We start from the raw sequence: 247716 nt of genomic DNA on the forward strand, positions 1-247716 counted from the left end.
TATGCTAAAATCACTAGTGATGCACTTTTATATCAAACATTTCTAGCCCGGGGGAACACTCAGAAATTCATATCTAGCAGCTATATCTATTGGTCAGATGGAACTATTGGCATAAACTCTTCTGGGGATGTTTTCTATCTTAATACACCTGCGATGATCGATATTTAGTTTTGTTGCATTCAAATTGTGATGGAAATAAGTTATGTTTCTGTGGCCTCTAAATTGAATTTGAACTGCCTGAATTTAGTAATATAACAAATTTAGGTGCCTGAATTTAGTAATTTACTTAATCTTCTATTTTTTCTGAAGTCGAACTAGAACATTGCATTTCCTAGATTTAGCAGCCCTTCTGTGCTTGTGCAATATGCATACAGCTGCGAACAAAGGTACAAATAAGGAGGTGAACAGGGGACGGGTTGCTCTCTAGAATGTTGATTTCCTCCTCTACATTTTCTTTCTATCCATGTGCAGTTGTTTCGATTTTTTATTTACATGCATGGAGATATAGGATAAATTTGCAAATTGACAAAATGACAGTACAAAAGCAATGCATGTTATGAGATATTATTCATAGGCAGGTAGGACTTATGTCCTTTTTCAAATCTAATGTGTAAGATCATTGAATAGTAGACCTTTAAATCTTATTAACCTTGTTGTGATATTACTATCAGGATTCAATTGTGTAATTTTTTGAGTCAAACTCATTGACCTATGTTTCATGAGTAGTGGTTCACATGAACCCATCTCTCATGAAAATGAATGATACTCATAATATTCATTGCATTTAAGGTGATGCTGACAGAGGTAAAGCATTAGGACTTCCTTGCAGGTCACCCATCCTAGGACTACAGAATTTCCTCCAGGGTTAAATCCACTCTGCTCGCAACCCCATTTGCAAACCATTTATCAGAAAGCCCCTTAAGCCCCTTAAGTAGGAGATATTTTCCAGAAGTCAAATTGTGATATTGCTATTAGGATTCAACTATGTAGTTTTCCGGGTCAAACTCATTGACCCATCTTTCATGAGCAGTAGTTCACGCGAACCTACTTCTCATGAGAATGAACAAAACAGTTAACACTCATTGCATCTAGGTGATACTCATAGAGTTGAAGTACCAGGAATCCTAGTACTACTCCAGCTCGAGTGCACCTAACTACGGAGTTTCCTTCATGATTAAACCCACTTTGCTTGCAACCCAATTTGGAATAAAAGTAACAAATGCCACCTATCAATTTATTAGACAATAGCAAATTATAGTGATGAAGATACATATCAAATAGGTGATTAATAAGTGTTAAACATTTATGAGGATATTAATGTATAGATACTCGTAATCATCCAACAATCTCATTAGATAGAATAACGATAGCAATTAAGACAAATATTAATCAATATTAGGAAACACGATAATTGAGAGTTAAAGATAATTAGAACAGCAGTTACATTAATACTATTTGGGTGATTAGTAATGACAGCAATTATTAAGAGTCAAAAGGATGCACTGTGACTTTAAGAACAAATACATCTCATATTTTACAACTCTATTTGTAAGAAACAAAATATGAAGGCAATCCCATCATTCAATGGGGATATAGAAAACATTCAATAAGGAAGAATATACAGATATAAGTTAAATGCATACTCTGATAAAATGGAATATGAATCATTATTTATACAAAAAAGAATACATTAAAGTGTGCCTATAAAACATTCATTAGATAAACAAAATATGAAGGCAGTCTCATCAATCAATGGGGATATAGAAAAGGATCAATACGGAATAATATACAGATATAAGATAAATGTATACTCTGATAAAAAGGAATAGGAATTATTATTAAGTGCCGTGCCTTATGAACCATTCATTAGAAAGCCCCTTAAGCTCATCAATTGATAAGTAAGAGATATTTCCACAAGTCAAATTGTGATATTGCTATCAGGATTCAACTATGTAGTTTTTTTAGTCAAACTTATTGACCAATGTTTCATGAGTAATGGTTCACACAAAAGCATCTCTTACAAGAATGAATAGAACACTTAGCACTCATTGCACCCAGATTTTCTAGAAGGTCACCCATCCTAGTACAACTTCAGCTCAAGCGCGCTTAACTATGAAGTTTCTTCCCTGGTTAAACCCACTCTGCTTGCAACCCCATTTGGAATAAAGGTAGCAAATGACACATATCAATTTATTGGACAATAGCAAATATAGCCATGAAGATATAGATCAAATCAGTTATTAGTATGTGATTAACATTTATGAGGATATTAATACATAGATACTTGTAATCATCCTACAATCTCATTAGATAGAATAGCAATAGCAATTGAGACAAATACTAATCAATATTAGGAAGCACAATAATTGAGAGCTAAAGACAATTAGAACAACAACTACATTAATATTATTTGGATGATTACTAATGGCAGTGATTATTAAAAGAGTCAAAAGGCTGCAATGTGACTTTAAGAACAGAAACATCTCATTTATTACAACTCTTCATTCATGATACACAAAATATGAAGGCAATCCCATCATTCAATGGGGATATAGAAAGCTCCTTAAGCCCATCAATTGATAAGTAGGAGATATTTTCCATAAGAAGTCAAATTGTGATATTTCTATTAGGATTCAACTATGTAGTTATTTGAGTCAAACTCATTGACCCATGTTTCATGAGTAGTGGTTTACACGAACCCATCCCTAATGAGAATGAATAGAACACTTAACACTCATTGCACCTAGGTGATGCTCACAAAGGTGAAGCATTGGGACTTCCGAGACGGTCACCCATCCCAGTAATACTCCATCTCAAGTGCACTTAACTATGGAGCTTCTTCCATGGTTAAACCCACTCTGCTTGCAACCCCATTTGCAAAACCTTCAGCAAGTGTTGTGTTCTGCTTGCGATCCCATTTGCAAAACCTTGAGCAAGTGTTGTGCCTTACCAATAGATGAGATCAAGGGACTTTCTAATGAATGGTTCATAAGGCACAACACTTGCTGAAGGTTTTACAAATGTGGTTGCAAGCAGAGTGGGGTTGACCATGGAGGAAACTCCGTAGTTAAGTGTGCCCGAGCTAGAGTAGTATTGGATGGTGACCTCCCATCACTTAACCTCTGTGAGCTACATGCAATAAGTGCTAAGTGCTCTATTCATTCTCAGGACAGATGGATTTGTATGAACCACTACTCATGAAGGAGTTTGACTCAAACTACACAGTTGAATCCTAATAGCAATATCACAATTCGACTTTCTGTGGAAAATATCTCTTACTTATCACTTGTTATTTATTAACCTTTTTTCAATAAAACACTAAAATAGCTGAGAAGAATTAATATTTATACACTTATTAGAAATATTTCTTTTTACAACCAAGAGAAAACACCTTACAATTCGTCTGATCCCAAAGCTCAAAGGTGGTAACCGTTAAGCTTCTAGAAAGGGTATAATGTAATATTAGTAATTTCTTACATTTATTATGAATAAACACATTTTTTTGCATTGTGAATATTTCAAAACAACATGTTACTAACATTTCAATATAATTTTTGTGAGCCTGGTTATTATTCTGAATTATTGTGAGATAGTTTCACTTGGATTCAATTTTAATTGGCAAGACCTGAATGCAGTCCGCCATTTTAATAAGGAGATTAATGAGATTGATATACATCTTTCATTAAACAAAATGTATGATATTGCTCAGGAGTCGAGAAATTTTTTTTGACATTTTCAATTTGCAAACTATATTGGCAACACAGTGCTTGCAAAGGACAGTGTGAGTCATTTTTTGCCAACTCCCTTTTTTGTGATCCTTGGTTGTGCAAGAGGGAGCCTGACACTTAACCTTTTTCTTTTTCATGTTTGTTCCTTTCATGACATGTGAGATGTATATGAAGTGATTCTATGTATTGGTTTTTTCAGCTTGTTGCCTAACATTTTATTTTAAGAAAAGTAGTTCTGTAGTACTTTTAGCTCATGTTTACCCAGACGCAAAAAAATATAGAGCAAAGATAGAATGATTCATTTTTGGGTTTGGTGTTTTAGGTTTAGGAAATTGGACAGGAACCAAGGGCCTAACTTTGGGGATGGTGGAGAGACCGCAAGGGGGTGGAGCAAATGCATATAGTACTTAAAAGTAAAAATATTAGTTATAAAAAGATGTGCAAGGAGTAACTATAAGAAATGCAAATGAAACTTTGGCATACTGTGTAAAGTTTAAACTAGTATATGATGTCCCCCTTCAGAAATATAATTTAATAATAATATTATAATTATAACAACAAAATAATAAATATATACTCAGGAACAAACAAATATAATCAGTCCATAACAAACAGTAATATGAAATATCGAAACCTTAAAAGTAGCAACTAAGTAACGATCAGCTTATGGATATCATATCATGGGATTTAATGCCAATAATTCTATGGAGCAGACTCGCCACTAGCCAACATAGACACATGTTCATGGCATAAGGAGGATGGAAGATCAGTTTATAATATAATGATTCATAATTACAAACTTTAATTAAACAACAGCATGGGCAAGTAATAACAGAGAGTATTAAAGGAGACTAATCAGTAAGAGTGACTAAACGATAGCATCCGAAGATTGACTATCCAATAATTATGGACAAAAGCAGTCAAAATTATGGACATAAGCACACTGGAGAATTTGCACGAATCATATACAGATATTAAGTACCACCATTGTCGCCCTGACCCCCCGATGATTGGATAGAGGATATTTAACGTGATTACGTTGAGTGTAGATAATCAAAGAACAAAGACAAATTAATTGTTAGAATAAAGGTAGCGAATGACACATATCAATTTATTGGACAATAGCAAATAATAGCAATGAATATATATCAAATCGGTGATTACTATGTGGTTAACATTTATGAGGATATTAATATATAGATACTTGTAATCATCCAACAATCTCATTAGATAGAATAGCAATAGCAATTAACTATTAGGAAACACAATAATTGAGAGTTAAAGATAACTAGGACAGCAATTACATCAATACCGTCTGGACGATTACTAATGGCAGCAATTATTAAAAGAGTCAAAAGGATACAATGTTACTTTAAGAACAGACATATCTGTTATATTACAACCCTTCATTCATGATAGACAAAATATGAATGTAGTCCCATCATTCAGTGGGGATATGGAAAAAGATCAATAAGGAAGAATAAACAGATATAAGATAAATGGATACTTTGATAAAATGGAAAGGAATTATTATTTATACAGAAAAAAATACACATTAAGGTTTTCTTATAAAAAGAGAATTGATATTATATTATTTGGCTGGCAAGTATCATAGGTCAGCATATTGATGCAACTCATATATGCATTAACACTGAATTGCAGGATGTTATATCTGCATTATATAAGGATCAGAGATCCTTATTAGTTCCAATATATTTGAGTGAATATATGTTATACATATATATTCGTACTACTGGAATTGACAATATAAATTAATAATAATAATAATGAGAATAGATATATATAACCTATTGCTATTTGCCCAAGAAGGGAAGACTAAAGTTTTACCAAGGAGGGGCTTGTATAAATTCAAAAAGCGGATCTTTGTCCCAAGAAAGGGTGGGGATCAGTGACCCTAACCTCCCTACAAGCATCGACCTGAGGAAGGCTTAAGGGCTTAGGTCTATAAATTTTGATGGAATCCATTACAAGTTGGTGTCTAGGCGGGGATCAGTAACCCTAAGTTCCCTACGGCTGTCAACTTGAGAAAGGCTTAAGGGCTTAGGTTAGGTTTATAAATTTTGAGGGAATCCATTGCAAGTTGGTGTCTAGGCAACTTAGATAACATCTACTCCATCCATCTTTGAGCTGAATTAGTAATAAGGTTAGATTTGAGTCTTAAAGATTACTTAAAAAGTTAAATATAATAAGTTAACAGCTAATCCTATCGAGGAACATTACAATCCAAACCCCAATCAAGAAATATAAGATAATTTAAGTTCCTGGCATGGTAGATTACATAGTAAAACTTGAAAACATGACAATAATTGCATTGAACATTAGCAATGGTGGGTGGAGTTTTGGAACTTTGGAAGAAAATCAAGAATAAGGATAAGAATTGCAAATGAAACTTTGGCATACTATGTGAGGTTTATACTAATAAACTTCAAAAACAGGACAATGATTGCATTGACCATTAACAATGGTGGGCAAATTTTGGACCTTTGGGAGCAAGGTTTTAACTAATAAACATTTAAAACATGGTGATGACTGTGCTGAACAATAAAAATGTTGGGGGAGGTTTTAGGTCAAGGGGCAACATACTTTGAGTGGAATTTGAGGCAGAGCCCCCAATGTTGTCAAGGGGTCATGCCTACATTGGTGTAAAAAGTCCTTTTCATATTACGTCTCCACTTAGGGACTCAAAAAAATTTAAAAGCAACTTTTTGAAGTTGTGTCTTCTTCATGTCTCAATATTTATATTATTTGAAGACAAGCAGAATAACTAACTTTTTTCAGACAAGTCACTCAATATCCAATGAGTACAGAGCGGATCTAAATGAAGTGTGCGTGTGTGTATTCAGCTATGGAACATAGTTGGAATAGATGAATGGTAGAAGTAGTGTAAAATATCACGGAAGACTTAACACCCTGTGTGATGTTTGATCTGATGGTAAGATGAAGCAATTTACATGTTTTATATCTTAATGCAGCCACGGTCATTCGGCCTACCTAGGCAAAACTCATACATCGAGGCAAATGCTCAGGTCTCTTAGATGGTGGTAGGGGACCTTAACACTCCATATTCCCCTCCGGAATGAGGGTTGGTAGTATGGATCAATCTGAATGCATGTCAGATTTTGCTTAGTTCAATAATAGGAGTGGGCTCCTTGATATTGGACTATCTGATTAGATCTTTGCATGGAGCAACAAGGGGAAGGGTGACAATATTATTCAGGTTAGGCTTGATCAGTTCTTGATCTCAACTTACAATGCTCCCATGAACAGTGTATGACCACTGTCCGCTACTTCTCCCGTGGATTTACAACCTCCTAAAGGCCCCTTACCTTTCAGATACAAAGTTATGTGGTCCCTACACCCAAAATACAAAAATTCCATTCAAAACTAGTGGAGTACTCAATTACAAGGGATAACAATGTTTAGGATCACATAGAAACTAAAGATCAAGGACAAGTTTACAAAGTGGAATAAGTCCACCTTTGAGGATATATTTAATTAGAAAAAGGATATTACATTAAAACTAAAAGATACTCAAGATAAGATGGCAACAAGAGACATGTCACCAAATATCTATAATGAAGATGAAACTCTCAAAGCAAGGTGGAAAGAGATTTTTTTTCAGAGAAGAGACTTATTGGAAACAATTCTCTCATGTTCAATGTCTACATGAGGGGAACAATGCCTATGTTTTCTTTCATAAGTCTACCAGCAAACACAAAAGGAGAAATACAAACCAGGAATTACTTTATGATTTGAATCAAATGGTTTCAGATGACCTTAAGATAGGTGATCTACCCTTGAACCACTTCTGCATAGTCTATAAGGACAAGGATGTAAGATGCAGTGTTGTGGATGATAAGCTCCTATAATGTTTACCTACTTTAATTACATTTGCTGGCAATAACCAAATTCTTTCCCTAGTAATTGTAGAAGTTAAAATTGCTACTTTTTAATGGAAGCTTACAAGGTCTTGAGTCCCCATGGATTCCCCCTGGATTCTATTGGGCATTTTTTGAAAATTGTCAAATATGATGCCACCATGCTTGTAAGAGACTTTTTAACAACTAGAAAGTTGTTGAAGTCTCTAAACCACACTTATATGCTCTTGTTCCCAAAATCCCAAGAATTGAGAAATATTATTGATTTCATACCAATCAATTTATTCAAAACTCTTTATAAGATGTCCAAAATCTTGGTAAACAGGGTCAAACCTCTCCTCAATTCCTAGATTAATAATAATCAAAAGGGATATGTGTTGGGGTATGAGGTTATACATTCAATGGACAAAAGTAAGATCCTAGGTATGACATTAAAACTTGACATTTCCAAGGCTTACTATAGAGTTAGATGAAACTTTCTATACAAAAATTTGTTTAAATTGCGATTCAATTTTAGAGTGGTAAACATTGTGAAGACTTTTATGAAGCAGTCAAGTATACAATTATGGTCAATGGATTTCCAAGAGGCCTCTTTGGGGCTAAAAGAGGGCTCGAGTAAGGTGATCCTTTACTCCCTACCAATTCATCTTGTCGGCAAAAGTCCTAGGGAGGAACTTTCTAGAGTTGGTTGAAATTGGGGCTATGTGGGACATTAAAACTACTTCTATAATCCCTGTCAACGTAGTTCAATAGTTCATAGATGATACTATCTTTTTTGGTGTAGCTTTGATGGTATGTTGTCCTAAAAAGTTAGCAACCATAATTGGAGGCTCTAGGACCTATTAGACATCATTCTGGTGATTTCAAGGTCTGAATATCTGTTATGCTTGATCCTCTAAGCCTATAGTTTCTTCCTCCACAATATATCACAATACCCTAGACCCGGGCATAATCCAAGAAAATTATGTTTGGACTAGGCCAGCAAGGTTAGCCCAGTTTTGGGCTAGGTTGACCAGGTTGTGTTAGCATAATTGATGTTGGAAGGTGATTAGCGTTGTCATGATACAGATTTGATTGCATGATGATCAGTAGTTGTGTTCTCATTAATGTCAACTATTGACCTGGTGTCCTAGTATGTTTCCAAGCATAAAATGATGAACAAGGTGTTGCAATGAGTTTCGGGGGTAGTGATCCTTCTGAGAGAATTGGGAATGTCTCTAATGTCCCATGGTATGGCTGCTATTGTTGAAGTGAAGAAAGGTATATGATCTGGTGAATCTTGACAGGCAACTGCTAGAACAGTTAGTGACAAGCAATAGGTAATTTGATTGGTTTATCAAATCTTTTGTAATGTCCCTTTTTCTGAATTTATATGATATTGCAACCCTCTAATCAGATTTTCAAAATCAAACAACCAATATTACAAAGATCCACCAATTTCTCAATAAACTTCAAATTGGGTATGTCCGAAATAGTGCCAAAAACTTCACAACTTCACATATTATTAATAAATCTGAAAGTGGACTTTTTTATAAAAATTTCAGTAGCATAACAGCCTACAAAATGACATTTTCAGATCTGTACAACATTTACACAACAGCTCCCAAACGGAGGACAAAAACAATGCTTATCGGGCTCCCAAAAATAACACAATATAGCCCGGAATCACCACAAAACACTAATAATCTATCATAGAAGTTTAACCATGACCCAATACATATATTCAGCTCTATTTTAACATCTAAAACTCTGAAATATAGCAGCAACCCAAACTGATATGAAATACTCAACCGGAAACACCAAACTCTTACAAAAAACACACCCGAAAACCCACAAATCTGCACTGTTCAGCACAAGGGCAAACTCTGCATGAGCTTGCACATGGAATGGCTTTAAACTCCCGTCCTTAGCCTTCCTGGAAACCTGCAAACTCCCGTCCTTGGGTCTCCTTCTTCACAGGTTTGGCAGCCTTTGAAGAACAACAAAGCAATGAGCAAAAATCAAGTTCTGGAATGAGCCCAAAATGTCTCCAAATCCCTTAAAAGAGGGCATAACCCTAACTCACGTCCAAGAGGGGTTAATAAAACATATTTTAATAATTGTTTTTATTTATTAGTCCATTGGTTTCCAAAGATTAGCCCCTTTTGTCGAAACTTCACCTTTTTTGGGCCTGCCTGCCTTAGCAAAGATTATTATTTTTAAATATTTGAAAAAGGGACATGACAAGTCCTCCCCTCCCAAATATTGCTTGTCCTCAAGCAATGAAGATTGGAATGTTCAAGAATATGTGCTCCTTCCCAAGTTGCATCCTTCAGTGGTAATCCTTTCCATTTGACCAAATGCTCTATGATGCTCCTGTTTCTCAATCTTTTCTCTCTTGTATCCAAAATCTCATCTGGTATCAAAATTGATTTCCCTTCATCATCAAGAGGTGGTAATTCTGTAGATACTATGGTCTGCTGGCCTAGAACCTTCTTTAGGCAAGATACATGGAAAACATTATGTATTTTGCTGTTTGGTGGGAGCTCCAATTCATAAGCTACCTCTCCTACCTTCTTGGTGATCTTATAAGGCCCATAGAACCTTGGCTTGAGTTTCTCTGCCCCACTCCTCTTCAAGGTGCTTTGCTTATATGGCTGCAACTTGACAAATGCCAAATCTCCCATCTCAAAAGATCTTTCAGTCCTTTTCCTATCAACATACAACTTTTGTTGATTTTGTGCATGTTGTAGATTATCCTTGAGGGACCTTATTATGTCTTGGCTTTGCTTGATGAAATCACTTGCTGCAGGTACTCTGCTATCTGAAAGTACTAAATCAACAAAGGAAAGGGCATCATAACCATAAAGAGCATGAAAAGGAGGCATACCAATAGACATGTGATGAGATGTATTGTAACAATACTCCCCTAGGTGCAACCATTTCACCCAAGCATGTTGTTGGTTTGAAACATAGTTTCCTCAAATATCCCTCTATCCATTTATTAACTATCTCTGTTTGTCCATCTGTTTGAGGGTGATAGCTAGTACTGGGAGTGAGTTCAGTTCCTGCCAAATGAAAGAGCTCCTTCCAAAAAGAGCTGAGGAATCTACTGTCCCAATCATTGACAATGTTTCTAGGCAAGCCATGTAATCTAAAAATCTCCTTGAAGAACAATTCGGCCACTTGTGATGCCTTGAAATCAGATGTGATAGGAAAGAAATGTGCATATTTAGTTAGTCTATCTACCACCACATATATGCAATCCTTACTTTGAACCTTGGGCAACCCGGTGATAAAGTCCATGGAAATACTTTCCCTTTTTTGTTCAGGAATAGGAAGTGGCTGCAACAACCTTGCAGGAAAATTTTGCTCACTCTTGCTTTGTTGGCATACCATACATTTCTTAATGTGTTTAAGGACATCCTCCTTCATACCCTTCCACGAAAATCGCTCTCGAATTTGTCTGTATGTCTTGAAGTATCCCTGATGACCAGCCAAAGGTGTATCATGAAAGGCCCTCAATATCCTCTCCTTAGTTTTTGATCCTGGCACTAAGAAGATCCTGTTCTTGTAATAAATCAATTCATCAACAACCTTGTACCTGTTATCATCCACTAACTTATTCAAAATCTTGGTGGCAAAGGAATCTTTAGCATACTCTAAAATTATGGAGACTTTCCAATCAGCAGAGATAGATGTTAAGGAACACAGAGTGGGCTTTCTTGAGAGAGCATCGGCAACCACATTATTCTTTCCTTTCATGTATTCAATATCAAAATCATAAGCTTGCAATTTGCTTACCCATTTTTGTTGACGATCATTCAAATCCCTTTGGTTCAAGAAGAACCTGAGGCTATTATGGTCTGTCTTTACAATGAACTCCCACATACCAAATATTGTCTAAACTTATGAAGTGCATGCATGATTGCCAACATTTCTTTATCATAGATAGAGTAACCTTTCTCTGATTGATTTAGTTTTCTACTCTCAAATGCTATTGGATGTCCCCTTTGAGTTAGGACAGCCCCTATACCTTCTCCAGAAGCATCACATTCAACAACAAAAGGTAAAGAGAAATCTGGAATTGCAAGCACAGGGCATGAACTCATTACCTTCTTAAGCTTATCAAATATTTTTTGTGCCTCTTCTATCCAAACAAAAGCTCCTTTCTTTGTCAAATCAGTCAAGGGGGTAGCAAGCTGAGAAAATCCCTTGGCAAATCTCCTATAGTAGCTACACAACCCAAAGAAACCTCTCAACTGTGTAAGATTAGTGAGTGGAGGCCAATCCAAAATTGCCTAAATTTTTTGTTGATAAACCTGTACTCCTTTAGAACTTATAATATGTCCCAAATATAGGATCTCTGTCAAACCAAACTCACATTTAGATAGCTTAGCATAGAAAGATTGCTGCTCCAAGATTCCCAAAACAGTGTCTATGTGCTTTAGATGCTCTTCCCATGTTTTACTGTAAATCAAGATATCATCAAAAAATACCAAAACAAATTTTTGAAGATGCTGGCTGAATACCTTATTCATACAAGATTGGAATGTTGCAAGTGCATTAGTGAGGCCAAATGGCATAACAAGAAATTCAAAGTGCCCATAGTGACATCTGAAAGTAGTCTTTTTCACATCTTCACCCCTCATTCGGATTTGATGGTACCCTGATCTTAAGTCAATTTTTGAGAAGTATACAGCACCATGTAACTCATCAATGAGTTCATCTATGCGTGGTATGGGATACCTATTTTTTATGGTCTTCTTGTTTAGAGCCCTGTAGTCTATACACATTCTCAATGTACCATCCTTTTTCTTGACAAGTACCACAAATGATGCAAATGGACTAGAGCTAGGCCTTATGAATCCCATGTCCAGGAGTGAGTTAATAGTTTTTTCAATTTCTTCCTTATAACCTCTTGGATGGCGGTATGGGGTTGTTATAACTGGTTTGACACCCTGTTCTAACTCTATAACATGCTCAAAACCTCTATCTGGTGGTAATCCTAGAGGCAAGTCATTGAAAACTATACTATGCTTATAAAAAATATTTTGAATTTCAAAATGGAAATTACCTTGATTCTTTGGAGAGCTTGTTGGATGGATTATGACTCGTGCCGCCCATGCTACTTGTCCTCTTCGAAAAATCCTCTCCATCCTCTTTGCAGAGACCACCTTAGGTGCTCCATTTGATAAACCTCTCAATAAGACTTCTTTCCCATTGGAATGAAATTTAAACTCCACAGTTTGATGGTTCATGTAATAGCCTCCAATAGAGTGCAACCATTGAACACCCAATACAAGATCTATCTCCCCAATGCCAACAACATAGAAGTCATCACATAACTCATAATCTCCTAAGGTCATCTTGAGTTGTTTCACCACCCGTGTGCAAGGCATAGTGAATCCATCAGCTACAGTAACATTGAATCCTTCAAAATCTTTTGCTTTAAGCCCTCTTTTCATGACAAATCCCTCATCAATAAAATTGTGAGTTGCCCCACTATCAAGAAAAATTGTCAACCTTTGCCCTGCTAGTACCCCTCGAATTCGAAAGGGATGGTATCTTGGGACTCCTGATAATGCTGCTAAAGTGCCATCCTTGCTGATTTCTTCTCCTTTCTCTTCTTCTTCCTCCTCCTTAGTGTCATGAAATTCCTCATGCTCATCTAAATCAGATTCTGAAGCAACTTTAATATAGTGCACTTGACCTTTCCCCAAACATCTATGTCCCGGAACCCATGGTTCTCTACAAGTGAAACAAAGCTTTCTCCTTCGTAATTCACTCTTAGTCTCTTCATCGACCTTCTTTTTTGTCACATTTATCACATCTTTTGGTGGTAGTGTTGGAAAAGTCTTTTTCTGAAAATTCCCCTTATGTTGCCCAAGATTTGGGGGTTTTTGAGTAGTGACTGATTTCATAGGCACGCAAGTTTCAAGTTGCAAGCTTCTTTTGATAGCTTCTTGTAAGGTTGAGGGTGAGAAAGCCTTAACCAAACCCTTAACAGAATCTACCAAACCATCAAGAAAAAGATAAACAATCCTCTTTTCACTCATATCAGGTACCATAACAGCCACTTTTTGAAATTTTTCTATATACTCATTAACTGATTTGGTTTGCTTCAACTTTGACAATGCTTTAAAGTACTCTTCATCATCCTTGAGGTCAAATCTATCTATCACTCTTTGACTGAAATCATCAAATGTAGTTACCTGATCATGACCTTGAGTAGTCATTCCATGATAACACCAATCATAGGCTGCATCTTCTAAGTGTAGACTTGCAAATTGAACAGCATCACTCTCCTTCATAGGGTTAAGTGTGAAGGTGGTCTGTAATTTTTGTAGCCATGCTCTAGCTGAAATTTTATTTGTTCCATCAAAAGTAGGTGCTGTAAACTTGCTTATTTTATTTTTGAGCTCTCTTCCATTTATGTCATGCTCCCTCCTGTACTCTTTCTTGGGCATCAAAGTGTTCATCATATCCACATATTCTCTAAAAGGTACCGAACTGCGAAAGTCATCATCTAAGCCATTGTAAGTAGCTCTTAATGCAATCAAGTTACCTGTAACTTCTTCCATGGGATTAAGGGCTAGATTTGGTACTGGTGGCTCATCTGCAGGCAGGAAAATAGTTTTTGTTGATTTAGAGGGTGTGGGTTTAAGATTTCTTGGCTCCTCTGAAGTGCTCCCTCTCTCATTAATAGATGCAACTCCTTGCAATTTTTCCATCAATATTCGCAAATCCTCTCTAGTTTCCGCCAAACTATCCACTGTTTGCTTCTGAGTATCTTGGATGTCTTGAAAAAATTTCTTTGTCATCTCATCTTGATCAGCCATACGTTTTCCTTCCTTGGATTTTATACTTTTACTTTTAGTTGGAGGTTTGATCAAAATTTCTTTATTCTTTTCTCATTGCAAATATCTCTTTTCTCTTTCACTTGGTTGCATGCAAACTTCTACAAACCCTCAGGCTGGCAAAATCATAGCTCTGATACCACTGTAATGTCCCTTTTTTTGAATTTATATGATATTTCAACCCTCTAATCAGATTTTCAAAATCAAACAACCAATATTACAAAGATCCACCAATTTCTCAATAAATCCCAAATCGGGTATGTCCGAAATAGTGCCAAAAACTTCACAACTTCACATATTATTAATAAATCTGAAAGTGGACATTTTTATAGAAATTTCAGCGGCATAACAGCCTACAAAATGACATTTCCAGATCTATACAACATTTACACAACAGCTCCCAAACGGAGGACAAAAACAATGCTTATCGGGCTCCCAAAAATAACACAAAATAGCCCGGAATCACCACAAAACACTAATAATCTATCACAGAAGTTTAACCATGACCCAATACATATATTCAGCTCTATTTTAACATCTAAAACTCTGAAATATAGCAGCAACCCAAACTGATATGAAATACTCAACCGGAAACACCAAACTCTTACAAAAAACGCACCCGAAAACCCACAAATCTGCACTGTTCAGCACAAGGGCAAACTTTGCATGAGCTTGCACATGGAATGGCTTTAAACTCCCGTCCTTAGCCTTCCTGGAAACCTGCAAACTCCCGTCTTTGGGTCTCCTTCTCCACAGGTTTGGCAGCCTCTGAAGAACAACAAAGCAATGAGCAAAAATCAAGTTCTGGAATGAGCCCAAAATGCCTCCAAATCCCTTAAAAGAGGGCATAACCCTAACTCACGTCCAAGAGGGGTTAATAAAACATATTTTAATAATTATTTTTATTTATTAGTCCATTGGTTTCCAAAGATTAGCCTTTTTTGCCGAAACTTCACTTTTTTGGGCCTGCCTGCCTTAGCAAAGATTATTATTTTTAAATATTTGAAAAGGGGATATGACATCTTCAATGAGTTAAGTGGAGCGATCACAAGAGATGGTAATCAGCACAATTCAGATGATATTGTTATGACTATAGCTTACTAGTGCGATCGGTGTGAAGGATAGGTGATCGGTGAAGCAATGACATAGTTGTCAAACATGTGAAAGTGTTTCGTGTTCTTGAGTGACAGTAAATTGATGATCAGTGATCGGTGTTGAGGTTGCAATGGATTCAATTGAGTCAGTCGTGATCTAGTGATGTGTCTTCATGTTTGGAGGTGATGATCTGGCATCACATTGATCGATGATAGCCTTGAGAAGATTGTAGAGGAAGCATGTGTTTGACCTCTTGACACAAAATTCTATGTAAATCAGTGTGTTTGACCTCTTGACCTCTTGACCCTGTAACAATTCAGCGAATCTGGCAAAACGGAACCAGATTCGTGTGCTGACAACTTAGTGTGAAAATTAAAATGGCTATATTTCATAGAGAGGATCATAGTCCAAGAACATAAACGAGATTTTACACATTATTCTTTTAGAGCAATATAATGGGCCTATGAATTGGTTATTATGTTGTTGAAAGGCAATTTTTGCAAGGGATGAATTTAACTGAGGAGACGAGTGCCTAGATTCAAAAGAATACTATTAACGATGTAGCACAATAATTAAGAAACATTGTAAAATTGGAAATACGTTCCTGATAAAGCGTTTGAGCCTAGCTGTTGCAGTTGTGGCTTGTTCTTGCGCTAGTTTTGCATCTTGAAGCATCCGATTGGTCTCACATTGAGTAGTACTGAATCTACTGATATTTGTACACGGTACTCAAGTGTTGTACAATGTTATTAAATTGTCACGAGTTCCAATCTCCAAACACATGATATATTTTATTGACATTTATCTGTGCATTATAATCTGTCAACTTTCATTATTTAGCTGAATATGGGTGCCCTTCGGCCTTTAAGAACCAGAGAATGCCTTTTTTTATTGTGACTAACATTTGGAAGACAATCATGCATCGTAAGTAATTTTAACGAGTTATCATTTTGAAATTTAAGCTCTATGCGAGTACAAGTGGCGTGCATGTAATCTAGGCAGACCATGTACATTGAATTAACAGCTTTGGAGGATGTTAGGCAAGCTATTTAACTTGAATTTACAGCTTTTAAATGATTCTTATATTATGACAATATATTGTGCTATTATTAATACTAAAAGGCAATGAGGATTATTGTCTGCTGGGCAGGCTATATAACTTGAACTTATAGCTTTTAAATGATTCTTATATATTATGACAACATATGTGCGATATTATTAATATAAAACTTGAATGTACAGCTTCAGAGGAATTTTTTCTATAGGCAGGCTAAATCTTGGACTTACAGCTTTAGAGTATTCTTGTCCATTGATATGTTTTTTTATATTGAAGGCAAGTTTCTTGCCTCCTGAAATGCTTGGCAGGTATTCTGCAATAATACATATGCCAGAGGTAGAAGTTTTTTACACTCTTTTCCAGTTAAAGTAAAATTTAAATAGTTACCTCTATCCCACAGATAAATTTCTTGTTCATGAATTTTCTTGTATTCCTGCACCATTTTGGTAATCATTACACGTTATTGTTTCTTTTTGGTTATTTTGATTATCTGTTTCATATGCCCTCAACAAAATGGTTATGCAGACCTGAGACGTTGGAGGAACAAAAATTAAAGGAAGAGATTAGTGCTTTGAAGAAGCTTGCTGAGGAAACTGCAACTGCTGAATCAAAAATGAATGGTGTGGATTTAGGTGAGTCAACTTTGAAAGAAACACTGCCTGCTATTCAGGAAAAAATTACCCTTATAGAAAAACAGCTAGAAGCGCTAACCAGAGCGCTGGATGACAAGGTTCGGTTTGGAAAGAGAAGTGGAGATAGTAGGCCTGGGTCTGCTGCGGGACGACCATTTGAACATTTAGAGAGATTGGGAAAGAAGGATGGAGATAGTAGGCCTGGATCCGCAGCATCAGGGGGGCCTCTTGAACATTTACATAGACCTTGGAAGAAAGATGGAGATAGTAGGCCTGGATCTGGACCGGGAGTCCCTTTTCAATATTTAGAGAGACCAGGGTCTCAATCTGGCCAGTTCGATGCCAGCAGGAATGATTCATTTGAATTTTCTCGACCAAGAAGAGGTGAAAACAGAATTGATGTATGGATAAGGCCCAATGAAGAAAGAAGAGGGATGCGTATGGATGGGGAGATGAGTTTACCAGATAAAAACAGGTCTAGCAACTTAACTAGGTGATTTTTATTTTTTTTCCGTTTATTGCAACGTTTCCTTGCTTTTCCATAATAGCAAGTTTTTGTCATACCGTCTTTTGCAGGTCAATGCCAAGAGAGAGATGGTGAATTTTGGCTTTCAGTGTGATTCATAGAACTCTGCGCATGAACTACTACTACATTTTTTCCTTATCAGTTTGGCAAGTCCAGATCAATGTGCAAAATATACACCTCTAGAAATCATATCAGTCAGGATTAACCCTTCTTTATGTAAAATCCCTGATATGCTAAAGTATTTTTACCTACCATCTCTTTTTAATTATGCTATTATAGTGAGAAATTCTTATTTATCTCCTCTTCGTTAGGTGCACAAATGACCGTACTTCATTCTCTCTAGAAGAATATTTCATTCTTCCATAAATCTGGTGCTGTAATCTATTTTGATGCTGATGTATTTTTCCAATTCGAATCAGCCTCATGAACAAATTGAGCTTTTTGGTACTCAGCAGTTCACGAGGAGACTGTTTCACGTGGAATGCCTGTGCAATTCAAAGATGGTCATACCTTATTATTTTGTAAATGGATATTTTTTATTATTTGTTTCAAATTTCTAACTAGAGAATGTTCATTTCGATCAGTTTCATTTTTTATTTAGTTTATTTATTGATAATAAACTTAATTAATGTGATGGCAAATGTCAGGAATGAATTTTCGTTTTGTGTTGTTACCACCATTAGAAGGAAAATGGCTAAGGCAGGACTTGCTCTTTCTCAGCCCGCAAAGATAAATCTAGTAAGAATACAAATTACTTAGCTAAGGATGTATCAATATCAAATAAAGGTTTTTTTATGTAGTTAGGGGAGAAGGGCTAATGGTTATGTAGATTTCGCGATATTACTATTGTATTGGATTCAATTGTGTAGTTTTTGAGTCAAACTTATTGACTAATGTTTCATGAGTAATAGTTTACAAGAATACCTGTCTCACAAGAATGAATATAACACTTGCACTAATTGCATCTACAAGAATGAATATAACACTTGCACTAATTGCATCTATGTGATGCTCACATCGGGCCCTTTGGAAGATCACTCATTCCAATATTGTTCCATTTTGAGCATGTTTAACCATGGAGCTTCCTCCAAGGTAAAGAGTAAGTATTGTGCTTCATAATTATTCATTATAGAGCTCCTTTAGCTCATCAATTGATAAGTAGGAGATAAAACTTTCAAGACAAGTCAAATTAGGATAGGTTAAGTAGAATTGAGTTGCTATCCCATTTGTATAATCTATCAAGTGTTGTGCTTTATAACCATTCACTAGAGAGCCCCTTTAGCTCATCAATTGATAAGTAGGAGTAATTTCCACAAGTCAATTTGTGATATTGATGTCAAGGTTTAAGTGTGTATTTTTCAACTCAAATGTATGGATCCATATTTCATATATATATTGGTTCACAAGAATCCATCTCTAATGTGAATGAATGAAACACTTAACCACTCATTGCATCTAGTTGATGTTCATATGGGTGAAGTATTGAGCCTTTTTGGGAGGCTATATGTCTTATTGTTTGTCCAACTCAAGCGTGCTTAAGAGTTTCCTCCAAGGATAAGCACACAACTTGCTATGCTATTTGCAAAACCTTTAGCAAGTGTTGTCTTATGAACCATTCATTATAGAGCCCCTTTAGATCACTAATTGATGGTATGAGATATTATTACACAAGTAGTGAGCTTGTGATATTGCTAACATGATTTAATTGTGTAGTTTGTGAGTTAAACTTATTGGCCCATGTTTTATGAAAACTCATCTTTAATGAGAGTGAATTGAACACTCATCAATTATTGCTTTTTGATGATGCTCAAAGGGGTGAATCATAGTTCACTTATCTCAAAACTACTCCACCTAAGCTTGTTTCTCCAAGGTTAAGCCTACTTTGTTTGCTATATCATTTGCAAAATCTTCAATAATTGTTGCATCTAATGAGTCATTTATTATGAGACCATTTAGCTCACTAATTTAAGTACGAGAAATTTTCCACATCTAGTCAATTGTGATATCATAATTATCATTGTACTATGTACTATTTGATAGAGGGTTTTTAGCTAACAAATATTGATGTGTATTTGGCTTAATGTGAGCAAAGGTCAATGTTGATGATTCAACTAGGGAATATAAAAGATGTTAGTTACCTATCTTGTCATGCTTTGATGTGTGAATTCACAAGGATTTGAGTTCCCTTTCTTGGAATCACAAGCTCAATGGACTTGGAATACAAAATGTGAAATGGAGGTCTGGTAATTGCTAGCAATTACTTTTTGGTCATTTTTCTTGTAGTTCAAACAAAACTAAGGCTTCTGAAGGGGGGCCATATTTCTACATTCAAGTAGGTTTGTTCATTAAACCATGACACATAGCTTTCAACCCCGCAAAGGAATTTCCATCAAGGGTTTTGGTTTGGGTGAGACTTTTAAGGTTTCTACATGGTTTTGGAGGCATGTCATTTTCCACTTAGACACTCTATCGCTTAGCAAACCTTGGCCCTTTAATGCATACAATGGATAAAAACTATTCACTTATGCTCATCTTTGTATTGTGATGGATTGAAATAAACTCTTACAAGACTCTATAGAGATTCGTTTGGGTTCCTCTTCTTGGATACAATAGATAGATTGTGAAACTTTGTCTTTTTGTTGTCGAATTTTGTCATGAATATGGTCATTTGCTAAGAATATGCCCCAAGTTAGTTTCTTTTGGAGCATCTAACTACATATTGGTTCCCCCCTTCCGAAGTAGGACAAAGGGAACACTCCTTTATTCCAAGATAACGAAGGGTTTGTTCTGGTCAAGACTTGTTATATAAGGGAAGAGGGAAAAAATAAATGATGAAGGATAGACAAGATGTGAATTTTAATAGCATTGAGGGGACAATACTCTTGTTGGAGTTCCTACATGCTAAGATCCTATGACTACAAATCAAACTAGTGGGGAGCAAGAGCGTATTCCATCTCTTGATTCTTAGGTTATAGGTACAAATTTGTATATGGATACATATGTCATCATGATATTGTTGGGTGTTTCAGAACTAGTGGAAATCAATATGGTAAAGGATGATTTAGGTTTGCGTAACTCTTTGATTTGAGTTGAAAAGGAATCACAAGATGTTAGGAAAAGTAAGATCTCTTCCTTAGCACTTCTACTAGTGCAACAAAAAGTCCTTAAGAAGGGTACTCCTAAGAGGTCTCATAAAATGGGAAGAAATAATGACAAGGAAAAAATGAAAATGATCAATGAAACATTCATTGAGATTGGGGCGGTTAAGATTATTGATTCTCAGTGCTCACTATCTCAAAAATTTATTGTGCTTTCATGGAATGTGAGGAGGTTGAATAACATCCCTAAACAAAAGGTTATTCATGATTTGATTTGATTTTGTTCTCTTAATGTTGTTTTTGTTCAGGAGACTAAGTTATGTGTGGAAGGTATGTTGAATTTGGTTTTCAAGGTTTGGAGCAGAGGACAATGTCGGTGCATCAAAGCTCAAGGTAGTTTTGGTGCCATGGCATATTTTTTGGACCCATACAAAGTTGTCCCTAAGTGGTGCCTAGTAGTCATTCTTTGTCTATGGCTCCAACTACTTTGGATTCAGGAGAAGTCATTCTCTTTAATGTTTACTCTCCAACTGAATTTTTTGGCAAGGTTTTTCTCTAGTAGCATATTAGAATCGTTAGATCATTGGCCTCCTATCTTCATTGGATTCTTCAAGGAGATTTCAATGTCATTAGTAATCTTAGTGAAAAATAGGGCAAAGTTGGTAGATTGGAGCATTCTTCTAGTCTTCTCTAAGATAATATAAATCTTTTGAATTTGATTGATATTAGGCATTCCAATGGTATTTTTACTTGAAATAACAAAAAAATGGGGTGAAGTTGTTATCTTGTAAAGGCTTGGTTGATTTCTAGTATCTCGTTTTTGGGTGGGAAATAGCTAGAAAATCAGCTTTGAAATGCTTGATTGGAAACGTTTTGACCATTGATCGATCAAACTTCCATCCATGTGTTTTAGAACAACTAACAATCCTCCTTTCATATTTCAACTCATGTGGCTTTATCATTCTTCTCTCCAAACACATATTGTTGATTGGTTGATTAGAGGCATGTCAACTTCTAGGTAAAAAATGTTCTCCTTTACCAAGAGGCTCCAATTTGTGAAGTATATGTTAAAGAAGTGATGATGTGACAACCAATCTTGCTCATAAACCCTAAGCTCTCTAGGGTCTTCTTAGGTCTTCCACCTAATCAAATAAGGCTTCTTTCACACCCTACGCCTCTAAGGATTCTATCAAAGAGATCCCACTTCTTCAACTAGTGCACATCAACAGGTTAGTACGAGATTGTTCAAACTTCCACAAACACACAAATAACCCCAATTCTCCTTGGACCTTTCCATTTGGTCAAATGAATACCTAGGCATGCCTTAGGTTACTCATCAACATACTACACCCAAAACAAGTGCAAAACCCTATTCGAATTGCAATGCACAAGTCAATTTTTACTCAGTTGCTTGGAAAAAGGCTACAAGAATTAGCCCTCAAACGCACTAAAACTGAGATATTTTGAAGAATCCTTTAACAATGGTCAAAATAAATTGTCATTCTAAATACCCTTTTCGGAGTACTTGAAGATTTTGTAACTCTTAAGCCCCCAACTTGTCTGTACAACCCAAGCATAATTTTAGGCTTAATTTGAGGGTTTCAAGGATATTGGTGTTGTTCGGGTTTTAAACCTACTAAAAGTCCTTACCAAGACTCCTCCTCTGGATTGGAGTTAGCCCTCACCATCTACTTACTCACCACATTCTTGGATTGAAGAATCAGACCTTTCAATCCACTCCAAATGCTCTTTTTCATATTTGTGATCCCTAACCAAACATGGTTTGCTTGCCTAGGGCATCACATTAAAAATGCTTGTCGTGCTTCCCATGGGTTCTCCTTTGTTGTACATAATGTGCAAGGAGTCTAGTTCCAAATCCCAATAGGCCATACATTTTATACAGTTGGAAATGGCCCTAAGACTCCATTTTGTGATGACTGCCCAATATAGAACAACAATTTGCTAACTTACAAGATAATTTATTTGAACACACAAAACTCTCTGAAACAACCCACAAAATTTTAAAAAGAAATGAAGGACAACCTCCACTAACACTTCCAACTTAGAAAACCCTAAGTCAGATATGTACAAAGTATGAAAAAACACTCAAAACAAGAAACTATTGTAATAATGAAAAATGTTGATTACATTCCATACAATGTCATTTCTCATTCTTCCAACCTCTTGAAAAGGTTGAGTTCAACCTTATATAGGCTTGGAATGTATGTTTCCAACTAATTTAAGTGGTTGAAGGGCTCCCATAAAGAAGTTTCTCTTTTTGCATAAAAGTTGCAAAAGTTGTTAATGACAACTTTGCAAGAAATGAGCAATTTTTGCAATTTTGCAAATTTTCTACCCAAACTACTCTACTTGTTACCAAACTTTCCAAAAATCTTAAGATGGATCCAAAACACCTAATAAGGACCCTAAAACACTAGATTACCTATTTGGCCCTCAAAACTAAAAAATGCTCTATGCAGCCAAATGAGCACTTTTTGAGCAATCAGGAGCAATATTGCATTGTGGGGCTCTTCAAACCTATTTAACTTCACCTTATGACCAAGTTGACCCTATTATTACTCTAGTGATGTGGCTAGCATCACTATAAGCCAAAAATACCAAAGAAGCCCTAGGTCTACCCTTTAGCCTATCTAGGTGCTCCTACACCATACTCCCCCCATCAAAAAAACTAAGTCCCACCTATGGCAACATGTCTACGAATATTCCAACCTTCTTGAACTCTGTTTCAGCAACCCAGATAGCCTCTGAAGTTGGGTTCCCCTTCCATTGAATGAGATGTTCCATATACACCTTGTACCTTGTAGACTTCTTCACCCTTGAGTCTAACACTTTCTCTGCTTCCAACTTGTTGATATTAGGTGTTGCAACAGGTTCAAGGCCAACATGAACATCTGGACTGATCTAAGGTAAGGTACTTTTGTATGCCACCAAGTCTTGCACATTGAAAATAGGGGATATGCCTAAATCTAAAGGTTAGTCTACCTTATAGACATTTTCTCCATACTTTGCCAAGATTTTGCAAGGCCCTACCCTCTTCATTTGTAGCTTGGTAGGAACACCTTATTGAAATCTTGCTTTATTAAAATGGATCATTACATAGTCACCAACAACAAACTGAACATTTGTCCTCTTTTCATGCACTTTGGCCTTGAGTTTTTGAGTGTTATCTTGGGTGGTCTTCTTGACTTGCTCTTGAATCTCCTTCATAGTTTGAACAAAGTCTTCAACTTGTCCACTTCACTGATCCATATCACCAAGATATCTCAATTCACATACACCCCTTGGATACATTCCATAAACTATCTCAAAAGGACTCTTTCCAGTAGTCCTATTCTTGCTATCATTATAGGCATACTCTTGTGAAATGATAACATCCCAACTTTGACCATATTCCTTAGTTAGGCCTACCTTAGAAGGTTTTCCAAGGTCCTATTAACCACTTCAGTTTGACCATCAGTTTGGAGATGGTAAGATGAACCAAATGACATGTTTGTACCAAGCTTTTTTCCATAAGGTTTTCCAAAAATGGCTCATAAATTTAACATCCCTATCTGATACAATGCTTAAGGGGAGTCCATGAATCCGTACAACCTCCTTGAAAAATAAGTGGGTAATGTGACTAGCATCATTAGTTGTCCTATATGGAATGAAATGCCCCATTTTGATGAATCTGTCAACAATATAAATGCTATCGTACCCTTGCTTGGTTTTTGGTAAACCTACAACAAAGTCCATACACAATCCCATGGCCTTTGGAATTAGTAAAGGCTGATATAAACTTGCATTGTTGATTCCTCCTTTGCCTTTCATGTACACCATGCACTGCTCCACATACTTGGTTACATCCCTTGCTAGTTTTGGCCAATAGTAGAACCTTTGCACTAGTTCTATGGTTTTGTCGATACCAAAATGACCACATAGGTTGCCATTATGCTTCTCCTGTATTAGATTCTCTCTCATGGAACCCCTTCATACACACAACTGATTACCTTTGAATAACAAGCCATTTTGGAAGGTATATTTTGAAAAATTGCTATGAAAATGATTCTCAAAATCCATGTATACTTTGTAGGCTTCAGCAAAGTCCTCATCTTCTTTGTAGAAATTCTGAACACTCTCTATTCCAATACTTTGGAGCTAAATCTCTTGGACTGTCATAATCCTCCTACTTAGTGTGTTTGCCACTTTATTCAACTGTCCCTTCTTATGCTTGATTGTGAAGGTAAAGGCCTACAGATACTCCATCCACTTCATGTGTCTATTGATCAGCTTCTCTTAAGTGTTGATGTAGCTAAGAGCTTGATTATCTGTAAACACAACAAATTCCTTGGGCAACAAATAATGTATGCACTTCCTAAGACACTAAACTAAGGCATAGAGTTCTAAGTCATAGGATGAATACTTCTTCTTGGCCTCATTAAGCTTCTCACTATAAAAACCACCAATCTACCTTCGTGACTCAAAATACCACCTATTGCTAAGCCACTTGCATCACATTCTAAGGTGAACAATTTCTCAAAACTAGGCAATTAAAGGATAGGTTAAGTAGCTACTTGTTTCTTCAACATTTCAAATGACTTTTTGGCTTCTAAATTCCACTTAAACTTAGACTTGACTCCATCCTTTATGGTATCCAACAAAGGTGCACAAATGCCACTGAAATTCCTAATGAATTTCCTATAGAATTGAGACAAACCATGGAAACTTCTTACCTCAGAAGATGTGGTAGATGTTAACCAATCTAGTTTAGCAGCAACCTTCTCCTTCTCCATCTTTAATGTGCTTTGAGACACCACAAAGCCTAGGTACACAAGTTCCTCCTTGAAGAAGTCACATTATTCAAGATTTATGGCTAGCTTCTCCTCATGAAGTCTCTTCAAAACTGCCTCAACATGCTTGATATTCTCTTCTCTAGTCTTGTTGAAGATAAGTATATCCTCTAGATACACCACTACAAATTTTCCTGTGAAATCCTTGAGCACTTCATTCATGAGCCTCATGAATGTGCTAGGAGCATTGGAAAGACCAAATGGCATTACAAGCCATTCATAAAGATCATCAATAGTCTTAAATGTTGTTTTCCATTCATCTCCCTCCTTTATCCTTATTTGGTGATAACCACTCTTCAAATCCAACTTAGTGAAGTATTTAGCACCTCCAAGACAATCCATAAGGTCTTCAATCCTAGGTATGGGAAATCTATACCTGATAGTAATCCTATTGATGACTTTTGAATCTATACATAATCTCCATTTCCCTCATTTTTTAGATGCCAACACAACAAGAACTACACATGGGCTTATGCTCTTTTGTATCAAGCCTTGACCCATCAATTCTTGGACTTGTCTTGCCACTTCTAAGTTCTAATATGGAGTCAACTTGTATGTTGCATTATTAGGCAAGGAGGCACCTGGAACAAAGTCAATTTGATGACTAATAACTCTCCTACGAGTTAGAGTAGCTGGAGTACCATCACTCGCTATATCCTTGTACTTTTCAAGCAAAGTTTGGACTTCAATTGGTAAGGGTTCCTTGGCTACATTCTCCTATGCTTCAAACTTCAACACTACTGCAAAACTTTGACATTCCTCATCCTTGAGGTCTTTAACAAACACTTTCCCACTACAAAATAGCACACTAGGCACTTTTGCTTGTGTTTCCTCCCCTTCCAATAAGGACTAAATTTTGAAGGTCTTTCCTCCTTTCTTAAAAGTTATGGCATTTTCCCTACCATCAGACACAACTTCCCTATCAAATTGCCAAGGCCTACCTAGAAAAAGATGACAAGCATCCATAGGTAAAACATCACACAACAGTTTGTTCTTGTATCCTGCTATGGATAATTCCACCCAAGCTTGTTCGTTCACCAAGATGCTTTGTCCCTTATTGAGCCAAATAACCTTGTAAGGGTTGTCATGAGGTATCTTCTACAATTTCAACTTAGTAACAACCTCCTTTGATATTACATTACCAGTAGAACTCAAATCAACCACTACTTTGCATACTTTTCCTAGGAGTTTGCATTTTATCCTAAACAATGCCCTCCTATGTTTAGGTTCATTAGGAGCTAGGTTTTTTATCAACACGCTCTTAAACATGAGGTTCTCACCTTTTCCAGACTCAATGTGATCTACATCGGATTCTTTGCTGCAATCCTCTTGCACGTATGCCATTCTTTTGTCCTAATTTGAGGAAGAAGGCTTCTTTGGGCATTTGTAGGTTGGATGACCCAAGTGACTACAATTGTAACATTTCATACTTGCAAAGTATGAATTGGATCTTCCTGATCCTCTCCCTCTACTTGATCCTCCTTGGTTGCCTCTCCCTCTATTGTAACCACCTCTTGAGGCATTATTACTAGCTTGCTCTATGAACTTGCTTTCACCTTGATTCTTTTGCTCACTACCTCTACCTTGGTCGCCTCTTCTTTGCCCTCTCTGATTTCTACCCTTACCTCTATCCTTGAAGTTAGAATCTCCTTTCCTTTTTTTCTTTTCCTCTACCTTTAGAGCTAGTTGATGGCATCTTTGAACTATGGTGTGTGCCCACAAACTAAGCTCCTCTTGGATATTCCACTTCAAGCCACCTAGATATCTTACCACTTTGATTGGCTCATCTTCTTATTGCTTGGATCTCAGACATAACCTCTAAAATTCTTTGGTATAAGAGGTCACATCTAGGTCTTTTTTCTTCAATCCTTGCTTTCTCTTGTAGAGCTGAATTTCAAAGTCTTCAAGCAGGAAGTTCTCCTTCACTTTAGTGACCATAGCCTTCCAATTAGCTATAGGAGTCTTACCCATGCTGATTCTTTCATCTTGTACATATTTCCAACATGTTAGAGTTGAGCCTCTAAGCCTTGACTTAGCAACTTTAACCTTTTGTTCCTCTAATACCCCCTCACACTCAAAATGGTTCTCCATGCCATCTATCTAGTCCATGACTGCATCTATGTCCATATTTCCACTGAAAAGTGGTACACCTTCCAAATATTTTCCTCCTAGGGCTTTGATAGCCTTCAAGAAGGGCTCTTCTTCATTCAAGATAGGGTTAGGTTGAGGGACTACATCCTCCTCTGCTACTTCTTCACTGTTCTCAAATTCTTCTTCTTCCTTTCTCCTGGCTGCTTCAGCAAATACATACAGTTTTACCTTCACCTCTACTGGGGATTTTTCAAGAACTCTATTCTTCTCCCTTTGTTCATCAACTTCCTTGGCTAGTCCTACATTTTCACCATGCTGGTTTCATCTACTGACTCTCCAGTAGTTGTTGACATCCACCAATTGTTCCTAGATTTTTAACTTGCTCTAATACCACTCTAATGTGACAACCAATCTTGCTCACAAACCCTAAGCTCTCTAGGGTCTTCTTAGGTCTTCCACCTAATCAAATAGGGCTTCTTTCACACCCTATTCCTCTAAGGATTCTATCAAAGAGATCCCACTTCTTCAACTAGTGCACATCAATAGGTTAGTACAAGATTGCTCAAACTTCCACAAACACACAAATAACCCCAATTCTCCTTGGACCTTTCCATTTGGTCAAATGAATACCTATGCCTCAGGCTACTCATCAACATACTACACCCAAAATAAGTGCAAAACCCTATTCGAATTGCAATCCATGGGTCAATTTGTACTCAGTTGCTTGGAAAAGGCTACAAGAATTAGCCCTCCAAATACACTAAAATTGAGAAATTTTGAAAAATTCCCTTAACAACAGCCAAAGAAAATCACCTTTCTAGATACCCTTTTCGAAGTACTTGAAGATTTTGTAACTCTTAAGCCCCCAACTTGTTCATATAGCCCAAGCACAATTTTAGGCTTAATTTAAGGGTTTCAAGGATTTTGGTGTTGTTCAGGTTTTACAACTCCTAAAAGTCCTTACCAAGATTCCTCCTCTAGATTGGAGCTATCACTCACCATCTACTTACTATGTTCTTGGATTGAAGAATCAGACCTTTCAATCCACTTTAAATGCTCTTTTTTAGATTTGTGATCCCTAACCAAACATGGTTTGCTTGCCTAGGGCATCAAACTGAAAATGTTTTTCATGCTTCCCATTGGCTCTCCTTTTTTTTACATAATGTGCAAGGAGTCTAGTTCAAAATCCCAAGAGGTCATATATTTCATACGGTGGGAAATGGCCCTAAGACTCCATTTTGTGTTGGTTGCCCAGTCCAAAACAACAACCTGCTAACTTACAAGATAATTTATTTGAACACACAAAACTCTCTGAAAAAACCCACAAACTAAAAACATAAATGAAGGACAACCTCTACTAACACTTCCAACTCAAAAAACCCTAAGTTTGATCCGTGCAAAGCATGAAAAAACACTCAAAACAAGAAATTACTGTAATAATGAAAAATGTTGATTACACTTCGTACAATGTCATTTTTCCTTCTTCTAACCTCTTGAAAAGGTTGAGTTTGACCTTATATAGACTTTGAATGTACATTTCCAACTACTTTAAGTGGTTGAAGGGCTTCCATGAAGAAGTTTCTCTTTTTGCATAAAAGTTACAAAACTTGTCAATGACAACTTTGCAATAAATGAGCAATTGTTGCAATTTTGCAATTTTTCTATGCAGACTTGCTCTACTTGTTACTAGATCTTGAGGGAGATTAAACAATATAATTCAAATATGTTTAAAGAGGACAATCGAATAGCTAGCAAAGAAGAGGACTTAGTCTTGGAGTGAATTTCTTCACTATGAAATGAATGACTATCATCAAGTCCATTACTTTAGAAAAAGTGGAGGGGATAGTTTTCCAAATAAAGAAAGGTGAAGCTCCAAGACTTGATGGTTTTCCCATTGAATTTTATCAAGAATTATGGGATATAGTAAAAAATCTTTTGGAGGTGATTTTGGAGCCTTGGAGAAATAAGTAGATGTTCTCAAGATCAAGATTAGCATAGAATCACCCCTACAAAGCACCTAGGTAATGTGGAACATAAAAAGGTTCTTAGATACTACTTGGAAGGTTAAGGATGCATGCTTTGGAGCACCTTCAAAAGAGGTGCCAAACTAATCAAGGATTATTTTGGATTTGCTTAGAGGTTTTGGGGCTTCATTCTGGTGATGTTCTTGGGATGCATTCCCACCTTCTTTGTATGTACTTTCACTTTCATCCTGATTAACATTTTTCTTGATGTTGTTTGGAATAAGGTGGAGGATTATAAAGCCTCTTGTGGTCTAGGACATGTTCATGTTTTTGTTTGCAAGGAGCCACATGAATGGTTTCCTAGGGGCTATGAGGAGACGCTTGCAAAGATCCTTGTTGAGAGTGTTTGTAGTTCTTTAGAGGAGAGGGACAAGTTATCTTGGGGTCCTAATCTAAAAGGTAAAGTCCTTATTTATTTAGGGCACCAAGAGTTAGTCAAACAACTTTTTGGGGATGTTGGAGTTTCCTAGTGGATCAAGTTTGGAATAATTTTCCCTAGCTTAAATGTAATTTTTTTATTTTGGTCTGGAATATATGCTTCACTTAGGATAACTTACGTGAATGAGGATTTTAGGGCCCCTCTATGTGTGTCCTACGTGAGGGAAGTAATTAAACATCCTCGCATATTTTCTTCCTAGGCCTCTATTTGAAATAAATTTGGCATGTTTGTGGGGCTTTGAAATAAATCTTGTTTTCATGTTTCTTGGTGGAGTATTGGGAGAAGTTGGGACCCCCTCTTAGTCATGCCTCATTTTTAAAAACTACTTGGAATATTGGTTCTAGTTTTGTTCCATGGAAAATTTAATTTTTAAAGGTGCAAGAGGAATTCTTAGGATAAGAAAATGACAAGCCACCTAATTATGGACGTAAATTATTAGTGGGTTGTAGTAGACCCTTTTAGCTAAGTGTGATGTAATGTCCCCATCTTCTTAGCAACTAAGTGGAGTTCTTAGCCGTCACATTCTCCAAGGCTAAGTGGAGCATAAGAGGAAATTAAATTAATTTCCTATAAAGTCATTAAATAAATTAAAAATTAAAAAGTGATTTTATATTTAATTAATTTAATTAATTATTGTATTACAAGGGAGAAGCTTCTAGAGCGTGTATTAATTATTGGAAAAGGGGAAGCCTCTAGTAATTTAATTTTCTAGAAGCACAATTAATTATTGTATTGCAAGGGAGGAGTTTCTAGAGAGTGCATTAATTATTGGAAGGGGGAAGCTTCTAGTACTTGAAATTAATTAATATTTGATTTCCTTCTAGAAGGGTGTAGGGAAAGTATGAATAGAGGTGGGAGCTTCATTGTTTAGCATCAGATGATGGTGAATTGCATTTCATAGGAACTTGGATGTGTGAGTTATATATCTTTTCTTGGCATTAGAGGACATTCATCCTCTCTTGTAACATTCTAGATTTCATTCCCTTGGGGTTTGGCCTTTGGAATACATTACTATGTATTTGATTTTATCATTTTGAGAACTAATATTATTTCAGTAGCAGTTCAATCTTCAATTTGCATAAATTCCTTCTTGCTCATGTTATGTGGATTGAAACCTATGCAAAGACATTAAAATCGCTTTCAGCAATTGGTTTAGTTCTTAGGCATTTCCAGGGTTCCCATTACAGTGGTATCAGAGCTTGCTTGCAAAGTGTTTCACAAAGTTATAACCAGTAGGTGCCCATTACAGTGGTATCAAAGCTATAATTCCTAGCATCTAGTGGAGTTCTTATAAGAAATTTGGGATAGCCAAATAGAGGGAATAGTGGTTGATAAAATGTATATCGGTCCAGATCAGGAAAATGTAATGTTTAGGTTACTAGGTACATTAGAGGAGGGGCAGCGGATGCAATAGGAGAAAAATAGGTGAATGGATATGACGCAATAGGAGCAGACTAAGTGAATGGATATGATGCAACAAGAGCAGAATAGGTGAATGGATATGATGTTGCAGCTTATGGCTAGACAGATGGGCATCAATATTGATGATTTGTATGTTGCTCCAGTGCAGGAGGTAGTTGATTCCTCAGGTGGGATCAAGACAAGTATAGAGCCACCCAACTACGATGTTGGTGATGTGGGCATTTCAACGGAGTCAGTAGATGTGGGTTTACGCTCTAGTATTATTGATTCACAATCTAGTGTTGAGTCATGTGTGTAGAGTCAGGAATCCACATATGAAGCTTTGTCAGGGGATGGCGATGCAACAATAGTGGGATTAGTAGAATGCAAGGATATTGTCATATCAACAGCCACTTTTGTGTCAGTTGAACCATCCAACGAGGAGTTTAGCAATATGCATGCAGTGGTTGATGTGTGTTCTAATGATGGCGCACATATTGATTATGAGTTTTCATCAACTATAGATTCAGTCAAATTTTCTTTTGCGACAGTTAGTGTTGTTCCTATGTCCATATATTTTGATGTGGCTACACCTGTAGTTGATACAGTTGGCATGAGTGCATATGGTTTGCCTGTAGCTACATCTTTTCCAATGCATGTTGGTGATGACCAGGATTCTAGTCCAATATATATTATGTGGGTGGATATAAGGAAGAAGAGTTTTCATAGATCTTCTATGGAGTTTCCTTCTGGTGACATTTTGACTTCTACATCATCAGCACAAGTTTTGGATGCTAGGTTGCATGACATGTGGTTGGTCCTAATGATGTTAGTTTGCAATTGTTTTAATGTCCATAAGGATGTCACATACTACTTCATTTAGGATCCAGGTGGAGGTTGGAGTTCATTGTGTTGTTGGATTGCTTGAGGACAAGCAATTTCAAGGAGGGCGGACTGTAATGTCCCCGTCTTTTTAGCAACTAAGTGGAGTTCTTAGCCTGCACCTTCTCCAAGGCTAAATGAAGCATAAGAGGAAATTAAATTAATTTCCTATAAAGTCATTAAATAAATTAAAAATTAAAAGTGACTTTATATTTAATTAATTATTGTATTACAAGGGAGAAGCTTCTAGAGCATGTATTAATTATTGGAAAAGGGGAAGCCTCTAATAATTTAATTTTCTAGAAGCATAATTAATTATTGTATTGCAAGGGAGGATTTTCTAGAGAGTGCATTAATTATTGGAAGGGGGAAGCTTCTAGTACTTGCAATTAATTAATATTTGATTTCCTTCTAGAAGGGTGTAGGGAAAGTATAAATAGAGGTGGGAGCTTCATTGTTTAGCATCAGATGATGGTGAATTGCATTTCATATGAACTTGGATGTGTGAGTCACACATCTTTTCTTGGCATTAGAGGACGTTCATCCTCTATTGTAACATTCTAGACATCATTCTCTTGGGGTTTGGCCTTTTGAATACATTACTATGTATTTGATTTTATCATTTTGAGAACTAATATTATTTCAGCAACGGTTCAATCTTCAATTTGCATAAATTCTTTCTTGCTCATGTTATGTGGACTGAAACCTATGCAAAGACATTAAAATTGCTTTTAGCAATTGGTTTAGTTCTTAGGCATTTCCAGGGTGCCCATTACATGTGATTTATCTACCTAGGTGGATTATATAGATTTCCCTATTTTTCTAAGGCTTAGTACGGAAGGGTGTACATCTCAACAACTTCCATCTTTTGTGGTTCGTCATGGTAGAAATAAAGTTCTTCAAAATGGTTGTTGGAAGCCTCCCCTTAATGAGATTTTGAAGATTAATATTGAGGGATCCTCTCAAGGCAACCCCAATATGCTGGAATCAGACGAGTCTACATAGATTCTTCTAGAGTAGTTCATTTTTTCTTTTCCACCTATAAGGGCAGCCACACTAATAATTTTATGAAAGCTCTAGTTATTCTTTACGCTTTGGATACTTCTTGTTCTTTGGGATGGTAGAAGATTATTTATGAATCTAATTCATAGGTTTTTTTATATGTTGAACCAACATGAGACAAAGGGAAAGAACTAACAATTACATGGTGTGGGCAACTAGATTATCAAGTTGATCACAGCTTTAGATGGTGCTACCTTTTTTTATATCCCTCTAGAATGGAACAAAGATTCTAGTTATTTAGCTATATGGGCTTCTAAACACATGTAGATGTAGGATGTCAAAAATTGTATAGAATTTTCTTTTGAGCTCTCTGGTTTGTTTAAAGATTTTGCTATAGAATATAGAGGGAGTATCTTGGTGGTTTAAGAAATAATAGATTGTTGTTTTGGCATTTGGCATGTTATTTTTCCCTTCTAGGGTGCTTTGTACTTCTCATTGAGTGAATTAATAAGTTTTTGCCCCTTAAAAAAAAAAAAAAATTAAATATTCAATTTTTGGATCAAACTCACGAACCATGTTTAAGTGTGCTTTGCTTTAGCACAATATTAGAATGGGTGACCTCCCGAGGAAGCTAGATGCTTCACTTCTATGAGAACCACCTAGATGTAATTAGTCCCAAGTGTTTTATTTATTCTCATGAGATGTGGTTTCTTGTTAACCATTATTTGTGAAACATGGGTTAATAAGTTTGAATTAAAAACTAGACAACTAAATCCTGGTGGCAATATCATAATTTTAATATTATTATTAAATAATCCAAAATAAGGGGGTTGTCCCTTACATAAGTAAAGAGTGAAAGCAAACAAATAGGCCATCAACAACACTATAGGTGCCTACTAGAAAGACAATAAACATAGCACTAAGGCTAGAAGACCTTTAAAAGAAAGGTCATACTCACACCACACAAGAAGATGAGCAATATTTTGAAGAAAAATTATTCCTATGTTGTTTGAAAATTGTCTTGGAAATCCTATCCTTAGGCTCACCAACAAAGGAGACCTTGGTAGGACATTCATCAACACAAGGGATAGAGTGTAAAAGAGGCAAAGCATTAACAACAAAAACTTGTTGCAAAATAAGAGCATAAGTAGGAGGATGAATAAGGGCCACATGACCAACGATGGTTGCACCTAAAGTAGTAAGGGTGACATTTAGGGTTGTAGAAAAGGAATCAAACAAGTAGTAGAGGTCTTGTTCTAATCCACACCTTGAGGAACATATATCTTTTCAGTAGGAGTTTCATCTCCATCAACATACTGAGAATCTTCAAAGGAAGAATTTGGAAGAGAATTAGAAGAAAATATTGCCAAATGCTTGGCACTTGTAGCCACAATTTGACTTGTTATGGAAAACACCTTCTAAATATTTACATGTAATATGCAAGTTCTTATTTATAAGAAATGTAAAATATTTTATTTTTTAAAATCTATTTACAATTAAGGTTTAGAGGTGTGATACATCACACAACTCACTACATCAACAAAGAGAGTGAAAAAAAAATTTAAATAGATTTTAAAATATTTGACCATTTTTTTAAAAGTTGAACATACAAATATTATTTGTTGTTAGAATAATATTATATTCTTATTTAAAATAATGCTAACACAACCAGTAATTGATCTCAAATAAAACTCAATATCATTCTAATATCCCAAATCAATTTCATAATTACTACACCATGCTTTGATACACCATTTCGATTGAATTTTGAATTTAATGTGTTTGTCTTTTTTTCCCCCTCTGGTATCCCAACATAATAGACAATTTAAAGAACCGTGGTGAGATTTAAGATCTAGTTCTTCCTCTCTAAGATAGAACATGTAATTCCAAAGTGCTTTATGAAATCATTTTTATGCCATATTCGTGGGTGACATTTACTCAAATTGTTTTTGGCCGAGGAATAAATAATTTATTGTATATTACTCAAAATTTTATAAATATAGTATAACCATCAATTTTAATTTTTGATTTGATGGCTTCTCATTCATTAATAAATTTAAATAAAAAGGACAAGGATGAAAAGTAAAATTTATTGTGTATTATTACCATCATGAGGAAGGACAATGGCTAAGCCCAAACTTACTCTATATCACTCTAGAAAGATGAAAATCAAACGAGAAAATTAAATACTTACCTAACAATGTACTAATATTAACTAAATGAATGAAAGCTATTTTAATAATCCAAGGAGAACAACTATCAATTACATAGAATTTGTAGGACATTATTTTTTAAGTAATGTGAAATGATCTTTTACAATTTAAGATTTAGAGATGTGATTCATCACTCAACTTGCTATGTTAGCTTAATTAATTAAAAAATGCATTCAAAATATTTCTAAAGATTCGTCTATAAATTAATTCTAGAATCTCTAGTAGCTGAACATACAAAGATTATTTGTTGTCATAATAATATCACATTCTAATTCAAAATATAACATATGCCATATGAATAATCTAAATACCTTTTGCTAATATAAATATTTTTATCTCTAATTTTTATATCCAAGACAAATGACTCAAGAGTTTACTATAAAAATATATTTTGTTATAAAAATAACATATTATTGTGTGTGTGAATTTTGATTCTGCAACCTGCAATCACCAACACATCAATAGATATTTGCATGCATGGTTTGGTTCAATCAATAAATTAGATTAATAAGCATAAGTAACCACACAAATCGATCTATCGCCTCCTATTTAACATGACTATGGATGCTCTCATTTTTTTCAAGACATTTAGTGACTATAGACATCATTGAAATGAAGGATTAAATTGGTGCATAATTAAGCTATACTTTTTAAAATTTTCAATGCAAATAAGATATGAACTTAATCCAAATGAAAGATAACAAGGACGAAAGCTACGATATCCTATGAAGGAAATATGATTGCTAAGCTAACTATGATATGCAATTTAAGCTAGAATAATAACAATAAGCAAAACTCTTAATTTTGATGCACAATGTCACTAAGAAAATTCAACACGATAACTTTAATCTTCAATCGTAAACAAGAAATAAGGAGAGGAGCCTTGTTTTCATAGAAAATTGGGTAGAATCAATGGTCAAGATCAATTGAGATGAACGATCAAAGATTCATTTAAAGTTGAGTTAAAGTTGAGATGAAATTGTGCACTTTGAGTTGATCTAATGTTTGGAGAGGTAAAAGTTGAGTTACTAAATTGGTTTTTGAGCTTTTTTAATAAGATAACATATTGATCTAATCTGCATGATCTAGTTAACAACTTTATCTCTTTCTATAATTTAGGCATTCTTTAGCTAACAATTTTTCTGATTTATGCATTCTTTTAATAACTATTTTTTTGATTTATGCATAGTTGAGTTAATTGTTGTTGTTTTTTTTCTAATTTATGCAAGTATGGAACTCAAAAATTTAATTCGAGCTTTGATTTAATATTATTTTTTATCAAACTTGAGAATAATTGAGAGGATATTCATTGTTTTTGTCAATAATTCACTTTTTTACAAAAAGTTTTCTTTAATTCAAATTAATTCATTTTGATTTGTAAATGGAAAATGAGTTCAATTTAATTAATATTTTAGGATATTTAGTTAAATTAATTATTTTAGATTGATTAAATTGCCAAATGATGTTCATGTTAGGAATTAATCAATTTTTGATGATTTTGTAAGTGTTGATGAATTATGAAATTTTGATGACCATATCATATTAATAATAGAAATTGATTGTCTTTTGGTTAGGAATTTTGTGATTATGGTCAATAATTCCAATTAGGAGTATATGGTTTAGGAATCCAATTTTAGGTGATTACATTTTTGCCTATTTGATTTGATGTGTGAGTAACACATTGATTCAAAGAATGCCTAATGTTGAAGCATTTAATATTTTGATATTATGAAGTGATGAAACTATTCCTAAAAAGAAGAAATCAAATATGAGGTTGATTGAATAACAAATGATTGAAGCTAGAGAGATATGGTTTCTAATGAAACTAAACATTTGTCTAATGATGATGATTGTTAGAGTAAAGGATTTATTTTATTTTATTGAATTACCTTTACTCCCTTCTTAAAATTCCCCTTTGTGCACATCCATTCCCATTAAATAATTAAATATTAATTATTAAATGTCATTTACCTCTTAGGGTTTCCCTTTTAGGTTTTATGACCTCCTTCTATAAGGATTGATCAATTGTAAATTTCAATTCATTATTTTAGTTTGATAATACATTCTTCCATATTTTTGCAGCCAAACCCTTGCTTTCTCTTTGTCTTTGCTTATCTGTGATAGGTTCTTGCATGCAGGTGTTCTTTAGGTTTTGTGGATTTTTATTGCTCAAATCCTTCATGGTCTCAGATTCGGATCTGTTGTAGCTTGTTCATAGTTTTGAAGAAAGTGGGAATAAGGGTTTGTTGGCTCAAATTTGGCTATTTTTAGGTATTTTTTCGTGACAATAGGGAGGTCTCTAAATTTTGGAGCACTTTGAGGCCAAACAGACCTCACGGTTAGATTCAAAGGACATGAAAGCCCTTATTTCCATACAAAATACATCTATTTTGGCCAACATTGCATTCTGAGGCAAAAAAAAAATTCCTATCAGGATTGTATGACCCTTGGCACACATTTTGAGGCATTTTTATCAAAAAAATTAAAACATTTTTAACATGCATTATAAAAAATGTGTGCAATTTAAATAAAACTACCACATTCCCACCACTGCTATGGGCGGAGCGGTCACCACAGCATAGCCTGTGTTTCATCATGTGGAACCTGTGCCACAGATGCACTACTTGTTATCATTGTCACCACCCGAACTTGCCACCACCTTTCCTAACTATGTCGCCCTTCCTCCACTCATGAGCCACAAGCTTGCAGTCACATGGGGGGGTTGAGGGCTAAAATTTTAAGCCCCTTGATTTTTCTTATTTTTATTTTTTTCTTTTGGGGGGGGGGAGAGTTTCAAAAAAATTATTGCACTTCCAGAGGCCATGCTGGTTTTTTGGCTCTAACTTGAGCATACGATATCGTCTTTCGGAAAAAAATGTGTCGAGAAGCTGATTCCGAGACAAACATAGTTATGAAAGTATTTTTGGAAAAATTTTCATCTTTGTACCTATTTTTTCGCTCAAAGTCAGATGATGCTTTCTACCTTTTGGGGGGCATAACTTGCTTGATCTAGCTCCGTTTTCCAATCTGGAAAAAGCGTCGGAAAGATATTCTCAAACACTTTCTAAAATCTCTATTATTTTACCATTTAGTTTTTCCAGGTATTTGTGATACTCAATTGACGCTTTTTTTGCACATTTCTTGTATACGCATTCCTTCTAGTAGTTGGGGTTCATTTTTTTCCATTGTGGGGGTGTTTTTTCAATTACTTTCTATTATACTATCAGCATATCAAAAAAATTCAAACACTTTCTTAAAACAATGGCCGAGACCTCTTCTTGTCTTTAACTTCTAACCCCTCATAACTATCACACATGGAAGTCCTAGATGACACAACTTCTTCAGTCAAAAGGATTGTGGTCTTGTTTAGATGTAGTGCAACCAATTTTATAGAGGCCTTTTGAGGTAATGCAATGTAGGAACAAGATGGATGAGGCAGTGGGTTGATTACTTTATAGGTATATGACAATCTATAGTTTCATCTTGATGGGTGCAATACCCCTCTAGCTATGTGGACCAAGCTTGACAACTTGTTTGGTACAATGAATTAGTTCAAAGCACTTCAGATTGAGGTAAAGCTTACCTCTCTTGTACTGAATTCTTTTCCTTCCATTATGGACTTCTTAATGAAGTTCAAACAACAAAGATCTTTATTGAAGGGTTGTGGAAAAACCAAGACTAACACTAAGTCCATTTACTAGATTCTTTCTAAGCTCTATGGAAACTTTTAGATTTTTGCTTCTACCTTCCATTCCACCATGAGGGTTGTGGTCTTGCTTAGACGTAGTGCAACTAGTTTTACAGAGGCATTTTGATGTCATGCAACTTAGGAACAAGATGGATGAGGCAATGCGATTGATTACTTTATAGGTATCTGACAATCTATAGTTTCATCTTGATGGGTGCAATACCCCTCTAGCTATGTGGACCAAGCTTGACGACTTGTTTGGTACAATGAATTAGTTCAAAGCACTCCAGATTGAGGTAGAGATTACCTCTTTTGTACTTAATTATTTTCCTTCCATTGAGGACTTTTTGATGAAGTTCAAACAATAGAGATCTTTATTGCAGGGTTGTGGAAAAACCAAGACTGACATTGAGTCCATTTACTTGATTCTTTCTAAGCTCCCTAGAAACTTTTAGATTTTTGCTTCTACCTTCCATTCCACCATGGATTCTTTGGGTACTATATTTACCATGCCATCCTTTGAGGTTTTTTTGTGATTGTTTGACTCGAGAGAAAGCTAAGCTCTCTCGATTGGATTCTCTCATAGGCTCATAGACTTATGCATTGGTAGCTCAGGCATCTTTTGGAAAGAAGAGAAAGAAACAAAAGTCACATCCTATAGAGTCTTAGATTGATTCCACCCCTCACATTTCATCATGCCCACCTCCTTCTAAGAGGGATAAATCAAAGCCAGAAAGACCAAAGCGTGCTTATTGTAATAAGCCCAATCATGATGAGTCACATGCTATGAGAAGAAGTTAGATGTCTATACCAAACAAGTTTCAGATTTGACATCTCTACCTCAGAAAATAAACATTGATATTACTTCTACTTCTCATAGATCTTCATCTTCATCATTATTTTAGTTAGATGGTAAAGACATAGGGAAGAGTCATGCACTATGTACAACTACTACTCCATATTCTTCTAGATGGTTACTAGATTCAGGTGATTTACACCATATGACATCTTCTCAAGATTTGTTCACTTCTTTTGAGGCTTCTCCTACTCCACACATTTCGATGGGGAAAAACATTGTTATGACTATATGTGGGAAAGGTTCCATTGACATTGATGATGGTACATTTCATGATGTATTGTGTGTTCTATCTTTGTCCGCTAACCTTCTCTCTATTTATTAGATTACACACAATGGGATAGGGAAGATAGTTGAGTTTGCACAAGATTCAATGCACATCAAAGATAGTAAGAGAGATAATATTGTTGCTACAAGGATTGTTGATCATTCTTCCTGCTTATACTCTTTCTCTCATTTTGGTCCACCATCTCCACTATCAAAGACTCACTCTCCTTCTTCATGAGAGACTATTGAGGTGAAGTTGGGTCACTTGAACTTATGTATTATTCTTGAGACCAGTGTTGTGACTTCTACACCTCCACCTCATGTTCAAATTCCATCTATTGCACAAGATTACTCTTCATCATTGCCTAACATTATAGCTCCAGTCATCGAGCCACTTGGTACAATTGTTGAGGATATATCAGAGGACATACATCTCCTCTAAGATGACAAATTCAATACACCTATTATCCGACCTCTACTGGAGATTCCATTTCAGGATTCTCATGCATTCTCCTTTGAGCATCAACTAGGACTTCCAATACCACCTTGCATTCAGGGGTTTCATCCTCATTGTCTAGTGCCTTTGTTTCTTTAAGATTGGAGCCACATTAGTTTGTTCATCAACACAAGAGTTCTACCATTCTGAGGGGGCTATGGAATCTCGATCCTCTATCACGGGGGTTTTTGTTGTACTTATGGTTTTGAGAGAGTCTCTTGAGACATATCATTTGTAATTTGTCTTTCTATCTCTTTTTGGAGTAGGGTTTTTTCCCATTGGGTTTTCTCTATTTCTCTATTTCATAGAGATTTGGGTACCTCATTAGGCCTTATTTTCAGGACCCAAGTTTGCTTTCAACATTGTAGTCTCCTTTCTTTTTCATGCATTATGTATAGCTGCATTGTTGCTCATCTCAAGGGGGGTGTTAGAGTAAATGCTTTATTTTATTTTAGTTTATTAAATTACCTTTACTCCCTTCTTAATATTTCCCTTTATGCACATGCATTCCTATTTAATAATTAAATATTAATTATTAAATGCCATTTACCTCTTAGGGTTTCTGTTTGAGGTTTTACGATCTCCCTCTATAAGGATTGATTAATTGTAAATTTCAATTCATTATTTCAGTCTGATAATATATTCTTCCATATTTTCATATCCAAACCCTTGCCTTCTCTTTGTCTTTTCTTTTCTATGACAAGTTCTTGCATGCAGGTGTTCTTTAGGTTTTGAGGATTTGTATTGGTCAAATCCTTCAATAATAATGATAAATAACCAATTTGAAATGGGTTCTAATGAAATTGACCATTTCCTAAAAATAATCTTAAACTCTTAGATTTATTTTGAAGGAATAATCTAAATTGATGTTGGTATTGATGAACTCGATTATCAGTAAGAGATTGAGTGAAATAATTGACTTGATATGGGTCGTGATGAACTTGATATGTTCGTAGAGATTTGTTGCATTGCAATAGATTATATATTTTCCCAAGTGATTTGATATGGATTATGATGAGATCAACCATTCAAAATGATTGAAGAAACTCAACTTGATATGGAATACGATGAAGTTGAGATATTCAGAAAAATCAAAGAGTCTCTACCTGATATGCATTATGGTGGAAGTGAGATATCCCTAGTGAAGAAACAAACCTAGCGATAAGGTATTGTTAAATTGATGATTAGACATGATTGATAAAGATACTTTGAAGTGATTTTATTATTTAGATTTATTGGTTTTTTATGATAATCATGGACTAATAATATATTGATAATACCCTCTCAGGAGAGAAATCAAAATATGACAAGGTACCATAGTGATTTCAAGCCACTTGATTGATTAAAAAAGAATTGAATCTTTGATTAAAAATGATGTAGAAAATATTTGATTTGATGTTGATTGATTTGCATTGTTGATCTCATATTGGTTTTGACAAGTGAGTGTCAACACACTTAAGCTATTTACTTAGTTCATGCTGAACTAGTAATACATGTTGAGCACAACATGTAAATATTAGACCATGTCGAGTTGCAATGAGTGTCGAGTCACTCATATGTCGAGTCACTCAAGTACCAAGAAAATAGACCATGTCGAGTGATTCAGGAGTTGAGTAAATAGTAGATATCGAGCAATACAGGTGTCGAGTCACAATATACAGAACAATGTGTGTCAAGCATTAGAGACTTCATATGCCAAGTAAGATAGTTTTGACATATTTATTTGTAATGGCACAAACAACTATATCAACTGTTTTTAAGCTGACTTAAGATTAGATTTCAATATTTTGGAGATAAGGATGAATCTCTACTTGGATTCCTTATGCAATTATATGCAACCAATCAAAAATTGGGAAGATTAAGTGACAAAATGGATGAATCTCAGCCATAGATTCATACCTAGCCCTAAGCTACCAAAGTCTTCTTAAGGAGGATGAAACCCTAAACTTTCATAGAGTGTTAAAGGAGCAAAATGAAGCCATCAAATACTTTGAGCAATTATTGAGATATCCTAAATCCAAGAATGATACATTAGGATTGGGATATACAAGCACTAAAGAAGGAGAATAATCTAAAAGAATAGAAGAAAGGAACATCAAAGGTAAGAACTCCAAACCTACTTGTCATAATTGTGGTAAGAAAGGACATACTGCTAATGTGTGCAAGAGAAAGTTTACAAATCAGAATTTCAAGCTTAAGAACATGACTAATTCTCATAAGTGCAACAAGCAAGGTCATTAGGCACATGAATGCAGAACCAAAACCATGCATACACAAAGATTTGAAGGATATTGTTACAAGTGTCAAAAGTATGGACATGGAGTTTTTGAATGCAAATCCAAATCCATGTGGTCATGAAACTGGCAAACAAAGGTAATAAATAATGATAACTCTTATAATTAGGATTATAATACAAGATATAACTGTGATTATTGTCAAGAATATGGACATGTTCTTGAGAATTGTATTAAGACACACTTCAAAGGTAACTACCAAAGATGGTTAAGTCAAACTACATGTTTTAGTTGTTTGAAGACTGGTCACATCAGTAAATATTGTCCAACTAGGTCAAAGGCACCAAGTTGTGAATTTGATAAAGGTAAAGGCAAGGCAGATGTTAAACACATCAGAGATGAGATGAACAAGACACATAAAAAATAAGATGTTTGCAGCACATCAAATGGAGAAGGGATCACTTCACCCAATGGGCCAAGTGATCACACCTCGTCAAACTAGGCAAACAAGAGGTATGTGGGACTGATATTTAAAGGTTATGTCATACATCAGTTCCAAAAGGAGATAGTACTGAAAAGACTACATTAGCATGAACAAAGATGCAAGATGTTGTTTGAATTTTTTTTTTTTAAATCAAGACAAGTCTTTAAGTTTTTCGTGTTGATGTCAAGCATGAAAAGTTTCCTATGTGTGTTGAGCGGAATGCTAGAAGATGTCAAGCTATTAGACTAGGTAGTTGATGTCGAGCTCACAATGGTTGCCGAGTGATGGAAATATCAATGGATGTTGAGTGAGCTAGAAACTAGTTATTGTCAAGCTTACAGTTGTGTAAGCACTTAGCATTAAATGAAAAGTTTTCTAAGGGTATATGATCAATTTTAACTCATTTTTTCATCATTTCCAAAATCAAGAAAGAGCAAGAAGAGCAAAAGGCAATCTAGAAATTCTTTAGAAGCGATTGCAAAAGATTTGTGCAACGATTCATCACCATTTCATATGATCTCACAAATTATTTATCAAGAGCTGAGCTATGCAGTTTAAATTTTCATAAACCCTAGTTTGACACAATTGCATCAAGTTCAAAAAATGTTGAAGGGAAGGAAGTTTTAAATGCTCAACTAGTTAGTAATGAATTTAAGTAGCCTATATTTAAAGTCATTTTTGACATCACATATCAACAAGATCCTTCTAGCACATTGTCTATGATCCCACCGAAGTTGATAATGGTACAAGATGTGAGGAAATGCTACAATTGCAAGATAGGAAGCATTAGTGACATGGAGGTTAGAGAGGCATACGAAAAACTTTTTGAAAATGGTGTTTTCAAGGAAGAATATAAAATTATTGAGAAAAAGGGTTTTACACGAGCCCTGAATTTTCCAAATGTATTCAAAACAAAGTGGATACGAATTGTGCTAAGCCAAATTCATGATGGTTCCTTGTGGCTGGAAGGTAGATCGATAAAAATCACCAAGAGAATAATTCATAGGGTTACTGGCTACCTAACCCTAGATCAGCCTAAGACACTCAGGAGTGATTCTAAGGAAATAATTGAAAATAATATTGGAGGAGTCTGGAATAAGATAGGTATGAAAATAGATACAATCAGTAATCCATTGTTAGACTTTTTTGTAAGGGTAATATCACATAAATTCTAGCAAGCCAATAGATTGAATAGTGTACACTACATAGCTGTGGATGTTGGTTATAAGATTGTTCAAAAAGATCATACAAATGATCTAGCAGAACTTCAATTGTAACAACTTATGGAGAACCTTGGAGCAATAAGGAAAACCAAGAGTGCACAATGCAAGTTTGGTTCAATATTAATCTACATGTTCTTTTATGTATAAAACACATTCCCCTCATTTGGAATAGTGGGATTGAAGACTAACAAATCGGTTGCAGTATAGATAGGTGAATACATTGAGCAGCTAGGAGAAATTTTTGAATCCTTAATGACTAGCTACTTTGAAAACTTCAAAAAGTCAATGAAGAAAAGACTCAGAATACCAATTTCCTTAGTTGAGAAACTTTATAATGATGTATGTTTTCTTGTTGATGATGATTACACATTTGTGGAAGTTGCCACACCAAGGGTAAGATGGTTGAGACCCTTAGGGTACGAGGTAAATGTAGATGAAGCCTCATCAACAATAACAACTCTACTTGCAAAAGAAGTAGACAAGACTACAAAAGTTTTTGGAAACTATGAGATGGTAAAATCTAAGATTACCATGGATTTGAAGACTGCCTCTACCATGAGGAAAGAGGAAAAGATAGTAAAGAAATTGAAAGCAAAATTTGGAGAGGGTGCCAAGGAGGAAGAGGAAGAAGAAGAGGATGAAGAGGAAGAACAAGCTCAAGGTCAAGAACCTCTAGCATTAACACAAGGCATGGGAGAAGACAAAGAAGAGGAAAAGACTGAAGATGCATAACAATGCAATATTAATCTATGAAAACAAATATGACTCTAAGATAATATGAAAATGCAAGGATGAAAACTCGTGATGGAAATGCAAGAGATAATAAGACAAGAAGAGAGAAGTTGCAATGAAGCTCCAATGTCCAAACCCTAAGGCTCAAACTACTCCTCCAAAATTGCTCTCTAAAGTTGTAGCATAACAATACTATAGAAAGAAGCTATTTTCTCTATATCACTCTCCATATCTTTCTCTATCTTTCTCTCTATTGCTCTATATAAAGATGAGAAGGAGAGGGCTCCTTATAAAGGAAAATGTGGAGGTGAGAGGTTTCTCACAACCCATATGGGATAATAGAGTTTGATCCATGTGAGACAAAATTCCATCAATGAGAAAAGAGGAGTGTTTGAGAAGAAAGTGGAAAGAGGAAAAAGAGGAATCCCACTTAGAGATATGTGCATTTAAGTGTAGAGAAAATTAAAAAAGTTTTTATTTATTTAATTTCTTTTTTTCAAGTAGGTTTATTTTTTATTTGTTTAATTTCCTTTTTCATCACAAAGAGATATTAAAGTGGGGATTTTATTTAATTAAAAGGGAGCAAGTTCTTTTAATTAAATAGGAAATATTTAATTAAATTAAAAGAGGGGTTTTTTTCTTAATTAATTAAATGTGGATTAATTATTTAATTAAAAGAGAAGTTGTCTTTTAATTAAATAAGACTTAGGATAAAATGATCAAACCTTATGAAATGTTGAAATAATTGAATTAATTATAATTTGATCAAAGAAATTGATTTGAATTGATTTAATAAAATATCAAAAGTTGTTGATTCAAAAAATTTGATAAATTGAATAATGGGGGTCCATAGTCTAGGTGACCATTTTAGGGTGCATACATTTGCCCCTCTTTGACTAATGTGTGATCAATTTGGGAACACATGTGGTCAAAGAAAGAAATTGAAGTGTAAAATCGATTTGGGATCACAAAACAACCCAGATGTGTGGTCAATTCGGGAACACATTAGGACAAGGAATACAAATAAATTTGGACTTAAAAAAGTTGAGGATAAAATTGATAAAATTGAATCAAGGATTGAAGTTGATAGATATTGCCCCCTCATGATCAAAATTGAAATGAGATAGAGGAGAAACAACAAATTGATAAATTTGATCAAAGTGAACAAAAGATAAAGTTTGTGATGTAAGATGAAAGATATAAGAATCACAGAACCAAGGTCGATCATCAAGCATAAAATATTATGCCCCAAAGGTGAATTAGAAGAAAAGAAGTGGGGTAAAAGAAAATGGAAGATAGAAGTTTGGAAGATATGGAAAGAAACAAAAAGAAGAAAAGAAAATGCCCCAAAATCAATCAACTGTTTAAGATAGAAATTTTGATTGAGATCACGAAAGAAGATAAGGAAATGAAGATCAAAACATGACCAAAGTTGATTAAAAGCCCACAATAAAGATGAAGGGAAAACCCTCTCAAACTCATAATGCAACCTAAAAATGCAAATTAACATGAAGTCTAATTATGCAAGCTACATGAAAATGCAAAGGTGTACTTGCAATAGAGCAACCATAACATAGGATTTTGTGTTCATCATTCATTAGAGAATGTTAAAGAACTTCCATCCGAGACCTCATTCTTCAGCAATCTTGGATATAATGACTCATAGAAGTGTGCTCACATTTTAGGCATACATATCTGAGGTTGAGTTGACATTGTTTAAGGATATGCAATTTTTGGTGTATTGGTAATATGCCCATTTTTGTGTTCATTGTACATTTGTGTTAACTCCAACTTTCTTGGAGAGCATAATCCTCATTAGTTTAGATTTTGGTTATTGACATTTAGTTCCAAGGATGATGTTGAGATCTTTGATGCTTTTTGGGAGTGATTTTGTCATTTTTGGTGCACTCTAAAGTTCTTAGAGGAAAACTTTATTTTTGGAAAGTATCTGTTTTCATAAAGTTGGATATTTGGCGTGTTTATAAGTATGTTGATGTCTTGAGTTTTTGCTTTGGGACCTTTTATCTATTTAGGACACATCTCTAGGTAGGTAGTTGTGCAATAAATAATTGAATGATTAAATAGTTAATTGTTAGGTTGGTAAGACCCTTTGTGGAAATTTAAGTTGTGCTTCATCTTATATCCTTGGGACAAAAGCCTTCACAAAAAATATTGATTTTGATGATGAAAGATATACCCTAATTGATTTTCTATTAAAGTTTTGCAAGTTATGAATTTGGGCACAAAGGTTTATGGTTTTCACAAATTCATCATGTTTATAAGTGCAAGTTTATAACATTTTTGTAGACAATACATAATTGGATTTGTGTTATATGCAAATTCATGAAAGATCAAATTTACAGTGTGGTGTGTGCCTTGAAAAATGTGATTTAGAAGAAATACCCGTTGAAAAGAATGCATGTAGACCTTAGCAACAACCTTCAATGCCCATTTGTTGTAACCTTTGAATATATAAATGAATGAAAGTTTTTAATAACATTCATGAGTCCAAACAACTTATGAAACTCATAAATAGGCAACAAACAAAATAAGAAACCATTTTAAAGAGAGGACCCCACCATTAGATTTTGTTATCCTTTTACAACTTGGTTCTTTGTTATGTCTTGATAAGAAATTTTGCAACATTTATAATCATTTCTTATTCAAACAACTTGTTAAAGGTGTTCACATTTAAGATTAAGGTTTCAACATAATTGATAAACTTTATAATCTTTTCTTTGTTCAAACAAGTGTCACGTAGTGGCTAGTACTTGCCATAATAATAATAATTTGATTGCTTAGTTAATTAGTTTTAAAAATATATTTCTAAAACTAATTAGTTAAAAAGAAACATCCATAATTATAAATATTTTATGAGAATACATTAAATTTTTAATGTTTGTAAAATAAAATAATTTATTTTAAAGTGGTAATAATTATAATCATACAATTGTCTAGTGTTTAGGTCTACTTGTGTGTTCGATTTGGTTCCCTTCCTTTTTCTGATGGTGGCGTGTAAAGTGTTTGTGGAAAGTTTGACAGATCATGGGTTCAATCTTGGTTATGCTTTTTGATAATTTGGTCTACTTTTTGAATGAGTTGTTAAAGGTTAAATTGGAACGCAGGCTTGTGCATAAATACAATATGTCTTTTTTAAGATCCATGTTTGAATATAGCATAAGCATATTGATTTAAAGATACTTTGGGACATTTTAAATATTTTTCAATGTTCTTATTTTGTGTGATCTTAGCATTTTCCATGTAGCTTTGTCACTCACAATTATAAGGGTTTTTGTGCTCATGGCTTTTGGTAATTTTATATTTTTTTATTTGGTAATGAGTGGTGTGTTTCTTACTAAGTTCTTCCCTCCACTAAACCATATTTAAAACATAATAATAATTAATATATTATATGTGGCTTACCATGTTTTTCTAAAAAAAATTATAATCATACAATTAGAAATAATGAAAAATGAAAAATTTACTAGATAATAGAAGTAAATCACACACTTTGTCAAGTATCTTAATTTTTTATTAGTTTTGGTTAATTGTGTTGTCTTTGCTAGAATTAAAAATTAAGGATGAATTGAATCTAAAATATAAAAAACTATTATAAAAATTATAAGAAAGCATCATAAATATTTGATTAATATATTTTTATTAATATATATATATATATATATATATATATATATATATATATATATATATTAGTTTCCGTAGTTTTTTTCACTCTACTAGGGTTTCATGTGTCTACTATATACAACTCTCTGTCTGAGCTTTCCTTCTGTTGTCTCCATCTGTCAAATTGCATTCAGTGCAAGAGTTTTTAGGGCTAATTTATAATGGCCTCGACCAACTATGACCCAGTAGTTGATACCAGGATTTTCATGTTGCCATGGTGCCTCCATTGAACAAACATCCTCGCAAGTTCATCCTAAAGGTCTTCCATGAGGTAATCCTGATATTATCCTTCCTCTACAAGAATTTGATGTTGCATGTGAATGGTTAAAACAACGTACATTGATAGGGTATTTTGTGGGTAGGACTCCTCCTGAAGCCATTCTTAGAGAATGGGTTACCAAGAACTAGACTCCTAATGAAGTTTGTCTTGAAGCTGTGCAAGACCTTAGAAAAGGTTTTTTTTTTTGCTTTGCTAACCCATCCTAGGCTGATGTAGTCTTTGGTAATGGCCCTTGGTCGGTTCGTTCTTCCTTGCTTGTGTTCAAAGGTGGTTGCAAGACTTTACAATCTTTGATAAAAAAAGGTTAGGGTTCCTATTTGGGTTGAGTTTCTTGTTCTCCCCCTCCCATGTTGGCCTTTTATTGAGTCCATTGGCAACACTCTTGGAAAAGTTGTTACTAAGGAACATGATAAGTTTTTCAATGGTCATCCTCATAAATGTGTTTGCATTGAGGTTGATCTCTCCAAGGATCTCAAGTATTCTATGGAGATTTAGATTGGTTTCCACACATTCTCTCAGAAGGTGCTTTATTTGAACCTACCAAACACCTGTTATAGTTGTCAGTCGATGAAACACAAGATCAAGGATTTCCCTTTGGTAGTACCTAGGGTTAACCCCTAGCCTAAGGATGCTCTTGTTTAGTCAGCGAAAGGGAAAAAAAAGAGAGAGGAATGGATCGTTTTTGGGCACAAGGGAAAAGCTTCCTTGCCCCCCAAATAGTTGAATGTTGCTTCAACTTTCTCTCCTCCCATGTGGAATAGAGTGTAAACCTTAGCCATTGCAGGGTTGACAACAGTTTTACCGGAGTCAATTCCTATTGTTTCACAAGATTCAAACCCTATTGTTTTGTAGGGGATCAAGGTGGCAGTGAGGGCTAACACTCATGTAGTGGTTCACACTTCACTTTCTATGTCCTCCATTGAGACTCAGAATTTGTGGCATTCTTGTAGTCCTCCTGGGCATGCTGAGAAACTAGATGAGAAGCAGCGAGTCATCACTCCAAGAGGGTTTCCCTCTAGTTTCAACTCAATTTCTACTTTTTTGCAAAATAGCTACTCCTCCCTCAAGGATGAAGACGATATGGAAGAGTTTTCATGAATTTTTAATCATGGAATGTGTGAGGTCTTCCATACCTCTCTAGAAAGTACTATGTCTGAGATACCCATCATAGACTTGGTTATTTAGATTTCCTTTGTATGCAAGAAGTTAAAATCTTCAGTTTCATGCTTTTGTCTACATGTAGCATCATTTGGCTGGACGAATTTATGTTTTCTTCTCAACATGAAACTGGTAGAGGTGGTGTAGTTACTCTCTTGTCACCTCATCTTCATTCTGTTATTATTTCACATGGTTCTGACCTCATGCACAAAATTCTTTGGATTTTGCTTTCTATCAATGATCATTCCTTTGGTATAGTTAATATTTATTCTCCTAAAGATGTTGTGGAAAGATCTCAACTTTGGCGTTGGATGGTTGACAACTTGCCTCCAACTACTTGGGTTATGTATGACAATTTTAATATGGTAGAGTTGGCTTTTGACAAGGTATTTTGCCTTTTTGTTGGACAGTTGGGGAAAGGGAAGCATGTTACTACATGCACAATGAATTGGGCCTTTTTTATCCCAATGCTAACCGTCGCTAGCAAAGTGGGGTTTGGCATACTTGGTCTAATTTTTGAGCTGACTCTAACTATTTATCAAAACATCTCGACCATGCCATGATTACTACACTATATTTTTCTCCTCTTTTGAAGATTGAGAATTGCTTGTCATTCCTCTATCGAATGTGACATTATCAGACCACTATCCCATTTATTTTACCATTTCTTGGCAAATTATTATCTAACAATCTGTCAGAACGTAATTTTTCCTTAACATGTTGGTGCTAACACATACTTCCACTATTGCTCACATCCTATGTGTTTGGAATTTGGAGCCACATCCCCATTCTCAAATAGGTTGGATTCAATGGTGGAATGATGTTGTTACCATAACTGCTAGGTTTTTTCACATCTATGGGCAACAATTGGCTATTTTCAGAAAATGATCTTATGAAGCCAATACCGAGGTTCTCAGGAAGGCTTCTAAAACTCTTACCCTTGACTAATTTGATTATGATTTGTAATTCCAACTTCCTGAGCTTCACCACGAGAAATAGATTGTTGATAATTATGCTATTCGGGGAGAACAAATCAAAGCCCACCTTCATTGGTTGGAGGTTGGCGATAAAGCATCTAAAGAGTTTTTCCAAGCTCTTAGAGCCCGTCATACCAACTTTGGAGTTAAAAATATTAAATAGGAAAATACTATTCTTTCCAATCTCCCTAACATCCTACAAACTTTGTACATCATTATGAAAATGTTTTTGCTTCACAGGGAAATTCAATTGCTCGAGAGGAAGCTCTCAAAAAGTATATTTATGTTACTCCAAACTACCTAGCGGTTGAGCAATAAGCTTTTTGTGAACAATTTCTCACCATCAAGGACCTAAAGGAGGTTGTCTTTTCTGTGGCAGATGCCAAGTCCCCTGGGTGTGACTGGTTCCCTTATGAATTTTACAAACATCTCCAGGAGTCTATTGGTCAAGACCTGCACAAAGTCTATCTTGAAGCTTACCACACTAAGAGTCTAGGAGCCATCATTAACAAAGGAAAAATTAAATTTATACACAAAGTTGGTGACCTTGATGATATTTGCAATTGGTGGCCCATCACCTTGCTTAATGTGTCATACAAGATCATTGCTAAGGCCTTATCTCTTAAGATTCAACATCTTCTTCCCTTAATTATGCGCCCAAAACAAACTGGTTTTGTCAAGTCATGGTATATTCTTGACAACATCATTGCAGTTTGGGAAGGCATGGAGTGGGCTTGCAAGTCCAAGTAGCAGACTCTATTTTTGAAAATTGATTTTGCCAAAGCTTATGATTGAATTGAATGACCCTTCATTTTGGCTATGCTCCAAGCTTTGGGTTTTGGCCCTCACTTTCTTCAATTTGTGGAAATGCTTTTTGGTGATGCTAATGCTTGTATTACCATTAAAAACTCTCAATTTGAAGCCTTTGGGATCTTTCAATCTATTCAGCAGGGTTGTCCTATGGCTCTAGCTTTGTATGTTCTTGCTACTGAAGGGTTTGGTTACTTACTTGCCCACTCTATTTCTATTGGTTTGGTTCATGGCATTTCCTTGCCTGGGTCTTCTTCTCAGCTTGTCAATGGCCACTTTGTTGATGACTCTTTTCTTACTCTCTTGGAGGATGAGGAAAATATCACTAATTCCTTGCAATGGTTGGACACTTTTTGTCAATCTTGTAGGTCAACTATTCAATGACACAAGATGCTCTGTTACAAATAATCTTTCCTTTTGATGCTGCCCTAGCTTGCTCAATTTGAGTGGAAATGGGTCACTCATGGGGAGATATTCCACTTTTTGGGCATCCCCTTTGCCTTTCAAGCTTCTCTAGAGGAATTGTGGAATGTTGTGCTTACAAAAATTGAGAAAAAGCTTGATTATTGGATTACTAAACCCCTTTCTCTTGCGAGGAAATTCCAGATTTACTCTAAGGTGCTGGTAGCTACTCATGTGTACTACTCTTCTTGGTGGGCTCCTTCCAAAGCCTCCTATCTCAAACTGGAGCATTTTCTTTGTGACTTTCTTTGGGCTTCTAGGTTTGATCATCATGGTTTTTACAAGGTTGCCTAGAATTTTTGTTGACTCCCCAAAGAGTCTAGTGACCTTGGCCTTCTTTTGACATAGAAGCAAGGGCTCACTTTTTGTGCTAAGTGGATTATTCATGCTCTCACTAGTGATGAAGCTTGGAAAGTGTTAGTTCGACACTGTATCTCTTTTGGATTCTCTATTAGTAGGCTTGTGTGGAAGGGGATTGGTCTTCATAACCTTCTAATTATGTGAGAACCCATTCATATCCAAGGCTCTTTAGTTATCAAAAGCATTTGGAAAGCTTGGGAAGTTGTGAAGCCTTGGATTTGCTGGGATGACAATGGGTTTTGTGATGGGGTTTCTTTGAATCAATAGAACCTTTGACGGTTCTTGTTATTTTCCATTCAGGGTGCTCCTCTGGCCAAGACTCAAGGCACTAGTGCTCTACATTTTTTCAAATACGACATCAAGACTCCTAAGGATTTTTTTCTAGGATCTCTATGAGTCTCAAATCTTGGGAGGATATGCAGGTTCAATTCCATTTTGCTCATCCAGATCGACAAACTTTTGATCTTCTTCTCTCTGCCCTTCTAGATCAATTGTTCCACAAAGTGGGCATCCAGTATGTGTGACCTTGGTGGAAAGACTGGAAGTGGTATTCTACCATGCCCTTCACCAGTTACAAGCCCAACTTAGGATATCGCTGGCTTTCTCCCATCTTCCTATGGTTGATACTCTCAACCAACGTTGGCATCTTCAGTCTTCTACTTATCATTAGAGGATGTGATTTGACACTATTTGGAGTGCTATCACTGAGTTGAAGATTGCCCATTTTGTCTAGGGCCTACTATTTCAAGGGCTTCCCCTTGGGTCATAGCTCAAGAATCTTGGTGTTCTAGATCCCCGCTATCCTTTTTGTGGGCATCCTAAGTCTTTTTTGCTATTTTTTTTTGGTTCTATAATCGTGCTCAGAACTACTGGCACTAGATACATGATTTTTTCAAGCCTTTCAGGCTAGAACCCTTTCTTGGCACATGATTGTGCTGGGTGATTTCCCCAAGATTCCTGAGAAATTTTCCTAGATTTGGCATACTTTCAGGATGGAGAATTTGTTTACTCTGTGGAAGGATAGAAATGTTGTTCTTTTCACTCATAACTTTCTTGATATCAATTTTGCTATGTACACTAAAGCATGTATTTGTAATAATGTCATGTTGTAGATTTAGGTACAAGCCAACAAGGTGGCATTGGAGGTGGCTCACCTTTAGGAATTGCTCAATCATTGGGGTAACGTGTCGTGTACGATTGCTAGAGTGCCTCTTGATTCCTCGACTAACCATACTCCATCCCGAGGCTACCATTGGGGTTACAGTTCTTTTGCTTGCCACTCACATACATCATGCTTGTAGGCTCCTTGTCATTGTTCTCCTAATAGTGGCGATGATGGTTGGCGACGTCGCTTGACTTCTCCACCTCATTGCGACTCTAGTTGGTTCCCATTTCTTGTGGCTCCCCTTCCCGTTGTTCCTCTTGGTTCTAGTGGCTCCAAATGGTCTTTCCCCTTCCTTAATTTGGCTATTTCTCCATCGTGGGTAAAGGAGAAAGAAAAAGAAAAAGTTGTTGGTGATGATGTTACTAATGGCTGAACTATTCCTAGTTCACCTGCCAATCTCAGGGATGACTGGAGATTTAATGATCGTGATGAACCACCTCCCTTGGCTGGCACTGCTCTGGCAGCCTGAGGGAGCTTCTTATATGTTTTTTTGATGAATAGTTATTGATTCTAGCTTTGGTTGTGTGAACTCTCGCGGGATGATCTTATATTCCCCAGCCCCTTTTTTGTTAATTTGTGACTAGTATATTAATTTATTAATAGAAAGGGACTACATACATACATACATATATGTATATGTTGAATTAAGAGCGATTAGAAGTATTTATCTAAATGAATTCGGTTTTAGTTTAGTTGAAAATATAGATTTCTATAAACTATGTGTTTGAAGAGTAACCAAACATACACTTTTTCAATTAGTGAATTAAATTTTAAATGATTACAATTTTTATTAGTTTTGAAAATAATCATAATTTTTAAAAGTTCTAGTTTATATTTTTAAAATTTTATGATAAAAAACTATTTATTTAAAAATTGATTAGGTTTGATAAATTGTATTATTGAATTTTTTTTCAAAATGTCTATATTTTTTAATGTGTTGAAAATATTTACTATGTCCTTGTCTTCTTTCTTTTTTAACTTCAGACTTGGGCAAGTATAGAGGAGACCATAACAATAATTAAATGTCTTAATTTATCTAATAATTATTAATATTTTTAAAAAATATTATATTTAATAATAATATATGAAAAATCAACTCTAATATAAGCATTTTTTTGTAAACATTGTAGATATCAAATAAATATCTCTTATTTTATTAAATATTATTATTTTTTCAATACTTTTGTGTTTTTAACTCTTTTAAATAAGAATACTTTTTAATAAATCTTACAAACACAATAGCTTATAACTTTATTAGTAAAGTTAAAATTAAAATTTTAAATTACAAATATTTTTGTAATCATTTTTTATTATTTGATAGAATATATAAAATTAAAAATAATTTTAAATTATCAAAAAATATTTTTGAAATAAAATATTCAAAATTGAAGTAATACTATTCACTTTTATAGGTTCTCATTGAGCATTATTATTTTAAAAAAATAAATTCTTGATAATATTTAATCATAAACATGTATTACTAATTGAATATATAATATTGATTTATAAATATTTGATTAGATTTATGTGTTTTTGTTTCTACTTATTATGATTTATGATATTATTGACAAAAAATAAATAATTAACTAGACTTATAAATAAATTTTAAATTTTAAAATAAGAATTTATCAAAATTTAATACATAAGTATTTTGTACTATTTTTTAATCATATTTAAATAATAGAAAATAATTTTCTACTCAAAGTCTATTGTATTGATATAAATTGTATTTCAACTATTAAGCATGATACTACATATATTATTTATTTATAATATTACTCATGCATCTCACAAAATATTTGGAGTGACCCTCCAAAATTAGGGCTCCTATAAGACCAAATAAAATCAACAATGAGAGTCAAGAAAAATATTTTCTATTTGATATGAAATCTCTAAATAAATAGTCAGACGTTAGAAATATTTGAGTTGTGAAAAAATAATTTATAATTGATTAGTGCAAATTAATTTTAATTGTGCAAATTAGAATAGCATACCAACCTCTAATAAATATAAGAGTAGTAAAAATTACAATCTAAGATCAAATACCCAACTACAAAATATGTGAGAAAGAAGAAGCTTGTTTTTAGTGACAAAAAACAACAAACCAAATCTAATGTTTTAGAGATATCATTCTTTTTTATATTTGATATGAATTTCAAAATGCATGTGAATTTTTTTGTAAAAAATAATATGAAAAATGTTAATATTTTTTTAACATGTTAATCAATTTAACAAGTTTTTATTAAATATTATTATTGTCTTTGTATGGAATGAATACTTTTGTGTTTTTCACTTATCTTAGGTTCAACTTTACATAATAATAACAATTAATAATTAATAGTAACTTTATTCTTAAATTTAAATTTAATTTTTTAAATTAAAAATACTTTTGTAATCATTTATTATTATTTAATAGAATATATAAAATTAATTTTAATAATTTTAATTAAAAAATATATTTTAAAAATAAAATATTCAAAATTGAAGTAATAATATTCACTTCTTATAGGTTCTCATTGAGCATTATTTTTTTTTTCAAAAATAAATGCTTGTTAATATTTAAACACAAATATGTATTACCAATTGAATATAGATTATTGATTTAGAAGTATTTGATTCACATTTATGCATTTTTGTTTTTTATATTATGATTTATGATATTATTGACAAAAATAAAAAATAAACAACACCTTTGAAATAATTTTTTTTTAAATTAAAAAAATTAAGATAATATATAAATAAATTAAAAATTTTAAAATAAGAATTTATCAAAATTTAATTCTTCAATAGTTATATTATTTTCTAATCATATTTAAATAACGCAAAATAGCTTTCTACTTAAAACCTATTGTATTGATATAAATTATCTTACATATATATATATTTTTTATAATATTATTCATGCATCTCCCAAAGTATTGAGAAAAAAAGATTATGGAGTGAGCCTCATAATTAAGGGCTCTTAAAAGACCAAATAAAACCAACCAATGAGAGTCCAAAAAATAATTTCTATAACATATGAAATCTATAAATAAATAGCTAAGTTTTATAAATATTTAAGTTATGTAAATTAGTTATGGCTGATTGGTGCAAGTTAATTCTAATTGTGTGCATTAGAACAACATACCAACCTAATAAATATCAGAGTGGTAAAAATTGTAATCCAAGATCAAATACCCAACTACAAAATATGTAACAAAGAAGAAGCTTGTTTTTAATTTTAATGACATATAAAAAAACCAATTCTAAAATTTTCAAAGATATCATTCATTTTATCTTTTTTATTTTGATATGAATTTCAAAATGTAGGTAAAAAATAATGTCAAAAAAAGTTTGTAAAAATTAATATGAAAAAGTTAAAGATTTTTTGAACATAAATACACTCGGTCAATTGATTGTAAATTATTAATATACTATCATGTTGAACACATAAACCTTCTTCTCCACAATCATTCTTGAAACTTCCTCTAAGAATTTTCTGCAACATAATAATAATATATTAAACCACAATGATGTGCATGTATGTCTGTCTACAAAGGTCAAAATATGCCTTCAAATTCATAGTTTAAAAATTGAAATGAGATTGTGGTGCTTCTCAAATGCCTCATGCAAATGGACATTTGTTAGGATTAACCTCAGATGGAAATAATAATTAGATGCAAATATGACCAATACTAGAAAATATTAGATCGCATAAAAGAGAACACAAGACATCAAGATTTAATGTGGTTCACCCAATCCCTGTGCTACATCCACCAACATCAAGTCCAATATTATTATTATCTAGTGATTACAACTTGATTACAATCCGTAATCTCTTACAACTCAATATTGCCACAAGAAGCTACAATATCACCATTCATAATGAAATCCCTAACTCTAAGCCTTTTTATACAAGTTTTTGCTACTTATAAAATTAGGGCTAGAATAATAGAAAAATAGTAGTTGACCCCTTTTACAATGTAAGGGCATTTTTGGCTTCGGGGGCGCTACCCCTAAAAACCCTTGCGGTGGCATTGTCCCTCAACCCCACCCTGTACTACCCCCACAGAGACATTGTCCCTTGACCTCATCTTAAACCCCCATAGAAATAATACGGGGAGAAAACCATGCCGAATAAACCTCCGAGTCTGATTAGACTCCATATCACAACAACATTGGTAAAGAATAAAATAGATTGATCAACCTTTTTCTTGGATTATAGTTTCTCATATGAAAATATTTTCAATAATCAAAGTGGATTCAATTTAAAAAGTAGTACGACCAATTTAGAAGTTTCTATTGAAAAACAAAACAAAATCTTAGAAGATTCTATTCAAACACAAAATTTTGAAGGAAGTTTATGTAAAATCTAAAAATTTAGAAATTTTTGTTAAATAAAGAAAATTTTCTATTTGAAAGAGGTCAATGAAATGAGAAATCAATATATAATTTTTAAATTACAAAAATAAAAAATTATACACATCAACTTTTGTTAAAACTAGTTTATTCTATAAAAAATAATAATAAAGTGTTTTGGTTGGTGGAGAATTCTTAATTAATAGACAATATTGCATTCGAAAGTATTCACATTTAAGAGATCAATTGACCGAAATATATTTAACATTCTATGATATAATGCCATTAAGTCTGCTGACTGATTTGAATATTCAAAGAGGCATCATTCGAGTTGAATATCACACGGAGTCTTTGCCGTACCATATTATGCCCAAGTGGACTTTCGTTGTGGATGGCGATTTATTTGTGATTCCTGTCGCAATTTATATGGGAGTTTAATTTCAGCACCATCTCAGCAGTCGACAGTTATAGAGATAGAGGAGGGAATACATCGGCGGGAGACGTGAGAGCCTTACGTAGCCTATAGGCAAGTGACGTGGAGGGGAAATCAAAGCAATTTATTTAGCAGCCGTAGCTTTTTGGGTTTCTGAAGCCAACTCAGGCAATAGGAAAGGAGGTCGAGACTATGTTTTGAAGCCTTTGCGTTCAAGCTTCAACATATCTCATCGCTCTCTCGTTTGGAGCCAACGTAGCTACTGAAGGGTTCAATAAAGTTGGCACATCCTCAAGTGGAGTTATGGCAGCTTCTCTTTTCTGTTGGGAAGTATAGGGATTACTGTACAAGTGTACGAGGGAGCTATACTGCCTTAGAAGGATATTAAAGTGAGCTCTAAATAGTGTTTTCTTATTCAAGGGATTGGGTTAGCATTAAATAATTATCTATTTAAATTTATGTTGTTGATATTTTTTCTGGGAGGATTTCTGTGAATGTAATTTTGTATCAGCTTTCTACATAAACACATAGGCTTTCCTGTTAATTTTTTATGCAATGACATTGGTGTACTGGTAAAAAAATGTTAAAATGAATATCAGGAAAGTTTTCTTAGTGCAAGTTGAAACAAGTCCTAAACAGCAGATTGGCAAACTGTTCGACAAAATGCCTGCATAATCAACTGTGGGAAAAATCGTAAAAGATTTGCTTTTAATAAAGAGGGTGGTTATCACATCTCTAGTGAATTTTATGATTGGGAATTTGAACTTGAATAGAAAACAAAATTTTCTGCAAATTGTTAGCTCTCTTTGAGAGTTATAGAAAGGCTTTACCCAATATGTCTTATATGCTTCATACGAACACAAGAAGGTGTATCTTGTTTAGTTGTAGGAACGATCTTTAAATAGCGTTTCAAACTTATTGGCTTCAAAGATTTAATTCAAAAATGTGTTAAAAATGTGGGTTTCAAAGAACTCCTTAACCCCAAACCATCAAGAGGGATCTAGTGGATTGGTGCTCTAATATCATTGATTATCTGTTCGTATGTTTCTATGTGAAGGAAGTGACCTAATAACTCGAGCAATTTCACAACTTGGTAGACGTGATAAAAAATAGACGGACCCTAACAATGGCAAAATAGATAAACCATAGATTTTGCTTATAATTAAGCTTCTTTGAGCTTTATGGTGGTATAGGGTAACTTTAGTGGTAGAGGTTAGGTCTAACATGTCAGGGGAGTTGAAGTTGATGTTCAATATATAGTTTAGGTTTTTGGTACTTTAAAATTTCAATTATATTAGATGATCTACCTTGTATTGTTTAACTATTGTACGCTTTGAACTTAGAAGTAGCCATGTTAAAACGAATACAAGGCATGAGATGCGCCTAACTTTAAGAAAGAGAATTACTCAACAAAATTTTCCAATCCCAACCATTACATACGTTATTGATGGTTAGGCTCCTTTAGAGTAATCCTTGTTTAAGACAACCAAGTTATATAATGGTTGAGGACGAATGCCAAAGCATATCACAAGAATCAAAAGTACTAGGCATGCAAAATAACGAAAACTTTGAAGCATTTCAGAATGCAATTAACGTTGCCCACATTTATGAAAAAAGTCAGTAAGTACAGGGTTGGTTGAATGAATCAAGGTGCAATAAATAAATTTTTTAGATGAGAGGAAGTCCGATACAAGCATGGGTATCTTGGCTGACAGAAGGTGACAAGGCTCTAAATTCTTCTGTATTTAACAAGGAAGGTGTAGGTCTTTAACTGGATGTTATTCTTCCAGAAGATTGACAGTACCAAAGTATCATGAAGCAGATTAAACTAGTTTGGAGATTTTTTTTTCTTATCATCTTACTTAGGGGAAACAAGCATGGGTATCCTGGCTGACAGAAGGTGACAAGGTTATTAATTCTTCTGTATTTAACTAGGAAGGTGTAGGTCTTTAACTGAATGTTATTCTTCCAGAAGATTGACAGTACCAAAGTAATATGAAGCAGATTAAACAAGTTTGGAGAAATTTGGCGACTATCAATAATTTTTTTTTTCTTATCATCTTACTTAGGGGAAATGAGCAGTTGCCACCCATGTACACAATGCCTCCACGTTAACCGTTACCTCCCCCCCAAATTACCGCCCAAACAAACCCCGGTACATGCACACAAGCATGCCAAAACAAATCACTATGGACACCAATAGCAGTTCATTTTTTTTCATTTTTTAGTTTTCTTGATTGCTGATTGGTCCATTTGTGCAAAAAGTACTATAATGGCTATTGGGGGGTCTTAGTGGCGGGTATTGGGCAAATGTTTTAAAATGACACTTTTAGACCACCTTGCACTCTACGAGTTCAACAAAGAGCTCCGTAAATGCAGGAAAGCTGAAAGATTAGCTTAAGCTCTTCATTCACCTACGAAGGTTCATGGAAAAAATCGGCAAATTTTGACTTACGGATTAGGAACTGTAGGTGCACGAAGTTACCTGGGCAGCTACTGGGTCATTTCCCCTAATCATTTTTTAGTAGCAGAAAGACTGTCACAATCACTTCTAGTAGGGTTTCCTTTTAAACTAAGTTGCATGGGTACCTCCCCTCCCCCACACCAGGAAGAGGTCCAACTGGTTCAGACTTGGTTTGACCAGGTTACTGTTTTTGCCCTGTGGGTTTGAGCTGGGATCGAACTTGGGCGAACCAACACCAAAAAGTTCGAACCCAATTCAAACCTGCAGCGAAGTGGGCCCTGCGGATGGCTGGAAAGTATTTTTCTAGGCAAAAATTAAATGTTTTTTGGCGTCACAACCCTAAAATTAAATGCATTTGATGTCAATACCATTGTTGCTTTTGCTGTTGATCCCATTGGCCTTAGAGCAAGTAATACCAGAGAAGAAGAAGATGACTATGAAGAAGAAGATGAAGATTGAAGAACTTAGAATATTAATAGATTTTCATTCCATTAGTTAAACCATGGACGTGAAACAATGATACTTGAACTTGATATTTTAAATGTTTTGAATCTTTGATGTTGAAGTTGATTGAACTATGTTATTATATGATGGTATGATCACTATGATTACAAGTTTAATTGTTTATGGTGTTTTAAAGTTTTTGTTGTTAAAATGTGTTTATGTTACTATGCTACATTCTAATTTTAACTCATGCTTCATAAAAATGCATATATATATATATATATATTTTTTTTTACATGTTTTTGTACTAACGAAACCAAACAAATTCAAACCCCTTTCCAAAATTTTGACGAACTTGCGAACTGGTTCTTGAACTTGGAACTTGGAAACGAACCTGAACCGAGAACTTAGCTTATAAATAACCTTTTAGTACGAACTCAAAGTTTTTTGGACTAAATTTAAATAGATTATAGAATAAGAGAATGAATTCAATTGAGATAATTAGTAAACTTGTGTACTTAAATGTTCAGGTATTCGAAGAATGAACATTGCCTTCGTATGTTTTTAAAATATCAATGCTTATGGAATTGCAGCACACAAAGAACAAACTTGATATCCTTTCCCCGATCATGATTATTTCTGTGATGCCGGCAATAAAGAAGTAGATGTGTAGGTGTTTTGTTTCGTCTTTGGATATTGGAAGGTTGAATAAGGCATCTTGTTGTATTGTGAAATATATTGTCACATATTAGATAGAAAAATCCAAAAGAATAATTTGAATTTCATTTGATGCTCTCGCCCTGATCATGATTATTTCTATGATTGCCTGTCTTGCAGACAGTTATATCATTGTGCTATTGTTGTTATGCTCAATGCAATAGAAGGCTGAATGAACACTGACTCAGGAAAATAGAATATCATAGGTATGCTTTGTTAGTTGCTGTATTTCAAAATCTTTGGTGGGTAGATAATGAAATGGATGGTTGATAGAAGTTCCTTGATATTATAGCCGCAGCATAATCTGCTAGGTAGATGATGTGTGTTATTGATCAACACATTTCCTCTTCTTTTGTCTATTTGATTTACTACAAGAGTGGTTGACTAGTGTACAGGAAGATTATTATTGTTATCTCCACATTTTTTGTTTTACAGTGTGTGAGATTACAAGATAGATTTGGGTTACCCATTAAGTGTAAGCATGTTTTTGTGATGCTTGTTTATTTATTGCCACTTACAGTTATATGTTATTTTGAATGCTCAATATCAGCTATATATTGTAGATCGAATCCTTGTTTGGAAGTTTGTTTTAATGCTTTTCTGGTTCTCCCCAGAGATATTCATCAAAAGATAAGTTCAAGTAAAGTTGAGCTAGAGTGAGACCATGGAGGCAGTAAATACGACAAGGCTAGGTTCAATGCTTCCAATAAAGCTCTTTATGGCACCTCAGTCTATATCAGGCCGAAAACGTTCTTGCATAAGGTGTGCTTCAGATGGAGAAGACAATGTTGTAACACTGCTTGACTATGGAGCTGGCAATGTCAGAAGCGTTAGGAATGCAATTCGCCTTCTGAACTTTAATATTCAGGATGTATGTTTTATCATTGGCTATACATTTCTATCAAAAAATATTTTCAAAGAATTATATTAGATTTGACCAATTAGCTTATAGTCCAGTCATTCTTACCATAGTTTGAGCATTATTCATAATTTTCTAGATTGTACAACTAGAGATCCATATTCTCTCTACCAAGGGCAATTTTCGCTCTGCTTTTTATAGTTTCAATGAAAGATTGTGATGGGGCTTGAATTTTAAGGATTTATAACAGTTGAAATTTTACATAAGAGCTATTATAACAGACCACATAAAGAACTAGCATTGGAGAAACAAATTACCTTTTTGTTAATCCATCCTAATAATTTTTGCTTCATATATGAATTGGCTTTGGTTTGAAGGAATTTTCAGTGCTGCACTTCAAATTCGTTTTGCATTTAGATCTTTTATCAAGAGACAAATAATCAATGGTTGCAACAGAAACAAACACATTACAGTTGGCAAATGCAAAGATTCCAATTACAAATCTCTAGGAACTTTTATAATTCTGAAGTGGCTGCATTTTGAAGTTTGCCTATTATATATAGTGGCTGCATTTTGAAGTTTGCCTATTATATATATATATATATCTTTGAGTGGAATTTGATTTTTTTTGGATGATTCAGCAGTCTTAACCATAGTTTACAGACTCGGACTTGGAGAGTACTTGGCAAGCCCAAAATTTTCAACTCGGCAAATATTTGACAAAAACTGGACAGCTTAGAAAGTTCTACAAATTTAAATTTTTTCAAGAAACATATTTATTTTGTAAGCTTCAATTATTTATTGAAAATTGACATCTCAAAAGAGGAAATTCATGTTTTCTTTAGCAAAAGCAACATGTGAAAAATACATTTTAATCAGTGTTTTCACTGTGTCAACAATTTCACCCACATTTTTTTGTGCCTATAAAATCACGAGAGTTAAATTTGTGAAAAATCGCCCAACAAAAAGACCTCAGCAACTCGGAGAGTTTGCAATCTCTGCTCTTGACTACATCAATGATACATGGATGCCAAAGGCATATATCTGTGCTCTGTTTCTGGTATTTGCACACATTATAAAAGAACCTTAAAGGAAGTATAATTTATTATTATTATTTCCAAATGCTCTTCAGCAATTATAAACAACAAGAATTACATTTCAGTGTACAATAGTTGCTTGTGGTGGAGGAAGGCGAGTGTAACTTGTGAAAGCATGCTCCCTTGAGGGTTGCATGCATATATGGTACTTAATTTTTACTTTTTACATCTACGGAAGATATCATGGAACCTTCAAAACGAGAAAAAATATCTTGCTGAGGGCCAACCAACTGGCTTTGTTGTAGGTGTTACAATGAAGACAAGATACAAGCAGCAAGCTGTAGTTCATATCCTCAACATTATCATAATTAAAGTGTATTACGATTTGGAGCTTTAATGGTATTTTAAATTCTTGATTATTTTCATTTTATCGATTCAGATTGTTGTTTGAGTTGTTAAATTTATCTATATCTGGCCTTATGGAGTTTTCAGTAATGTGGACTACCTTGGGATAGATGTTGGCATATTAGGCACTCAAGTGTCGATTGGAACTACACGTTATTAGGATAAGGTGTATAAACAGGCAGCTTTGCTCACCTATAATCGTCCATTTTAATCAAATATATTCTTTTTTCCCATTAGTATGTTGTGATATGAATGCCTTAAGGGCATATATATATATATATATATATTCTTGATTGGGGATGTTTTGATGAGGGGTTTTCAAGCGCAAGTAATTTGACAAAAGTTTGAAATTTGCAAGTTAAAAACCAGGACTAACACAGTGCAGCTTCTGAATTTATTTTGATCAAAAGGTATTAGAATTGGCTTCTTTTAACATTGTTACGATCTCTTCACATGACACATTCTCCATTTGATCGTATACGAGTCATTTTCCCATTTCCTATGAAATTGTTTCCAGACTGGGCATGTGTGTGTTTCATATTTTTGATTATTCATCATAGTGACTTTCTGGTTATCAGGTAAAAAAGCCAGAGGATATACTTGAAGCCAAGCAACTTGTCTTCCCTGGAGTTGGAGCTTTTGCAGCGGCCATGGGCATGCTCAATAAAACTGGGTACAGACAATATGTTGTTTATGTTGAAACTTTTGGTCCATTTGCTGCAAACTGAGAATGTTTTCTACAGGCTTGGATGATAGTTTTATGAGGATAGTTTTTCCTGCTGAAGGAGATCTAATTTTTCTAATATAGATAGTCCGATTATTTTGTAATGTCATGGTTTCCATTCCAGTCAGGGTTGCATATTGTTTTCAGAGGTCTCTGTTCCGATAGAATGAGAATTTTTATATATTGAATGAATGGCTTTCAGGATGGCTGAAGCCTTGCGTGAATACATTAAAAATGATCGCCCCTTTTTAGGCATCTGTCTTGGTCTACAACTACTTTTTGAGTACAGTGAGGAGAATGGACCTGGTATGGCTTTATTTCTCATTGAGTGTGTTCCTTCTTTAAGGTTTCCAGTTATCTATGATGAGCAGCTGCTATCCATCTCTGTTTTTAAATTTTGAAGAGCAGGATGTTTAAACCCTTTGTAATCATATTTATAATTCTCTCTGAGTTTGGTGGGAGGTTTGAACTAAATCAGTTTTTTTTACTCCCATCTTTGTTTCCCATTTCTTTACAAAACCCAAGATGAAGGAATGTCTTGAAGAGCTAATCTCATTCTGTAAGCACCTTGATTCTGCAGCCCTAACAGAAAATGGCAGTGGAATTAAGAAAATTACCTGCTCAAGTGGAAATTCATATTCTGAATTTGTGACATTTCTTCAAGAGGTATTTAAGAAAATTAGTTATAACAGAGAAAGATGTCTTTTTTTGTTTTTTATTGTAAATGTTGTTAAATTTCAAATATTGAAACTAGAGTACAAAAAGAAATGGTTTCGTGCATGCAATATACAGCTAGTTCCCCTACCCTGTAATTAATGTGACATCTGGACCAAGAAACAAGAACAACAACTTAGAGCAAAACTGTCGAGAACCTCTTATAATAGAAATTACAAAGAATTGTGGTAGGGCAGACCTTAAAGACTCAGTCAGAAGACTTCAAGCTTTAAGCAACATTATCATACCGACTGACCAACTTTTTAACAGGGAAAAAATAATAAAACGTTGCGTTGGCAATGAAAATAGATGCTCTGGTAGGAGACATTGTGTCCTGAACTTAAGTAAAAGAAGAAGAAAGGAAAACAGTTTGCTGACCATGAAATAGTTGACTCATTGGACTTTGGAGAAATGGCCTCCTAACTTCAATATAAAATAGGAACAGCCTGCTAACCATGACATTCAACAATGGCTTGCCCAGTTAGAGAAGTAATTCCCAACTTTAGAAAAAGACCATTGCTTCCCAACTCTGAAACATGGCTTTCTCACTCGAAAATTCCTTTATAGCCCATTGACCTTTTTAAAGCAGTAAAAAAGAAGATTCAAAATTACAGCAGAGTTTGTCCAGAATTGCAAAAAACGGTAATCAGTGGTAAAGCACACAAAAAAGTAACCTGGTAAATTGGAATAATGTTGTCACCCAGCAAAAAAAAATTCAATTTAGACAATTACTGCATTGATTGTTTAGGTGAATTGAAGGACTGACTGACCATCTCCCTGTATCCTATGATGAAAGGGTGCTTCTGGCACTTTCCAAGTCCAGGTTGCTGACTAATTCTTAACAGTGAGTTAAGGACTGAAATGACGAAACGTGTCATGCCATGAATTTTTTTGCCCTTCATTGGTAGGAAAGGAGTAGCAGAGCAGATACAGCGGGAGGAAAATGAAATGACCCTTACTATATAGGCCACTGAATTAAATAACAATGAATAATAATGGCACTATCAATGCTTAAAAAAAACTTATTGTATTTTGTATTACAGACTTTAGCGGATCCTTACAGTATTGAGAATAAGCAAATAACAGCTTCTAGATATAGGTAATGTCAAGAACCTGGAAATGCCTTCATGGGTTGCATGAGTCCCTGAAAATGGTACTCCTCTCTGCCTGGGCACAATTTTTGTGGTAGTTCGAGTCTGTTCCTGTCTGCCCTTTCCTGAATATGGAGAACAATATCGATATTGCCAATTTACTCCCAAACTGCCGTTTTTCTTCCTATGAATCAGGGTTGTATTCCTAAGTTTGCCGTTGACCCTGTTACTCGCTGCTGTTGGACTTTGCGTGTGAACCTAAGTATAATTCGCAGTCTTCAAATAGAGCCCGATCTGATATAATTAAATCCGCCCATCGATTTAAAGAATCGTGCTTTGGGGTTGCATGTATTTGGGAGCAATGATTACAATTCAGAATATTCCCTCCGTTTCCTAATGATGGTTTAGAATTTGAAGATTGTTGAGCCGACCCACGCGATTTCTCTGAGAGTAATTGAGACCCCTGCCAAATCGCTAATCCTCCTCAATGCATCTGGCCGGTCTTCAGGAATGACGCGTCCCCATACTCAGAGTAATTCGGCGCTCATAAGTGCTTCCAATAAAAAATGTTGTCTAAGGGTGCCTTTGCAATTTCGAATAAGGATGAGAGATTTTTCCACTGAATGGCCCGCTAGGAAGGAATGTGCCGATCCGCAAGGTGCTACCCGATCAACCACTGAAAAATTAGTTCCGGCTAGGTTGAAACTGCCGCCCACTTATTACATCCGCCTATGGTGAATAATCAGTCGGACCCGAGCTCGTCTATACCCTGTGGTATATAATGGTTGCACCATTCGTTGCCCCCTCGAAATGTGACCACGGCCTTGCGATTTGACAGTAGTATGCGCGGAATGGAGTACCCAAGCCGACAGCGAACAGCACACGAATTTCTTTGGTCATTTTTATGAGTTTCGAATTGAGGAAGAAAAGCACTCCTGTTAATGGCGAGTTTAAAGACATAGGTTGCTAATTTCCAGATGAAGAAATCCTCTCCACTACTGTAGTAAATTGGTCTCCTAATTAAATCCTCGATGCTGGCCCTAGGCCACAAATTCGCCCAACTTGAAATAGCTGAATGCTACCTCCAAGTGCAATAATTCGGGTGATATCTCACATGCTCAGAATTGCTTATCCATGAGAGTTATCGTTCCCACAGATAGACTGAAAATTTGCAGACCAATGGCTACAAATTGCTCCAAATGGAATAGAGAAACAAATCCACAAATCGCTTGCTCCAATGGGTGCCTTATGTCCTCTATTTATTCACTTCGCGGAGAAGTTACTGGAAGTTTTCCGGAATCATCTTTTATGATGTACATTTAATTATTAAACTAAACTTTATAAAATTAAATAAATAACTTTATAAAGTTAGAGTACAAACTTAATTTAATATTAGAACGAGTAGGCCCCACTAACTGAATTATTTTCCCTCCGAGAGCAAAAATGTAATCATCCGAAGACAAAATGACCCTCTTTCCTTAATCATTTGCCTACGAGAGTCGATGATAGGCAAATTCTCTGTTTAAATTTATGTCATGAGAAAGGGGACATGACAGAAAACCTACTGCACTCTGCTGCAAAGAGGTTGCAGCGCTTGAGAAATAAAGGAAATCATCTAGGATAGGGATAGAATAGATGGGTTTGTCCCATCTGCTAGATATATGTATAAGGAAAGACATATGTAATAGAATGAGGAGATAAATGTACGGATATGTATGAAGGAATATATGAATAAGTATGTTTAGAAGGTAGAATGGATGATTGTATATGACGTAGTAGGAGATAAAAGATTAGATGAATGTACCGGAATTCCATATATGTTATACTTCAATGTTCAGTTTACTAACAAGTGCTCATCTGGATTAACTCCTTGCTTCCTTTTTATAATTGTGTCTGTGATATAAATACAACAGGTGGAATGTGCTTGGGGCCCAGAACTTCAGTCCGTGCTCCCCATTTCTCTCGCTAACACCCATATTGAATTTGGCCTAATTTTGTATTGATGTTTAAAGTTGGTGATGCATATTTCTATCTGGGTCTTTGGAGAATTTTAGTAGTACTAAGGAGACGAGGTGAGAGAAAGTGACTCTAGAATGGTTGAAAATATTCATATTCAGGAATTTACTTAAATTAAAAAGTCTCCCTATGGATTTTTGTGAAAATAGCTTTGGCAATTGCCATTAAAATTGAACATAACTGACTATCATAACCTTATTCAAGAATTGATTTAATAAACTATCTGGGACCAAGGTCCATTAATGTAATGTCCCTAATTTGGGACATTAGAGAAAATTAAGTCAAATGCATAACATATTTTAAAGTGAATTAAATGGAGCTTAAGGCAGATTATTTTAAGTCATTTAAATATTAAAAAGGAGGTCATTAGGTGACGAAAGGGGAAGAAGACAAAAAGAGAAGAAGCGAGTAGAAGGGTCATAGCTTGAGCATTAAATGATGGGAAGCTTCATACTTTTGGATATATTGGGATTTTGGGGTTTGTTTCAGATTTTCTCTTTGAGAAAGGGGAAGCTTTGGCCTTCGGTTTCTGTAACTTGAGGATGGAAACCTTCGGGGTCCTCTTGCCAGATCGTATGCTGACCTGGTTCAGCATTGGTGGTGAACTCACATTGGAGTTACTATTTACCGCATAGATTAATTGATTAATGCACACAGATAATGAACAAGAACAGCAGAACTTCTTCTATTATTCGCATATGCTAGAACATTACATTATGCTTGATAAGATAAGATAAGATGATTTACAATGTACTCAGACGGGGTATAAATACTTTCTGCCGAATCTTTCCGAAGGGGTCCGATGGCTACAAAACAATCTTAATCTACCCGTCGCCTACAAAATCTTTACTGACGACATCAACCCGTCAACTACACAATCTTTACTGATGACATGAACCCGTCGGCTACACAGTTTCTACCGACGACAGTTACATGTTTCATATTCTCAAAACTGAATTTTCCTATCTACATCCCCTTTGTGGGACATTTGGAAATTTTAAAGTCCACTTCATCCAATATTTGAAAAATGATTTTTAGAGCTAAGTGCAAGTTATATAAAGGGCCATTTTTAAAATTGAAAATGGAATAATGTGACAAAAGGAGAAGAGAATGAAAGTCAAGAAAGGGAAGCTGAAGAGTCATTGCTTGGGCATTAAAAGAGGGAGATTTCATTCATTTCAGCTATGCTTGATTATTGGATTTCAAATCATCTTGCTCTTGGAGAAGTATGAATGCAAGCTGCTTTCATTTTCAGAATCAGCTTTGAGGGCGGAAACCCTCTAGCCGGACAACAGTGGATGGGAACTCATTTTTCGTGGGAGATGTCATTTCAAGTGTCTCACTTGTGCTTACACTTATCTTCATTGTCGAATCTGGAAAATCGTCTTGCTCTTGGAGAAGTATGAATACAAGCTGCTTTCATTTTCAGAATCAGCTTTGAGGACGAACAATAGTGGATGAGAACCCATTTTTCGTGGGAGATGTCATTTTAGGTTCCTCACTTGTGCTTACACTTATCTTCATTGTCCAATCTGGCTGTCTTTGCTGTATTTAAGATTGGAAAAAAATTCTTTATTGTATTGTTGGTTTTATAATACAATAGCATATCTGAAGTTGTTTGGAACTAAGTATTTTAATGAGCATCTTATGGTTTATGTTGCTGGTTTATTTGCATTAAATATTTATTTATATTCTGAACGGTTCCTTGCGACAAATTGTGGAAAATATCCATACGGGATATTACATTTAACCACGAATTAGAACAATTCCATAAGTATTGGAGGATTAGCAAACTTGGCAAGACTTGCCATTTTTTTGCTTGTCGTCAGGAAATAATGTATCAGGTGCATCCCGTTAGTGTGTCGAGAGCATCTCAAGCATCTCGTTAGTGTGTTGGGAGCATCTCGTTAGTGTATCGGGTGTATCCCGTTAGTGTGTCAGGAGCATCCCGTTAGTGTATCAGGTGCATCCTGTTAGTGTATCAGGATGTATCCTGTTAGTGTGTCAGGAGCATCTCGTTAGTGTATCGGGTGCATCCTGTCAGTGTATCAGGATGTACTCCGTCTGTATCGGGATGTATGTCGTCAGAATCGGTGACAGGGTGTGTATCGGAATGTTCTATTATTGTAGCCGACATTTTGTATGTGGCCGACGGATACCTTCGGGAAGGTTCCTCAGATAGTATTTATATCCCGCTTCGGGATCATTGTAATCATCGGATCTTATAGCATTTGAAGCATAATGTAATATCTTGGCATATGCGAATATAATCAAAGGAGTTCTGCTATTCTTATCTGCTATTCTGTTCTATTATCTATATGCATTGACTTCTTTACCTAGTGCGGTAAACATTTGGCGCCGTTGTCCAATGGACTTGGACGAAAGGCGAATAAAGAGTAATGCCGAATCAGCTGAACAAGAATAAGAATAAGAACAAGCTGAAGGAAAACGACGAAATACACAGCACACGGAGATCTAATTTTGGGGCAGCAAGCCGAACGCAGGAGGTTCTAGAAGATTGTTGCCGACGGACGCAGAAGCGCGAAAGCATTGTCGGAGGAGACTCGACAGCGGATAGAGTTGGTGGAAGAGGCAAGGGAGGAGTTTTTGAATTGGTCTTCGCCGAGGGAAGACAATCCAGACGGAAGAGAATCGACTCGCACGGCTCAAAGTGCTGAAGGAGCAAGAGCGTGGAGTAAACTCTTAGTCCGAGATCCACTTCCAGAAGGAACATTTTTGCTTAACGGACACCCTTCACCAAACAGCACAGCTGCCGAGATACCAAGTGTGAGTGTCGAGATACCAAGCATTAGCATACCAAGTGTCGGGATGGCGGGACCAAAGGAGAAGTTACCTAAATTTGATGGTGATGGAGTAGTTGATCCCATCCGACATTGTAAAACTTGTGAAACGATTTGGAGGGCCAATGGCATAACGGATACAAACGAATGGATGAGGCAATTTCTGGCAACCCTACGGGGTGTTGCAATTGATTGGTTTACTGATACCAATCCACAAAAGTTAAACAGTTGGGATAACATTAAAAAGGAGTTCATCGCAGAATTTCAACTCGTGCGCGACGATAATGAAATTGTAGCGGAGATATTCAATACTAAGCAGGGGAAGAATGAAACAGTCCGAGTCTTCGCGAGGAAGTTGAAGGACTTGATCAATAAGATGGAGAATAAGCTGGCTGATTGGTTATAGAAAAGATGGTTCATTGAAGGCCTTCACTCGAAGCTGCGAAAGAAGATGAAGATCGTGCCACCATTGACATACACTGAAGCGTACAATCGGGCAATGAACCTCGAAAGTGAGCAGAAGACAAAGAAGAAGAAGAAGAATAGTTCATCCAATTTAGACGACGACGCGTCTTTAGGAGAAGATAGCAGCGATGATGAGGGCAGCAGCAAGAAGGTCCGTGCCCTTCAGAAGGACGTGATTCGGATGATGAAGGAATTCAAGAACATGAACAAGGAGACTAAGGGCAGTGAGCTATGGTCCACGGAGTGCAAGAAAGAAGGCCATACAAACCGATCTTGCTCGAAAGATCAATTTTGTGAAATTTGCCAGATTATGGGACATTTGATAAAGGAATGCCCTTTCAACCTGAAAACAAGAACACCACAACAAGTGTTCCTGACACAGGAAGCATCCGTAGCTGGAGGGAGCGGGAACAACAGTATGGAGGGTGCCACGTTGGGAGGATACAAAAATAATCGGCGCGGTCAAAACAACAACAACAACAATAGCGGCAACAACAATAATGGCGGGAGGAGTCAAATCCAGTATGATGTGAATGGTTGGCCGATAGTTCAATGCCGCGCATGCAATCTGTGGGGTCACTTCGCCCATGAGTGCACAACGGCGAACACACCGAAGTTGTTATGCAGATGGTGTGGACCTGGCGATCATGATGATGCTAAATGCCCGAAGTCTGGAGTAAACTTGATTACCGTTGGGACAGACGAGGAAGAAGTTCTGGCAATCACTCGGAAGCAGGTGAAGCTATACCTTGATCCGACGGAGGAAAAGAAGAGACTGGAGGAAGCACAGGCAGAGATCCAGAGAGCAATGCAGGCAAAAACGACACACCTGAAGGACACGCTTGGTACCGCTCTACGAAACTATGCAGAACAGAACATCGTACGGCAAATATTGCAAGTCGAGGTACTTGTCAGGATAAATGATCTATTACTCACTATGCTTTAACTTCGTACGGCACTCACGAATATAGTTCCGATTGCTAAGCAACCAACAGAGCAAGAAAAGGAGAAACAAGGGGGCGCAAGTATGGAAGACCTGATGCTGTTAGCTCTTTCATTCGGACACTATTCGACGATTGTTGAAATGGGCATTCTCGGGACTGTGCTAACGGACACGATTGTGGATGAAGGGTCCGGTGTCAAAGTGCTACTAGAGGATACCTGGAAAAAGTTGGGACAACCGACATTGTGGCCACCTACCTTCTAGTTGCTAACAGCTGACCAACATGGAATCAAGCCATTGGGAATCTTGACAGCCCAACCAGTGATGATTGGAACACAACCGTTCTTGTTGGATTTCGTTGTGATCCCATTGAAGCGAAAAGGATACGATGCCATTCTGGGCCGGGGTTGGCTGATACAAGCCAAGGTGAAGCACGATTGGAAGAAAAATACTTTCACTTGAAAGCAAAGGGCGGAAATACATCATTGATCTACACACACAAATGGTAGGTGAGGAGGCAGTGCCGTCGGATTCCAAAGGCAAAGGTGGAGAGGATGGAACCTAATGAAGAGGGAGTATTGAGACTGGAAGGAGGGTTGAGTGAGGACGATCTGGACTCGTTGAATGGCCTTTTTCACTAGTAGATGGAGGATTACGAGCTCTTTTTCGAGCTGTAATATGTTAAGGGTCGACAAAGATAAGAAAGGAGGAGGAAATGAATGTCCGAAGGAATATAGAGAAGCAGAAGAAGGAAAAGCGGTTATGGCTGAAGCTGAAGGGAAGAACCTACAGTATGAACCTAGAAGAAGGAAAGATTCCACCGAACGACCGCGCAAAAAGAAAGTGTTACGTCAAACCACAGATATAGCGGAAAGGTGCCGACAACAAGGAAGACACATCATACGTTCTGCACATGAAACAAAGAGGAAGGGTTCAAAGAGGAAGGGTTTAATAAAAGTTGCAGTAGTACATAGTGGAGGTGTTATTGATGCCTAGAAGGGGTAGCTGACGGAGTCCATGGTACTGAGCTTCGGGAACAAACTGGGCAACATGGAAAGCTTAAGGGAGCGGCTGTATAAATTGAACAAGCTCGAGGAGAAGCAATTATTGGCACAGTGGGCGATGGAGGTGACACATAATAGGCGCAAAGCATGGCGTGATAAGTACTTGAAATTGAATAGGTTTCAACCCGAACAGAGGGTGTTGAAGTACGACGGCTGGAATAAGATCAAACCAGAGAAGTTTAAGGTTAAGTGGGTCGGGCCAGATTAGATTCGGGAAGTAGGCGATAATAAAGCAATAAAATTATGGATGCTCGACGGAAAGAAAGTAGCTGATGCAGTGAAAGTCTACCATGGAAGGAATAACGCACCTCCGTGGATGAACAACTGAGAAAAGAACGACTGTCAATACTGTATATATGTAAATACTGCACATATGTAAGATAGCTAAAAGACAGAGTTGAACATTACAAAAAAGAAGAAGTATCGTACAACACCCAAAGGGGGTCATGCATTAGTCTACAACGTACAGTTTGAAAGTGATCATCGTACCGTACAAACGCAGGGGGAGTACGGAGTGGTCATCGTACGGCTTGAAGCAGGGACACTGTACAACATGGAGATGGGCTATTGTACGACATTCTAAGTGTGTCACCGTACGGCTTGAAGAGTGTTTGCACTGTACGACCTGAAGCAGGGACACCGTACGACATGGAGATGGGCTACCGTACGACATTCTAAGTGTGTCACTATACGGCATTAGGAGCAGGGAAATGAAAACACCATACGACTTTCCAAGTTGAAATGCAGTTTTTAAGTGTTCAGGCATTGAGCTCGTATGGCCTTTTCTAAACGACAAAGTGTGACATTCACTCGCCAGCATACTACGGGATGAACACGTCCTCCAGAAGCCATGTCCTCGTACGGCGTAAGGTATTGGAAGGACTTGCATACGGAGGTCATGGAAGTACGGTGTTCAGTGAGGAAGTGAATTGTACGACATTATAGAGTCCTCCATGAAGGCGGTACGCAGGTCAGAAGAAGGGTGATAGGAGGGTTTCTAAAAAAAAAGAAAAAAAAAATTCGACAAATCATGAATGTCCAGAATGAGTATCGGATGATGCTAAAGGGAAGGGGAAGCATCAGCAGTTGCCAGAAAAAGTGTGTGATCAGAAGAAATCGCAAAAATAGTGTGTTCCATGCAGTTTTGTGTGGATTTCGGAGTGCTGATTTGGTCTTGGTGGTGAGGGGCGCTGCCCCTCAACCTCGCCCTGTATTGCGATAGGGAGCACACCTAGGGCGCTGCCCCTCAACCCCGCTGGGGGCATTGCCTCCTAGACCCCCAGTTATCACGGATTATCAATCGTGGGAAGTATGACTAGTTGATGAGATCAGGAGCTGTTGCAGGCATAGGGTGTTAGAGGTGGAGAGATAATAGAGCGAAGCAAGTCCCTGGTAGAGTTGGTGCTTATAGAGCGAAGAAGGGCAAAGGTTGGGCTGAAAGGTCGGGAGACGGCAGAGAAGGCTCGGGAGGAGATGGCTGACCGACTTGCCACCCAGCAGATTGCGTGGGAAGCAGAGCGGACAGTGTTAGCACAACTCGAGGAGACTGCACGAGGGAAGCAACAGGCGAAATAGCAGTTAGCCACAGTGGAGCAGCAACTTGCAGTAGCCGAGTAGCGTTTGGTAACAACACTTCAGGAGAAGGACTCAGCGCAGTAGGCTCATGATTAGAAGGAAGCTAAGTGTCAGCAGCTTGCATTGATGCTGAAGGAAGTAGTGGAAGAGAACTCTCAAATCAAAGTGGATTTGAAGGTCTGGACAGATCAGGTGTACTAGCTTCGATGCAGCTGGTCTTTGCAGTCGGAGACAGCCTTCGGGTTCATGATGTATAAGTCCATGTTGTTTTGCTTTATGAATAATGTAGTTAGTTGTTGGGTTTTTTGTTGTGTAGTCATCGGGAGACGACTTTTCTTTTTGAGGGGAATGATGTCAGAAATAGTGTATCGGGTGCATCTTGTTAGTGTGTCGGGAGCATCTCGTTAGTGTGTCGGGAGCATCCCGTTAGTGTGTCGGGTGTATCCTGTTAGTGTCTTAGGAGCATCCCGTTAGTGTATCGGGTGCATCCCATTAGTGTATCAGGATGTATTCCGTTAGTGTGTTAGGAGCATCCCGTTAGTGTATTGGGTGCATCTCGTTAGTGTATCAGGATGTATCCCGTTAGTGTATCAGGATGCATCCCGTTAGTGTATTAGGATGTACTCCGTCTGTATCGGGATGTATGTCGTTGGTATCGGCCGATAGGGTGTGTATCGGGAATGTTCTATTATTGTAGCCGACATGTTGTATGTGGCCGAAAAATACCTTCGGGAAGGTTCCTCGGATAGTATTTATATCCCCCTTCGGGATCATTGTAATCATCGAATCTCATAGCATCTGAAGCATAATGTAATATCTTAGCGTATGCGAATATAATCAAAGGAGTTCTGCTATTCTTATCTGCTATTCTGTTCTATTATTTGTATGCATTGACTTCTTTACCCAGTACGGTAAACATTGCCTTCCTGAGTTTCTTGCAACAATATGTGCCAATTCGACTCGTTTACTCATTGAATCTTTGGCAAGTACTTGCTGCTTTTTTAGCAAGTGCTTGCTAGAAACTCGACAAGTTTGACCAAAAACTTGGCAAATGCATGAAAAATGTCAATGATAAAAAAAGTGGAAAAAAGCAAAAAAATGTCAAAAAAGCTTCCCCTTGACCTTGTTAGGAGCTTTGCTCCCAAATCTCAGTGAATGGCACTACCCCTCAATCCCATTTGAGTCCTTGCTCCTAGACACAAACTAGTTGGGGTCTCTTGTTATCAGTGGAGGGTTTGGGAGTGGAGCTCAGAATTGACAACTGGAATAGTTATCTTTAGCGCTATCATAATGTTATTGATGAATGATGAGTATCATACTATCGATATCAAAGATTCAAATGCCATTATTATAAAAAAACCTTAGTTATCAGATTCGTGCCCTAGAGGCCAGATCTGGATTTGGATCCGGATCCGTGCTTGGATTCCTCTGGCTTCTTCCAAATTTTTTTTTGCTTTTTTTTTGAATTTTGTTTTGTTTTTCCAATTATTTTCTTATAATCATAACAACTTTGATCCATAGATTCATACTATGAAATGATTTATAATCATAGATTCATATTATGAAATGATTTAGTTTTAGAATTATGTATATTTCTCTCATGTTTTAGCATATGTAATGCTTATAGATACACACACACACGAAACCTCCACAAATCATAATTGGGGCAAAAAAATCACAAATCCACGGATCCGATTCACGTGCCCGAATCAGATTCTTTTCACGAATCGGTAACTAAGTAAAAGATACAATACAACCTTTAACTTCACACTATTGTATTAGGATTTCACATGATGATGTGATTTTTTACTCAACTTGTATTCAAATGAGTCATATTTAATAGATAACACTTTTGTCCTTGTTTATGTATTCATTGGATACATTTTGTTTTTGAATTTTGCAATGTCTCTTTCAAAAGAAATTTGAGCATTTTATAAGTTGCTGAGTTTTACTTGAGTCTTTGTTGAATGCCAAATTTTGGGTCTGATGAGTTTTTGTGGAGTTGGAGTCTTTTGACTATGATTTTAACAACCTATTGAGAAAGATCAATGCAGGCATACAGGTTCACATATAAAGTATATGAAAAAATATGCTGAAGCCAAAGCTCTTCCTCATAATGGAGTTGCTAGTAATTATTAGCTATTTATTGAAAGAATTTTCAGCTATTGCATTTCTGTTATTGCTAATGTTGTCACTGAAAGGAGGGAAAATTGCTTTTGGGATCAATCCGTGGTTTGATCAATTTTCAAGAAGGCCAATGGTATTTAGAAGGATAGAAATGGGGTTTTCAAGTTAATTAATTCATAGATCTTAAGTTATTTCTCTTTTTATCTCCATAGTAAGAAAAAATAATGCTTAATTGTGCAAGTACTTCTGGTTTTAGTTAAGGAAGGGCAAATGTGATGGTTAACTTGTTGCAAGTATGGATGATTGTTTTTGTCATTGATGTCAAACTTGTTAGATTAGTTAATCGTGGTCCCGAAATGTGTCAAATTTGGTTATTGTTGTTATTCTCTGATAGCATAGGGCTCTATCAGACTGCTCCTTAATATCTTCGACGTTATCCAGACATTTTGGAAATTGTTGTGTTGTATGCTAATCATAATCATGCTTGGTCATACAGTTTTCTTTTTTGGTGACATTGTGATTCACAAGTAAGCTATGGTGATCTATATCTGTTTTGTTTATTTGTGATATAGTTTTGTGTCTTGAAATGTGTTATCTGTTTTGAGGTCATTCTTTTGGTCCAAATAAACTTTATAGATGAAGTTGAAATGTTAATTTGCGTCTCACCTTGTTGCATGGAGACATGCATGTTTCAAGTTACTTTGGAAGATTTTGTTTGGCCAACTATTCTAGAAGCTTCATTGCCTATCTACATTTTACGTTTCAGAGAGGACTTTGGTTGATATGTGAACTATTGGGTCTATCTTAGCAGAATGTGTTTTGACATATTTGCATCCCCTCTTTCTCTTAGAGTGGACCACCTTGTGTATCTTGGGTCTGGATGACCTATCTTTGTAATTATGATTTTCTTTGATTGTGATCAATCTTCAATAGAGATCAATCTTCAATAGAGCTTTTGATGATCCATCTCATATTTAAGGAGTGCATTCAAAGTTAGAGAATTGTGTGTGGTAGTGTGGAAGTGTGAAAAGTGTGTGGTGCGAAGGAATGAAAAGAAAGAAGCAAAGTGTGCATGTAAAGAAGTTAGAACTTGAAGGAAATACATTAATAGATAGAGCATTGAGACAATAATAGATGTACGTGATGACTTTGGTCACCTGATGCTAATGTTCAGGGATAGGTTCATGTTTAGGGGATTCTTCTTATTTCTATTTTGAGATTCATCTTGTTGCTAAATGACAACGAGTCTATGGATAGCTTTTATATCTTGTTATAACAAAAGATTGAACAAGATAGCTTAGAGCGCTAATGTGAAGGTTTGTAAGAATTGGGACGAGACTTCTTTAGAATCTGAACCCGAGATTGAAATAGTGCTCACTTCAGTGGTTGGAGAAAGATAAGATGATCTAGAAAAAGAGAATAAGACAAATGAAAAGGAAGAAGTTGAACAAGCATCTAAAACACTAGCTATATATGTGCAAAATAACCATTTAGAAGATTAGATCATCGGAGAAACAAGCAAAGGTGTGCAAACAAGGAGGAAAATTGTTGAGGCTAAAGAATAGAGAAAAAACATGCAAACAAGGAGGAAAGCTGTTGAGGTTGAAGAATAAATGAACTTATGTTTTCTATGATAGGTTGAACCTAAGACTTTTGAAGAAGCTAATAAAGATGAAAGTTGAATAAATGCTATGAAAGAAGGATTGAATCAGATACATGAAAAGTAGACATGAAAGCTGGTACCTAGACCTAAAGACAAAAATGTAATTGGAATTAAGTGGGTATTCTGGAATAAGTTGAATTGGATGGACAAGTGACAAGGAATAAGGTGAGATTGGTGTGTAAAGGATATTCACAAGTTGAAAGCATTGATTTTGAGGAGACGTTTGCGGTGGTAGATAGAATGGACACTGTAAGTATGTTTCTTGCTTTTTCAGTCTACAAGGATTTTAATGTATATCAAATGGATCTTAAATTAGCCTTTGTGAATGGAGAACTGGAAGAGGAAGTGTACATTGAGCAATCAAACGGTTTCAAATTGTCAAATCACTCAGATATGGTTTATAGGTTAAAATGCTTTATTGACTCAAGCAAGGTCAGAGGGTGTGGTATGCAAGATTGGAGAAGTATTTGACACAACAAGGTTTTAGAAAAGGTACTACTAACAACAATCTTCATTTCAAAATTGAAGGTGATAAGTTGTTGATGATTGCTGTGTATGCTGATGATGTCATATTTGGAGGAAATGATGATCTAAGTAATAGGTTTATAAAAGAAATGTAGAAGGAATTTGAAATGTCAATGTTAGATGAGATTTCTTACTTTCTTGGTTTGCGAGTAAATTAGTTGAAAGATGGAATCTTTATTTTTGAAGCTAAATTTGTCAAAAAAATTTGGGTTAGAGAGCAGTAAACAAGTTGTAACTCTTTTGACTATTGGCTGTAAATTGAGAAAAGATGATATATCCGTAGATGTTGATCAAAAGAAGTATAGCTGTATGATCAAAGGTTTGTTATATATGATTCCGTCCAAACTAGACATTGTTTAGGCTGTCTATTTGGTTGCAAGAATTTAGGCTAATATGAAGGTATTCACATGTTTAGGTAGTAAAGAGGAAAATTAGGTATCTCAGGGGTGCTCAGAGTTATGGTTTATGGTATAAGAGTGGTGGAGACATCAAGCTTAAAGCTTACATGGATGCTGATTGGGATGGAAGTATTGATGAAAAAAAAAGTACAAGTGGAGGAGCATTCTTTTTGGGTTAAAATTGGTTTCTTGGATAGAAATAGGACTTAGTATTCTTATCTACTACAAAAGAAAAATATATTACTGCAACATCTAGTTGTACTTAGGTTATGTGGATGAAGCAAACACTAGGTGATATCAAGGTAGTGTATGATCATGTTGTTCCTATCATATGTGAATATACAAGTGCTATAAACATTTCAAAGAATTTGACGATGCATGCAAGGACTAAATAATTTTCAACCTGATAGCATTTCTCAAGACAGAAAGTTGCAAAGAAAGAAGTCAGATTTGAATATGTTTCTATAATAGAACAAATTATAGACATTTTCACTAACACACTACCAAAGGATAAATTTCCCCTTTCATGCTAGAGATGCATAGAAGTGGTGCATCTTTCTAGGTGGAGTTTAAAAGCTTTATTTTCTCTCTCCTAGACTGATATGGGTTGCTATTTTTAAGGGGAGCAATTTAGTTTGGTATGGTAGAAGATTGACATGTTACCCTTTGCCCTTGATGTCAAAGGGGGAGAATTTTTGTGTTGAAGTTCACAAGTGTTGCCATCAATGACAAAGTGGGAGATTATTGCAAGCATGGATGATTGCTATTGTCATTGATATCAAACTTGCTAGATTGGTTAGTCGTGGTCCGGAAATGTTCTAGATTTTGTTACTCCTACTATTCTATGACATCAGAGGGTTATATCAGATTGGTTTGGAATATCTTTGGTGTTCTCTAGATATGTTGAAAATTGTATTGTATGTTGATCGTAATCATGCCCAGTCTAACAATACATTTTAGGTGATATTAGCGATTCACAAGTCAGCTATGATCTATATCTGATTTGTTTTGTTATGCCATGGTTTCGTGTGTTTGGATGTACTATCTTAATTGGGCCCATTCTTTTGGTCCGAATACACTTTACAGATGAAGTTGGAATGGTAATTTGGGTCTCACCTTGGTGTGTGGAGATCTACATGTTCAAGTTGCTTGGAAGATACAAAGCTTCATTGCCTATCTACGTGATATGTTTGGGAGCTGACTTTGTTTGATATGCAAACCATTGAATCTATCTTAGAAGAATGATTTTTGATATATTTGGGTCCCCTCCCTCTCTTGGAGTGGACACCCTTGTGTATCTTTTCTCTGGATGACCTATTTTATGTAATTATGATTTGCTTTGGTTGAGACCGACTTTCAATAGAACTTTCAATGCTGTATGCTATATTTATGGAGCACATTCAAAGTTAGAGAGGTGTGTGGAAGTGTGAAAAGTGCGTAGTACAAGGGAAAGAAAAGAAATAAGCGAAGTGTGCGTGTGAAGTAGATGTGTAGAAATCAAAACTTGAAGAAAAACACTTTCAGAGACAAGGAGTTGAGACAATGATTGATGTATGCCATGGCTCTGATCCTTGAAGCCGATGTTCAAGGATAGGTTCAGCGCTAGGAGATTCTTCTCATTTCAATTTTCAGATTCATGTTATTACTGGATGACAATGAGTCTACTGGTAGCCTTTCAAATCTTGTTCTGGGATAGTGAATTTCAGTTGTACAATTCCCTTATATCTTGTATGAAGGTAATGAACTCTAGTTGTCGAAGTCTTTTAAGTGTTGTTGCTCCTTGGCAGTGAGCTTAAAACTTTGTAATTCAAGCTATTTATATTGTGAGTTTGATTCTCATTGTGATTTTTTCCCCAATTTTCGGTTTTCCACATAAGTCAGCTGTTTTAGTGTTGATTGTGCTTTGTGTTTTGTGGTGTAATGTCCCCATTTTTGAGTTGCATCAAAGTTGATGGATTTAGCCTATCATTGGGTTCTTGTAGGCTGATATTAGTGTTTAGAGGACCTTAGTGGGGAGTTATTTGGCTCTTTAATGACCAATTGTGAGTTTGACTCCACTTCAAGGGACTTAATATTTATAGTAATTCAATAGATGGTTCTGATGAGCTCAGATCAGTTAGAGGAGTTGAATGATGCTCTCAATTTTAATTTTAGGCTTCTAGTTTGGTCTCCAGGAATCTTAGAGGGAGCATCTATTTTTAGTAAGTCACCTTGTTAGGTTCAGTCATCGTCTCTCTTCATCAGGATCACTCATGTGCTGTCAGATTTCGACTTTGATGCTTCTTCAGTCATTTTCGCAAGTTGGGTGCACTATTGGGTATAATTTAATTATTTTTACTAAGGTTGTCATTTTAATTGAAATTGTTTAATGGGCACTTTAGTGTTATATCTCGTTGGAGTCGAGATGAAAAGTGTTAAATCATGAACACATGAAACAAGAACCTTGTGTGTTAGGATACTACTTCAGTGAAAAGGTCAATTTGGGAGCAATGGGGGAGTTTAATTAATAATGTGACTTTATTATTTGTCAACTTTAAATTATAACATAAATTTTCTTTATGAGAAATGAAACCTTTTAAGTGAAAGGTATAACCAATAAGCTACATGGTGTTTGGTATGAAGAATATGCTTTGGCTCTAAGATGTTATAAAAATGCATTCCTTGTAAGAAGTCAATTGATTTTATTGTGTTTGTGTTTATGCAAATTGAGAAAGTTCAAGGGTATGGCGGTGGGTTTGAGGAATTGGACTCCAGCTGGTTATGCACTTTGAGTTGGCTTTCATTGCCAATGTATTGTGTTTTCATGTTTAATATCTGCTGCAAGTGATTCTGGAACTTTGTAAGGAATTCGTTTGAAAGATTGTGAATATATACTGCTGGTGTTTGCAATTCTGGAGCGACTACTTGAGCTGGGTACTAATTTGCTGTTACTGACTTTTTTTATGGTATTATTGCATCATACATTAAGGCGACAACATCATACGAAGGCTGCATTATAATATACTGCTCCTGCATTAAGTTTCTTGACGTGGTGTTGGGTAATTAGAGGGCTGTAGTCTTGTTCTTGAAGCTGCGATTGAATTGTCTACATCAACAATTAATCATATCTGCCAACAACAAAGACACGTTGCATATTATCTGTCATGTTTTAATTATTGGAAACTTGTTGGAAGTTCATGGTCATTGTAAATATTCACCAGTAGAAGTAAACAAATGAAAACCGGAGTTAGTTATTATCAATTCTCTTTTGCTTTGTAAGTTGTTATTTCAATATATTAGGAAAACCCATAAAAGGCATATATTCTCAAAACAAAAATAAATATAAAACTTACAAAAAAAAAACAACAGACTTCTCTACATAGTTTCAGAGTGAGTCAACGGGGCTCTTTACATGTGGTTTCATTGAAGTAAGTTGCTTATGGGGATTTGAAGTCTATTGAGATATGAATTAAAGTTGTTATTTCTGTCCGGATTGATTCACCCTCCTCTTCTCAGTCCTGCTGCATGTTCAACATAACTATATTAATGTCCACTAATGACCAAAGTAGGCTAGCATCACTTGTAGGTCTAGCATGTTGCAATATTAAAGCGCTCGAATAAGCAATAACACAAGAAGTTAAAAACATTATAATAGCTAGAGAAGGCTGTTGTAGTTTTAGACTGATTAATGTGTTTCTGAATGTTATAAAAGTCTAGAAATGGATGTTGTTAGTATCATGTTTTTTGTAGATGAGATATGAAATGAATGTGTATATGATTGTGAGTTTAGATTTGTTTGATTGATTTCCTAATTATAAATTCCATCGTGAATAATTTTTACTAGAAGCGCAACCTGAGTAGGATATAGAGGAAGTTAGATAAATACCTAAAAATAATCAGCCTCTTTGTGTGATTGGATAATAAAAAGCGTATGCCTAAGCGGTTTTCTTTGGGTGCAAAATTGATCTTGGTACATATAATCTCAATTACATTGTCCCATTTATTTCTTAGGATTGTGTGGAAATTTCAGTTTGGATGAATTTTTCTATGAAAGGACACCTACAGATATAGTTACCGGTTCAAGTACGGGTACAAATATGTGAGTCTATGCATGTAGGTGAATTTTTTTTTGGGGTTTGAGTACTTTTGAGTACGTATGTATATATTTATATAATTATATATTATATACAAAAAAATTAAAGAAATATACAAAATCACAAAACTAAATCATTTGATAGTATGATACTTCATCATTGATCAATGACTAATGCCAAAGATAAATATTAAATGCCAATTGAATAAACCTTAAAGTCTCAATAACATCGTCAAACACACATACTATGCAAACTCAAAGTTGTAGTGTACATCAAAAATCAAATGGAGGTTTTGGGGCAATGTCTCCAATGGGGTAAAGAGGCAGTGCCCCTTGTGGGGGTCTAGGGGCAGTCCCCAATGAGTTTGAGGGGCAATGCCCCTCGTGAGAACCAAATTAAGACCTGCAATGCCCCTTGTGGGGGCCTAGGGGCATTCCCCAGTGAGTTTGAAGGGCAACGCCCCTCGTGAGGGGACCAAATTAAGACCTTTAAAACTACACAAAAGATCATAGCATACATCATTTTATGGCCTCCTAAAGGGTCATTTTATATCCATGATTGATCCCCTTAAAAGAACCACATGCCGTTCAAAATGCCAAAATGGAGACAAAATTTGCCGAGAGCAAAAGATCAAACAAAGTGATATGTTTTTAGGTTGAATGGCCTCATAAAGAAACATTTTAGGGATTTTAGCAAATAAAATAAAATTTATAAATGTTTTTTGAGACACTCTGAGTGATGGGTGTAAATGCATTTGGGCACATCCATTTTTTTTTAGGATGTACATTGATGTGTTGGCTAAAACTTTTGTATGTCACTAACTACGACTTACAAAATTGTGACTTTAGGCACCATTTCATGAGATTTCTCTTTCCTCTCAGCGATGGGGGAGGCTCCCTTGTTACCATAGGTGGCTTCAATAGGAACTTAATTGAAATTACAAAAATGATGGTTCTTTTGATCAATTCCTCTTTTTTCAGGAATGATTTGCATACAACTCTAACTTTCAAACTTAGCAAAAAGTGCCTTATTACTACGATAATGCTGGTGACCCTGGAATTGACATAAGAACAACACTAGGGCAGCAGTATACTTTTTATATTTTGTGAAACAAAAACAGAACCCCAAAGTCTCTTGCACTCGTCTCGAATAAAGATTCAAGTAGAATAAATAATAAGGCACGAAGTCTCTTATTGTATACTCTCAAATTTAATAAAAACACTTACAATTGAAGCCCAAAGTCTTCAATTCTAAGTAATTACAGCCACTAATATCAATTACAATTTGTCCTCTTGGAGCACAAAGTCTTCAAAAGTTCGAATTGACTCTGAATGTAATAGGCAAGTCAAAGTCTGCACAATCAAATTCAAATCCCTCTTGATCAAAGCTCCAAAACTCACAATCAAAATCCATAAAATGTCGTCACATAACACCTTGAATCAACACAAAGTTTGAAAGCAAGCTGCCTCTTTTATTGATAGCAATATGATTTACATCCAATTACAAAGTCTTAGAGTGCACAATACAAATTGACAGAATTTTCATGCCTTTCTAAAAGATGATTATATATAATGACCTCCCTCCTTTACATAGAAAAATAGGAGAGAGAAAGGTGGAGGAAAAAGTGGAACAACCTCAACCACCTTGAGCTGGTTGTACAGGTGCATGTTATATTGTACTTACAACATAGATGCTCTTTACATGCAACTTTCCTATTGCTATTCTACTTAAAGAATATGAAAATTTGATTTGAAGTATTCACATGGTATCAACCAGCTCTCCAAACTTCCTTAGGGACTTGCGCACAACTGTAACATCTGGTTCACTGGTGTGTTGCGAGATCATTGTCACCTTCTTGAGTATTGTTTGCTGCTCTAGATATCTCTTTGTTACAAATCTCCATTTGATTTTGTAGATTCTTCAATGAATACTTCTAGCTTGCAAATATATCCAATACATTGATGTTGAAGTCATCCACTTCAAGATGTAAGTGGATGGCCTCTGTGAACTCTTTGAGAACATCTTCTTGATTCTTGAGTTTGTTATCTTCAGTGACGATTTCGCATGATAGCCCTCTGCATGCCTCTCTGATCATGCTTTCTTAGTTAGTTATCTTGGCTACTATTGCCTTTGCATCTTTTACAAGTCCTTGTAGAACTTTCTCTTTGTTGGTTATCACATGTGCGTAATCATGGTACATTTCAACAGACGTGATGACTTCATACTCACACAAAAACCAATCTTCATCATGTTGTTTTGGGCACCAAGATTCTGTCCAGCAACTCGAGTTGATGTTTGAGTGATTTGAGAATGTCAGTCATTCCAGCAGTAGTCTCTTTCCTTTTTACTGGTGTAACTTCTCTTGACATTGCCGAATGGTGTGCCCATGCAACTATCATATGAAAGTTCCATAGTGTATGAGCATCGTCATATGAAGGGTCCATAACAAACTTGGGTGTGTAAAAAACCAAATTCGGGCAAGGTATGTATAGGGAAAGGATATGGAGTGGTTAGGGAGGAGCAAATGAGCAAATGGGTCAAGCTTAGAATGACTCAAAAATGATGAGAATAGCCAAAAATGAGTTTTTCGGAGTGGATTGCATGTGGACAGCAAGCTTTAAATGTGCTATACTGTAATGAAATAGAAACATCACATACTTTAATAGGTGTAAGTCATACTATGTATCTAACAAGCATGTGGAAAATTGTTCTTCATTCACATGATAGCCATATGGAGTTTCACGGAATGCATATTGGTGGGACTTGCACTTGCATTCTCATGAGGGGAAAAGAGAGACTTTCTTCCATATTAGAATGTGAGTTTATGCCCGACTGAACATGCAAGTGAATGGGACCTTGCATATGCAACTTGAAGAAGATGTTATGTCCCAAAATTTAAATGTAATTTTTAAATTTAATTAATTAATCAACTGGTCTTAAAATTTAAATAATATAAGGACCTTTAATTAGTTACTTTAATTAATTAATATGGGGCCCAAGTTAATATTTGTATTTGTGGTTCCGATTAATTTAATATATCTCAGACCTATTTTTATTTTAGTTTCTGTTGGTACGTGTTGCCGTCGGCTATCTTTGTACACCTTCGAAAAGGTTTTCCCTGACGGGTATTTAAGCATGGCTTGTAGGTAGTCGTAGATATGCATTCTAATTATTTATTTTGTACTGCGAATTCTTGTTGGGATTCTCTGTTGTTCGCCATTTCGCAAGTGAAAGATCTTCCCTACTTGGCTTATTCTGTTTCGGTGGGATTCAACCCTCACCCTATTCCGTTGCATGTAATACTTCGCTCAGATCTAGCAAATTAGAGCACCATCTTATTGCAAATATTAATTGAAGGATATTCGTGTTCAATCTCCATTCTTGTTTGATTTATTGATGAATTCGGGTCTATAAATTTATGGTTGCATAACTCAGCATTCCTCTATTCATACACCGTCCATCCCCTACATCATGAAGTGCATCTTCCGTACTGCAACTGTACTACTTGGACAACTCTGTAACTGTACTACTGCTATCATACCATATGACTTATCTTCTCCCCACACCGTACGACCATTGCACGTCCATCTTGTACGGCCATAGTGACATTCCATCGTATGGCCACCACACTACTGTACGATCTTCAAGAGGACACCGTACCACCTTCAGGCCTACACTGTATGACCATACACTACTGTATGACCATCAAGATAATACCATACTACCTGAAGCACTAGCCACCTGAAGCACTGAGGGAGAACTATTTGAAGCATTGGCCACCCGAAGCACTAAGGAAGAACTACCTAAAGCGCTGACCTAAAGCACTAGCCACCCAAAATACTGAAGGAGAACTACCTGAAGCACTAGCCACATTGACTTGAAGCACTGGCCACTGGAAGCACTGACTTGAAGCATTGATCGAAGCACTGACCCAAAGCACTGACCCGAAGCATTGGTCACCCGAAGCACTAAGGGAGAACTACTTGAAGCATTGGTCACCCAAAGCACTGAAGGATAACTACCTAAAGTACTAGCCACCCGAAGCACTGACCTGAAGCACTAGCCACACGAAGCACTGACTGAAGCACTAACCTAAAGTATTAACCCAAAGCACTGACCTGAAGCACTGGCCACCCGAAGCACTAAGGGATACTACTTGGAGCACACAACCAGACTACCTGAAGCACACGACAAGACTACTTAAAGCATACTACGGGACTTCATTAGGAAACTCTAGAACAGAACATCACAGTGGTATCAGAGCTGGTGATGTTGCTAGCTTGCTGGGATGATTGAGAGATTTTGGTACTTGGATCACACTATGGCCCTGAACAACGATGGAGAGTGGTGGTTGAAGGCAGTACAAAGGATTGGCAAAGAACTCAATGAGGGTGTTGATCTTCCATTAGATATATTAGAAGTTTGTTTGTGTCAGGTGAACCAATTGCCTTCAAGATTTATATAGAGAATCCTCTTGCCGATTAATGAGGCCTTAAGTCAACTTCGGCTTTTGAGACACCATGACAAGGATAAAAGATTGATAGTTGTAGCATGTCTTAGTGAGGTCTTCAAAATTTCGGCTCCTAAAGCACTGTATGATGATAACACCATGATAGAGATATTGCAATTGATAGTTGACAGCTTTCAGAGTCTTAATGACTTCAGTAGTGAACCTTTTGGTAGGAGATCTACAATATTGGAGAATTGTGCAAATGTCGAAGTAAGTAACCTTCTCTTAGATCTTGAATTGCAAAATTTGGTCCATGATATGTTTCATCACTTCTGGGTTACTATCAAGGAAGATCATGATACTAAGATTTTAGGTGCTATGGAGAGTCTTAAGATTTCAGTTGCTATGGAGAGTCTTATGATCTATGTTATGGATTGTTCATAATCTAGAATGTATTCCCTCTATTGCAGCATATAGATTGGTCAATAATGTTTTCAAGCATTGTGAAGAAAAACTAATATCTCATTTGCACAAGTGGGAGAAAATGACTGAGAATGATAAGGGTGATGCTTTATGTCAGGAGAATGAAGGCATGATTATAGGGCCGCTCTAGGAGGATTTGCTAAATCTTTCTACTACACCAACATGGGGAGAACACCAAAAAAATGAAGTTGCTTGCATGGATCTTGTGAAGACATGGACGGATCAAGTTGTGCCCATCACAAAAGTTGTGCTCGAGGTTGTGTCTATCACAGAGGTTGTGTTTGTTGTCGAGGCTGTGCGTCTGTCACCGAAGCAATTTCCATCATCGTGGTCTTGCCCGTCACTAAGGTTGTATATCTGTCATCGTCCTTGTGTTTGTCACTGTTATGTTCGTTATCGATGCCGAGTTCGTGTCTGTCATTGAGTTCGTGTTTGTCATTGCCTTGTTTGTCACCGTTGTGTCTGTCATCGTCATGTCCATCAACGTCACATCCATCACTGACGCCGAGTTTGTGTTTGTGTTGTGAGGTTTTCACACCATCGCCCCAAAATTTTGGGGACCCCCCTTTTTTTAATCGCCTTGGCAAATTTTTGGGTTGTTCAACAATTTTGATTTTTTTGAGAATTTTGAGTCTGAGACACCTTCAGGCCAGTGGGAGAGGCTTAGCTTATTTTCACCGGGTTTCGCTTGATTTTCCAGAGCAACCAATTTCATCCTTAGGCTCGACAAAATTCAAGAGGCAACACTTGGCAGGATAAAATTGTAAATTTGTACTTAGACGTTTTCTTTTGAAAACTTGGATATAATTGTGTAAATTTGAATAATTTTCAAAAGAGAAATTTTGTTAGATTTAAGTCTTGGAAAATCTTAAATTTTTCTTTGGTGAAAAAAAAATTTTTGTGGAGATGAAGCCAAATTGCAAAATCGATTTTAGACTCTAGAAGTGGTTTTATTTTTGTCAAAATTTTTTAAATGGCATCGCAAAATCAATTTGGACAAAATATTGCAAAAATTGGCTTTAATAGATTAAAATTGCCTTGAAAACTTTTTGCCATTTAATGAAATTGGTAATTTAATATTGAAAAATGGCTTTTGGTTAGCCAAAGTCCAATTTTAATGACATATTAATTACTAAATCTTCATTAAATGGAAGTATTTAACATCTCTAAGGCATTATTTAATTTCTTTTTGCAATTTGGATCTAATTGGCAATTTAAAAAAACAAATTTTATTTTGGCAAAGTTAATTTTTAGCTAAGTATTTAATTGTGGGTCATAATTTTGCATTAATTATTGTTTTTCTTGCTCCCAGGGTCCAAGTCGGCCAGCTTGGAGGGAGTAGGAAAGTTGGGTATAAGAGGAGGCCTCTCTCCCATTTCTTCCTCACTTCTCACTTTTCCTCCTCAAGGTGTTGGCGATTTTAGCAAGAGCAGGCTTCTCTCCAATTTGGGCGAATTTAGACTTGGAGCAGCTCTTCTCTTCCTAGGCGATTTCTTTTGGGAGGCAGATTTTTTGCATTTTTGGGCAATTTTGCTTGCAATCAACCATTTTCAGATCTTGGGGATTTCTCTTGGAGGCAGATTTTTGCCATATTTGGTGATTTTTCTCCTTCTATTAGGGCTGCGATTTATGCCCTAGTTGACTTTGGAGGGCAAATTGGAGACTTTCCATGCTTGGGCAGATTTGTTTGATGGCAGAACTTTCCACTCTTGGCAATTTTTAAGGGCAGACCTGATTCTTGTGCCATAGGCGATCTATGATGGAGGTCTGATTTTCTCCATTTGGGGACTATATTTTTCACATCAGGCTTAGGCAAGTTTATTTGGGAGGAGATACATGAGGAAAGTCTGATTTTTGTGGACAAATGGTGGACAGTTTCAAGTGTTTAAATTTTTGATTTGCAAGAGGATTTGAAATTCTCAAGGTCTGATCCTAAATTCCAAAAGAGTCAAGATCCGGCTATTGGTAGAGGTTCCTTTTAATCATTTAGAGTTGAAAGGGGTCCTTAAGCTGACTTCCTTCTTTTGTTCTAGTCTAAGGATTGCCTTCCTTGGTTTTGCTTGTCTAATTGTCCACCACTTCACCATCCGGTAATAGGGCGACGAGATGGAGGATGTTAGTACAAGCAAGAATCCTAAGGGGACAAACGCTAAGAAAGACAAAGAGGATATGATGCCCAAAACACCTTTCTTCTCGAAAATGAAGCGAATAACCGACACCAATATCAGTACAATAGACATGATACGGGTCAAGGACAGACTAAAAGGACAATCCCCCTTGGCAAAGAAGATATACAGAAGTGGAATTGTGCACGCAGCAGGTTTTCCTCCTACGTTGCCTTGCTCGGAGTTGGTTTTGGAATGCGCATCCAAGTTTGATCTAACCAGTCGATCCATTATTTTTGATGAAGGGAAGAGAGTGTTGGCCACTATTGGCGGACAAACAATTGAAGAAGCATTTAACATTCCCCAATACAAGAGCATGATAGTAGTGATGATGGATCAAGCAACTAAATCATTTTAGGATAACCAGAGGCCTATTTCACACATCTAAAGCAGAATTGGCTACACGAGGGAAAGAAGGGAATCAATATATCATTGAGGCTTACAGTGGTGAACTTCAAATCAGAATATAGAGATCTTGTTGTTCTTCTCAGCCGGATCATGGGCCTAGCTCAAGGTATGCAATTTGAAAATTAGATGTACTTCTTCATTGATGAAATTGAAAAGGGAAAAGAAGATTTGATTGGGCTAGGATCATAAGTGAGAACCTAGAATTGCAACTCAGAACCGTGCAAAACCAAAAGCAATTCTACATGAGATCCTATCTGTTTTACCTAATTGCTAGATTGTATAAGAGTCTGGGACTTAAGGCTTTAGGAGAAGTTGGCAAGGGGCTGGGGCAATATTTGGTGCATGAATGCTATCTACAACTCCATTTGCACAACAACAAGGATTACAAGATATTCTGTGATGCCTTTGCCATGAAGACAGTAAGGGTATTACAAGGGACACCTGCTAAGAGACTTTCATCAAAAGCAGAGGCAAAGATAAAGAAGTTTGGAAGTTGGTTAATCCAATATCCGCAATTCACTTACATTAGAGTAGCAAGGAGTATAGTTTATCCCAAGAGGCTTCCAAGATACCCACCCGACAAGGTAGTTTTGATGGAATTGGCTAGACAACTTAAGCACTATGATAGAATAATGAGAAACGAAGGTAAAACAGGCATTACCTTCTCACTCGCAATTGGCAGTGATAGTTGCCCCAATCGGGCCGCCTTTGCAGCTATGGAGAAGGAATTGGAATGGTATCATCTAGGATGGTACAAAGCAAGGCAAGGGTTCGATCCTAATGGTCTTATCAAGGTATCTCATGGAAATGAATTTAAGCATGTTCCCACTATAGAGGACTTTTGGGCCAACGCCAAAGCTGACTTTCATGTGAGAAAGCTAGCTTTCTCAAGATTGTCGGTGAACATGATGAGAGATATCAAATGGAGAGGCCTTGATATTCCCAATCAACTGGAGGATGATGGAAATGTGCTGAGAGAAGATTATGATATAGTATAAGGAATAGAATTGAATCTAGTGGATTGGGATGACCATCAGGATCCTTCCTTGGAGGCAGTCACAAGGGCAGTAGATTTACATACTGAGTTGTGGTATAATGAAAGACTAAGGAAGCTACAAAGACAAAGGATTCCCCTTACCTATGAGATGATGAAGCCAAAAGGAGGTCCAATAGAATTAGTCGGACAGAAGGGTGAAAGAAGTAGCTGACAACAGGAAACAGTCAGAGACAAGAAGAGAGCCTTGGAGGTAGAGAAGGGCAAAGAACATTCGGAACCTCCGGCCAAGAGACAACATACAGTTCCATCAAGGGAAAGCATAGTTGAGGCTAGAAGCCAAGAGGTCAATTCAATCGATAAAGGGGCCGCAGTAGAGGTAAGCTCTGATTCAGAATCAAGTGGTTACAGTGAGAGCACCGAGTATTCCCCTCTTAGAAAACCAACAAGGAGATGATATGGCAGTAACTAGTGGAGAAGAAGATGGGCCAATTGACATCAAGGCAATAAGTCAGGCACCCGAGGCTGTTGGTGATGCTTTGTTAGTCAAACCAAATCCAGATTTGGGGAGATGCACTGCACCACTATGGTTAAGGCAAATGCTTACGCCAAGAGGCGAGGTAGTAACTGCTCGAATGGCAGAAGACATCCGAGGATTAATAGAAAAGGGTGATAGCGAGAACCAGAAACAAATGGCGAAGACGGTGGCAAAGGTAATCAGGAGCGACAATGATGGTCATCGAAAGGTTCAAATTGCTATACCAACAGTCAATAAGGCAGTGGATGAAATTGCGGCCCAAGAATATGAGATAGTGGAATACAACTTGGGAAGAAACACGGATGATATGGAATGTGAAGAGATTCAGGAGGGTATAGCTTCAATCAGAGAAAGGTTGAGGAAGGCAAATGAAAGGATCGTAAAGTTGGAGGTTGAAAATAAATATTGGAGAGATTGTCAGCCCATCCGACAGTTGCATAAGGCAGCCCTTCCTCAAGATAGCAGAAGCAACCTCGAAGAGATATTAGCTCAGCTACAAGAAGTTAGGGGTTGGATCCGTGATACAATCCAAGATGGGCGAAGTTTCTTGCCTTCCTTCATCTCGACATTCTGGTCATTAGTGACTATTTGGGACAAGTTAAGATTATTTGAAGAAGAGTGGAAGGATTTCTTTCCCATCAATGATTTAGCTATTCCCAGGCTATAGGCGTTCATTGGGCTACCAGAGGCATATTTACAGAGGGCCAAGTTGGTTGATGAGAGAGGATTGGGTACGGTCGAATCTTGGTTTGTCGCCTTGACTACCAGATTGGGAATACTATAGATACAAAAGGCGGTTGCATAGCACAACCCAAGTGTCGACACTTCCATTTCAACCATGATGAGCGACGTCGGGATGACACTTGATTTTGAAGACATCAGAGAAGAAGATATCAATGAGCCAAGACTTGGATCGATATTGGATGAGCTAGGAAAGGTTGCCATCAAGAAGAAACATTTGAACACCCTTTCCTCCCTAAATGCTTTCATTGGATTCACAAAGGAATATGAGAAAGATCATGAGAAGACATGACAAGCAGCGAGCAGCATGGTGAAATCAGTTGAACTCAAGATGAAGCACACACCTTGTCCTCCTATAGAGGAAGTCAACGAAAGGCTAGCTAGGTTCATCGCCTTAGCTAAAAGAACAAAAGAAAAGGGAAGAGTCATATTAGAAGATCATTTAATGTAAGCCCAAGTGGCAATTTCTCTTTCTTCTAGAATAGGACAAGTGTCTATTTCAGATTGGCCATCATTTTGGTGCCTTCTCATTGGTTGCCACTTTTACAATCTTTTCATTGGTCCATTGACGAGGTGGCGTCTTCTCATTGGCCGATGGGGTGGCAACCCCTAATTAGGGTTTTTAGGATTCAATCTGGATCGTCAGTTTTGCCTTTGATCTCTACCGTCAGTTGTAATTTTGGCATCTATAAAAGGCCATTTGCTCTCATTTGTAAGGCTTGGAGAAAATTGTTGCATAAGATAATACCAAAATTTGTTCTTTCTTTCTCATTGTTGTGACTTGCATGGCGATTAAGGGCCTTTGGTATTATTGCATGGTTTCTACTTCCAAAAAGTTAAGAGTAGATTTCTTTTCAAGTTGTTGAAGCAAATTTCATTTCAAGTTGCTAAGTAAGAATAAAGTAGATGGATAGTTATATGGTAGCATTAGTAGGTGTTTGATAGGGATCAATACTAGACCACTACCATCCTAACGGCTTGTTGGGAAGCCTTGTGTGGCAAACTAGTTTATTTTTCCTTTGAATCATTGCACCCATGGAAGTGAGGTCGCTGGTTAACTTTCATTGGGTTCGATCCCAGTCCATTCGCTAGTCTTCCATCCATAGGAGTAGGAGTAGGAGTAGGATAGTGAGAAGTTTAGGGCTTAGAACTTAGGAGAAGAGAGTTAGAAAAACACCAGTCGTAAGAACCATTCACCCTCTACCACCATCACTTTCCCATCAACATCATCTAGCATTCACACTGAACCACCATCTCCATCATCATGCCACCAAAGTCCGAATCATCCTCAACAATTTGCATAAGGCCGCCTACGTGATTACAAGTGAATCACATTGATAAAACTGAGCGAGTATCCACAAGTGTAAGGAACATTGGAGTTATTCTCATATCCCATGAGCACTAACTTTTCAAGAGAGGAATTGTGTGTTTGATACTCTGTATCAGATATTCAATTGCTAATATGTTATGTAGTGGTACAAAAACTCTCATCAACAGTCCATCATTGTCATGTTTGCACTGACGTCGAGGTTGTGTCCATTGTCAAGTTCGTGTTCGTCACCGATATGTCTATCATTGTTGTGTCTGTCACCATTGTGTCCATCACCATCATGTCTGTCACCGACGTCGAGTTCGTGTTCGACACCGTCGTGTCCGTCACCAACGTCGAGTTTGTGTCTATTACTGTTGTCATGTCTATCACTGTCGTGTTTGTCATCGAAGCCAAGTCTGTGTCTGTTGTCGAGTTTGTATCCGTCATTGTCGTGTCCACCACCAACGTCGAGTTCATGTCCGTTGTTGAGTTTGTATCCGTCACAGACATCGAGTCCGTGTCCGTCATCGACGCTGAGTCCGTGTGTGTCGAGTTAGTGTCTGTCACCGTCATTGTGTCCATTGTTGTCACTATCGCCATATCCGTCATTGTCATTGTATCCGTTGTCATCATCGCCACCTTGTCCGTTGCCATGTTCAACATTGCTGTTGACGTCATGTATGTCATCTTCATTTTGTCCATTGTTGTCACCACAACTGTGTCTATTGCCAAGTCCATCATCATGTTTGTCACTGTCGTTATGTCCATCAACAACATCAAGTCTGTATCTGTCGTCAAGAATGTATCTGTTGTCGTAGTTGTGTCCATTGAAATGTCCCTTTTCTGATTTTTATGTGATATTTCAAGCCCCAAAATCAGATCTTTAAAATCAAGCAACCAATCTTTCAAAGTTCCACCAATTTTTCAATAAACCCCAAATCAGGTATGCCAGAAATAGTGCCAAAAGCTTCACAGCTTCACCTATTATTAATAAATCTGAAAGAGGACATTTTTACAGAAATTTGAGCAGCATAATAGCCTATAAAATGATATTTCCAGATCTGTAAAACATTCACACAATAGCTCCCAAATGGAGGACAAAAACAATGCTCATCGGGCTCCCGAAAATAGCACAAAATAGCCTGGAATCACCACAAAAACTTAATAATCTATCACAAAAGTTTAATCATATCCAAATACATATATTCAGCTTTATTTTAACATTTAAAAGTCTGATATACAGCAGCAACCCAAACTGATATGAAATACTCAACCGAAAACACCAACTCTTACAAAAAACACACCCAAAAACTCACAAATCTGCACTGTTCAGCACAAAGGAAAACTCTGCATGAGCATGCACATGGAATGGCTTCAAATTCCCGTCCTTAGCCTTCCTAGAAACCTGCAAACTCCCGTTCTTGGGTCTCCTTCTCCACAGGTTTGGCAGCCTCTGAAGAATAACAAAGAAATGAGCAAAAATCAAGTTCTGGAATGAGCCCAAAATGCCTCCAAACCCCTTAAAAGAGGGCATAACCCTAACTCACGTCCAAGAGGGGTTAATAAAACATATTTTAATAATAATTTTCATTTATTAGTCCATTAGCTCCCAAAGATTATCCCCTTTTTTTCGAAAGTTCACCTTTTTGGGCCTGCCTGCCTTAGAAAAGATTATTATTTTTAATTATTTCAAAAGGGGACATGACATCCATCGACGACGTCATGGCTGTCTCCATCATCATGGCATGTCCGTCATTGTGGTTGCATCGATCGCAATAGCTATGTGTGTCACCATTGAGACATTGCTCGTTGTCGAGGCTCTATCCATCATCGAGGTTTCAACCGGGGTTGTGTGTCCCATTGAGGTTTTATCTGCAGCTAAAATTTTATTTGTCGCCAAGGTACTCTCTGTTGAGGTTTTTTCTGCCAAGGTTCCTTTTACTGAGGTACTCTTTGCTGAGGCTCCCATCATTGCGACACCCTTCACTGAAGCTCCTATCGTCGAGGTACTCACATTCGAGGCCCCCTTTGTCGACATTGTCACTACTAAAGCTCTCTTTGTCAAGGTTTCATCCGCCAGAAATATAATAGTGGTTGTTGTGATTGTGGCAGTGGCTAAGTTTGTGCTAGCATCAACGTATGATAGTGTTGTTGTGATTTCATCAATTTGTGTCATTAGGATCTTGTTGAAGGATACGATAATATTTATATCAAAATGGGGCAGCGAAAGTTTGATAGCAATGTGGTGCTGCGGAGGATTGATGTCATTTCATTTATCTTGCCTGCACGTTTGATTTGGGACCCTGGAGCTGTTGGTATTTCATCAGACGACAGATTGCTTGAGGGCAAGCAATCTTTGGGCAACGAGGATTTGTCATGTTCCCAAATTTTAATGTAATTTTAAAATTTAATTAATTAATTAACTGGTCCTAGAATTTAAATAATATAAGGACCTTTAATTAGTTACTTTAATTAATTAATATGGGGCCCAAGTTAATATTTGTATTTGTGGTTCTGATTGATTTAATATATCTCGGACCTATTTTTATTTTAGTTTTTGTTGGTACGTTTTGCCGTCGGCTATCTTTGTACACCCTCGGGAAGGTTTTCCCTAATGGGTATTTAAGCATGGCTTGTAGGTAGTCGTAGATATGCATTTTGATTATTTATTTTGTACTGCGAATTCCGGTTGGGATTCTCTTTTGTTGGCCATTTCGGAAGTGAAAGATCTTCCCTACTTGGTTTATTTGGTTTCGGTGGGATTCAACCCTCACCCTATTCCGTTGCATGTAGTACTTCGCTCGGATCTGACAAATCAAAGCACCATCTTATTGCAAATATTAATTGAAGAATATTCGTGTTCAATCTCCATTCTTGTTTGGTTTATTGATGAATTCGGATTTATAAATTTATGGTTGCATAACTCAGCATTCCTCCTCTATTTGTACACCATCCATCCCCCACATCATGAAGTGCATCTTTCATATTGCAACTGTATGACTTGGACAACTTCGTAATTGTATTGCTGCTATTATATCGTATGACTTGTCTTCTCCCAACACCGTACTACTGTTGCACCTCCATCCTATATGACCATAGTGACATTCCACTGTATGACCACCACACTATCATACGACCTTCAAAAGAACACCGTACCACCTTTAGGCCTACACCGTACGACCATCAAGATAAATACCGTACTACCTAAAGCACTAGCCACTCGAAGCATTGAGGGCGAACTACTTGAAGCACTGGCCATCCGAAGCACTAAGGGAGAATACCTAAAGCACTAGCCACTTGAAGCACTGAAGGAGAACTACCCAAAGCACTGGCCACCCAAAGCACTGACCTGAAGCATTGGCCACCCGAAGCATTGACCTGAAGCACTGACCTGAAGCACTGACTAAAGCACTGACTTGAAGCATTGACTTGAAGCACTGACTTGAAGCACTGACCACCTGAAGCACTAAGGGAGAACTACTTGAAGCACTAACCTGAAGCACTGGCCACTCAAAGCACTGAAGGAGAACTACCTGAAGCACTAGCCACACGAAGCACTGACCTGAAGCACTGACCACCCAAAGCACTGACCTGAAGCATTGACCTGAAGCACTGACCACCCAAAGCACTGACCTGAAGCACTGACCTAAAGCATTGACCCAAAGCACTGACCTGAAGCACTGACCTGAAGCACTGGCCACCCAAAGCATTGAGGGATACTACTTGGAGCACACAATCAGACTACCTAAAGCACATGACAAGACTACTTAAAGCATACTACGAGACCTCATAAAGAAACTCTAGAACTGAACATTACAAAAGACAAAAGAAAAGAAGTGACAAAATATATAAAAACATGCAAATCAGAAAATGGAAATGATGAGACTTGCATACACAACACAACAAATATATACAACAAAAACCTTATGAAAAATAACTAGGAATCATGCCCTTTTATCAAGAGGCAAGAGAAGAAGTCATTTTAAACACTTGTGAATTTATATCATGCAATTGCAAACAAAAAGCCACTTTTATGAGAGTTTTAATAAAAATATGTTGTTGACTTGAAAAACTGTAAAAAGCTCAAGTGGCTATATCTACTTAACAACAACTTCTTCCCACTAATTTATGAGTTTGACATTTCGTCAAACACTTGACATGAAAGCTATTATGCCGAATAGGAACAGTTAAGATATGACATTACATTGAAGTTTATGGCATACAATTAAATACTCATTATTGCTTGCAAACACTAGGACAATACTGATATGAATTTAGTTGAGAAACTTGACTAAATATAAATTCCTTAAACAATTCTACAGTCTGATATAAATGATCACCTACAACAGTACCTGGAAAGATAACACAAGTATGATGGAGCCCTTAAATTGGTAACAACTCTCAAAAGTTGAATATAACTTGCTGCCAATGAATGTAATCATGGAACATAGACACTTCCAAGTCAAAACAAGCCTCTTTGCTCCCTAACTCTACCCTCTAAATGAATGTCGTTGCCTCTAGATAGCCTACAACTCTTGGAAAATACCAACCATGGTTTGTTTATCGTATAGGTAAAGAAAATGAACGCATACAGACAATGAACACGAACAGCAGAATTGTATTCGCAATAGTAGATTATTGATTTACAATGATCCCAGACGGGATATAAATACTATCGCCGAACTTTCCCGAAGGAGTTCGTCGGCCACAATTATTTTATCCGCTACAAACCATTTACCACCGGACCGTCCGCTACAGAATACAGAAACACCGCCGGACCGTCGGCTACAGAAACACTGCCGGACCGTCGGCTACAGAAACACCGCCAGACCGTCGGCTACAGAATACAAAATACCGCCGGAACCATCCAGTCGACTAACACCATCCCCCCCAAAAAGAAAAGTCGTCTCCTGACGACTGACAAAATATTTGAGACAAATTAACAAACAAAATACATTAACAGAGTGACTACAACAAGAGAAATCTGCTTCTGTCACATCACTTCCACATTCATCCCGTTACATCTGTAGCCTCTGCTAACACAATACTGTCTCCTCAAGTTGACCTTGATAGCCACTTGTGCTGCTTTCTCTGTTTTCAATTCCTCGGTACCCTAAGCCAAGTGTCGCTGCACTGCCTCCAACTGGATGATCAGCTCCTCCCGAGCTCTCTACGCATCCACCAAGATAGCCTTACAGCCAACACCTGCTCCCACTGCCTTAGGTAAACAGAAAGTCCATGCCTGCAGCAACTTCAACTCTTCTCAACTGGTCAGACTCCCACGACTGGGGGTCTAGGGGGCAACGCCCCTGCGGGGTCCTGGGGCAGCCAAATTAACACTTAGCAACCCACACAGAAATGCACGGATTATACCATTTTTGTCCTTCTTTGCCGATTCTGCACTCTTTCTAGCAACCATAGATGCGTCCCTTTTCCTTTGGCATCATCTGTCACTTATTCTGAACAACTTGAATCTGTCATCGTTTTTTTTTTGTTGTAACTGCTTCCTCTACAATCCACCACAAATCCCTCTACACTCAGAAATTCTTCTCCATATTTGCCACCAACTGACTCTTCCACGGCTTCCGCTTGCCTGCTGACTCCATGCAACAACGACTTATTTCTTCTTATTTTGTTTTCTCCGTCCGTTATAAAAAAATCTCAGCCCGCGGAAGAGGAGAAGAGAAATCTTAATCAACAGTGCTGCCAATTAAACCAATACTTGCCAACAGCTCTGTGTGATTGTCCCTCCTTTTTCTGGTATTTGAATTCTTGCAACCGCATAATTTGCATTCCGAACCGTGCTCCACGGCCTTTCTGTCCTCACCCGCGGCCTTCCTGTCCTCCCCGCGGCCTTTCTTTCCTTTCTCGCAGTCTATGTTCTCCTCCCCGCGGCCTGTTCTTCTCCTACCCGCAGGCTTTGTTTCCTTACCTGTAGACTATTCTTTCACTGGCGGTTAACAACGAGGATTTTATTAAATATAATGCCCGCAGGGGCTCTCTCTTCTTTTTTCTGTCGGAGGAACTTATGCTGTCAGTCTTCCTCCTTTCTCTGCCGGAGTAAATATGCTGCAGGGCTTTACACTCCGCGGGGGTCTCTTGCCCGCGGACCCGCGGGACTTTAAGTGCCCACGAACAGGCAGTTGCCCGCGGGACTTTCAGTCCGCGGGCCTTCCTGTCCGCGGGTCTTCCTAACCGCGGGGCTCGCGGGACTTCCAATCGGTTTTTTTTTTTATTGTTTTCTCTTTTTCAAAATTTTTTTTTTCCTCCTAAAAGAAATCAAATAACAGAGGTACCTCCATTTTGCCTCCAGGCGTCGCCATTCTGCAACGACGACGGAGTCAGCTGGCCATCTTGTGACAGCGACGGAGTCTTCCTAGCACCATATATTTTGAACTTGGATCTGTTGACTGCCGGAGGTACCTTCTGCCCGTCCAAAGTTGATAATCTGATCGCTCCATTGTCGCCGACCTTCCGAATCTGATATGGTCCAACCCATCTGCCCTTAAACTTTTCCACTTTGATTTCATTCTGACCGTCGTATGCCTTACGTTTGTTCTGTGCCACCCCCGTCACCCACTGTGCCTGCGGTCGTCGCGCAACTGGATTATTTCCTTTCTGTCGGTGCCCTTCCACTAATTTTACGCTGCGGTGTAACCTTTTCTTTCCGCGCGGTTTATTCACCATGTACCGAACAGTGGGATCTTTCGTTTTTCTGTGTTCAAACTGTATGTTCTTCCCCTCAGCTTCAGCCATGGCAACTTTTCCTTCTTCCACTTCCCTGCATTCCTCCGGACATTCATTTTCCTCCTTTTTCTCATCTTCGTCGACCGTTAACATATTGCAACTCGGAAAGAGTTCGTAGTCTTCTATCTGCCAGTGGTAAAGGCCATTCACCGAGTCCAGGTCGTCGTCATTCGATCCTCCGTCAAGTCTCAATACTCCGTCTTCATCCGGTTCCATTCTCCTCTTTCCTTCGTCATCACTCTCGCCTTCACTATCAGAATTTGACAATGCTGCCTCCTCGCCAACCATTTGCGTGTGCAGGTCAATTATGAATCTTTTGCCTCCGCGCTCCGTTGATAGGGTATTGCGTTTCCAATCATGTTTTATTTTTGCTTGCACCAACCAATCCCGTCCCAGAATAGCATCATAGCCTTTTCTTTTTAATGGAATGACCACAAAATCCAATAAAAATGGTTGCGTACCAATTGTTACCGGTTGCGCTTTCAGAATTCCCAACGGTTTGATTCCATGTTGGTCTGCCGTGAGCAATTGAAATGTAGGTGGCCACAGCGTTGGCTTTCCCAACGTCTTCCAAGTATCCTCCGGTAAGACATTCACGCCGGACCCTCCGTCAACAATTGTCTCTGTCAAAACATTTCCCAAAATCCCCATCTTGACGACCGCTGGATGCCGTCTGGAGGTGAGTGCCAGCAACATTGGGTCTGTTGCCGTTGCTTCCCTACTGTCCCTTCCTGTGTCCTCCATTGCTTTCGGAAACGGTGTATGATTCAGAATGGCCGTCCGTAACTGGGGCATTGTGAGGAGGTCACTTATCTTGACCGGTATCTCCGTTTGTAAGATCTGTCGTACAATGTTTTGTTTTGCAAAGTTCCTTGCGAAGGTGCCGGTAATATCCTTCAACTGAGATGTCCCCGCCGACGATGCCTTCGCAATTTCCGCCTGCGCTTCCCCCACTTTTCTCTTTTCCTCTGTTTGCCTTTGTGTAATTGCCAGAACCTCCTCTACATCCGTGCGAACATTGATCAAGTTTACTCCAGCCTTTGGACACTTGGAATCTTCGTGATCGCCGGGTTCGCACCATCTGTATAATAATTTCGGTGTGTTTGCCGTTGTACAATCCCGCGCAAAATGACCCCACAAATTACATGCTCGGCATTGAACGATCGACCGTCCGTTTGCATCATACTGGGTTCGACTTCGGCTTCCATTATTATTGTTATTGTTGTTATTATTTTGCCCTTTGTTATTATTCCTGTATCCTCCGGATGTAGCGCCGGCGGTATTCGTGTTTCCGCTACTACCCGACGGGGAAGCCTCCTGTGTGAGAAACACCTGCGGAGATCCTCTTGTCTTCATGTTAAAGGGACAGTCCTTTGTCGAATGGCCCATGATCTGACAGATGTCACAGAATTGGTTCTTCGGACACGATCCCTTAGTATGTCCGTTGGTCTTACATTTCGTGCACCACAGTTCACTAGCCTTTGGCTCCTTCTGCATGTTTTTAAACTCCTTCATCATGTGAACCATATCCTTCTGTAGGGCACGAACCTTCTTGCTGCTGCCTTCGTCGTTGCTACTATCATCTCCGGCAGGCTCGTCGTCATCAGAATCAGAAGAGCTAGTTTTCTTCTTCTGTCTTCTGCTCACTTTCAAGGTCCAGTGCTCTGTTATACGCATCCACATATGATGACGGTGGCACAATTTTCATTTTCCTCCGCAACTTGGAGCGTAGGCCGTCCACAAACCACCTTTTCTGCAATCCGTCTGCTGGCTTGCTTTCCATTTTGTTTATTAAGTCTTTCAATCTCCTGGTGTAGACACGGACAGTTTCATGCTTCCCTTGCTTGGTATTGAAAATTTCCGCTACGATTTCATTATCATCTCGCAAGAGTTTAAATTCCGCCACGAACTCCTTTTTAATCTTATCCCAGGTATCCAGCTTCTGCAGATCCATATCCGAAAACCAATCAATCGCGAGACCCCGTAGGGTTGCCGAAAATTGCCTGGCCCATTCGTCAGCATCTGTGATTCCATTTGCCCGCCATATCGTCTCACATGTCTTACAATGTCGAATGGGGTCGGCTGTACCATCACTTTCAAATTTTGGCAGCTTTTCTTTGGGTCCCGCCATCACCACACTGGAGGTCTGCATTGTCACACCGGAGGTCTGCACTCCCACACTGGCGGTCTGAACTCCCACACCGGTGATTTGCACTCCCGCACCGATGGTTTGCACTCCCGCACCGGTAGTCTGAATTCCCACACCAGCGATCTTCACTCCCGCACCAGAGGTGTCGACAGCTGCGAACCTTGGTGAAGAAGAAGGATCCTCTGAAATTGTTTCCCGCGGAAGTCTATCCTCGACAAAGAGATCACTCCACGCTCGTGCTCTGTCGGCACTGCGAGCCGTGCAAGTCGATGCTCTTCCGTCAGAGTTTTCCTCCCTTGGCGAACACAAGTTCAAGAACTCCTCTCGTGCTTCTTCCACCAATTCCACCCGCTGCTGAGTCTCCTCTAACAAGTCCTCCGCACTCCTGTTTCTGTCGGCAAGCTTCTGGAACCGGTGGTCTGCCTGCTGTGCCAGAATTAAATGTTCTTGTGCAGTACGGATTCCATCTTTTCCCTTCGCCTTATTCCGATCCTTGTTAAGTTGATTTGGCATTAATCTTCATTCCTCCCACCTTCCAGATTCATAAGGCAACGACGCCAAATGTTTACCGTACAGGTAAAGAAAATGAATGCATACAGACAATGAACACAAACAGCAGAATTGTATTCGCAATAGTAGGTTGTTGTTTACAATGATTCAGATGGGATATAAATACTACCGCCGAACCTTCCCGAAGGAGTCCGTCGGCCACAATTATTTTATCCGCTACAAACTATTTACTGCCGGACCGTCCGCTAGAGAATACAGAAACACCGTCGGACCGTCGGCTACAGAAACACCGCCGGATTGTTGGCTACAGAAACACTGCCGGACCGTCGGCTACAGAATACAAAATACCGCTGGAACCATCCAGTCGGCTAACATGGTTCATATAATGGCTGCGATCTGGTTATGATTCTCAGAACTCATGCCAATTGACTTGTACAACTGATCTCTTGGTACAGGCCTGAAATGAAATGTTTGATAAACTGGATCAAGCCTGGTGATGCTATTTAGCTTCCCTCAGCTCTACGTTAATGGCCAAAGTCCCTAACAGTAAATCACAGATGTTCTGTACTGAAACCTGATCTGCCCTTCAATTCATTACAAACCGTAGGTCTTTCCTTCTTGCTGAATGTTATACTGGAACTGCACAAGTGGGTAATAGATAGCTTTCCACACGGCTGGCAGATAATGCAGACCCTGCTAAGAATTGCCGCCCAGCTCTACAAGGAGTGTATATCTATTTGGAACCAACTAAAACCCCAAGCTGATGACAGGTTACTCTATGTGGATGCCGTTACCAACACCCAATTTGCTATGCAATTTTCCACAGGAAGTGATCATAGTATCCTTAGGGTAGTCAGCTAGCTTTAAGTTGATTGCAGAATGCAATGTGAATGCCCAACATCACCTCAGCAATGAATTGCAGTCAACCTTCAAGTTAAGCTTCAAAATGATAATACCAATCTCCCAGACATAGACAATCACAGATAGGAGATTAACCAATGAAATCACTATACATCAGCAGTGACTCCAGACAATCTTCAAAAACCCTTATACTTCAGCAAGGGCATACAGTTAAGAACCCAGGAAAAGCCAGAAAGGCACAATAAGAAAATATATAATAAAGCGTGGTTTTGCCAAAGAAATGAGCTCTCATTTATAACCTTTCGTTGGCCAAAGTTTCCTAAAAAACTCCACTTGAAAAATTGTGGTAGTTTCCCAAAAGAACTCAAGACTAGAAACTTTCCAACATGCTTTTTAGAAATATATTTTAAAGTCATTATTATAATAATATAAACATTATTATAATAATGCAACTCAATGAAAAATAACTAAATAAGAGCTCATGTAATTATTAACCCGACCAATTGCAGGTGACGACCAACTGACAGAGCCACCCACTGCACTGCCAAAAACAGACTTACTAAAAATAGTAAGTTCACAACTGGAACCCCCAAAACACCCTGTCAGCTCACGAGGGTCAACACCATCAACTGCATAGACTCGCCAAAAAATGGGGACATTACAAAAACCTCACTTTTTCCCTTATAACTTGTGCTAGACAACTCCGTTTTGCACTGAAGTTAGCTCGAATTGAACGGAATTCCAAGGGCTATTCAGCTAAGGCAAAAATAGATGCAAAAACTATTTCAACACAAAGAAAAACAAAGAAAAGACGTTAAAGATTACCAAAAATCGAGTGTTTGCAGTGTGAAAAGAAAAACTCTTGCCAACAAATAATTGGGGATAACCTCGACAAAAAACTTTCAAAAAACACATAGACAAGACCACACAAAGAACAATTCGGAGATAATGAATTGTTTTCATCATGCCTCATCAATGCATTAAAACAAAGAGGATGCGCCTAGGAATCCATGAAAAAACTCCGTAGGGTTGCCTCAAGTCTGTGTTGTCAAAATTGAGGACAACATCATGTAGAGGCACAAGGTTTCAAAAAATCAAATAAACAATATTTGATAACTTGCCAAAGCAATTTTGCACATTTTGGCAAACTTCTAACCAAATTAATAATTGGGGCAGAATCTAGAGCTTCCAAACAATTATTCAAAACTTTTTTTTATATTGAGATAGTTTATCAACATGAAAATAAGTACAATATAGCAAATGAAGTCAGCAATATATATAATCCTATGCTGACAGATGGATAGTCTTTCACATATTACATTTTTAGCAACAAAAATTCAACATATACATACATATGCATATGCATGTACGTGTGTGTGTGTGGCCGTCCCATTCTCCAGCCAAAGAAAAACATCTCAAAAACCCGTTTCCCCATTCCCCCGTTCTCCCATCTCAGAAACTTGGGGTAACATAGCTTCTTTTCAATTAAAAAAAAATCCAAATCCACATGTCCTTGATCGAAGGAATTAAGGCAAAGGGAATACCCAAATATCTCACAATGATGTTAGGGCCTTGCCATTGCCATCCTCTATTTATGAGGCAATGTGGAGGAGTGCCAGACCATCCCAACATAGTAGACTTGTTTGGAGAAATCTTAGCACTTGAGGCTAGACAAAACAATTTAATGTTGTTTAGAGAATTATCAAAATTGTCCTCATTCAGTTCAACAAATATAGCTATATCATCAACAAATTGATCAACTAGGAGATCCTCATTATTGGGAAGGGTAGCCTTTGGCAGGTTGACCAATTTGAGAGCTTTTAAAAATGTAGGATAAAGCATCAACAACAATAACAATGAGTGGGTGCCAAAGGATATCCCTATTTGATAGACCTACTAAGAGGTATGGGGTATGACAGTTCACCATTAACTTCAATTACTGTTCTAGATTCTTTGAAAGAATTTCAACCCAATCACAGAAATAAAAAGACCTTCAACATTTCAAGTACAAATCCCCATTCTATTCTGTCATATGCTTTCTCGAAGTCTAGCAAAATCATAGAAACCAATTGACCATCCATCTTAGCCCATTGCATAGCTTCCCAGCTTGATATGAGGTTACCAAGAATCTATCTAGCTTTGATGAAGCTAGTTTGGGTCTTAGAGATAATGACCTTAGGTCTTTAAGGATATCTGAAATTATCTTTGCCAATTTTTATGCAATGATCTTGTAAGATAGATTTAATAGGGTTATAGTCTCCAATTTTGGATAAGAGATTTGTCCCCATTTTTGGGTAGCAGTTTTATCCCCCATCTATTTGCTTTCTCCCCTAGGGTGCTGGTCTCATTGGCAAGCTCATACAACTCTAACAATTCACATGAGATCCAATCTTTATTAGCTTTGTAAAATTCAGCTGGAAGTCCATCCAAACCAGGATATTTTGCATTGGCCATTGGGGCAATAGCATCTTAAATTTCTTTCAGGTGAATTTTCCTTTGAAGGAGGATAGCATTCTCTTTGCTCTCTCTTTTTGGGACCGGCTTAACACATTGTTCCATAGAAGCTTGGTTATTAATGCTGGATTCAGAGGCAAAAAGTTTTTTGTAAAATTGTACAAAGGTATTCAAAATTTCTTCAGTGTTGTTTGTATATCCATTTTCTCCCTGAATACCATGAATTTCTTCTGAGCCCTGTTTTTGTCTGGTCAGGTTAAAAAAATATTTGGTTCCTCTATCAGCTTCCTTGATCCATCTAGCCTTAGCTCTGATCTTTTGATCTTGAATCTTATAATTCTGAATTCTTTTAAGCTGGGATAGTTTGGCCATTCCCTTTATCTTGAAGGTTTTTCTCAATAGAATTGAGTTCTTTCTGGTAGAAGTTCTCTTTCTGATTTCTGTCAATTGCCTCTTTAGTGCCAATCATTTCTAACATCTTTATCCAAACTCCCACCAACTAATCCTACTTGTTCCTTGGTGTATCATTAATGGAGCAGAATTTAGAGAGATTAGTGATACTTCTATTGGCCTCTAGGGAGTCCTCACCATGGAGAAGGTATCGAGTTTAAACAAGTTCTTCTTTCTAAGTCCTTGCCTGAAGATTTAGGACTTCCATTTAAACACAAGCCTGAATGGGGGAGTGATAATAAATATGACTGGATATATAGTAACAGGATTGCTTCCAGGGTAATGTACGACTGGATATATAGTACCAGGATTACTTCCGGGGTAATGTACAAGTTCAAGAATAGCAGAGTTCAAATAAATTCTGTCTAATCTGCAATAAATTCTCTTCATGCTAGATTTGTTATTGCACCATGTAAACCAGATATTGTCATATTCCTTTTTCATCCAGTCCAAAGGGTCATTGATGTTACACTTCCTCTTCAATTTATTCCAAAAATAGAACTCATTACCTTTCCATTCTTGTTTATTCCTTCTAAATTTGTCTTGACTGCTTTCAATCATATTGAAGTTGCCAATGGAGATCCACCATGCATTGGGGAGATTCTTAGTTAACCAATTCCATAATTTAGTTTTGTCTCTGTAGTCATTCGGGGCATGTATACTACCTATTCCTATTACAAGATCATTGCATTTGTAGAGAAGCAAATGGCTCTATTGGCAAGGAGAAATACCATTATTGATAATCTTATCCACCCACTGAGACCCAATTAAAATGGCCACCCCTCCTTTGCCTCTATTACGTCCTAAGAAAAAACATTTGGCTTTGTTCCATATGATTTTGAGGGTATTAAAGGCATGACATCCGGTGACCTTAATCTCTTGAAGGCAAATGATGTCTTTCTTATGCAACTTGTTACACCGATTTTGTAATGTCCCTGCTCCAATCTGATCCCAAAATGCTGATAAAGGCTCAAGAAAACACTTTGCATACAAGGGTCATATGATTGATATAGAATAAAGTTGCTTTAATGACTCTTTTCTTCAATTTGCATCAATGAGAATCTTTTGCAAGAAGACTCAAACTTGACTACACAATGACCTAACATGAATGTGCAACTTATTTTGACAATATTCAATGCATATATGGACTAAAAACTACTTGCAATATGCTGTTACAGCAAATAGTAATTATGACAAACACTTTGGATGCAACTTATGATGGCGTTAATGCACTTATAACCAAGTGGCATTAATACAAACACTTGGTATGCAGAATTATAACATTATTTATGCCAAAAAGAGAACCTATAGCCAATTGACATTTTGTCAAACAATTGGGATGCAAACTAATAAGCTGATCATGAATGATAAATACATATTCAATTACCACTATATCAGACCAACAACTTATGTCTCTTTTATTGCACATAAAATGTCAACTATAATGCTAGTATGAAATGGCCAAGACTCTTAGCTGACATTCACAAGAATAATGCTTAAATTTGTTACAAACTTTCACCTATAGCCTTACTTTCTAATATGCATCTAAATGATAAGAAAAATGCATGAAATATCCAAAGGAACCTGATTGTAGATGGCTGTAATAATTTTCATCAATGCTGCCTTTCCGCTTTGCTATTTCGGATCTGCTTTTTCAATTTGCTTTTTCGGATCTGCTTTTTCGAATTGCTTTTTCGGATTTTTTTTCTGATTGCTTTTTTGGACTGCTTTTTTCGGACTACTTTTTTTAGATTGCTTTTTCGGACTGCTTTTTGTACTCAAATATTTTTTCTCAATGTAGCACAAATAGAAGATTGAAGTATCTTCCTCTCAGCTGCAATAATTCAAGTGATATTTCACACCCTCAAAATTGCTATCAATAGGAAGTTTTCGTTTCCTATGACAAAGAAGTAATCTGCAGAAACCCTAGGCTCCACAAAGTGAAACAACAACAACATCAAATCTGCTTGCTGAGAATGAAGCCCAGGATGTGTATTTATTCTTTTTTCTCCACTTTCTCCAGAAACTTCTAGACTATTATTTTATTTATTAAGTGACATTATAAAATATTTTATAATTCAAGTCACCTTATTAAATTAATTAAATATAAAATTACCTTTTAATATTTGTTTATTTGATAACTTTATAAATAATTAACTTAATACCACTTATTTATTTAATTAAAATAATTAATTAGTCATCCTCATAAAATATTCGTTATTTTGGACGACTTAATTAATTAAATCAAATTACCTCCAAAAAGGGGACATAACAAATTTCTGACAATATATTTCTTATTTGGCATTTCCAACCCTCTAATATTCCATCTGTGAATGTTTAGCATCATATTTAACTTTGTTTGGGGGTGTAGAGTTGCTGCATAATCTATTGAAACAAGTAGGGAGTTCAGAGCTTTTAATCTTATTATGTTTCTCTGAGATCTTAGTACTATTACTTCTTTCATATGTAGTTCTCTTTTTCTTACCAACAACCTCAGTAAAGCCATCATTCTTTTCTTAATGAGTCGACTGCTCTGCCTCTGCAGGAGCTTTTAGGACCTCTTTAGTATGTTCTACTAATAAAGGTGTGGTGTCAATATTGGCCATTGATTGCATATTGGGCTGTTGATCTTTATTAATATTTTGGTAGCCTTTGCACTAATGCTAGATAGAGCTAGCTGCCAAGCATTTAGAATTGGGGCATTCTTTGAATTAAGTTTTTCTCCATCTACCTGTAGATGTAGTGGTTGACAAGTGAAGGGGTTTAGGGTTTCCAAATTCACAAAAGACCAACAGGTCTGATCTCAATCTCATCTTCAACAAGTGGGTTTGTGAGAGATACAAACTTCCCCAAATGTTTGTCGGTATTTCACCTTTATCCTCATTATTATCGGAAAGATTATCCTTCACATTGCTTAGGTTGGTTTTGACAACAAGTTTTTCATTTTTGCTAGTGGCATCCCCTTTGGAGACACCTGACCCTGACTTAGGGTTAGAGACATTGAAAACTTTGTGATTGTTTTTCAGCGAAGGATGATCCTTCCTATTATGGCCATTCACCTTGCAATGAAAACAAGCACCTAAGTCACCCCGTTTCACCAATTCCCTGCTATAAGAGTCTACTTCAATTTCTATAGAAATTCTTTCTGGAAGGACAATATTGGGGTCCAAAGAGATTAATATACGAGCATTCAAATGGGGAAGAGTTACTTTAGGGTCTTCCTCTTAAAGAACTGACCCTAACGGTTCAAGCGTAGAGGGTATAAATGGCCAAAATTCGAGATGGAATCCTTTCAATTCTACTCAGAACTAAGAGGCTCGAAAAATAAGATGGTCGACCATACTCTTAGGAGATCAAGGAAAGGCTTTAAGTAGAGTTTGCCCAACATACCAATGACCCTTTTTTAAAACTTTCTCCTGCATTTCATGATTTAAGGAAGATAACAAACAACCCTTTGTGAACCATACGACTAAAATTTACAACAATTCTCAATTTTTTCCCTACATATTGTTTAGCTTGTCATTAAGAAAATTTCTAGCAGGGAGGAATTTAATATCCATACATACAAAGAAAACTGCAATATTCTTTAATCTACTTTGCGTAGATTTAATGGCGTGAATCATGTCGTCATTTGGAGATAGGGTAAGGGTCATACTCTCCGTCGAGGGCTTACCTTCTCCGCTACTCCCAATACTTGAGTTGACTGTTGCATCTCCACATCCAAGCCCTCGTCTATGTCCATTGGCCTTGGGCTCTTTGCTGTCATTTCCTCCATGGTCCACTTGGTTTTAACTAAGTTTACCTTTGAACTTTGCTGAATCTGGAATGGACAATAACTACTCTGTAACCATTGCTATATAAGATGGTTTAATAGTATTTCCATCCTTGGCCGATTCTTATCATCTCCAATCCCATTATTCACTTTGGTGCTTCCCACCATTCCAGCATTGCTAGACGATACAACCATTCAATGCAGAGGGTGGTCTATGGTTTAACTGGGACGAACAGTAAATGACACTTACCTTGAAATAATTAGGCTCACACATACATAAAAAAAAAAGATAGATAAAGAACAAAATCAATAATAAAGTAACAAACATAGTGCACGCAATGCAATGAAAGGCCAAGACACGGATCAACATGAAAAGGCTGCCAACTGGGCACTTGGCCTGCAACCAAAGTACGGTTAAGGACACACAGGCAATTGTAAGGTACTCCACTTGTGGATCATGAGTGCTCTCCAACCCTTCATTACTTTCAGAAATGAAAACATGAATCAAGTCCCTTTGGTGAGATTGAATGATAATTAATTAGTCATTTTTCCAAATTTATAGCCAAATCCAATCAGTGAAACAAAAGTTATTCAATTTTTCCCAAAACTCCTAACCCAAAAACAGACTCAGACCTGCCTTCACTAAAATGATCCTAACATCTGCAAAACTTAATGAAATTGGATAAAACCAAATGAAAAAGAAAGCTAATTCACTAATTGTTTCAGAAATATAAGTTTCACATCTTTTCTCATTTTGTATGAGGCTGTACCAATACAAACATCAGACAAATTTATGGAAAAATGTAATAACCCTCCTCAAATCTGCCCTCAAAAATGTTGATGAAAGCTCAAGGAATTTCATCAAACAATTCACATGCAAGGGACGTATGACTGATATAGTATTTCAGCTAGCTTCAAATGACCTTTTTACAATTTGCATAAATGAAAATCTTGTGCTAGAAGACTACAATGGACTACACAAATGACCTAACATGAGTGTGCTACTAATTTTGACAATATTCAGTGCATATATGATCTAAGCATGAGAAATGAACACCTACAGCCAACTGACATTTTTACAAACAGTTAGTATGCAAACTAACTAGCTGATAAATAATAATATTAAATTGCTTAAATGACACCAGCAACTATTATCTTCTTAATCGCAATGAAAATTACAATGCTCATGAAATATGGCCAAGACTTTGGCATTTACATGGATTACAAAATGATAATGCTGGTATAATGCACACTTACAGCTGAAAGCTTATAACACCCTAAAAACAATACTAACAAAAGAACCTGGTTGTAGATGGCTGAAATAATTTCTTTCTATGCTGCCCCTTCCTTTTGCTTTGCTTTTTTCGAACTGCTTTTTCAGCCTGCTTTTTCGTACTCGCTTTTTCAGCCTGCTTTTTCGGTTCCGCTTTTTTCGGGCTTTTTTTCGTATCTGCTTTTTTCAGACTGCTACCATGTTGAATCTCAAGACCATATCTTTTAATGGCGTCAAGATTTCCAGCTTGAAGGGATTTCGTCCTTCAAACTATTGAGATATAATCTCTAGAAAATTCTCCAATTTCTTTGATATTTCCAAGCCTGAATAAATGAGAGCTATCCTCTTCCTTTTAATCCCTTCCTTGCTCCACACTTCCGTCTTGCCAATGTGGGATAATACATGACTTTTAATATTACTTCTTTTTTTCTTTTTACAAAGTCCATGTATGTACTCAAAAGGGGGACTCTTGATTTTTATAAAGTGACTTTATGAAACATTATAATATTTAATTTAAATAGTCACTTTACCGTTGTAACTTCAAACATTAAAATAATATACCAAATAAACTCGAAATCCCACATATAATAGCTCATTCGAAAGAGCCCAACAAAACGCATCTCATCTTGTCATTGAAAATTAAAGGCACTGCATCCCCTTATTGGCTTACTAAAAATAGTAAGTCTTCCTGACAACCCAACAAACGAACTCCGTTTGGCCTGTAATTAAATTTGACTAGGCCAAATAACCTCAGGATCCCTTTTGAAGTCCTGGTTAGCTCTCGGGACCATACAAGAATGGGCTAACGACAACATACCTCCAAACTGGCTAAGTGGGGGACATTACAAAAAATAACTGAAAAAAATTACAATAAACAACAAAATAAGTTTCTTTTCATTTCTATTCTTCTCCAAACCTCTCCAACTTGTCCTCTCTGTCAATCACGACTAATGCATGATATTTTAAAGCCTTTCAAAGTTCTCTAACTTATTAACTATCCCCCATGACCATTCACCTTCCCTTTTACATCCACTTTTCACATTGACAATATTTTATTACATATTGACAACGTTTGCTCTTTTCTACAAATGGCCCCCAAACTTTGTAGAACCCTTATGAAAATGGATTATAAATGACATTTTATAACATTATTACTTTTTCATGTTCTTATTTTCACAATTTGACCATATGGACGAATTCATGACCTCACTAGGCAACTTTGACAATTCTTTACAAATGGCATTATTTAGCCTTACATATTGACTCAAATGGACTCAAAATACATTTAAAAGATCATAAAAACTCATTAAATGTTTTCTATTCTCCCGGAGACTCTTGGTGTGCCTTTGTGCTAGGTGCTTCTACATCGTGCATCTTGGAGTGTGGGTGTGCATTGACTGTACGGAATGTGCATCCATAGTCCAGGATGTGCATCTTGGATGCATCTAGAGCATGTCCAAATTGGTGCTCATCTCCATCTGATTCGTAGGGGTAGGGTGCACATCTTGCAATTATGTGTGCGTGCATGTGCATAATGTCCACTACCATCTTAAATAAACAAATAGACTTGCATACATGCATATTATTATATACCTACTGTAATGAGTCCATTGAAGACAAATAATAACTATATAAATATATGCCAAGTGAATTGATTCTAATGAGATTTTAAATATAGAATAAAGTAAATAATGACATACACATAGCATAACAAGTAATTTTTCACCGGGACATCTATTCAGGAAAAATCCCAGCAGAAATAACATTCACTAATTGCAAGTACAAAAGCATCTAGACCAATCCCTACAAATTGAACAATATTGAGAAAAGCCATCTTCAGTCATGCATATGTTCCTATAATGAATTGCAATGCTAGATTATTTTTAGAGCACCAATTGAAGTGTGAAGATGCAAATGATTTCTCCCAATGACCAGATGATTAGAATGAATGCATGATATTTAGCTTATAATGGTCATTTAAGGTGTTTAGTTAGTCTTTAATAACTTTCTATTTTGTAAGTCAGTCAGTCAGTCAGTCAATATTTAGCATCTTTCTATTTTGCTCTCAATTCTTGATTGTTTCCGTTATGGACAGATTTTCTGTAATTGCTTTTATAGGGAGTATTCCTCTCTTTTGTTTAAGACAATATCAATTATCATTTCATTGTCATGATTTTGTAAAAAGAAATAGCAAATCCGAGGTAAAGAATGGACAATGCAAACTTGATGATTCTTCAAAGAATCTGAAGTCTATCACATGTCATTATTGTGGTAAACTTGTCATGTACAAAACTTTTGTAGAAGGCGATTGGTTGATTGAAAGTTGAAAGGGAGGATCTCCAACAAAATGTCCATGTTGCTGGGCATTTATAGGAGTCAGCCTTCTATGCATTTGTGGACAAAAGACCGGCAGATCAAGTCCAGTCTTCTGCATGGTAGTTAGTAGAATGACTATTAAGGGAGGCTATTAAAGTAATATTGTAATATTTATCTTATAATGGTCATTTGAGTCATTAGTTTTTAATAACTTTCTATTCTGTAGTTCAGTTAGTTGTGATATTGCTATCAGGATTAACTGTGTGATTTTGAGTCAAACTCATTGACCAATGTTTCATGAGTAGTGATTCAACATGAATCCATCTCTCATGAGAATATATGGAACACTTAGCACTCATTGGATCTAGGTGATGCTCACAAGGGTGAAGCACCGGGACTTCTCGGGAGGTCACCCATCCCAATACTACTCCAGCCTGAGCGTGCTTAACTATGGAGTTTCCTCCATGGTTAAACCCAAAGCTTGCAACCCCATTTGCAAAACTTTCACCAAGTGTTGTGCCTTATGAACCATTCATTAGAAAGCCCCTTAAGCTCATCAATTGATAAGTAGGAGATAATTTCCACAGTTCGGTTAGTGTTTAGTATCTTTCTATCCTCTCTCTTTAACTCTCAATTGTTTCCGTTATGACAAGATCTTCTATAATTTCTTATATAAGGAGTATTCCTCTCCTTTGTTTAATACAATCACCAATTATCATTTTGAAAACATAGCAACATTTCATGCAAATTTGTGTTTCATTGGCCATAGGTGAGAAGGGTAAAGGTGGGAAGGAAGTCCAAGTTGCACAATAAATAATAGTTGTTAGGAATGAATGCAAGAATGGAAATAATAAACTAGTGGATAAGGTGAATGTAAATGTTTGTCAACATGGGAAAGGGAATAAGTGGTGGGTGCGTGGAAGAGTGTAATGAAGTAGGTGGATAACATAGGGGAAGGACCTAGTTTATACAAGATTCTTTCCATTTGTATATAGGTCTATGTATTGGAGCATTCCCCTCAAGAATATGCATAAAACTAAATTCAAAATGACTCCAGTATGCAAATTTCACCATTACAGTATATATTTAAATTTATATTTAAGTTTAACTAATCATTTATTATTGTTGTGCTTATGACATAAATGAATGCATCAACTTCATAATTATTTAACACATTTGTTCATTGTTATATACCCCATCACGGCAGAGTATTGTGGTCATGGGTAGTGGGAAAATGCTAGGATGGGAGATCTTATGGTCAATTGGATGAATTCTGTTTTTCTGTGTTATTGATCCTAGACTTCAGGTTCTGTTTCATGAAGTCAACAGAAATAACTTTTCAAGTGGTTTTAAACAGAAGAGCTTTGGAACTGCTTCTGCCTCCTCTGCCTTTCCTGTCAGCGAGGTGGATGGCTTATAGGAATTAAAGGTGATTGAGCATTCTAAAAGGTGCAGGGAATATAGTAACACTGCAGATGTTACATATCAAATGTTCTTATTGAGAAGGATCCCACTGCATGCTAAGGCTATAGTTAGGTGCAGTGTACATTTTTTACAGATAGTGGGGAGAAATTCCTTAACTTGAGTGCAACAATGATATCTTTATTCACTGTATTTGTAAATCCATTCTGAAATTCTTCTTTGATGTTACCGCTTTAGAAATAGTTATTTTTGTTGGTGTTTTTTTTCTTGTTTACGAATTTTTGATTGAATGAAAATTCTTATGTAAGTATGATGGTATAATATCAATTTTTTCCTATTTCCATGTTTCAGGTGAAAAATAATGGATCTGTGCATGTAATGTTAACTTTGTGGTTCTCAATCAAATCTTTACCTTTAGGCAATACATGTAGTCTTGTACATAATTAGAACTTAAAAATATGAAGAACTATTTTTTTTTCATTATCACTATGAAAATCTAAGTCAAGGCTAAAATGGAGTGATTTCTACTCAGCCACAATCAGAAGTCACTAGTCAATCATACACAATAGTGCTGTACAACTTTGAATTTTGTATTATAGTTGTATCTCTTCATTATACAACTCATCAGTATGAATACTGGCATCATTTGCAAGGTATCTTAAGCTTCAAATTAACAAATTTGTGCAATAATGTCCAGTTAAAGGTCTTGGTGTAATACCTGGGGCAGTTGGTCGGTTCGATTCTTCAACTGGATTGAGGGTCCCCCATATTGGCTGGAATGCATTGCAGATTCAAGAATCATCAGCGATTTTAGAAGGTGTCAAAGGCCATCATGTTTATTTTGTGCACTCATATCGTGCAATGCCTGTATGCTTCCTTACTTCTAATATTTTTTAACAATGCCTGGCTGACACATATTATAAGATTGAACTTTTAGATTTCATTCCTTTTGAAGAATTTTCAAAATTAAACACTTTGTTTTTGCTACAGTCAAATGATAACCATGAATGGGTGTCTGCTACTTGCAACTATGGTGGGGGATTCATTGCTGCAGTAGAAAAAGGAAATGTGCATGCTGTACAATTTCATCCAGAAAAAAGTGGCGGTAAGAAATTTCAATTTTATTTTAAAACATATTTTGCAGGTGATACATATGTAATAATCATAACTTGTCTGTTTCTAGTTAAATAAATATTTAGTTAATTGTACTATTATAGTTTGCAAGGGAGATGTAAAACTCTTAAGGAATTTCACCACTTTTTGATAATAATGGAATATTGACAAGTAACACTATGAATTTTGAGTTGAGATATTGTGAGGAAGGTTCTATTCATTTATGCATCAGTATATTGGTGGGTTTACCCATAAAAAATGAAAGCAATCATATTTATGTCCATAAATGACCAACTAAAGGTCAATGGGACTTGAGAGTACATCAGACTGTAATAGAAAGTTCTAGGAAGAAAGAAAGAAATAAATTGTAGTAATGTACATTGATGACCATAAATAGGTCAATGCGAGTCAAGGACAAAGAAGTTTACAATAGAAAGCTTTAGGAAAATAAATATAGAAAGGTCCCACCATGGAAAAGAACAAAAGGAAAGTAATACAAAACTATAAAAAAAATGTCTTATTATTTATTTAATGTTCACTAATGTACTTTATTGTAATTATAGGTGATAAGATCATCTCTGATCTTATTTGCTGTTTCTTTTTAGACACTTGGTTATTTTGTAAATACTACAAAATTATTTATTGAGCGTCTTTGTTCATTGTTAATATCATCTAATAATTTACCAATTACTTGCGTAATATGGTATTAGAGCCTTGTTTATTTTTTCTTTTAAAAAAATTATAATTTCCTCACTGCAATTATTTGTTAATTTTTTTAAAAATAACTGTGTATTCCTTGCAGAAGTGCAAACCCGACTAGGGTTTATTGGATCATCATTCACTCTGCAAATCTCGTGTATGGTTTTTTGTCTACTCGTGGCTCGTTTTAGAGGTCCTTTTGTGCTGTGTTTTTGTAGGTAAAATGCATACCCACACGTCCGTTTTTTGGTAGTTTGTGACTACATTTTTTGTAGTTGTTTGTGGTCGTTTTTCTTCTTGCTGCCCACACGACCATCTTTCTCTGCAAAATGGCTAGCTTTTGGTCGGTTTTTGCTTGCATTTGATGATTTTTGACCTCTTTTTTGCAAAATCGTGGTGGTTCTTGGGACATTTCGATCCATTTATTTGTCTATCCACTGCAAATGACGACATCTAGGGTTTCTAAAACCCTCTGTATCTGATCTGCGTCCAAATCTGCCATTATTTATCAGATTTTTGCTTCCTTTTCTAGTCGGCTAGGGTTTTCTTTGAACCTCTTAGTTGCTTTGCTGAATGTGAAATGTGATTACAGATCCTTGGTGGGTTTTTTGAGAGCTCAACCGAGGTGGTCTCATACTTTTCTGGTTACCTCGTCTGTGTGCCTCAAATTTTATTCTGATTTTAGATTCTTTTTTGTGCTTTTTGAGATCTCTTCTGGGTCTTCGAAAATTTTGTCTGGAAATTTGTGCCTTGATTTTTGTGCTAGCAGATTTAAATTTGTAGTTGTCTCAGTGCATTGAAATTTATGCCTAGAATTTTGTGCAATCAATCTGTTCATTGTCCCTTATTTTTCATGTCTCGAAAAATGTGAAGATGGCTTCTTTGACCAACATCATGTTGTAAGGCAATCAACATTTCAATGGCAGAATCTACAACACTAGGAAACAACGAATGATGACTATTTTTGAATATCGCTACCTTGATAAGATCATCCTGGGCACCCTTCAACATCCAACTACAATGGATCTCGATCAAGAAAAGTTTGATGAGCTCAATCTCAAAGCTGTTATGCTCATTAAATTTTCTATTATAGATGATCGACTTCCACAAGTTTCCTTTGGAAAATCAACTCCTGGGATTTGAGAACTTCTAAAAGCCTTGCATGAAACCTTTGATAAAAGTCGTGCATTCTTTTTAAAGAATCAACTTTTCTCCATCATGATGGATGAGAGAACACCCTTATAGGAGCATCTGACGAAGATTAGTTGGAGTCGATTGGTCGGAAGATGGAGGAAGAAGGCATTGTGGTTATTACCTTGAAGAGCCTTTCGAGGTCTTATGAGCATTTTGTTGAAACTCTGAACATTACTTCCACAAATGTTGGTCTGAAGTTTCCAGACCTATGTTCCAAGCTTCTATAGAAGGACTGTTGGAAACAATAGTTTGGCACTGGTTCTTCCTCATCTTCTACATAGCAAGATTTGCAGCACACTCTCAGCTGAAAAACGAAGGGAAAGGTCAGTCTTCACAGTCGAAAGGCTCAGGTCAACCTCAGAACAGTTCTAAGAAAAGAACATACAGTGTAATTACTATCATAAATACGGTCGCATGAAGAGGGATTGCCGTTAGTGATTGGCTTCTGAATAGAAGAAGCAGGGAGGGTCTCAGTAGAAAGCGCATGTATCTGAGCACACCGAGGAGAAGGAATATGCCCTTTTTGAAGAGTACATGATTATACTGAGAGGGGTGGGGATGAATCAGTATAATAATGAATTTGCCAATTTAAAACTTTTATCCAAACAATTAACTTCAAATGCTGAACTGAAGAATTATGCACATGAACACAATAACACAAGATTTACGTGGAAAGCCAATGTTGGAGAAAACCACGACAGATAAATGTTTTTATATAAACTTATTCTTTTACAATGATTTTGTAGGCTACTAGAGGCTCCAACCCCTAGTTTGTGAGCAGCGACTCACTAGAAGCTTCAACTCCCACACTTTGCAGGCTCCCACGTACAGGAAGCTCCAACTCCCACACTTTGCAGGCTCCCACCTACAGGAAGCTCCAACTCCCACACTTTGGAGGCTCTGACCTACAGGAAGCTCCAACTCCCGTTTCTGTCTTTGTGAGCACCAACCAACTGCACAAAAACTGATTCTCCACTTTTGATTATGTTGCTTAGCCAACTGATGATGGATATCTTTAGCACAACTCTTCTTCTATCTGATCTCTATATTTCTTCCTTCAGTAAATATTTATCTTCTCAAGTCAGTATTTATATTATAAATATATCTTATTTTCTTTGTTCACACCTCTTACACTTTATAATTCTGAACCATATATGTATATAGATATCTTTAAAAATTTATTTTCATGATAACTTCATTCACACTTTTTCACAAAATATATACATATATCAGATTTAGGAAATCTGAATATATATCCTTTTATGCTCTGATAAATTCTTCAAGAGACTTACTTCATACTCTAGTTGGCACTTCTTTATTTCATTGCTGACTTCTTATCTCTCTCTTTACTGATACTTCCTTTTAGTATTTCATTTCTATTCACACTCACTATTCTTGTTTCACCACACACTTATTCCATCTGTACTTCTCTCTTGTTTAGAATGATTTTGATTTCCATTATATATACTTCTATTCTAAAGAACGTGCCTTTTAGAATAAAAGTCGTATCTTATATTTCTTAAACAGAAATTCTTCTTCTAATTAATCACACTAGTTTATCCATTACCATTTGTGCCTTGTCAATTACTTCCTTCATCCCAATTATATTTTTTGCTTGCTTAGTTGTCATCTCCTTTTTTAAATATTTAAATAATACTGTGATACCCTGCTGGTGATCTTATTTAATTCTCTCTACTCATTGCGGCACATGCATTGTTGTCTTATGGCTGTGTAATCGAATGATCTCCTTAATGGCAATTTTCTGATGTGTTCTTATGATATCGCTTCTTCTTTTATAGCCGCCAATATTCCAAATGCTCTACTCCTCTCATGATGCGATTCTCTTTTTTCGTTTATTATTTGATGGCTTGGAATAACTTTGGTTAGATACTTGCCATTCTACAATGTTCAAGCTATGTAGCATATATCGCTGATGGTCGTGTCTTTCTATTTCATCGTTTATTGACTATATCTTGTAGAGTAATTGTTATTGCTGTCTTGACCATACACCGTTTAATCATAATGGCCTTCGTAAGTCTTGGATATTTGATTACATATATATTTTGTTTGCTTAAGACAATATCTTTGCTCCTGTGGTTCATCTATGAAGATATATCTCTGTTTGTGCTGATGTGGAGATATAAACTTTGGAGTATATATGATCAATTTTTATTCAAACCTTGACTATAAATGTCTGACGTAGATTGACCTTTGTAAAGGTTGTTTCCACAATACCCAACTTCATTTTTTTAACGTGAATGTCTTCTTCAATAAATATCGTGTCTTCTAAAGAAATCTGTATATGTCTTGCATATTGCTGTTTGAACTTGTGTCATTACTTGCTTTACTGTAACGTCTCTTTTTCTGCTTGCTGTTGATATTCCCAATTCACTTATTGGTCCATCGAGGGCCTGTAGAAGTTTAATAACTTCAGTTGGCTCTAACTCAACACACACCTAATTCTCATTATGATGTTTTATCCCAGACTAAAAATATATCCGGCTGCTCTTAATTCCCATTTTGATGACAAACTTTTGTAACAATGGAAAATATTCAAATGTTCAAAACTAAACAATGCCAGCATAGACAATATATTCCAACTTGCTCAATTATAAGCTTGACATGATTTCAGAAATAATGCTAAACAGTTACATGATCAATTCATTTTTATTCTTAGCCTAGTGCAAATTGCATTTATTGTATAATTTGAACAAAATGTAACTTTGAACCTGGATATAATTCATGTGTCCTATGTACTGCCAGTATGGGAGTGTAGAACTCCAGGATAGGAAAAAACGCAGGGCTTGGATGAATCACAGCTACCTTCCAAAGCACGTGGTAGCTCTAAACTCAAACATCAGCCTAGGGAATTCACCACGCAGGCTGGACAACAATTTTGCTGCTTCCACGTGACCCTCTAATTGACCACGATCCACTGAAAATACTGTCACCACTGCAGTAAAATATTCGCTGCTTGTCTGGACAAATTCGCAGCCCCTACTTACCAATGCTAGGTCTTGGGAATCAAACGCAAGCCCTACAATGAAATGCAGACTCCCAGAAAGGTTAATGACGGGCCTGGGATATAAATGTGCAACCCATTTTGTATGACGCCAGCTCTATATGCAGCCATGTCTGCAATGTGTAAGGGAGGGGATTTCTTCCTAAATTGAATGTTGAATTGACAACTCAAGCAGATTCAATTCATAACAAAATCTCCAATTTAATTCAGGTAATTTCAGTTCTCAAGTAACTAATGAATCAACAACAATTCCTTAGACACAGTAAACACAGTAGGAGGAATGGCCAATTGTTTACTTCAGCACAATTGCCAATGCAAATTTAGAGCAATTCTCAGAATAATTTCCAGAACCTTTATACCTCAGCTAGGGCAATAATTTCAGAACCTCAGAAAGCCACAAAGGCACAAAAAACAAATAAATATCCAAGCGTGCTTTTCCCAATGAAATGAGCTCCTATTTATAATCTTTGTTGGCCAAATTTTCTTAAAGAACTCCACTTCAGAAATTGTGGAAGTTTCCCAAAAGAACTCAAAAGAATTCAACACTTGAAACTTTCCAACACACTTTTTAGAAATATCTCTTAATGTTATTATTATAATAACATAAATATTATTATAATAATGCAACTTTAATAATTGTTTACTGTACAGGTTAAATAGATACTTATCGCATTAATAGATTAGAATATAACACATAATAAATACTTTATTTATATAAGCAAATATGCAATTCCAATTACAATGGTGATCCATAAATCCATTCAGATGATGTACATATACTTCTCGAAGAGGTGACTCAACTGTCATGCGACCTTTTGGATACCAATTCTACCTGTCGGCTTACAATATGGTTTTTACCAACAACATCATCCCCCCCAAGAAGTAAAGTCGTCTCCGGACGACAAAATAGAGACAACTTATACATCGAAACTCAAAATATGACTCAAACAACTTAGTCCACTTATTTCATCAAGATTCACTAACAAAGAAGAGGGATGTGTCCTTGGTGTGGTAGACGTCCTCTGTGTTCTAAGCTCGTTAAGTTCTTGTAGCTCATGCACTTTCTTGGTCTATATCTCTAAATTTGCTTCAGCTTGCATCTAAATCTCCAAGGCTGATTGCATCATCTTGGCGATCTCTCCAAGCTTTGCCTCCTTTTCTGTTGACTCCTACTGTAGCTAACTCTTCTCCCACCTAGCCTTGTCCAATTGAGCCATAAATGCTATCCTCTTGGATTCCCAAGCTACTCTTTCTGACTCCCAAGCTTCCCTCTTTGTAGTTAGATCCGCCTTTACTACTGCTAACTTGGTAGTTGACTTGACCCGAAGGCATAATAAGCATCACGATAGATTTGGACTACCTCACGAGTTAGAGTCTCTACGCTGCTCTCCACAACCGACTCTCTGGTAGTGGGCCAATCCTGGTGCATCTCCGAAGTCTCTACTCTTGGCCACCTGCGCTCCTCAAAAGAGACTGAAAAGACAAGTGAGCACCCTACACTCATGAAGGATATGATGTGCTCTAGCTCTTGCACTACTGAATCCAAAGCATGTTTCTGCGTAGAGACCACTTGGCGAGCCCGAGTCACCACGTTGGCCAGAAATGTCTCAACATCCTCTCCCAAGGATGTCTTCGGCCCTATTGTAGGCTATTGGGTACCCATAGCCGTCTTCACTACCTTAACCATCTGCTCCGCAGTGCTATTCGTTGAGGTATGTGGTATCTCATCAATTTGCATAAGACGACTCTCCTTGTGTTTGTGTACCAGTAGAGTCTCCTTTCGGGGCTACTTCTCTCACAGGTGAAAGAATGCATGATGGTCGTGGTGCTGTTATGCAGTTAAACCTTGTACTCAAGTATGTGCTCAACTTCTGGGATTTGCTTGCTTTGCTCGGCTCCTCTGCTTCTGGTGTTGCTAACAACACTGCATCTACTGTAACCACTGCGTCCAAGCCCACTACATTTAAGTGAACACTGGGTATCTTCAAACCCTCACCTGTTTCTGCCTGTATTGGTATCTCCATCACTCCCTCTTCACTCTCCTCATCATTGGGGATAAATATCTTAGCCCCTACCTTTGGTACGACTGTAGCTGGCAAAGCCTCTCGAACAAATCCTTCTAGTAACTCCATTGCTTCCTTTGGTACGACTTTCGTCGATGACGGATGTGACTTTGTCCTAACTATGACTACGGCCTCCGGAATGGTCGGGGCTTTGTAACTGGCTAAACTGCTATGGTAATCGAGGTCATCACCACTGGCTGCTTGAACTGACCAAACCCTGAAATATGTGCACTATGCATTCCCATTGGAACCAAGTGCGTCGTCGCTAAAAGTGTAGGTCACAGAAATAGTAGTGGTTTTGCTGTGATCACTTCCACCTCCTCGTCACCTTCCTCCTCTCCGTTGGTCCCAATCTCGTCGGAAACAGTCTCCTGCCGGCCACTATCAGTATCTCCTACATCCTGTCTTGGTCGCTTCTGCCCGACCGTGGTCTTGCTGCCAAGTGTGTCCAAGTGTCTCCATTGCATGATAGGGGGCTCGCTTGGCGTGAGTGGCCTAGGCTTGGCCTCCAACCTGTCATGGGGAATCATTTGTGTTGTTGGCTCTAAGAATAACCCAACTGCGTAGTGCAGCATGTAGAATGTCTTATGCTGCAGTATCATGAATTTATACATTCTCTCTGCCAATAGTGCAATCCAATCATACACTCTCCCATGCAGGATCCCGTTCATCATCATGACTTGCGGAAATGAGATGTTGGATGTGCGGCTTGATCTTGTGAGCCGACTCTTTACTAAGTCCGTTTGACAATGCCAGTGCCCGTCCTAAATATTGGACTTCTTCAGTCCTCTCCCCTTCAAACTGTTCATGAGCGCTTCTTTCTGTGTTTGTGACAGATCCCCGCATACCAACTGTATCAGTTGCACCTTCATCTCTTGACTTAATTTTTTCGACTTGTTGTCAATTTTCTTCCCACCTGTGTGTGACCAGGTATTCCAAATACTTGTGTGAAATCTGGTGCTCTAAATGAAATTACAAGGTTGCACCCAAGATAGGTGAACGGACTGGTTTAAGAGAACCTATCGTAAGTCTCTATCATTGTGCATAGGAAACCTTCGTAATCTCGAATGCAAAATGCCGACATCTGTATTGCCCATTCCACCTGTGCCTTTTGAATGCTATTTTTTACAAGATGGTTCTCAAGTGTCTTCTGCCACCATTTCCTGCATTCCATTCCATTCAAGCCCTCAAACGAGATATTTTGTACAGTGAGGTGATCGGTTGCAGCCGGTTGTGTTGCTTGCTTGCCCTTCTTTTCACTTGCGCCTGTGCTTGTGCCTCCTGCAACATGCAGTCTTGACGACAAGGTCTTCACATTTCTGTTCATGGTTGTGCTGGTTGCTGAATCTTCCTCTAACTTCTTTTTCCAAGCCCTTTTTCTGACTGACTACATAATTGTCACCTCCTTTGTCTTTTTGCTTGTCAGAAAGGGTTAGGTTACTTGACTCTTTTGTACAACTTATTCCAAGAGGTTCTTCTACTGTCTATTCGGCATCCATATGGGTCTTGAGAGATAGCCCTTTGAATTTTATTGCTCACATGCTACATATGGCCTCTTTGGTTTATTTTGTGTACTGTAGGTTGTTCTTGTTAAAGATATCCTGTATCCTGATGCTATTCCTCCAATCTGTATGGTGTCTTCTAATGGTGATTAATAATCCTCTTATGAAACTTGCTAGGCCGTATGGTGATATTAATGTCGTACTATACTATTTAAGTTTAAGTTTCGATAGGCCTTTGCTTGTGCTGGCCGTATGGTAGTCATTTTCCTTTGCTATATTCCGCTTTATTACGTCCTTACGCCATACGGAAGTCTTTTTTTCATCTCAATATACTACTCTCTTATTGCTATTATTGTCATACGTTATTCCATTATCGCTATGCTTCTATTTATATTGTTCTATTGCATCTGTACACCATACGATACATGTGCTGGTCTTCCCATTTCCTTACGACCGTACGATGAATTTGATGCCTAGATCGTTCTCTTTTTGAGTCGTACTGTATCCACAATTGGCATTAGTGTCTTCCTTCAAGTTCGTATAGGGTCTATGTCCTTCCCCTTCAAGTCTGTACGTTTCTTTCGATGAGTGTGCAGACTTATTCTGTTTGTACTATATGCTCTTCAACCTTGCCGTATGGTATATACCTTTTTGCCTGCAATGTTCCGTGCTTTGCCTTCTACGTCCGTACGGTCTTTTTCCTTTATGGACTTTTGGGTTGTGCAGCCGTACAGTGTATGGTGGAGTTTGTCCGTGTGGCTCTATTCTATGTTCTTATAAGTTTGTACAGTAGGGTGCTTGCTTTAATCTGGACATTTTTTATGTGGGCCTCCTTTGCTCTTTCTTCCTTTGTTTTTTGGTAGACATTTTCTCCTATTATTATTATTATTACATATATACAAATATTACTATTATCTACTATTTACTATTACTATATTTTCATATTGCTTTTGAGTTGTTTGTTCGGTTCTCATTCTCTCCCGGGACCTTTCTTTCATGCTAGATTTTTAATATCGACCCATTTACTGCATCAGCCACTTCCTTCCCATCTAACTTCCATAGCTTTATTGCTCCATTGTCACCCTCTTCACGAATTTTATATGGCCTGACCCACTTCACTTTAAATTTGCCTGGTTTGATCTCATTACGCATGTTATACTTTAATAACAAGTGATCCGGTTGAAACTTGTTGAGCTTTAAGTGCTTGTCGTGTCATACCTTTTGTCTGCACTATGAAACTTCGGTAGCCCATTGCGCTTGTAATCGCCATTTTATTTAAGTTGTGGAATCTTTCCCTTAGACTTTCCATATCTCCCAACTTATTTTCAATTGCTATTCACAAACTGGGTACCATGAATTCTGTTGGTACCACAGCTTCCTACCCATACATCAGCTAGAACGAAGTGTGTCCTGTCGTGACTTTGTACAAGGTATGCTACTCCCATAATGCCGATCACAACTTTTCCTCCCAGTGCTCACCTTCAACTGTGTAGGACTTGTAGATTACTGCAACCAAGATTTTGTTCGTGGCTTTTGCTTGTCCGTTTGCTCTAGGATAGTACGGGTTTGATAGAGAATGGTATATTTTGAACGCTGTGGTTAGTAGTCGAATGACGTGATTGCCGAAATGTCCCCCATGACCACTTGTCAATTGTAGCGGGATTCCGTACCTTGTGATGATTTGCTCATAGATGTATCTTGCCATGCTTACTGCAGAGTTGTCTAGTAGGGCCTGTGCCTCTACCCACTTGGTAGGGTACTTCGTTTCTACCACAATGTACCTGCATCTCCAAGTTTTACTCACCTTGAGGGGTCCGACAAACTCTAACCCCCAATGTTCAAATAATTCCTGTGTGTATGAAGGTTTCAAAGGCATGAAATCCCTTTTCAGTGTTTTCCCCACGCTCTGACATGTATTGCACACAACGACCCACTCCCTGGCATCATTGTGCACGGTTGGCTACCATAACCCTGCTAGAAGTATCTTTTGCACAGTTGTATTTGGTCCCATATGTCCTCCTGCGGGTCGTTCTTGTCCTCCTGCGGGTCGTTCATGTGCTTCCTTCAATACTTTTGGTATTTCTTCCTCTAGAACACACCATTGTAAAATCTGGTCAGGTCGCATCTTATACAACAACCCGTTGATCAATTGAAACGTTCGACTTCTCAGCACTAGTTTCCTCTCGTTTGGCGGCATTTCCCTAGGAAATTGCCCCGTTGAAAGATATTCCCCAATACTTGTGTACCAGGATGGTAGTATGGCAATTTGGAATAGTTGCATGTCGAGAAAATCGTTATTGACTCCCTTCGGTGGTTCTCTTGATTTGATCCTTGATAAATAATCCGCGCTTACATGGATTTTCCCAGGCCGTACCACAATTTCAAATGTAAACTCCTATAACAGTAATATCCATCTGCTTATCTGTCCTTGGATGATTGGTTTGCTTACGAGATATAACAGTGCTTGATGATCTACATAAAATACGAATGGAGTTGCTAGTAGATAATGTCTAAACTTTTGGTCGATGTACACCATTCGGAGAGCCTCTCGCTCTGACGTACTATAATTCTTTTTTGGTTTAGACTAGTCTACTTGCAAAGTGCATCAGATGGTCCAATCTGTGATAGCCTGTTTGTGGCAGTGTTGCTCCAATTGCATAGTTTGATGCGTTGACATGTACATGGAACTCCTTGTCCTAGTTCGGATAAGCCAAAATAGGTGTTGTGGCTAATCTTGTTTTTAGTCCTTCAAAGGCTTCATTTTGCTTTGCTTCCCATTTGTAGGGTTTGCCCTTGTAGGCTAGTTTGTTGAGCGGGTAAGATATTTTCGCAAAATTCTTAATGAACCTTTGGTGGTATCCTATGTGTCCAGAATGATTTTACCTCCGTTACATTCATCGAAAGTGGCATTTCCAAGATTACCCGGATTTTGTCAGCATCTGTCTTTAATCTTGCTTTGCATACGATGTCTCCCAATAGCTTCCCCTGCAGTACCATGAATCTGTACTTCTTCGGGTTTAGTGCGAGTCTTGCTCGTCTACATCTTACCATGCATTCTTTGAGCGCGATCAGATGTTTGTCCTCCGCACTGAAAATTGACCAATCGTCCAAAAATGCCTTAAAGTTCTCGACTGACATCTTGTTGAAGATGTGTAGTATAGTTCCTTGAAACGTTGCCGGGGCGTTGCACAAGCCGAATAACATTCTGTTGTAGGCATATACCCTATCTTCTACTATGAAAGTTGTTTTGAGCCTATCTTCTTCGGCGATGGATATCTGGTTGTATCCAGAAAATCCATCCATGAATGAATAGATTTCATGCCCTGCCACTTCTTCCAAAATACTATCTATGAATGATATTGGGAATGGATCTTTAATCTTTACTGCATTCAAGCATCGAAAGTCCACACATATCCTTATCTGAGTGGTGTCTTTCTTTAGAGATATCACGATCGATGATACCCACTCACTTGTCTGTACCCTAAAAATAATGTCTTCAAGAATTCAATTGATCTCATTAGTGACTTGTGCGACATAGTTTTCATTCATCCGATACTATCGCTACCGTATGGGTACTACTCCTTCAATCAGTGGTATACGATGGACGCATAATTTTGGCAATACCCCTTTCAGGTCCTTTTATGTCCATGTAAAAACGTCCTTATATTACATAAATATTTTGAATGCTGCTACTTTTAGAACTGGATTCCAGTCATCTCCCACAAATATATTTTTTTGGTTAGCCTCGTCCCCCAAGTTCATCGTTTTTATTGTGGGTTCTTCATATTTAATAGGCTTGTCTTTGCTAAATGTTTGTGCTGGTGTTTCGTCTCTCCACGCTTCTCCTTCCTTCACTTCTCTGTATACCTTAAAAAAATCATTTTCCTTTCTTATTTTCATTCTCGACCCCTAACATGTGGCAGCTTAGAAAGAGCTTATTGTAGGAGTTGATGAAATCCAACTCCACAGTTGCCAAGATCACCTACATGCAAATAGCTTGCTGAAGAAAACCCGAAGGAGCAAGAGCTTGAAGCAAACAATGCAAGAGAAAATATTTCACAATAGGAAAATGAAATTGCTATGTGAATGGATGAATTTACAATGAGAGAGAGACCGCTTATAAAAGCCTCAAGGAAGCTTGTAGAACAAGATGGAAGGAGGTAGAAGATAAGGTTGACAACCAAGCATCCACAAAAAAGTGGAACATGCTAGAAGGGAACAAACTCCTGTGTTGTCAACAACTCATCACTACATGCATTAAATACTAAATATTAAATAAATGCATTAACCTAAGTAAGCTTAAGTAAATAGAATAAATAATTAATAATTAATTAATTATTTACTCTAACACCCCCCCTTAAGTGCAACTTAGGGGAATGCCTTAAGCTTGCAAAACTATGATGAAAATGCAGAATGGGTTCTGACAACAAGGCCATGTTAGATACCCATGTACAATGCACGAAGATGCAACCTCTATAAATGGGGAAAGAGAGAAAACTACGTGGGAAAAACCCTCCCCTAAAAAGAGGTAAGTACAAACGTGCTGAAAAATAAAGGAAGGAAGGAAGGAAAGCCTCAACAAGACCCCCCAAGGACAACTTCCACCGGAAATGTTTCAAGAGACTCTCTCAAAACCATAAGTACAACCAGCCCCCCCATGAGAATAGACACCAAAGCCCCCCTAGAATGATGGAGCTCCTGTAGAAATGATCGAACCAATGAAACTCCAATGTGAAAGGAACAAAGGCACATAACAAGGAAACCCCTGAATGAGAGGGGAAACTGGAAGGCCTAGTTGATGCCCAAAAGAAAAAGGATGAGGATCCTGAAATGGAATCCCCAAGGCAGGTGTGATGACACTGTCATGAATGTCCATTGTAGTATCCGCAACAAGTGTACTTGGAGTCTTAATGAATGAAGCTGAACTATTACCTAGAGTGGAAGAAGAATCCTGTAGAGGAGAAAAGTCCTCAACTAGATGTGGTGTAGCAGCCAAAACAGGGATCTCAAGAACAATACAAAGGTTCAAGTATCCTAACTGCACCACATGATGCTTCTGTGAAAGAGAAGAGCCGTGCTCCAATAATGGAGATGGTGGACCAAAGGTTGAGAATGTGTAGAGATGAGCGGAAGGATCAACTGCCCCTGTAGCAATAAGATCTTCTGTAGAACGATCTCGAATGAAGACTAAATCAATAGTGAACTCAACTGTCTTCCCTGATCCACTGCGTGTAATTTGAGAAATCAAGAGAAGGTTGGCAGACAAAGATGGAACATTCAGTACATCGTTAAATATACCATCCTGGATGTGAACTGAACCCTTCCTGCAGACTGGTAGTGTAGTGTTATTCCCCATGCAAATATGAGGAATGGGAGAAGCCTCAAGAGCAGAGAAGACACCTTGAGAAGATGTCATATGGTGAGAAGCACTTGAATCCAGTATCCAAGGAACCTGTGAAGGAGATGTAATAGTAGCTTGTAATGCATGACCCTTTCCAAGATCCGATGTAGATGGCGAAGATGTGGAAGAAGATTGAAAGGTAGACCCCTGTGAGGTAGAAGAGGATGGAGAAGAAACAGTGTTCTTCTGAAGAAGAGCTTGCAAATCTACAATTTGTTTCTCATAGCCATCAAATCTCTTCTGAAAACAATGTGCCTCATTATGAGATCGTTTCCCACAATAGGAAAAGGTAGGAGTCTTGGTCTTCTTTTTTTCCTTCTTCTTAGAAGATGATGAACCGGTAGAAGAGGCATCTGATATCTGCTTTGACTTCTACTCCTGTGTATCCTTGACAAGCAATGCCTGTGACTGTGAACCTGAAAGTGAATCCATCTGATTGATCTTGGACTGTTCACGAGTTAACCGATCACAAAATATCTCAAATGAAGGCATCTTGTGTCTGTCACCCAAGGCATCCATAGTGGAGTAGAAAGTAGAAGATAAGATCTGATACTGTCCCTTCAACTTTGAGAGTATCAAAAAGATACACTTATCATTTGTCTTGGTTTTCCCACATCCCTGCAAAAGTGTACGTAGAGATTCAAATTTCATCAAGAAGTCCTCAATGGTGGGAAAACTGTGAGGTGTCAAAGAAGTCAACTTTGCATCTAGCTGAAGTGCTCGAAACTCATTTACTTTGCTAAACAAAGTCTGAAATTTGAGCCAATAAGCTCGTGGAGTAGTCAAACCATCCAAGTGAAATAGTAGATTGTCTGAAATGTTCAATGCAATCAATCCCATGGCCTCATCCATTTTGTTCCTGTTCTGAGGAACCTCAAAAGGGCGTGTAAGAACAGGTTGATTCTCATCTAGACATGACCATAAGCCCCTTGACATGAGAAGCCATGTCATTTGTGCCTTCCAGGTGTGATAGTTGTGTGGTGTGAGACAGGTCATAGATGGATCCGCCATTGAGAGAAAGAAGAAGATAGAAGTAGAAGGGTCTTATTCTGAAGTAAATTACAGAAAATAAAATGCTCCCCTCCCACAATGTATAAATTGGGCACTCTTTACTTAGTGCAATTATAATAGCTAATTTAGGGCCTATTTCTGAAAGTAATATTTCTGTCCGCAAAACCTATAATCTAATTGTAGATTTGGAAAGTAGACAAAAATATATACACTTTAAAAAAAAATAGAACTTGATTATGTGTCCAGATGAGCCCGTACTAAGCATTTGAAGTGGCAAAATTTGAGAATTGCGAGTTGCAGAAAAATTCAGGAACAGAGATCTCAAACCACTTGCACCAATGTGTAGATCACGAAATCCTACCCCAAAACAAAAAAAATTGCTCGAAAAAACGAGTCCGTATGAGGGAGATATCGTTATTTGAAAATCACTGCTGCAGTTATTTTCTGAATCGCCGACGTGACACCTCCAAAAAATAAAGAGAAAAGCCCAAAAAATATTAGATCTGTTATGTCAAATCCTCTTTCTCCTTTTTCTTCAAATACTGGAAAAAATGCTTTTCCTCCCGATTGAAGAAAAAATACAAACAAACTAGGGTTTGTGTCTTTGAATTGCGGCTTCAAAAAAATCTTTCAAACAAGAAGCAGTAAGGAGGCTCTGATACCATGTAGGAGTTGATGAAATCCAACTCCACAGTCGCCATGATCACCTACATGCAAATAGCTTGCTAAAGAGAAACCGAAGGAGCAAGATCTTGAAGCAAACAATGCCAGAGAAAATATTTCACAATAGGAAAATGAAATTGCTATGTGAATGGATGAATTTACAATGAGAGAGAGACCGCTTTTAAAGGCCTCAAGAAAGCTTGTAGAACAAGATGGAAGGAGGTAGAAGATAAGGTTGACAACCAAGCATCCACAAAAAAGTGGAACATGCTAGAAGGGAACAAACCCCAATGTTGTCAACAACTCATCACTACATGCATTAAATACTAAATATTAAATGAATGCATTAACCTAAGTAAGCTTAAGTAAATAGAATAAATAATTAATAATTAATTAATTATTTACTCTAACACTTATAGTCCCCCATTTGCCGATGGAGTAGGCCGTTTACCGAATCCAGTTCGTCATCGTTGGCCCCTCCTTCCAGTCTAAGGATACCTTCTTCATTGGGTTCCATTCGTTTTTTTCCTTCGTCGTCTCCTTCACCTTCGGAATCTGGTGATGCTGCCTCCTCTCCTAACATCTGTGTATGTAGGTCAATTACAAATCTCTGACCTCCGTCTTCCATGGACAGAGTATTCCATTTCTAGTCATGTTTTATTTTTGTCTGTACTAGCCAGCTTTGTTTGAGGATGACGTCATACCCTTTTCTTTTTAATGGTATAACCATGAAATCCAGTAAGAATGGCTGTGTCTCAATGGTCTCTGTGTCTCATACAAGTTTAGGAAATCCTCCCTTGTCTCTTCTACCAAATTGAATCTCTGGCGTGTTTCTTCAAGTAAGTCCTCGACACTCCTTAGTCTGCTAGGTGAATGTACTCCTTTTGTCCATCTTCGTTCACCACTTCGGTACCCGTCGGTGAGCAACTAAAACTTCTGTCTACGCTTTGCCTATTGTGTGAGTATTAATGCTTCTCATGTTGTGCGTATCTCATCCTTTTCTTTTATTTTATTCCTATCCTTATTAAACAAATTCGGCATTAATCTTCATAACACCTTTTGTATACCAGGTTCAATTGACAACGATGCCAAATGTTTATCGTACAGGGTGAATGGATACATATTGCATTAATAGATTAGAATGTAACACATAATAAAGACTTTATTGATATAAGCAAATGTGCAATTCCAATTACAATGATGACCCATAAATCCATTCGAACGATGTACATATGCTTCCCGAAAGGGTGACTTAACCATCACGCGACCTTTTAGATACCAATTCTACCTGTCCGCTACAATATGGTTTTTACCGACAACAACAATTAATTAATAAATGAAAGCTTATGCAATTATTAACCTCATCCACTGCAGGTGACGACCAAACTGCCAGAGCCACCCATTGCATTGCCAAAAAATAGACTTGCTAAAAATAGTAAGTCCACAACTGGGCTCCCCCAAATCACCCTGTCAGCTCTAGAATCGCTATGATGAGCTAACTCCATCAACTGCATAGACTTGCCAAAAATGGGGACATTACAAGAAGATGGTTCTGAATATACTATCATTGGGTTGCAATATCTCTATTTCTTCTTCCAATTGGATTAGACACAATGACTAAGCAAAGACAATAGGCTGACTGTACTTCCTTCCTTGCAGAATGGACTCTCTGAATTCCTGTTTAGATTTATGATTTAGTTTGTATTCAATCGAGGTGCTGTAGATTTTCTTCTTTGCTGACAAAGTTTGTTCTATTAACTTGACAAATAAACATTGTTCTATTTCTTTCTTCTTCGTATTCATTGGAAATTCATTGTTGTTTATTTGTTTCAGACTTATCTAAATATAGCATGGAAGATTTATGTCAATGGTATTTTATATTTGCCTTCTTTAACTTTTTCTTCTTCATTAAATTGTTTCTTTTATCTTAGGTCTTCATATGTCTTAATACATCTTCAAGCTTGTTTGTTTATACTCTTTTATAGCTAGTCATTTCTTTTTGTTTGTGTATTCATTACTTTACCCCTAACATTTACAGCAATGATAATACTCATCAATCTCCCTAATCATCTGTGACATCAATGACAATACTTTCATCAATCTCCCCCTTTGTCATTGATGGCAATACTTTCTCATCTCTTCTCCTCATTTCTTTAAATCAATGACAAAGAGATGTTAATCAAGCTTTCATCTACAAACCATATCCTCAAATGCTCCCCCTAAGAAGGATTCCTCAATGCTCCCGTATGCTCTATGTTGTCATCAATGTGCTCAACGTTCCAATTTTCTGAATGTAATCTTTAAAACAGTCATTTATCTTGAATCATCTCACACTTCTCTCCAAAGGTTTAATAAAGTATCTCATATATATCTCCCCCTGAAACCATGCTTCTCCTCTCAACCTAGGAAGTATATGAACAGAAAGTTGCACTTGCATTAGTTTCTCCTTCTCCTTTAGTTATCTTTCTTCTCCAAACTTTTGTAGTTTTTCTTTTTTGATTATCTTTTGCATCGCATCTTTTATCATCTATCCATCATCAAGTCTGCAATATTTTGTTATATGCCCATAGTTATTGCTCTTATAACATACAATGTTATAGTTTAAGTATGGATTATAATTTCCACTTCATTGTTCATGAGGACTTCTTATTCCTGTTCTGCATTCTCTTGCCCTGTGACCAAAATAGTTGCATGAATAGCAATATCCATACGAGCTAGGTATATATACTTGCTTTCTATAATCCTTTTTAAGCTCAATTCCTTTAAATTTTGTGGATGGATCTGCTGTATTACTTCCTTGCTTGACAAAGCCTTTGAATGTGTGATCTTGATTGCTTACTTCTCCTTCATAACCTACTCCAGTCTTGCTTGTGGATAGTCTTTGACTATTAATAATCTTTGTTAGAATATTGGAGCTCTTTTCAAACTTGAGACAGTTGTTCAGTTTGGGGTTACTGTCCTCTAGATCCTTTCTTAATTTTTCAATTTCTTGTCTCAATTTGGGACACTTCTTTTTGTCATTCTCAACTTGTTTGGATTCTATTAGTTGAGTCTTTAGTTCTTTAATCTGCATCTTGTACTTAGAAACTTTTTCTTTCAATTTTGTATTTTGTTTGTATGCATAATGTAACTCTTCCATGGCATCAACGTCTTCTTCCTCGCTAGATGACTGATCATTTTCCTCTTCTTCACTAGATATCTCGTCAACGTCTTCATCCTCGCTGCATGACTTATCAACATTTTTTTATTCTTACTCACTGGTCATGGCAAAAAAGAGTATCTCATCTTCTACATCATCACTTTGGTAATCATCATTATTCTCTTCTGACGAGCTGCTTTCTTTCTTCGAGTATAGACTCTTTTTGTCCCTGTGAAACTTCTTTTTCTTAGCATGCTTCTTATCCTTTTTCTTTGAATATTTTTCTTCTTCATCATCACTAGAGTCACTGTTGTTTAGAGGGCATTTTGATGCATAATGTCCCGGTCTCCCGCAACTGAAACATTGAACTTTCCTTTGTTCTTCCCATTACTCTTTTTCAACTTTCTTTTAAAGCAAGCATATGATTCATCTGATTCACTATATGAGCTTTCACTTCCAATTTTCTTTTTCTTTTTACCCATTTTAGATGCTGTAAAGACTGCCCCTGCAAAACAAATGCCACATCAGCAATCTCTGTAATATGCGGAAAAATCAACGAGGGTCAAAGTATTTTGAATATTGACCAGTCAACATTAGTTGATTAACTATCATTAACTTTAACAAATGATACATATACATATATACTCAAGTTTAAAAGGAACCATAATTTCGTTACCAGATTACTCGATATCAGATAGCAGATGGTCTAACCATGATGACCAAGTTGAAATGAGCTCCAGAACCTGTCTAAGATCACAAGGGCGAGAATATTGTAGGAGTGTTTTTCCACCCTACCACGAAGCTGTTAAGCTTCCCCGGAGTCTTTCCTGACATGAAAGATACCCAGCCCGGCAACGAGATAGTCTAAACAAGTAAAACTAAGAGAAAGGTAATAGAATTGTGTGGTAAACAATATCGTGTCCTAAAACCATTTGTAGCCACTCAGAAACTCACAAATCACATAATTAGATCAGGATCCAGCTTATAATAAATCAAATAAATTAATCGTCCTTGTTTCCAATTTCACACCACAACCTTCATATGTGCATGTGAAATATGTAAGTAACCATCATAAGCAACTCATAAACTGGTATCATTAGATATGTGACATAAATTCATCCCATAACTAATATGGTAAATAGGATGAAGGATAAAATGATCACACAGTCAAGTATATATGAGAGCAACATTGCCTTAAAAAGTCTATAACATATTATTCCTAGCATCTTCTAAAAATTGATCAATGTGCATAAAAATAGGTATTGCAATAGACAAGTTTAGCCAATCTATAACCAAGCATTTCAGCCAAGTTGGGCAACATTCTATGACCAAACATTGCTACATAGATTCAGTTATATATTCAAGGTTTATCTGAATTTCCAATGTTTGTCTGAGTATCATAATTATTTTTCTAAGGACATGATATGCAATAATTCTTTCATTTAATGTAACCAAACATTGATGCACCTTGCAGTCAACACATAACTTTTCAATAATGAAATATTTCAGAATCATTGCAATATATTACATGCTAGGTTTGAGTTTGCTTCTTTTTAATATCCATCTAACACTTCAAAATGGAAAATGTTGAGTCCTCTCTAATTTCAAACTCTCATATTGGTATTCCGATGCTACCCGTGAAGAGATTGGCACAGTCAAGTAATCATTACATAAAAACAAAATCTCCATATCAGAATAATTAAAGTAACTAAACTCCATTTAAGAACTTATGAGAATTTAATACTAATCCTTGAGGAAGAATTTGAATGTAGACATAATAACTTATCGCAAAACAGCAATCTGTCATCATTACTCCATCAAAGGGGGTCATAATCATGCATAGAAAGAAGGTCTCATTTACTCTGTTAGATCAACTAAGATACAGGATAACCGAATTTAGCACATATGCTTCTTCCAGTACGTGCATATATCCAAGGCTGTTGAAAATTCAATACATAGGTACCATGTTTATCAAGTTTCCTTGTGAGCATTTTCTAATCCAGAGCTACTAGGTAGAAGATTTGTTTAAACTTAATTTTGTTGATCAGAGGATAAGGCAAGGAAACACTAATACAGTCTAACAATAGGAGCCTTTTAGAATGTGTTCCATTGTTAAATTTTGTTTGTTGTTCTACGCAAAATCTACACACAGTGGTGAATGCAGCTCTGAGATCCATATAGACGTTCATTTTGTGCAAGCCTGGTTCATAGAGCATTATTATTATTTTAAATCAACATTTTGAGCTACCTATCACATGGGATATAGCTCAGAAAACATATTGATTTCAATATTTCTACCTAATGATCAGGTTTCATATATAAGACTGAAATCATTGACAGATCAGTTTCACTAATTCTTTGGCTAAGTCAAGAATCTTGTAAGGTGGCTTACAAATTTATGTAGCTTGAGAATAACCCCACTAATGTCTATTGCTTCCATACATAAAGCAGACAAAAAAATCATATTGGTGATAAGTTCAACAAAAATAGAATCCAATCTCGAATGTTAGATGAATCCCCAACATTTGTTAAAAAACTTTCACATACTGTCAAGAAGCCGCAATCTATAAATATTTCAATGTACGTTAATGAAAACCTAAAGACAAGGTTCAGGAAATGAATGTGTTGTTGATATATCCAGGTGGAATGAAGTCGGCTTTCCTGATTACACTTACATTGCCACATATATTGGAAAACCCTATATTCTTACTGTAGATGAAAAGAGGTAAGACCCGAGGGTTCGAACTCAGTATCTTGACATTAAAAAGCAACTTAATTTTGCAGATTTCTTCCGAAATACTAAGGAAAAACGCACAACCACCATCCAAAACTGTACAAATTGCATACGCATAAGTAAATTAAAATGCCTACCTCTGCCTTGGGGCAAGAAATCTTGAGAGAAGAGGGCAGAGCACTGATCTTGAATGTCAATCACAGCCCAAGTAAGACTCCACAAACCCCTGCTGTCTTCCCATCCACCACTGATACCAAAACCCTCCTCCTTCCAGCCGTCGACCTCTTTTTCCAATCTGCCGTGTAAGCACCATCACTGGTGGGTATAACCACCATTCTTGGACTTATGCCTTTGCAGACCAAAAATAATAATCCCCCCCTGCCAAATGTGATCAAGGGCTACTTATATCTGTTGCTTCTTCTCTGCATGCAAATGGAAACCGCACCATGACTTTTTAAAAATCTCTGTCCTCTGTCTGAAACACTGCAACCTCAGATGATGAGCAATGGAAGCGATTATACCTCCGGTCACACAACTCAGCTTACTGTAAATGCTCTCCTTAAATCAATATTTTCTGTACTATTTTCTTTTTTCATCCCTCGATTTCAATGAATTTCGAACAATTATTCATGCTCTTCGTTTTATTTCAGAAGAGAAGAACTGGATACATGGCATTGAAACTGGCTGCTTCCCCCTTGCATGTTCTGTAGCTTATAATAAATATGTATCGTGGAAGAGAATTAGGAGAAAGGCATCATGTTCCAATAACCGTCCTCTTTCCATTCTTTGTTAGCGCAACTGAATTTGCATGCAACACCCAAGATGACCTCTTCAAACTAAATGGTAACTGATCCAATCCACTATATCCAGAATTAATGATAACTAATTCTAATCATAATTATAATTATAAAATTGGTTTATTTTGCCATCCACGTGGAAATGTGATGCCGATCATTCGGCGAGAAGAAGTTGGTTGTGACAGATGCCTTAAATGCTATTTCGTTCTTTGATTCATTTCCTTCAACCAGCATTTCATAAGCAATAAGGATTCCATGCAATTCATCTTTTGTCAACTTATCTAAACCTTTTCTTTCTTCAATTGCAGATATTTTAGAATTAAACTTCATAGGTAGTGATTTTAAAATCTTTTCAACCACAAGACTTTCTTTTACTTCCTCACCAAGAGCTTGCATAGAATTGACAATATCATCTACACAATTAAGAAAAGTGGCTATATTCTCTTCTTCCTTCATGCTGCGACTTTCCAATGAGTCTGTAGTTTGGATTTCTTTACATTCTTGATTCTTTCATAAACATTTTTTAGCTTGTCCCAAAAGTCCTTGGCCGATCTACAATGCATAACTTGAGAACATTGATTCGGCAAGATTGCATAGAATTGCATGTTTTGCTTTGGCATTATTTTCACATTTTCTCTTTTCGTCTGTGTCCGTTGGTGGGTTTTGCAGCAGTGTATAACCATCTACCACTGATTGCTAGACATCGAAGCCATCAGATAAGTTTCCATTTTTATACTCCAGTAAGCATAGTTCATCCCATCAAACATTGGCATTTTATTTTGAAAGATTTCGCCCATTGTGATCTTTTAGATCTACCTTCAAGCAGTTATATAAGGAATCAACTCTGATACCAATTGAAGACCACATGATTATACTGAGGGGGGGTGGGCAGAGGGGGTGAATCTGTATAATAATGAATTTGCCAATTTAAAACTTTTATCCAAACAACTAACTTCAAATGCTGAATTGAACAATTATGCACATGACCAGTATAACACAAGATTTATGTGGAAACCCAATTCGGGAGAAAACCATGGCAGATAAATGCTTTTATATAAACTTGTTCTTTTACAATGATTTTCTAGGCTACGACCTATTAGAGGCTCCAAATCCTATGTTTGTTCATTGATTATTTTATTGACATTGTTGATTGCAGCTGTAGGACTTGAGATCTTAAAGGGTTTTTTGACTGGGAATAGCTCTAATTCAGTGAAGGTAGGTGTATAAAATTCATTACATAAATATTTATATACAGATACTTTTATTGAAGATGGCTTCTGACATGGAATTTGTCTTGCAAAATCTAGACTTCTGGTCTTGCAGAAAATCAACCTGTGAAGCATGCATCTACTCTTGCTAAGCGGGTAATTAAATTCCTGGCATTCTAGGGAGATTTTTTCTTGGATTTTGTTTGGAACTCGCATATGCTTAAAATTTATCTATGTATCTCTTTGGCTAATCATGATCTTTTTAAATTTTTGATAGGGATTCAACTCTCCAATTTCTCTACCATTCTTTCTTGGGACTCACAGCTTGAGTTTCATTTGTTGTGTATGTAACAAATATTAATTTTTGTTTACTATAGGTAATTGCATGTCTTGATGTGAGGGCAAACAACAAAGGAGATCTTGTTGTCACCAAAGGAGACCAGTATGATGTGAGAGAGCACAGTGAAGAACGTGAGGTGAGTATCATATTCATCACGATTCATTCTGTGAATTCTAATTTTGACATAACATTTAGGTGGTTTAATGCTCTGAAGGTACGGAATCTCGGGAAACCAGTTGAGCTTGCAGGGCAATACTACAAAGATGGAGCTGATGAGGTATTTCTCTTTTTCAGCCTAATGGACTTCCTTGGATGGCGCAATTGTATGTCTTTTTTACAGAAAATGCAAAATAATAATGAATCCGTGATTCAAATTTCTCAGATAGTTCTGTACTTGCTAATTTGATGAGGGAATTTTTTATTATGGGTTTAAATGATAAATTTGTTGTTTACTGAAAATTGTTACTGCAGGTGACCTTTTTAAATATAACAGGTTTCCGTGACTTTCCTTTGGGAGATTTGCCAATGCTCGAGGTAATATATGTTAGCTGCAATGTACTGTTGTGTGTCAGATCTTGAGTAGTGACAAGTCTGAGCTAAAGGGAAAATCTAGTATTTTTTGTTTTATAGCTATGAGGAGTATGCTATTTACAGTCCACTCTTCTTTACAGGTATTGCGCAGGACATCTGAGAATGTGTTTGTTCCACTTACCATTGGAGGAGGAATCCGTGACTTTACAGACAAAGATGGACGGTGAGGTTATAAATTGATTTTTTTGGTGCACAGTACAGTTTGAAGAGTGATATATTGATTTGTTCTAGAGTAAATTATTTTTGAGATGATGAGATATTTAATGAGCAACTAAATTACTGTAGATAACTGTTAGCTGTAGTTTATTGGATGGGAATAATACTTATGTTTTAATTAAGAATGGCAATGTAATGATAGCTGATTCTCAGGTAGTTGTAGGCAGATTGTGACAGTATACTCAACCAACAGTCAAGCACTTTATATAATAGTTGGATGGCACCAGGATTGGATGGAATAGTTCTATTAGGTCCAACAGGAGGTTAAACTGGATTTTAGATTTGTAATTAGGCCTGTATGCCTATTTGTAAGCCTGCATGTTGCCGACCAGTTGTAATTAATTTATGATATTGCAGATGTTTGATCTAGCATTCTCCCTATTTGGTGTTGTTTTTGTTTGTGACTCTTGTTGCACGATCTGGATTGTTTTCCTTGAGTACCCTCTTGTCATGGCTGCATCAAGTAATATTAGAGCAAGTCTTTGTTCTTGGGATTGTAGAGTCTTGTAAGTACTTGTTGTGGGGTGGCAAAGTGAGGATTTGAGCCACAATTGCAGTGGACTTGGATACAGTTAGCCCGAAGAGGAAATGCTAGAGGTGTTGAAGTACAGAGAGATGCAGATCCAACCGTGATGGATATGCTGAGACAGATTGCAACATGATTGGAAGCTGTTGAAGTGGTCCAGAGAAGAGGTTGACATGTTGAACATATGAGCGATGAAGAAGAGGAATAAATAATGGAAGATGATCAACCAGAGCTCGATCAAGGAGATGACAAACTCCTAAGAGCCCTAACTAGGGTAAATACTTGACTGCATTTTAACCCATTGGACTATGATGGCAAGTTGGATTTTGATGAATTAGTTGATTTGGTTACAAAGATGGAGAAGTATTTTGGCTTTGAGGGTACAAGTGAGGATGGGAAGGTGAAGTATGCTTGCAGAAGGTTGAAGGAACATGCATCCCTGTGGTGGGAACATTTGGAGAAAGACAAACAAACAGAGAAGAGGCAAACCAAAAATTAAATCTTGGGATAGGATGGTGAATAAGTTGAAGGCGAGTTCTAACATGTAGATTATCAAGTGAATTTGCTTCAAAAATTACAAAACCTGAGTAGAAAGAATCTAGTGTGAAGGAGTATACTTAGGAATTCTACAAGTTAGACATCAGTATTGAGGATGGCATTGAACAACTTGCATGGTATCTTAATGGTTTGAGGTTTTCTATACAAGATGAAATCAGTTTATTGAAGTTGGTAAGTGTGGAAGAGGCTTATCAATATGCCCTAAAGGCTGAGGAAAAATTGAACAAATTGCATTAGCAGAGACAAAGAGGAAGAAAAGGAAGATTTCAGCCAGGTAGAACATTTACTAGAGGAACATCTTTTGCAGAGAAGAACAAAGGCAAAGTAGAAGACAATGAGGATAATTTACACTAGAGGCATGATAAGAAGTTTCATCGGAATGGTGGATAGAATGGTTATCAGAATGAGGGTTATAGGAGATATGATAAGATGTTGAGAGGAACTTGCTATAGGAACTTGCTTTAAGTGTGGAGGACACTGAGCTTTTGAATGTAGTCAGGGAATTTGAGTAAGAGGGTAGAGAACAGTGGAAGAGCTATTTTTGTAGAAGAGGAACCTACTAGATCGCCAGGGCCCAAACTAACTTGTAGATGGAGAAGCTTTGATGATTAGAGCTCTATGTTAGTCTGAGATTGATCAGGAGTCATTGTAGAGGAAGAATTTGTTCTGGACAATATATAAGGTTGAAGTAAGTATTCAAAGTTATAAGTAATAGTAGTAGTTCGAATAATTTAGCCTCAAATAAGTTGGTAAACAACTTAATGTTGTAGATATTGAAGCACCCGAAGCCTTTTTAGATAGCATGGATTCAGGTAGATAATAAAGTACTAGTAATTGATTAATGTTTGGTAAACTTTAAGATTGGATCCTATCATGATGAAGTTCTGTGAGATATAATGCCTATGGATGTATGTCATATCCTATTAGGTAGACCGTGGCATTATGATAAACAAGCATTGCATTATGGAAGTGTTAGAAAGTGGGAATGTGGGGGGTGAATTAGTTATATAATTAAAATGACTCTCAATATCTTCTTTAATTTTGAAACATGTAAACAATAGATGCAACAAACATAGAGCAATAACCATACATAATAACACCAGATTTGTTAACTAGGGAAACCCTTGAGTAGAGGGAAAACCACGGTGGGAATGATGCCCGCAAGATGATGTACTAATATAAAAGTTCCTTGTGAAAGGATGGACCTTGTTAGGAGCCAATGAAATACAATCAATACATATGTGTCCTTGTTAGGAGATTCCAACCCTATTAGGAGTTGTGCTAACCCTGTTAGGAGTTCAAGGGAAGACAGATGGACCCACTATCCAAGCAACTTTAGTACTATTCGCATTGAATAATACATGTACGCATCAATAACTGTCCAACAACTACTTATCTTGCCAAATACAATTCTTTGTAAGCTCACCATGCCTCAACTACACCAATCTTTGCTTTTTGATCAAAAAGATATTTGCATTCAAGCTCACACAATACATCACATAGATATGACAGCATATCACAATAAATGATCTCACTGATCACAACCACACACTACCTCAAGGAAATAATCTTTCCTTTATACGAAGTCCTAAAATAAATTATTGAGTGGGCCTTGAGGCTTTCCCAATTTACAATAATAATATAGGACCAACTTAAGATATTACAATACACGTTATATTACATCATTACATCTTTTCACAATTACAAGTAATTTGTCGGCTCACAGTATTCATAACTTTACATTTTTTGATCATTTGATTATGCGTGTTTAACCAAGTCATCTTCATCATGTCTTCAAAATGTGTCTCAACTCGCTCAACCATATTTCGTCTTTGTTAGGAGATAAAATCCAAACAACTGTTTCCGCTTTCCAAAAACTATGTCTGAAAGATGCCTTCACTAAGTTCTTCATAACTCTATCCAGTCTTCATATTTTTGTATGCGGTTTTGGCTGTAGCATCTAGACATACTCTAGAACATAATCCCAAGTGTGCATAAGCTGATCTTCAATCCTTGAACCGCGTGAAGCCAATCTCTGATTGCTGCTCTTCCAGTCGTGTCAGAATTAACAAGTATGTTGACCTCAATAACAAACTGTCATGAATGCAACACATAACCATCGAATCTTGTCTCCAATGCTGCTAGGATACTCCCCCATAGGAATAGCATCAACATTCATGCTAACAGGAAGAAATAACATATATACTATCATTGCAAATGGGATGAAACAAGTTTTGTTGCCTTCATAAGAGACTCATAAGAATGAGGTGTGTACCAATGTTAGAGTCTATTTGGTTAAGGATGAAAATTCTTAGATGGCTTGAGAAAAAAGAGTAGGTGCTATGCTTTGATTCTTAGGAAATCTGAGTTGAAACCAGAAGAACAACTAGAGGAGATAAAATAGATGCTGACAGAATATGAGGATACTATCTTAGATAACCTAATGGATTACCACCTATGAGAAATATTAACCATTGTATGGATTTAATTTTTGGAGAGCCAAATAAAGCTACACACTAAATGACACCAGCAAAGAATAAAGAACTAAATAAGTCCAAGATTTATAAAAGAAGGTTTTGATCGAAGAAAGTATGAGTCCTTGTGCAATGCCTGTAGTATTAGCACATAAGAAGAATGAATAGTGGACAATGTGTATTGATTTTAGAGCTATAAACTGGATCACAGTGGAGTATAGATTTCCTTTCCCTAGGATGCATGACATAATGGACTATTTGAGTGGAGCAAATATTTTACAAAGATTAACTTGATGACAGGATATGATTAGTTTGCGATTAGAGGAGCCAAGTGGAAGACCACATTCAAGACAAATGACGGACTTTATGAATGGTTGTTGATGCCTTTTCCACTGACTAATGCACCGAGTACTTTCATGAGACATTGAATGAGGTATTGTTGAAAATATTGGGTAAATTGTGAATGTTTATTTGGATGGCACTTTGGATTTCAGTAAGGTAAAAGATGAGCATTTGTTTTATTTGAAACAAGCGTTGAAGAGGTTGAGAAAAGTTGCTGATAAACGTTAAGAAGTGTAGTTCATGAAGGGAGAATCAATATATTTGGGATTTGTGATATCTGTGGATGGATTAAAGGTGGACCTTGAGAAAGTAAGAGCAATTGTTGCATGGCCTGCATCAGAAAGTGTTGGAGAGGTAAGATCATTTCATGGATTGGCTATTTACTATTGGAATTTCTTTAGGAATTTTTGTTCAGTTTGCAGCCCTAGGAGTGAGACAATGAGGGGAGACCAAAAGGATTTCAGGTGGATATTTGGAGCAAACAATCTTTTTGGGTTGTTGAAACAAAAGGTGATTGAAGGGCTTGTGTTTGCACAACCAGATTTCAGTAATGTATTTCAAGTAGGCCGTAATGCAAGTGGGAATGCAATTGGAGTAGTGTTGAGTCAAGAAGGAAAGATTGTCACATATTTTAGTGAAAAAGTTGAATAATGCAAAGAGAAGATACTCATTATATGATCAAGAGTTCTATGCCACATGTCAAACGTTGAAGTGGAGACAATATTTGTTGCCTATGGAGTTTGTTTTGTATACAGATCATCTAGCATTGCAATAATTGAACCGTCAATGCAAGTTAAATCAGACACATGAGATGGGTAGAGTTCTTGCAAACTTACATCATACCTCTTCTCTTCTTCGCACAAATCACTATGAACTTATTTGCCTACTTCGAGAATATCATCCTTTGCTCACTCAACTTGTATATGTTCTTCTCTTGGAATGAAATAATGATATAATTTATGATTTCCTTTGTTTCCTTGATTTGCCTAGCTGGTTGAATCGTTCCTTGACCTCTAGTAGGTTCTGTCTTGCTTGGGCAGCAAACATCTTTGCATTCTTTGCTTTTTGTAACCACTCATCACACATATCTTGTGCCCTTTTAATGTCATCCATGGTATGATGTACAAAACTATAACCTTTTTTGCTTGAATCCACAATATGTACTTCATGTTTGACACCTCCAAGTTGAGTGCCAACATTGGAAAACTCAACAATACCATCATCTTCATGTGTTAGGGCTGCCAACTCATGATTTTGAATAGGTAAGGGACCATTGTTCCATATCAGGGAATTAGTCATCTCATACATTTGTGTGATGTCTTCATAAATCTTAATCATCTCTGTTTTAATGACTAGATGGTCATCAACAAGTGCCGGTTCACTACATATGAAATTTTTGAATTGCCTTGACATAGCTGATCACTTATTGTTGGTTTGGAAAATCCTGGGACTGACTTTTGAATATGTGATTCTTCTTTGCCTAAATTCTCACATGGTTGAAGTGAACTTGTGGCTTCCCTAATCTCTTAGACAACTTTATGCCTAGTCAAAGAATCATGATGGTATGATGTCAAGACATAGTAGACTCTTTGAGTTCTCCTTGATTGGTTAAGTTCTTCCTCAAATCTGAATTAGTAATGTTTTTCACCATGCATTCTTGTAGGACGTCTTTGAGTTTTCCTTGATTGGTTAAGTTCTTCCTCAAATCTGAATTAGTAATGTTTTTCACCATGTATTCTTGTAGGATGTATTAAAGTAATGTTGTAATTAGTAGTAGTTAGGTTTTGTTGGGTTTGGTAGTTAGGAAGTGAGGGGATGCGTCTATTGCTTTTTTAACCAGCAGACCATTATATATGAACTTTGAATTCTGATTGATGTACTCATGTTTTTGGTATTAATAAAGAAATAATGAATGCTCTATTGGTACTATTGAGTCTCTTTTATATTGTTTGAATCTATGTTATATTGTTCTATGCATTGTGCTTGATAACCATTCTACATTTTGGCGTTGTTTCCCAAGTTTGAACTTGGAGGTTGTTGATTAGGTAGGATGGAGTAATGGGAAGACCCTTCATACCATGTATACAAGTAACAAATAGTGATGGAGAAGAGGAGGAAATAACCAGAGATCAGTTGACACACGATCTAGTGACGACCTGGGATGTTTTAGTCAACCAGTACATGAAAGGGAAGCTCGTGGGAGAGCGGTTTTGGAGAGCACGGTATAGGAAAAACTTTTGGTACCACCAGCCGTGTACGATCTTCTTGGATAGATGCCTTGACTGTTGGCAAGAAATTTTATACGCGTAGAGGAAGAAAGAGCTGAAACAGAAAGAGAACGAAGAAGAGAACAAGTGCTGCAATAGTTCGCGGAAAGGACATGAGAACTGGATGAGCATGACAATTCAAGGAAGACAAATAGGCACTAAACCGATTCATGCTTCAGATTCCAAATAAATACCCTAGGTGAGGGCCAGAGGAAGAAACTGAGGAAGCTGCCTTGCCTACTCTGCATTTCCATCAGCATGAGGAGAGACGTTGCAACTTTAGAGGATTGGTGAACCAACTAGGGAGTACAAATCAAATCGAGGAAAGGTTGATTGAAAATACTATAGAAAGTATAGCCAACTTGGCTATTTGGAAGCACCACGAAGGATGGCAGGATCTTCAAACCCTTGCACAAAGGGAGCATCAGCAGGAACAAAGTTCAAGCTTCTCACAAGGAGAATCTCAAGGAGGAGATATCATTGGACCAAGGAACCATGAATCTAGCTTGTTAGGAGGCATCCCGATAGAAGGGGGAGGAAATGCCCCGATAGAAGGAAACATCCCGAAAGGAGAAAGCATCCCGGCAGGAGGGAGCGTCCCAATAGGAAGGAGCGTCGCGACAGGAGGAGGCATCCCAGCAGGAGGGGGTATCTTGATAGGAGGGAAGAGAAATAGGAGGATGACATTGGACAAATAAAAACTCCCCAAGTTTATTGGGGAAGAATTAGAGGACCTTGCACGTCATTGCAAAACATGTATAACAATATGGTAGGCCAATGGAGAAAATATACTGATGAATGATCGAAAGCGTTTCCAGCCACACTCAAAGGGATAGCTATTGATTGGTATGCAAACTTGGAGGCGGCAAAGAAGACCACATGGAAGGACCTCTGTACTATCTTTGAGGAAGAATTCAGATTCCTACGATGATGAGATAGTAACGCAAATCTACAATTCACGACAAGGGAAAAATGAATCTATGAGAGCTTACAGTAAGAGACTCAAGGAGTTGATAGGGAAATTGGATGACAAACCAACAGATGGATTGAAAAAGAGGTGGTTCATCGAAGGGCTAACCCTGTCCTTTTGAAGAAAAATGAAAATTGTACCACCATCATCCTTTGCAGATGCGTGCACGCATGCAATGGATATAGAAAGTGTAAATAAAACCTCCAAAGCAAAGAGATAGGGAAGCAGGAGTGGAAGTTCAAAAGAAAGTGGGGATGAATCTAAGACCATCCAAGCTTTGCAGAAAGACATGACAAGGCTAATGAAGGAAGTAACAGGAAGTAAGGAGGAGAAAAGAGAAGAAAGGGAATTATGGTGCTGAAATTGCGAAAAAGGACATGCAGAAGGGACATGCTCATGCAAAGCCTTTTGTGAAATTTGTCAGTTGTTGGCCCACACAATCAAGGACTGTCCCTACAATCTAAAGGCATGGAATGTGCAAGTATTCTTTACCCAAGGGGAGCAATCCACACCGCCTTCTAGTCCTCCATGAAACACGAATACAAAAGCCTCATCGGGAGGATATAGAAACAATAGGTGGGGAAGCAAGAGCAGTAATAACAACAATAACAATACACCAAGGAGAGCAATCCAGTTTGATTCTAAAAGAAGACTTATGATCCAATGCATGCGTTGCAACGAATGTGGTTATTTTGCACAGAACTGTCAAAATGGTGGAGGACAGGACATAGGAATGTTGTGTAAATGGTGCGGGCTGAGTAACCTTGAGGATACCAGTTGCCCTAGACAAAAAGGGGTGAACATGCTCGATATTGCAGAATCGGAGGGCAACGTATTTGCTATCACAAGGATGCATGCCAGGAAACTTGATTAACTGGATGTAGCTAAAGAAAAAGCAAGATTTCAGGAAGCAAGAAAGGACATTAGAGATAATATAATAAAGGCAGGAGACGCGAGTAGGGCTAAGATTACAAAAACCCGATTGGTGCCAAACATCATGAAACAAGTACTAGAGATCACCATCCATGTCAAAATTGCAGATCTATTAGAAACATAGTTGCGGATAACAATAATATAGGGAGAAAGTATCAAAAGCGCACTCTACAAGAAAGAGTAGACAGAAGAAGTGCAAGCAGGAAAAGGAACAAACTCCTTGCTTACCATAGGAATGGGGAGGACACCGATAGTGGTGGAAATGGAAATAATGGGGTATAAACTATCGAATACTATTTCCGATGGAGGATCTGGTGTGAATGTCCTATGTGAGGAAACATAGAAGGGAATAAGGAAACCAACATTGGTCACTTACATTCCAATTGGTGGGTGCAAACTAGCATGTAATCAAACCAAAAAGGATCTTGATGGGGCAAAAGGTAGTAATTGGCACACAACAATTCCTTCTGGACTTTGTGGTGTTTACCTTGGAGAAGAAACAGTACGATGCGCTATGGGGAAGAGGATGGCTAGTCACAACAAAGGCCACCCATAATTGGAAGAGGAATAGCTTGTCCATTGAGGTAGATGACAAAAAGTACATAATAGATCTAAGGAAGTAGACTGTAATTCAGGACCTAGCATCAAATTTAGAGGCAGAGGGAGAAGATGGAGAAGGGGTGGACCCAAATGAAGGAGTACTCCGACTTGGGGAGTGTTGAGAAGATGAAACAAGTTCCCTCAATGGCCTGTTTCACTGGTATATGGGAGACAAGAAGTATTCTAGCTAGAATGTAATATGTTGCAAATCCAAGAAGCTGAATTTGAAGAAAGATATTTGGAGGGCTATAAGGAATATAGAAAGGGTACGACAACCCTTAACAATAAAAAAGAACACATATTTGAGGAGGTAGAGTACAAAAAGGCTAAGCTGCAGATAGTAAACCAAAATTTGGGTGAAAAAGATCGACCGTAAGAGATTCTAATTAGAGATGACTGGGATCCGGTGTTGAAGGCAGCAACTTTTAAGATCTTTCTTGAATACAAGGACATATTTGCATGGACGTACAAGGATTTGAAAGGAGTGCCACCAAAAGTGGGTATCCATTGAATACACCTGATGCCAGGATCAAGATGAGTGCATAGGAGGCCGTATCACATGAATAAAAATTATGCGGGCAAAGTGTAGGAGAAAATCAAAAAAATGCTTGAGGTCGAGATAATATTCAGAGTACATCCTAGCGAGTGGGTATCCCCTATAGTCATATCACTGAAGAAGGATGGTAATCAAATCTAGATGTGTTGACTTCAGATGCTTGAAAACGGTAACAATAGAAGATCCTTTTCCAATTTCTTTTACTGATAGTATCTTAGAAGAGGTGGCTGCCCTAAAATATACTCCTTTGTGGATGTGTTTTCAGGATATAACCAAACCAGCATTGCTGAGGAGGATAAACTGAAAACCACATTTGCAGTGGAAAATGGGGTGTATGCTTATAAAAGGATGTCGTTTGGGCTATGCAATGGACCAACCAGTTTCCAAAGAATCAAATTGCATATCTTTGATGGGATGTCCATAGGAAACTTAAGGCCTTCTTCGATGATTGGTCAATCTATAGTGGGAAGGACATACACGTCAAAGTCATTGGCGAATGCATGGATTGATGTAGAAGGGCAAGATTGGCTTTGATCCCCAAGAAATGCAAATTCATGGTTCCACAAGGAAAACTTCTTGGCCATATAGTATGCAAGGAACGGTTAAAGACGGATCTAGACAAGATCAAAGTCATCCTAGTCATGAAAGCACCATTTGACATAATTGGTGTCAAGTCCTTGGGGCATGTGGGGTACTACAGGGGACGTATCAAGGGATTTGCAACAATATCTCTACCCTTAGAAAAACTAACCAGAAAAGGAGAAAGGTTTTGCTGGAGGGAAGAATAGGAGGAGGCTTTCCAAGAGCTAAATAAGAGACTAGTGGGGGTCCTGATTCTCTTATACCCTGACTGGAACAAAGAATTCCATGTGCATGTGGACGCCTCTAACTGTGCAATAGGCACTACTCTGGCATAAACGGGAAAGGAAGGACTGGATCATCCAGTGTACTTTGCAAGGAGGCTGTTATCAAAGGTGGAGCAGAATTACAACACCAACAAAAGGGAAGCGTTAGGTATGGTCTATGTAGTACAAAAATTTAGGCATTACCTATTAGCTATCACTTTTACATTTTTTGTTGACCATCAAGCACTGATGTATCTAGTGAATAAGCCTGTGATTTACAAGAGAGTAAGTGAGTGGCTAATCCTTCTGAAAGAATTTACTTTTGAAATCATTGTTTGGCCAAGGAAAAGACATGTTATTGCAAACCAGCTGCCAAGAATTAAGTTAGGGGAAGCCTTTGATAGCGGAGTGAATGAAGATTTCCTTGATGCCCGTCTATTCCAAATTGCCATATTACCTAAGTGGTACAAAGGGATCAAACAATACTTGTCAACTGCTACCTTTGTAATGGAAATGTCAGTGGCAAAAATTGCACTCAAGAGTAGGACATTCCAGTTGATTGAGGGATTGTTGTATAAGATGGGGCTTGACCAGATATTAAGGAGATGCGTCATGGAGGAAGAAATTTTGGGAATTTTGAGGGAAGCCCACGAAGGACTGACAGGAGGCCATATGGGGCTTGATGCCACAACTAGAAATCCTTTCATAGAGAAAAACCATCACCTAGTTTTTTGGACAAAGAATGTTAAAGACAAGAAATGGGTTGAAAAAACCAGGATTTGTAGAAAAGGAAGGCTTCAATATGCTCAAACATAGTTTACAAAATAAAAAGGCATATGAACTCTTGATGCAACCTTTTGTAAATTGTGCACTCAAGCAATCAATGTGAAGGTTGAAAAACCCTCAAAAAATCTTTGCCCACACAAAAAAATTGTGGTCCGAAATAAATTCTCCCTTTTAAGGGGAAAAATGAAGTCTTCATAGATATAATGTGTAGATTCAAACCCTTGTTTCTATCTGCAAAAATTGTTGTAAACAAGAACTTCAACTTTAATTTAAAAAATCAAGAAAATTTTTCTTCTAAGAATTTCTAAAAACTGTTTCTGGGTTCTTCATAATTTTTCATAAAAAATTGTAAAACAAACTTTTGGAATTTAATTCAAGGTATATTAACTACATAATTTTTTCACTAAGAACCTATGCGTTCTGATACCATGAAATGACTTTAAATGACCATTATAAGGTAAATTGCACAATATTATTTGCATTGATTTATTACTTAATAATGAATGGTTATTGTTTGACCAGACATTAAAATGAAATGATTATTTATGAAATTGTCTTCTTTGTTGACTCAGTGGTCAACACCTTGTGCAATCATGACACAACCTAACTACCTCCTATGACTCAGATCAAATCTGATGTTTATATCAAGTGTTAAATAGTTTGAGCTTTTGGTGGAATGACAGATAATTCCAGGAATTGGTATCAGAGCCTTGGGTTACATGTAAGTCTCCCTTCAGTGGGTGCTGAAGGCTCAATTGATGTTGTGAGAAATTGTAGACTTGGTGGTCAGCACCTCCTTGTGACATGGCTTAGCTGCCTCCTGTGGGTTGGGTTAAATTATCAAGCTTTTGACATAATGGAAAACAATTCCAACAATTTTTAGGTTGAGTGGGGCCTCTTTTGCACCAACCTAATTTGATTTTAGATTGCCGAGGTCAGTTGGAATAGCTATCTTACACCCCTCAAGGGCTATCATGTTCCAGGTTATAACTTATTTTTTTCAACTCCTTTTTCTATTGACAATTGCACAAGGCATTTACTTAGGTTTAACAAATCCTAGTACTTTAATGCAGGTCATAGTTACTGTTGCACATCAAATTATATAATTAATTTTTAGGATTCAGCCGTGCAGTTTTAACATTGACTAGCAGTGGGTGCACAAATTATATGAATATGACAATTCTATAATGTTTTTGCACTAGTTATGAACTACAAGTGAACTCAGATATTTTTTAATTCATCTGTAAGTCATGTTTTAAATTTTGGTATTTTATAATTTAACTTTGCAATGTTTTAACTTTTTAATTTTTCATAATATCTTGTTTTCAGGTATTATTCAAGTCTTGAAGTTGCTTCTGAGTACTTCAGATCAGGAGCTGATAAGATATCTATTGGAAGTGATGCAGTCTATGCAGCTGAAGCATATATCAAGACAGGGGTGAGCTCTACGAGGTTATCATCTTCAGTTAACTTGAGAGATATATAGAGTAACTGATTTTAATAATTGATTCTCTGTTGGTCTATTGTTAATGTGTCTATTGTATAGGTAAAAACGGGGACAACTAGCTTGGAGCAAATTTCATACGTGTATGGCAATCAGGTTGATTCTATTTTCCACCTTTCTAATTGCCTTGAAAAATCCAGGATTACCTATTGACATGAACATGCTTAGTTATATCCATCTCCATAGTATTCAAGTATACCAGGAGAGACTTTCAGTATTTTTTTAGTTGACATTCAAAGCATGCAGGGATCTGTATAGTATTGAGTTTTCAAGTTGTGTTTTTTAATTTACAGTTTATTTATTTGCTTCTTAAATATACAAGATCACTAATGTAAGATGGAAATAAGAAAACACAAAAGGTGAAGTATATGTATCAAAAATTAAAATATATTTAAAAGAAAAATCTTCATAGACAAGAACAAAGAAAAACCAAGAAAGTCCCGTAGAAGATTTGAAGGGCACAAGTCAACCTAATGTTATCTATATTGTTGTGAATTTCTGGATATAATTTTTAGGAAAGTTACTTGGTCAGCACTATTAATAAATGAAGTTGAACTTTTTGACATGCAAGCTGCTTAAGTTGTTTTTGAGAACAATACTTTTAATTAAGAAATCATAATAGTCACATCAACAGTTAGAAAATTAGAAATATATAAATAATGATTTGAAATTTATTTTGCATACAACTGTTTCTTGTAGAAAAAATCATGGCATATATTTTAGATTTCAAGCTGTTTTAGTTTGATTTATTGTATGCCATCTCATGTTCCCTTGCCAAATGGACAAAGATCAATTTTCAGAAATGCATACTAATTTTACATTATAGTCATGAGACTCAGACTTGCAAGCTGATTTTGGACTTAGACTCGACAAAAAAATTAGCAAAGACTGCAAATTGAAAAGCCCAATAAATTCAAAGGGTTTTAAGGGTTTAAAACTTGTTTCATGCATCCTTTATTAAATAAACCTTAAAGACTCAATACCATCACCAAATAGAAGCTAATTTGATCACAAAAACATGTGTACATTGATCACATAAGGCTGGGGTCCCATGGGCACCCGCTTCCTTAAAAATGGAGCGGGTGCCACTTAGATTTTTTAGGCATATTTAAAAAGGGAAGTGGTCCTATGGATTTATATGTGAATCCGCTTTAAAAATTAGATCCTAAATTCAAGAAAGATGATTGTGTCATGAATATTGAAAATAAAAGATTATATTTCTTCATAAATTTGTTTAGTGGGATTATTTCATTTTGGTGGAAAAATGAAGAGTGGGTTGTTGACAAATGGTAGAAATCTTCCCCAAGCTGGTGGGGTTAAATCCAACCCCACCCCATTTTCATCTGCTCAAATTGAGAGGGCTAAAAATTCGGGGCTCCTATTTTGTAGGAAAATATTCCAATTAAAGCTTTAGCCCCCTCTAAAAAATTACCATGGAGCCATCCTCTCCACAAAAATAGAGCCCAAGCCCCTCCCATGGGACCCCTGCCTAAGTATAAACACAAATTTTAGCTGAAGGAAATAACACATTGTAGATGATACAAATATTGTCAAATGTATACAAAACTAGAAGTCTAAGAATCAAAGGAACATACATCCTTCAATGGCATCTAAGGTAGGTCCTAGATGGTGCAAAAGCCACAATCTCTCCCTCAGTCTCTATGCCGCGCTCACCAACATTAATTTTGTCTGCTTATGCTCTGCCCTCCTCTTTTGATATGGTTACTACCTCAAACTTTCTATCTACTCGATCAACCCAATTGAGGTCCTTATTGCTAAAGATATGATTCTCTGTAATGTTCTTGTCCCCTACGATTTTTCTTGAGAACAAACTTCTTCCGAACATAGCTGGCAAAATCACCAAAAGAGGTTGTGGCAGAGGCCGCACGGACTGCTAGGTAGTAGTACGAATGGTTAGCAGAGGAGATGGGGGCTATATGATGCAATGGGATGTTCATACGGTGTTATGAAGTTGGTTGTATGGGTACAATGTTGGCTGTACAACGTTTAAGGAGGACTGTATAGTGAACATATATGGCCGTACAGTGGTCAAGGGGAGATGGAGAGGTGGCGTACGAGGTGATGACCACGTAGGCCATACAGTAGGCCATATGGTGAGTGGATGGAGGAAGCAAGAGGTACAAGGGTGTGGTGGAAAATGTATGGAAGAATGAAGGCCGTGCGAGCAATGAGGGAGCTATACGGGGATGTTCGGATGCCACACGGTTAGGTGTTTGAGCCACAATAATGAATGCAAATTCGTTGATACGAAAGCACAAGTAGATTAGATACAATAATAGAAACTTGAATACGAACAATCCTTCACTTAATATAAGTTGAAAGATGATGCTCTGATTTGCCAAATCTGAGCGAAGTGTTATAGGTGACGGAATAGGGTGAAAGTTGAGTCCCACCAAAACCGGAATAGCCAAGTAGGGAAGATCTTTCACTTCTGAAATGGCGAACAATAGAGAATCCCAACTGGAATTTGCAGTACAAAGAAATAATCCAAAATGCATACCTAAAACTACCTACAAGCCGTGCTTAAATATCCACTGGGAAAACTTTTCGAGGGTGTACAAAGATAGCCGACAGCAACACAAACTACAAAAACAAAACAAAAATGGGTTCAAGATATATTAAATCAATCGACCCATTAACAATAGTTTGATAAATGATTTTTTATAATGGGAACATTACAGTTCTGTCCCAAATTTTGCTTGTCCTCAAGAAAATGTAGTGCCGAGTGTTGGAGAATGTGCTTGTCCTCCCATGGCGCATCATCCAATGGCAAGTGTTTCCAATGCACCAAATATTCCTTCATTGTGCGGTTCCACAGGGTCTTCTCATGTACTTCGATGATCTCGGCTAGTTCCAATATGAGCTTTCCTTCTTCATTGAGTGGTGGAAGGTTTGTGGCTACCGTGACATTCTGCCCCACGACCTTCTTTAGGCATGAAACATGAAAGACATTATGAATGCGGCTTCCCTCCAAAAGTTCTAGTTCGTAAGCGACTTCACCAATGTGACGAACTATGCGATAGGGGCCATAAAATCGTGGCTTTAATTTTTCTTTTCCCTTCTCTCTCAGTGAGGATTGTTGATATGGCTGGAGCCTGAGATAAGCCAAGTCCCCTACTTCGAAACTCCTCTCTATTTGGTGTCTGTCGACGTACATCTTTTGTTGATTCTGTGTCCGTTGTAAGTTTTCCTTTAGGTATTATATGATGTCCAGTCCCTTTTGAAGCCAGTCCCTCGCCTTTGGTGTGTGACTGTCTCCCAGTATTGGTGTCAATGAAGGAGAGGGGTTTGTACCAGTATAGAGTTTTGAATGGTGCCATCACGATAGACATGTGATACGTGGTATTGTAACAATATTCTCCTAGGTGTACCCATTTGACCCACGCCCGTTGTTGTGCTGAAATGTAGCTCCGAAGGTAACCTTTGAGCCACTTGTTCACAATCTCCATTTGTTCATCTATCTGAGGGTGGTAGCTAGTACCTGGTGACAATTTTGTCCTTGCCAACCGGAACAATTTTGTCCAAAAAACACTAATGAATCGTCCATCCCGATCACTGACAATGTTTTAGGGTAATCCGTGCAGAGAAAGATTTCTTTGAAAAATAGATCGACAACTTGAGTATCTTGAAAATTTGAGGGGATGGCGAAGAAATGTGCGTAATTTGTCAATCTGTCAACCACCATGAAAGTATAATCTTTTCAGTTCACCTTGGGAAGTCCTGTTATGAAATCCATCGAGATACTTTCCCACTTATGCTCTAGAATTGGCAGAGGTTGTAGTAACCCAACAGGTAGAGTATGTTTGGATTTGTTCTATTGGCAGACCGCACACTCTCTTACATATTGCAATACATCTTCTTTAAGTCCTTTCCATTTAAACCTCTCCCTAAGACTTTTGTAAGTTTTGAGAAAGCCTGGGTGTCCTGCCAATGGTGACTCGTGTACCTCCTTCAAAATTTTCTGCTTCAATTTGGATTTCGACACTAAAAATATCCAACTCTTATAGTAAATGATGTCATCCACCACTTTGTACTGATCATCTTGGGTGTTGTCATCTATTAGCTCATAGGCAAATGTGTTTTTGGAATATTTTACCAGCAAATGTGTCTTCCAGTCAGTTGAAATTTGGTTTTGTGAGCAGGCGGTGGGTTTCTTGGACAAGGCATCTACGACCACATTGTTCTTTCCTTTCACATATTCAATGTCAAAATCAAAAGCCTGAACCTTGCTCACCCATTTTTGTTTCCTCTCGTTCATGTCCCGTTGCTCCAGAAAATATCTCAAACTATTGTGATCTGTACGGATGACAAACTTGACACCCACCAGATACTGTCGAAACTTGGTTGGTGCATGTACGATAACCAACATTTCTTTGTCGTAGATGGAATATAAGCATTCCATTTGTGTAAGCTTCCTGCTCTCATAAGCTATGGGGTGTCTATCCTGCATCAGTATTGCGCCAATGCCTTCTCTGGATGCGTTGCACTCTAGAATGAATGGTCAAGTGAAATTAGGTAATGCAAGTACGGGACAAGTGCTCATTGCCTTTTTCAGCTTATCAAAAGTGAGTTGTGCCTTTTCGTTCCATTGTAAAGACCCCTCCCTTGTCAGATCCATTAAGGGTGCGTTTAGCTGAGAGAATCCTTTAACGAACCTCTGGTAATAATTGCATAGTCCAAAAAACCCTCGCAAATCCATGAGTGATTTTGGGAGAGGCCAATCAAGGATAGCCTGAATCTTCTCCTGATGAACTTGTACTCCATATTTACTGACAGCATGCCCCAGGTACAATATTTCTGTCATACCAAATTCACACTTGGATTGCTTGGCAAACAAAGACTGCTCCTTCATGATCCTTAGGACTTCATCCAGATGCTTCAAGTGCTCCTCCCATGTCCTGCTATAAATAAGATCATCAAAAAATACCATTGAGTACTTACGCAATTATTTGTTGAAGATGCAATTCATGCATGATTGGAATGTAGTAGGTGCATTTGTTAATCTGAATGGCATGGTCAAGAACTCATAATGCTCGTAGTGACAATGAAAGGCCTTTTTTTTCCACGTCTTCCTCCCTCATGTGGATCTGATGGTATTTGGAACGAAGATCTTTTTTTGAAAAGTAGACTGTGCCATGCAATTCATCCAACAACTCATCTATCCTTGGAATGGGATATCTATTCTTTATTTTTTTTGGTTCAACGTACGGTAGTCCGCACACATGCGCATCGTCTCGTCGTTTTTGACCAATACCACTGATGACGCGAAAGAGCTAGAACTGGGATGGATCCATCCTTTCTCCAGCAGTTCCTGAATCGTTTTTTCAATCTCATCTTTTAATTTCTTGGGATGGCGATATGGTGTGGTTATGACCGGCTTGGCTCTTGCTTCCAACTTGATGGTATGTTCAAATCCTCGATGAGGTGGTATGTCGGGAAGAATGTCTATAAAAACCTTATCATGTTTACTCAAAATATTTTGGAGATCATTATCCTGGGGAGGTGTCCATTGCCCGTTTATAGGTTGTTTTGAGACAAAACAAAGTGCAGCCTAAGCAACGTCATTACACCGAAGAATTGGCTCCATCCGATGCACAGAAACTTCCTTCGGACCCTCATTTTCCATTCTGCGGAGAACAACCTTTTTCCCATCCACGACAAAAATAAAATCCATCCATTTGAAGCTCCGAATGTATTCATCAAGTGTCTCCATCCATTGTATGCCCAAAGTAACCTCCACGTCATCAAGGTCCACTATGAAGAAATCCTCAGTCATCGTGTGATTCACCATTCTAATACTTAGCTGAAGAACAAGGTGTGTACAGGGCAGAAGAGTCCCTCCGGCAACCTTGACCTGAAATCCTGTGTGTGTCTCCGTAGGTAGACCTCTTTGCTTCAGTAGAGATGAGTTTATGAAGTTTAGAGTGGCTCCATTGTCGAGCATCACCATAACCCTTTGTCCTTGAAGGGTTCCCCTTACACAAAAAACTGTGCACCTCAGGGTACCGGCTAGAGCGATAGTTCCCCCATGGCAACCCAATGCTACAATTCTTTGTGTGCAGTTCAGATTAACCATGTTGGTGGCATCGTGATGTTGGTTGTCTTTGGCAGGTATTTCTTCTTGTTCGTCCTCATTATTGAACATGACCTCAATGTAATGGATCTTCCCTTTTGTAAGGCATCTGTGGCCTGGTTCCTAAGGTCCTTTGCAATTGAAACATAGTTTTTTCCTTCGGAGCTCCTGTCGGGTAGCTTCGTCCAACGTTGGCTTCTTGGGTGGAGGTTTATTATCTCTATCTATCAGAAACACCGGTGGTTTGGAATGTGAGTAACTTCGTGAGGATGATGTTGATGATGATACCATACTTCGTGCCTTCGTAATGGCCTCTGATAGGGTGGTAGGATTGAACCCCTTTACCCAACCTTTCAATAGTTTTGTTAGTCCGTCCATGAAGAGTACTACACGTCTTCTTTTAGAAATGTTTGTGACCAAAATAGAGAGTTTCTGAAATTTTGCAACGTACTGGTTGACCGATCCAGTTAGTCTCAGCTGTGCCAAATCTTTAAAATTGAGTTCTGGATCTTTACCATTAAATTGATCTATCAATCTTTCAGTGAATTCCACATAAGTATTTATTTGATCATGCCCCAATTTGATGGTGCCGTAATGCCACCATTCATGCACAACTCCCTCCAAGTGCAGTGCCGCAAATTTAATTGCTTCTTCTTCTGGCATGGGATTATGTTGGAAGTAAGTATTGACCTGCATTACCCATGCTTGCGCAGATAATGATCCAGATCCGTCAAATGGAGACAGATTTACTTTGCTCAACTTTCTTCTGAAATCATCATTAAAATATCCTCGGTTTCTGCCTCCCGAATATCTCATTCTCAGATCTGCATAATCTTTGTAGGATATATCTTCCTTAAAATTTGCATTCTTCCAGTCTTCTCTTAGTTGTTCTTGCATCTCTTCAAAGGTTGGTTGTTTCCCTCCATGTGGTGCCTTCGTCCGTGAGGGAAAAGAGGACATGGAAGGTCGAGAGCGTGCTGGATGAGGGTTTGTTTTACTTGACAACGAGTTTGCGCTGTGTCCATTTTATTCACAAGATATTTTATTGTCTGCCAATTTTTTGAGAGTTTCTTCCATAAGTCGTTGAGTATCATTGATCTGCGCCTGATTCCTCACAAGCTCCCTCAGTAGTGCCACGAGTTCGGCGGTTGTGGGTTTCGGTTCGACAGCCATTTTATCAATGGATTGTGTTCTTTTCTTCCGGCTATAAACTCTCATTCACTGTCCACAGGTTGGCAGGATTGATGCTTTGATACCACTATAATGTTCCTATCCCCTATGATTTTTCCTATGAACAAACTTCTTTTGACTATAGTTGGCGAAATCACCAGAATGGGTTGTAGCAGAGGTTGTACGGACTGCTAGGTAGCAGTATGGACGGTTAGCAGAGGAGATGAGGCCCGTACTTTGCAATGGGATGTCCGTACGGTGTTATGAAGTTGGCCGCATGGGTGCAATGTTAGTTGTACGACGTTTAAGGAGGACCATACGGTGAATAGATATGGCCACACGGTGGTTAGGGGGAGATGGAGAGGTTGCGTACGGTGTGATGACTAGGTAGGCCATATAGTAGGCCGTACGGTGAGTGGATGGAGGAAGCAAGGGAGGTATGGGGGTGTGGTGGAAGATGTGTGGAAGAATGAAGGCCGTTCGGGCAATGAGGGAGTCGTACAGGGATGTCCGAATGCCACACTGTTAGGTGTTTGAGCCACAACAATGAATGCAAATTTGTTGATACGAAAACACAAGTAGATTAGATACAATAATAGAAACTTGAATATGAACAATACTTCAATTAATATATGCCGAAAGATGATGCTCCGATTTTCCAAATCCGAGCAAAGTGTTACAAGCGATGGAATAGGGTGAGGGTTGAGTCCCATCGAAACCGGAATAGCCAAGTAGGGAAAATCTTTCACTTCTAAAATGGTGAACAACAGAGAATCCCAACTGGAATTCGTAGTACAAAGAAATAATCCAAAATGCATACCTAAAACTACCTACAAGTCATGCTTAAATACTCGTCGGGAAAACTTTTCGAGGGTGTCCAAAGATAGCCGATAGCGACACAAACTACGGAAACAAAACAAAAATGGGTCCGAGATATATTAAATCAATCGGCCCATTAACAATAGTTTGATAAATGATTTATTTTATAACGGGAACATTACATTCTTAGCCTTAGTGATCCACTCAGATTGCGGATTGACCTCCTTTAGTGTAATATTTGTGGAGTTGGTGCCTAAAATGTGGTTTGTAGCAAAGATGAAGGTTGTACTAAATATTGACTTTAAGTGAAAAGTCCACTTGTTGAAATAGGATTTTTTAGCAAATAATAGTACTTTAAAATAAAAAGAAAAAAAAACCAAATTTATTATAATTAAAATTAACTAAGTTTTTTCTTGATTGGTAAAAATTAACTACGTTTAATGAAAGGTCAAAATGCATGAAAATAAAAGTTGTGACTCCCTCAAACATGAGATGTAAAAGTTGCATCTTTTTTATATTCTTTTTTCCACACATTGTTGAGCATACTTTGGTTATATGAGACATGGTTAATGTGAGGACACATGGTACAATCCTTCAATTACATTTGTCATTTAAACCCACCTTTGGATAGTTGAATGTCACAACTTCTTTTGGATTTATTAGCCATCTCCCCATAATTATTTTCTCATCTTTACCCGTGTTGGCATTGTAGAAGTTGGTGTACAAAATAGATACAAAACCCAACTTCACAGAAGCCACAACGATCACCTGTAAGCAAATAACTTGTTACATGGAAGAGAGAAGCAAGGAGAGAAGAGAGGCTCTCACAAATGAAAATATATTCAAGAGAGAAAATAATGAATCAGAAGTGTTACAAAATACAAGGGATCACTCCTTATAAAAGGAGATTAACCATTCTCAAAAAGAAAACCCTAAAGAAACCCTAAAGAGATAGTGTGACATTTAATAAAATAAAACAAATATTAAATGCCACATTCATGAAGAGACAAAAGTGAATACTCCAATAGTGAAATCTTAAGAGTAAGTAAAAGATAATAAACCTTTTACTCTAACAAGCATAACCACATATTTGTCATTTTCTAAGTTGGTAAAACTCCCACCTAATTTGGTTGGGTGGGATTTATTATCCCTCTTGAAATTATATGCCTATATTCTACTGTATAATCAACACTCACCTCTTCCTTATAGAGCTATTTTAGATGAGTCCATATAAAATTAGTCATCACAAGGGAGTGTTGATGCATATCATTTTGAGTGCGGTAGTATCAATGCTACAAGGGGACACATCACCTCTTGGACCCTTGCGTTTTTGAGGCATAGATCTCTTGGGATAGGGGGATGGGAACTAAGAGTTTCCCCACCACCACCGCAGAAATATGTGGGGATGCCTAGGCATCCCTCAACTGTCCAAGGACAGTTGTAGGCATCCCTCAACTGTCCAGGGACAGCTGTGTGTCCCCCACCAATGACCGACTTAAAACTGCAATTTTAAAAAAAATCATGCTTTTTAATTTTGTTTTGTTCCATTTGAACCCTAATTGGTAGTGGGTTCCATAAAAACCCCTCAAAGCTTCATTTTTACTCACAATTGCATTTCTCATTGTTTTCTAGAACAAATAATGCACAAGGTGAAATGTAAAGCAATCATAAAAAAACTACTCCACATTTCGGGATTAACCTTATACCTTAGAGGGAAGTTAAGGAGATTGATCCTCTCAATTTTAACTCTAAGGTAATTAGATCTAAGGAGACTTGTGCAAAACAAATTTTGAAGGAGCACTGATGCAAACGAAGATCTAATGATTATAGAATCAGTGAAAGAATGCAAGATCCTTGAAAATCCTAATGTAGCAAGAGCCATGAAAGGCAATTATGATTGTAGATATGAGAGTAGAAGCGATGAAATGAAGAAAGCAATAAATGACTTACCTTGAAAAGTGAGGTCGGATATTGAATCTGATTATCTGATTTTTGTACAGCTCCAAACAATAAATAGTTTAGGCCCCAAACTTGAAACAATGAGATCTCTAGAACCCATAAATCTCTTAGCTTTTTGGCGGAGCCGACGTAATGTAGCAGGGTCAACCTAAGGCTACAAGGTCGACTTGGCAGGGTCACAGTGCATCCTTACTCAATAGTGTTCGATAGCAAAACTGATTTCGAATCTCCAAAATTTTGCAAAAAGGGTATACAAATCTGCACTTTGTTTTTCCTTTCGAAATCTGCAATCTGCAAGAAAAATGGTTTTGTTTTGTTGATGGGGGGTTTGCCTTGGTTTATCCCCAATTTAGGAATTAATCTTGAAATTGAAACAATTGAAATGATGGAAATGTAAAGTAAATGCATAGATTCACCTTACAATAGTAGGATTTCTCAAATCAAATGCAATAAGCTCCTTTTATCAATTCAATGGATCAAGAGGATATGAATGTAGAAGCCCTTCCTTGATGATAAACTTCACTATCATCAATGAATGAAGCTAGATCTTAAAAGGTTGCGGCGTGGACATGGAAGAGATGATAAAGCCTCCAAATGAACTCCTTGAAAGCAATTTGAATGCAACTGAGCTCTCCAATAACTTGCAAAAGAATCTCCTTGAATGTACTTTAAATGCTTCAACACTTGAATACTTGAATGCTTGAATGCTTGAAGACTTCAATTCTAGTACATAATGAAGGCAAAATGAGGCAAATGGATAGGATTATATAAGACTCGGAATAAAATTTCTCTCTCTTGTTGTGCTACATTTTGTGACCACAAAATGTAGGTAACAATACGAAACTTTTTCAACTTAGTTTTGCATTTCTCTATGTTAGTTCGTTATTTAATTGATTAGTATTGATCAATTAATCTATCCCAATTGATATAATGAATCGTTTTACTAAGGGCTTTCGTAAAGTCTTTTTCGTTTTTCTGTTTGGTGAGCCCATTCTTGATTTTTGAAGCCTTCAAAGTCCCTTTTTGCATTTTTTAATGCGTGTTCATTTTCTTTTGGTCTTTTAGCTTTTGCGCAAACCCTTGTTTTCGGTTTTTTCTTCAATTTAGTATATCTTAGGGCTTAATCAGGCTTGGCAGTCAAAAGATATGACCATTTAAGTGCCCAAAAAGTGTTACCTCGAGATGCAATTGCATATTTTAAAATATCATGTTATATTTTAATGTTGACATTCACTTTTTGAAAAATATAACATAAATTGACTTTATGTTATGTTTTAAAGTTACTATATCACTTAAATTTATCACTTAAGTGACTATAGAGCACTTTATGTTATATTTTTATATTGGGTTGCTTTTTAATTTTTTCACTTAAGTGACTTAATTAAGTATGTAGTTTGGTTAAATTTTTTTTAGTTACTTTATGTCTTAATTTAAAACAACTAAGTAAATATTACTTTTTGAATGATATTTGCATATAGTAATTAAACTATATAGTGTAAATATTATTTTTGACCCAATTAAGTGATATTTCCTCAAAAATCAATTGAACATGTTCTTAATTGATCCATTTACATGTAAATATGTAATGGATCCTCAAAAGTACGTTTTGCACTAAAAATGCATGTAATGGACTTCCTAGAGTCTACTCATTTTGTATAAAAAACCTTCTTTACATGTAATTCACATTACATGTAATTACATCTTGAGTCCACATTTTGGCTTTCCAAAGTCAAAATTGTCAATAACATATTACATATTGTATATTTTCAAAATATGTAATGCATTCCCGAGAGTTTATTTTTGCATTACTTACATCATTTTGACAAGTTTCAAAATATGTAAAGGCACTCCAAGAGTGCGTTTTGCATCTAAACTCTAGAAAGCAAGCTCCATAACATGTAATAAGGCTTGGAGAATGCGTTTTGCATATTATAGGTTATTTAAAACATGCAAATCTCCCAAGAGAATGCGTTTTGCATGAAAGGGCAATAAGACATGTTATTTAAAACATGTAATGCTTCTCCAAGAATGCATTTGGACTCCCAATCCATGTAATTGCATCATAAGACCACGTTTTTGTTCTCCAAGAGCAAAACGTCCATGTTCTTGCCCCAAGAGACCACTTTTTGGATAGAAACTCTAGATTTGCCTATTCCATGGTGTGAAATCCATTTCACAAGGGGCGTTTTGGCATTTCCATGCCTTTTGATGCTTAAAACTTTTAATCTCCTTGCAAAAAACATTGTTTCTCATTACATTTTAATGGCACATTTTGGTAAAAATTCCCATTAATGGATTGTCGTTTTGAAGTTTGGAGGCACTCTACAATTATTGGAAGTCAGATTTTTGCAGTCTAAGAGCAAAAATGATTCATGTAAATGACCCTTCGTGACCACGTTTTTGATACAAACGGGTCTTTCTTGAAGCTTTTTGCAAAAACAGGTTGTGAATTGAAGGGAAGAGACCATGTTTTTTGGAATTTTCCTGCAAAATGTCCCTTCCTTGCACATTGTTGTTTGAGGATTCGAATTTGGAGGAGAATTTGTCTTCAAACCTATCAATCTTCCTATTTGGCTCTTTGATATCCAAGTAAGTGGGCATTTTCAACTTTGCTCATCAATTCATGCTTATCTTGCTATTTTCATGCTTTTTATGGTTTGCTATTGCACATTTGTCCAAATGTATGCCATGTAAAATGCAAATTCTTTTTAAATAAGATGAAAACATTCATTTTCAAGTGTTTGGAATTTGCCCAAATTTCAATTTCGAATTTCCATAGGAAAGTAGCTTGGTATTTGCCATGCTTGAGTCAAGAACCAAAGGTAGGTGTATTGTGCTTGGTTTTTGTTTGTTGCTTGTTGCTGTTTTGTTTTTCAAAATGCTTAAGGTTCTTTCCCAAGAATCCAAATCATTCTTCACCATTCCACTTTCCAACTTTACATGCAAGTGCATCACACTATTTCACCAACACATGTCAAAGCACATTGCATCCATTCCATTCATATGCAATTATTTTCCATCCGCAATTACATGTAATCTCACTCTCCATCCACAATTACATGTAATTCCATTCTTCATATGCCTTTACCTGTAATCTCATCCTTCGAACCTAATTGCATGATTACATCGAATCTGGCTTACATGTAACTACATCTAGAGAATCCGTTTTGGTAGGTCACTCTTTAAATACCAAAATCAGCCTTGTCATTTGCACACATTCTCATGTACTTAGCATTCCAAAGAGCATTTACATGAAATAACATATGCATTTGTATGCTACCCAAACTTCTTAATTTCTATTTTTGCCCTCCGGATATACTATCCATATCACATCCAAATCATTGCATACATTCCATGAGTGTCTAATCCAACTCCGAATTCATTGTTTCTCAAGATCCCTCATTGCCAATATCCTTATGGAGTCAGTATCCATATTTTCTGATGATGTGTTCACACTTCGGAATTCTCATGTTGCAACACAAGAGATGCCCTCTTCTTCACAGTCAAAAGGAAAGATGAAGTATCAATATGATAAGGAGTTGGCACATGCAATTGCATCTCAGGTTTCTTCTACCTTAGATAATGTTTTTGATACAGAGATCGGAAATGTGAACATGGCTGAATTCCTACAAAGGGTTGAAAATCCTTCAAGCAGAGAGATGAGGAACATAAAATAAAGTAAAGTAACATTCATCTTGTATCTACTTTTCCTATGGCTGTCCTAGAACTTGAGTTCCTCTTAGGATGCGCTCACCATTTTAGTCCTAAATCCAAAATGATAAAAATTGCTGATAAGGAAGTTATCACCAGTCTAGATCTGGAGGTGATCGAAAAGATTTTCAAGGTCCCTCAAAGTGCAAAATGTGTAGATTTATCAAAGGATACAACTCTCTACTTGTGCAACTAGAAAATGTTAGAATTTCAAAAGTATATGAATGCATCTTACTTGTTTGTCAGGAGAAATAACTTTTCTAGATGGCCAAAGACTCTACTCAGATATGACTTTAAGCCAAAATGTAAAGATTTGATTACCCTTCTCAGCCAGGTGTGTGGCCTTAAGGAATTTGGGGATTTTGAGTAATGGATGTTCAAATTCATTTTTCAAATCTATGATAATGAAGAACCCATCTTTTGGGGAGAACTCATTAGTACAACTTTGTTTGAACAATTGCTTAACATGGAAACTTAGGCACCATTATATATGAATTCATACATGGTTTATATACCAAGAGAGATCGTGCTCTGGTTCCCATTTGGAATCACTATGAACAAATCACATTGACACAAAGTAAGGTACAATATAGGAGAGTCCAAGATGCATTCTTTAGATATTTTAGATGTCAATTTGATAAGAAGTTGGTGATCAGGAGAGTATCAGATGAAGGTTGGAATATGGTGAATCAGTTTGGTTGCATCTTTCTACAGTTTCCAAGATTCACTTATCTAAGGGTTGGTTATTTCAAAGGAGAGTTGTATTCACTAACAAGGTATCCTACTGATAGGATCATTATGATGGAGTTAGCCAAGCAACATATGAAGGTACAATCATATGAAAATACTCTACATAAGCCAAGTTCCGGTATCGCTACTGCTAAACCTTTGATGATTGGGTGGTATACGCTTAACTCAGTATACAAGGCGAAAGACATGAAGACAAAACTTCTTTTAATTACTATGAAGAAGTTCAAGGCTAGGTACGATTTTGATTACCGAGGTTTGAATTCAAAAATCAAGAGAGCATTTAGTCATGTTCATCGCATGGAGGATGTATGGATTGATATGCATACGAAGCTAGATATTATGAAGATGGATTAGTGTAGGCTAACCTTGCAGTAGATCATTGATTTGAACATGATTGAGATTCCTTTCAATTTCCAAGCAAGTGACAATGACGATATTCTAGATCCGGAATACCATTAGGCAGGCTTTGACAAGCATTGTACATTTCCTATTAATTGGCAACACAAGGAATGCATCTCTATCTTTGATAGATTCCAGTCCACCTTGGCGAATATTAAGAAGTGGCTAAAGATCAACCGTCTCAGTAGGGTATATCCTAAGCTTGGGTTAGATTGCAACGGTTCTGGACTTGTTGGAAGGACATCTAAGATGGAGATTATAAGCCAAGATGGTGCATCTTCTTCAACACTTGAGAGATCTCTCAAGATTAAGCTCAAAGGTGGAAAAGGGTTGACATGGTAGGGATGTTTGCAAGATGCTCAAGATGCGCTTGCTAATGTGTCTGAAATCAATCATGAGCTTTAGTAAAAGAAAAATCAGCTTTAGGAAGATGTCACTCGCCTAAATGAGGTTATCCAATAGCAATCATTATAGACTACGGTTACCACTTCCCATACAGCTAAGGAGAAAAACTTGATTGAAGTAGCCAAAACTTGGTTTGGAGAAGTTGCCTCAAAAGGAGTGCATGCCATCAAAGATGCGGTCAAAGTTCTTGAACACATTAGAGAAATTAAAGAAACTATACAGAACTTGATTATTTCTACGAATCAAGAAGTCAACACTCTAAAAGGACATTTGGTAGATTGAGATGAAATAGCCTATATTGATTTGGATGGCAAGGTGGCATGTGAAGACATTCCCTCTTAAAAAATGTTTTACAGATGCCAGGGTCTTATGGGACACAAGGAAGAGACACTGGGAAAACTATTGACCAAATTGTTGACAGCCTTGGAAGATTGTCAGACATTTGAAACATATCTTATATGCAATTTGGAACAAATAGGCTGTGTTGTTCTCACCGAGCATGATAATTTGGTCTCAGCAGAAGAAATGACTTCAGAATACACAAACAGAGTCAATGTTGAACTTGATTCTAAGGAATTTGGCTTACAAACGATGAATGGATTTGTAGCATATAAATCAGTGGCAAAGCATCTCTAGGTTTTGATTGCAACAAACTACAAGATTGTAAGATCAACGTACATCAATATAGTCAGGATTGAGGCCATATCAAAATCAATGGAGATCTCAGATCTTCTTACAGTGCATGATTGCATTGCCAGATACAAGGCACTTCAGAATAATCCTTAGGATTATTTCCTCTATTTTTGTCTTCTTTCTTTTCATGCATGTTGTTAGAGAGGATGTATTGCATGAAATTGTGTAATTACATGTAATACGATTTGCATGTCCTTATGACATGTAATCCAATAATTTCTCTCCTTAGTTAGAATGGGTCAAAGTTGGTTGAGTTGCTCCCACTTTTTCCTCCTTTTTCTCAAATCCTTTACCTATATAAAGGAGTACCCCCTCATTATAAAAATAATCTTTTATTGTATGCAAGAGAGCTCTGGAGGAATTGTGTAAGCATAAATTTGGTTGTGGAGATATATAGACTAGGAGCTTTGTAATAATCCCAACTAGTTATAACTTCGTGAAACACCAAATCTTTCTCAATTTCAATTGTTTGACATTTTGTCAAACACTTTGCAAGCAAGTTCTGATACCACTGTAATATTCCTTGGCAATTGGAACCTCAACTTGTTGATTTGTAAGTCAAGGAAAATTGTCAAACAGTTCCAATACAATCTCTATGCTTGCTGTTTTTGAGTTTCAGACTGATTATGCTTGCTTGAAATGTGTTTTTACAAAATGTCAAACAATTCAATTTGAGAAGGATTTGGTGTTTCACGAAGTTATAACTGGTTGGGGTTATTACAGTGGTATCAGAGTGGTTTCTTGCCATCTTGTGGGGTAGGAAATTTATATTATTTTCAAATTTGCTATTGCATTTGGAGTGACCAACACTCTAGCATTTTCTAGCCATGGACAGACATAGGAGGATTAGCAGTTCTAGAAGTCAGTGGAGTAATGACGAAGTTAGCACGAAGATGAGTGCTTTGCAGGAGAGTATGGAGAGACTTAAGCTTCATCAATAGAGATTGATGGAGAGCTTGTCGGATCCAAAGACAATTGAAAGGGCAGTAAGGTATATGGTTTCCGCCTTTAGAAGGCCAACATCGAGGTTGCAAGGAAGGAAACTTGAGTTTTCCCCGACAGAAGTCCCTAATGCAGATGAACCTATATTTATTATGACACCTGCTGGTCCTATCTACAGTGTTGACGATGGACTTAGCAGCACCAATCCTTAGCAAGTTGAGGCTCCCAGAGCTGTTACTATAGTTAGTGTAGAGACAGTTGATGCAGTTGTTACCACTGATACTTTCGGTTCTCTCAAGGACAGGATTATTATTGGAGATTTGTATGTGAGATCTCATGGTGTTGCTATAGTGCAAGAGGCAGTTGCTTCGTCAGGTGGGACTGAGGTATGTATAAAGTCACTCAACTGTGATGTTGGTGATGTGGGTGTTTCAGTGGATGGTAGATGTGGGTTTTTGCTCTAGCATTATTGATTCGCAGCCTGGCACTGAATCAGGAGTCCACAGTTGAGGCTTTGTCAAGAGATGTTGATGCAGATAGTATGGATACATTTGATAATCCATTTGATGATGCTATGAGATTTACTAGGTATGACACCCCTTGTTAGATATTGGGTGACGACTCCGAGGAAGTTTTGGATGAGTTTGAGGATCGATGCTTATAGGATTTACTATTGAGGTGGAAGCTGAGACATGTGAGGAGATTGATATGGCAAGGGCTTCCATTTCTTCGAATGAGGAGTTGGTTGAGGTACATGGTAGTTGTATGTCTGATGCAGAATTGTGCGAGGAAGATAACACACGTATGAGTGATCTTGTGGAGAGTTCTGACTTAGTTTCCTATCTTAGTGCAGTTAGTGAGACAGAGAGCTTGCATAAGAGTCAGGGATTACAGAGGCATCATGTGACTTGTCAGCTGAAGGTGAGTGATAGTAACATTTCTTTAGCTCTTGACCATTATGATGCTATCTGTCAGATGTTAGCTACATCTGGTTGGGGTACTCCTATGTTTGATGAGCACGCTGATAGTACTCTTTCTCTAGCAGAGGTTCATGCGCTTCGAGAGGCTGTTAGGATCTTGAAGCATAGTTACTCTTAGTTAGTTGTTGATAGGGATTACCTTCTGGAGTGGGGTAGCACCTGCTATGAAATGTTGTTAAGGAAAGAGGAGGAGGTGTCTGAGCTCACCCGGGAGCTTTAGGTGACCGTGGACTCTCTTCAGTATACTTAGTTGGCTCTTCAGGAGTCATAGCCACAGTTGGATGAGGTTGTTGTGGAGTTAAAATGGGTAGAATCAACCCTAGCCCCAGACCCTGTTTAGTTACATATTGTGGTTAGTGGTGAGTTTGCTTCTATGGCTGAGGATGAGGGACGTGATGATGTGGTGAACACAAGCGTCTAGTATACAAGTGTAGTATGTATAGAGGAGGTGAGAGCATCAATGGAGATGGGCTCTCATGGTGATTTGGTTCCTTCTATTATAAGTGAAACTATTTCTTCTTTTCATAGAATTGGTAGCATTGGACAGTTGGTATTGTCACATTTTCAAAGGGATCAATTGTGGATTGTAGGGGAGTAGATTGATGCTTCCATATATAATTTCTACTGTACTGAGTCATTCATGGAGTATTTGCTTGAGAGCTTGGATTTGTGGGAAGTTTCATACAGTATATTTAAGGGTACTCATTCGGGGCTCTCGTGCTATACGACATTTTTTGAGGAAGATTCTAGAGACCTTGGCTACAATGCTTCCCAATAGGGATTTTGTGGTTGGGTTTGCTGAGAGGGTTGCATAGGATCCTGCCCGACGAATAGTTTAGAGTCAGAGATTGGAGCCATCTTCTAATTCCCAGTTTGATGATGATGAGATTGGGAGTTTATCAACATTACATTGTGAGGAGTGCTCATCAATTTTCTTATGACCCACAGGTAGAGGACTTGGTTTTCAACATTATGGATGGTGACAAAAGGTTTGGTATTCATTACCCGTAGAGGGCATACTTCTCCGCCAAGGGATGAAGATTTTGAGATACGGGGTATTGGGAAACAATTGGATGTGCCAGTGAATGAGATGAATCAAAATCACAAACGAATGACCCAATTGATTTTGAATCCGAGATTTGAGCAGAGCATGATATCTCTTTTTCAAAGAGTGAAATGTGATGATACAATTGTGACTTTAGATTTGTAGGACATTTCTTATGAAACACTGAATGAGTTGGGCACAATTGAGGTGGAATGTGATGAGAATTCATGTCACGTTAAGTCAAATGATGCAGTTGTTGGATGAGTTCCCTGGATCATGTATTTGATGGTGATATAGCAATAGTGGGAGTAGGAGCATGCGAGGATACTGTCATATGAGGAGCCACTTCTGTGTCAGTTGAACCATTCAACGAGGAGTTTGGCAGTATGCATGCAGTTGTAGATGTGTGCTTTGATGATAGTACACTTGTTATTGTTGATGAGGTGAGTGATATAGTGATAGAGTCATGTTATACTATTGATCAACAGAGTGTTGATGTTCGCTTCATGGACAATATTATGTTCGACATGGATGCAACATTGTCTAATGACAATTTGATGTTTGAAGTTGATGTTGATTATTCACCTGAGTGGAGTTGGGCTTAGTTTTCACCATCTGTAAAGATTTAGTTTTGTGTTGCGGCAGTTGGGAATGTTACTATGTCCATAGATTTTGACATGGCTACACCTATTGTTGATATAGTTGGCATGAGTGCATAAGGTTCTCCTGTAGCTATGTCTCTTCAAGGCATTGTTGATCAGGATTCTAGTCCAGTAAATATTATATGGGTGGGGACCAAGATGAAGATATTTCTGGTGGGGTTTTCTTCTGGTGAGATCCTAACTCCTACATCATTAGCATAGGTTTTGAGTTCTATACTGCAAGTTATGTTGTTGGTCCTGATAATGTTAGTGGTATGTAGTTGGTTCAGTGTTGACAGAGGTGTCACATACTACTTCATTTGGGATCTAGGTGGAGGTTGGAGTTCATAGTGTTGTTGGATTGCTTGAGGACAATCAATTTCAGGGAGGGCAGACTGTAATGTTCCCCATCTTTTAGGTCCTCAGTGGAGTTCTTAGCTTTTCATTCTCCGAAGGCTAAGTGGAGAAATAAAGAGAAATAAATTAAATTAAAGTCAATAAATAAATAAATCTAAAGGTGACTTTATATTTACTTAATTTAATTTTCTAGAAGCACAACTAATTATTGTGTTGGAAAGGGGGAAGCTTCTAGAGAGTGCAATAATATTTTATTTCCTTCTAGAAGGGTGAAGGAAAAGAATAAATAGAGGTGAGAGCGTCATTGTTAAGCATCCGATTATTGTCAATTGCATTTGATATAAACTTGAGAGAAGAAACTAAGGGTTTCTTATTTCAGTTAGCCATTGGAGAGCGTCAATTCTTCAGTGTTGCAACCATTTGAGGTGGTGAAATATCTTCTGACTTTGGCATTCAAGAGAGCTTCATTCTGGAGTTCTATTTGTGCTTAAATTGGAGAATACATTTATTGCTGGCTGCTACAGTGACATGAGCAATAACGTGAATAGTACTCACGTTACAGTACTTGGCTTGATTATGATTGCAATTTCATCTCCTTCATTGGGGGAATTTGTATATCAGGTTCTATAATCAATTTGCATCATTTAAATTTGTCATTTGGCATTGTACAGGTGGCAGTCATAAGCAGCTATAGATGCACATTTTATATCAGATTTATAATGTCATTTCTACTCAGTTTTTCTTGGGGTTGCAAAGCCAAGAGCCTTGAAATATTATGTTAAGCATTGAATTAGAAAATATCTCACTAAAGGAGTAATAAGTTGCAGGTCTATATATTTGATGTAATGTGCATATTTATAACTTCAGTGATTGACATAATAGTATGCATGCCAAGTATTTGACAAAATACTAATTGGCTGTAAGTGCACATTTTTCATTTAGAATTCATCTATATGTATTTGAAAAGCCAAAAGAGAATTGCATATGCATCGAGTCTTTTCTTAGATATAGTAGTAATCAATTACAGGCTTTTAGATTCCTTTTGATATCTTTTCAAGCAAGCATAATCAGTTTGAAACTCAGAAATAACAAGCATAAAGATCATATTGGAAGTGTTTGACAATTTTCTTTGACCTACAAATCAACGAGTTGAGATTTGAATTGACAAGGGATATTATAGTGGTACCAGAGCTTGCTTGCAAAGTGTTTGACAAAATGTCAAACAATTGAATTTGAGAAGGATTTGGTGTTTCACAAAGTTATAATTGGTTGGGGTTATTACAAGCTTTGACTATAGCTTCTATCTCTTTCTTAATTCACAAAAATAGTTAGAATACTTTTACTTCTAGAAATCTTTGAACCCCAATAGTAAAAGTTATTTCTATAGAATAGATTAAGATCGGACTTAGAGTCAAACTGGTACGCTTTAAGCTAGCCTTTTAGTTAGTGTTGGTTTATCAGTATCACTGTTTACAACTTTAGATAGAAGTCTAGTTCCAAGTTTCATCGTGCCCATAAGTTACTCCACGGGTAAGTGGATTCTTTTCTGAAAGTTAAAAGGGAAGAACATTGGTAATACCCTTTCAAATCTCTCAACTTCTTGCTTACCTTGAGCTTATCTAAGGAACGGTGAGAAGGGGGAGTTGTTGAGTAACATAGATCGGTTTTTGCAAATGTAATTATATTGCCATTGTCATAGATATGTTCCAAATGCAGATCCCAATCTCTTATAAATATAAAAGTAGGAGACATGTCTCTAAGATTAATCATTATTAGTTAATATATATTAACAATATAAATCACAATATAACATACGTATTATATATATATATATATATATATATATATATATATATATATATATATATATCAACATTGTATCTTAAGATTAAATCAATCTGACTATAGCTATAATCTTAACACTCCCTCTTAGCTAGGGAGGATTTGTTATGGAACACAATATGCTCTCAAGCATATGGAGATATATCAGCTTAAAGTGATATTTCTGGAATGACATATTTACGGATATCAATATAAATCCATCAACACACACACACACACACACACACATATATATTACATATGGAATTTGCCTCAATTCACTATGAGGCTGAATTTCTCAGCACTCCCTCTTTAACAAAGAGAAAATTAAAGCAATTATAATACAAGATTTGAACACCACCTTAAGTGTGGTCTATGATAGATTTAAGTTATGGTGTTCGGCAAGATCCGGCCTGAAGAACCATAACAAATTGATTTTCATGGCGTGGCAAAATCCGGCCCGAAGAACCATGATAACACTTGCTCCAACACATTTTGGTGTTAGGAGATTCATCAATTATCGATAAAGTCATCACCTTACAATAGTTACCTTCTAGTTGATACGTTCGTCATCATGACTTCCGACACTCTGGGACAACTTAATGAAGTCTGTCATGATAACAGGTCTACCATTTGCTAGTACAGTAAGATGGAGCGTAGGGAGTCCTACCCTTACATGCATTCTTGGGGGAGAAAATGGCATAAAGGGTTTGCCTAAATTAGCTTCGTTCTCTAAAATCGTCACCTTACAATGGTTACCTTTTGTTTATATATGTCAACAAAAGATCGTCACCTTTCATTACATATCATATGTGAAATAGTAACCACCATGAACTAGGTCAGAGGGTGGTACAAAGGCTTTCACCTCAATTCTATCTCATAGAGAAGAATACATTACAATAAATTTTACTTAGAACTTCTCCTCATAGAGAAGATATCATTTACAAAGGATTGCACCTCAAAATTCTCCCTCTGAATATCGATCTAGGGAAGTCAGGTGCTCTAGTTACTTCATCAGAAGCTCTCTTCACCCAAGGATGCCTGTCGAACTTACTCTGAATCTGATATCAATCTTTTGATTTTCTAGTGACAAGTCAATACTTCCTCATGATGCACTCAAGAGTAGGCCCATCAAAATCATGCAGTCACACACATGTATTTCTAGACTCCTTTTGTATCAATCTTCTAAGCTCCTGCGCTGTCTTCAAAGAAGTGTCATAATCCCTTGTAATGTAGAAGAATCTCATAATTTCAATCATCAAAGATGTTTGCTTCAAGAGCCTCAATTTATCCATCTTGGTCATCGGGTTCTTTGGAGCTACTATCATTAGATTAAGTCTGCACAATATCTGGTAGCATGTGTAAAGTACCAATTTTCTTTTTTGTAAGAACATCCTCAAACATAAAGGAAAAGATCAAGGCAAATAACCTTTATAGTATGTATAGAATTACAAATAAGAGAGATAAATGTAAAAAATAAGATTACTTATCCGCACATGAAGGTTCATAATTGCCTTCTTAGATTATTTGAGAATGAAACATCTCCCCTCTAAAGGAGTTTCAAGTGGAAATGTAACATTGACTATTATTCCCCCTATAATGTAAAATTTTCACTCATTCTTATATTGTTGAACAAGTTTGTGTCAAATATGACAACTCTTTTCTAAGTTCCAACTTGCTCTTTTCATCCATTGAAGGTCCAAACATGCATTTAGCTTAACAGTAAAGTGAACATGTCCTTCCATTTTTCTCAAACTTGTCCACAATATGCCAATATCTCATTTCAATATGATTGTGCCACATGAACGAATCTACAACCTATACACTGAGTTTCTTTCATCAAAGAGAGACTCAGTAGATGGTTCAAATGAATTCTTAAAAAATTCATTAAATCTCACAACAACTCAAATTTCCTTTGTTCATGCAAAGGTATTTGTTTGATCTTTTGATTAAACCTATATTACGCACATCTTGCAATCTGTTTATTCCAAATTTATATCATTAGTGAATCTATCACAATGTGGTTTACTCCCTCTTAATTAATATGATCAAAGATCACCAAAGGTTGACTGAATCATATCCTCAATATTCTCTCTCTTTGAAGGTTGACTCAAATGTCAGCGTCCCTTTGAATTTTATTTTTTCTCTTTCTTCTTGCAATAACATTCTCGAGGGAAAAGATCAAGGCGCATAGCTCTTATATGACAAATAAGAATGTTAACATTAATTAGAATGTTAGTAATTTAACTCATATCTATTACTAACAACAACATAAATGATTATAATTATTTTATGTTTTCAATAATATGATACTTAATGATGTAGAGAAGTCAAAATATAACTATACTTCATCTTTGCCTTTATACTCTCATAATGAATCTCTTTATATTTGACAAATATTATATCAAATTATCAAATATCATATTTAAATGATTATATATATATATCCTATTTCACAATATTCTATGCAAAGCACATTATTTATTTTACTTTTAAATATCATAAATACTTACTTCCATATCATACACTGTCCTCTTCATGTGATATGTAAAGTGATTGATTCCTTTCAAATGACACTCATACATCATGTTTTGGTAGGATGAATGTTGTTTTCCTTCTTTGACAATTGACGTGCATATGAAAAGAGCAAAACCTTGCTTCATATTAACGCATACTTGTGTGGGTCTCGCATTCCACTTGTTGTTCTTCTTCAACCACTCTTTTCTTTATTTACTGTTGAGTTCCCTTTTATTATTTCTTCATTTCATATATATCTCTTCATTCTCTCTTTGTTATCTTTTATCTTTTGCTCTGCTCAGCACTTCTAACTTCTTATTATCTACACATCTCCTCACATTTTGAGAATTAACTCTATCAATTTTATATCTTCCATTTGACCCTTCATAAAGGGAACACAACCTTTCAAATATAAAACATCACACCATTCCAAAAGATAATCACAGCCTTTATTAACTAATTTTTCTATACTGCTGTTTATTCACGATGACTTAGTAGGTATTCAGTTCCTGGTTTTTGAGCCACTTGATAATTATTTTAATTATAAACAGGACTGACAAGTATTTGTTGTTGTCTGTAGTGAATGAGTTCATAGTTACTGATGATTCCGTACATATTGCTGCTGCCTATCATTAGGACTCATAGCTTTTATATGTTCAATCGCGTAAGACCATAGTAGATTAGTCTTTACATCATGGATAGCATATAGTCTTCGAAACCTCCTTTGCTGACTTGTCATTCTTTGTAGATAATCCAATTTTGTTTCTTTAACTTTGTTTTTAATGGCTCACGTGGTGTGAAGATTATTTGACCAATTTCTCCGCTTTGTGGATTGTCGAATAGACTTGTATTGTTCATTTCCGTCATATACTACAACTTCATTTTCCATAGGCTCAATATTTGTCTGAAGACTCTTGATGCATCTGTATGTTTTCTGTATCAAGGCTCCCATAGTCACTCAGGTTTTTGTTTGCATGATTTTGTTAAAGTAGAGGATCAGATTTGATATATATATATTTTCTATATCAGATAGACAAGCTGTTGCTAGTCTTATGTGTTATACTCTTGAATCTGATTTCAGACTGTATTATTTCATATTGATGTTATACTTTGCACACAAGCACACTGTCAAGGCTGACCATAGAGGATATTGGTATTAATCATGCGATCTGTAAATTATTCCTGTTTGACCGCAGAAGAGAGTGAGCAATTAAATCTTTTGTATATGTATCCGATCTTATTATGAAGATGTGTATTGCTATGCTTTAAGTGGCAATTTCATCACGTTGGAGTCAGTTGTGTGTTTGACTATCTCTGCCTTTTAATCACTGTAGAGTATGTTATAAATATGTGTTCTTCCATCAATTGTTAGATGCTTGGATGTCTTTTAACCAGAACCTCTTACATCTTTTTAAATTTCAATACTTGTATTCAATAATAATTTCTCTATAACTCTTATATAGGAATCATATCTACTTGATTATACAATTTATCTATCATTTTCATCTGCTTTCTACATTTGCAACTTGGCTTTGATACCATGTTGAGTAACATGGATTGGTTTCTACAAATGTAATTATATTGCCATTGTTATAGATATGTTTCAAATGCAGATCCCAATCTCTTATAAGAGTAGGAGACATGTCTCATGAAGAGACATGTCTATGATAATAATCATTATTAGTTAATATATATTAACAATATAAATCACAATATAACATATGTATTATATATAATATATATGTATAATATATATATATATATATATATATATATATGTAGTATACATATCAACATTGTATCTTAATATTAAATCAATCCAACTGTAGCTATAATCTTAACAGGAACTTTCCCTTTAAGGTAGGAGATACTCTGTCTCACACGTTGTGGCTGGTCATCCTATTTTTTGACTGAATTTTACTCAAAACTGTCAGTTGCAAAATATCCACCCAACACTGCTAGCTGACTGAGCATCAAAATTAACACTTCAAATCAACCCCAAAATAGGGCGTCTTAAGCAGGGACACACTGCGTCCCTAATTCTCATGCAGGAAGGCACTGCATTCCTGATTGAGAAGGGATGCACTGCATCCCTAACTCCAAGGTCTAGAAACCACTTGAATTGCCTCGGTGTCCCAAAGTAGGTCCCAACTTTGGGAATTAGGCGTAGATCCCGAGAAAACCCAATTTCGGTGCAAACAAGAGATTTTGAATGATTAAAAAAGGAAATGGAGGATCCAATTGATAGGTCTTACCTTATGCTTTGCATTGTGAAATGGGATCACTAGGGAGGATCGTTAAATCCTACCTTGATTCCATCTAGGAAGAATAAAGAGATATGAGAAGAAAGGGGAGAAAGTCAAATTAAATGCAAGTCTGTAATGAATCTCACTAAATAGGTGCTAAATCATAATTAAGTTCAAGTGCTTCCAATTTAAGACGACACATTTAACCACCACGTTAGCAAGAGTATGGACTCGATCCAAACTCTTGGTAAAGTAGAGCACAAGCCATAAAATAATTTTATCATGATAAAGGAGACAAAGAATCCATCAAGCGCTCAAGTTGTTGAGTCTTTGCCAACTCCAAGATCATAATAAGAGAGAAATTGCTAATTGAAAGAAGGAAAAGGGGTGTGATTAATTTGTTAATGAGAAATATACATCTCGTTATGAATCACGCAAAAATAAAAAATAAAAACCTGTTACCCATCTATGGGACTTAGCATATTGAATTTGAATGCATTTCCCATGTATGGGACTTAGCACATTGAATTTGAATGCATTACCCTTGTATGGGATTTAGCATATTGAATTTGAATGCATTACCCGTCTATGGGTTTTAGCATATTTGAATGTGCAAAAGAAAGAGAGACCCAATCCTAAGGATACTCACTTCCTCAAGGAATCAAAGGTGTGCACGGAGAATCCATTTTCTAGGATTGTACATAATTCATAGATGGATTAACACAAGTGTATGTATAAGCTATCAAGTAAGTGTGTGTGCACAAAAAGTAAGTAGAACATATGCCCCCATGCTAAAGTCATTGCTAATACTTTAACAGGAGCAATGACTTTAACGAAGTATACGAACATCTACTTAGAGATGTTTCCATTGTTAAATTCCCCCAAGAGAAGACAAATCAAGGGAAATAATCACATACATATAGAGAGCGCAAAAGGGACCTACTAACTTTGAGGTCAGTATGATCAAAGGAAGCCATGAGCCTATGGTTTTGCCTAACAGGATGGCTATAGGTAGGGCTTAAAGTAATAAAGTTCATACACAAATCAAGGCAAGAGGAAGAGAACACAAACATAATTTCACCTTGAGATATGAACTAAATCACAGTGTAATCTAATGAAATTAAATACAGACATGTAAAGAGATATCACAAGAGATGTATTAAGATAACACAATCTAACCCCAAAACACAATAGAATGCAACAATCTAACTCCAAAATCAAAATAATGGCATAAGACGTCAGGCTCAACAAAAGAAAGGTGAATGCATAATAGAACGCAATGGGAAATCTAACACCACAAAAGGAGGAGTTGTCGCAAGCAGGTTCACCAAAATGAACAAGGTGAAATGTGAAGCGCTCAACTACTCCACATTTTGGGATTAACCTTATACCTTGAGGGGAAGTTAAGGAGATCGAACCTTTCAATTCCAATTCTAAGGTAATTAGATCTAAGTAGACTAGTGGAAACCCAATGATGATGGAACCCTAATGCAAACTCATGATTATAGAATTAAAGAATGATTGCAAGATCCTTAGAACCCTAATATAGCCAGAGCTTTGACAAACAATTATGATTATAGCTATAGCAATAGAAGTGCTTAAATGAAGAAAGTAATAAATGATTATATGTTGAAAAGTGAGGTGGGATATTGAATCTGATTATTTGATTTCTGTCAAGCTCCAAAGAGCAAATAGTCTAGGTCTCAAATTTGAAATAGTGAGATCTCCAGAACCCATAAATCTTTTAGCTTTCTAAAATAGGCCTAAGGCAAAAAGGTTGACTTGGTAGGGTTGCAGTGCGTCCCTACTCAACATTTTTTGATTGCGAAATGGTTTTGGATTCTCCAAAGTTTTGTGAAAAGGGTATTTGAATCTGCGCTCTATTTTTCCTTCTGAAATTTGCAATCTACAATTTGTAAGAAAAATGGCTTTGTTTTGTTGATGGGTGTTACATCCCAATTTTTGACCTTATTTGAAATATAGCCTTTGAGGTTCACATGAAGTCAGTTGACAGTGAAATTGGTTATAATCTTGTGAAATGATAGGATGGTTAGTCGTTATAATTTCATGTGAAGATAACATGCTAGTTGACATCACATATTCATGGAATTGAAAAGGCAGCTAGCCATTATGATTATTTATAACTTGTTATGATTTAATTTAGGAGAATTTCCTTGTAGAAAACATGTCGAAGGGGTGGAAGCATAGTTAGAAAAGAATTAGGCACAAGAGCATCACCATCACTGGGCAGATGGGTTGAGGACCTAGCAACTTGAAATAGGATACATTTGTGGGACCCGCATGAGCTATTTAAATAAATAATTTGAAAAACATAAATAATTGGGTTAAAATATTAATCGTACCTCAGAGGATTTAATATGATCTTTCACCTTATTATTATAATAGATATATCTATATATGTACATATAGATATAAAAATGAGATGGCACCATTATATTATAATAATTTAATAAAGTGATGTCACCCCCTTAATATTTACATGTACTTATATAATATAAAATTATAATAATATTCAAATATAATAACATTTGAATTATAATAATATTCGAATTATAATCTTCCAACTCTATTCTTTCCATTTTAATATTCTTGCTTTTAATCAATTAACATTTGGCATGTTAAATCGAATTAATAATTGGAATTCGAATGTACTTCTTGCAACCGATAGTAGCTAAGGAGTCATGGCTAGCTTTTAAAAGAAGCTGTGAACCAAACCATTCGATGTCTCTCCTTTTCATTATTTGCTGCATTTCCCTTTGCAAGCCGAGTTTGAATCTTTCCAAAACGTTCTTCCTAATCACTCCATCAAACCACCTTCTTCTCCCTTACTCTACTGGCAATTGAATATTGCATCAAGTTCAACCAGCGGGTGAGCAATCAGCCAACAAAAGTTCCGGCCTAAGGATGGGAGAAGTCACATCCAAGCCCAATCACAAGTCATGTTTAAATGAAATTGCATGTCACAATTTTCGTCTCTTTCTAAGTATAAGCTTGATTGTAGTCGGCTACTCATTTCCAGGGTTGAATGAAATATAGTATAAGCAATCTTAGTTCATAGTTCTTCCTTCATGGAGTATAATGACTGATTGCACTCGGTACATAATGATAGGACTAGGAATAAAGAAAAATATGTTTCATGCTCATAACTTCTTTTTCTGAATTAGAATATCTGACCATAGCCGGCCATGCATTGTTAGATTGAGATTAATTTATAATATCCTTGCTGTTGGATCCCTGCATCATATAGAATTCATTAAAGATCTTCCCTTGTGATTTAACATCATATATGAATTCGAATGGTAGCTGTAGAAACTTAAATGATTGTATGAACCAACATCAATAACCATGCTATCATAAATTCTGAAGCAAAGATCAGAATACTCATAGATTCTCTAACACCGAAGAATTCACTTGCAAAGATGCCATAAAATGGTGAAGAGGTGTAAATGCTCATAATCTTACAAACACCGAGGAATTCATTCGCAAAGATGCCATGAAATGGTGAAGAGGTGTAAATGTTCATAATCTTACAGACACCGAGGAATTCATTGGCAAAGAAGTCATGAAATGGTGAAGAGGTGGAATGAATCCGCATGAACGCAGAAGAGAAATCAGATATGATTAAGTTAATTATTTAAACAATAAATTTTGCAATCCTTAAGAATATCTTTTTCAAATCATAAATTGTGATAAGCTAGAACATATATGTTATTCATGAATTTGTTGGAAATCAATAGATAGAGCCGATTGCTCTGAAATCCGAACACCTAGGATTCATCAGTTGTATAGCCATAGAAAGGGTGAAGAGGTGAGATGGAGTTTGCAATGACTTAGAAAATAAAAGTCAGATATGATACATTAAATCTAGAATAATATCATTTAATAGCTCATGCATGGTCCTTTTAATGTAACTCCTGCTGTTAAGTCTAGTGTTGTGGTTAGATACCAGGATGCTCAATAGATGATAGATGATCCAAGTCCAATTCTAGGTAGGGAGGGCCTTTCTCGTTGGAGATTGTGTGGGGAATAAGTTAAGGTCTGAGGTTGGGTGGTAAAGCCCCTGACAATATTTCACCTCTCCCCAAGTTGTCAGACGTATAACAAACAAAGATAAGCTATACATTCAATTGTTTGTCAGTAATAGGTATTTTATTTTTATGATGTATATGCAAAAAGGTAAGTTTAATTGAGTTATATCATTGTTATAGTTATTTTACACTTAGATGCGAGAGATAGATTTATGGATTGCCTTTCATTTATATGAATATTAAATATGAGCATATCTTCTATCTTATGATAATGCCATAGTTAAGCAATTAGAAGGAAATAAATGATTCAGTGGTATTTGGAGCCCCAAATGATACAGTGGTATCTGAAGCCCTAATTGATTCAGTGGTATCTGATGCCCTAAATGATCCAGTGGTAATTGAAGCCCTAAGTGATACAGTGGTATCTGAAGCCCTAAATGATCCAATGTTAATCGATGCTCTAATTGATACAGTGGTTTGTGATGCCCTAATTTTATATAGTGGTATTTAATAGTAATTCGTCATTCGATTTTGATATAGCAGTATTGAATGGTAGTCGTTAAATGATTTCGTTATAGTGGTATTTGTGAACTAACTTGGGTGGTTGCAAAAGCATCCCTACAGTGATTTCTGATTTTCGAATTCTATGGTATGTGGAGTTTAATTTCTATAGTAATTCATTGATGGTGTTTGAAGTTCTTAGTTAAGAAATTTTGTCTAATTGATTTTAACGGTAAGTCTCATTCACATGAACATGACTGATATAATTGTCTTCCTATGAAAATGAAGTAATAACTGTATTTTGTTGAATATGTTAGTTGTTAATTAAGACCTCGGAAAAATTGGTTGTTACAATGGGGCTTTCGCCTTGGTCAAACCCTAGTTTAGGAATTAACCTTGAAATTGAAATAATTGAAATGTTGGAATGTAAAGTAAATGCATGAATTCCCCTGATTCCCATGCAAGGTGAAGTATGTCCTTGACAACCAGGTCCATAAATCGTAGGGATCCCCTTGGGATCTTAGAACAGGTCCTGACTCCTAGAAATCAGGTGTAGATCCCAAGAAAGCCCAATTTCAGTGCGGATGTGAGATCCTGAGTGATAAGAAAGAGGAAAGGGAGTACCTAAATGGGTCCAACATTGAGCTTTGTGAAAGAGGAAAGGGAGTACCTAAATGGGTCCAACATTGAGCTTTGTGTTGTGAAATGGGAATACTAAGTAGGATCATTAAATCCTACATCGATTCCGTCTAGGAAGAATAAAGAGATATGAGAAGGGGAGAAAATGCAAGTCTAACACAAATCTACTAAATAGGTGCTAAATCATTATTAAAGTGAAGTGCTTCCAATTTAGGATGGTATAGATGGAGAAGAGTGAAAAGGAGATAAAAGAGTGGTTGGAGGAGTGTAAGTGAAAGGTGAGTAAGGAGAAGAGAAGGAAGATTCTACACCTTTCTAGAAGAAAGTTTTGAAGCACAAGTTGGATTTTTATTTTTTTGTTTTACTTTCTAATTCTTATTTTAAAATTTGTAATTGCATAAGATCCTCTAATTGTTTTATCCTTAATTTTTATTATTGTCTCATAAACATTTTGTCAAACATTTTTTTTATTAAGGAAAACATAGGTTTTGATGGTGCCATGAAACTTAGTACAATCAAATTTTGACGGGGATCTGGAATCCAAAAAAGGAAGAAAAGATACAAAAGATAAGACAACGCTAAACAACAGCCCAAAGCCAACAAACAGACGACTTCAAAGGATAGATCAAGAAAAACTGTAGTTTCCCAAACAACCATTACAATAATGGCCCAAGCCTAAAATCAAAGAGAAAATCTTCAAGGCAAGGAGATTCTTGGGGTTTTGAAGGCTCCCCAAAACATATTGGGTTTTAACATAGCTACAGCACCACGATAAAATATTAATCCTTAAATAGCCAACTAAGACTATGGGATAAAGCCAAGCACCCCAAACCACTGTGTGTTTTATGTTGGCTCCCACAATCATCTTGGGATTGAAGATGGATCCCAAAAGCATGACAGGGAATAGGAAGGCTCCTTGAAAAGCATGACAGGGAATAGGAAGGCTCCTTGAACCTTCACTAGTATTTTGCGGAAATCACTTTTGAATCCACCCGACTTCCCCATGATTAGTAGAAAGAGAAAGCCTTTCCATGCCGCGACCAACCTCATCCGCAAAACTCATCACCACCACCATAGAAGAAGAAGAATTCCCTTAAGAGCCCACTGAATTCAAAGAAGAAAAAAGAACCGGACTCCAGAATGGTTGGAGCAACCCAACATCTTGAAACCCTCCTTAACAAAAAATAACCAAAGGTGAAGACATGTCCTTAAATGTTTTTAGCATCCAACTGACCACAAACAAAAAAATGAAACAGACAAAGAAGGGAGAAAGCCCTTTGCACCACAAAAACCAAGCTGAACTCACAACCATAGGAATAACAAAGAGATCTACAAAAGAAAAGAACTTCATGGGTGTCGCATAACTATGCTTTGTAGGACTAAAGTCACGAAGGGAGTTGGAATTATACCAAACCAAGAAACCACCCGAGTACAAGGAAGAGATAGTTCCCTAAGAGACCAGCTACAATGATAGTAACAAAGCATAGAAAACTTTATTTAGGGCCAACTTGGCGGCGACAACCTTGATTTATGATTTAGGAATGCACCATGGTTGCAATAAAGCACCAAAAAAATTGCATCAATCTCCCATAGGGCATCCCCATGCTTGGAAATGTGGTATGAGTTCACACACAATTCATCAACACATGAGGACCCAACTAGAAACTTCAAAAGATTTCCCTAGATCTTACCAAAAATACTTAAAGAAACTCCAATCATGTTATCTCTATTTTAATCATAACCCTTGTTTAAAATTTTAAAGAAAAGCGTATGTACATTTTCGTTAGACACCTAAGTTAGCCTTGTGGTGCTCTTAAATGGAAATGACTTGAAAACACTCCAACCATACCATGTCGGACAATTGATTTCTATTGAAAACTCTTATGTAAACAAGCCACTTCCTAACTTTCTATCTCACTCAATCTGATGGCCTTGTTGCCGGTTCTCAAAACCATGCAACCCTTGACCCTCCAGTTTGGAACTTGCGAAAAGAAGCAATCATCTAAGGACAAGGTTATCGAAGTAGGATGATTCTTGAAAAACGGGAAAAAGGATAGAATTAATTTGAATGTGCTTCCCAAGTCTTTGATGTGACTTTAGCTGCAAACATTGTCAAAGTTGGTAGAAAAATTCACTAGTTTGAGATAAAGGTGGTACAAGTCATTTAATGCCCAACTTCGCCATGTTTATTTGCCAAGGTGTCACCCGCTTATTCATGTAAAAACATGCCATAATTAAGGACTGCTAAATTCATTTTGTCACCTTGTAGTCGAGACATTTCATGCATGTCGTTGTTGACTTTTGGTTTGATTTTGAATATGGGACTTCTTGCAAATGCGGAGTTTTGGAACGAGAAACCTCAACTAAATTTTCAGCCACACTTGATAGAAGAAGAAGAAATTGAACAACTCGACATTATTTCAAGCCTTTTCACGGCTGCATGGGAACTCAAGAAAAGATATGTTGGTTATGAAAGTGATTTTCAAACTAGAAGGAGAAAGAGACAGAGCTGAATTTCATGGTTTCCTTAGAGAGTAGAAAGAAGCTGCCAAATGAATTCCTCAAATCATGAAAGATATGCATGGTATGATATGAATGAATGGATCCCCGATATTTTAGTCCTTAATTATGTAAAATAATCATTTTCGAGAAATTCCAGTAATGGTTCAAATTTTCTGTTCTGTTTACCCTATTTTTGTAATGTTTGTTGTAAAGAAGATGAAAAAGTTATCTTATAATAGGATGGATATGCATAGGAGTCTTTGTTCTAAAGTAAAATGGAGGGGAGATCTTTTTGGAAACGATCTTACTATACAAGAATTACAGTCTTTGAACTTATTTTCGGACATTAATGAAATAAAGATGATATTTATAAAGTGTGCATTGCTAATATTTTCTTTTAATTACAAATGGACTTTGAGGCTCTTGTGATTATTTGTTAATATCCATCCTATTGCAATAGATTGCGCATATGAATATGTCCTAGAACTATGGTTCTTGTAAGTTAATTATACTCGACCAGAAGGATCCCTTGCTAGTCTTTAATTCATGTAATATTCGTGGATATGGATGGTTAATTTTATTTTGATGGTCCATGTTGATCTCTTTCAATTTGATTTCCTGCATTTAATTCCATAGTTATTGGGTAAATGTTATTTTCTCCTTTCCTTCTTCCTAGATAACAGCAAACATTGTGTTTAATTCATAACATATCATAGTAAGAGGGATTTGTACCACCAAAATTCAGAGGAAAGTTATCAATCCAATGATAATTCTCTAATTGTTAGTGCCTTTGAATCTTCTATGAAAAATTTGAGTCATTGTCTATGCTTGTTTGCAAAGGACAAATATATTCACTAACAAATATTTGGCGACTCTTTTGGGGGCCGAAAGGGTCAGTTTTCTTAGTTTGAGTATTTAATTGTGCTTCTGTAAGGAAGGTTAGCAACTCTGTGTGACTAAAGATCTTAGAAGAATGTTTTGAAGCTAAGCTTAACCTAGAGAACCACTTAGAAAAAGACCTATCATTGAAGAAATAAATGCTGAAAATCACCATATACTTTAGTATCTTTAGAAAGCTTTTAAAGAAAGCATTTGCGAGGCTAAAGAGATCAAACTAAATCCCCCTAAAGATCACCAATCTAATTTATTGTTGAGAAATCTACATCAAAGGTATCATTAACTACAAAATTCTGAACGAAATGCTTTCCAATTGGAGATCGTAGTAGGAAAATTGATTTAACTGGGAGAATATAAAGAGCTGGAACAATCGCTTGTTCCTTTTGAAAAAGCAATGGTATCTTGTGAGTGCAAGATTGTCATCATTTCAAATCAGTTCACTAAGAGTTCAAACCATGATTTCTATTGTTGAATTGTGGATGAGAATGACCATGTTATTGAAGTTAACATGGATGCATTCATCGATGATTTTGACAATTTCAAAAGAGGTACAAATGCATTACCTAAACCCCTTGATACAGAGATTGATATAGAATAAATACTTTAAAAAAGATGCATGCATATTTAATTAGTGAGGATAGTTAATATTTTTCACCCACTTGCTTACTCAATGAAAAACTTGTCTATGCTAAAACGGACAATGTGGTCGGATGCATGAGTATCTCGGTGTAAGGTCAATCTTGCATCACTCAAAAATATTTCTGGTTTTTGTTTTTCAATAAGGGCTACCTTAGTGCAGAGTTGTTATTCCCGGAAGCTTACTATTTTCAGTAAGTTGGTTATTTGAGCTCAAAATGTTCTGATTTTTTACTCAAACGTTCACTTTGGATATAGTAGCTTGCCAGTAAAGTTTAATTGCAAATGAAGTCTATCTTTGAAGATATTGAATCTTTTTGGTATTGGCAGTAAGGTATAAAAAAATTGAACTCAGTTTTGAAAGCTTTCGAGGCTTCGAAAGGGGTCAAACTTTCGCTGGCTGAAGCTTGCGCAAGTCATGTGCTATAGAGCATATCATGGTATTTACGAAATGGGGTCATAATAGCCAATTAGAGCAACAAACAATGAGTTATGGTCTCCGGAAGTTGCACCACATGAAATGGACGAAAATGGAATTCTTTCAATTTTTATTTTGAGTTCTGAAAGTTATTGTGGGCTATTCTAAGTAATAAAATATGAATAATAATATTTTAATGTTGGTCGGCGTCAAAGTTTAGGGTAAAATTTGTAGTATGTTCTTGGGCGGCTAAAATTGCCTATATAAGGAAGACTCGTAGGGTTGTCTAGGACAATTATGGGGATGTTTATGGTGGCCGTGACTTACAAAATATTGTAAGAAAAATGTCCGTGCAGCTTTGCATGTTGTAATTTTGAAATGCATAATTCCATATTTTTGGAGATAATAAGAAGCCTATTTTCTATTCTTGCAACTTCTTGTTATATCTCTATTTCTATAGTGTGTTTGTGTAATTAAGAAGAGTACCCTTCATCAAGAGGTATTAGAGATGAAGTTCCTGAGAGTGTAGATAGATCATCAAACATGAGACAATTTGCACTAGAATTGTGGTTGTGGGTTGAGTGATAAGCACAAAAAATGCCTTCATGAAGGAACTATACTGGAAGACTAGGAGGTTTGACAGAAGAGGGTTTTAGAGTCGTCTAGAGACAAGTCTAAGAATTGAAAGAGGAGACTTGTAGAGGAATGAATATTGCGGCAAAAGATGAAAGTGATGACGAATTTGAAGAAGATTGTTTCGAACATGGAGGAGCAAAAGTAGCTAGGGATCCTAAGGAAGATAGGTTTTTCAGTGCCATTTCTAGGATTTGAAAAAGACCCAAGATTGAAGTCCCCACATTTTTAGAAAATCTTAAACTAGAGGAATTGATCGACTGGATCAATGAATTAGAAGAGTTTTTTGAGAATGAAGATATCAAAGATCTTGAGAGGGTAAAATATGTAAAGACAAAACTAAAAGGTCATACAAAGATTTAGTGGTCGGAGATTCAGTTGGAGCGAAATAGAAGAGGAAAGGAGAAAATCACAAAATGAAATCGGATGGTGGAGGAATTATAATGTCCCCAATCCAGTAGGGTCTGAGGAACTAGGATTGATCAGCTCATTATTGCCATCCTCTTGAGTTGACAGTTGGTTTTGAGGGTCTTAGCTGTAGACTTGGTATTTTTAGTAAGTTTATTTGTGGCCAATTACTATATTTGGCAGTGCAGATGTTGGCTCAGTGGCGATGGTTATCCATTCAGTCGTCTGCTCAGGGTGAGATAATTTATGAGAGAATCATATTTATTGTTTAAGTTATAAAGGTTTATAGATAGATGAACTTTAATTCACTCTATGTTATAAAGCGATGTTGTGAAGTTGAAGCGTCTTTAGTGAAAGGTGTAATGATGAAGCCAATCCGTGCAAGTGCTATTATAAATATGATTCTCATTTTGAGAATTATATCTTTTTGAATAATATTTTGGTTTTGATAATTTGGTTGAGTGTTTGAGTTCTGGAACTTGTTTTGAAAAACTGAGTTGCAAATCATTGCAGAGGTATAATAATTTGCCCATTACTTCTCTACTGTTACACACTCTACTTTAGGAGTGATTATTAGTAAAGGAAAACCAATTGGACTGGGAGGAAATTGGTGTTGCTATGATCAAGTGATGCTTGCAATTTGACTTGAGATTTAATTGTGCATTTGGAAGGGTTGCACAATCACCGGTGGGTGCATTTGAGCCTATAGTTACACCTACAATCACCATTTGGGAGGTCTACGTTCATTACCATTTGCTTGCTATTAGAAATTGCAGGGCTTGCGTTGAAATTCATTGCCCTGTGTGGTAAAATTACAGGCAGCATTTGAAGTGTTCGTGGCCACGGGGAATACAAGAGGCAGTGTTGGCAATTATAAGGTGTTGCGATCAAGTTCAGCAGTGGTTGGGAATTTGTATTGCCCAATGTGTGTGTGAGAAAATGAATAGGGAGCTGCCCAAACTCATGTGAGGGATTGGAGAATCAATCTTGGGCGATTCATGCAACCACAAAACCATTAAGGGTTGTGTACATATTCAGGTTCCATTTGTAACTCATCAAATTATGTTAAATATTTTAGTTATGATTTGTGTTAAGTTTTCCTTTAGAAGTGGATTATCAATTGTGCATTGCTTTTCTTTATTGCATTTACATATATTGTTCAAAAATTCAAAACAAAACAAAACATATATACGGAAAATTTCAATTAAAATATTAGAAAACACAAAATACAAAAACAATCATTTTAATTCAATCAGCATATCAGTTGGAGACTAGACGGTATTTATAGTGGTGTCAGAGCGGTTTCCTGCTAGTTTGTAGGAATTAGGCTCAATTAATAGTTTGGTTAGTGCATTGTCAGAGTTGTATTTAGTATTTGATTTATTATCCTGCTATTCAATATCATTGGAGATAATAGAAGATTTGTGCCGAGTATGCACAATACCCATAGAGGTCATATTTCCCCACATAGGGATGGAGAGCCTAAGATTTAGTTTGGTTCAGTGGACGGAGGTGTTGGTAGTCCAAGTTGTTCAACCGGTACACGATTTAGGGATGCTGGCAGAGGTTTTGATATTGACAGAGGCTAGAAAGACATTCATGAGTTTAGCAATAGGACAACAACATATGGCAGCTGTGTTGTAGTAGCTTTCTGACACTCCGCAATAGATGGCACTCCCTTTGGGATAGAGTAGGGAGAGAGCTAGTGACGGTTCTGCTGGTTCTCATAGATCAGGAGTGGAGGATAGCTCTCGAGTTGGTTACAGATACAGGCTGAGGACCGTGTTAGGATTGATGATAGGGTGGACATGACAAGTTATATTAGACCATATGATAGGCCACAAAGACCTACCTTCTTGAGACTGCAGTCGGATGTAGTTAGGTTTGAGATTGAGGTTGCATCCTTTGATGATGATGTAGTTGCTCATTTTGCTAATTGGGATTCTCTACCACAAACCATGAAGCAAAACTTGAATTTTGATAGATATTTGACGTAGAAGCTTGAGTATTTCAGAGGTATGCTTGCTCTTGATAGACAGAGGCCTAGGGAGACAAAGTTACAACAGTTGGCTAGTAAGATGACATTGGCTCATTTTGATGGGATTGGTAGTGTGATTACCATAGCATGTGCTCACAAGCTCGACACCTACCTTGCTTTGTGTCCTATGATTGAGGAGTTACCATTAGATTTTCAATTCTATACCTTGATGGATTTTCCCCAACGCAAAATTCCTTGAAGATTGTGCAGCCTATGAAGATATTTGTAGCCAATAGAATGACAACATACGAGGAACAATTTGAAGGAACTTTTCGATGAGGCAAGAATACAGAAGACAACTACCTTCCTAATGCAAATCCACAACAAAAGGGGCAACTTGGAGAAATTCCAGAAGGCAACTTAACTTGTTCTTCTTTTGGTCCCTTAGATGGATGGTGGACATCATTAAAACTCCATTCATTCATTCATTGACCAAGGGCATTTCACACTTGGGCGCGATTTTGGCTTGATCACAGATTTCTTTCTTTTCAAATTTCCATGATCAAGTCCTTTTCGCGTCGGGTGCATTTGATTGAGTGTCAAGGATAGTTCCCTTTGGACATTCCTTTATTCACTATTTCTCGACAATGTTTGAATCCCACTAGGTGTAATTTTGCTTCAATGGTGGATTTTCGACATGGTAATGCTTTCCTTCTCCTGCTCCAAACTGCATTGGACTGCATGGATGTCTTCAACAGGCTTTGTTCTTCAAAATCTTCCTTCACTTTGATGAAATAGTGCTTTGGTTGTTGAAACTAGAGCCCATAAAACTATGAAGATAACCAGCAATAAGAAAGAGAGAAAACTGAAACAAAGAACACTAGAAATATCCTGGGAAAACCCTTCGAGAATAAAGGGAAAAACCCAGCCACACAACACAAAATATCGTTATTGATAATGAAATGTTCAAGTGTACAATGCTTATCGCATGATGCGAATATATAACAATAGAAGAGACTCTTCATATTCTAACTGAAGGTCTCTTGATTTTCTCATAACCCCTATAATTAAATATGACTCTTCGAATATTCATACCTCAATGCATGTGAATGATACATTTCATTTACATTTATAATATTACAAATAAAACTTTAAGTGTCCTTTTCAGCTGAAGATGACAATAACGGTAATAACGTTCATATTTCTAGAGATAAAGATCTCTATCGCAGCTACTATCTTCAACACTCCCTCTTAGCTAGAGGGAGATCTTTAGCACACAAAACTGCAACCAAAATGTTAATGATAAAATCTTACAATATATTTAATAAGATTCATGAAAACCTGTAACAATCACATTCATGGAATCAGTCACATTCATGGAATCACTCAACATGAAACCCTGTAACGATTAATCACATTCATGGAATCACTCTAACATGAAAACCTGTAATAACCAATCATATTCATGGAATAACTGAACATGAAAAATTTGTAAGACTCACAGCTAAGCCTTTGTTCACGGACTCTCTCAATGTGAATTGTCATGGAATCTCTCAACATGACATCAACTTCCATCACGGAATCTCTCAACGTGATGACATCATGGACTCTCTCAACGTGATGTTCACTATCGCATAGTGAAAGAGTTATCATAGCTGATCTTACAATTTCATTGTTGATTTCACATGAATGGAAATAGACATAACAAAACAAGACTTAGTTCCATTTAAGTCTCAAATTTTACAAATCTTATAAACATCACAAGTATGTATGAGAGTGGTGGAGATTTCATTAGTACTCCCTCTTGATTATATAGCCTCCCTCTGAAGCTAAAAACATCTCCCTCTTAATCATTGCTTTTCTTCTACAATGAAAATAGACATTAATGACAATTCTAATCAATATTAGAATATTCACTATTCCTAGTGAAATGATAACTCGAAAATAAGTTGCAAGAAAACATCATGTATGTCATCAAGAGATATTTATTTTCTTGAATAAATTTCTTCAGCAAACTCTATTATAATTGAAAAGGAATAATCTGAGTGATTCTTCTTTCAGCTAGGACAGTCCTCTCATTGTCAAAAAATGGCTTCCTCAAGTATCCATCCTTAATAAATCAAAATCAGAGGTCACAAAACTCAGAGTTTTACACAAAAATAATCATAAATTACTCCTAAATATTTGATCATTTTGTAAGCAAATATCACAAAAGAATATGCATGAAATTTCCCTTCGAATGCTTAAAGCTCCCTCTAAAGCTCAACATCTCCCCTCGAGCTCAAATTCAAATTTTAATGCACCTTGCAATCAAAATTTAAATATATTTCCCAAATATAACTCAGAAAATAATCATCTTGATCATGCATGCACTCATATACAGCACTAGAAGTAATATATGCAATCATTACATATGACTTAAGATTGGATTTAGAAAAATCAATGTTTAAAAATGAAAACTTATCTCTTGATTTCTTAGAGTAGATAAAACCCAAAGAAAAAACACAGTGATCCTGTGACCTTTCCCAAGTTGCAGCAAATCCAACAAGAACTGGAACTTCCGGCCTTGGTCTTTTCTGCAAAATCCGCTTGAGACAAAACCTCATTCGCCATCACCTTCTTCCAATTCGGTGGCCTGTCAAAACCCTCATCAATCCTAGTTGCACAATCAAACCCTTAGCCACTCATCTCCACTACAGAATCACCACCACTGCCATTTTCCTCCATGCGATTCGTCCACATTTGGAGAATATTGAGAAATTTTGTCTTCGATTTGCCTCAGTGGTATTTCATGATGCTTGTAGATTAGTGTTGGAAGCCCATTCAAACACAACTCCATACACCATATTTCCTTGACTGCGTATTGAAGATTGATATTATTATTTCCATGGCTTGTGATGTGTGAATTCTTAGCACGAATTGGAGATGGAAAAGTATTTTTATTTCAAACGAAATTTCTTTGGAGTTATTTGCTTGGACAAGACCCTGTGAAGCCCTTAGTGGCTGCAAGCATCTCTGTAGCTTTGTTTTCTTCCTTTCATATCAGGTGGTTGCAATTTGAAGCTTACCAGGAAATAGGTCATTTCAATAATGCACTCCACATAGAGCCCCTGTAGCCACATTTCAGAATGTTTGCAAGGGAAGACTAATGTATTTCGGTGTTATTTGTCCTCATTGTTTGATCTCATACCACATTCTTTGACCTTCCTCTGAAGTCGGACTTATTGCGCATGGACAAACTCTCAAGCTATGGACACTTGTTTGGTGAGCAATTTTCGATTTTAAGAAAACTCTATTCACTCCATGATATTTTCTTGTTGCGATAAATTTCTGCACCCCATGTGTTTTGAATCTATATTCTACTTATTATGCATTATCAAATCATATGAACCATTTCCATGAATACCGTGATTGATATTAACTATATCTTCCATGCCAACAATTATGCAAAAGCAAAATTGGCTCGTTTTCTAGATAGATGGACATGGTGTTCTTAATCTCCATTTACGAGGTTAATTTGTATAAGAGAGGCCTTTGTCTTCCTAGCATAAAACTTCTATACTGACGAAACACAAATTTGAACCAACTTGATTGATAACCGACACAAAAGCTCTAGGTGCTTTGGTTCAATTTCACATTCCATTATTCCAAGCATCCGTTGATCATGAAGTTTGTCATTTGAGTTGAGCTCAAACTTGCTGGAACCTATGCTCCACAGAGTTTCCAGGATGGGGACGTTTACGTGACGGGGATGTCTTTCCAGTACGGGTACGGGGCAAAGCCAAAATTTAAGGGATGAGACCTTAGAGGACGGTGATTAAAAATATAGGGGACTTTTTAATATATACAGACAAAATTCAAATATGCATATCATAACATTGATAAACCATTCACTGTAGACATTTGAGAAGATCAATACATGGAATATTATCAAATCGAAAATACTAAGGACTTCCATCGTAACAATATTATATATATATATATATAGAGAGAGAGAGAGAGAGAGAGAGCAAAAATTAATGCCTAAAGGCTCCAAGTATCATGCATGAAATAAGAATGATATAAAGAGAAGTCCAACTAAAATAGTTAGGAAATATTAAACGCAATCTTTCCTCATTGTTGCTGCTGCTCTGTTTTTTTTCTTCTTCTTAGCAAGTATGTCAAATCTAAAAATGAGTAGAAGAGTTAGTGTTTTAGAGTTTTAATGGACTAGATATGATTTGCATATTTTTATTATGTCTTTAAGATGACTAGGGACCTGTGCAGACAACAAAAATTAAAATAAAATGGTTTTTTGGGGGTGTGTTGCCTTTACTAGATTGGCTGGAAAAAAGGGGATGGCCAGTAGTTTCGGGGATGGATAGGGGACGACAAAACCACCCCTGGTACTATTGGTCGCCCCCAAGTTTCTTGCCAAAAAAAATTGGCCGTTTCGGAGACTTTTCCAAATTTGCCAAAAAAGGGATGACTTAGGGGACAGCAAAAATCCGTCCCGGCATCCCCAATTTGTCCCCAAGATGGGTATGACCCCAAAACCATAGGGGACCAAAAGGGGGACAGCCAGCAGTTTCGACGATAGATAGGAGATGGCAAAATCATCTCTGGTACTACTGGCCGTCCCCAAGTTTCCTGCTAAAAACATTTGGCCGTTTTGTGGACGTTTCCAAATTTGCCAAAAGGGGGCGACTCACGGGACGGCAAAAATCTTTCCTCGCGTCCCCATTTCGTCCCCGAGACGGGTACGACCCCAAAAATATAGGGGATACGTCCACGTGGAACACTAGTTGGAACCATACTATTTAAAGTTGTCCCAACCTCATTTAGCATTTTCTTTGAACTCATTGCCAATTGATGCACATGAATCCTTGGTTATGTATAAGCTGACCTTTATTTGGGGCCTATCAAATAGAAAGTTTAGAACCAATTGCTTCTCCGTTCCAATTATGTCAATTCTTATCCATGCAAAACTGTCAAAACTGAGATTCTAAAAAGGCAGGGGAAATCAAATCTATTCCAGACTTGGCCAAAACAATAACCTCTCACTTGGACCACCAGGAACTCAAGAGATTGACACTAGAACTACTGAGAAAACCAAAACCAAAAAGGCCAAGAAAACCAATAAGGCAAGGGGTCCCATCTTTGATGGGTGATGTGTGATTAGGTCACAACAAAAAATTATCACAAGATTTATTCGTTTCTTCAATAAGACAGTTTTTGAAGCCGGTATGTGAATTCTGAAGTTGGAAGCAACCTTGGGGTGATTGAGAACATCACAAGGAGATCATAAAATAGGTTAACAAATCTTCAAATTGAGCAGAAAATGAATGGAAAGTGAATGCCGGTTTGCAAACGGAGGCAGTTTGAATTGTTCTGACTCCCTTACTCCCTTATTTTACTTTCTGAGGTTTGGATTTCATTTTTGATTTTGGTGAAAGAGTTGGATCTGGGAAAGGTCAAAAAACACCTGAAAGACTCTGCACATCAGTTGGCTCTCAAGTTTGCTCTCCTTTTGTTACTATTTTGACAGTTACAAGTGAACATGTTTTCCATGGTGGTATGACAATCTGCGGCTGTTTGGAGCTCATGGTAATGATCAAAATAGCTTCAATTCGTCTGTTGGACATTCTAAAGCACATTTACTTGATTGGAGTTAGTGGCATAAAGAACAGAAACTTACTCTTTTGAAGCTTTCTTCCTGTTTAAGGGGTTCTCTAGATGTATCTTGTGTTCGGTCTCTTAAATGACATGTGATGCATATGTATGGATCTACGTTACTGGTTTTCTATGTTAACTTCTTAGTTGGAAAATCTAACTGTTCTCATAAGCCATTAGAATGAGAGCTCAGCTCATACGCAGTATTGAATAGAGTTGACAAGTTAGCATCTGTAATAGTTGATTATTTGGGGATTATCCCATCTATTTCTGGATTTTATATTCAATTTGATATAGTATTTTAACTGCTAGCTTATTTTATCCTATTGCTGTAGGCTGTGGTTGTGAGCATTGATCCTCACAGAATATACCTTAATAGTCCTGAAGATGTACCATTCAAGACGGTTGAACTCAGTCATCCAGGTATTTCTTTGGATCTCTGAAGTCATGACTTTTAAAGGTGGTTTTTTTTTTGGCTTGTATATGTTTTAAATGTTAAACTGTGTTCGTCAGTTGTTATAGCAAATGTTTATCCTCTTTGAGATGCATGTACTCGCCATCTTTCAGTGAAGTACCAACATTATGATGGCTTATGTAACTTTATAATTCCGGCTCAATCAACTACCATTTGATTGTTTGCTTGTATTCAGGACCAAGAGGAGAAAAATATGCATGGTACCAATGCACGGTAAATATGACATTTCTTACTGTTAATTATTTGCATTTGCTTCACAAAACCTATGCTGAATGATAATTCAACTAATTGCGTGTTTATTTCCTTTCACATTTAGAGTTTGATAGTGATTTTGTGACTGCATGATATGTCATTGTAAAGCTTGGAAAGTGTAATATTATCTTTCTTATATGCTTAATACTGCAGAAAATACCATGGCTGCTGTTGACTTGTTTATTTTTAGTCAGGATTCCAGTTCCTCCTATGTTGCTGGATTTATCATTCCCTTGCATACCTGTGTATCTTCAATATCAAGGCTTTATCCGATTTTCTGAAGATCTGTATTGCATGAATCATTGTTTTTTGATCTACTTGTATATCTTCAATATGAAGGCTGAAGATCTAATTTCTATTAATGTATATGTAGTTGATTTGTGGTACTAAAATGATTGCAACACCAGTTGAGTTTTTTCTGCTCTCAGTGCCATCTTTTAATCAGGTGACTAAAGATTTACTGTTAATTAAGAAATATTTAAAGTTGGAAACAAGGACATAGACTGTCTCCACTGTCCTAAGTTCCTAACTATTGGCACGTAGCAGAAGAGGGGATACATATGCTCTTATTTCTGATTACCTTGCCCCATAAACCCTGTCTCTGTCCTAAATATCTGATTGACAGTACAAGGCAAGCTTCTACCAGAGTTCTAGGAAGATTGAAGTCCTTGGAAGTCCCACGTCTCTCAAATGTTGGGGATATATTCTAAGTGATAGAAGAAGCTTTTTTGATAGGGAAGAAAATAGAGATGTAAGGCCAGGGTTACAATCGTGATAGCCATAGTGTTTTATATTTTTTTCTAGTCTGAGAAGCTCTTGCAATTTGTTAGTACTTGTGATCCGTTGAAGAAAGAATGCAAAATACAGTCAAACAGGAGACAAAATAAATAATATCAGGATGATCCTATCACTCTAGGGCAGAGTTGAAACAAAAGGCCTACAAATATTTAAGGCACAATTAAGAGGTAAAATGCTGAACAGAGGAAAACCATAGAGGTGTAGAAGAAGACTCTAAAGACAAATCACGGCTAATGAGAGTAGTATGGCAAACCTAATATGGCTTTGATAGACAAATCTAGGAAGTCTGGTTTGCCTATCTGGGAACCTGGTATTGGTCCATTTCAGACTGGGTCCAGATGTGGGTTTGGTCCACTTGTGGGTTTGGACAGAACCCATTCCCAGGGATGTTGGTTCATTTGGGCCAAATCTAGGTCAAACCAGGACAGACCCAGACAAACCAAATGGAAACCACGTAGGATAATGTGTCAATATGATCTTTTTTTTGCAAATTTGATTGTTTTGGAATACATTTTGAGACTTAATTCCAGTCAAACTGGAGCAGATCCCCATCGTAGGCTCTAGCTGATGGTTCCTAGTAGTAATGGTAAAGAATGAATGGGACGTAATGTCCCCAATTTTAATAAGGTGTTTTAATTAAATAAATAATTAATTTTTTTATTAAATAAGGGGGCCCAAATAATAAATTAATAAAATATTGTCCGCCTCTGTCATATTGTTACTTTCTAGACACTTGATGACCTTTATAAGGAGATGGATGGGCACTGTAAATCATCATGGATTGTATCTAACTCTTTGTATTTCTAGAAGTAGAAGGTTGGAGGTAGTTCATGCGCAATTTCAAAGGTGAAGATCCTCCCTAGTCAGCACTCACAGTTTCAAATTTGCCATTGGAAATATCATTCTAATATTTCACTTGTGCATCCTTGCTCGAATTGTGAAGTTTTATGATGAAGACAAATTTGCACATAAAGATTGAATCTGAGATTAGAACCTCAAATTGACAATCATTCTTTGTTGTGGTTTGCAATTGTGTCGTAATATATGTTGTTGCATTTATTTGGTATATGACAGTACGTAGGAGTGTAGGTTTGGCATAAGGAAGGCATATTTGGCATGCAAAAGGTGTACAAATTGTCATTACGGTACAAAGTATTGCCACCCTGGTAGAACCCACAAAACGGTGACGCCATATGGGTGTTGTGATTCACCGTGCAAGTAGGCAAGAGCTCTTACACTTCGTAAGGTAGTCACTGTACGAGTTGTGAGACGTAGGTGGAGGCATTGGATATGTACAGGTAGGATTGTATGCACAATAAGCTGATCATTGTGCAAGGTTGAGTCTTCATGCAAGGTTTCTCAAATTTTGTTGTATGGAGGTGGTTGATCCGTACGTAGGAAATTTTCCAAATCATACTCAACTTGTTACATTACAATAGTATCAGAGTTGGTGATCTTGCCAACCTATTGAGGAGATTGAGAGTTTTGGAATTTGGATCACTCTATGGCACCCAATGATGGATAGTGGTGGGTGAATGCGCTACAAAAGATAGGCAAAGAGCTTAGTGATGGTGTTTATATTCCATTAGATATAGTAGAAGTATGTTTGTATAAGGAGAACCAATCGCCTTCATATTTATACGCAGGATCCTTGCTTTGATCAAGATTGCATTAGGATGGCCCAGTTGGTTGAGACACCATCTCAAGGAAATCAAGTTAGCATCTGCAACATGTCTACATGTTGGTGTGGTGGAGGACATGTATGCGAAGAACCATTTCTGGATTTTTGTGTTGAACCTGGAAAGATGTTCTTCCAATTGCTAAGAATATCTTTTCTTCGCACCTGGGGGTCTGATGTAGGAGCATCCTAGGGAAGTCAGCGATCCTATATGCAGGGGCTTCGTGCTCGAAGTTGTATAGTTATGGTTTGTGGGATTGGGGATGTGCTCGGGATATATTGGGCAACTTTGTCCTAAGTGCATATAGAGTTTGAAGTAATCATCTTGGAGTTAGAATTATTTTGGTGACTATTGGTCGTGGGTACCTGATTTATTGGCGGATTTTGGAGATTGTATTCGCGAGCTTTGGTCTGAGGGAGTTGGCATGTGCGCTTTTGGATTTGGATCGTTGGATGGAACGTGGACCTATGTCTAAGTGCATGTATTCTTTTGTGGTCTCTTGATTTAGTTATGCATTGTAAACTTGGGGCCTATCCTAAGTATTTAATTTATGTTATTTATTTAATGTTTGTAGCCAAGCCGACTTGTGGCTTGAGGGTGTATTTAATGAGTGTTTATTTAATGTAAGGGTTGCTAGGCTGACTTGTGGCATGGTTTAGTATAAGTAGAGGGTCTTGTGGAGTCTAGAGTCATTATCATCATCCAACATAGAGGAAGCAAGGAGTAGCTGAGAGAGAGAAGTTTGAGCAGAGCTAATAGCTACGGCTTGGGAAATAAGGAGGTTGCTTGGTGGCTTGTGGGCACAAGTTTAGATTCTTCTTGGAGTTCTCTACTAGAGTGTGGATCTGGACTAGCTAGGAGTTGGATCTTGCGAGGTCTTGTAGAATTACTGTTGTAATTGCTTATGTATTAGGCTATAACCTGGAAGGCCTTATAGTCGGGCATGTTGCATGAAAATCTGATGATTCTGTTATGAGAATTGGTTTTATTCTAGATCTAAATCTCTGTGTTATTATGTATATTCCACTATGTGGTTATTTGCTAGGGGTTAGGACATCTCCTTTGGGGATTCTCCTACCTTGCACTGTGTCAATAATTTATTATTTTAAAGGCAAAAATCATGCTACATCATGCAAAGGCAATAGATAAGACCTATGAGGGAATGCGGGTGGATTACTTCATACAAAGGCACTATTTATGATAGATAGTACATATGGGAGATGGAAAGGAATTGCAATAAGTTGGAACAATGAGGCTTCACTAGGTAGCCAACCCTATGAAGAAAAGGGCCAAGGGGGTTAGAGTTTACGCTCTTGGGCCTAACGTTGAGTTAAGGGCTCCTTATCATAATCCTTTCTGCAACTCATGTGTGAGAGTTATTATGATAGTAATGAAAGGATCTTTAAACATATGGGGTAAGTAAGATAGAGTGATGGAGAGGAATGGTGTAAAGGTTATTAGCATGAATGTTGATTATATTCCTAAAGGGGAGATAGCTAGCATGTTTGGGGAGATGCTTGAGTGGTTGGCACTTGGATTGATTGCTTATGTGTTGCATTCACAACTTGGTGTGTCATTGATGTCAAAATATATGTATTTTGGATAGAGTTGCGGTATATTGCAAACATAGATTTAGTCAATGAGGACACAATATGAAGAATTAAGTTATGCGGGATTGCATTCGCATTCATGGATGTATCTAGATGTTACATCTATGTTCGTTGAAAGTTATTTGAAGGATTGCATTAGTTATAGTTGGATATGTGAAGATTGGTCACAGGGAAGTATGCAGATTACACGAGGATACAATATGAAGAATTAAGTTATGCGGGATTACATTCGTGTTCATGGATGTATCTTGATGTTACATCTATGTTCGTTGAAAGTTATTTGAAGGATTGCATGAGTTACAGTTGGATATGTGAATATTGGTCACAAGGTAGTACATAGGAAGCAATTTATTGGTAAATAAATTGTATCGATTAAGCAAAGATGGAATTCAATTCAGTGGTCTTGGATAGCAATTGAAGACATGTTCATGATGATATGTTCGAGGTAGCATATTCTAGAGACTACTCTATGAAGGCTGTTGAAGGATAATGTGTGATATATTCACTGTCAACTGACTTTTTTGGTTGTATTCTTTTGGGATGTGTAAATGTAATCTAATGTGTATTTTAATATCTTAATGAGGTCCTATATTATTCATTATACATTGGGGAAGCCTCAAGGTTGACGTAATTAGTTATTAGGATAAGGCATCGAGGTAAGGTTGTTTCCTTGGTTGTATGTGTGATTGTGTAATTAAGCTTATATTGATGCTAAGGATGTGAATTTGATCAGAGAAGAGCAGTGGATGTTGATGAGATTGTGTCGAGAACTTTAAAGGAATTGTATTGGCAAAGAAGTGGTTGTATTTGTCAGTTCACACTTGGGATATGTTATCCTAGAGATCTGTTTGTGTAACAAGTATTAAATAATTTGGATAGTGGGTTCAATTGTCTTCTTTTCAGCTCCTAACAGGGTTGGAATCTTCTAACAACGATTCAAAATCTCATAATAGGGGCTCACATGTATTGATTGTATGTCATTGGCTCCTAATAAAGTCATATTTTTAAGCAACGAATTTTTATATTAGTAAATCATCTTGTGGGCATCATTCCAACCAGGGTTTTCGCTCTGATCAAGGGTTTTCCTAGTTAACTAATATTGTGTTATTGCCCATATTTCGTATCTTATGGTTGTTGCATATATTGGTCATTGGAATTGATAAGATCAATTTAAGCTATAATTGGCACACAAATGATTCACATCCCCCCTTCCTTCCAGTTGTGTTGGTTGACTTTACTCTCTAACAATTGGTATCAAAGTATCAAGTCCTTGATTAGGAAGGTTAATAACTTAAGGAAATCCATGGCATTCAGGAAGGAAAGTCCGAATTTTGACGGAGAGCACTATGACAGCTGGAAGGAGAAAGAGAAGACTCATTTTCTATGCATGGAAAATGATTACTAGATGATCACAAGGGATAAGAAGACTATGGCGGCAGAAAAAGATTTGGGAACATGTTTAGCAGAACAGAAGAAACAATTCATGTACAATACATATGCTAGAGAAACATTGATCTCTGCACTCCCTTAATCATAATTTGTTGAGGTAAAGAACTTGCAACTTGGTCATGATATTTGGGTTAGATTAGAAGCTCTTTGCGAAGGTGATCTGTATGCAAAGAAATCTAAACTACAAAATTCGAAGGATATACTTGAAAGTGCTAGAATATAGGAAGATGAATCAATAAGGTCATATTTTCAAAGAATATTAGGGATTCGTGTAGGAATCAAGAGTTGTGATTCAATTGTTACAGAAGATGAAGTGGTATGGAAAATTTGGAAGTCACTGCCACCTGCTTATGAGACTAATGTAATAGCTATAGAAGGAAATATTACTGTCACACCCAACTTTAACTAGGAGACATTGTTTGGGAAGTTACGAGCATTTTAACACAAACAAAAGCAAAATCAAAATCAAACTAGAACATAAACAACTTTTAGTGTACAAAAGGACAAAAGAACATTAACCATAAATGCAAGCACAAGTAGAGACTATGCTAGAGAATAGGCAGCTATGCAAGAGGAAGAAAGGAAGTTAGATGAAGGTATTACACTACTTATGAAAAGAGAACTTAGAGGTAGGAAAACCTTTGCTTGTTGGACTTGAAAGAATCCAGCCATTTTTCATATCAATGTCCTAGGAGAGTAAAGAAAGTAAAACCTAGGAAGCCCTACAAGTCAAAGATTACAAAAGGTTGCTTCTAGTTGATGAAGATGATGAGTTTGATTTCAAAGAGATTAATTTCTTAGAAAATGATGATGGAGATGATGAATTAGGATTTGTTGCTATTAAGGAAGAAAGTCCTATAAAAGAGAAAAAAACATTAGTATCACATGTAGAAAAGAAGAAGCCGGATAGGATCATAGATTGTGGATACACACACCATATGACTAGTGATAGAAATAAATTTGTTAAATGTAAAAGTTATGATGGTGGTAGTTAGAGTTGGTAACAATGCACCATGTCCTATTAAGGGGAAAGGATCTATTACACTTGATAGCAAGACTAACAGTGAAGATGTCTATTTGGTTGATGGATTAAAACATAACTTGGTGAGTGTTGTACAACTTGTTGATAAGGGATATCTTGTTCAATTCATTGAGAAGGCATACATAATCAAGGATAAGGATGATAAACTGATTGGAACAGGTACACGGTCTAAAGGTAATGTTTTTCAGTTGAATTCAACTGAGATGACTTGTTTGGTTGCTAAACTGGATGACAGTTTGGTTATAGCATAAGAGATTTTGTCATATAAACTTTGATGATAATGTGAAGATCAGTACTACAAATGCAGTAAGAGATCTACCTAAGATTGTGAAATAAGTTATTCACTATATCAATCAAATTGGAGATTGTATAGACAAATTTATGCAGTCCTACAAGAACAAGAGCATTTTATGATGAAAGGTACTTTATTCTTTTCATTGATGATTTTACAAGGATGATGTGGGTAACAATTTTTAGAGAAAAATCAAAAACTTTTGAGAAGTTTAAACTATTCGATATTAGAGTAGAGAATGAATTAGGATTGATGATAAAATGTTTAAGATCAGATTCAGGAGAATTTACATCAAATCAGTTCAATAACTTCTATGAAGACAATGGGATTAAACGACAACTTTCAAATCCTTAAACATCACAACAGAATGAGATAATAGAAAGATGGAACAGATCAGTGAGTGAAGCAGCTAGAGCTATGATGCTTGTAGGAAATGTATCACATACCTATTGGAGAGAAGCAGTGAACACCACAATATATACCATGAACAAAGTACATATCAGATAAGGTATTAGTAAGACACCTTATGAACTTTGGTTTGGGCATACACCTACTGTGAAATACTTTAGAATTTTTGGAAGCACGTGTTATATCAAGAGAGTATATATAGGAAAGATTGATCCGAGAAGTGATGAAGGTAAATTTCATGTATATTCATTGAAAAGAAAGGCACACATGTTTTAATCAGAGATTGAGAACAATAGTTGAAATTACAAATGTGAAGTTGATGAGAAATTCAGTTTAGAAGAGAGGATACTTGATTATTATTTTAATAATGTATCAAGTACTAATCAAAGGCCTAACAATCAGAATACAAAACATGAATTATTATATGTAATTGATAATGATTTGCAGATTGAGAAGAGAGAGAGGAATCAAGACTTGAAGTAACAGAAGAACAAGGAACACTAGAACAGAGAACATCAAGATATATGGCAAGGAATTACACTTAGAAATAGATAATTGGAAGCACAAACAAAGGAGTTTTGACAAGAAATTAGGTAGGAGATGAAATTTGTTTGATATAACAAGTAGAACCTAAGACTACAGATGAAGCATGTATAGATGAGTTTTAGATAAAATATATGAGAGAGGATCTTGATCATAATAAAAAAAACATAGGAATTGATACCTAGACCTAAAAATAAGAATATTATTGGCACTAAATGGGTAGCTAGGAAAAAGATGAATGAATAGGGAGAAGTGGTAAGGAACAAAGCAAGGTTGGTATGTAAAGGATATTCGCAACATGAAGGAATTGATTTTGAGGAAATGTTTGCCCTAGTTGCAAGACTTGAAGCAGTAAGATTGTTTTTGGCATATGCATCTTACAAGAATTTCAAGGTATATCAAATGGATGTTAAGTCAACATTTTTGAATGAAGAACTTGACAAAGAGGTTTACATTGAACAACTTGGTGGCTTTCCACTAACTAAAGACAAAGATATGGTTTGCATACTAAGAAAGACATTAAATGGATTGAAGCAAGCACCTAGACCTTGGTATGCAAGATTGGACAAACACTTGCAAAATTTGGGATTCAAGAAAGGTATTGAAGACAATAACATGCACTCACAAGAAAATTGAGATGGATAGCTGATTATTGAAAGTATTTTTTGATGATATTACCTCTGGAGGCAATGATGAGGGTAGTGAGAAATTTTCAGAGGAAATGAAGAATGAATTTAAGATGAGTATGATTGGTGAGATGCAATATTTCTTGGGATTGCAAATAACTCATAATAAAGATGACATTTTCATATCACAAGCAAAATATGTCAAAGATCTATTGACAAGAATTGGATTGAAAAACCGTAAGCCAATTGTTACAACCATGGTTACAGGTTGCAAATTGTCAAGCAAAAATGAATCTCCTGGTGCAAAGAAAACAAAGTACAAATCAATGATAGGAGGACTGCAATACCTAACTCATACAAGACTAGATATAGCTAATGCAATTGGTATTGTGGCTAGATTCCAAGAAGATAGAAAGAGACGCATTTAGTGGTAGTAAAGAGGATATTGAAATTATGGATTATAATATGACTTATGACATGATTTCATTTAATGTGCATACACTAATGCTGATTGGGCAGGTAATGTGGATGATAGAAAGAGCACTAGTGGTGGAGCATTCTTCTTGGGATGAAGATTGGTTTCATGGCTAAGCACAAAACAAGAGTGTATATCACAATCTACAAGAGAAGTAGATTATGTGGCAGAAACAAACAATTTTAATCAAATCATTTGGATGAAACAAATGTTGAAGGATATAGGTATCGAGTTTTTTAAAACCTATTATTATTCATTGTAACACAAGTACAATAAGTATGTCAAAGAATTCAGTACTACATTCAAAGACTAAACACATTGCTATAAAGCATCACTTTCTAAGAGAGAAGGTAGTAGAAAAGGATATCAAATTGGATTATGTCAACACAAACAAATAAATAATAGATATCTTTACAAAACCATTGGCTAAGGATACTTTTGAGTACCTTTTAGAGGTATGCTTGGGGTAATTCCCCAACCTAATTCAAAGTAATTGATGCAAGATTGCATCAGTCTAGTATAATGAAAACATTTTTCGTAGACCTGGACTGGATGTTTGGTGATGCTCCTTTGAGGGTGTTACTATGGTAGTTCAATCAAGATAAAATTATTATTGAAAAATATAAATATATTGTTGTACTATATTATCAAAATATTTTCAATAATTATTGTTATTGATATATAATACATTAGAGTAATATATATATATATAACCAAATATTGCTAATTTATTATATTATATATCTTTTATTATAAACAAAGCATAATATCATCGAATCACTTTAATGATGGTTTGAACGGCTAAATATGCGACTATGTTTAGTTGATGTTTCAATTGGTAAAACAAATCACTGAGAGTTACGTCCCGATGGGACATGACTCCATGGTGGAGTCATTCCCATCGGGAACATGACTCCCTGTGCTTATATTAATCTTGCCTTCGAACACAACAAATACATCAAACACATAAATCAAATAAGTCTTTTATCTTCTGTAATGTTTGGCCAAATCAAATGACTACTCTTCATTACTTGCAGTGACTGGGTCAAGTCTCCAGTATTAAACAGTGATTGGTCAATCAAGCCTTCCATTATATTTGCAGTCTACTGCCCAAAATTGAACGTAGTCATATCAGCCATGCATGTGTGTGTGTAGATCCTTCTCTAGTTTTGATGTGCCGTTATTATCCTCATAATTCTATAGATTCTAAAGTTCTATATCAGTCACTACACCATAAGATTTTGTAGATCATAATATTTACATAAGTAATTAAGAGTCAATCTCTCAAAGGTAAAGTCTGATAAATTTTAACATGGTATCAGAGTAGGTCTAAGAGACAATCCTGATTAGACTTGCTTTTAATGCACTCAAATATTCATAAAATTCATATTCTTCAAAATGGTGAATGGCATGAGGTCAGAAGACAGGCTCGAAGGTATTTGGATTTTGCGGGATGGAAATTGTGAATAAAGTTAACCTTGAAAGAGAGCAAGTTAAAACAATTCATTGAAAAATCTGAACCACCACCCAAAGGAAGTGATGAATTGGAAAAATGGGAAAGCAATAACACCAAAGCCATGAAGATAATTGTGGAGGATGTTAAGAACCATTTATTTCCGATCATCTCAGGGCTAGACAAAACACATGAAATGTACAAAGCTCTTGAAGAGATGTTTGAGATTAACAACACTATTAGAATTATGACGTTATGGGACAAACTCTTCAATATCAAGATGAATAAAGGAGAGACCATTTCCTCATATTTTATAAGAGTAAATGAGTTAACAAACCAATTGTCTACTATAGGTCATATTTTTGATGACAAGGAGTTAACCATAATGGCCCTAAAAGGCCTCCCTACATCATGGGATGCTTTTAGACAAGGAGTGTGCTCTCAATCCAGGTTTCCTAAACTTGATAGATTTAAATCTGATTACATACAAGAGGAATGTATGCAAACATCTTGAGGCATGAGTATATCGTCTAGAAAACAAGATATGCAAGTTCTTTCAACACAACTAAATAAGAAAAAGAAGAAACAAAAATTCAGAGGAAAGAGGAAGTAACTAGACTACTCCAAAATTCAATGCTTTAGATGTGATAAGTATGGTCATCCAACATCTAAATGTCCTGATAGACAAGCAACAAACTTCTTTTGCCAAAGTCAGCAATTCTAATGAAAATTCAGAAAATAATGCTTTCTATTCAGCTCTATTTGGTGAAGTATCAAACAGATCAAATACATGGGTGATTGGTAGTGGAGCATCTTGATATATTACTAGTTTCAAAGAATAGTTAGATTCAATCGAAGAAGACTATGTTGATGATATAACCATTGGTGATGGCAACAACTATCCAGTAAAAGGCATTCGAACATGCACTAAAAATCTTAAATCAGGAATCTCAATTGAACTAACCAAAGTATTATATGTACTTGACATAAAGAGAAATTTGGTCTCTATATATCCACACTTGCAGATGAAGGATACAGGGTCATATTTATGGAAGGAAAAGTCTTAGCTTGGCCTAAGAACTCAAATATAAAAAGTGCTCACAAAATTGGTTCTAGACAAACTAACTCTCACTTATCTATAGCTCTTATTCATGATTCCATCATAGAAAATGAAATTTGGCATAGGAGACTAGGGCATCTTCATTTCTGAGGATTACCTTCTCTAGAGAAAATGGTAACAGGGTTACCTGAATTCCAACCTAACCATGAAGGAACCTGTAAAGGTTGTGCTTTAGGGAAGAACATTAAAACCACCTTTCATAATAGTGAGAGCAAAACCAAAGAGGTCTTAGATCTTATTCATTTCGACTTATGCGGACCAATGTTTGTTCCTTCCTTAGGGGGTTTCTAATACTGCATAATATTTGTAGATGATCTCTCCAAAAAGACACGTATTTACTTCCTAAAATGTAAAGAGTCAGAAGAAATTTTGATAGAATTTAAAGAATTCAAAGCTCTTGTAGAAAACATGTCTAGAAAGAGAATTTAAGTTCTAAGAATTGATAATGGTAAGGAATATACTCTTGAGGTCTTTCTTAACTATAGGGAGTTTTCGGTACCTTACAATCCCCCAAAAATGGGGTAGCAGAAAGAAAGAATAGAACTATTGTCGAAGTTGCTAAAGCCATGCTTCATGATCAAAACCTAGAAACCTTCCTTTTGGGTGAAGCCTCTAACACTACTTTTTTTATTCAGAATACATGTCCACACTCTCATCTTGAACATAGAACCCCTGAAGAAGCATTTTCTGGAAAGAAACTTGATCTCAGTCATCTAAGAATATTTGGGTGCCTTGTCTATATTCATATTCCAAAGGAGAAAAGAACTAAACTAGAACCTTTAGGAAAAAGGGGAATCTTTGTAGGATACAGTGAAGAGTAGTGGACGATGATGAGATTGTGTTGAGAACTTCAAAGGATTTGTAGTGGCAAAGAAGTTGTATTTGTCAATTCACACTTGGGATATGTTATCTTAGAGATCTGTTTGTGTAACAGTTTTGAAGCAATTTTGATAGTGGGTTTAGTTTTCTTCTTCTCAGCTCCTAACAGGGTTGGAATCTTCTAACAAGGATTTAAATTCTTCGAAAAGGGACTCATATATACTGATTGTATGTAATTGGCTCCTAACAGGGTCATATCATTTTGCAACGAATTTTCATATTAGCACATCATGTTGTGGGCATTATTCCCTCCGGGTTTTCCATTTGATCAAGGGTTTACCTAATTAACAAATCTTGTGTTATTTTCCATGTTTCTTATCGTTGTTGCATATATTGGTTATTGGAATTGGATTTGATAAGATTAATTTAAGTTGTAATTGGCACACAATTGATTCACTCCCCCCCTCTGAGTTGTGTTGGTGGACTTTACTTTCTAACAAAGGTTTTTCTAGGTACACCAACCCCATGAAAAATGAGGCCAAGAGGGACAAAGTTTCCACCCTTGGGCCTAGGGAAGAGACAATGAAGTCTCCTCATTATGTCTTTCTTACTTCGTTCCTCATAATGGTTAAATCATGGAAGCTAAGTGTTATAAATATGTTTCTTTCGTAAGCCTACATATGCATTATATTGTGACCTAATCCTTGGGTTAGGTTTGTATATCTCTTTGTATTATCAATTTATAAAGCTTAAGGCAGATTGTATAGCACTAACACTATAATTAGTTTCTATATATATTAACTACCAATATCAAAATTAAATACGTGCAAGGTCGGCCCAAACTGGAACCAGACACAAACAACTTGGTCAAAGAAGGACCAAGACAAATACTGGCACTCGGCACCAACAGGAACACTTGGCACCAATAGAATTGGAGTTCTAAAATCAAAGTTGCAGGATTGGAAGTCTAAGTTAGAGAATGCTAGAATTCAAGATGATGAAACTATTAGGTCATATGTGCAGAGGAACATTGAGATTACTATAGGTATAAAAAGATCTGTAGGAACTATATTAGAAGATGAAGTTTGTTCAAAGATTTTGAGGTCCATAACTCCTTATGACAAGGTAAATGGTATTGAAGAAGTTATTCCTCTTATGAAAGGTTTTAATAGAGAAACATTAATTTAGAATTTGCAAGCTTTTGAAGCTAGTAGATTGAAGGGTGCTTTGCCTAGAGTTGAGACTGCTTTTAGAACTAGTATAGACAAGGAAAAGAGAGTACTAACAAAGAGTACAAGCACCACGCACAAGGAAAAGAGAGTACTCACAAAGAGTGCAAGCACCAGTGGAAGCTATGGAGATTATGCAAGTGATTGGGAAGATATTCAGGAAAAAGAGAAGAAGATTGATGAACTTGTATCATTGATTGCAAAAAGGGAATCTAAAGGTAAGAGTATTGTGGGCATTGCAAGAAGATAGGTTACTTTTCTTATAATGTCCTAAAAAAGAACCTAAGGTGAGACCTAGACCTTACAAATCAAATATTCCTAAAGAATTATTGTATGCGAGTGATGATAAAATTGAAATTAAAGAGATTAATTTTCTAGATAGTGATGACGAAGATGAAATTGGATTTGTTGCTATTAAGGAAGAGTCACCTGTTCAAGAAGATAATACACTTATTACACATATTGAGAATACAAAATCAGACGAGATTATAGATAGTGGATGTTCGCATCACATGAGAGGTGACATAGTCAAATTTGTTGAGTTTAGAAGTTTTGATGGAGGTGTAGTTAGAGTTGGTAACAATGCACCTTCTCCTATAAAAGGAAAAGGTTCTATTACTCTTGATGGCATAACTAACATTGAAGATGTATACTTTGTCGATGGTTTGAAACATAACCTATTAAGTGTTGAATAACTTGTAGACAAGGGATATCATTTGTAGTTCACTAATAAGCAATGTATAATCAAGGATAAACAAGGAAGATTGATTGGCACAAGTACAAGAAGAAGAGGTAATGTATTTCAATTGAATCCTATCGAGATCAATTGTTTCGTTGCAAAACTTGATGATAGTTGATTATGACATAGAAGATTTTATTACATAAACTTAGATAATATAGTGAGGGCGAGTAATTATAATTAAGATAATATCTTATACTTTCTATAATAGTCAACTACTTGTCTATAGTCCGTCTTTCAGTCTAGATAGGAATGTTTCCTATCCCGTTTCTTTTTTCTTCAGTCCAGATAGGAATGTTTCCTATCCTGTCTCTAGTTTTGTTTCTAATTCCGTCTTCAGTCTACGTTGTTTCTTTTAGAAACAACGTCCTTGTAATTCTTTATAAGGAACACATTTGTTCCTCTGTTTATCAACGAATCATCCGGAAATCCGTTAATCTGCCAACTCTTCTTGAATCTTGTAACATGGTATCAGAGCCATGATAAACAATTTTTCGAAAAATTTATAATTTCTTTTGAAATTATCTGCTCACGACTGCCTCCTGGTCTGCAAAATCTGTGCTTGTATCCTTGGGAAAGCTCGCAATTTTTTTTCTGCAACTTGCGTCCATATATTTTCAAGCTCATTTGACAGCAAAATCGCGATTGTAGGGTCAAGGATAAGTTCGTTTTGTCTGCATTCTTCATCATTTGCACTCTCCCTGGAAAAAAATCTGCCATTTTTATCAAGAAATCTGAAGTTTTTTCAAGCTTTTTTCAGCTTGGGCCGTTTTTTTTCGAAACCCTAATTTTTGGGGTCGAAAAAATATATTGTTTGCAGATTCCTTCTGGGTTTTTCGAGCTCTCTTTTGGGTCATTCTTTGATTCTTCTGGGTCTTTCGTATTTTTGCCTCGAAGAACGTGCCTTCATAGATTTTCACAATTTTTCATTGAAAAACGTGCCATGGCATCTCTGACAAATATTCTGCTCGAGAATAATTCCAAATTCAATGGTCGCAATTATGGAACCTAGAAGCAGCGCATCATCGCAATCTTCGAATATCGAAACACCGATCAACTTGTTCTGGGTGTTACGCAGCGTCCGACTTCTCCAGGTCCTGATCAAGGCAAAGCTGCATTTTTTGCCTTCTGAATCTGTTTCTGTTTTTCATGGGTTTGTTGATTTTCTCCTCAAAAATCATTTCAAGTTGTCTGTAATACGCAAGGTTGCGTGAGATTCTGGGTTTGTTGATTTTCTCCTCAAAAATCATTTCAAGTTGTCTGTAATATGCAATGTTGCGTGAGATTCTGGGTTTGTTGATTTTCTCCTCAAAAATCATTTCAAGTTGTCTGTAATACGCAAGGTTGCGTGAGATTCTGGGTTTGTTGATTTTCTCCTCAAAAATAATTTCATGTTGTCTGTAATACGCAAGGTTGCGTGAGGTTCTGGGTTTTACCGTTTTTCCACAAAAATGAAGTTTTGTAATTGCAACTTATTTTGAGTCATAGCACTCTTCTGGCAAAGCTTCTTGGTTTCAGCATTCTGTAGATCCAAGGAGGGTCTCAGTTATCACAGAATGTTCCAATATCCGTGCGTTGACCATTAAGGGAGGGTATTAAGATAATATCTTATACTTTCTATAATAGTCAACTACTTGTCTATAGTTCGTCTTTCAGTCTAGATAGGAATGTTTCCTATCCCATTTCTTTTTTCTTCAGTCCAGATAGGAATGTTTCCTATCCTGTCTCTAGTTTTGTTTCTAATTCCGTCTTCAGTCTACGTTGTTTCTTTTAGAAACAACGTCCTTGTAATTCTTTATAAGGAACACATTTTTTCCTCTGTTTATTAATCAATCATCCGGAAATCCGTTAATCTGCCAACTCTTCTTGAATCTTGTAACAAAGATCTATCGAAGATGATGGCTAACATGATGTGTAAGGAGTGTGTGATGGCTAAACAAAAGAAAATCAATTTTCCTAGTAAGACATTTACTACTTCAGAAAAACTAGAAATTTTTCATACATATTTGTGTCCTACAGAGGCTGACACCTTCTATGGTGAGAGGTATTTCATTCTTTTCATTGATGATTTCATTAGAATAATGTGGGTTGCATTTTTGAGAGAAAAATCTGAGGCTTTTGTTAAGTTTAAGGTATTTAACGCAAAAGTTGAGAATGAGTCTGGTTTAAGGATAATATGTTTGAGGTCTGGCAGAGGTTGAGAGTTTACTTCTAATTAGTTGAATGCATTTTATGAGGATAATGGCATTCGCAGACAAGTTTCAATACCTAAGACACCACAACAGAATGATGACAAAAAGAAGGAACAAAACAATGAGTGAAACAGCTAGAGCGATGTTGTTTGAAGGTAAGCCATCACATGTACATTTGAGAGAAACAATTAGTACTATAGTAAATACTATGAACATAGTTCAGATCAAGCAAGGAGCATGTAAAACCCCCTATGAACTATGGCTTTGTCCTACACCTACTGTTTAATACTTCATAATTTTTGGAAGCAATTGTTATATCAAAAGAGAAGATAATAACGGCAAATTTGATCCTATAAGTGATGAAGGCATATTTCTTGGTTATTTTACTAAGAGTAAGGCATATAGATGTTATAATTAGAAAAATAAGAAGATTGTTGAGAGTGCAAATGTTAAGATTGATGAGAGATGTCAGGTACGGGAAATAACATTTCAATATGACTTTGATGACAATCAAATCAGGCTAGTACAAGTCAAAGACCAATGATAAATCAGAACACAGAGCAAGAAGATTTTTTTGAAATGGATGATGGAATACATGCACAAATTGAAGAACCTAGAGAACAGTAAAGAACACCTAAATATGTTGCAAGGTACCATCGTCATAATCAAATTATTGGTAATGCTAGCAGAGGAGTAATAACAAGAGGTAAGGTAAGAGAAGAAATATGTTTGATTTCATAGATTGAACCTAAGACTACTGATGAAGCATGAAAGAATGAATTTTGGATAAATGCATTGAGAGAAGAGCTTGAGCAAATAAAAAGGAACAATGCATGGGAAATTGGTCCCTAGACCTAAAGATGAAGAATGTTATTGGTACAAAATGGGTTTTTAGGAACAAAATGAATGAACAAGGTGAAGTTGTAAGGAATAAAGAAAGGTTGGTTTGTAAAGGTTATTCATAACAGGAAGGCATAGATTTTGAACAAATCTTTGCCCTTGTAGGAAGATTAGAGGTTGTAAGAATGTTTTTGGCTTATGCATCTAATAAAATCCTCAAAAGTGTATTAGATGAATGTGAAGTCAGCTTTCTTGAATGACGAACTTGAGGAAGAGGTCGAATATTGAACAACCTAATGGATTTCCATTGATTGAAGAAAAAGAGATGGTATGCAAACTAAAGAAGACATTGTATGGATTGAAGCAAACATCTAGAGCTTGGTATGCTAGATTGGATAAACATTTATTGAGTTTGGGTTTTAAGTAAGTTAATGCAGACAATAACATGTATTTGAGAACTAATTTTGATGGCTTGTTAATCATTGAAGTATTTGTTGATGATACCATTTTTGCTGTAAATGATGAGGTAAGTGACAAGTTTTCTAGCGAAATGAAAAATGAATTTGTGATGTCTATGATTGGTGGGATGAAATACATTATGGGATTGCAAATAACACAAACTAAAGATGATATTTTTATATTTCAGACTAAGTACCTTAAAGAATTATTGGTGAGATTTGGTATGGAAAATTGTTAATTTGTTGGAACACCTATGGTAACTGTATGTAAATTGTGGCTGAAAATATTGAACTTCCACAAGTGTTGTCGGGCAAAAAGGGTAGTTAGACAGTTACTGGTGTGGCGACAGTTGTGTCGTTTCATTGGCACCATTTCGGACATTATAAATGTCACGAACACTTTTGTGGTTTGGCATCATTTTATCATTATCATTGTATGAAATATCATTGTTGTGTGCGGAAAAACATTTGATAATGAATAGTATTTTGCATTGAATATATGTTTTCTTTCCTGTTCGCCACAGGCTGAACATTTGGCATCGTTGCTAGTTCGAATTCAGAGTAGTATGGAAGGACGAAGATAAATGGGAAGAATAGTACAAGACAACCAGAAGACAAATGATGACGGCTAAACAAAAATTACTGAAGGAGAGCACGAGGCAGCGTAGAGCTTTCACCTTCTATATTGCGTAGGTTTGGAAACTTTCGTATGGAGAGAAGCCATGGAAAATGGGGTTATGAAAGACAATGTGTGGGATGCTATGCACGCAAGCGCAACCACAAACAAATTTTTAGACCAACTTCCTTGTCTAATCACACAAGCCTACGTGGCACAGAAGAGACACCGGGAGGAAGCGGAACGCGTGGAACGTCGTTAGGAGACTTTGAAGAAATTCTATGAGGAGAGAGATGCATGGCGTCGGAAAATTGAACCATGAGCAATTGTGCCATAGTGTCAAGGGCACTCAGAAATTTGTAATTGTCGCAGAAGTCAACACATGATGTATATAGAATAAATAAATAAAAGAGTGTTTTGTTTTGATTTTGTTTTATAATTGTACCATATGCCAAATGCTCAATCTTTTAAATAAGAATAAGAATTTGAGGGAAGAAATCGATGAATTACAAATTGTGCGTGGCAAAGCCGAACGACAGGAGAGAATAAGACAACCCACCAGGGAATGGACTGAGGGGCAGCCGGAGGAATCACCTAGTGTGGTGGTCATAGTGGGGTTCATAGGAACCAACGAAGGGTGCCTCAATTCGCCGAAATGGTAGGGACGGAGCAACGAGGAGTTGCTCGAGGAAACATGACATTGATTGGCAGTGCTTGAGGAGACAAAGGAGCAATTTTTACATTCATCATGTATAACACTACGTGTGGGAACCTGTGAAGAATTAGGAGAAGAGGCGAGGCCGAAAAAAGACACCAAGGCGAAAGGAAGTGCCCGAGCAACACTGCACGGTGGTTAGAGTAACTTGTTGGGATCAACTTCTAATAGTTCAGCGACATGATGTAGTGGTTATCAAAGAGTAAGAAGCACTATGTCTAAAAAGAAAAAATCTCCCGAAGTTCATGGGTGACGGGAAGGAAGATCCCATACAGCATTGTTTTACGTGTGAATCAATTTCCCACTAGCTTATGGGGGGTAACGATGGATTGGTTTTCCGACATGGACAAGGCAAAGATCTCCACATGGGATGATTTGAAGAAAAAATTCCAAGCAGAATTCCGATTGCTCCGGGATGATAACGAGGTTGTAGCAGAAATCTACAACTATAAACAAGGGAAGGACACTATTTGAGCCTACAATCGAAGGCTTAAAGATCTTAGCTGGATGGGTACTCAACCGACGGACGAACTAAAGAAACGCTGGTTTGTAGAAGGCCTCTGCGGGGCATTAAGAAGAAAAATGAAGATAGTTCCGCCCATGCCATACGCTAATGCATATGACTGTGCCCTAAATCTAGAAAGCGAAAGCAAAACAACAAAGAAGAAGAAGAAGAAGAGAAGTAAATCTTCGTCATCCTTTGAGAGCAATGAATCCTCCGATGAGGGAACCAGTGCCGACAACGAGGAGCCTAGCAAGAAAGTGAAAGCACTCCAAAAAGACTTAGAGCAGATGTGCAAGGAATTCAAATCCATGATGGGAATGAGTGGCCTGCAAAGAGAAGGGTCATTCAAAGGGAGTGTGTCCCAAGAAGGCGATGTGTGATATCTGTTAGGTCCTAGGGCATTCTACAAAGGAATGTCCGTTTAACATGAAGACTAGGAGCCAATAGATATTGTTCACACAAGAACAACCATCCATGTCTGGCACAAACAATGAGACCTAGGGCAACAATAATGACACATCCGGCGGCTACCAGAACAACCGTTGAGGATGACTGGGCGGGAATGACAATAGAAATCGAATACAATATGATTCCAAAGGAAAGCCCATAATCCAATGTTGGGCATGTAACTAGTGGGGCCACTTTGCCAGAGTGTCCAAAGAATGACACTCCACAAAAATTATGTCGATGGTGTGGTCCAGGAGATCACAAAGATGCTAATTGCTCAAAACAAGTAAATCTCATTAACATCAACGAAGAAAAAGTTCTAGTCAACCAGGCTAAGCAAGCCACCTATCCTGACCCTGCATGAAGAAGCAAAGGCTGCGGGAGGCACGAGAGGACGTAGAAAAAGCAATGAAGGCTATGAAGGATATGAAAGATGTTATTCCTTGGCGATCGAAGGGAGAAAACAACTTGGTCAATCAGATTCTACAAATGGAGGTGCCTGTCAAAGTTCAAGACCTATTACAAGCAGTACCGCAACTAAGGACGGCATTACTAAATACCCATGCACACACGTTAGAGACGAAAGGACAACCAACCGTACCAGGAGGGTCTATGACAGATCCCATGTTGCTGATAGTAAGCAACGACATCATCCGGCGATGGTTGAGATGGGAATCCTTGGAACCATCATGACGGACACCATCATGGATGGTGGGTCTAGGGTAAATGTTATTCTCGAGGAGACGTGAAGGAAATTGGGAAAGCCTACCTTGTGGCCATCCACATTCAACCTACTCGGCGCCGACCAATAAGGGATAAAACCCCTGGGGACCTTAGTGGCTCAACAAGTAACTATCGGGATGCAACCATTTGTGCTAGATTTTGTAGTAATCCCCTTGAAGAAAAAGGGATATGATGCCATTCTTGGAAGAGGATGGCTGGTGGCCGCGAAAGTAAATCACAACTGGAAGAAGAATATCCTGTCAATGGAAAGTGGAGGGTGAAAGTTTGTGATTGATCTCCGGACTCCAATGGTAAGTGAAGAAATGGCATCATTGTCGGAGTCCGAGTCAGATGGAGAGCACTAGAGAGATGAGGGAAGAATGAATCCGAACAACGAAGGTGTTTTAGAGTTGGAAGAGTGTTTAGAAGACGAGACCAGTTTACTGAATGAACTTTTTCATTGGCAGATGAAATACTATGAACTCTCCCATACGTACATGCTTGGCATCAAGGAACCCGAAGATGAGGTATTCCCACCACAGTTTGTGGAATGCAGAGAAGGAAATGCAGAGATCAATGAGATTCCCGCCCATTGCTTTGAAGGAAAATAAATAAGATATAAAGAGCCGATAGTAGAGGCTACCAATCTTGGCGAAGCGGGGAATCCCAGGAACATACTTATTGGAGACTACTGGAACTCGTACATATATAAATCATGTGGCTTCAAACAGGCAGACTAGGAGGAAAAATTGCCTTTGGCGTTTTGGGCCCACCGTACTGCATTCAAAGTCACAATGGGACAGAGACCGTTCCAGTTGATGTTTAGCCAAAAAGCTGTGGTACTAGCCAAATTTATGGTCCTAAGTCTATGAATTGCAATTGACAATAGACTCGAAGATATGGAGAGTTTACGAGAATGCCTATACCAATTGAACAAACTAGATAAATGCAGATTAACAACGCAATGGGCGACCGAGGTGGCGCAGACCCATCGAAAAGCGTGGCACAAAAAACACTCGAAAAGGACAAGGTTTTAGCCAGGCCAACTCGTGCTTTGGTACAACGGCCGCAACGAGATAAAACCAGGGAAATTCAAGGTTAAATGGCTTGGACCATATAAAGTGAGAGAAGTCGGCGACAGTGGATCCATAAAATTGTGGACCTTGGATGGGCGCAAAATTCTCGAGGCCATCAATGGATCGAAGCTAAAAATTTATCAGGAGCGAGGAGGAGGCGAAGTAAGAAATAATAACTAAATTAGACTGAGAAAAAATAAGATAAAAAAAAAGAGAAAAAGAAAACAGAAGAAAGAGAAGTCCGCAGACACAAAGTGTCCCGCAGACACTTGTGTCTCGTGGACACTCGGCCGCGAAATTATGTAAGACTTTAGGAAAACCTCTGTAGGAGGTAAGCCGCATGATAGGATAAAAGAAATTGCCCCACAAAAACAAAACAAAAACTCCACAGCCACCATGAGTGCAAGCTAAAAGCCACAGAGTAGACTTAGATACATCCTAAGGGGTTGTAGTAACACAAGGAATATATAATAATTCCTGAGGATAACCCATTGAAAGAAGTAAAGCCGTGGGGACAGAGGGTTTTCCGGAAAAGGGAGTTATAAGAAGAGTATTCGTTGAAGGAGAAAAAGGAGAAGCTATGTTCTGGGGAAAAGGAGCCATATTGCAGGCACATCATCTGTGGGAAGAAAAAAATATCTGCAGGGAAGTAGAAAGCAAAGGCGTTCAACGTAAGAACCCTTGCCGCAGGAGTCACTATCACAGAAGAGAGAGAGAGAGAGAGAGAGAGAGAGAGAGAGAGAGAGAGAGAGAGAGAGAGAGAGAGAGAGAGAGAGAGAGAGCAAACCCTAACCGTTTCTTGTGGTTACATTTAAAGACAAAACAAGAGACCATTATTATGGAGTCTGCAGGAAAAAGAAAGCAATGGAAAAATCAATTGAAGTCAAATATGGAAAAGAATGTGAGTGTTGGCTTCCCGAGTCCGAGTTGGAGGGCCGATAGCATCTAGCAGTAAGAAGCAGAAGGTGAAGGCTGACTTGTCACACCTTACAATTCAGTTTGAAGGGCTGAATGACAGTGAGTGCTGGAAATGGTGGCAAGAGATTGCAGATACAGATTTAATCAAACAAATTTTGATACGAGCACAAGTACATTGGGCAATACAACTTTCGGTGTTTTCCATTCGGTTGTTTGAATCAATCTTAAGAGCTATGATAGAATCGTACAACAAGAACAACAGAACAATTACATTTGTTTACAAGACGCATCGTATGATAGTCTCCTTCAAACTGTGGGATTTTAGTAGGGTTTTTGGCATTCTTGGCCAAGGAGGTCAGAAAGTGGAGACCAAGAATCGTAAATTGTCACAAGAACGTAAGGAGTATTGGGTGAAATGAGTAGGTCATGACCTCACACCGGAGGAAATGGAGTTTGTGGTGAAGGGTGCCAAGAGCCGAGGGCTATGGAGAGATTTCATTCGGGAGGTCCACTGGAGATATATCATGGATGTAATTAAAAGCAGGTTGACGGGGGCAAGTCAAGCCTCAGATATAGCCTTGTCGCAAATTACATTCTTGAACGACATCATGAATGGTACCGTGTATGATTGGGCCACGATCCTCGCCGACAGGATGGAGTTCATGACACTCTAGCACCGGACATTTTTCATGCCACATCATGCCATTGGCTTGTTTTTGGAGGCAACCCGTCATCAAGTTCCATTCAATGATTTTGAAGTTCCATCGAGTGGGAAGTTTGCGTTAGGAGAACCCCCAATATTCTACTAGAGACATTTAGACATGGGTGGAACCGTAGCCGGGCAGAAGAAAGTATTGCAGGGATAGGAGGCATATAGGGACATGGACAGCGGAAGGGAGGAAACCACAGAGTAGTGTGGCCGATTCCGAGGAAGAGAGTACCTCGGCAGAAGTTGGTAGCGACGTGACGGTTGGCAGGTTAACATTCTTCACCCCACCCTAGTTGCCAACTTCGGAACACTTGATAGCCACCACCTCGCTCATCCCTCCGTTTGGCCAGAGACATGCGTCGGTTATCATGACTCCACTGATGATCACGACAGATGTTTTGACTCCACCCGTGGCCATGACAGATGTTATGACTCCCCAGAGTATTTCATCAGATTCAGTTGCACCAACAGTGCCAGTTGTAGAGATGGTAGAGATGCAAGCACCAGAGCCCGAACCTCAAGTTCGATTAGACGTGATTGGCTCTGATGCTGTGGTCACCATATCTTCCTCCTTATTGGCCAAGGCTCGGCCAACCTAGCCAGCCCAACCAGTACAGCCAGTTCCGCTAGTACAGCCAGCATAGCTAAATGAGAGCATTGAGCCGACACAGGTAGCACAACCCAAGAACATTGAGGTGATGTACAGAGCCAATGCATTCCTACAACAGTAGTTCTGACTCATTCCTACAGAGGTCGGTCTTTCCATTCAGTCCTCAAGGCATGGAGAGGTATCCCCAAGAGTAGTTGCCATATTAGAGCCACAAGGGGTGGGAGTACCACAATCCGAGGATGCACCTGGAGAGGAGACGACACTGGATGTGGACGTGGCTACCGCAGGGAGGTAGTGATGGATATTGATGGGGAGTGTACTCTCAACGATGTGGGAAAAGAGGGTTATGGGTCGAATGAGGATAGATGCAAGGCATACCTCAAAGCTATGCGAGTTGTGATGGAGAAAGGATGCATTGTTGCATGCCAGGCTTTGACTCATAGGAGGGAGTTACATTTGATCCGAGCTTATATTCGGGGGGTTTGTCTTGAGCGTTTTCACTCCTGCTTTGAGGCTAGGGGATGCCCAGCAGTGGAGACACCAGAGATACTGGCTGATTGGGCTTCAAAGCCTGAGCTGGGACCGTGCAACACTTCGATGGAGAACTTGGCACATGAGATAGTGGGGTTATATAAAGGCGTCTACTATGCTCATAGGTGTGTAAAGGCGGACACGGCATCAGAGAGGATCGCCATTGAGAGATCTTTGACGGTTGAGAGGAGACTAGAGAGAAGCTAGTTGCTGACTTGGTTAGCCAGTAGGCAGCATTGGTAGCTGAGCATGCAACGTTTTTGCAAGACAAGGAGATGGTTGAACAAAGACTATAGGTAGCCGAGCAAGAATTATAGATAGTTAAGGCCCAAGCCATGGATGCAACGCTTCTTCTAAAGGAGGCAGTGGAGGTTAATACACAAACTCAAAAAGATTTACGCATCCACACAGATCAAGTGTACGAGTTGCTGTAACAATCGATTTTTCCAGGTCTAATTTAACATTCAACATACTCAAAGAATACAGATATTACTTCGTTTCATAGGAAGATAGTTACTCATTCAAATTTATGTGTATAAGATTTACCATTAAAAACCAGTTAAGCAAAATTTCTTAACGAAATATTTGAAATACCATTAAATGAAATTACTTCCGAAATTAATAATCACATACCTCGAAAAGCTGAGACTGAAAATCAATGAAGGATGCTATTGCAACCATCCGGATTAGTCCACGAATACACACTTAGGGCTTCCACGACCACGAATTCAATTTAGGGCTTATGTGACCACGGATTTTATCTAGGGTTTCCGCAACGACGGATTCTATTTAGGGCTTCTGCAACCACGGATTCAACTAGGGCTTTCGATAGCACGAATTCAGTTAGGGCTTCCATTACCACTGTATCAATTAGGGCTTCAGATTTCTTTTCCTTCTGATTGTTTATCTGTGACAGTTTCTCAAGATTAGTTAAATACTTATATTCAATATTCATTTATATGAAAGTAAAATGATGATAACAATGAAATACTTCAATTTAATCTTACCTTGTCATAAACAAAAATGATAATACCTATATCCGATAAACAATTGAATGCATGGCTTATCTTTGTTTGACGCATGTCCGATATCTGGAGAGAGGTGAAACATTGTCAGGGGCTTTACCACCCAACCTCAGACCTCGGCATATCCCTACACGATCTCTAATGAGAAAGGCCCTCCCTACTCGGAATTGTCAAGGAACATCTTACCTTTCACTGGCTTCAGGATGTAAAAACGCCATACGACTTGGCAGTAGGAGATCACCATAACAGGAATATGCATGAGCTATTAATTAATTCACATTAAATGATAAATATTAATATGTCACAACAGGTACTAGTTCGTAATAATGTTGATTCCTTTCTCACACCTCGTCACCCATCTTCTCGGCTTCACAGTCGGGTGAGTTCCAGTAATCAGAATAGACGGCTCTAACATTTATTCAAAAAGATTACAATTTACATACAATTGTTATTTCACATTCTGTAACTATATTCTTTAAAGATTCAAAATTGACAACATTCTAACTGAGTGAATCATGCATAAGTTATAGAAATGCTTTAATGTATCACTTTATGAATATTGATGTCAACCTCTTCACCTCCTTGCCCTATTCAAGCCTCCAAGCTGATGGTTCCTAGGTGAAATTAGATTAAAGATCGAAAAGATAATTACAACTTCTTCACCACATATTGGCATTCGCCTGCTGATTTCCTTGGTGTACCATACCAGGTTTGTAATTAATTTCCAACTGGAAGATAATCTTCTTAGTCATTGAGTTTAAATGATTTAGAGAATTCTTACTTGGATATGTATAAGGATAAAGAGAAACCATCAAAACTTGTTAAGCAATGTATGTTATTACAGAAAGAGAAATTGTTACTTCTATTATTGACTACGACAGACTGTAAGTAATTATTGTCGGATAATCCCCAAAAAGATTGCAACAGACTTCATAATGGAGAAACAACAGGCTATATTTAGAACGGGTTTTGTTTCCACTTGCTAATGCCAAAGAATTCGTTATCTGAAATTGCCGACTCACAAATTATATTCTTTTCATAAAAGAAAATTAGAATGGTTATACAAGTTTACCAATAGCTTACATGGCTCACTGTCACCAAACAATGAGATGAGCCTCCACTTGAAATAAATCTACCAATCTGCTCTGTGACTCGCAGCAGTTGACATTGCTTTGAATTGTAAAAAGAATATGATGCGACTCTGCCCGACTATATATAGCCTCACGTATTGAGATGATTCCACTAACTTTTTCGGAACTTGTGGCAAGAGATCTCAATCAGCTAGCTTAACATGCACATACAGGTTGTCTAATATTGGACTTTATCTCCTCCTTAAGTTTCCACGTATCAAATGCTTGAGAAAATGGAGACGTATCTCTTTGATTTCACTAATGAGTAATTCTGAATGCACAGTCGAATGTATTCTTAGATGCAATGATATATGACTCTAATTACTATACGTATGGAGCAGATGAAATGGCGTTAGAACTTCTGAATTTCAAAACGCATGGAGGCAAAGACGTGTAGTTCTAAGACTATGGCACCGTATCAGATTAAAGTCAAGAAGGAGGAAAGCTGGTTATCCCTTAGCGAATACAACAAGCCAATATATACTTAAGGAGGGGTCCTTATGGCTTCTTGCCGTTACAAGACTGCTCAAGTCTTTAATTCGATTAATATGAAGAATTCGAAAAGGAAGAGGGAAAATAAAATAAAAAGGAAAAGAAAGCTGATTACAAGGTTTTTTTTCTCCTACCAATACACGTTAGAGGTTCCAAATATAAATTTGAGCCGACTTTACGGCTACCCAACAGATATAATGAAGCTATTCACATTTCCAAGGTAAATATTATTCAAAGTAAATTAATTAAAAACAAGAACATAAGTTGGAAGATTATAATGGATTCTAATTTCCAATTATTTAATCGATTAAAAACAAGTAAGGCATAAAAGAATATAACTCGAAAATAATAATTCAAATGTTGTTAAAATTCAAACATTTTTAAAATCTTATAAGTACAATCAACATTACTTAATTGATTATAAAATTATAATGATTTTAGAGGTGATTTTATAAAATATACGTTTATAAAGAAGGATAAATTAAAATCCTTTAAAAAATTAAAGTCCTTAAGATACATTTTATAGTTTAACTCAATTATTTTTATTTAAATTATTTATTTAAATAACTCATTGAATTCCACACATGTATCCTATTTCAAATCGCTAGGTCCTTTATCCGTCTGCTAGTGATGGTGATGTCCTGTTAGATTCTTTTTTGACAATGCTTCCACCCCTTCAACATGCTCCTTGCAAGGAATTTCTCTGTAATTAAATTATAAATTATAAATAATCATATCAGTTAACCTTTCATCTTAATTCCATGAATTCGTGACTAATGATCATCTAACATGTCATCTTCACTTGAAAATCATAATGACCAACTATCTTACCAATTCGCCAGATTATATAAAATTAAACTACCAACTGACTTCATGTGAACCTCAATGGCTATATTTCAAGCTAGGTCAAAAATTGGGATGTAATAGTTGCACTAACAGCAGAGCTCTTCAGGGATGCAACCTCCTCCCTAGTCTATATTATTTCTATGTTGTATGTTATTGTCTTTTAATTTTGTTAGTTTCTGAAGTCGCCAGGAGACGACTTTTCTTTTTCAAGGGGGATTATGTCGGGCAAAAAGGGTAGTTAGACAATTACCGATGTGGTGATGGTTGTGTCGTTTCATTGGCACCATTTTGGACATTATAAATGTCATGAACACTTTTGTGGTTTGGCATCATTTTATCAGTCATTGTATGAAATATTATTGTTGTGTACGGAAAAGCATTTGGTAATGAATAGTATTTTGCATTCAATATATGCTTTCTTTCTTGTTCACCACGGGCTGAACAACAAGACCATATATTGCTAATGTAGTTGGAATTGTATCAAGATTTCAATCAAATCCTAAAGAGACACACTTTGCAATAGTAAATAGAAGTTTTTTGACATTTGAAGGGAACTATATTGATGCTGATTGGACAGGAAATGTTGATGATAGAAAAATCACAAGTGGAGGAGCATTCCTTCTTGGAGGAAGGTTAGTATCTTGGTTAAGTAAGAAGCAAGATTGTATTTATCAGTTCACAACACAGGCAAAATATGCAGTAGTTAACAATTGTAATCAGATAATGTGGATGAAGAAAATATTGAAGGATATTGGTATTACTTTTTCTGATCCTAGTATTATACATTGTGATAATATAAGTACAATTAGTATGTCTACGAATCATGTTTTACATTCAAAGACTAAACACATTGCAATTAAGTATCATTTTCCAAAAGAGAAAGTTGTAGAGAAGGAAATAAGATTATTGTATGAAAGTACAAAAGACAGATAGCAGATATATTGACTAAATCATTGGCTAAGGACACCGTTGAGTATCTCAGAGGTATACTTGGGCTAATGTCCCACCTAGTGCAGAGTAATTGATGCAACATTGCATCAGTCTAGTATAATTAGAGCACTATTCGTTCATCGGACGTGATGCCTGGTACTGCTCCTTAGGGGGAGTGGTTGCAGTGAGAAGAGTTACTCATAGAGCTCTTGTGATTTGATTTATGACATATTAGTATTTGTTAGCACTTGACATATTTTTGGTTGTGAAATGGCTTGATCCAATGAAGAGACTTTGAGGAGGATGTTCATCAAAGAGGGAGCATTTTAAATTGACAGTTGATATTTGGCATATTGGCAGCTTTTCCATTGATGTCAAATGGGGAGAGATTCAATGAAGAACCAAGAGAACCAAAAGGAGAAGATAAACCAGAAAAACCTATGCAAGCATATGTGTAAATTGTTTAAAAGGTTGTATATGTTGAGGATATTCAGAAAATTGTAAAGGTTGTATGTGTCAAGGATATTCAAACAATTTTGTATTCAGAAGATTGTGTTTGGATTGATGTTTTTCATCATATATTGCTACCAATGCCAAAGGGGAAGATTGTTAGAAATAGAGGTTTGGTTGGCACTTGAATGTACTATTTATGTGGTATTGATGACAGGTTTTCTCATTGATGACTACATATGTTTATGTTAATGTTTTAGCATCAGTAGAAATAAAACATTGAGTATTTGATATACTAATCTGTGTTTATCTTTTCAAATAAATTGTTATTCGTGATTCTTATATATATAATATATATTGTATATTATGCATTATATATCTCATATATATAATATATATATGATATATGTAATATAATATTATATTACATATATGGTTAATATATTAATATTATATATATATGTTAAGTTATGCATATAGTTATTGATAATCTAAATGGTGATTAACTATAGAGACATGTCTCCTCTCATATTATACATATATGAGATCCAAATCTGCATTTGGAAATCATCAATTACAATGGCAATGAAAAGTACATTTGTAGAAATGATCTCGGTTACTTTAACATGGTATCAGAGCCATACTGTAAATGTATGAAATGATAAGAAAGTAGGAAAAGAGAAAACGATAAGCAGAGGAGACATGAAAAGGAATCTCAGTCAACATCTGAGTCAACGAAGGGAAAATAATTCAAAATCAAATTGAATGCAAAGAACTTGTTTATTGTGCTGCTCTTGATGCAAGGGTTCCAAACTTAATCACAACGTTCATAATTGAAATTGTAGGGCTCCTATTCCACTCGCAAGTCTTTAGTTATTGATTGTAGGCACCTAATTGTAACTACAAGTTCCCAAAATTCATGAAGCACACCCTTATTGATGGCAACAGAACAGAAATACAGGCCGCAAGTTTATATGAATCATAATATTTGAGATCGCAGGTTGCTAGAAATGATGTGTAGGCCACCAAAGTGAAAACGTAAACCTCACATTTGTGTCCACAGGTCCCAAGTTGTAAAATGTAGAAAATAAAATAAAATTGACAAAGATTATAATTGTTTGAAAAACATTAAGAAAATATTTAAAAAAAAGACAAGTTATATAAACAGACAAATATGAGCCCACATCATCAAAGGATAATGATATTTCAATTATCAGACATGCTCTTAGATGACATTTTCCATTATCAGGAGAAAATAGAGGATAGGCACCTCCTCCAACGTATTCCATTATGGATATCATACTCCTTCCCTTCATACTCTCATCTTTGACATTCTCGCCTACAATCATCCCAATTCCAAAGGGAAGCAGTGTATCGCTGAGGATAACAAAGTAGAAGACAACCACCAAACATGATTGAAGACGACCATGGAACCCAATAGGTAGTGTTGACACACAATAGAGCAACGATTGAGAGAAATGTTAGTTCAAATCACGTAGAAGTCATCTTCAATAATATATTTGATGTTACAAAAACAATCCTATGGGTTGTGTGATTGTGTACAGAAATAAACCTACAAGTCAGAATTCGGTGATGACATTTGTACAAATGTGGAAGCTTGGTCAATGTATTTACAGGCTGAGCACTTGTTTGATACTATAGTGGAGACAATTGTGTTTTCTTGAGCCAATAATTATGGCCCTTCTTGTTACACCCGAGCACTGTCTAGTCCTCCAACTTTGGAAGTATGTATCTGTTGAATCCTATAGATCAATAACAAAAGCATGTCAATCATTTCCTTGCCGTCTCATTTATTTTTGGGAGGGGATAGAGTGATTCGTTAACCCTACAAAATTTTGAGAATATTGTCCACACGAACGGATCAAATCTCATTGGCCAGAATTTAGTTATTCGTTGGTATTGAATTGAGAGAGTTGTTTATCCTTCAAGCGGGAGAAAACAAACACATAATAGCATATTATTCAAAGACAATTCATCTACAATCAACGAGAATTAGGAATTGACAGTTATTGTCTAACGTCGAAAAATCCTCAAATTTGTAATCAGTAACGTTGTGTTGTGATTTTGCAAACAAGTGATGATACCACCAATTTAGAGCATGAACAAGAATGAAGAGGGATTAAGGGAGCGAATCACAATATCTATGTTAACACGCCCTACATAGTATCGAGCAATTGAAACTCTGACTTGCGTAAGTAACCACCACCCATGTGTATCCACTAATAACGATAACTCCTCCACATGGAATGGGCAGACAGAGCAGGACAGGAGATAGAAGCCCGAGTCCTAGTTGCACAGAGGTCAACGACGAACAGAATGGGAAGATTGGTTTGGAAGCTGCAACTAGCGAAGAAATACGCCCAAACACTGCGAAGACTCCACCACTCCCTTCATCGTTGATTGAAGAGGCATATCATTATGGAGACCACGTGTCATGAAGTGACAATAAGATGCACACTACATTCAGTACGAACATCATATGTGGTGAGGGAATATTTTGTGAAGCAGCTAGAGTTATCGGGTCCCATATTAATTAATAAGGTATGATTGGTATTAAGAGTCTTCCCTTATATAATGATATGAATATACTAACATTAGTTTTAGTTGTATATATATTATGTATTATATATATTTATAATATATAAATATATATAATAAAAGAATCAAGTATTAATTCAATACATAATTATTATTTTAATATGAATTGTATAGTGGAGAAAAGATTAAAATAGAAAGACCTAAATTGATCCAAGATAATCTTGGTGGAGAGCGTTTATTTAAATATATATTTTCATAAATTAGTTGAAGGTCTAATAGCCTCTTAAGGGTTATATATATTTACATATATTGGTTATAATAAATACATGGATGTATTTCATAGTGGATTATAGAAAATAGGAATGATTGTAATCTATAATAAAATCTTAATTACTAAGCGAAGGATGGCGACATGGATGAAGGCATATGATTATAAAGGTGAGTATAACGTATGTTCTTGATATTATTATTGAATAATATTCACATATATTTTATTAGATGTTCCTGTACATTATTAAGTTAATGAATATATAATTTGTTGTATATTGAATATTGTAAAATGTGTATTTATATATATACATTTATTCAAAATGATATTTGATAAATTTATATAATGTTTGATAACCATAAAAGAGATTCATTATGAGAATACAAAAGGTAAAGATGAAGTACATTTATATTCTGACTTCTATACATCACTAAGTATTTTTGTTATTGCATGAGTTAAAATACTAACTCTCTCATTTGTATTTCTATATGTACTATAAAAATTATTTTCTTTGTTCTTTTCCTACGAGAATGTTATTACAAGAGGAAGGAGATTGAAATTATGAGGGAGCTGGACGCTTGACATTTCATTTGAGGCTCTTGTAGAGCAAGGAGAAATTGTGAAGGGGAGCAGTGTGATAGAACGTAGTAAATGAGCTTCATTATGTTCTGAGAGAATTGCTCATCACACATGCTACAGAATATGGTGAAGGGTCTTCTTCTGAAACACCCACGTATGGAGAAATATAATTAGTTCCATTTTCGTCATTGTGGATGGAGAAATGAAAAGAGGGAGGTTGATATTTCAGGCAACTTTGAGAGGGAGCAGATAGATGATATGATTCAGTAAATCTTCGGTGATCTCGATCATATTGATTCAGAGGGAGTAAACCATATTGTGATGGAATATTCAATGATCGATAAATTGTAATAGTAAAGAGAACTATAATTCATTCAACTATGTGACCTTAATGAACCTACCCTTGTGTACATGATATGAAAGAGCAAGTTTGAACTTAGAAAGAAGTTATCATATTTGATACACAACAATATAAGAATGAGTGGGAATTTTACATTGTGGGGGGGGTTTAATAGTCAATGTTCCATTCCCACTTGAACCATCCTTAGAAAAGGAGATATTCCATGATCCTCATGGGCAGATAAGTACTTGTATCTTTTACATTTATCTATTCATGTATTTGTAATTTGATACATACTTTAAGGGTTATTTGCTTTGATCTTTTCCTTATCTTTGAGGATATTATTATAGGAAAAGAAGGTTGGTATTTCAAATATGCTACCAAATATTGTGCAGACTAAATCTAATGATAATAGTTCCAAAGACCTTGATGATCAAGTGTGGCTCTTGATGCAAGTATCTTTGATGATTGAGATTATGAGATTCTTCTACATTAAGAGGGAGTGTGACACTTCTTCGAAGGCAATGTTGGAGCTTAGAAGATTGATACTCAAAGGGAGTCTAGAAATCCATGTGGGTGACTGCATGATTTTGATGGGCCTACTCCTACATTTATCATGAGGGAGTGATGAGTTTGAAAAGCATCCTTTGAAAAAGAGAGTTTCTGAGGAAGTAACAAGAGGACTTGACATCCTAGGATCCATAGTCAGAGGGAGAAATTTTGAGATGCAATCCCTTATGGATGATATCTTCTCTATGAGAAGTTCTAAAGGGAAAAGTTAAATTGAAATATTTCAAAGGTAAAACTTGATATTTGATTTCAATCTATATCTGGTCAGATATGTAATGAAAGGTGACGATCTTTCATTAGCATATATAAATAGAAGGTAATCATTGTAAGGTGATGATCTTACATATGATAGGCCTGTTATCATGGTTCTTTGGGCTGGAATCTGCCGGACATCATGATAACAAACAAAAGGTAATCTTTGTAAGGTGATGATCTTACAAATGATAGTCCTATTATTATGGACATCTCTAGACATTGCTTAAGTGCAAGTAGAGATCATGAGTGTGTTATGGGCATCTCTAGACATTGCTTAAGTGCAAGTAGAGATTATTTTTGGGCTTCTCTAGGCATTGCTTAAGTGCAAGTAGAGATTATATGTGCTATCTCTAGACATTGCTTAAGTGCAAGTAGAGATCATTTACTGCTCATATTGTGTTGCTTATATGATGATTCTGACTTAATTAATGTTTTACTTCTCCCTAGCTAAAGAGGGAGTGTTAATGTTTTAGCGTCAGTAGAAGTAAAACATTGATTATTTGATATACTAATCTGTGTTTATCTTTTCAGATAAATTGTTATTCGTGATTCTTATATATATAATATATAATATATATTATGCATTATATATCTCATATATATATATATATATATATATATATATATATATATATATATATATATATATATATATATATATATATATATATATATATATATATGATATATGTAATATAATATGTATTATATATATTATGCATTATATATTATTATATAATAATATAATAATATTATATTATATTACATATATGGTTAATATATTAATATTATATATATGTTAAGTTATGCATATAGTTATTGATAATCTAAATGGTGATTAACTATAGAGATATGTCTCTTCATGTCTCTTGAAGAGACATGTCTCCTCTCATATTATACATATATGAGATCCAAATCTGCATTTGGAAATCATCAATTACAATGGCAATGAAAAGTACATTTGCAGAAACGATCTTGGTTACTTTAACAGTTTATAGAATCATTGACATACATAGATTTTGTATATTATAGAGTGATTATTGGAAAAGCCAAGTTGACATATAATAGGATAAGATATGAGGGCTTAGATTTGTGAAAAGGACGAGTATAGATATCATCTATGTTTGTTGGATCTTATGTTTAGTTTCGGACAAGTTACATACCATTTGGTGAATACTAGTAGCAAACTAGTGTACACAAGTTAATGTTAGAGACAGTTGATGGCTTGTTTGATATATCTTATCAGTGAGGTGGAATTAAGGTCAATGATCTTAGTTCATGGTAGAAGACTTGTTCGTGATAGCAAGGTTTGAGGATTATTCTGGAGTCGTCGTTGTTGTGAAACATGCATTAGTTTTTCTTGGCAGCCGACTGGGTTAAGGAAATGTGTTGATTATCATTGTAAAATGTATTACTTGTATTGTAATGTATGAGACCTTACTGTAATACTTGTAAAGATGCTTAAATGAAGGTGTATATGGCTTAGTGTTGTCCTATGTAATTAAATGTACATTGGGGAAGCTTTAATAGACCAATCTAATTAGCTATTTGTGAGGGTATAAAGGAAAGATATTTTCCTTAGTTGTAAATCATCATGTATGTGATGTATATGGTCAAATGATGTGAGCTTGAAGGCTGGATGATTAGAACAGAACAGAGATTGGTTTGGTTGATTGTGTTGGGCTTCAAAGGAGTTGTTTTGGCAAGTAAGTTGCACATTAGTCAGTTCACTTGATTTGGATATGTTATCCTTAAGTTTGATCTTCACCGTTGCTAGAGCATTTAGACAGTGGGCCTACTTGTTTCTTTATTAACCTATAATAGAGTTAGAACCTTCTTACAAGGGTTCAAGGCCTTCTAACAGGGATCTGCCATCTAACAAGGACTGTTGTACTAAATGCACTGTAATTGGCTCTTAACAGGGTCACATCCTTTTACAAGGAACATATATATTTGTACAATATCTTGTGGGTGTCATTCCTTCCGGGAGTTTCCTTTTGAACAAGGGTTTCCCTAGTCAACAAATCTTTGTGTTATGATGTATGGTTTTCTCTTGTTGCACATCATTGTTTTAATTGTTGTAAATGAGATTTATATGTTTGGATTTAAGTTTAATTGCTCACAAGTGATTCACTCCCCCACCTGTGTGTGAACTTCACTTCTTAACAATTACAAGGCTGCCTTTTCCTGGGGTCTCCCATATAGACGAGGTAGTGAAGATGTATTTTTTAGCAATAACTGTGTTTGGAAGTAGATATAGCTGGATAACCATCCTTGCTAACTTTTCTATCCAGTGTTAATATTTCACAAAAACTTGAAGTGGACTATCATACAGTTGACAAGCTTTCAATGGAGCAATGCCCCCCACATCCCCTGGAATTACTATTTTTTGAATGCTGAGAGTTCATGAAGAGATACTCATTCCATATTTTGTAGTTTAGCTTGGAAGGAAGATTGAATCATTTGCTTGTAATTTAAGCATACAACTATATTGCATCTGGAATTAGACGATTTATGTTTACATTGTTCTGGTTACAGGTTAATGGTGGCAGGGAAGGTAGGCCTATTGGAGCATATGAGCTTGCAAAAGCTGTTGAAGAATTAGGAGCTGGAGAAATACTACTCAATTGCATAGATTGTGATGGTGAGAAATAGGTTATGAAAAGGCTTTTAATAGATATAATGAACTAATCAACCTGAAGAAATAAATGTGAGATATGTTTTACTGAATCTTTATAAACAAAAAGCTCATACATAGGATTTTTAAACTGGACACAATATAATATTTTATCTGACACAGGTTAATTAAGTTTTTTCCTTCCCAAATTTAGATTACATAATTTTCCACCATAATTTAAATTCGAATTGGAATTCTGGAATCCTGTTATGTTGTTTCTTTCAGGGCAGGGACAAGGATTTGATATAGATCTGGTCAAGCTGATTTCAGAAGCTGTTAATATCCCTGTAATTGCTAGTAGTGGTGCTGGTACAGTGGAACATTTTTCAGCAGTCTTTAAACAGACATCTGCCTCTGCTGCTCTTGCTGCTGGTATTTTTCATCGGAAGGAGGTGAGATAATTAGATGAACATCCTCTGTAACTCCATATCTTTTCCAAATGTGATGTATGTGTAGATTAATCTGTGAGGGCTCACGTTATGGAAATTTGATATTTATTAATTATTAATTATTTCTTGTACTCAATCCTCTATTGCTGGGAAAGACATGCATGCATGTGGGTACATTTTACATGGAAAGATGTACTGTATATGAAGAAGAATGGGGTATTCTATGATATCTGGTTGAAGCCCTCAATCAGGGTATAATTCTGAAGCCCTCAATCAGGGTATAATTCTGAAGGAAAAGAACTCGGCAGAGATTTTGGTACATCCAAAAGTTACATAACATGTTATTACATAATAGAAGAAAGAAGGATTAGTTAGTGAACATACCATGGGGACAATGCAGACAATGATTTGTGTGTTACATAATATTTGCATATCTGCCAAAGAAGTTCCCTTTAAACTAAACAATTGGATCATCACACTTTCAAATGAAAATTAATCTGGAATATTATGTAATATAGCTTATAATCTAGAGTATAACCACATCTTCTATAGTCAGGTGCATATCTAATATGACCTCTGAAAATCTATGCCCGTTCTTAACTTCTGATGTCAGTTTAATAGCTAAAGCATCCCCCTTTCTTATGTTAATGCTGGAATGAAGGATTTTGTTACTGACTTCTTAAAGTCCATTTTTATCTTTGGGAACTAAAGCTTTCAGTATGTTGAACGATGTATATCTGTACATTGTTATGTCTGGGAGTCAATGCTTTCAGCTTCTTGTCATTTTATTTCTGTAAATTGTATATCACTGGGAGTTAATGCTTTCAGCTTCTTGTTTGAAAACTGAGTACATGTATTTACTATGAGTCAAGGGATAATCTGAAATGGAACAAAGAAAGTCATAATTTCAGTAATTTCAAATTGATTCTAATTTGCCAAGTTCAATTGTTGTTGGATTCGCCCTTAATTGATAATGTGTTTATTGCTGATTACAGCTTTGGCAGTTCTAGAGTTAACTATTTTTTGTCTAAATAGGTACCAATCATTGCTGTCAAAGAGCATTTAAGAATTCAAGGCACAGAAGTCAGGGTATGAATCCTCACCAGACAAATTCTTGTGTTGGAGAAGAAAGCTCTTCAATATGATCTGGGACACATAATTGATCTGAGAATAATTGTATTTGAAAAGAGGGCCTACTTAGGCACAAGGCGTTTTAGTTTTCAAGTCCCTTTTGTCGGCATCCATTTTTGCTGGTCCTTCATATTGGAGAGATCCATTCTTTTATAAAGTTATGCAATTTCTATGCAGAAATGTTGTTATAGATGGGTCAGAACCTGGGGTGGTTGTGTTGCTGCTCATGTGAAAGGCGGCGATGATTTGTTGAAAATATTATGTTAGCATTACTGATGAGATAATTGCAATGATGAACATCCCAGTTGTTTCTGTTTATGGTAGATGGTTGTAGATTGCACTATCTAGCAATGGGAATAGCAGATGGATGCTAGATAGGGATGTAGGTAGCAAAGGAGACATGAAGCTAACTAAGAAAATAGCAGCATGTTCAATTTGATGTTATTCACAAGTTTGATTCAATTTTATAGTACGCTGAATGCAAAAGTGCACAAGATGAAATGATAGATCCCTCAATTTCTGATTGTAAAGATGGCATTAAGTTGCCATTGTGAGACTGGTTTTGGTTTCTCACTACTATGCTGGTATTCTTAGTGACAGCTATGCAGGGGTCATTAAGGTCAGATATTTATTGGGAAATAGTTTCAACTTTCATTTTCATTAATACTAATGTACATGAATTTAAGCATTGTTATCACCTTACTGATAGAAGAATTAATTAGGCTTCATTTATAGTACTTGGATTGAATAACAAATGTTTTAAATGTATTGAATAGTATTGTCATAGGGATAGTCCCCACTTTTAATTCTAAAAAAAGTTAAATTTCTTTGGGATTGCACGTTCTTAAAATTTTTAAAGCCTGTTCCAATTTTGATTGTCCCTGCTCTTTATTGTTACATAACCAATTCTTGCTAATAAAACCAAAAGAGTAATTTAGCACTAGCATTGTACAATATTGTTTCATAGATGGGACTCGAGTGGAGCCCATGTCCATATCTACAGTGAAAGAAAAGTGTACAATATGGAAAAATAAACAAATTAAGAATACAAAACATATCAAGCCAAAGCTATTAAAAACAATAATTTCAGATAGATTTTAAAGGCAAAACAGTTGTAGTTTAGGCTTCATCAAGCATTAGCAGCCAATCTGCAACATTTTTACATTTCAATATATAAAAATCATCTACACTTAGACACTATGGCCTTGTAAGATTACAAATCCTAGAATATAATATATAGATGCATAGAAAACATTCGAGCAACTTAAATAGAAAAAAATTACCATTTTACAGCACAGTATTTAAGAAGAGTTGATAATTGCCATGAAGAATAAATGGCCCATGAAGAATATAAAATGACATTTAAATCACTGCTTAGAAAGGAAAATATGTATTTTGCTTTTTTATGGTACCATAATTGTCTAAAATGTTCTCAACTCCATATGAATTGTTTTTGGCTGAAATGGGCACTTTCCTCTTGGAAGCATTGACAAGTACGTGGTTAGTCAATTATTTATCAACGGTTCAAAACATGGATAATCATCAGTAGCCCAGAATGGTTGTGAAGGAGGCACTAGAATGTAGAAAGAAAACCTGGGTGACGCAAAACAACAATCAGATGAATGTGGCATCAATTTGCAAGAGTTGCTTAACACCAATGAAGAAAGAAAAAGATATGTAACTGAAAAATTCAAAACTGCCTTCTGGACAGTAGTTTGGGCATAATAAAAACTTACTACATCAAAGGATTAAACCCAGCTAAGGAATACAGCAAAAACACATATTTGGGGGCTGCTAAAGGAAAGCAAGGTTGTCAGTCGCAGAATTGAGCTTCAGATCACAATCACTTTAGGTTTGAAACTAGTAAATTGAAGTTACCAAGGAAACTTAGGATCAATGAACTTGTATATAATGTAATAAGGGAACGGTTGAAATGGATTATCACTTAATCATGGAATGTACAACTTATACTTGGTATAAAACAATATTCAAGGTTGACAAAATTCAGCAACTATTCCTGGAGTAAAAGATGAGCTATACAATTAGCTTCCTTTTTTCAAATTAACTGTAGGTGGTCAGATATGACAAAGAACATGAATAATTAAGGGGGTGTTGTTCTCATCCAATGGATTGGGTCTTGAGGATGATTAATATCTATATTTCATTTCATTTTAATACGTTGATTAAAACACTTTTGCTCCAGTGAAATATTAACAAAAATGTGCAAAATGTAAATGCACATAGGAACAATAAGATGAGCGGCAACAATAGTAGTAGAAGGAAAAAATAAGATGATTAAACAACAGAAATAAGAAGATTATCTAGTTGTGAGTTTTGGATGGTAATTTTAGTAGGGAAAAATTAACATAGTACGTCTAAATAGGTCACAGAACCACTCATGATGTTTAAAGACCATTTTGGTATCATTTTGTGTGGTTGAACTTCAAGTTGTCATTGCAAAATTTGGTGAATAAGGAGCAATTGTTTTAAGTTTGTCATTGATGACACATCTTAGAGACACGTTTCAGATTATGCTTAGGCTTCTATAATGTATGACAGTCCGACATGATGATAAACAAGCTCAATTTTGTATTGTTTAATAGCTTTGTAATTATAATTATAGTTGTATTCTCAATATTTTATCTTTTTTTACTAGTAATGAATGCATGTCATTTTAGGTTCCTAATTTTTTTTCATTTGTAAAATTGACATCATTAGATTAATTATGTAATGAAACTATCACAAATTGTACATACCAATTTGTAAAAGAAAAGATCTTAACTTAAGGAAACATGTGGAGTGTGAGAAAAAATGTGAATGAGGAAGAATGGATGAATTTTGGTGAAATTTTAGATGGGTTTGTATAGAAGTATCAGATCTAAAACTCCTATCAACTTGTTGGGAAACAAGTACTTGGTTACAAGTAAGAAATCTTAATTATGGTTCATGACAACTTTATGTAAAGGAAATGTGAGGACAAATATTTTTAATGTCCAAATGGAAAGTTGGGAAAATCATCTAAACCAAAAAGGGTTCTTAACATGTTAAAGGAAGGAAATAATTAATTATGGTTGAACATGTATATATTTTCAAGCAATCCAATAGCTATAACTCCATCAATGTAGTCCTCAGGTTATACAAAGTTGATGTGAGCTTGACGGAGATGTAAACTCTATACTTACATGTTAGTCAAATCATGATAATTTCATCTCCTACTATACCTTTGATGTAGGAGACAGTTGGAAATCTCACACCAACCAAAAATATTTCCTTTTTGTTCTCATTCTTGTTTTCCTATTTCAATGTTTTAGGTAGCAATTATTCTAGTTGGATCTTTATCTTATGTTATCCTTATGATGTGTTCTAGACATAATCGCGATCCTATGTTTGGGTTTGCGATTTGGTCTATTATTTCCTTGAGGTTATTTTATGATTGGCTTGGTCCTATATTGTTATTCCTTCTTTATCGACCATGGTGGAATGATTTATCTTTCCTTGCAATTTCATGATTTGCATTGAGTAATGAGACACTGTTTGAGGCTAATACATTTGTGGTGAACCTCCATATATATCCACATGGCATATCAAAATTTTCACATGGATTTCTTATCATTTTGAGTCGCGACCTATATATGTTGTAATACATTTCATTCTATGTAAGGATTTTTTAATCAAATTAGCTAACTTGTAGATGATGATCTTGTAAATAAGTAAGGTTGTGGTCCTCATTCAGATGGATTTATAAAGTTCTCATGAATTAGAAGATGATGAAGTAGTGATGATCTGGGATAAGGCACATGTCCTTATTAATGAGACGTGTCTATTGTAAATCTAAGAACATGTTGATGACCAATTGAATGTAATCATATTATTTTCCTATTTTCTTTTTTTGTCTACTTTTGTGAAAGTTTGAATTTCACTATGTTATCTCTACTGGCATGGTTGGACAATATCCTTTGGGGAATCTCCTACCTTGACTATGGAAGATTGTATCAGAGTCAAGATCTAGGAAGATGCCTCTAAGAAGATTGCACCCTAGGGTGATTAATGATCTTTGGGATGCTGTGGAGATCAGGATTTCAAAGAAGGTTAGATCAAATTTCATATTTGAGATGGAGTAAATGAAGAATTAGATCATGAGGGCTATAGTTGGTGTACCTTGGAATGTGGGTACTGAAGATGGTAATGAGGAAGATGTTGAAGACTTTGAGGTTGCTAGATCAAGTGGTGAAGATAGAACCTATTGTGTGGAGAGGTCTATGGAAGACAGTATTGGTTGGCTGGATAGATCCGACACTCGGTTGAAGCTAAAGCACAAAATGGATACTTCTAATCTCTTAAGTACTTTGAATCTCAAAGACCTAATTCATTGGATTGGTGAGCTAGAAGACTACTTTGAGTTAGAGGATATTGTTGATCCATTCAAAGTAAGGTTGGCACAAACTAAGTTGAATGGGAATGTTTCTCTTTGGTGGAAAGAATTGTAATGAGATAGAGAAGAAGAAGGTGAAATGAAGATCACTAGGTGGAGATTGATAGTTACAAAACATAAGGCTAAGTTCATTCCCACTGATTATGAACTTGAGTTATTTAAGAAATTGCAAAATCTAAAACAAAAGGATATGACTACGAAGGATTATACTAAGGAGCTCTATAAGATGACTATTCGTACTAGACATAGAGAACTTTCTAAGGAGAAGGTGGCTCAATACATTAATGGTTTGAGATTCAATATTCAGGATGAGATTGGTAGACTGAATATTGCTTCGATTGAAGATGCTTGTTAGTATGCTTTGATGGCTAAAGAGAAGTTGAAGAGAATACATCAAGGTAATTCTCAAGGAAAGGAAAAGAAAGAACATTCTAAGAAGGATAATAGATTGTTGAAGATGAACCACAACCTGTTGAGATGAGGAAAAGGACACATAGAGGTTCATTTAAGGGTACTTGCTATAGATGTGGTGAAGAAGGTCACATATATTTTGAGTGTTAACAAAATGATGGTGATAGGAGTGTTGTGGTGAATGAAGTTGAAAATTGTATAAATGAACTTGAGCAGGAAGGGGATATTTTTTTTGCCTCGATGAGTACTATTTGGAAAGAGGACACTGGAACCTTGTAACAGGAGTAATTTGTTTAGGACTCGTTGTAAGTATGGTGGTAAAATCTACAATATGATTGTGGATGGTGGTAGTATGGATTACCTTGTTGCTGAGGAAATGATTCAGAAACTTGGTTTGAAGAGAATGGGACATACTTGTCCTTATAGGATTGGTTGCCTGCAAGATGAATGTACTTTGCAAATGAGGGAGCAATGTCTTGTTGATTTTTAGACTGGGCAGTATAAGGATCAAGTCTTGTGTGATATTGTGGACATGAGTAATTGTCACATATTGCTTGGTAGACCGTAGTAGTATGATTGCAAGGTTATTCATGATTATGTCAAGAGTGTGATTATTGTTGAAAAAGGTGGTAGGAAACACTCCTTGATTCTTTGCAGAATGAAGAACTTGGTAGGAGGAACCTAAGTATTGATAGCTGAGTTGAGTTGAAGGATTCTGAAAGGGTTAGAGATCATAGTGGAAAACAAATATGTGGAACACAAAAGAAGTAGAAGAGGTGTACAAGTTGATAACTTGGGGGATATGTATGTGAAGGACCAGTTTGAGATTATGTGTTGAATCCTAGAAGATATTTTTCCAGCTACTAAGAACATCTTTTCGCACCTGGGGTGTCTAATGTAGGAGCATCCCAGGGTAGTTGGAAATCCTACATGTTAAGTGGTTGAACCTTGGAGTTGGAGAACTCAGTTGAAGAAGAGGTGATGCTTGATCATTATTGTGTAGTTCTTGGCGTAGTGTTGGTCAAGGATCTCAGTCATTGAAGGAGCTTGGTCACTGAAAGTTTGATCGACATCTACACTATTTATTGACTTATACTCTATTGTTCGGCTCTCAAAGGAGCTTGATAGTGCTTGGCTAGTGGTTTCTGATGCTTGATAGTTTGGGCTTGTCGAGCAGAGTTCTTGTGGATTTGATCAATTGACTTGGTGCATTTAATGCACGAGGAGAGTCATCATGATGTGGAGTGATCATAGGAGTTTGTGTGCCTATTTGGGGTCTTTCTTATTTGTCCATGTGTGCATTTAATGGGTGTTGTAAGCCTTTTAGGCATTTGATATTTAATATATGTTGCAGACCAACTTGTGGCTTAAATATGTATTTAATATAAAGGTTTTATTTATTTTGTAACTTGCTAGGCTGACTTGTGGTTGAGTTGGGTATATGTAGAGGGGCTTGTGGAGTCTTGATTCATTGTCATTTAGCATGTAGAAGAAGAGTAGCTGAGAGGAGTGAAGCTTGGAAAGAGCTAGTAGCTATGACTTGAGAAACAAGGAGATTACTTGGTTGCTTGAGAGCACAAGTTTAGATTCCTATTGGAGTTTCTATCAGATTTTGGATTTGAGCTAGCAAGAGGTTGGAACTTGTGAGGTCTTGCATAATTTTTATTATAATTGAATTGTATTTGGTTGTAACTTGGAAGGCCTTACAATCAGGCATGTTGGACGAAAATCTTATGATTCTACTATGGGAATTGACATTACTATGAATCTTAATCTCTGTGTTATTGTGTATATTCCATTGTGTGGTTAATTGATGGGGGTTAGGACACCTCCTTCAGGGATCCTTCTGCCTTGTATTGCATCAATTGAACTTTCTATTTGGTGGATATAGCCTAGGGATTTGGTGAACAACATTAAATCTGTGTGTCCTATGTTATCTTCTACGTGGTTTATTATTTTATGATATTGGTTATATTTGGACATAATTTTTATTTTTGTCTCTCTAAAACTAATAGGAAGGGGACCAGGAATGAGAGTGAGGAACAAGTAGACAAGGCAAGAAATAAAGAAAAAAAATGTACAAGCTTGAGACCCAAACCATGCCAAAGACTATGAATGATGAGTGTGTCATACAATGGAAAGTATGACATGTAACTTGAACTAAATCTTACTTTTCACCTCATGAGGAAATTCTTGACCGATCATCAAAGATGTGGTTTGGAAAGTACCAATTTATTGTGTGTATATAACCCTTTTCATGCTATCTCAAATCAGCTTATACTCCCATTTCACTTTTAATAGGTCATGGGGGTGGGGGGGGGGGGGGGGGGGGGGAATTCCTACTACAAAAGCTTCTCCCTTCCACAAATCATAATTCTTCATTATCTTGAATAG

The 247716-nt window shown here is 36.7% G+C and overlaps 2 protein-coding genes across 4 annotated transcripts in view; both read left to right on the top strand.

Moving 5' to 3' along the window:
• LOC149564712 (eukaryotic translation initiation factor 4B1-like) overlaps positions 1-18329 on the top strand; it is a 20169-nt gene extending 1840 nt beyond the window's left edge. Inside the window, exons 2-3 of one of the 2 annotated variants that reach the window (XM_089818259.1) lie at positions 17144-17743; positions 17827-18329. In XM_089818259.1, coding sequence (XP_089674385.1) covers positions 17144-17743; positions 17827-17851 — 625 coding nt within the window. In that variant the 3' untranslated portion in view covers positions 17852-18329. The remainder of the gene's footprint in view (positions 1-17143; positions 17744-17826) is intronic. The other variant, XM_089818260.1, reaches the window with a different exon arrangement.
• Positions 18330-59281: 40952 nt separating this feature from the next.
• AT-HF (HIS HF) lies at positions 59282-241167 on the top strand. 2 transcript variants are annotated; one of them, XM_089818262.1, is made up of 20 exons: positions 59676-59812; positions 63169-63254; positions 63663-63919; positions 65928-66022; positions 66276-66379; positions 119271-119440; positions 119564-119678; positions 143068-143126; positions 143219-143275; positions 143497-143595; positions 143674-143736; positions 143931-143993; positions 144131-144213; positions 156453-156561; positions 156670-156723; positions 201825-201912; positions 202140-202177; positions 238821-238926; positions 239185-239351; positions 240384-241167. In XM_089818262.1, exons 3-20 carry the CDS (start codon positions 63713-63715, stop codon positions 240441-240443), a joined length of 1737 nt encoding a protein of 578 aa, XP_089674388.1. In that variant the 5' UTR covers positions 59676-59812; positions 63169-63254; positions 63663-63712; the 3' UTR covers positions 240444-241167. The 2 variants fall into 2 exon arrangements, with proteins under 2 accessions (XP_089674387.1, XP_089674388.1); XM_089818261.1 differs by lacking the exon at positions 63169-63254 and having other exon boundaries at positions 59282-59812.
• The last annotated feature ends 6549 nt before the right edge of the window (positions 241168-247716 follow it).

This window comes from Cupressus sempervirens, chromosome 3 (genome assembly GCF_028749045.1).
Source record: "Cupressus sempervirens isolate cs-2001-9-10 chromosome 3, ASM2874904v1, whole genome shotgun sequence".
In the NCBI taxonomy this organism is placed as follows: Eukaryota; Viridiplantae; Streptophyta; class Pinopsida; order Cupressales; family Cupressaceae; genus Cupressus; species Cupressus sempervirens.

Coding starts and splice junctions, on each gene's coding strand:
- AT-HF (XM_089818261.1), top strand. CDS start 63,713: ATGGAGGCAGTAAATACGACAAGGCTAGGTTCAATGCTTCCAATAAAG. Junction 143,127..143,218: donor ATAGCTCTAATTCAGTGAAG/GTAGGTGTATAA, acceptor TGCAAAATCTAG/ACTTCTGGTCTTGCAGAAAA. Junction 143,737..143,930: donor ACAAAGATGGAGCTGATGAG/GTATTTCTCTTT, acceptor TTGTTACTGCAG/GTGACCTTTTTAAATATAAC.